The sequence below is a fragment of the Ixodes scapularis genome, unplaced genomic scaffold, assembly GCF_016920785.2.
Source record: "Ixodes scapularis isolate PalLabHiFi unplaced genomic scaffold, ASM1692078v2 PGA_scaffold4__175_contigs__length_147842914, whole genome shotgun sequence".
NCBI classification, from domain to species: Eukaryota; Metazoa; Arthropoda; class Arachnida; order Ixodida; family Ixodidae; genus Ixodes; species Ixodes scapularis.
This window is the reverse complement of record NW_024609879.1, coordinates 3362497-3650854: the sequence shown is the minus strand read 5'-3', so window position 1 is coordinate 3650854 and position 288358 is coordinate 3362497. Positions and strand designations below refer to the sequence as shown.

General features: G+C 46.3%; 3 protein-coding genes, 1 non-coding gene and 1 pseudogene across 4 annotated transcripts; 2 read left to right on the top strand and 3 right to left on the bottom strand.

Moving 5' to 3' along the window:
- Positions 1–24847: 24847 nt before the first annotated feature.
- On the bottom strand, positions 24848–27099 carry LOC120842547 (piggyBac transposable element-derived protein 3-like). The gene is made up of 3 exons (XM_042293344.1): positions 27060–27099; positions 26651–26957; positions 24848–26534 (listed from the first exon to the last, which is right to left on the bottom strand). The coding sequence occupies exons 1-3, from the start codon at positions 27097–27099 to the stop codon at positions 25487–25489; spliced, it is 1395 nt and encodes a 464-aa protein (XP_042149278.1). The 3' UTR covers positions 24848–25486.
- Positions 27100–55074: 27975 nt separating this feature from the next.
- LOC8037690 (sphingosine-1-phosphate phosphatase 2) lies at positions 55075–100614 on the bottom strand. Its single transcript, XM_029993554.4, is given in 6 exon segments — positions 55075–60712; positions 74347–74457; positions 80477–80749; positions 96908–96997; positions 99990–100040; positions 100042–100614. Coding segments are annotated over 6 exon segments (1224 nt in total). The 5' UTR covers positions 100552–100614; the 3' UTR covers positions 55075–60523.
- Positions 100615–114300: 13686 nt separating this feature from the next.
- On the bottom strand, positions 114301–228806 carry LOC115331436 (annotated as a pseudogene).
- LOC8052975 (synaptotagmin-5) lies at positions 143524–285385 on the top strand. The gene is made up of 8 exons (XM_029993553.4): positions 143524–143694; positions 179471–179723; positions 236938–237439; positions 243947–244132; positions 266988–267178; positions 276295–276414; positions 277241–277361; positions 284603–285385. The coding sequence occupies exons 2-8, from the start codon at positions 179505–179507 to the stop codon at positions 284908–284910; spliced, it is 1647 nt and encodes a 548-aa protein (XP_029849413.1). The 5' UTR covers positions 143524–143694; positions 179471–179504; the 3' UTR covers positions 284911–285385.
- On the top strand, positions 238661–238742 carry Trnas-aga. The gene has a single exon. It is a non-coding gene; the product is annotated as a tRNA-Ser (tRNA).
- Positions 285386–288358: the final 2973 nt, after the last annotated feature.

The following is a 288358-nucleotide window of genomic DNA, read 5'->3' as shown; positions in this document are numbered from 1 at the left end:
AACGCCAACGCCACCCTCGAAAATTTGTTGAACATTAGAAATCAGCAGTTTTGTCTGCCATCCGGCAGGTAGCGCAACAAAACACCCAAACAGTTTTTAATTGTTTTTAAAATTAACTAAGGTCTACAACTATCAAGAAACCAAATCAAGATCATAATAAAAATCTAAGACATCGCAGTTTATATCTATTCCATACAATAAATGTTATTAGATGCCAATAAATCTGTTTGATGTCCATACACGATATGCGTCAAAAACAGGTAAGATTGAAGGGCCCCTGGAGCGTTATGACTTTGAAAGTGAAAAAAAAGCCATCGTTCACCTCTTGGGGAACCATTGTAGTTCTAACTGTTATAAAATATTTATCATAGTTTAATTATTTTCTCAGTGGCATTTGAAGCACCGTGACTCGAAGCACAGAAAAGTGCTACCTTAAATATAAAATATCTGAGGAGGAGGAATAAACTTTATTATAACTTGAGCAGACGAAAGCTTGTGGGTCGTCCCCAGGTGGGTGGCTGCCTCAGTCCAGGATGCCATGGTTCCGCGCTGCCAGTCTGGCCCTGTTCACCAGTCGGGACTGGTCCTCAGGTTTTGAGCTGGTCAGCTGGTCCTCCCGCTGCTCCGCGGTTGGTCGGTAAATGGGGGGGTATGGAGGTGTTGTGCTTGCACTCCCATACCATACGGTAGAGAGTGTTAGGCACTCGACAGATTTTACAGTCGTAGTCATATTGAGTTGGGTACATTGCGTGAAATAATGTGCCGTGCGGGAAAGTGTTAGTTTGTAGCTGTCTAAGTGTCACGGCGTCCTCTCTGGATATTGTGGGGTGTGGGGGAGGGTAGGTTCTCCTCCCTAGTCTGTAATGCGCTAGAATGTCGGTGTATCTTTTTGGAACGCCCTCGTATGTATCCGCTGGAGCACGGTCGCCCAGCGAGGTAGCCCGAAGAGAGTGTTCTCGGGCAGCGGCATGCGCCGCTAGATTACCCGCTAAGGTTTCATGTCCTGGTGTCCAGACTATGACTATTTCGGGGGGATTTTTGATTTTTTTTAACGTTTCGAGGGCCAATCGTGATATTCGGCCTAGCTGGTAATTTCTGCAGGCGGCTTGTGAGTCTGTTATTACCGTGAGGAGTTCCTTGCCTGTCGTCGCCGCAAGAGCGATTGCTGTCTCCTCTGCTGAGTCCGTGTCTGGGGTTCTCACGGAGGCCGCCGCGATTTCTTCTCCCTTGTTGTTTACCACGCTAATCGCGTGTGCTTTCTTTCCCTTGTATTTCGCTGCGTCTGTGTACCGCACGCGGTCATCGTCTCTCTTGTAGGTCTTTCTCAGTGCTCTCACTCTTGCCATTCGTCGTTCTTTGTTGTGTTCTGGATGCATGTTGCGAGGAATGGATGCAACTGTGATATTGTCTCTTAGTTGTAATGCCATCCTTTGTTTACTTCTTGACTCGTCTTCGATTGCGTAGCCCAGTCTTCTTAAGGTGTCCCTGCCCGTCCTGGTGAGCTTAAATCTTTCAACCTGGCTCACCTTGTGTGCTTCTGCCAGCTCTTCCCATGTGTAATGTATACCCAATCGGAATAGTTTCTCTGTGGAGGTTGTTGGGGAAAGCCCCAAGGCCAGTTTGTATGTCTTGCGAATGAGTGTGTTAATCTTCTCGCGCTCGCTGTTTTTGAGCCCCAGATACGGGGTCCCGTAAGTTATTCTGCTGATGACGAGTGCTTGAATGATTTTCAAAGTGTCTTGCTCCTTGAGGCCGTGGTTTCTGTTTGTTACCCGTTTTACTAGGTGCGTAACTTGTGTCACTGTTTCTTGGAGTTTTTGCACTGTGGCGATCCCTGCACCATCCTTCTGAAATACTACTCCCAGGACACGGAGCACGTCGACTTGTGGGATGTTATCTTCATGTAGAGTTAGTACGGGGTCTGGTGTTTCCGTTGGAGGACGGCCTCTCGCCCTCTTTCTTAGCACCAAAAGTTGCGATTTATCCGGGGCACACGAGAGACCACAATCTTTCAAATATCTCTCGGTCCTGTTCACCGCTTCTTGCAGAGCGTCTTGCTGCATTCCAGCCGACCCCGACGTCGTCCATATGGTAAGGTCGTCCGCGTAGATTGCATGGCTGAGACCTTTAATGTCTTTTAGAAGGAGCGGTAGACCCCTCATTGCAATATTGAAGAGCAACGGTGAGATCACCGATCCCTGAGGGGTTCCCTTTTGTGGAGCCTTGATCTGTTCGGTCCTTAGGTTTCCCAGGCCTATGGTCGCTGTCCGATCTGTGAGAAAGTCACGGACGAAATTGTAAGTCTTTTGGCCGCAGTTTGTCCTTTGTAAGCTGTCTAGCACCGCACTGTGGGAGATGTTGTCAAACGCCCCTTTGACGTCCAATGCTAGAATTGCGCTCTTTTGCTGCGTGCTGAGGTTGCCTATTACATCCTACTTGAGTTGAAGAAGGATGTCTTGGGTCGATAGAAGAGGTCTGAATCCAAACATCGTGTTAGGGAGGAATTCGTTCTCCTCGAGATATGGGGATAGTCTGTTGTGTACCATGTGCTCGAATAGCTTCCCCACACACGATGTGAGGGATATTGGTCTCAGGTTCTGCACAGTGATAGGTTTGCCCGGTTTTGGGATCATTGTCACATCCGCGTGTTTCCAGCATGCCGGTATCTTCCCGGTCTCCCAGCTCTCATTGATGTGCTTAAGGAGACACTCCGTGGCTCTGTCGTCCAGGTTACGGAGCGTCTTGTTGTTAACTCTGTCCCTTCCTGGGGTCGTCTTTGTCGTCAAATTCCTGAGCGCCGCCACTATCTCTGCCCTGCTGAAGGGTTGATCCAACTCTGGGTTGGATTTTCCCTCGTAGTCCAGGTGAGTGATCGTCGTCGTCTGTTGTTGTTGGTTGCCAATGTATTTTTCAGTGATGGCTTCGAGCGCGTCTTCCTCTGAAACCTGATAGTTGTGGATGAGGCGTTGAATATGTTGGCACGTGACCTTCTTTGACTCCGTCTTTGCCAGCAGCGACCTAAGTATTGCCCATGTTTTGCGATTGCTCAGGGTACCCTGTAGCCGGTCGCATAGCTGATTCTAGTTTTGTATTCCGAGTTTCTCTGCGTACTCCTCAGCTTCCCTGGTCAACAGGGCAATGCGGACCTTGAGCTTGCGGTTTCTCTTGTGTTTCTTCCATCTTTTTAGGAGGCCCTGTCGGGCCTCCCAGAGGTGGAGTAAGTGCGGGTCAACTTCGGGGTTGTCCGAAGTGAGTTGTATCGTCTTAGTGTGCTTGGTTACCTCTTCCATCACTTGCCTGGTCCATTCTTCAATATCGTCCATGTCCGCTGGGTGTTCCACCTTTCGGAACGCGGTCTAGTCCGTGATCTTCGCTTGTCCCGTTCTCAGTGGAGTCTTGTTATGTCGGAGTTCGGTTTGAATTATATAGTGATCGCTTCCCAGGGTTTCTTCCAGCCTCGTCCATTCGATTTGCCGTATGCCCTTCGAGAAAGTTAAGTCGGGGCTTGTGTCCCTGGAGATGCTGTTTCCAATCCTGGTTGGACACTGAGGGTCGTTCCACAGCGTCAATTGGTGGTGCTGAGCCGCGTTGTGCACATCCGTGCCCTTCTTGTTGGTTTTGTGGTATCCCCACGCTACATGCGGTGCGTTGAAGTCCCCAACTACGAGTATCTTCTGCCCTTTGGTAACTTTCTTTACCTCCCTCAGGAACTTGTCCAGGTCCCTTAGGTTGTCCGAGGGCGGGCTGTAAACATTCAGGATAAATAGACTCTGTAATGTCTTCTTTTGTGGTATCATCTCTATCAAAGTGTGCTCAATTCTGTGGCTGATTTGGTGTTGTTGTGTTGTGTGGTGTTTCTTGGTGAGGATGGCTGTCCGGTTTCTTCCTTCGGCTATGTGTGTCTCGTAGCCCCGTATCTTTATGGTGTCTGCTTCTGTTTCTTGTAGCGCGATGATATCCGGTTGATGAAGGCTGATAAATTGTAGTAAATTTTGTCTTTTCCGGTTAATCGATCGGCAATTCCACTGCCAGATTTTGAGGATTTGGGCCGCGTCTTTCTTTCCCGTCTCTTTACTCTCCATTGTGGGTTCTGATCGTTTCTTCTGTCAGCGCATCCCCTCCTGGCGACGTTTTCGGCTTCTTTCGGGCTTGTTCCCTTTCCTTCTCCAGGTCGGAAATACGTTGGTTGAGCTCATCCCCCATCTTGCCCATCTGGGCATTGAGGGTCTCCCCCATTCGATCAATCTTGGCGTTGAGGGTCGTACTCATTTGAATGATGGTTGGATTAACGTTTTCAAAAACCTTATTCACGGTTTCCATCATTTTGTTCATTTTACGTTCAACTGCTTTTGTGATCTGGCTCATTGTCTGATCAATCTTCTGATCGATCCTCTCATCTAATTTGTTCATGTGATATTCCATTTTTTGTTCGAGGTCCTCCGGCAGAGGTGTCGGAGCTCGCGGCGGTATTTGCGGCAGTTGTTGCTGAAACTGCTCTAGGGAACAGGCCCTAGAGCAGTTTCTGCTCTAGGGCCTGTTCCCTAGCCTTCGCTTTTTTTTCGTTGTTTTCTAAGCGCCCGATTAGCTCCGCGTTCTGTTTCTTAAGTGTGTCTATGGTCTGCTCGAAATTTGCGTTACTTGAATCCTGCTGCGTGATCGGCAGTGGGAGAAAGGGGTCTGGAGCATTGGGAGAATGGTACCCCAGCTGGGGCCAGCTCACCACTCCGTCCTGCGGCAATGACGTCCGTTGCTGCTGCTCGAAAGGGCGGTCGTTTTCAACTCCCGTCCAAGCGGCTTGTTTACTTTGCGATTTGCTTCTTTCCCTCACGTGTAACGGTGGGGGACTTGGTTTGAGTCATTCCTGGCATTCCTTGCTTACCGTTTCGTGGGGTTGGTAGCACAGCTTGCACTTAGGCTGACACTCGTGATTGTCTTGAGGATTTTCCGCTCCGCATCGGTTGCACATTTTTGTGTCCGGGTTGGGGCAGACGTCCTGTCTGTGGCCGACATTCCCGCAGGCTCTGCAGTACTGCACGGATCTGCGGTGGGGCCGGCATCGGGTGAACACGCTACCCGCTTTCACGTAGAATGGCACGTGCGGTCCCTCAAACGTGAGTAGCGCCGAGCTGGATTTTCCGAGCATTCTTGCGTGCAGAATGCTGTAGCCGTTGACTGAGATAAGTTCTTTAAGTTCCTATTCTGTTGTTCCTGCTTCTATTCCGTGCACCACTCCTCGTACGGTGCCCGGGAGCGGTTTTAGGCAAGGCATGAGTTCGTACAAGGCCGCGCCTAGCTGTATCTGGGTGATCATGCTCAGCTTCATGGCGTAGTCCTCGTCCGCGGTACTTGCGAAGATCAAGTTCTGAGCCCATTGCGTCTGGATCGTCACATTCGAGTAGAAGTCTTTGAATGGAAAACCGCCTGCTGTGGCGATGGCTTGCGTGAGGCTTTTATCAGACCACGAAGAAAGCTTGAGGCCCGTTCTTGGTCTGTATACTACCTTGTATTCATCCTCTGGTAAAGGTGGCAACATGCGTTTCCTTGGTGGCGTGTTGTTGCCTCCGCGGGTTCTTCCGTCCCCGCGTCGCTGTTGCTGCAGTTGGTTGTTGGTCGGTTGCATCTTTGGGTTGGTCAGCCCACTCGTCTCTTCTTTTAGGTTCTGGGCGCTGTTCGCCTTGCTGTTTCCTTTTATGCGGTTCTCATCCGCTGTTTTCTGGCTTTTTCTTTCTTTGAGAACTTCGTACCACGGGCCAGGCTGGCTCAGCGTCCTGCCGCTGTTTTCATCGAACTCCATGTGCGTGCCGCTCGCTCTGGTACTCGCGCTGTTCTCCATGTCTATCTCGTTGTTCATTCCCTGCTTTGTTACTTGCGTATATATCATGCTTGCGGGGCCCGAAGGCCCGCGCGCAAAGCGGGTTTCGGCGTTGGGTCTCGCTTATTTCTTTCCCTCGGCGGGTGCCCGTGTTCGAGTATAGCCAAGATGGCGACCGCTTGTATTCCTGGTGAGGCTTAGCTCTCCGCATACGGGGTGGATCTTTCCAAGGTGGAAATTTGGCCGAAAAATTCACTCACTTGTGCAGCTGTGGTATCCCTCGGTGCCGCTTTTCTTGGTTAATTGAATTACACTGAAGATTATAAGGATATTTTGGTACTTTCGCGTTAACTGCCTAAAAAGGGCGCAGGAGCCCATGTGGAGCAATTCTGCTTCGCTCGGCCCCCTGGTGTCTTTTTCTAAAATATCTGAACAAAAAAAAAATGTACACAACATTATTTTTTTTCTGCATATTACCAAATATGAGCGCTACGTCTGTAGGTAATTTCATTGCCCTAGCGCATGTCATTAAAAATATATTTGTGCTGAAAAATTACTCTTTTAGGGCAATATTTGGAGAGATGAACGAAACAAAGTAGTGCAAACACCAAAAAAGTATATCGTTACATTCTGCTCCAACATCATCTTAACAAAGCTGTTCTATTGGAACCGTGTTATCTTTAATAGATTCTTCATGAAAAATGAACCAGCGGAGCAAGCGAGGGTCTGCGCCATCATATTCGCAACGCAACAAATGCGCATGAGCAGTATAAACCAATACATACCTAATATCAAATGAAAGAGGATTGCTTTGCCTTTCAAACGACATCAATCCCACAAAACAGTATTCAAAAGAAGATGAATAATGAACTGCCAAAAAGTACCTAAACTGCCACATTCAGTGGGACCGTGGCCTTAATTAAGTGCCATGACACTGGTATGATTAGAGTAGTCTGAGTAGATGAATCTTGCTGCGCGATTTTGCACGGATCCGAGTGTTTTAGTAAGATTAGATTGATGTGGGTCCCAAACAGCAGATGCGTAGAAAGTCAAGGGCGCGATTCGCTGAAGGGTTAGGGACTAAAGACCCACTGCCAGGACCTCGGGCGAGACCTGCCTAACCTTCGACTCTTTTCGTGGTGCTGGGCCCCTAAGCAAACGTGCTTCTTGCAAAAGAAAAAAAAAAAAAGGAAAACTGCTGTTTTGCTTTCTCGTAAAAAACGTTATTTTGTGCTTTAAAGGTTAAGAATTTCCTTTTTTGTATCCATTGCGAACATGTTCTAGCATAAGCAGCATGGTTGCCTTGTCAATTGAAACATTTTAGAGGGGTGCTGAACCAAACATTTCAGTGTCTATAACATTTCAGTGCCCTAGCTTTCCATGATTCAGCAGTCGCCGGTGTGCGCGAGAACACGCAACGAAATTTATTCCCCATTCAAGCTTATTAAGTGTGAATGGGGGATATGATAACGTCTATTTCGTTGCGTGTGCTCGCGCACACCGGCGGCTGCTGACTCATGGAAAGATAGTGCGCCACTTATTATAGAGACTGAAACGTTTGATTTAGCATCCCTTTAAGGTATTCTCACAAATGTCAGCAACATGTTCAGTGCTGCCACCTTTTTCGCAAGTTTAATGGCTCTGACAGTTCCGCGAGTCATGCCCAAAGCGCTGACATTGGAAACATCTTTGTGAATTAGGAATAAAGGTTCGGACTTCACAGTGTAGGTAACCAGCTTTAACAGTCGCAGGAAGCGTATGCAGCTCAAAAGTCAGGATCGAATGCTTGGTTGGCTACTCCTATACGTTTCTACGGATATCGATTCACTTGATATCCAGCACTGCCTGTTTCTGGAGTCCAGCCAGGATTTCATCCTCACTGCAGTCTATGAGATCTGCCTCGGAGATAACAGCTCGGACGTTATTCAGTGTCCGATGTGGGCTGACCCTTATCTGGTGTTCGCCTAGACATGTCTGTTTTAGAAGTGTTCTGCTTTGAACTTCTGTTTCCGCTTCTACGAGAAGGATACGAGAAAGCTTTATCGCCTTGAAAGCTTTGCCATTGATGACATCAAGGCATCTAGACACAAGAAAAGGCGAGAATTTAGTCAGTGAGTTTTCTTCCATCTAGGGCTTGAAGGACAAACATTTTTGGGAACTTTCGTAGTTCAGGTGCTTTTTCAAAAGTAAGAACGGAGTAACCCCTTTTAGGGCGGCGCACGGAGTTGTGTTTTGAAGAAGAAGCAGCCATACGAAGGAAAAGAGTGTTTGGAATCTGTGGCACACCGCCCATCACTAAGCCCAACAAGGAGATCGGTAATGTGTTATAGCAAGAGTCGCTTGGCTGGCACAGTTACGGCTACTAGTGCTACCAAAAAACTATAACCAAGTCTGGGTCTAGAAAAGGATCCGTTACAACCCGGGGTTATCCCTTGCTGCTAATGAAGATGAAATATGAAGGCAAAGAAGAAGACGAAGAGGGTAAAAAAAAAAGAGAGGTGAATAAAGGTGACTGACTGAATCATCCTGGTCGGACCAAGCCAAGACACCCGTCTACGAGAAATAGGGGCCGAAGTGGTATGTTTCTTCGCCCGCGGGGGGACACCGAAGAATCCAAACATACCACGGGCTCAGCTCAATTACCATGATCCCCCTTTCCCCGGATATATGGGTTAAGCCATGCACAGCCAGGCGTGGGTGCGTGAACACAGATGGCTCGTAGTCCGTGGTGACGCCACTCACCAAGCCCCTGCTAAAGCAGGTGCTTCCTGCGTCTGGGTATGGCGGCCCACGTGGCTACGGTCCGTAGTGACGCCACCCACCAAGCACCTAACACCTAAAGTGTAGGCGCCCCTTGTGGGGGCGTACTTAAGCACGAAGACGTGTATGCGTATTTTTTTTTATAGAACTCCAGGCTACAACCTGAGCAATCAAGTATGCAGGCGAACTGCGACAGTTTCCAGCCGGCTTCAATTCTAATATTGTCTTCAGTATTAGGTCTGCCTTCAGGCGTAACGGCGTCGCACGTTTTTCTTCTTCATGAGACAACAAAACGTCGCGCGTATATCGAGGCTTCGCAGTCTACACGAGCGCGGCGGGGGCGAGTGGGAGAAGCCGTTCCCTCTCTCGTCACCCCGCCACGAAGCAGCGACTAGTGATTGGGCACGGCGAGACCGACAGGAGCATGTTTGCCAAATCTTTGCTCTTTTTCGTACAGGCCCTCCTGTTTCCTTTTCTCGGATCGCCTGTCTGGTACAGCACGTGTACGGCAATCAAGGAGATCGGCACCTTCCAGCTTATCGACAAGGATGACCAAACACTGCCGATCGCCACCGTGGAGGAGCAGCACCGTCCACTCTTCAGCGGCGCCGTGACTTCAACTTTCCCAGCGGCTATAAAGGCACCGCTTCACCAGCTCGTCTTCATTGGGCACGGCGAGACCGACAAGAGCATGTTTGCCAAATTTTCGCTCTTTTTTGTACAGGTTAGTCATAATACCTCTTGCCTTCGATCTGGCAATGTGTTCCTTCTGATTGTGCCGTGCTTATGGACTTGTCTTAGTGTAGCGTATGCTTGCGTGAATGTGTGCAAACTACTGGTCTGTCGGGACGTTGAAAGCAATCCTGGTCCTACAACTAAGGAAATGTTTACCTAAATATTGGTCGGCCAAAATGCCATACGCAGTGAAATTGCTGATATTAAAACACAACAAGGGAAAACTGATAGCCTGATCAGTGATTTTGACAGAAACTTTAATGACCATGTACAAGCTTCAGCGGGAGCTCAGGGTTAAGGCTGATAAAATCGATGCTCTCGATTGCACTATAACTTCTCTTGAAAGAACCATAAACGTACGAAACCATAGGATTGCAGATTTGGAAGATCGAAGTCGGCGCTCCAATCTATTGATTCACGGCATCCCTGAGGCTCCCGATGAAACAGAGGAACAATTGAGAAGCAAGGTCATAGTGGATGTCCTGGTTAGCAAGTTGGGTGTACAGTGTTCATCGAGCGCTAGAATACACAGACTAGGCAAGACTAGTGGGAAAAGGCCTGTTATCATGTTTTTCCAAGATTACACTGAAAAACAGGCCGTTCTTCGAAGCGTCGACTGAAAGGTACAACAATCTACATAAGAAGCGATTACTCACAGTGTACGTTATCTAAGCGTGGGCTATTGTGGGAGATGCAAAAGCTGACAAAACTGCGGGAAAAAGAGTATCGCTCGTGAACGATAAACTTCGGGTAAACAATAAATTCTACGTGTGGGGTGAATTGACCAATCAGCTGGTGAAACTCCCTTCTGTTATACAACCTGAACCCGTTGAATGGCGAGAAGCGAGTGTTGTAAGAAAGCAGCTACGGCTTCTGAATTTAAATGCCCAAAGTATAGTAAACAAAGTGGAGCAGCTTAAACTTCTATTACTCTCCCACGACCCCCATATAGCAGTTATTACTGAAACCTGGCTTCATGACGGCATTAGCGACGACAGCGTCATATCCGATTCCTACAAAATGTTCCGCAGAGACCGTCTTTCCCGTGGGGATGATGTACTTAAGAATGGCATTGATGCAGTGCTCTTGAACCAAATTGACGATCACGAGAGTTGGTTTGAAAGTGAACTGTTGGGGAAACACTGTTATTTTATACGCTGTGTACAACAGGCCTCCAAATCCCCGCCTTGATTTTTTTGTATAATCTATACACCCACATGTCTGCTTATCGTAACTCTAGGTTTCTCGTGGTTGGTGATTTCAATCTCCCAAATATTGTCTGGTCACATTTATATTCTAAACATTGCCAAACTACTGAGCTTCTTTTCGATATTATATTTGCATATGACTTAGTTCAAGTTGTGAATAATGTGACACGTGAGCAAGGTTCCAGCTGCTCAATTTTAGAGCTTGTATTTATTAGTCGTGGCATAAGTGACTGCGAGGTAACAGTTGAACAAGGTCTCTCTGGTCATAAACTTGTGTCTTTTAGTCAGAAAAACAGTCAGAAAAAATTAATGTGCTTTTATCACTGTTAAAAATTTTCGCGTGCTAATGATGAAAGTGTTCTAGATTTTTTAGAGCTCTGTTTGGATGACTTTCAAGATTCTGATGTAAGTGTCATTTGGAACAAGTTTAAGTCAATGAGTACTTATTGCCTGGATAAATTTCTTCCAACCAAGCGCAAGCGCATTGGTAAAACGAATCCTTGGATTAACCGGGGAGTTATTCGTTTTAAGCGTAGAATTAAGCGACTAAAGAAAACAAAAACAGTAATCAAGGGTTGATTCAAAAATTGATCAATGAACTTTCCACCCAAGTTCAACACCGCCAAGGAATTTTACTTTTCCAACACACTAACAAGCTTCATAACCAATGATGCCCAGAAATATTGGAATTATCTCCGTGGCAAGAAAAAGCCGATCGATCACGTCAAGGTTAATGACGAATTGGTTACTGACCAGAGTGAAATTGCGCAGAACTTCAACGTCTACTTTCAGTCTTTTTTTTTTTTTTCAACCATGACGTTATCAATTGTGCCGAAAGCGCGCCATCCTTCATGCAAGCCGATTTCATATCTTACGAGGCAGTATTTGCGATGTTGCTAAATTTAAAAGCAAAAACCGCTTGTGGTCCTGATAAGATTCCCAACGCGTTTCTGCATTGGTATGCTGAAATGCTGGCACGTTTTCTAACAGACATTTTTCGTGTATCCTTTTCCTCCAGCACTCTGTTAAATGATTGGTTAATGGCGCGAGTAGTACCTGTGTTCAAAAAGGGTGATTGAGCTGCGTTATGCAACTACCGGCCTATTTCTCTTAGGGCCCGTTCACACGATGCATTTTTCTCGCGCATCTAGTGTCGCGAAACGTAGTTTCGCGAAATGGTTGCGCCGTCTGAACGAGTCCGAAAAGGACGCGCGCATCTAAAAAAAGTTGCGCGCACACCTCACCTCTGGAGCGAGCTTTTGCTGAAACTTTGCCGAGTCCTGTCAATCACTCTGAGGGCACCGCCAATGGCCGCTCAGAAACGCTCTCACGTGGCCTTTGAGGGGGGAGCGAGCTGTTTGAGAAGACCACTTCACTGCCGGTGTTGTAGCCGAGCCAAATCCGAAAAAAACCGAAACCACGAACGATGGATACTGCCGGCGCTTCCGCAAGCACGTCAAGCACCACTGAAGGAAAAGTGAGTAGCATATCGGGAAAAAAATCCAGCGATGGACGAAGACGTAATTGGTGATGATGATAATTCGCGTCTATTTTTAGTCATAATTAAGAAATAAACCCTTGAGACAAGGAAACAAAAAGCGACGTACACAGTACCGTCTCAAAACCAGCGCAGCGTACAGCTCTCATTTACTTCCACAACAGGCTTCTTCTTTGTCAACCTCCATCCAAATTATACATATTCAACAGTAAATAAGGTAAATGGCAGTAAATGACAATTCAACCACTAGTAAATGACAATTTAAGAGTAAATTAAGTAAATGGAAGTAAGTGACACGACGCTGAATGGCTAATGGTGATGATGATGATGTTGGCTTTCAACTGAAGCGCCACTTTATGGTCAACGCCCAAACTATTTTCGCGAGTCTAAACATCATCGTTGTTGCACGTGAAGCGGTACGTGTGAACGAGCACATTTCGCGAAACTTGAGTGTCGCGAAACTGTTGCGCGCCTAAAAGATGCATCGTGTGAACAGACCTTTACATGCACATCCTGCAACCTACCAGAATATATCATCGCTAACCGAATTACACAGTTCCTGAACGCGAATGACATAATCTCGCGTCATCAGCACGGATTTAGAAAGGGATTATCTACGGTTACCCCGCTTGTTTCTACTGTTCATGAATTTTCATCCATTCTAGACAGATCAGGCCAAGTTGACGTTATTTTTCTTGACTTAAGCAAGGCCTTCGACTTGGTTCCCCACGGAAAGCTAGTTGCAAACTTGAACGTGTAGGTCTTCATCCCTTTATTGTTAGATGGGTAAGGTCTTACTTACAGTGTTGTAAACAATTTATCGAAATCAACAGTAGCTGCTCAGAGATATTAGACGTAACATCTGGAGTACCACAGGGGAGCGTCTTTGGTCCTTTGCTGTTTTTAATTTATATAAACGACATAGTTTCCGCACTACACCCGTCTGTGAACGCTTCCTGTAGCTTCCTCGTTTGAACGAGGAAGCTAGATCCTTCTGGTTTTATTGAGCTGCAGTGACCTAAATTGGACTTTCCCAAAGCCCCTTGTGTGCCTATTGGGGCATAAATTTGGGCTCGTTCAAAAGCGTTTCTTTTGTCTCTGTCCGAATGCGCACATTGTTTCATTCTCAGAATCGTCCAACCTAGTTTTCCGCCAGGTGTAGCCAGGGGTTGAAAGCAATTCTGTGGATACTCTCTTGTGTTAGTTGTGCTTCCCTCTTGACCTTCCTAATATATTTTTTGACCGTTTGAAGGTACTGGCGTTCCTCTTCACCCTTGGCTGAGGAGCCAAATTACACGCTCTTCATCAGCGACAGAGGCTGCTTTCCTGTAGCCGATATGTGCACGTTTGTCATTGACACGGGCACTCAATATCAAGTCTGGCTGCCTGATCAGCTTCTAGTCCGGCTGTTTGAGATATGCAATGCCAGACTATGTGTCAAGTCCGTCGAAGCGTGTCAAGGCATATTGCAAACTTATTGCTGAAATTCATTTAATTTATTTTGACCTTAAGGGCCCGGTTAGGACATCACATAAGGGGGATAAATACATGTTATGCCAATCAAGACAAACAAGAAAAAAAAACAAATTAATAAATCCAAGTCAAGTTCATTAAAGGGATACTACAACGAAATTTCGGCCCTCATTTTTTGGTCTATATGTGTTCAAAAAAGCAGTATCACATGGAACATACCAATATCTTGTTAAAAAAAAGTCACGAAAAGGAATTTTAAAACGAATTAAACGATTAGCAAAGAGCACCTGGTGGATGTCGCTAACGCCTCGCTTGTAATGCCCGTCTAGGAACCTTGACAGCTAGTGACGGAGGTTGTCTCGCCTTCGGCCACGACGAGAGAAGAAGGGCAGGAGGAACTCCCCTCTTCCCGAGAATGCCTTTTGTGTGTCGCAGAAGTCGCTATTGTCCCCCTACAAGATTGCAGAAGATTAACCCGTCACTCAAAATTCGTACAAAAGCAGCCGCTTCGGCGGCTGGAATGACTAGGCCATTCTCTCGACGTCAGCCTCGCCGTAGCTTTGCTCGTCTTGAGACGACCTACGTCACGATTGCGTTGGATGTCACGTGGTCTCCGCTGGGCCTTCTCCGAGCGCTTGCCAGAGTGGGCCGTTTATAACTAAAAATACAGCCACCAGGCTCAAAACACAAACGTGCGATTGTCATTTACGGATATTGTGGATCATATTCAACCTATTTTTGAACACGACGGGAATATTTCAAATTTCGTTGAAGTATCCCTTTAAGCATACATATTTTAAACAAAATACTAATAACAAGTAAAATCAACCCGTAAGCTTTATAGAAAAAAGTGAAAGCCGTTTACAACTTCCTGTAACGCCGAATTGGAGCGCAGCTTTTGAGGAGGAGTGGAGGGTATATTCCTCCTCCTCCCTCGTGATCATGCCTGCTAGTCCTCCTCCCCTCCTGCTCCCCCTCCCTCTCCTTTACCATCTCCTCGTCCTTCAAGCTCCTCCCCTCCCCTCGCCTCCGCCTCCTCGTCTCTTCTCCCCCCCTCCTCCACCTTCGTACTGCTTTCCTCCTTGCCGCTCAAGCCGGAAAGGGTCGCGTAAGAGCTGTGCTCTTACGCGACCCTTTCCCCCCCGAACCATACTAGACAATGAGGGGAGGAGGAGGAGGGGGAGGAAGAGGGCAGAGGTCCGGGGGGTCACGTGACTTCGAGGGGACGGGATCACATGACCTTGGGCGGGCCGTCACGTGACTTCGGCGGGGGGAGGGGAGTCACCCCCCGAGGTCACGCGACCTTGGCGGGGGAGGAGGGGGGAGGAGGAGGAGCGGAGGGAGAGGAGGAGGAGGGGGAGGGGCGACGCCGACGCCGACGCCAACGCCGACGTCGCACAGACTGGAAACGGGTCATGTGACCCCCTCCCCCCGAGGTCACGTGACCCGCCCGGACCATACTACACAATGAGGGGAGGAGGAGAAGGAGGGGGAGGAAGAGGAGGAGGAGGGGGAGGAGGAGGAGAGGGAGGGGCGCGGTTACGCCGACGCCGACGCCGACGCCGCTCAGGCTGGAAACGGGCCCATAAGAGCTGCGCTCTAAAAACTTTAAGGTCTACGATGGTGACGATGGAGTATGGTAGGCTGCTGCAGTCACAGATGGCTTGAGGAAGGAAAGACTGATTGAATGCGTTTGTGGAACCGGATATACGTTTGATTGTGCAGGAGTTGCAAAGGTCAGAAGATGTTCCGCCAGGAGGTGATAACAAAGAGTTCTTGAGGTCGGGGCAATGATAGTAGACTTTATGAAGCAGAGGCGAGAGAGTTTTCTGCGTAGCTGCAAAGAAGACAGGGTTAGTTGACTTTTTTTAACGCGAATACACTGACAGAAAAATCATAGGTGGACAAGATGAAACGAGCGGCCCAGTTTTCTACTACCTCCAGGTGGTTGATCAGGTAGGCCTGATGGGGACTCCGGATGGAAGCTGCTTACTCTAATTTTGATTTGATGAACGTGTCGTACGCCATTTGCGGACGAGTGGAGGAGCACTGCGCAGGTTACGCCAGATGAAGCCTAGAGTTTTCGATGAGTCAGCATGCATGACTTCGATGTGGTTATTCCATGAGAGGTCTGATATTAGTCTTAAACCAACATATTTATACATTGAAACGGTTTCGATTAGGTCGGAGTCGAGGAAGTACTGATGATATAGGATGGATTTCTTTCTGGCGAAGCGAATTAATTTACGTTTGGATTTGTTTAGTTACATCAACCAGATGTTGCACCATTGCTTAATTTTTAAGAGATCATCTTGTAGCTGGTTGTCATCATGCACACATGTTAATTTGTTATGGATGACGCAGTTGCCTGCGAAGAGGCATATTTTAGAAGAAATGGTGGAAGGAAGGTTATTGATAAATATTAAAAACAGCAGAGTCCCGACAACAAACCCTTGCGGAACACCAGAGGAGACATTTGTTAAGGTGGACTCATGATCATTGATGACCCTGAACTATACGCAAGAGGAAAGGTAGTCGTGTATCCAAAGTCATGAAGATCACAGAAGAATGTTATTTTCAGCGAAGGCATCACAAGTATAGCACCCCTTTTGACTAGCTTGCAACTATATACCTTTTCCGCTTAATCTCGCCCACGACCGAAAAGAAGGCATATCCGGTATGGGCGTTGAAAAAATATTAAAACGTTTCAACCTGCAAATAGTAAAAAAATAGAGGGGAGACAAAAACAGGAATGGGTGACGGTTACGCTTATCTCATAAATGCACTCTATTGGCGTGGCGGCGGCAAAACAGGCAAAACAATGTTTTCGCCCATACTGGAAGTGACGATATTTCAAGATGGCGGCGCCCTTGTGAAAAAGCTCTATACTTGCCGAGTACCTTCGAATGTAATTCAATTACTTTTTCAAAGTATCCTTACTCTACTCAAGATAGTTCGTAGTAAAAGTAACTTAAATACTACTCTAAATACTTTTTCAAATGCATATTGAGTATCCAAAATCTTTTTGTTGAGTATTTTGCACAACACTGCTATGAACCCATGATGTGTGAAACGGTTTCTCTCGCAGAACACTGGACCTCCAGTGTTCAGCGAGAGTGGTCCAGGCATCGTTTAAGGTGCGCAATGTCAAGCTTTGTTCAGGCATGCGATCGGGTTTGACCAAAGTGATGAAGGTACCTTGCGTTCGGCTAAGACGCGTTGTGCGAACCTCGGTTTCCGTAGCAATACCGTGGGAAGTCATACGCGGTCGTAACGCGGGCTGTCGCACTCAAGCGCGAAGATTTGAAGAAGCCTTGAGTGCGCAAAATTCCCGGAGGACACGGTAAGGCACGTTTAATAGAGAGTAAAATTGAACCTTGTTTGAGGGAGTCAATTGAGTCTCTGTCAGGATCTCGTTAGGACATCACTTGGAGGTCCAAGTGATGTCCTAACGAGATCCTGGTGGCTTGAACGGGTCCCGTTCAAGCGTGCGTGGCTTGAACGGGTCCCGTTCAAGCGTGCGTGGCTTGAACGGGTCCCAAGTAATCAGTGGCTGCAGGTTGTTTTTTTGTTTTGTTTTAGAGCGCAGCTCTTCGGGGCCCGTTTCCGGATTGAGCGGCGTCGCCGTCGCCGTCGGCGTCGGCGTAACCGCGAGGTCACGTAACCCCCCATGGTCACGTGACCCCTCCCAGGTCACGTGACCGCCTGAGGTCACGTGACCCTCCTCAGGTCATGTGACACCCCGAGGTTACGTGACCCCCCAAGGTCACATGACACCCCCAGGTCACGTGACCCCCCAGATCACGTGACCCCCTGAGGTCACGTGACTCCCTCTGAGGTCACGTAACCGCCTGAGGTCACGTGATTCCCCTGAGGTCACGTGACCCCCTCCCCGAGGTCACGTGACCCCCTGACGTCACCTCCGAGGGGGGTCACGTGACCCCCTGAAGTCACGTGACCCCCCAGGTCGCGTGACCCCCTTCCCTGAGGTCACGTGACCTTGAGGAGTCACCTATCCCTCAGTACGCTTCCATCCTCCTCCTCAAGAGCTGCGCTCCAACCGGCGTTACAGGGAATTGTAAACGGCTTTTTTTTTTTTTTCTCGTCTCGCTATTAGTAAGGTATAAGGCCTCATTCAACTGTCCCTACTTCCCCTTTATTGCGACTCGATTAGCGGCTGGATTTCTTGTTCGGGGAGGAGCGTCGGCACTACAGATACCAAACAAATTTGATCCTAGATATAAGTTTTTTTGTTTGCAAAAACGCACGTCTGAGGTAGAAGAAACTGATGCATGTTTTATGGTTACATAAATATGGCGACCCTGAGCAAAAAATAGCCAAAAGTAGAACGAAGCACTTTATGGTCTCTTTCACTCTATAAACTCTGTTCACCTTTAAGCTGAGACTAGAAGCTCCGAATTCGGAGCGAGTTTTCTGCCCTTGCTAACACAAGTGTGAACGCGCAGGCAGGCGTAACCAAAGCCCTGCGGAAGCCATTAAGCTCGCGCTGAAGGCGGAGCTTTTAGACTCAGCATAAGGGTGAACGGTGTATAGTTAGTGACAAGGTGAAAGGGAGAAACTTTAGTTGTCTCGCCTCCAGCGCGGGTTTCCCACCTTCCACAACGCTACGACGTCTCGTGGGCACGCACGCAACCAAATCACAGCGAAAAGAATTGAGGGGAGGGGGGGAGGGTGCATGGACGAGGTAAATTCTCAGACGTACCCATCCAAACAAAGTAACGACGAAAGAACCAGCGGACGTTCAGCTCTACCCCTGCTACTAAAAGAAGGTAATCAAACATTTTAATGCGCCAGCATTACAACGCTCGTTATGACAAACGCCCGGCGGTGTCTTTCGTCTGTCAGCGCAGGAAAGAGGGGGAGAGGGTGACTGGTGCGACGCTCCCATTGGTCTGAAGCGCTAACGTTAGCACCCGTCAACCTCTTCCTCTCTCCCCGGCACTGACAAACTGACAGGCAACGTCTGGTTTTGGTCAAAACGAGCCCTTTCGTTTTCTTCAGTCACGCGCACAGCTGGCGCAAAACCAGGGAGGAGGAAGCGCCGCGCGCGCCGCGGCGCGGTGGAATGCGAGCGTCCTCAGTTGCCGGTCTGCCGCCGCCGGTTGTTCTTCGCTCTTGTTTCCGTAGTAGCGGTGCGTGGCCTGTGATGTGTGTGTGTAGTTAAAACGAGGGATGCTGTTCCTCCACGAGTGATATGGGTGCGGTTCCTTCCGCGAGTGGTATGGATGTGGTTCTTTCCACGAGTGATATGGACGACCATATCCAAGAACGTCAACGTACTCAGACAGGCAGAGTACAAAAAGGGGTAAAAAAAAACTACATGAAGGTCCATTGATGGATTCATGGGGAATCCGTTAGCTTGACCCTTGGGGAACGCCACACACGTCCCCCTATGGAAAACTGTGACACTGACCCCGTAACAAGGCCAAAAACAGGCAGCAAAAAAAATGGAGGAAGCAAAAGAGGGAGCCAAAGGGGAAAAGTGAATGGGTCAGCTTTAGCGTTTCCCAAAGGGAGACGCGTGTGTCGTTTTCAAGGGTCTAGCTAACGTACTTCCTAACAATCCGGCAATGGATGTTTTTGTAATTGAACATTCCGCCGGACCCTCGTCCTTCTGTTGCTCATTGTTAGAAAGTAGAGGTATCACTATTTTTTAAGGAAGGAACAAATGCAGCAATAAACTATCGATATCGACACAAAATGCAGTTTCTACCGAAAGCATACACACTCTTCTCATATTCCTTTCTTCTATCTCTTTCAAGATTCGACGCCACCGTCAAGATAGCTCAGGTTAGCTCAAGGGTTCATTCGAGTACAGTGTTCAGTGCACGCGCAAGCTCTCTTCCTTCTTTTTTTTTTTTTTCATAAGCTACATAAGAAACACCGGCTGGCACCACTGCGTCGCCGGGATCAAGTTCAATCGCAGCACCTTGCTGTTTGATGTTTGAGGCGGAGTCGCATTTCTTCTACGTTTTGCAAATCTACAGCTGAAAAGAGTTGCTTCTCTTCTGCGTGGGCAATGGGTGCGATATTCTGCTTTTGGTTTTCGCAATCGTTCGTGCTGCCGGGGACAAAGAAATCCGACCATCTATTAAAACTGCGTCCTCCGCCTTCATTTACGTAACCTTAGATTATAGACGGTGGTCTGAGTCATTCAAGATATCACGGCGCCAGCTGTCATCCAGACAGATACGCATAGCACAACCTATGAAAGCATGTTGTTCATTGTAGTCAGTCGGGTGTGTACTCTTTTTTTCTCTCGAAGCGGGTAATTTTACGGACAAAAAAGTGAAAGCTGCTTACAACTCCCTGTAACGCCGAATTAGAGCGCAGCTCTTGAGGAGGAGGAGGGAAGGGCACTGGGGGGGGGGGGGGGGTTAAACTAACCAGGGGGGGGGGGTCACGTGACCTTGGGGGTCACGTGGCCCTTAATGCCGATGATGTCATCACTGACGTCACTAATGACGTCATCAGTGACGATGACGATGCGGGTACCGATGACGTCATTAGTGACGTCACTGATGACTTCACCAGTGATGACGATGACGATGCGAATGTCGGTGACGTCATCAGTGACGTCGCTGATGACGTCATCAGTGATGATTACGATGACGATGCGGATGTCGGTAACGTCATCAGTGATGATGACGATGACGATGCGGATGCCGGTGACGTCATCAGTGATGATGACGATGACGATGCGGATGCCGGTGACGTCATCAGTGACGATGACGATGACGATGTGGATGCCGGTGACGACATCAGTGACGTCACTGATGACGTCATCAGTGACGATGACGATGCGGATGTCGGTAACGTCATCAGTGATGATGACGATGCGGATTCCGGTGACGTCATCAGTGATGATGACGATGACGATGTGGATGCCGGTGACGTCATCAGTGATGATGACGATGACGATGTGGATGCCGGTGACGTCATCAGTGATGATGACGATGACGATGTGGATGCCGGTGACGTCATCAGTGATGATGACGATGTGGATGCCGGTGACGTCATCAGTCACGATGACGTCATTGGGGGGTCACGCGACATCGGCGGGGGTCACGTGACCTCAGGGGAGTCACATGACTTCGGGGGGTCACGTGACCTCGGGGGGGGGGGTCACGTGCCCCCCACGAGGTCACGTGACCCCGGTGGGGGGCTCGCGCGGTGCATTATGGGACATTTCCCATGATGCACCGGGGTCACGTGACCTCGGGGGGTCACGTGCCCCCCCACGAGGTCACGTGACCCCGGTGGGGGCTCGCGCGGTGCATTATGGGACATTTCCCATGATGCACCGGGGTCACGTGACCTCGGGGGGTCACGTGCCCCACCACGAGGTCACGTGACCCCGGTGGGGGGCTCGCGCGGTGCATTATGGGACATTTCCCATGATGCACCGCGCGGTTACGCCGACGCCGACGCCGACGCCGACGGCGACGGCGACGCCGACGCCGCTCAAGCCGGAAACGGGCCCCTAAGAGCTGCGCTCTAAAAAGCACAGTCCTGCTTTTTCCGTATTCTATGGAAATTGTCAAGATGTTAGCTTTCAAAGCGTCGACATAACTCTAGCCCACGAGCTTCAGTTGGGACCCGTCACTGGGAAGTGCGCAGACGCCTCGAATATTACCACACTGAAGTTGTATATATCTCGTGACTACACATTTGTACAATTTCAAGAAGCGGGCGTGTATTGAAAAATATTGACAGCCTTGGCCATTATATGTCAACGAAAAGGACACTGTTGGATGTATGGTTGCGTAACTTCAGGAAAGTGGCTGTTGAGAAGGAAAAGCCACTGAAAATCTCAGAAAACGTCGGGAGCGCAGCAGTAGAGAATCTTGAACGAGGAACCACCTAGAAAACCCTGAGATCTAAAACGCACTTATTTGTGTGTTTGGGGGGGGGGGGGGGGGCTGTTTGTCAGATACAACCTGGCTTATTGTGTTTGCACCGGTCTACATCACCTTGTTTATATTTGGTAAAGAGGGTTGAAAAATTGTTCAACGGTTTCACTCTTCTTTTTTTACATAGCGTTTTAAAATTTTGTTAGAACAGAATATATCTTAAAAATTAATGTCTAGTCCTTGGCTTATCTTCTGGGAAATTTATTTTCTTTCATTTCGTGTAAATAGAACATCTTACTTCTTGCGATTTCTTACAATTTTAAGCGCAATTTATGATACAGAACTGTATCTTTTTCCGTTATTTATGCCTCGCATTAAAGCCCTTTCATCCTCTATTGACCGTTTCGATTCCCTGTTATACAAAAATAGCTGTTTCAGTTACTTTTGTCAGGTTGCCTTAACAAAAGTTGAACGGTCAACAACTTTTCAACGTCGAACTTTTATTTTGCTTTTAAAGAGTGTTTCGACTTGTGTGACAACTTAAGATCTGCTCATAAAAAAAAGTAACTGTACGATTACCATAGCAGCTCGTTTGCGTTCAGTACCGCACGTCATCATCACTGATAAGAATCGGTGGATGTAGTATCTCCGGCAAATAAATACTGAAATCATTAAGGCTGAATGAAAACCACCTTCTGTCGTGGAGCACTCCTAATTGTCAAATTGTTTGTATTGAGGCCTAGACAGCGAGAAATTAGTTTGCCTTAAAATAAAGTGGGGGCCTCCGTTGTAGCGGGAAATTAATCGATGCAACATGAGTACGCCAGCACGACTACAGCTCGTGCTTTTAATTGCGGTAAAATAATGAGAATATATTCTCAGAGCAGCTCTTAGTTTACGACTGAATTTGTATTCTATCCCCAATTCGTTTAAAAAATGAAGCAGCTTTCAGGTGCTTAAAATTCAACCAAAGTTGTCTCGATTAAATGTCATCACGAGCAGTTATCTTGGATAAGAACAGAGCGAAAAAACGAAAGAACAGTCAAAGAAACTGGGCAGATTAGCGAGTACCTCTGAAGCTTTTGTGCGAGCGCGTATGATAATCTCGATCTGTTTGCTTGCAATTTCTGTGAAGTGGTGCAGTCTGGCAACGTGAGTCAGAAGGAGCGAATAAAAATGAAAATGACTTCCCTGTTATGGATACCTGCCTTGGATACCTTTTCCATTTATCATTTGGAAACCATGTGTCAAAAGGTTCGTTTCATCATCCAAAAATAAGAAAACAATAACGTGAGCTCTTTTGTTATTTTTTCTCTTTTTTTTTGGGGGGGGGGGGGGGGGGAGTTATTTCAATTCCCCCCCCCCCCCCCCCCCTCCGAAACAAAAAACAAAAAACAACCTGCGTACGTCACTGGCTGGAGGTCAGCCGTTCTCACTCTGTCAATAACTATAGTGATTTTCTTTTTTTTTTCAGGTTGTTTACGGCCAACGAGAGCCTCGGAACCCTGGACGGCTGCCCCGGGTGCAATGACCAGGATGGTATGACTCAAGGATGAGCGTTGCCCAGGCATCATCGGCGCCAGTCTTCTCATCTAAACGTCCGTGCTTTTAGTTTAATGGACTGGGAGCATTCGGAGCGGTACGGACACAATACGCTCAAGCAGTAACGTGTCCGGCTGGAAAAAAGAGAACAAAGCCCTACGGTCGCATTTATTTCGACCACATTTGACATGATCCAGATGACAAACTTTTCAAAGACTTTGTCTAGACGCTGCACTGTGATGTACTCGAATGACTATTTGTTGGTCTTGCTTAATAAGCTTGGCCAAAGAGAAAGATGGTCGGCACTAACTTTCAATGGCCACGGCCCCTCGGTGGCAAAAAGGGTAAACACCTCTTGTCACGGAGACAGCATGACCATTGAGGCGCAGTACCGCTCACCTTTTCCCTTGGTTGGAACTGGTTAGAGGAAGAGCAGTTATCAGTGCTTCGGCTTCTGAGGATCTCCAGTGCCAAATAGCGCAACGAGGAAGTTTTTGTTTCCTCGGTCTTGTTAAGATTCCTCGCGTGTATCTTGTATATATTTACTATGCCAATAAATGTTCCAATATGCTAGCAATGACTGTGTTAGCAATGGATATGTTAGCAATCAATAGATACAATCCATCAAACTACGAGTCGGTGTCCCTGACTTGTATGCGCTGCAAACCTCTAAAACGTCTAATTTTTACTCATTTGAATATTCAACATTTAAACACAATAAAACTTGTTTTCACGATGTGGGGCAACGGTTTTAGAAAAAAGTCGCAGCAAGCACTAAGTTGATTGAGCGGGTGAATTATCTGTCAAACATAATCAATAATAGGAATCAAGCAGATTTAATTTTTCTTGACCTGTCAAAAGCATTCAATCACGTATCTCGCCATAAGCTTCTTCCAAAGCTTCCTACTGTTTTTCAGAAGGATCAGTTGGTAAGCTGGATAGTGTCTTACCTGCGAAATACGATGAAATCTTAAGTGCATTTCTATGACGATATGCCGAATCACTGTCGCACTATATTATTACTTTTTATGAGAAATATTTATATTTAGGTTCATTACCCAATCACCGGAAGGTTTCTAAAGTTGTACACGTGTTGATGTCCAGTAAAGCGTCTTCCGTAAACAATTACAGGACAATTTCACTAACATTGACAGGCGGCTAACTACTAGAACATATACTATCGAGTCATATACATTCTTTTGGAAGTGATTATAATTTGCAAAACAGCTACCAGAACGTATATCGTAAAGGGTTGTCGACCGTTACTCAACTATTGGAAGTCGCGCACGATTTTTCTGAGCTCTTAAACCGTAGAGACCAGGTTCACGTTATTTTTCTTGAACAGAAAAATGCAGTCGATAGGGTTAACTAGAGGAGCTTAATACTTAAATTAAAATATATAATAAAAAAGTGAGAAAACATGATTTCGCTTTAAGACAAGGACATAGGAAGAACAGACACCACAGAGCGCTAACTTTCAATTTATTTAATTCCGTGGCCCCGCCACGGACCGCAAGTACGCTAACTCTTTTTCCGCGAAGTCAATTGAAGCCACACTGACACAACACGTGCCGGAACTATTTATGGCGTCCGCCTCCATTATCTCTCTAACAGTCTTATCTTTGTGCCTGGCGAGAACAGTAGAAGAAGCAAATAATGATTTGCACCCGCAGTCATGACTGTGACACAACAGATGGTCCATCCCGAACCCCATTCACTTTCTGGTAGTGTTCTCTTAGCCGGGTCTAAGCCAACTCGTCGAAAGTCAACTCGTCGACGGCCAACCTGTCGGCGGCCCATTCGTCGAATAGGCCAATTCGTCATAGGGCAACTCGTCGAAGGAAAACTCGTCGAAGAGGCCAACTGGTCGCGCTGTTTCAAAGCCGTAAATATAATTTTTGTCCTGAAATTTTAAAGCAAATCTTGCCCTATCCTCTTCACTACCGACCTAAGAAGCAATTGAAAACAACCGATTTTTTTTGCTATTTTTATTAAGCGTCCTCTTAACAATGCATAGAAAAAAAATAGTCAAGAAATTTGATTTATTTTAGCTGAAACAAGTATGTACACAAACGTGGACATAAGTTGTGTTCACGATGGACGGGCCGACCACGAATGTCGGAATCAGTGCCTAGCGTTATGAAACTCGGCGAAGCAGTTTTGCTTCTGAAGGCACAGAAAAATATTGCATTTCATGCACCTCACCCTTGTTCTTCCTTTGCAGTTTTTTTTCCTGCACCGCATTGCATTTTCGAGCTGGCAATATTCTGGGAAGTGATCGAAGTGGTCGCTGCGGGTATCGTTGTTAGGGAGTTGCACAGGCCTTGTTCTGTTGATTGTGGGCTCGTTGCTTGCTCTTTCAGTCCTGCTGTTTTCTGTAGAATTCGCCTTGATCAATGTTTCTGCAATATCTTGCTTGAATTGAAGTAAGGGAAGGATTTCTTTCTTCGGAATGTCCAGTTCTTGGGCGTCCCGCCGGTACTCAATCCAGGCGTTGGACACGGCAAGGTCAAGGAAGTGCGTGAAGAATCGAATGGTCCATTTTCTTGTTTTGATCTTAATTCTGTAGTACGCCACATACCTGTCAGCCAAGTCCACACCGCCCATGCACCTGTTGTAAAGTGAGACAATAGCTGGCTGAGGAACAGTAATTTTCTTTTTTTTCTTCCTTGGACCACCGCTTGCACATACCAATTGGGTCACACCCAACTGCGCTCGACAAGAAAAGAACTCCTTTGTTATCTTTCCATTTCACAAGACAGACTTTTCCGTCCTCGCGTACGAGGCAAGCACTTTCACCACGGTTCATTGACCTGTCACTCGGCAAATTTCCGACTGCTCCTTGTGTGCGGTTAGCGTTCACAGTGCCAGTCAAAAACATTTGCTTCTCAGTTAGGTAGTCCACAATTGACAGTCCTGTGAAAAACCTGTCAGTGAACAGGTGCGCCTTCTGGTCGCTTACGGTTGTTGAAAGGTGCTTCACGACTGCGCCACCCAGGCCATACAACTTCATGTCTTCAGGAGTCACTGTATTTTTGCCGGTGTAAACCAGGAAGTCTAAAACAAGGCCGTCGGGGGAAGCCAAGACAAAATTCTTCAGACCAAGTGGATTTGGCTTAGAAGGAAGGTATTGCCTAAATGCACACCTTCCCGAAAATGGGATGATCTGCTCATCGATTGAGCATTCTTTTGTGCGCGGCAATGAGCGGCAAGCACTTTGAAAGCTGCTAACGATTGGCCGCACAAGGCGTAACCTGTCTTCTTTCTGTTGTGCTGTAACTGCGGAGATGTCCACAAAGTGCAGGTTATTGCGCAGCTCATAGAATCTGTTTCGGGTCATGTGGTCAGCAACAAAAGGTGTGCGTGTTGCTCGTGACCAGTACAGCTGGACTTGAGGAAGGTTCATAATTCCCATCAGTAGGTGTATGCCAGCGAGCTTCCTCACCTCAACTACGTCTGTTCTCACTGACCGGTGATTTCGTTTCTGAACAGAATACAAATTTGTTTGTTCAGCGAGTTCCCTCCAAAAATCCATTGGAAAATATTTGGCGAAATACTGATGTGGGGACAGAAGCTCCCGAAAACCGACGTCTGCTTGACCGTGACTGTCTGTCATGTCAGGGTTTGTGAATCTGGAAAATCAGATATTATGTAGGTTAACCATACGTCAAACTAGAAATATTTTGAAAGAAAGATGCTATGAATAGACGTGCGAGAAAATTTAGTGCAACAAAGTGCAAGAACTCACGTTCCTGGCTTCCAGGAGCTTTTTTTCTGCTTTTTGGGCCGGTTGGCGGTGTCCGGTTCAGGTTCATCTTCATCTTCGGATGTGTCATGACCACTTGCCGATGACGGCAAAGCACGATCATCATCATCATCAGACTCTGAAAGGTTCGCGTCGCTCTCTTCCAACATGGCAGCGATCTCATCATCGGTCAGGAATCTGGCTGCTGAGAACAAGCCAGAAAGAGAAGCGGCGATGTTCACAACCTTTGTCCACAAATGTGACACATTGTAAAAAGATGCGCTTGAAATCAACCGTTGTGCTTTTTGGCCTAGAAATAATTCATGTCGTCTTCGGGAGTTATAAACTTCATTACCAAATGACTCTTTTCCCAAGGAGTGAGAAAAAAGGTACAATAATTGTCAAAACTTACCTCGTGGTCGCTGTCCGACTCTAGAGCTGGATGCCGCCATTTCAACTTTTCATGAAGGCGCTTTGACTGGACAGGTGGCGCCGCCTCTTGGGTATGGTGGCAACTACAACCACCTCTTCTAAACGCGCCAAATTTGAATTCCGCCAAACATCCCTCCTTGAGGTACAGCGCATAAATGTGGATGTTCACGAATGTGTACACCGGTAGCGAAGAGGCTATAGTAATGCGTAATATCGTCGCAAGGTAATAGACTCGCAGTGTGCTCTTTCTTGTGGAAGATAACTTGCAGCCTTCGCCGCTTTCACAGTGCAGTGAGAGACGATCAGGTGGGTTAGCATTTCTTAACAGAATTGCTGGTAACCGGACAAAAGCTCACCGGACAGAAGCTCACCGGACAGAAGCTCACCGGACAAAAGCTCACCCCTTTTTTTGCAGACCCAGACAAAAGCTCACCTCACTTTTTTTTTTCGTTACCCGGGCGAAACACAGGCTGGGATAAAGTGCGGACGCGATGGACATTGCACCATTTTTAGGAGAACCGGCATCCCATCCCATGCAAAGATGTCGACATAACAGGCAGGGAAGCAATAATTTGAGACCAAAATTTAGGTCACTGAAACTGAGTGGAGCTGATAAGATCATCAAACTTGTATATACCTTGTGTCACGGCCAAGAAACTTTGTGAACCGAAGTTTTTGAACCCGAAGAGTGACCGAAGAAGCAATGTCACCCTTTGGCGACCCTCTTTTTCATTGTGTTTTTGTCACGTTAAACGCGCACATAAAGGTTAGGCACAATGACTCTTCATTACTAATGCATGGGTTTTCATGGGGTTTAGGGTAATATTTGAAGGGAATGGCTAGGAAAATTAAATTCGTTCCGTCAATGAGCGTCGTAAATATATTTGAAATCAAGGGTTATCTCAAGGTGCTCTGAAGGGGAAACTGAAGCAAAACTGCAATGTACAAATGATTGAGTTGCGAATTTTTAAAAATATTTTGAAGGAATGGGAGTTGGGCCTTTTGGACAAGTACAAGACGGATGACTAATTTGGAAAAGTGTGCGGGATTTTGGATAGGCTGGCGTTCCGTCCACCACAGCTTGTGCCCGAAGGACTAACCAAGATCAGGAAAAAGTCTACCGGTGACATCGGCGACCTGCTGGACTACTTTGATTGAAAGTATGTCAACGGCCCCTTCCGTTGTGTTCTGCTCCTTCTGCAGCGGCACTCAGAGCGAATTCTTCCCTTTGCCTGACATGTGCGCCAACGACGACCGTAGTTTCCCCCGGAACGGTGGAATACGTACGACGTCACTCGTCAAGGTAAAGACCGGACGAACAACACCTGTGAAGGATGGAATACCGTGTTCCAGAAGTTTGTCGGCCACGCCCGTCCAACCGTCTAGAGGCTGATTGAATGCCTACAGGAAAATCAGGCGATCGTTGCCACGGCATTGACATAAGCCCGGAGAGGTGCGCCCCCAGTGAGGCGGGTGCGAAAAACCACTCTGCGCCTGCAGAATCGACTGAAAAATATTTTCGAGGGGTTCCAGGTACATCGAGATCTACCAAGACTGCTGGAGCTAGTGGAGGACTGCATTCGCTTCGAACCAATCGATAAATGAACTTATTTCTACTCCAATCAACAAACCGTGCGCCTGTCAGACTTAATTCATCGTTGCCTTTTAGTGTCGCACGCATGCACTTAAGTTGTCCGCACTCGTGTTAAGGCCAACATTAAATTTTCTCCTGGTGAGCTTTTGTCGGGGTCTGTGAAAACAGGGGTGAGCTTTTGCCGGGTGAGCTTTTGTCCGGGATTCAAATTGCTAACCCACCTGGCCCATCAGTCACGCCGCTTCGCGGCGACAGTCTGCGACGACTCATTACAAAAAATTATAAAACAAACAAACAAACGGACGATACCGAAATTAACATTTCTCAACTTGCATCAAGGTACTGTCTTCGCCCTCTTGTGATTTTTCTTTCCGTCTTGTAACCTAAGGGCGCTGTCCTTAGTTCAAAGACAAGTAAAAAGTTAAGTAAAAATGTAGCAAGGAACCACGAAATTTTACCTCGAACCGTCATTCATCCCATTCGACGAATCGCCCTTCGACAGATTGCCCCTTTCGACAGATTGCCCTTCGACGGATTGCCCTTTACGGATTGGCTTATTCGACGAATTGACCGTCGACAAGTTGGCCGTCGACGAGTTGGCCGGATTCCCTCTTAGCCGTACATTTTTGCGGGCTTTTCGGGTGCAGAGTAAACAACTTTTACGTTTACACGTATTGCTATTTTTCCAAATGGGCCTGTCAGCTTGCACAAAAATGTGCATGCTGACAGACCCATTCCGCAAGGTACCGACGGGCTGCCTAATCAAGCACAGGAGTCCGTTTGTCGCGTGCACGGAAGGGGTGGTGTATCTGATTCCACTTTCATGTGGCAAGATATATGTCGGCCAGACAGGCAGATGTTTAAATGTACGGCTAAGAGAACACTACCAGAAAGTGAACGGGGTTCGGGATGGCCATCTGTCGTGTCACTGTCATGACTGCGGGTGCAAATCATTATTTGCTTCTTCTACTGTTCTCGCCAGGCAGAAAGATAAGACTGTTAGAGAGATAATGGAGGCGGACGTCATAAATAGTCCCGGCACGTGTTGTGTCAGTGTGGCTTCAATTGACTTGGCGAAAAAAGAGTTAGTGTACTTGCAGTCCATGGCGGGGCCACGGATTGGTTGAGATGTGTTGCGGTGACGCAGTGTGTTTCTACTCTGAGGCTCTTGAATTGAATCAGTTGAAAGTTAGCGCTCTCTGGTGTCTGTTCTTCCTACGTCCTTGTCTTAAAGCGCAATCATGTTTTCTCACGTACAATACCAACTCGCCTAACATTCAAACATTCAGCACTTGTCAATATAATAAAAAAAGACGTCCTAATCAGGTAGAAAGAAATGTTTCCCTACGAAAAATGGCAATTTGAAGAAATTAAGGGCAGACACCCAAATATGTGCGACGTCAAATCAGATTTCCGTCATGCCACGATATCCGGACCGCTATTTTTCCTACTGTTTATTAATGACATACTTTGGAATGTATCTGTCAAGGCAAAACTCATTGCTGTTGACTGCATTTTGTATACTCAAGCTAAAAGTCCCGCTGATCATTTTAATTTAAATACATATATTTAGCCCACATTGGGGGGAGTGGTGCAATATATCACAAATGTCACCTGATCTCGAGAAAAACCTCTCCACGAGTATTACTCGCAAAACTAAGCTGACTGAATTCGATTACAGACTTGACAGACAGGCGATAACAGGTGTTACCAAATATAAAAGTCTGGGAGTAACCAGCTCGCGTGGTCTGTGTTGGGGAAGGCATATTGTCACGAATGACAATTGATGAGGCGACGAATGAATAAAGAAAACTAAACGTTTATTGGGGCGAACTTGTGGCCAATACAAAATAGAAAAAGGCTAGCGTCGCAGGCGTCGATGGCGGCGTAGCAGCAGGATGGAGCGCTGGGGCGAGACTGACCCCGTACGGCGCGGCTTCTTTTGAGCCATCCCTGGGAGCCTAGAACATTCTGCATCGATCCTTGAACGTTTTGAACATGAACAAGCTAGACGGTTCTACAGACATCTCGAATCGTTTATGTTATATAGGGTTATATATAGGGTTCTGCGTTTTCGGTTTCTATTTTTTCAAAATTCGGCGTACTTTTTTCGGTGTTTATTTTAAAATTCAATTTTCGGTTTTTTTCGGCGTATATTTATGCCCGCAAAAATTAATCGGCTTTTTTCGGTGAATATAAAATAAACACCAACGGACACCGGATCAGATGATCCTTGTACGTAGCTCTGATATTTGTGATCACTCAAAGAATAACGGAACAGATACGTTGAAAAAGAAATGGACACTTCATTTGGCAAATGTGTGCAACGGTAGAAGAAACAAGAAAAAAACGCAGAAGTACAAACAAGTCAGATATGAAGCCTACGCCCCAAAAACATGCAACCTCACCTTCTGTACATCAGGAATACGTGATCTCATTATAGTACACACAAACATGTACTTCCCCAGGTTCTCCTTCTTGATCCGCACTATTTCTTTCCTGTTAATATATGACCCTGAGCTTCGAGAACGCCCTCTCAACGCTAGCACTGGACGCTGGCAGGCTGAGGAGATGACGCGCTGCCTGAGCCAAAATCGCCGAAAGAGACACGGTGCGACGTTTTGAAGCACAATACAACATGCAGAGCTTGCATCCAGTCAGTCTTCCTCACAACGAGTTTGAAAACACGCTCGCCACGGCTCTGCGGTACGACTGGACGGTCAAAGTGACATTTTCCGGTTAAAACTGAATTTAAAAAAATGGATTCGACGAAATTTTATCGGTTTTTATCGGTTTAAATCGAAACTGCCGAACCTAAAAACTGACCTTTTCCGGTTAAAACCGAATTTCCAAAAATGGATTCGGCGTACTTTTATCGGTTTTTATCGGTTTAAACCGAAAACTCCGAACCCTAGTTATATAGTTATATAAAGAAAGAAAAAAATGAAAGCCGTTTACAACTCTCCGTAACGCCGAATTAGAGCGCAGCTCTTGAGGAGGAGGAGGGAAGGGAACTGAAATTCATGTGTTATCGGGGGGGGGGGAGGGGTGGTCACGTGACCTTGGAGGGGTCACATGACCCCCTCGCCAAGGTCACATGGCCTGGGGTTCACGTGACCACGGGGGTCACGTGACCTCAGGGGGTCACCTGACCTCAAAAGAAAATTTTCCGCTAGATTTAGCGGGAAATTTTCCCGCTAGATTTAGCGGGAGATTTTTCCGCTGGATTTAGCGGGGAAATATTTTCGCTAGATTTAGCGGGGAAATGTTTCCGTTAGATTTAGCGGGGAAATTTTTCCGATGGATTTAGCGGGGAAATTTTTCCGCTAGATTTAGCGGAGAAATTATTCCGCTAGATTTAGTGGGGAAATTTTTCTGCTAGATTTAGCGAGGAAATTATTTCGCTAGATTTAGCGGGGAAAATTTTCCGCTAGATTTAGCGGGGAAATTATTCTGCCAGATTTAGCGGGGAAATTTTTCCGCTAGATTTAGCGGGAAAATTTTCCGCTAGATTTAGCGGGGAAATTTTTCCGCTAGGTTTAGCGGGGAACTTTTTCCGCTAGATTTAGCCGGGAAATGTTTCCGCTAGATTTAGCGGGGAAATTTTTCCGCTAGATTTAGCGGGGAAATTTGTTCGCTAGATTTAGCGGGGTAATTTACCCATAATGCACCGCGCGGTTACGGCGACGGCGACGCCGACGCCGCTCAAGCCGGAAACGGGCGCCTAAGAGCTGCGCTCTAAAAAGTGAAAGCCGTTTAAAAGTCCCTGTAACGCCGAATTGGAGCGCAGCTCTTGATGAGGAGGGGTGAAGGGCACTGAGGGGAGGGTAGACCCCTCCTTCTTCTCCTCCTCCTCCCCTCATTCTTTAATATGCTCCGGGAAGGTTTACGTGATCTCAGCGGGGGGGTGTAATGTGACTTCGGGGAGGGGGGTCACGTGACCTCGGGGAGGCGTGATCTTGGGGGTCACGTGACCTTGGGGTGTCACGTGGGGGTCACCTTGGGGGTCACGTGACCTTGAGGTGTCCTTGGGAGGGGTCACATAACCTCAGGGTGTCACGTGACCTGGAGGGGTCACGTGACCTGGAGGGGTCATGTGACCTCGGGGGTCACGTGACCTTAGAGAGGGGACCACGTGACCTCGGGGGATCACGTGACCTCGCAGGGGTCACGTGACCTGGGGATCACATGACCTTGGGGTGGCCTTGGGGGTCACGTGACCTTCAGGGGGTCACCTTGGGGTCACGTGACCTTAAGGTGACCTTGGGAGGGGTCACGTGACCTTGGGATGACCTTGGTTACGCCGACGGCGACGGCGACGCCGCTGAAGCTGGAAACGGGCGCCTAAAGGCACGACCACATCGGTGTCGCGGAGGCCTGCGGCGCGACGGTCGGTGCTGCCGTTTGCCGACCGAAACCAGTTTTCGGCTTCAACGGCGCGACGTACGGCGCCGCAGTGTCAACCGCTCCGTGCGCGGTTCAGAGCTCGGTGCCGCACGCCGCAGAAGAGATGAGCCAATGGGAGATGGCGTAGATAGTGACGTCGCGATGCCATGGCAACGCTCAAGCCGGTCCTCGGCGCGTCTTTCATGTTCCGAAGGACCTGTTTCGTGTCGTCTGCTATCCCTATTTCCCCCGATGCCTTCCGCAAGGGAGCAGTTCCTTGAAACTGTGCGACTGTTTCCCTTTTTATATGACAAGACGCAGCCAGACTACCTAGATAATGGCGCTAAGACCAACCGCTCAGAAATTATAGCAGAGGAATTCGGAATTGCAAGTGAGTTTCTCCGTGGCACTTGTTGCATGTCGTCTGTGTTGTGACGGATGTCGTGTTGATTTCGTGACACTTTCGAAAGTAGCCTTCATCTCTGGCGCGCCACCGGGGCAGCAATGCACTGACCTGTACTTCGGTGTTTCGGTAGAACCAAGGAGGTAACCTCCTTGGGTAGAACAAGCTCGGCCGGACTCAAAACCTGCGTCTCCTTCCCTTCAGAGCGCGGCGACGTCGCAAGATCATCGAGCAGGCTAGGATAATCACATTCACGCTGATCACCAGGTCATTGTGGACTCCTACTATGTAGGTAGCGAGTGCGGTTTCGATGTTGATATATACGTAAGATGGGAGCCGAAACGGAAGGATCTAACGAAGAGCAGACGACGAAAGAGCGGGAAATCCGACGGGAGGCGCGATCGCGAGATCCAGTGCTGTCACGTGACGCCCGCAAAACGGAGGCCAGTGTGGACTCGTCGCGTTGGGACGCCGGACGGCGGTGCCGCCCGGCGGCGCCGCCCGGTGGCGCCGTTCACGCTAGTGTGGTCGGGCCTTAAGAGCTGCGCTCTAAAAAACGACAAGCGGCGGCAGGATTTGAACCCCGACCATCTGCGCTGGAGCCAAGCGCGCTGGCTATTGGGCAATATTTATAATATTATAAAAACTAAAAGCTACTTCTAAATTGTTTTGTTTGAGGCGGAGTTTGAAAGTAAGTTCAGTGGATGCGAAACTCTTGGCGTATGAAACACTCACACGGCCCCTAATGGAATATGCATGGAAAATTTGGATCCCTACACTGCTAAAGATTTAAACATAAACATGTTTGACGGAACTCCGTTTTGTTGGGTCAAAAATGAGAGAAATGCGGGCCATCACTAACCAAGTCCTAAACAGTTACGCGCCCCACGTTTCGAAACCGATTTGGTTTTTACATCGGAGGCGACTATTTGCACGTGGAGAGCAGCAGCTTCTTTTTCGTCCACGGTGGTGTCGTTTGCTTGACTCACTTTTTATTCTTCAAGAGCCCTAGCCTGTTGACTTACGCCGATGGTAAAGTGCCCGTCGACCTATTGATATTTCCTGGTGTAGTCTGGTGTTACGAATCGCGGGGTTTTCTTGTAAGCTTTGTAAGAGTAAGAGAACTCTCGGGCACACCAGCAGTGCAAGATGCATGGTGTCAACCTTCGGCCGTGCCCGTTCCCATGCGGGTGTTTATGAAACCGGGCGGAAGAACCCTCTCCCCAGGTGAGAGAGGACATGGGAGCGCAGGATGGTGTCTCAATTCTTCGAAAGTCGAAGCCGACCGAGAGCCTTGGTTTGTTGTATTTGTAATTTTAATTTTGCTTGTTGACCGAAGACAGTGCTCACAACCAGGTATCTCGAATTGCGTTCACCGCCCCGCAGACCGGCAAAGTCTCTCGCGGATTGTTTCTCGGTACTGTACTATTATATTTTTAGTTGCTTTGCTAAAACGAAGAGCGGTGATTGGCGCTAAGAAGCTCATTGCTGATTGGCCAGATTACGAGCCCTGAAAATGCTGCTAGTCTCAATATAAAGACGTGGACTGGCGGGAAAAAGTGGTGGTTCGTCTTTGGGGTTAGGAGCACCCGGAGCTGGGCGGGACTCCGCTCGTCATTGCCTTGTTTTTGAGTCGTGATTGTATTTTCTGTACGTAGGGCTGTGACCCTAGTTTGCCTGCGGGCCTGAGCTTATTTTAGCCTTCGGGTGTGTTTGCACTGCGGTGCGTTTGCGTGCGCGTGTAATGCGTCGGGTCGTCCCTGCAAGCAGCGTGAAGATTCCGGACTCCGTGACGACTCCTCTTCATCGACCAGGGACTTCAAGACAGGCTTCGGCAGCGTCTGGACTACAGATAAGCCTTTTATTTTATGTTGCGATTGGCTAGGGCCAACGTGTTCGATCAATTTTAAGTTTGTCTTATCGAGGGTTGCTCGGGAATGTTTTAGCGTTACTAACCGGGACGTTAGTGCATATACTCCCGAGGGTTTTTGGATAGTTCGCCAAGTGATTTCTATGTGGTTCCTACTTTGTCGCCGCGTGCCACCGACTGCTTGGTGTTAAGTCTTATTAAATTTGTGTTTTGTTTTTAACCATCTACGTGTCGTCGCCTCCTTACCTGACATTGCATCGGGCGTGGACCTATCGCCTGCCATCGGTCCAACCCAGAGCCTTGTCCAACCTAGCACTTCTATTCCTTTTTTTAAAGTAATTTTTGTTGGTCTCGGAGTGGGCTATTATTTTCATTTTTTGAAGATTTTCCCCACTTCCGTGACATCAGGATACGCCAGGATTCTATGAGAATTCGTTGGCGGATGTTGGTTTCAACGCTCATTATTTGGTTTTTGTCAAAATCGATAACATGGTCGTTTTCGAGTGCTCTGCAACAGCACTCTGCTCCCTGTCAAATTTTCATCAATCTTGCGTTGCAGGATTCTTTGAGGAAGCTTCTTTGTCTTGCCGATGTAAGTGGCAGAGCATTCAGAACACGGAATTTGTTTTACAACCCCCTGTGCTTTTTCTTTAAGAGGGCAGTCTTTGGGTCGTGGCTTGTCTTTGTCTTGGCCGTGGCTTGTCTTTGTCTCGTGGCTTGTCTTTGTCATTGGGTCCTGGCTACCGGCTTGTGGGCCACCTGAATACCTTATTTTGCTAGCGTTCACGCCAATGCTTCGCTGGCCGCTTTATGTAAGGAACGCAGGTGCGGGCGTTCCGGCTAGAATGCATACTCTTTTGAGGCTGCAGGTATGATGATCACGATTTTGACGGCATTCCACACGACCGACGAAGCTGCGTGTGTAGCCGTTCTTTTTAGGTCAGCAATGACTCTTTCTTGTTTTTTTATTTCTTTCTGTCTCCGAGGAACATATGTTCTTAGCTCTGGACAGGAGGGTTGTAACCACCGAGGCTTTGTGACTCGTAGGGTGGTAAGAGTCGAAGCGGAGGTAACGTCCAGTTTAGGTTTGTTTTCTGTATACGGTGAACGTCAGATCCTGGTTGTGCTTGTCGCTTGACAAGTACATCCAGGAACGGCAAGCTGTGGTCTTTTTCACGTTCTGCTTTGAACTGTATGCAGCGGCATTGACTTTCCATTTTCCCGGGGGGGAGTGGGGGGGGGGGGGGGGGTGCTGCACGTTATTTTTTCGCCAAAACTGGAGATTGAAGCTAATGAAAACACACTGGAATTCCATTTTCCATGTATTTTGTCAATAAAGGCAACGTGCGCGTTATTTTGTTTACATGCCGCTACTAGAAGCTCGTTACATATGGCACGTAAACAGCGTCTCGGTAAGGATCATGGCCCGGGCCCGGGGGGGGGGGGGGGGGGCTCTCCCCCCCTTCCCCCCCCCCCCCCCCCCGGATTTCACCAGGGGAGGCACGAGCCCCGTTGCCCCCCCCCCCCCCCCCCCCCTCATAGTCTACGCGTACGACTTTATGGCCGGTTCGACGGAGTTTAGATGTTTCTGAACTGAGTTGCTAACCTTTGACGTTTTGATATATATAGAAGCAATCATCCCCGTAGCGCGCAAACACTTTGGGACTTGCGGCGAATGACTGGAGTGACCTTTGTTCAATAACTTCCATTGTCAGACTAGCTGTAGTGACCAAGGTGGATGCTCCCATTGCGGTTCCGCTGGCCTGGCTAAAGAATTCTCCTTGAAAGCTGAAGTAGGTGCTGCTGAGGCAAGGTTGAAGAAAACGGCACAGTTCATCCACTCTAAAGCACGTCCTTTCATGCAGGTCTCGCTCGTTTTCAAGAGCGTTTCGGGTTGTGCTGACGGCCATGGGGACCGCAATGCTTGTGAAGAGCGAGACGACGCCGAAGGACAGCAGGCTTTCCTCGGCGGTAACTTTCAGTGAATAAACAAGCTCCACGAATGGCCGGCATTGCGCACATAGGTCGGTGTTTTTTCAACGAGAGGGGAAAGTGTGAATGTAGTTGGACAGTGTGAAGGTAGTTGGACAGTGCTCGAAGCGGTGAGGTCGAGAAGTCCACGATGGGGCGGAAAAAACCGTTGTTTTGTGGATTTTAGGGAGCCCGTAAACACCAGGAGCAGAACCATTCCTGCATATAAGCCGTAGATATAGTTTCCTGGATTCTGGGTGGTTTTTGAAGACTTCGGCGAAGATCTTGTTTAGCTGTCTGTATTTGTGTCGTATGATCCTTTTATAGGCCAAGCTATCGAAATCTCGTACCTTGTGTTCGTAGGCTTCCCGGTCTAGGACGACCAGAGTTGCTTTTGTACGCTGGTTGAAGGACGATTTGGATCATCACTGAGCTCCCGGAGCGCCTTTTCCTCTTCTTGTGGTAGGTTGTGTCATTGACGTGATGAAAGTTTGGACACAATGCTGATAGTCTTTTGACTCACCCGTTCCCGAGCGCTTGGGTCGAGGTGCACAATGCCATCTTCTATTGTCGCAACCATTTTCACCAAAGGCAGCATCGTTGTGGTTATGTTAAAGCCGTGGCCCTTTGCTAGGACAGCAGTCTCGCATGGAGAGAGTTTTCTTGTGGAGGGGTGTGCGACAAACATGGCGGTGTCGGCGCTGTCTCTTGCGTCGTTTTTCTCCTTTAACTTCAAAAACTTCTGCCTTTGAGAGGCCAGTTTTTTTTGTTTTTTTTCTTGCAGAAGTAGAGGCGACTTTTTCGGAAAAAGAATGCAGAGATAGAAAAAACGCCCAGGATACAATGTTCGAGCTGTCAACGAACAAAAATACAAGTCCAGCTCTTTCTTGGTGGTGTCATGGCATTCATAAATTCGGGCTTTCACCAAACAGTGCTCAGCAGCCTGATCGAGGATCTCGTGCCCCCCAGGCGTGTGGACGAGGCGCTTGAGAAGGGCTTCGCGGAACCAGACACAAGTCACGACATGCACTTGTAACACCAATGTGGGATTGAAACGTAGAGATACTGCGGGCTAAGTTCACATACCTATTGGCCAGCTGTGCTGTCTTCTTCCCGAAGTCAAGGCGTAAAGATGTAAACGTAAACATGTTTGACGGAACTCCGTCTGGTTGGGTCAAAAACGGGAGGAATACGGACCTTCACAAACCAAGTCCTAAACAGTTAGGAGCCCGACGTCTCAAACCCGATTCCATTTTTTTTATTGGGGGCGACTATTAGCACATGGAGAGCAGCAGCTTCTTTTCCATTTACGGTGGTGTCGTTTGCTTCACAAACTTTTTCTTCTTCAAGTGCGCTAGTCCGTTGACATACGCCGATGGTGAAGTGCCTGTCTACCTATTGATATTTCCTGGCGTAGTCTGGATACGACAGGATTTCATGAGAAGTCTTTGGCGGATGTTTGTTTTAACGCTCATTATTCCGGTGTTGTCAAAATCGATACGGTGGTCGTGGCCGTTGTCGTCACAGTGGTCTGTAACAGCACTCAGCTCCCGGTCAGATTTTCGCACATCATTCTAGTGTTGCAAAATTCTTTAATCGAAGATGCGCTGAAACTGGAAAGAGTACAGCGGCGTGCTTTGCGTTTTATTTTTTCCAGATATCGTCGACTGGATTCTCTGACGTCACTCTACCCAAAAGCAAACTTACCGCTGCTTGAAACAGAACTGAAACGGAAAAAAAAAAAGAAGTTGAAATTTGTATTTATGATTATAAATGTCTTAGTGCATATTGCCGCTCGCCCATCTGGCCAAGTAGGCAGCGTGCGCGTGGCCTAACGGTTATTGTGCCTGTAAAGCCAGTGTTCGATTCCTGGGAGCGACGCAACTTTTGTTATTCGTGCAATTTCGTGTTCTCACAAATTCGAGAATCCTGTTGCTTGTTCGAGCTCCGAATGTTCTACGTGTCGAACATTCTACGCCGATTATTCCAGAAGCTCACGTATGTACATAAGGGACTCTGCGTGGCGAGCCGCAGTCAGTCTCGCCCGAGCACTCTATCCTGCTGCTTCGCCGACATCGACGTTTGCGACGCTAGTCTGTCTCTATTTTTGTTTTGGGCACAAGTTCGCCCTGTTAAACGTTCAGTTTCTTCATTTATTTGACGCCTCATCATTTGTCATTCGTGACAATATCAATAAAACAGGGTATCTGATTCCTAATACACCTAGGGTTACCGAAAACAAGCATAGTCAAGTGTATATAGAAAAGTTTTGATATTCAAGCCTTTCTTGTAATTTTTGCTAGAAAACAAGCCATCTGGGAAAATTTGATCTATGTCATTCATAATTCCATCAAAGCTTGATAATCTTCATATAGCGTTTGACATGTGCCATATAGAATTGTAAACATTCACATCGCGTTTATGTGTACTAATACTGTTACACGTCATATTTTTTGTACTTTTTTCACAAAATGTTGCTGTCTGCAAGGGCCCCCAGGCACTCTCAAGCTGTCAATGACAGGTTTTTCGCCCGGGGACCCCCAACACTGTGTTGGAAATAAAACTGAATTGAATTGAATTGAATAGTCATACCCTTCAGCAGCCCAGGGAGTTTCGAGGATTGTTTCGAATATATTAATTCTTTCCTTCCAACTATCAGAGATTAGAATTCTCTTTTATAACACTATCATCACCTGCCAATCACATAAATCATTTTGTTCTTATTCGTCGCGTCATAAATGACGGGTTGTTTTTGTAGCTTTTTTTTTTTTTTTGACACATTATACATTTTTTTTGTCCTTTTGTTTTTTCACGTTATGAATGACAGGTGTAGACATATTTGCTTATGCGCATGTGCTACGTCTTATGGATTTTGTTAACAAGTATCTTTGTTTAGAAATTATGATTGTTAATGACGGTCATTATTTTCGTATATCTTTTGTAATAGTTTTCTTGTTTTTCGGCGAGCCATATTCGCTTGTCGTCACGTTTTGCTTCGTGCGAATGTCTTTTTATTATTTTACTGCAATTTAAAATTTTAACACTAGATTTTTCCTCTTGTACACAGTCACTGATTGTATTCGACCCTTTCTGTCAAGGACGCACGACCAAATGATAGTATTTTGAAATAATATAAGATAAAAGCTAATATGCATGTTTTCATGACGAGTTTTCTACACACCTTTCGGTAACTTTGGCCAAGTGCTTAGCATTTTCTGTATTTTATTTATATTAATGATATTAAAGTAATTGAAGCGTCAGTTAAATTATTTGCAGATAACTGTCGTTTACTCCAAGATAAAGATTTGGCCAAAAATTAAGGAATGAAGAGATGATTTGCAAATACAGATGAACTATGATAAATAGACTGCAATGACAATTACCTGAAAAAAGAATCCCTTAAAATAATTTTATTCTATCGTTTCAAGCATCATCACACATGAAGTTCTGTACAAGTATGAACATACTAAGTAAACTTGACTGAAACAAGCATATAGATGTCATCGTTAAAGCGCGAAACACTTGTACGACGAAACCGTCCGATCCGACGTCCGACCACGCAATACGACGGTCGGGGGCGAGGGTTTTCAACGCTCTCCGATGCTACGAAAACCCTCGCCCCCAAGGTCATTCCGGCAGTCCGCACGTCGGATCGGAAGGTTTCATCGTATGCTGTACTACAGCCTGTTTCACCCTGTAAACAGTGTGCAAAAACTTGCTGCGCGGTTTATATGCAAACATTTTTAATTGAACTTTTCTGTATGAAGTTCGATTTTAGAATCTAATGTTCAGCTGCTAGAGACAAGAGCGAAGATAAATAGACTAAAGAATCTATATGTTTTGTCAATACAATTTTTATATTAACAGGATAGAAAAAACACTTTTTCAAAGAACCGGTTTGGCCAGATTAGATCATACCCTGACATTAAAACAAATAAAACTTCACCATGATATTTTCAAGTATTATTTTTCACCTTGTGCAATTAACGAATGGAATTCCCTGTCAGATGAAATGGTGACCCTTCAGTCACTTGACAGCTTTGAAGACTCGATTACCTCTCTTGCGAGATAGTGTTTGCAATTGTAATATGGCATGCTAAAGCGTGATTGTAATATGAGATGCTAAAGCAAACTATAATACTGTTGTTTTTATGTTCCCAAACCCTCTATGGCCCGCGTGTGTGAGGCACAGTATCCCCTTGGAAACGCCGCACACGTCCCCCTTGAGGAATGCCAACGCTGACCCCTTCACTTTTTTTCTTTTGGCTTTCTCTTTTGCTTCCTCTATTTTTGCTGCCTTTTTTCGGCCTTGTTAAGGGGTCAATGCTACCGTTTCAAGGGGAACCACAGCGGCGTTTCTTAAAAGTCGTGCCAACGGATTCCCCAAAAATCCACCAATAGACCGACACGGCGGAGTGACTCTGTTTACCAACACGGCCGGAAGGCCGCGCATGCGCGGTAGCTATGTGGGCAAAAGCAACCCGGCTCTCCGTGTTTTCGACATTGCGTTCTATGGCGTGCGCTCGTTGTTGACGTTGCAGGGACGCTTCTCTATTGAAAATTATCATTTGTATGAGAAATTTCTGTGTCCAATAAACACATATGAATCATACAAGATATATAAGAACATATAAGAACTATACGAGAACTATATCAGAACTATATAAGATATATAAGAACATCCAAGCGCCATATAAGAAACTTGTGAGAAGTTTCTTATACGTTTCCAATATGGTTCTTAGATATCTGATATAATTCTTATATACTTCTTATATAGTTCTTATATGTTCTTATAAATCTTGTATGATTCATATGTGTTTATTGGACACGAGAAATTTCTCATAGAAATGATTTTTTTCACTAGGGTTGCATCTTTATTTGTGCGTCGTATTTCCTGACAACGTATGTCGTATGATATGCCCGACTACCCGAGCCTGAACGGCAGCGGTATCGAAACAAACTGTGCGTGGACGGCGTTGCTACGAGGATCCGTACGCCGTAAACAAGGCCTGCTGGACTTCCGACGTAAAGTTGCTGCCACCGAAGTCGACGGCTCACGTCGTCGTTTATTTAGTTTTTTTCGCCAAGCCAGTTCACGGCCGACACGGTGCAGGCGTACAAGTCTCTCGAGGCCTACGATTACTTCGAGTCGGTTTCCGCACTGCCGGCGGGATCAGCAGACTGTGGGTCTGCGGAAGTGTATTTATTAATTGATTAAATACCCGCGCGGCGTCTTCAAGTCAGGGTATGATATGTTTTTCTACCTTCATGACTACAAGGCACGACAAGCAGTAATGCGTTGTCCTTTCTGCAGCCTTGGCAATAACATGTTACAAGAAAGTTATAACGGCGTTACCAATAACGCGTTCCTTTTTCAGTAACGAATGTAACCTACTCGTTACGTTTTTGACACAGTAACGGGTAACGTACTTACGTTACTATTTCAAGTAACGTAGTTACGTTACTGGTTACTACCACCCAAGTCCTAAAGAAATTACACTTCATTTTTTTTTTCGTGTTTTAGGCGTCAAGCCATGTTTTTCTTTGCATTTTCTCTCGTATTTAGGTGAAACCGTAAAGAGATAAAGTAATTATGTTCAGTTTCTGGACGAACATTAATGTTTCTTGATATATGACCTGGTTCGTCAAAACCGTAAAATGTGTTAAATTATAATTTAAAAAAGTGACGCAGAAGTAACGTGCGTTACTTTTATCGGTAGCGGTAACGCGTTTCTTTTATTTTTAGGTAACGTAGCTCAGTAACGCGTACCTTTTATTTGCAAGTAACGAGTAACGTATTTCGTTACTTTTTTTCGGTAACGCCTACAACACTGCCGTTCTGTCGCCGATCCCCTTCTGCTGGGTAGCACGGGCGTAGCGAGCCTCCAATGAGCGCTTGGCCGGTGCTTTGTACGCGAACACCATGGGAACAAAATCTGAGTATTCTCGATCAGACAACGGTTTCCCTGAACATGAGCAAGCCTCGGGACGGAGATTGAAATGGAAGCCGCACTTGCCTTCAAGAAAGTGTTTGCCGCACAAACGGTCGTTCGCGCGAGGCTACCATTTTTTTTTTTTTTTTCGGTCCATGGATATTATTCACCTTCTATGCCTTTCAGAGTATGTCGGGAACTTGTGGAAATTCATTCCGCTGCTTTTCTTGTACATTTCGGTGCAATTAACGGCAACAGAGATGATGCTGGAATGCTATGACGCCCATGCGAAACGTGCGCGCTTTTGCCCACACGAGCCGGCTCCGGCCAGAGCCGTTTATATTGAGAGTTTGGCCTTCCTAAGGAGATTTTGACAGTCTGACAACCACAGTAGCGTAGTCTGACAACTGGGGGATGACTACTTCCGTCCGCGATATTGTGGCTCTGACTCATAGGAACTCTACGCGATTTCTCAGGAATGAACAAGACAAAGAAGTAACGCCATATTGTGTTATCGCGAAATCCGCTTGTTCTAGCGGCCAACAAGCTCCGCCCATCGGCCAAACTCTCTCAGTATAAACGGCTCTGGCTCCGGCCAGAGCCGGCTCCGGCGCGATCGCAGCGCCGCCGCAGCTCCGTGACGTCAAGCCCGCGTGTCGGTCTATAGATTTTCCTGTAATTTTTTCCCCTCCTTTTTTTGTACTCTTCCTGTCAGAGTACGTTGACGCCTTTACATACGGTAATTCGTATCGCTCTTTAAAAGAACCACATCCATACCACTCGTGGAAGGAAGCGCATCCATATCACTCGTGAAGTGAACTGCGTCCATCGTTCTAACTATTCGCGACTCCAGCGACCTATAGGGGGCGCCACCACCGAACAAACATGGCGGCTGAGTCCAGGTCGCGTCGACTCGGCCGGGCCGCCTGAACAGGTGGCGCGTTCAATTTAACAGATTTTTTTTTTGTTTAATGCCCAATTTTATAGCTATTTGAACTGAGACGGTTAAGTGTAGCCGGTGCACATAAACTCGAAGAGCATAGTTTTGTTTTCCCGGTGTTTTTTGTTCTTTTCATGTCAAACGGGGCACGACACAACCATGCCGAATCTAACGCAGTTCATACCACAGGTGCTGCTGCTCGTCATCGCTGCACCAACAGCTTCACCGATTGCCTTTGGCGCGGACGTCACCCACGTGTTTGGTCTCGCTGGAACTACCCGGGAGGAATCCACGGCTGCGTCATCTGTGACGTGGTACAACATCGATGACTTCCGCACGGGGGCGCACCGGGGAACGCTTCCGTTTCCGTCGACTGGCTGTTGTCTACAAAAGGATCTACCACCCTTGCAAGCATCGGGGCACGACACAACCATGCCGAATCTAACGCAGTTCATACCACAGGTGCTGCTGCTCGTCATCGCTGCACCAACAGCTTCACCGATTGCCTTTGGCGCGGACGTCACCCACGTGTTTGGTCTCGCTGGAACTACCCGGGAGGAATCCACGGCTGCGTCATCTGTGACGTGGTACAACATCGATGACTTCCGCACGGGGGCGCACCGGGGAACGCTTCCGTTTCCGTCGACTGGCTGTTGTCTACAAAAGGATCTACCACCCTTGCAAGCATCGGGGCACGACACAACCATGCCGAATCTAACGCAGTTCATACCACAGGTTTGTTACTTGAAATACGCGAAATGTTATCGTTCCAATAACATACTGCTCTTAGAGGTGTCGTGCCCCATCGACCTAAAGCGTCTACTAACCCTTTGTTGCAGCGCTGTAACCTTTGTGTTCAATTGTTTACTTTCGTTACCCCATGATGGCTGCCTTCTTTTCCTTGACGCGTTATTGCTGCTTTGCGGAGACGTCGAGCTCAACCCTGGCCCTACTGATATGGAAAAATTGAGCAAACTAATTGAAAACCTGGCGTCGACCAATGACAAGTATCAAAACGAAACACGCGAAAGACTGAGCGGCATCAGTTCAGGGATCGACGAACTAAAGCAGAAGGTAGCTACTCTCGAGAAGCAAATGCAGGAAATAAACGGAATTAAGGAAAGGCTTGCCGTGGTCGAATCTTCCTTGCACGAAGTTCAAAGAGAAGTCTGTCACTCGCATGATAAAATAGACGCCCTTGACGCTGGTATCGACGACCTCAACAACAGAATGAGGCGGAACAACTTGTTATTTAGGGGCATCCCAGAGAAACAAAAGGAGACGTGGGAAGAAACGGCTTGCCTCATAAAAGAATTCGTTAATAACCATCTGGGTATAGAGACTGGGGAGATAGAACGTGCACATCGCGTCGGCCAAAAGCGCGGGGTAACTGCTAGACCGATTGTAGTGCGCTTCTTAGACTACAGGAATAGACAAAACGTGCTGAATAACGCCAGTAAACTGAAGCATTTAACTTCATTGAAGGTGTCTATCTCGGAGGACTTTACTGCTAGGGTTTGCTTCCACCGGAGCAAATTGTGGCACTTTAGTAAGCAGTTCAGAGAAAAAAACATTAAAGTGAAACTCGTGTACGACAAACTTTATGCTGATGGCAAGCAATATTCATACTGTTCCGGCAGTGACGAGATTATTTTGCTTAACAACTTCCAAACCACAAATTTGGCGACTACTTGACATCCTGATAAAACATCTAGACATGAGTGTGTTGATCTCGGAGTGCTCGTGGCGAATTTTCGTAGTTTTTTACCTAAACAAGATATTTTTTTGTCAACTGTGAATGACACGGACGCAAATATTGTTATCGGGACAGAAACGTGGCTATATCCGGAGATAAACGATGGCGAATTATTTTTTAATCAATCATTTCATCTATTTCGAAAAGACCGCACACATTCCCGTGGTGGCGGCATTCTTATCGCTATCAGCAAAATGATGGATGCTTCCCTTATATCTTTAGATAGTGAACTAGAAATTTTGTGGGTACGCTTGAGTCACCCTTCGTTGCCCATCATTGTTGGCGCCTGCTATCGCCCTCCAGGCCGAGATAGTACTTTTGTTACGAAGCTGCACGCTTGCATGGAGCAAATTTTTTCTTTATTTCCCAGTAGTACTGTTATTTTTGGCGGCGATTTTAATTACCCCGGGGTCAACTGGAAAGAGGAAGAAATAAACTCTTGGGTGGCCCATTCAGAAGTGTCCAGTTTTGTTGACTTGATGAATAGCTACGGTTTAACTCAAACTGTATTGGAACCCACAAGAAATAATTCTGTTTTGGATCTTGTTTTTACCTCGAGTGCAGAAAATGTAAAATCGGTTCGTATTCTTGAGAAAATCAGCGACCATAACACAGTCCTAGTAGAAATGTCTCTGCCAGTAATAGGTAAAAAAATAACCCCTAAAACCATAAACGTCTACAGTAGAGTTAATGAAAACGCTCTAAACGAGTCCTTTGAGCTGTTTGCTTCGGAATACGAGCTGCATTTTAGCGAAAGAACAGTCGAGCGCAACTGGGAAATGCTCAAAAATGAATTTAGGCGTATAAAGTCTGATTTTGTACCTCAGATGGTTTTAAGGACGAGTGCTGATCAACCATGGTTTACAAATATCCTTAGGAAAATAAATAACAAAAAGAAACGTCTTTATGTCAAAGCAAAAATTACAAACCTTGCGTCTGACTTCACTAAGTATAATGACTGCTGTAAAGAGTTTAAAAGTAACATCAAGAAGGCAAAGGATAAATATTACAAGCAAGACCTACTTAACTTATTAATAAACAATCCCCAAAAATTTTGGAAAAGTATATGTCCGAGAAAAGATGATTCGCTTCCTAAATTGTGCAACGAACACAACGAAGTGCTAACGAACCTTGAATCAGCTACCGTCTTTAATAACTACTTTGCATCCGTATTTACCTTAGAACAATTACCTGTACCCAGTGATCAAATATGTAAACCAATTAACGCCTACTGTGAACCTATCACTTTTAACCCCTATGGCATTTTGAGTGTGATAGAAAGGCTCTCCCGAAGTTCAGGTCCTGGTGATGACGAAATCTGTCCTAAACTTCTCAAATTAACAAAGAACATATCCTGTCGCCTTTTGTGTCGCTTGTTCCAACAATCGCTCGACTTAACTTCCCTTCCCGCAGACTGGAGATTCGGGAGAGTTTTACCCATTTTTAAGACCGGCAATAAAAACGACTCATCAAATTATAGACCCATATCACTAACTAGTGTGCCTTGCAAGATTATGGAACATGTCATCTACTCCCACATTATGAACTATATGTCTGAACATCAATTAATATGTAATAGTCAGCATGGCTTCAGGAAGGGATATTCATGCGAAACCCAACTTTTTGAGTTCGTTACTGATCTACATAACAACTTCCACTCGTCTCACCCTACTGACGCCATCTTCATTGATTTCTCGAAAGCATTCGACACGGTTCCTCACCAACGTCTCCTATATAAACTTTCAAAACTAAACATTCACCCTTCTATTATCCACTGGATCGCTCAATTCTTAAGTAACCGTAACCAGGCTGTCCACCTGGGGCAGGACAAATCACCTAGCCTTCCCGTAATATCAGGTGTTCCGCAGGGCAGCGTTTTGGGTCCGCTTTTATTTCTTATCTATATTAATGACCTTCCGCTCCATATAACATCTTCCATAAGGCTTTTCGCAGATGATTGTGTTATTTATCGTCGTATTACTAAACCTGAAGAGTCTTTAATATTGCAGCAGGATTTAAATATGTTTTCACTATGGTGTAACACATGGCAGATGAAAGTTAATGTCACCAAGAGTAAACTATTAACATTCACTGGCCAACGAACGCCTGCAATACGAAATTATACATTACAAACTCTGCCTCTCGAAAAAGTGTCCAGCTACAAATATTTAGGTGTAACATTTTCAGACGACCTAACCTGGAATACCCACATTAACACTGTAGTTTCTAGTGCTTGTAAATCTCTAGGATATATCAAACGTAACCTTCACAGTACCCCGCATTGTGTTAAACTAACAGCCTATAAATCCTTTGTGAGGGCTAAATTGGACTATGCCAACTTTATTTGGTGGCCGCATCAAGCTTACCTTATTAACAAACTTGAATCAGTTCAGAATAAAGCATCTCGCTTCATATCTCATGACTACTCACGGACATCAAGCGTAACCGCACTTAAAACAAATCTAGACCTTTGCCCACTGGCCGAAAGAACTAAACTTGCTCGTCTTGTCATGTTCCACAAAATCTACTATTCCTCTTCGTCATTCCGAAACCATTACTGCCAACCTCCATCTCACATCTCCTTACGTCGTGACCACAGCCAGAAAATAAACCCTCTATTTGCGAGAACTAATAAATTTCAAAATTCCCCGCTCTCTCTAGCCATCAATAACTGGAATTCTCTTCCTGAGGCTATTGCTCTCGAAAATAATCCAGCTAAATTCCGCGATCTTTGCAAGGCACACCTCAAAAGTGTTTTTCGTTAGTCTAAATGTTTATGTCGGCAACTAGTCATTAGTTTTCTTTTTTTTTTTTTTTTTACCATGATATGCATCCTGATGCGATTTAACCCTAGCCATTTTTCGGCAAATATTACTATTTGTATTTGTTTGTGAATCTACTTTTGCTTCTGTTTGTTTTTATGTGAGTTTGTATTCTTATCCCCCCTCATGTAATGCACTTCGGTAGAAGTGCCTTTGAGGTATAATAAAATGAAATGAAATGAAATGAAACTGTCGTTTCGGAGATTTCGTTCAAAACCGAAACTATATGGGCTCTGGAGAGTCGGTAATATACTAATCAGTTTTGATCATCTAAGAAAAGTGGCAATGGCCGCAGAATTCTTCCGCCGACAGTAATTTTCAGCCAACTCGCATGCCTCGACCACCCGACTAATCTGTCCGCGAAATCGAGCTTTTGTGCGTATCCGCGTTTAAGAAACAGCCCCAGTCGTCTGCTCGGTCAACAACACAGGCTGCAGGAAAATTACGAAAAGTAAGCAAGCGCTTCTTGAGCCAAGGATCATGTTAACCCGCCGGCACCCCACTAAGCAGCTGATGCTTGTATTTCAATTCAGGTTTTAGTAGCAATCGAGAAGTCATTTTGACCGAGCGGGTATGTATTATATTACGTACTATGTCTCACTAAAGCGGTATTAGTATATCCTTCGGGTTGAAATATGAGCTTAGTTGACTAGCTATAAGGTGAACTGCTGAATAAAAATATATTTGACAGACAGAGAGATACTACTTAAACTTAGCCAAATAGTTCTAACCGGCAGCACGGAGACAAACTGAAGAGAGTCTTCACTGGAGTTCACGCAGAACCTCTCCGCATTGAACTTTGCTTCGCATCCTGAACGGAGAAAATGAGAATTTTTTGTGGCCGGTCAACCTGAGCAATGTAGACATATATTGCTGCTGGCTTCGATGGGGGTATAATATAAATATTGGAGGCGTGATAGTTCAAAATGTCGTAACAGCTTCTAACGTTGCGAGACGCGTCCCCCACCTTTTGAAAACAGAAAATTTCCGTCATTCATCATTTGCAGCGAGCAGGTTTTCCTGAATCAAGTAATTCCGAAATCAGCCCAACTTCTTCAGAGTGGTCCAGAGGCTTTTTCGACGAAAAGCAGCCAAAATGAATAGCCAACGCACCGACCGGCGTGGGTGGCTCAAACTTGAAGCTAATCGAACACAACCAAACTCAAGAAAAGCAGCTACCGAACCTTCCCATTCACTTGACTGCAACATTGGTGTTCCCTCCAGTGAAATGCCTCGTCTGTCGTCCTCCCACTGTTCTACATCCTTACAAAGAAGCTCCTTATCAGTTACCAAGTAGTCGTCACTTTGAATGTGATTCGAGACAGACAAGAAATCAAAACGTTTTTCCGCGATTCCTCCCCCTCCAAGAAATCGAAAGCACGCGACCTTGTGTTGTGGAGTAAACGGGCTTTCAAACACGTGCGGAAGGAAACAATCTACTGAGGCTTCACCACACTAATAAACACTCAGGCAAACCTAACACATTTTCGGACCTTCGTGAAATTACACTGTTCGCCATCGCGCCGACAACACGTGTCCGCGAAGGCCACAAGAGACGCGGAGGGGCGCGGAGCGACCTGGACCGGCTGGTTCCCGGTTTTCCCGCTTGGTGGCGTCCGTTTTGCTGGAGTCGCGAATAGGTATCCTGCGTTGCCCAGGAGGCGCTGCGAAAAATGACTTGTTTTGGGTAGTACAAACTTGAGCCGTGCCTGCTCTGGCGCGAAGCACGATAACGAGGAAAATAGAAAAAAAAAAAGAAAAATGCCGACTAACCCCGTCGAAGCACAGGCCAAAGCTAGGACGATAAGAGCGTGAACCAAGAAACGCCGTATCACGCGTCCCGAAGAAACATAGAGGGGAGGGGAAAAAAAGAACAACGTCGGGACGCCAGATGTTCTAACATCACCACTTAGAGATACGAGACGCGTACACTAGCGGTGGTGGCATGAATCCGGAACTTTCGACTGTCTTGAGGCGTTGAATGTAGCCGATTTCGGACGCCCAAGGGTGTTTTTTTTTTGTTCTTCTGCACTACACAAAGAAAAAAATCACAGCAAAGGCGCCACAATAGTGGGAGTCCCAGCCAGGTGAGCTTGTACAACCCAAAACGAGGGCGCCACAGCTTGTTCAAAGCTTCAGCGCAGGAGGCCCATACACACATGGCAGCCCATGCACCGCTAATACGGAAACCCGGAACGAAGAACAAGTGGCAACAGCAGAGCGGCAACTGAGCACACCTGCATTCCACCGCGCAACAACACCTCCTAGATAACAAAACCGTATTGCTGAATGAGATGGCGTCATCAGAAAAGGACAACGCTGGGCACAGATTGGACACGATTACGTCAACAGTCGGCTCAAACTTGACTCGGAGCCGAGCGCTGACGCTGCACTCATTTCCAATCAGGGTCCAGCGTTGGCCTTCTCTGATTAAGCCATCTCATTCAGCAATACGGCGTTATCTAGGAGGTGTTGAGCGGATGCCTCCCTTTCTCTGGCTCTGCGCCAGCTGCCAGCTATGCGTGTGACTTTGCTAAAGAAACGGCCTCATTTTAACGATAACATGGCGGTGTCTGTGAGTTTGTCAGCGCCGGGGAAAGCGAGAGAGAGAAGTTGACGCGTGCTCACGGCAGCGCTTCGGACCAATTGGAGCGCCGCATACAACTGACAAACTAAAGTCACCGCCAGGTTTTTGTCAAAACGAGCGTTCTCATGCTAGCAAGCATACTATTCCACACTGCACTCGGAACGTGTATATTGCCAAAGGGAAAGGACAGTCCTCAGGCCTAGGGGGGGAAAAGGGATTAGATAACGGCAACGAGGCCGGCGGTATGGACGAAGTTCAGGAGGCTCTGGGAGCTTGGGTAGGTGATCGTCCAGGTCCAGTAGGCCTTCGGGTCGTCCCACCGTATCCCTGCCAGAAGGATGTGACGCTTCCGGTCTACCCGTGTCCCCGGTTAGGTCCAGGTGGGACGACGGACATCCACCTGGTCCGTCGGAGCAGAGCAATGGGACAGGTCAGAGGGATGCGGTTGTAGTTTCCCCCACTCTAAAAAAAGGGGGTGTAGGCGTTACACCCCTTGTCACATATACGACACCCCAAAACTTCAGTTGGATGTACAGCGCGCTGAGGTCGAACAGACGGCCCCAACTTTTGCGGGAGGGTTGATGACGGTGCGATATAACATATTAAACAGCTAAAGTACGTATCAAAGTATACAGGAAAAAAACGCACAGGTTTTGCAGTTGAGCCTAGAAAACCCCGATAACTTTTTTTGCAGTCAGTCACACTTACATTAATTATTTTAATGACTTGTACAACTCGGCTATCAAGCCGCTTGTGAAATTTGGTAGCGTCGGTATTACTTCAGTATGCTGTACATCCGACTGAAGTTTTGGGGTGTCGTATATGTGACAAGGGGTGTAGCGCCTACAGCCCCCTTTTTTTAGAGTGCCGCCAGGATGAAAGGATTGCCGGAGTGATCGCACATATGGTGTGGATGCGCCGGAGCAGCAGCACCTGGAGTCGGGACAGTCTAGGAGGAACACGGGCGTGGCGCACGGTGGTGTCAAGGCTCACGTGCTTGCCTGGATCCTGGTGTTGGTGGCCAGGAGTGCTGCCACTTGGTCCGTGGGGAAGGCATGACCGTGTAGGTGCTCAGACTGGGCCGCCCGTTTCACCGCCTCGTGAGCGGCCATGTTGCCCAGTGCAGAGCCGTGGCCCTGCACCCAGTCGATGACAACCATGCCAGCGAAGTGGTTTCGTAATGTGTGAATTTACTGAAAGATGGTCAGGGCCTATTTACTATTTCAATTGCCTGATGGCTTGAGTGGAATCAGACAAAAAAACTCGAGGTACACCTAAGCATTTCTTATGAGCTGTGAATGCGAAAGCATGCAAGCCGCTCGTCCGCTTCCTTTGTCGTCTGCTGCGTACTAGCGCGCGCCCGCTTCGGGATCTCGGAGGCCATGGCGCAGTCGCCAATGGAAGCTCCGTCGACGCGCGCCAGCCAATGGAACCGAAGGCGAATCGCTCCTATTGGGATCGCGGCGCAAACTAAGAGCCGTTTTCGCGCTTCAAACTGATGACGTCAGCTCACTCCATGAAACAGTTAATGCTTTCGCATTAAAAAGTGATGTGAGCAATAAACAGACCCCTTAGAAGCTGCCAGAAGGGCCTTATATATGGCTTGCAGTGGCACTACTTTCCCAGGATCCAGTGACTTTAGGAATAACTGAAGTAATCGCGAAGGGAGGTTCATTGCGCCCAGTTGTGACGTCATACGCACACTGTGCTATTGTTTGGTATACATCTTGATCCATTCCATGATCTGGTGAATTAATGTTGTGAGCTAAGCTACCTCACGAGTCAGCTGCGCGTACCAACAATGGCCTGTGAACAGTCGCTTCACAGGCAATTGCTATGTCGTCGCTGCGAGGATAGCATCTGGGGGAGGCGCAGGCTGGTTAGTCTTCTGTAGTCGGTAACAGGTCAAGACATACCTGCCAACCTGTGGACTTTCAAATTCGTAAAAGTCGCGGCTGCAGTGGGGGGGGGGGGGGGGGGGGGGGGGTTACGCGAAGCGATATGCAGCTTAATGTCAGCCTGGCCAGCGTGCGAAACGCTTACATCACACGTGCACGTGCTACACAATCCAAACTTCTCTCGCTTTTTGGGCGGCACGAAGCACGAAAATTTCGACGTGTAGGGCTTCAGGAACACCTGAAGTACCTCTTTTGAGGTTTCGAGTTCGGCATTGCGTCGCGAAGCCACAGTGACCAGGAGAATGCTACAGTTACACGTGCAACAAACACAGACGCCGTACTTCTCGCCTCAAACTGGCCGAAGCAACGAGGCCCAACAACGTCTGAACACGCCGAACCAACGTGCACGTGTGCACCACCGAACACACGAACAAAGGCTTTGAGCTTTGGATTGCTTTTTGATCCGTGGCCACCGGATAGACGGATGGTAAAAACCACGACGCTGCTGTGGACGGTACCTATCGCTCTCTTGTGGCGGTGCAAGATACCGCCAACAACGGAGTTACAAAAGCAACAAGAAAACAAATAAAAAAAAAAAAAATATATATATATATATATTTCGTAAGATTTGAAGCAAGATTCGTAAAATCGTAAAATTAGTTCCAATTCGTACATTTTACGAAAAATTCGGAAGAGTTGGCAGGTATGGGTCAAGAGCCCAGGGCGAGGGAAAGGAAAGCTGGGGAGAGGGGGATGTTTTCTCCTTCCCAGCTTTCCTTTCCCTCACCCTGGGTTCCACTTGGTTTCCACGGGATCGGAATCGAGAGCGGAAACGAAAATAGCGTTCTCATAATCGTGTCCAGGAGGCGGCATAGAAACGACGCCACAATGATAGCGAGTTACGCGAACGTCGAGCTGCTGTCTCTGCGAAACGCAATAGCGTAAATGCGCTCGGACAGTTCTTGTCTCGTGAACATCGGGAATACAATTTTTCGGTACCCGATATTCGATTTGAGCTGAAATTGCATTATCTGCACACCTCGAAATATTAGCAAATTGAGTAAAACCAAGTTTGTAGACAACAGTGAAACTTCTGATTTTGTTTTCCTGTAAAATTGGTTTCGTCAAATTCAAATGAAACCACCGTCCTAAATTCAGGTAGCTATTGAGAAAAATGCAAATTAAGGTGATACCCAAAACTAGCATTCAAATTTCCCCGCGCTTTCGAATAGGGCGACGTCGCAACTTGGCAGGACAAGCACGTATTTTCTCATTTAAAATTTCCGAAAATCAGATTACCGCAAACTCTGAAACTTTGGAGTCTGATAGACCGCTAGCACTATAAAATGCTGAGCATTTGGAAATGCAGTGTTCAATTTTCAGGTGAACCTTGTAATTTTTTTAACGTGAAACATTTTTAGGGTGGGTTACCCGCAAATTTCTTAGCTATATTTAGCGGAAAAATTGAATTTGTGCGTAGGTCATGCGACATTAGGCCATGCGACGTCATTTTACCAGCTAAATCTAGCGGGCAATGGAGTGGAGACGAGTCGCGAGTCCTGGAGGTAGAGCTTGAGAGGAAATGCCTGGAGGTTACTAGCGCTAAACAAATGTTTCACGCACCAACACAATTACAGGGCAACTTGCGATACATTTCTTTGGCACCCTGTAGATTAAAATGAAGTAGATATTTTGCTTCTACTTCATTGTGCAACCTATTTGCAAGCTTGCCAGCTGGAAAGTTTTGATGCCATTTTGCTTGGCATCTACGAGTCCAAGTTGGTGCCCTTTTTGCCGCTTTCACGGCTTGTTTGAAACAAAGCAGGACAAGGAAGTAAGTGGCAGAACAAACATTTAATTGATGTATATATCTCCAAAATATCCGAACTAGCATCCTAAATACGTGGATTGCACTTTTGACATTCTGAAAAAATTAACTGCTAGGTCTCTCCGATACCTGTAACATGCATTGACTAATGCTGCAGGGTACAAAAGTCACTCCCCAAGCATGTCAGAGATGGCATTGATTATGGTATAAAGTATACAACATCTGTTTACATAAAACATCTGTATAAGTTGCACTGGCAACCAATGACAGTACAACATATTGTGCATAAACTACAAATGTGTTAAAAAACAAAAAGAAAAACATCCTGACTTTACAAGCCAGGCACTAATGTTAAATGCTGATGCAGACAACGTTACTTTGATTTTATTCTGCAAACCTCACGGGTAGATAGAACTCTACATAGTGGTGGTGCAAGAAACAGTGCAACAATGCTATTCAAATATTTATATGGAAAAAGTCATCAGCAGACATCAAAGGCACCTGGTAACAGAAAGGAATATTAGGCTCACAAATGCTCCCCCAGTTCTAGCATACCATTTGGCCTGTTCTGGTCTTCCACTACAGGCATGTACACTAGTTCACATTCGGGGCAAGTGGCACATGCCTTTTTTGTGTCCATCACTTTCATTCTGCATTTCGGTGCACATGTAGTGTGCTCGGAATGTAGTTGCACCTCCCTTTTTCCTAATTAAAATCCACCTTCCCTCTCCACTTGACCATGACTCCAACAACATCTGGGCTGTCTTCCAAGTGATTAGCACAACAAACTTGGTACACCTGTGCCACTGGAATACAATGTATTTGGCTAGTTTAGTGCTCTTGGACGCATAAAAATATAGTTGCAAAGGGTCAAAACCTTGAGAATGCAAGCTTGACCTTGTTAAGCATGGAAGGGACATTGTCACAGTGCTTGTTGCAAGCATTTGTAAAGCACAAGAGAATGCGGACACCATTAGTTCAGAACAAGTAGTTCGAGAAAAAACAATAGATTTGCTTATATGCTCACAAGCAACATAGCATCTATCATCTTGTAGGAAAAACTAAAAACAACAAACATGAAGCAACTTTGCTGCAAAAAGTGCCTGGTGTAAGAGAGAAGCAATGGCGAAAACTTGCCAAAAATCTAAGCTCATATGTCTACTAGTTCAACTATATTGGTATTACACAGTACCACTTCAAAAAGCAATGGCATGGTCATCTAGCTTCTCAACAATACAACATAAGGAGAGTTTTCTTGGAAAGAAAATATACCCGCTGGCGAGGCATTGCTAAAAATAGCTTAAGTAGAAGGTTTGGCCCATCAGACAAGAGGCTCTCGTGGCATGAATGCTGGGAGGCAGCCTGCCATTTGTAGCAATCCAGCTGCTTTGGTCCCAAGAACACACACGGAAAACATAATTTCGGGTTACACGGGCGGTACATTCAAAATTCGAGAATTGCCCGACACTGCAACCAAACTGAAGCTGTCCTAAGGTTAGAGAAAGACCTGTACAAATGTGGGAATTTAGTTACACACCATGCTCTAAATACGCACAACAGTTCTGACAATATGATGAAAGAGCAGCACTTCTAAGTGTGAGGGGACTTCAAACTCGCTGTCTGATACGCAAGTTCTAAATGTTTTTTGGTTTTTTTTTTGTGCACCCTCCTTGTATAAAAAATTTCTACTTTCTTGGCATTCCGATTTATTTTAAGCTATGACTCTTTAAAATACTGCAATTTTGAAAGGTAAATTCCAACCATATAAAGTTTTTTTTATAGAGCTGCATTTTCATGAGCGTAAAATGTTTTTTAAAAAAGAATAACTTTTTTTAAAGATTTAGTTTATTAAATATCTTTAAAGTGATTGTATTTAGAAAGACTACAGTATCGGAAAGATATTAAGTCAAATCTGCGCTACAATAACTTGAAGACAAATTTCCCGAGTTTTGCAGACAATTATGTTTTGATTCACTCCCAATGTGAAAACAAAAACAAAAAAAGCTTCAGGACAGATTTAAGTTGTTGGGAAACAAGACAGTTTCTGCAAATCAGTTAACTAGAACATTGTCTAAGAAACCACAACTATGGCAGCTAAAAAAAACTCAGGAAAACAACAACACTCTAGACAGACAAGCAAATACTACAAGCATCATGCTGAGAATGTGCAATATATCCGAAAGTGGTCGGCCAGTAAAATCAGGTGCAAACATCCTAGATCTATCGTGCCAGTACTTTGGTCATTCAGGGCGAGCGTTTGGGTTAAATCATAGCTTCTTTCAGCTGGGTTGCGCACCAGCCATATCTCAAGGTCTAAAGAAAGAACAAAAGGCAGCAAGACGGGGTCTTTGGGAGCATGTTTAGACTTGAGCACTGCATCCATATGCATTTTGCATGCTGATGTGCACAACCTGTGCTACTTCTTTTTTTCTCGAGACAAAATATGTTGTTTTTCTCTTTCCAAGCCATGAGGATTGCAATATTCTCATCAGGAGGGACTACGTTCTAGCAATTGTTCCTCCCACTCCGCCATTTAGGTAGCATCGAGGTTAGTTGCAGGGGGTAATAGGGAGAAATAAGACGCTTTTGGGTTGCGCCTAGAATGCCATCTCGAATGCAAGTTTGGAGCACAATAGAAACTTTCAGTAAGAACAGTTTAAGCACACACTTGGAATTGGCATTTGCTCTAGTGGAGATTGTTCCTGAGAACATTATTAAAAACACCCTCTTCCCGTTGTGCCTGATAGAACAATATCTTTTCAGGTTTGTATTAAAATTTTGTAAGTGGTTATTGCAACCTTTGCTGTAGGACTTCTGTATGTAAACTGCTGGCAGTGAAAATATGGTCAAAAGTTGCGGCTGATCACGATTTCTTCAGTAGGAGGCACACGGTACGGCTGCTATTTGAACGCACCGAGTGAATAAAACAAAGTAGTAGGACCTTGTTGATCAGGTTTTTGAGAGGACCGCAGTAAAAGAAATGTATGAATGTAACCACTACTAATGCTTTGGGAAGCCTACCAATGCTTTGGAAAGCTACTTTCACGTTACATTTTATTTCGCACGGAATTTCACGACTGCAGAGAACTACCACATTTGCTCAAATATCGCTCAACATTCTTTCCTGCGGAAATCTCAAAAACTATTTATGTTAATGGTAATGTTAATCATAACCAATAAATGTTGACCTATGAAATTAGAACATTTGGACCACTCTAGTCACCCGATGTGCTCTCCCGTGTTAACCACTGCTCCGAGCGCATGACCTCGTTGTCATTTTTAATATTTTGGTTATGCCACAAATAAAGTCATCATGTTCATACTGGGTGCGATAACACTAGAAAAGGACAAAGTTACGATATGCCAGACTGCGGGAACCGATGATGCAGGCAACCTCTCTGCCCAATGCTCGAGTGTTATATTTAACAGTTAAGCACACTGGTTTGAGGCTGGAAGGCTAACGGTTGCTGGTCCTCTGCAACAATACTCCGCCACAGCATTTCCGCCTCGATGCCTCGCTTCTTTCTGCGTACAAGCACCTAGTCTTTGCACCTTCTAGCATTTAGCATTTGGAAAATATAAAAGAGGTCTCCATATCCAAGCTTGTTTGAACTTCAGTTAAGGAGGACTAGCCCAATGTAGGAACTTGGGTGTTGAATACAACACAATAAAAGTGGCTCTTTGCCACAATCTTTTGCGAACTAGCCCTGCAAGCTGGATAAATATGCAGTCTTTCTAAAAGGCGTATATGGCACCAACGAGGAAATGCTCTTGCCATTACCATGTGACGTATAGTGGATGGCTCCAGAAGTGGCAATAACTTCTAGCAAAAAAAAAAAGGCACGGTGGAGACTTTTTTTTACACTCGGTACGACACCAGTGAAGTCAGCTTGGAAAGTGCTTTCTCAAAGCCTCAATTTCCAGCCCCCGCTGGAGAGACGCATGACCAAGTGGAAATTTCACGAGCGTTAACACTAGTCATGATACACCGGCGTCTTCCCAGAGGGCTGCATTTCCCTGCCAGCCCAGAGCAGAAGGGCCGAGCTCAGCGAACGACAATGACGCAGTAAATAATCTCTCGGTTGGTCCCAGTAGTTCACGTTTCTCACAGACGGCCATTCTTTTAAAAACCGGGCTTTCTGCGAGGAAGAGCCACCAGCCACTTGAGCCAGCGAGGCACAACATCGTTCGGAACAATTCTGAACCGGTAACAATGATGCAGCATCCGAGACACTGCTAGATAATTCTGCACTTTTTCTACTCTTGGGCTTTTAGTAAATGCATTCAGATTAGTCCAAAGTCAAAAGGTTTAAAGAGAAAAACTTATGTACCGTTCACAACTGTAGCTAACTGGATACTGATCAGTGTTAAAAACTTGGGTGCAACGCTCACCATATCCGACTATAAAACCGTAAGGCAGCTTTCAGGTGGGGAAACCTTACCTCTGATGCCTTTGCACCTCGCTGAATAAGACGCACGTCTGCCCGGCAAGTCTGGCCAGCTAAAATTCATAGTTTCAACCACGTCTCGAGCAACCGAGAGACGACAGGTGCTGAATCGCCTCTCAGTTGCGGCGAGTTCCCAACTCCAACAATGCAGCCGCAAATAACAGTCGCTTGTGCGTCGTGACGCAAAATTGTGCTCCCGTACTCAATTTCCCCTAACGACAAATCGTGGAGGACATTACGCCACTTCAACATCACGCGAATGTCGCGTGACCGTTGGGAGGGGCTCAGCGATGCGAGGGGTGCAAAGTCCCGCGACACTTTCGCAGCGTTGGATTGGCTCCGACAGCACGTAGCGTCTGATGCAGTCCGTTGTAAAGTGAAACGGAGCATAGGTGTTGCCAAGACGGGCCAACTCGAGAAGGCGAATTACCCTATGGCATGCCAGTGCTAAGTTCCAGTACACCACAGTACGGTGCCTGGAACGCGTCTTCAACCAGTGCGTTTACCGTCAGATCCCATCCATGCATCAAAAGTGGTCCCGAAGCAAACACAAACGAGGTCGTGGGGGCCAGCGTGCCACGCAGCTGGCTCCCACGCAGTCGGCTCCCACGCAGCTGGCTCCCACAGTCCTGGCAAACGGCTGTAAAAATTCAGCCAAAAGCAGGAGCAAACGCGAGAGTCGCCGCCGCAGTCGCGTCCCCATTCCCATCTGCCAAATCTTCCGTGAACTCTCGTGCCCGAGAGTGACCGTGCTCACCTTTGCCACCGTGAGGATCGCAGCAGACGACGGCGCAACACCTCTACAACGTCGACGCGCATAAGTCGAGGGACCATATTTGAGGACGCAGTGCACACACTCGTCGAAGACGCGTACCGGCCACCGTAACCAAGCGCTCGTGCACATTTTTGTGCCTCCGAATCAACGCGACACGGAGCGATTTCAGTCGAAGGCGGAGAGACCAGAGCCCGCGACGATCTGCGGACTCGATACCCGGCAGGCAACGGGACCTAGAGGTCGAGCGGCCGGGCAGTGCGCTGGATGCCCAGCCGTGCGAAGAGCAGCGGGGAACCCAGGGCCATGGTGAGGCCCATGAGCAGGTATGTGAAGAACTTGCAAGGCAGCTCGATCGACGCCAGACGCCGGGTGGACTCCAGCCGGGGATCCCGGCCTTGGCACCGGCACAACAGCCGGTAAATCTGCAACAAGCATGCCCGAGAGGCCTGGTCAGCAAGCCCCATGCGTCTGCAATTGCCCAAACGGCGCGACGTGCGTACCTCGTGACAAACACATTTAGGTGATGACACTCCGTGACAGAATATTCAGGTAAGGTGAGTCGAAAGCAGGCCCCTCGTTTTGACTGGTGTCGCCTATTCACAGAAAATGAAGTGTTGGGCGTGCAGAACCGGGGCCCGATCACAACGGCGTACCAGTTGGGCTCTTGCTGCATTCCACTATAGCTAGCATCTTTCTTTCGCCGACCAATTACTAAATTGGTTATTAGCGCAGCTTTGCCAATTTCGTTTCTTGAGCCGATTTATTTTAGTCATGCAGCGCCGTCTCACTGGTGTGCTGAAAAAGCAGCTTCAGCGGTCACACCACCAAAGCGTGCACCAGCGAGCCTGCAGTTTAGGGACCCTTTGTCGCAGCTCCCTCTACGTCTGTTCAGTCATGGTTCGAGGTCAGATTCAAACGCCATCTGCCAGCGCTTCTTCACTGAAGACGGGAGAGTGGTGTCACCTAAATATCAAAGTGTCGTCTGCTTATGAGTCGTTCATTTACAGGACTAAACGCACCTTCCTTGCTCCTTGGCTTTGAACTGGCTGCCACAAGCACTCCAATAGCATGCTGTCCCTGTCTGCTTCCTCGTGAGTCTCATTCATTACAATATGCTTCTCACATTGTCGCCTAACACGAGGAGAAATGCTGCTTCGACAGTTTCTTCAGTAATTTGCATCCAATCCCAATAAGATTAGTGTAACATTTAATGTAACATCTGCCTTTACAACCCGACTACCAATGAGGAGGTATAGTTCATTATTTATTTCTTTATTTATTTCAATATCTTCAAAGTCACACGGCATTACAGAAGGGAGTGGGGGAAAAACAAAAGTACAAAAAATAGGATTCAACACATATTAGTCAACATAATAGTTTTCAATGGCAGACTTGAATGCAGGAGCGTCTGTGATTGTGGCGATGGAGGTGGGCAGGTGGTTTTAGTCATTAGTAGTTCTTGGAATAAAAGAATCAAAAAAGAGCTTCGTGCGACTGAAAGGAACGTTGACTTTATGGTGATGATCATTTCGATGGGATACATACGATGGTTCAGAAAAAAGCTCTTCACTTAGATGCTGGTTGTGATGATAAAGTTTGTGAAATAAGGACAAACGAGATAATTTTCTACGCAATGAAAGATTCGGAAGATGTAAAGTTAGTTTCATGGATGATACACTGGAAAAACGCGAGAAATTAGACAAAATAGAACGTGTGCCACGATTTTGTACGGATTCAATTTGATTAATTAGAAATTCATGGCCTGGGTCCCACACCGAACTCACATACTCAAGCTTGGATCTAACGAGGGTCTTGTACAGTAGTAGTTTTAATGATGAAGGAGCCCTTGAGAAATTGCGGCGTAAGTAACCTAGCATGCGATTAGCGTTGTTAGCAATAAAATTAATGTGAGTTTGCCAGGAGAGGTCAGATGTTATATGGACACCTAGGTACTTGTATGATGTCACCTGTTCGAGAGCAGAACCAATGTTGTACAGTGTAGACCGCATATAATGTATGTCGCAGGAGTCGCAAAAATCCGCACTATAAACGGTACCGCGCTATAACCAAAACATCAATTTTTCAGGCCAAAAGACATGCCATGAGACATTACCTTTGTAAAACAATTTATTTTATATTAGATGAAATATAAAGCTTAGTTAGAGGAAAGTCTTTATTTCACCAGACTAGTACACTTCTCTCTCAAGTGAGTCACACATTTTGAAAGAAATGAGCCACTTTTGCCTGGCGCAGCCTTCTAGCGGCGCCGCGGGTTGCGGACGGACGTTGCGACCGTTCAGGATTGCTAACCCTGATGACTTTTTTCCGCTGATGAAAACGCGTGAAAATTCGCATCCTTTATACAGTACGCGCCAGTAATACGTTCAACTTGAGCACAGGCATGAAATTCTCCAAATAAGAAATTCGGGCGATGTTCGAAAACACAAATGCTTAGAAAGCACCACTGTAGTCAAAGTAAACAAACACGACGACACGGGTGTTTCTGCCGTCTTGAGTGTGCCGCCACGACATCGCCGCACGAGTATGTGGATCTTCCCTTCTGGTACGTGCTGGGTTATCATAGCGACACACAACGAAAATTCACAGCCAAGGATAGCGCTTTTACACAGAACGATGAGCTTCCACCACGCAGTCTACGTCGACAATCACAACCGACGCCATGTTTGCGGATAGAAGCAAGAAGCTGCCTCGCGACCGGCACGCAACGCACGCGAACACTTCTCCTCGACCTGCGATTCGTCTGTCGTTGCAGTTGTTTCCAACGCACGCACGTGAGCGACATGTGCGTGCGTCTCTCCGTCGCTATGGCAACTGAAGCTTCTCTCTTCCGCTTCTCCCCGCTTCTTCGAGCAACCTCCTTGCCCCGCGAGTGCCGCTTGCGGCTAGCGCCGTTATCTTGGTTATCTAGTGTCGCACAGGGAAGCGTGCTCGCTGCGTCGGTCGACGCGGTCGGCAGGCTGTTTCAGAAACCGCACTATAACCAGTATTTCCGTTTGCGCTCCTGCATTTTAAGCGGTATGCAAATTACATGGAGATCTATGGGAGGCAAACCGGTGGTTTAAAAAAGCCGCGTTATACCCGGTCCTGCACTATAAGCGGTTACGTTGTAAGTGGTCTATACTGTATTGAGGAAAGTTAGTACAGGCAGCTTTCCGTGAAATTCTCATTACTTTACATTTACTGGCATTAAGGCGCATTTTCCAGACGTCACACCAGTTAGTAACGGAATTAAGGTCAGTCTGAAGAAAAGACTTATCAGTATCAGAATAGATTACACGATAAATGACACAATCATCTGCAAACAACCTTATGGATGACTGGACATTGTTAACGAGGTCATTTATGTATATGAGGAAAAGAAGGGGGCCGAGGACGGAACCTTGCGGCACACCCGAAGTAACAGGGCAGGGAAAAGAGTCTGAGTCGTTTGCAGATACAAACTGTGTTCTGTTAGAGAGAAAATTTTCGATCCTGCGAGTGTTTGTCCATTTCTTCATTTTTCTCAATCTCAGTTGGAACCATGAATTAGTTTGGTAATATTGGAAGTTTCATCTGCAAAGATTATGGGCAGCATTAAAACAAAATTCGTACAGTAACAAAATGAGTAACAAAACAAAATTCGTACAAAAACAAAATTCGTACAGTAAGTCCTCGTTATAACGAAATCACTTTTTTTTAATTATCACTCTTATTCAAGTTCGATGCGGTCACGACCGAAATGCACGCATTTTTAACTGGATTATTCGAAATGTATCGGCGGCAGACCACACTTATTACTAAAGCCGCAGCGCCGAGAGCATGCAAGCCTACACGGAGGCGCACAGAGTCCCTTGCATTCTCTGCCCCTTCTGTACCGAAGAAAATGGCAAACTGGGAAAACGGAGGAAACACGTGAAGGAGGGCAGAGCGCGGAGAGCTGGCAGAGCTTCCAATGCCGATGCACCGACACGGGGACGCGGGCAGGGAGCAGCATCAACATTCCGAAGCTACACTCTAAAACCGGCCTCTCATAAAAAACGCTGTCCCTCTGTTTTTGGAGGGGACAACGATGCTTTCAGGGGGACAGTTCTTTTTAAGAGGGAAATGGAAAAATAAAATAGCAACATCTAGAGGGACACCAACATAATAAGAGAGACCAAGGAAGTCGTTTCCTTAGTCCTCCTGCGTAGGAAACACCGAGAGAAAAATTTGCGCGTGTCCCTCTATATTAAGAGGGGACTAGTCCCTCTTAACTCGACCAATGTAGTTCGGTCAGAAGGAGAGATGCAGGCGCACTAATCCACGGCAAAGAGTTCAGACTAGGGATGTCGCGAACCACCCTAGGTTCGATTTCGAAAGGTTTCGATATTTGCGAAGCGAACTGAGGTTCGATTTCGAAAAATTTCGATATTTTCGTACCGACCGAGGTTCGAATTCGAAAAATTCGCAACTTTTGACCACAGCAGAATTTCGAATTCGAAAATTTCGAAGCTTTCACGGTTTCTAAAATTTCGAATTAGAATATTTCGAATATTTTTTTTCTTCAGGTTCGATAAATTCGAAGATTTCGAAATTCTTTGGAAAAAAAAATCGAAAACTTCGAACGCTTCGAATTTTTATAGACATGAAGTTCGAACAATTCGAAGATTTCGAATTTCTTTCTGCATAAAGTTCGAAAAGTTCGAAGATTTCGATTCTCTTTTAACGCTAAATAAAAAAAAAAAAAAAAAACTTTGAAGATTTTGAATTTCTTTTTAATTTAAGTTTTCAAAGTTCGAAGTCCGATTTCCAAGATTTTCCACCAGTTTCAGTTTCAAATAACGTTTTCACGACTCACTGGTTTTCACAAAATCAAGTTTAGAAAAGTAAGGGTGTGATATCTAGATTCTGCGAAGTTGGTCAGGCAATTAAATGAGACGTGCTAGAATATTTGCCAGTGCAGAATTGTGACCGCCAGCCCCGGGGGGGGGTCTTTAACCTGCATCACGCAGTAGTGATTACACGAACACACTGTTTTACGAGACTCATCCAGTTCGAAACGGTCAGGGGCGAGCAGGAGGTTGAGGCTCAGAAAAACCTTGAAGCGACCTGGCAAACTACCTCGCCACTCCTTGCACGCTGGTAGTAATCCGATCCGGTGAAGTTTATAATTGTCCTGGAGGTTTATTTTCTGGGACGGAGGAATCGCCTCGCAAAAAGCACAAAAGCCGACACAACTCGAGGTCGAGGAGCGTTCTACCATACAAGTGGCGTCGGAAGAGGAAAAACAGGGGGAAAGAGAGTAGCGGGGGGGGGGGGGGGCTTCAGCCTCCTTTTCCCCCTTGCAGGTATTTCAGACTGTTAAAGAAAACAATACGGGGAAAGAGGGCGTGGTCGAGCTTATTTTGATCTGAAATTATTTATGCATATGTATAGCTACTGTCGCTCTTCACTGCATAAAAGGTTGCGTAGATGGTCACTGTTAGAAACTCGTTGTCAGAAGGCACTACTCGTCACATGATTAGTGGTTCGGAAGTTCAAAGCTGTCTTTTCGACCTAAATATCTGTGCCGATAGCAAAAAAAAAAAAAAAAAAAAAGAAAAAAGAATAAATGCGGGAATAAAAAGCAGGAGAAAAAAAAACTATCAAGAATTCGTCGGAAGTGTTCTATTCTTGCATATTCAGAGGTTCAGAACTTCGAAACAAGTTTCTTTTACCAAAATGTGTACAGGCTACAAGAAACACGTCCCAGAAACGTGAAGCGAAAAAAAAAAAAAAGTTTTCTTTTAATGACGTGCTGAACTTGAACAGTATTAGAAATCTTCTCCCATGAGTTAATTTATTCCTTAACGTGAAAAAAACATGAAATATATTATTTTGTATTGTGCAGATGGCAATGATATGTACTGTGTGTGGTGTTAATTTAAATGCGATACCTCAAACAACTTAGACGAAAATAAATATCAAGTTTAGGTCATAATTGCATACAGATAAATGTTTGACATTTCTTCGAAACTCACGTTGAATAACAATAATCACATCTTAAGACGGCACTTACCTAGGCTATACATAGATCATTCTTAAAAAAGTATAACATATCTACCATAAATAGTTCCGGCTGCAGCGTGCTTCAAATCTGGCACAAACGATAATCGTCAAAAACCCGTCGTCCTTCCTCGCCCCTTTGGGGATTTATTTCTTTATACCTAAGCATGCCCGAACATTGAAATAAACGACATTGTCTTTCGTAAGGAACGCAACACCGCGTGTAAAAGTTCGTGAAAAAAAAATTACGAATGTACCCCACTGCTTGAAATTAAATGAAACCGTCCGCCGGTCTTTCGAAGTTCGACGAACGTCGAACTTTTACCCTAAAAGTTCGAAGTTCGTCGAACTTCTGACTTTTCAGAATTCGAAAGTTCGAAACTTTTCGAAATTCTCGATAAATAAGTTCGAAAGTTCGATATTCATAGAATTTTTTGGTCAGTCAAGTTCGAAAGTTCGACAAGCATCAAACCTTGCAGCGCAAAAAGTTCGAAAGTTCGAAAAAGATAGAATTTTTTAGCTTTATAAGTTCGACGGTTCGAAAAGCGTCGAACTTCTTAGCTTAACAAGTTCGAAAATTCGACCTCCGTCGAATTTTACGATATAGACAATTCGAAAAATCGAAATCTTTCGAACCTTTCGAACCGCTTGATTCGATCATCGAAACTTCGATTCGAAAAAAGTTTGCGGCATCCCTAGTTCAGACAGTGCTAAGGCTTCGCGCCAATTCACGCAGAACTGGAAACGGTCGTAGCAAGCGTCATGCTACTTGTTTGACTTCCTTCGGGTGAGTAATCCTGCTATATTGACGCTTTTGTTTTGGGTACATTGCAGGTGGGAATAACAAGCCATCAATATTTTCACGCTGACTGTGAAAAGCACGAGCTTTGCATGTAGAGTGAGAGTTTTCAGCTGGCTGCATTAGTCCGCGGTCGCTTCCTGGATCTGCTCGTTCAGCTAGGACAAAGCGTCGCTAATCGTTTTCCCTGCCGTGAGCCGCAGAGCTGTCTTTCGCACAAAAACACTTTTAGCGGGCTAGGGTGTCTCAATGTGTAAGCATCTGTCTTAGGCTGGTGATATCAGACCATTTTCTGCCCGACACTTTTGTCGACTTTTTAATTTCGAACCTGCGTTCATTCTTCTCCCAGCTCGAGCTACTGGCTTTGGCACTGCTGTATCCCGGAGAAAAGCTCTCTCCCGAGATAAGCTCTCCCGAGATAAGCTCTCCCGAGATAAGCTCTCCCGAGATAAGCTCTCCCGAGATAAGCTCTCCCGAGATAAGCTCTCCCGAGATAAGCTCTCCCGAGATAAGCTCACCCGAGATAAGCTCACCCGAGATAAGCTCACCCGAGATAAGCTCACCCGAGATAAGCTCACCCGAGATAAGCTCACCCGAGATCAGCTCACCCGAGATCAGCTCACCCGAGATCAGCTCACCCGAGATCAGCTCACCCGAGATGAGCTCACCCGAGATGAGCTCACCCGAGATGAGCTCACCGGAGATGAGCTCACCGGAGATAAGCTCACTGGAGATAAGCTCACCGGAGATAAGATATAAACTTGAAGAACAGGAAAAAGTTCGAAAACTTAATAATATCTGTCTGAAACCTAAAAATCAAAAGTGTCAATTCCGAAAATCCGAAAGTGCATGCGCATGAACACGGTGCCTGAAATTCTCTTTGAAGCTTCTGTTAAACTTCGAAAACAGGATAAAAGAGTAAGTAGGATATCGAGGTTTCTTTCTACCATGGATATGCACGTTTCATGTGCCGTTCATGCTGGTGTTTCCACACGTTGCCTTTGTGTGATAGTGCCCTTCTACGGCAAGCCACCCATGGCCTTCAGATCTGCACACCGTCACCATTGTTACTCGTGACCTATATAAGAACTAGCATTCTGTAAGGTAGCGAATTGGGCGAGTTGATAAGCGTTATAGACGCGTTGCAGCAGCTGTGCATGGACGCCGCCATAACTGACCTTCAGTTTTCGTTTGCTCTTATTTTGTTTATTTCACTTCATCATTACCATAGCAGGCCAGTTTATTGCCATATTAGATTCAACTGGGTCCTTTTCTAAAGCATCGGCCTTTGTAGAGGATCGTCAACTACCGTTTCAGTTGCTCGGCATCTCGGTAAGACAAGAGAAGGTCAGCAATGGCGGCTGTAATTTGGCGCGTGTGTAAAGCGTCTATACATGTTGAAAACCGCTCAAACGAAGACGACGGTGTGAAGACAGCAAACACGACAGGACGAAGCTGCTCTCCCTACTAAAGTTCTGTTACTAAAATTAACAGAAAGAAAATAGCGCTGCCACCACTGATTACATCAACACATATCTATCTGTAAGGCACTACACAACCTTTGAAGCTGAAGCGGTTCACACACCGCTATTTATATTAGCTCGCAAAGAACAAACCTCTTTATTTTTACAGAGCTACCGACGGCGCACTGTCAGCTGTCAATAAATTGTTGTCTTTCTTGTTCCGCTGTTCCGATTTTATACTTGCGGCTTCATTAATATACAGAATGGGTGTATACTAATTTTTGAGGAATTAGTAAATATGCCCAATAAACCTCAAGAATATTACAAAAAAAAGGACATATTTTTCAATAAAGTGACGAATTCGAGTTGTTTTAAATTGCCACGTGTGACGCAGAATCTGCTAAGCTAAGCAAAAATTAAAAAAAAAAATCAGTGAGCTTTTTTCCGCATTCACTAGCCGGTGCGCTTTTCTCGGCATCTGCCGGTTTTGCGGTGAGCTTTACTCCAGTAAGCTTTTCTCTGGTGAGCTTTTCTCCGCCGCCTGGCACTGCTACGCCGCATTTTATTACCGGCAATGTCCTTGTATTTGATCCAAGAGCGTGCACTGTCAGCATCGGGTAAAGGATGGCATCACTCTCCCCAAGGCAAAGTGAACATAAAGGCGCCCTAGCTGGGGCAGTCAGTGTTCGTAGGCTTAGCTCGCCGATTTCTTTCTCGGTGCGTACTCAAAATGCTAGCGGTTGACCGCCCGACAGCGTGGATTGATGGAAACATTGTTGGCGATTTTGCGTTTGCTTGCCCTTAGAATTTATTACAGCAATTTTCACCACAACGTTATACTGTAGAGATCGTTAGCATTGCAGTGGTTATGAACTTTTGCTGCTTCAAGTGGGAGGTGAGTAAAAAGCCATAGTGTGCGTGTATCTGTGCGAGGGGGGGGGGGGGGGCAGCTTCTAATTCCTACCACAAAAAAAGAAGAATAAAAAGGCTTTTTCCTCCACGCGTTCGCTTTGCGTCAACGTCGCACCGTCTGGGGAAAGAGGGGAAGGGTGAAGCGGTGGCCCGGGAGTGCATTTTTTTTTTTAATACATCCTTGGCATACTTTTGTTCGTTACATCTTGTAGGTCGCGTTGGCAAAGCTACTGGCCATTTTGTTTTTTCGGCGCTGACCATTTTTTTGTTTTTGGGGATTTTATTCATGCTGTTTATTATCATCTGTTTTCTGTTGCTGGTTCAATTTCATTTTTGTGTCCCACACCTGTAAAAAATATATAAACAAAAGTTTGCTTCTTTTTTTTTTGTAATCCCAGGTGTTTTAGTGCTAGGCTGACTATGGGTGTTAAATGACCGTTAAAAATCTTGTTTTCAGAGTGCGGCAATGGCTATGAACGTTGACATGAAGGGAATTAGACAGGGGTTCTGCACGAATTGCTCATGTAAAGTATCAGACGTCACAGGCATTACCCAGTGTTAATGTAACCATTATCATGAGAAGGAACCTCAAATGTCAATGGTCCTCTAGGTCCCAATTCGTTTACATGACTGCAAAGGAGGGAGTTTCTCTGGTTTTCCATATTAATGCGTGCCCATTCTTTCATGTTTTAAGTTGTTACTTTTGAAAACCCCTTCTCGGTATCTTTGTGACCACTCTGTGCCCCCCTTGCGTTCCGGATTTACACTTAAAACTGACAAGCTGGCGATGCAGAGTGCTATGGCAACTAAAGCTAGCCAATGAGTCAAATGCAGGCACCCAAAGACAACCAATACAATGTTTTGAAGTACTGCACACTTCATGTACTCAGGTGGAGAAAGCAGCGGGACCAGATTATGAAAGGCGCCCCGGCACGTAAGAAGTTCACAGGACCGCACAAGGGCCGACATCCGCAAACGGGACAAGAGGTATGTGAGTTTGTTCGCAACGAACGATGCAGGGGCTTCGCTGTCACCGCTGATGCAATTCAAATGAAAGCGTTGGAGATCACAACAAGAATGCAGATTCCCCGCACGGTGTTCCGTGCCAGCCGGGGCTGGGTGGAGCGTGTGATGAGACGAAACGGATTTTCTCTGAGACGCCGGACAACAATTTGCCAGAAGCTGCTAACCGATTTTGAAGAAAATCTCACAGCTTTTCAGCGGTATGCGATGAAGGTCCGCAGAGAACACCCCTACCAGCACGGCAAGATTGGCAACGCCGATGAGACGCCTGTCTATTTTGACATGCCGAGGGCGTGCACAGTTAAGGGGGAACACTGGTCTTGGAGCTTTTTTTCTTATTTTATGACCAAACTTAATGAAACTGCACAAGCTTGTACAGCTTTTTGTGCCGATTTCATATATCTGGTAATTTTCTCGGTCAGTAGCATTGTCCTCGAAATAATTAAAACTTGCCTGCCTTTGTTTGGAGAAACAATAGAAAAAAAACTGCTCTACAGAATATTTCTTTTAACACATGACTAGATACTACGAAGTGTAGAGAATACAATGTTGGAAGCACTTTTAATATAAACTCATTATTAGTGATTTTACCACACATTGAAGTTCAGTGCTCAATGCATGTCTAACAAGTAATATAGCAAAAGATCAAATAGAAATTTTCTAGACTTATATTAAAAAATCTGCTCTCAACATTGTATGCTTCACACATTTAGCAACACATTTCAAGAAAGTTTAAATTTCTATCTGCTCTAGGTGCTGAGATATCTCTCCTGTAAATTTTCAACGAGTCCAAAAATTGTGTTCTGTGAAAACAATGTTTTAGAGTCAACTTCCATGTACATACAGCCCACATAGATATTATAAATTGATTTATAGCTCAAATATTCATTCACAAAATTATAAGCCTGGTAGATTCAGAACAACAGCCATCGCCATTTTCAAAGGAATGCAGTTTTAGGAAGTTTTTGGCTCCAAAGACCCATGTCCTCCCTTAATGAAGTAGGAGCCCGAGAAGTGAAGTGAGGACGACAGGGTACGAGAAGCAGCGTGTCGCAGTGATGCTGTGCATAATAGCTGACAGCCGCAAGCTTCCGCCATATATCATTCTAAAAAGAAAAAGCATGCCAAGAAAGGAATCCTTTCCTAAAGATGTGATTCTGAGAGTGCAGGAAAAAGGGTGGATGACAACCAATCTGATGACAGACTGGATTCGGGTCGTGTGGGAGCAGCGCTCGGGAGCACGGCTCAGTGGACCTGCAGGAACGCGGTCGATGCTTCAGTTGGACTCGTTTCGCGGCCACCTGACCCCGGAGGTAAAGACCAAGCTTCGGAACATCAATAGCGACCTGGTTGTGATTCCGGGTGGCATGACGCCAGAGCTGCAACCCCTCGACGTTTCAGTCAACAAGCCCTTCAAAGCCAATCTCCGACAGGAATACGAAGAGTGGGTGCGAAACCCTGAGAGGAAGAATACACCGACGGGAAAGCTGCATAAAGCGTCCGCATCAACCTTCGCAAAGTGGATTTCGGACGCGTGGAAGCGGGTCCAAATGGACGTTGTGGTCAAATCACTGAAGAAGTGCTCGATCACAAACCACTTCGACGGAGCGGAAGACAACTTGCTGTGAGATACAGAGAGCGGCAGTTCAAGCGGTGTGACGAACTCGAGTGACAGTGACTGAGCATCTGACACAAGCGGTGAATTCACTGCCTCCACGATTTTTCTTTTGAATGTTTGCAAACTAAAATGTTATTTCTCGCACCCATCTCGTCGTCATGTCGCAGCGAAAAGAGGGAGGGGGGGGGGGGGGTCATTCTAGATTTTTCTAATCTAAGCACCCCCCCCTCACTTTGGGCATCGCAATCGTTAAAAAAGGGGGTGCTTAGAATTAAGTAAATACGGTAAGTCCTTATAAAAAAATAATTTTGTATCAGTTTCAGTTCTTTTTTTTTTATTCCTGCTGGCAGACAGCAGACAAACACTGCAAAAACTCGAGCTGAATGGAGTTTTGAGAAAGGCAGTGTTTCCGAATGTGATAATACGCCCCGTCCTGGAGACGTCCTCACGATTGCTCTTCCCGTTTCCTATCGGAGAACTTGCTTCACTCAGATACGAGTTGATAGATAAGAAGGGTCGTGTCTTTTGGCTCCCCATTCTTCCTTACTGCCCCAAAGTCCTTTAATTTCAAGCGTGAAACAGAAAGCACATGGCTTTGAGCCGAATAAGGTTTGAGAGTGCAAACAATACTTCATCATTATCTCGGCTTTGCACTCTCTTTCTTCCTCGAGAATGTTTCAATTATGAAACTTTTAGAGCGCAGCTCTTAGGCGCCCGTTTCCAGCTTGAGCGGCATCGCCGTCGGTGTAACCGCGCGGTGCATTATGGGACGTGTAGTGTCACTGATGACGTCACACGTGACATCACTAATGATGTCATCAGTGACAGCATCGGCATCGTCATCGTCACTGATGACGTCATCAGTGACGTCACTAGCGGAAAAAATTCCCCGCTAAATTTAGCGGAAAAAGTTTCCCCGCTAAACTTAGCGGAAAAAGTTTCCCCGCTAAACTTAGCGGAAAAAGTTTCCCCGCTAAACTTAGCGGAAAAAGTTTCCCCGCTAAATTTGGTAAAAATAATTTCCCCGCTAAATCTAGTGGAAAAAATTTCCTCGCTAAATTTAGCAGAAATAATTTCCCCGCTCTCACCTAAGATGTGCATTTTATGCAACTTGCGTTAACACGTCGATCCACACCAATGTTAGTAGTGGGGGACATTCCACCTTCTCTCAGTACCCTTCCCTCCTGCTCAAGAGCTGCGCTCTAATTTGGCGTTACAGGGAGTTGTAAACGGCTTTCATTTTTAAGAGTGGCTTTTAGCTAACATGTCTTCTTAACCGATGAATTTCGAGACATTCCAATCGGACCCATAAATCGTTAGAGAAGGGACGAAGAAATGCATGGACCAGTTGACCGAGTTTTCAAAATATCAGACTTGGAGCCAATGAGGGATGACTACAGCCTCACCTGCACCGCCTCCCGCTAGCTGTAAAGGTACCGTTATACTGCAATGTTACGCACGTGCGCACCCGCGCATGGCACGGCGACTATACGTTGGCGGAAACCGGGCACTTCATGAATCCGGCGTCTCGACGCAGCGAACGCAGCTGGCGGGATTCAATGCAGACGAGCGTCCGTGGCACGAAACGAGTCCGTACCCATCTCGCGCCACATCATTCTCCCAGCATGCGTTATGCGCGCCCTCATGAGACATACAGACATCCCAAAAAACACCGCTTTGCAGAAAAAAAAGAAGCCCGCGCTCGAAGGAGTGTTCTGCGCATGCAGCTCAGTGGCAAAGCGCCGTCGGAGAAGTTGAAGCAGGTTGCAGACGGGAGTGTTTTCCGACGGGCGTAGAGGAACCGGCGCGACGCATCCGACTCGAGCCTCGCTTGCGCGCAGGAGACGTCCGAGTACAACAGCGCGTGAAGACTCCAGAGGCCTCGTCGAGTTAACATTGACCTTCTTGCCACCGCAACCTACATCAATTTCCACACTCAATTCACCTACACCTCCTGCACCAGCTGCATCAGATGCGTAACGTCCAATTATGTTTACGAATGCAAGCAATCTTCGATTCAATTCAATTAAATGTTTATTTAGCATCTTATAATGGAAAACTAAGATTGGAAGAACACTGCCCCACACTTTTCTGCACTGCTACAGGCCGGTGCCGATAATTTGAAGGAACCCAACGTTTGTCTGGCCGTTGTCGGATGTCAAATAAGATATGGATGGATGGATGGAATAACGGGTCCAGGGCTGGAGCCACACTCACGACAGCCTTGGCAGCGGTTCGGGTGAGCACGCTGGCCACAATGCCCGTTGCCGTCCTGAGAAGCACGCACGCCAGCTCCCAGCTGTGAGGTAAGCCCAGGCGGTAGCGCTCCTGAAAAGGGAAAAGTGCGTAGGAATTACCATATTTACACGACTGTAAGTCAACTTGATTATAAGTCGCCCCCCCCCCCCCCCCCCCCACATCGCACATCAGCAAAGAAAAAAATCTTTAGATGCACATTTTACTGCGAACTTGTGAGAACGGCAAAGTATCTGTTTCGAAAGCTGAGCCTCCAACACGCGATCGATGCCTTCTGGCGTGCTTTGGCTGCGCATGCACGTGCAAGGTGCATGAGATGGCCAGGCGTTATCGAAACTAGGAAGTTCACGCTGGAGGTGGGAAAACTAAAGCTGCTCATTGTCATTCTCACTCCGTCGCGACTAGACTACGACTTGTCCGCACTGGTGATGTCAGTCCGGTCATAATCACTGCCATGTTCTCGAAGCACGTCGTCGGAGTCGTCCAACGAAATCTCGCACTTCGCAAATGACAGGATCAACCGCCATCTTTCGCGCTTGCTCGGCGATCGCATTGGACTTCACGGGTAGAGACCGATTGCACGCTTTTGCGCCGTACGTTCCAAGCCTGACCTCCAACTTCGGAAGGCGTCCCCACCTATCTAGACTTTGGCCTGAAAGCTGCTTGTCGGCACAGTTTAAGATCCCGTGCCATTGCAGACTCCACTGGAGCATCACTCGCTCCAACGGATCGAACTTGCGTCCACCAGCGCACTTGTTGGTTGCTTCCAAGTGAAGAATGCCCATAAACGAGCACCGAAAACCTAAACTGCCCGGATCAAGCGTGTCAATACAAAATAAACGTAGTTAGCGCTCCAGCATGATCTCGACACTCGATCAAACGATGTGCTACCGTGAATCGCGCGAAAAACTGCGAAGTCTGTTCCAGCGGCCTCCGGAGTGGCTCTTACAAGAAGTGCCGCTACCCCCCGGGAGTCGGGCGCGCCGTGCGCTATTCACCATAGTACCGTAATATCCCGAGTCATCGCCCACCCCCCTACCGCCTGAAATTCATTAAAAAAGTGGGGTGGGCCATGTCTCGGTGGGTGAGCACAAACACTTGAAAAAAGCGGAAAAAACCGCCTATTTTTCTCTGCGTATCTAGCGCTGATGCACAAGAGATACATCAAACTCAAAACTCGATTTAGTTTCATTGTTTTATAAAATAAAAAAAAAAATGCTCACGAAAGAATATTTTACTATAGCAAAGTCCGTTGCTCGCATACGCGCTAGAAACACCGCCGATCAGCATATAGCGCGAACGTTTGTTCCGTGAAAGAATGTCACCACTATGTTCTCCTCGTTAGTAAAAAAAAAGAAAGAAAAGTCTACAAGAAAATAGAAAAACCGACCAGGCGCAACGAGCAAGCGAGCGAGCGAGCGGACCAAAGAAGCGACCAAGAGCAATGCTGGGAAAGCGGGAAAGCCGGCGGTCGCGTTGGCAAATACTTTGGCGTCGGGCCAAGTCGGGCGCCTTGTCAATTGCAAGCTCTTGCGCAACTTTCTTGTTTGGTGCGTACATACGTGCGTCCGTACATACGTGCGTCCGTGCACGGCGGGCTATCAATGCACGGTTGGGACGCTCTGCAAACGTCTGTGTAGGGCGTTCCAGCAAAGCTTTATTTACGCGTTGGCTTTGCCTAAAATATTGCACAACCGCGGTCGCGACGGGCGGGAAGAAAGAGCGGGTTCGCAGTGACCTTACTTCGGCGGAGACAGACTTCGACCTAACACTCTGCGGTTACGTTAACAAACTCTTATTTTGTTATCTCCATCGTTTTCTTTTCGCACGGATACACGACCACTTTGGGGTCGCTCACGGAGGAAATGCGTAAACAAAAAGAAGTGTCTTTCCCTCCTTCGTTTTACTTTGTCACGGACGTCCTCCAACTGTAAGGTCCGCGGCCGCGTCATTCGGGTAGGATGAGTCCGCGCTGGGGTATTTGAAGGGGTGGGCGATGACTCGGTGTTTTTTCGGAAATCGATATTGGCCCAAAAAATGGGGTGGGCGATGGCTCGGGGACGGGCGATGACTCGGGATATTACGGTATATTCGGGTTAATTTGTGAATCGCTATTAATAACACTGGTTCGCGCAAATAAAAAATAATTAGTTTGTAAAATGAGCACAAATAATAGTGCAATGCTAGAGGTACAGCCGGCTGAACTTGTAACAAGACGAGGTGTTCATGATATCGTGATTGTTTTGTCTTTGCCAACGGTGGAATGCTTTGGTTCGATTCTAAGTTGACCCCCCCACTTTAGATTGTCAAAAATTGAAAAAAGGGTCGACCTACATTCGTGTAAATACGGTACTTTTCCAATGGTCTTCCAACATCCAAATCTAAGGACGGTAGCAAGTTCCACGTACGGACCTAAGGAGAACATTACATTTTCACTTTTGCAGTTTACTCGACGTCAATGCATCCTTATTTCTTTTAGCAACCAGGCTCTCCTTTCCACACTCAATGATCAATCTCATGCGCAAATGTTGCGCGCCAACCGCCCGCACGCTAACGCATTAGTGGGTGGCTTCTCAAACCGGGTTCCTGGGAATTTCAAGGTCCCTCAGTGTACCCTCGCAAGTTCTCCGAGGGCCAAATTTCTTTGGACGTCCCTCGCATATTTTTCCAGCTTGAGCGTTAACTCGGCAGGCTCGAACCGTCATCAATACACGACCGTGTGCCAGAACGCTCCCTAGTGTGTGCAATATTGCCTTCGAGGTCCGTAAGTGTCTCAATTAAATCGAAGAGCTCCATTTTAACCCTCGGTGATGATCTGGGGAGTAATGGACCGCAAACCGCTGCTGGGCATTTTCCAACCACAGAAACGAATTCCCATCGTACTCTTGCCACAATGCTACCGACGCACGCAGGATGCCAGCAACCCGGAAAGAAGCCGAGGATACTCAATTTAAAGGGCAACTCCACTTCATTTTTGATATTTAGAAAATTATGTAGCCCTCTTCAGTATCATATAGGAAGACCCCATGTCAAATATTACGATCTAATTCCATTTATATATTTAATAAACTGGCCAAGCGAGCCAAGTCGCCGAAATCTGCCAACTCTAGCGTGCGGCACGAGGCGCAATCATCAGCGCAGTCAATGCCACGGAGTTGAAGCAGCCGACATTGAGCCACTACGTCAAAGGCATGACTATGTCATTCTCACGTTTTAATTGTTTTTACTTCTCAGAGCGAAATTGAACGATGACGTCATGAGTTTCTCCTCCCGGTGTTGGCTGACCGGGAGTTTGCGCTGCCCTGCGCGCTTATCGGTCTTGTTTCTCTGCTCCCTTTCTCCTCTTTCGTCTTCTCCACTTCCCCCTTTCCCCCACGCCATCACCGTCCACGCCATGCGAAGCGACCTGCCCGCGTCGCGTGTCCTGTTTCTCGCTCCCTCCCGAACGTCACAAAACCACGTGATTTGACGTGACGTGGCCATGACTCTGACGACCCGAGACCAATGTTACCTGACGCAGCCAAAGTTTCGGTTTCGGTATCAGGTGATGTTCAAATTAGGATTACACAAATAATATTCCACATTTCGCGAATCCGAAGATGTAGTACTGTTTAGTAGTGCTTTGTGAAGTGGAATCACATGTAAGCCTAAATTTTGCGGAATTGAGCGGAGTTGCCCTTTAAAAGAGAGCGGGGGTTCTGTGAAAACAAAATTCATACAAATTAAAAAAAAGGGATGACGACATGTTAGGCTAGGTGGAGCAAGCTACTGCCCGTTACAAAGGGTATAGCCATTACCATCCATCCATCCATCCATCCATACTACTTCTAGAAGCCGGCCACCGCAGCGGCGGTGGCCACTGCGGTGACCTCGAGAGACCCTCACCTGCCTGGAGTCATGGAGGTGAATCAACAGGCCATAACACGGTCGTTATGGGCACGTCTCGTGGTCGGCCCATAATACGGCCGGCCACGAGGCGTGTCAGCTGTGTTATGGGTGTATGAGGTGAGAAATTTTCAATGCCGAAAGGATGCTTAGCATGGGGAGCATCCTTTCTGTATCACTTGTACCAAACTGCCAAACTCCCCCAAAAGCAGAATCTGTGTCCGCCGAGGTTTTGGATTAAACGGGGCCTGATCGTAAAAGCTACATGCTAAATTTAGCGGAAAAAGGATGTACGCTCGGTCTGTGACGTTACGTCTGTCCACAACATTATAACCGTCTGTTGTGATATTTCGATACATCTCTTCAAAAATCCCTCCCTCCCCCGTAAAAAAATGAAAATAAAATGTACTAGCATTGTTTCCTTTCTTCCTCTAGACAGAAAAAAGACGTCAGCCTGGCACAGTGCTCGGGTAACCGTGACGCAGCACTTAAAAGGAGCTCGCTTTTACTTTAGGGCTTTCCGACGAGTGCACGAACTGCCCAGAAATGTGAAAAGGGCAGTACTTCGAGCTACAGAGTGGAAGCTCCTATTTCCTTTCAGGCATCCTTCCACAGCACTGTTTCTATGTGCAGCAGCTTCATTATTTTCATGAAGTGATTCTGTATGTGGGTCCAGATCTAACACACTAGTGACATAACAAACAGCCCTGTTACGAGAGGGCTCAACTGTACGCACCACAGGTCAAGCATGCTGCCGGGCAGCGAAGTATGGTGCCTGGAGTCCGTCTCATACTAACGCGTTTACCGCAAAGTACTAATTTTTGGTCCCTGGATTTTCATCCAAGGACGCCTCACTAGTGCCACCTTGTTGCCTGCTGCAATGCCTGTGAAATACTGCAGGACCCCTGCTCTGCTGTGGGCCGCTTTCCAGCCTGACAGCTCATGGAAACTTAAAGGAACGCTGGACTCTAGGATAGCACAGTCGACTCTGGACAGTTCAAAGTTCACAGAGACAGTGAAACACTCGAAATTAAGCGTACTTCGAATTAAGAAAAACACACTCAAACCGTCTGCTTTTTAATCGGTACTCGCAAGGGAGAAGTTAATTTTTGCTTGCCTTCACCAACGAAGGTGCACAGTATTCCGCTATCGAAGACGGCCAGTATTAACTGTGCTCCGCAAATGGCACACTGCCGAAGGTGTGGAAGCCCTCGGCAGTTTCTTTGAAGAAAATCCGAAATTGTACTTCGTGGTGCTACCGGCAGTTTCAGCACCGGCGGCACTCTACTACTAGGCACGGAAGGCGACGTGACCGTTTGTAGGCCCAAACACTTAGGCGATTTCCCGGTCTGAAGGTGGACTCCAGACCATGACACGTTTGTTGACATTGATACGCTCGACAGACAAAACATCTTGTAAGGCCGGATGAAGCTTCACACCAAGCTTCGTTGACCGTACGTGCCACACTTCGTCGACTTCCATGGGAACGACGCCATGACGTGTGTGCCCGCAGCCACGAATATGCCCGGGTGCCAGGCAGCAGGGTCACATGCTGCGCTCATTCCCTCTTTTTCCGAACCGCGCACGTGGTTAACGAAAGTGGTAAAGCGTGCACGAGTGTGATTTAAGTTTGGTCAGCATAACCTCGAGCCATTTTCGTGCTTTGAGAGTTGTTGGACTTCTCGAGCATGCAAAAAGTTCCTTCGAATTACCTAGTCCCAGAGCTTCAACTTCAAAGTACCCCACATTTTTTTCCATAGACTTTTATGTGTAATTGCCAGGACTACAACTCTGCTTCCAATTAACCTAAATATTTATTAAAGCGACAAAACTACCGAGAGTTGACTGTGAACTTATCTCACAAAATAAACATTTCCAGAAAAAAAATATTTTAGCGCAATATTTACGTGGAGACACTTAATATACAAGTCGGGAGAAATTCTGCAGCATGCCTCTATTTCAAAAGACCATCTCCAAAAGAGAAGCGTACTTCGAAAGCACCCAAATAATTCCTGCAACATTAACATCACGTTTAGAAAACTTTCATCTTGAGGGGTGCAGCGCATCTACCAGCACAGCTGCAACGCCGCGATACTTTTGGGACGTTGTCGGGCAGAAATAGAGGGGCCACTTCTTCGGACGCGATAAATACGCCGGTGGGAGATACACTCCAGGCACCATGGCCCAGGTATGGATAGTGCCCCACCTGCGCATGCAGGAGCGGGGTCCTCCAGCCGGTCTGGAAGAGGGCACCCTCCCCCGCCAGGATGCCCGCCACGGTGGCCAGCACCACGCAGGAGTCCCCGCGGGCAGGGGTCCACTCCCGGGGGGCTGGGTAGGCCAGGCACAGCAGGGCCACCACCCCCACCACCAGGGGAGGCCCCCAGGGGGAGTTCAGCAACAGGTGGTCCACAGGCAGAGCCACGGGCACCAGCACCAGCATCAACGCCCAGGCCAGCAGCAGGCCCCCCAACAGGTCCTGGAGGTGGAGGGACAGACCCCTTGACCCTTCCACAGTTGACGCCACGTATGTTACACATTAGAAAGTTCTCACCTAAACGAGAAATCACACACATCCTGGGAGGTGTTTCTATTCGCTCCGTCTGTGACGGACTATAAATTTTATATACGCACCTGTTTCGCTCTGTGCGCGTAGTATGCGAGAGATGCTCGCTTTGCGTGCGATGTACCCTCGCGGTAAAGGCAATCGGAGTGCTGGCTCTTTTGATTGAGACTCTTAAAGCTTCTCAGAATTGAATTTAGAAGATGAGAGCTCATCATTTGATGGAGAAGCTCCAAAAAGTACCTCCAATTGGAAATCTGAGGCCACCACCAGAATGCCGCAAAAGCGGAAGTGCCAAAATAAAACCAAATGGAAGGACGCATTCTGCATTAAAAAAGTGACAACTGCTCGCCCTCAATATTTATGCTCGATGATTCTTAACCGAAGTGGCTTGCAAGCACCGTACATGCTCCCACAAGATAATTAAACAAAACCTATACATTCATTTTATTTTTTTTTTTTACTATCCGTTTCAAAACATTTTAACCACTAAAAAACGTGTTTTGGGGGAAAAAAACAACTGTGAAAGTTCGGAATTAAAAACAGCGCGGAAAGACGAGGACCAGACAAAGAAGTGACATGGACGTAGCGCTGGTCCGTGTCACTTCTTTGTCTATGTCCGTGTCGCTTCTTTGTCTGGTCCTCGTCTTTCCGCACTCTTTTTAATTCCGAAGTATGTACCAACTCGTCCAAGCCTCAACTTTAACTGTGAAAGGACTAAAGGCAACTCACACAAAAAACCTTTCTTGTAATTCTTGGATATGATACAGATCACACAAAACAAGCTTTCCCCGAAAAATAAAAAAACTTTAAGGCAATATTTACGTCACAAGACACAAACAACACGAGTGAAAAACATTAGAATCCTTCATCTCAATGTCATATATAAAAAAAAAAACTTTCAGCCTTTCCACTTTGGTGAAGTAGGAAAACCAGCAAAGCTATACTATGGTGGCAATGAGGTAATGGCAGTTGGCAAGTTGGCAAGCCAGAGTGGAAAGGCTGGAAAGGTTGTCGGGATCTATGAGTGACGGCGGCAAGCAGACAACCGGCAAACACAACACTCTGGACAGCTACCGCCATCTATGGGCGACGGCAGCAACCAAGGTGTTGTGCCGACATTTCTCTGTGGATGGACACGATCCTGGGGAACCTAGCCCTTAACAGCTCCGCTGTAAAAGAAAGAATTACTTAGAACAGCCGGAAAACACTCCCGTTGTGTAGCAGCCATTCCTATACTCTCGATCTGGTGTCGGTAGGCTGAGTTTGTAGACAACAAACCGGTTAAAACTAAGCTGGAGAATGCGTTCGTAAAATATTTTCGAAGGTTTAGAGCACAAATTTGCAGAACGGAAAACACAACGGACAGAAACAGCATGTTCGCTTGCGTTGCACTTTCTCACTCCAGAGATGTAATTTTGCTGTCGGTTTTGTTGAACGCCGCATTCAATCGATTACACTGCTTCGCTTAGGTTAATTGCAGCAGCTGAACCACTTTCTTTTTCAGTAGCCGGGATCGAAATTTTGTTTAGGCAGCGACTATTTTGATGCCCAGTGTAAAAATAACTTCAATATTATTTGGCCGTCTCTGACGTCACTTCCGTGAAACGTGAGCATAGTTTTCTAAAATGATTTGACGTCCCCCGTCAAAATAACAACGGTTTTATCACAACATTTTTAGTCAAAATATTATAGCTTTACTATTCTGATGTCTCCCATCAATGTAGGGGATCACAGGGGTAGTGGTGATAGTTGCTTCAATTTATTTCCTTGTGGACGGTGTTGTTGGTGTTAACGGAGTCATGTGTGTCATTGTATTGCATGCCTAAGAGGCTTTAGCCATACATGGCTCTGGAAATGTTGTATTCAGTGTGTGTGTGTGTGCTTGACAGTTGAACGACTCCTTTGGACGTGACAGTGACATCGCTCGGTGGCGAAGCTGCACTCGCACCAAGTGCCGTGTGGTCGCTTTGTGTGGCAGAAGTCTTTTTAGCAGGCACTCTTGAGTAACACATTTAACCCACAACAAGGGCGAGCTGGATATCCCTTCATTTTTTGTCTGCACGTAACAAATCTAAGTGCATACACGACGGAACACTGGGAGATTTGAATGACTCCTCCACTGCCGCGCAAGTGCGACTTCGACAGGATACAAATTCTCGCCCGTCTCACTTTCCACATGCTTGCGGGTTCGCCGTTTAGTTTATACTTTCATTTTGTTTGTGCCTGACGAGTCTGGGCAGCACAAAAAGATTGAAATGGTTAATAAAGTGCCGCGAATGCAAACAATGCTTGGTTTTCTCTGTCACGGTGTTTCGACACAGTGTTAGCAATCGACTTCTATTTTTATGACTCGAATATTGAAGAGATTCAGAATTCTTTTCGTCAGTTATAAATAATGTAAAAGAAATCATACCTTTGGTGACATTTAGCACAGTGCTACCAAGCAAAGATTAAGAACAGCCGGCTAGCCGAGTTGAATTTGAAAGTTTCTTGGATTGCGAATTGCTCGAAAAAATCTGGTTATAAAATGTTATGAACCACGGTTAAAAGTGCTAAAAAGATGAACGCAAGAGAGAAGACAAACGCGGGCGCTGGGCCAAACCCTAGCGCCCGTGTTTGTCTTCTCTCTTGTGTTAGTCTTTTTAGTGCTTTTAACCGTGGTTAAAACGTTAATCACCAACTAGCGCAACAGCAAGCACTTTTATAAAAACTGCAGTCGATAACCTGACGCCTGTCGTCAGAAAAATGTCCAATGCCGATTGCAAGCAAAGTAATCATTCTGATCGCCACTTTCAATCATCTTCCGGTCCGAAGGCTCCAAGTCCAAAGTTTGGTCAATTTGTGGTGGGAAGCTTGATGGGAGACGTCAATATAGTGCAGTAGGTATTGCGACAGGGGACATCAAAATCCTCTCAAAAATATTTTCACGTCTTTATATAATAATAAGTCAAATTATTTGACAAATTATGATAATAATAAAATAGTATATTTTTATTATAAAAATAAAATGATGAAAAATGACTGTGAAGGTCCAAATAATCACTGCCTTTTATTTACTAAGAAGTAACTTGTCGAGCATAGTTTCGGAAAAGCCATGTTTTACTAAATCGATGCCAATGTGAATTCGTTCGCCAGGGTTGGACAAATCCTCATTTACTAGTGCAACTTCTGACATCCGCGTTTTACCCGAGGTTAAAGCAATCTTAAACCAGTCGGAGCTCTTTGCAAGGGTGCAAAATGACACCGGGGGCACAGTTTGCTTTACACCAGGGGTCGGCAAACCGTGGCCAGCGAGGTGGTTTCACGATGCCCCCAGCACAACACCAGAAAAGCACCCCCCCCAAACCCTGCAGCTACCTCGTACGAACTCAAGGACCACACGGCAGTTTCAACCTCAAAAGAGGTGAAACAGGAACAAGCAGCACTTCCGATTGGCACTGCCCAGCATCCCCTTACTTAGGCAGAGAATGCTGCACTTCCTTTTTTCCTTCCCCTCGCCACCCCCCCCCCCCCCCCCCAACCCTTCGTAACTTGCCGTCTGGTCCGTTGCTGCCGCTGACTCGGCCTGACGCTGCAGACGGTTTCAGACCTCTGCTTCAAACAAACTTGCATGTTTTCTCTCACCAGCAAATGTCCACAAGAAATAACTAACCTTGGGTTGCATGTATTGCGGTGGAGCTTAAAGTGGCGAGTGATAAGCCTCTACCCCTAAAGAGCATGACTTCATGGGCCTTTCGTCGAAAAAAGAATTGAAAGTGTCTTCAGAAATGAAAGGCACAACGGCCGAGACCTTTCTTCACACTGGGTAATCGAAAGTGCAAAAGCCCCAAAGTGGTTTCATCCCATTCACTGCCAAAGTGCCACTGCCCTTGAAACGCCGGAGAACTGACACTAAAAACACTCGACGCTATTAAGACGGCTTCGGGCACGGTGTTACCAAACTTCCGAGCAATTTCATATATCATTGGATCAGGTTGAACAGCTAATTGGAAAATGCTTACCACTAAATTTTGTGGGGAAATTGAATTTGTATATAGCTATGCACCGATCCAGTTGTTCCCACTATAATTAGCTATCGAGCCGCGACGTATGGACGCACACAACCTCACAGTTTGGTGGCCCTGGAGATACTATCGCGTTTAACACTCTGTGCGAGTAACTCATACTCATTTCACAAGATACTCCTAGGCTAATTCCACCCTTTTTCACTGGAAAAAGGATGTTTGCAAAAATAACAAACTTTAAGCGTTTTAGCTAAGTGTTCTGGGATTCCGTGCATTTTGCAGTCGGACAGGAATTCTGAGAAACAACTGTTATGCGAGGGAATAAGGCCGTTTGATAATGACAGTGTTAGTAAGTGAGCCGACAAGCTAAATTTAGCAGACTGACATTTTGTAGGAGGAAGAATTTCTCTGCTTATTTAGATTGTGGAAACCAGCTGAACTTACATAAAAAGGGTGAGGAGGGAAAGGAGAAAAGGCATCCAATCGTTTTTTACATCATTATTTATACTTGTGTGTAGACTTCTTTTAAAATAGCTTTGCTATGACAGCCCATGTCTATACAGATTCTGTAAAAAGAAAAGTTTCGCTGAATCGGGAGTTTATGAAGATTTACAAACATTTCTACTCCATTTAAGACGAAACCCCGAGACTGCGGAAAAGACGAAGGACGACACGACACACAAAGTCTCAAACACAGCTGAAGTTTATTTCACAGAAGTTTGCGTTTATATAGGGTTTCGTTGCCCTCATAAACCAAAAGAAAAGAGAAAGAAAGTGAGAACACTCTTTACACAAATGCATAAGAAGGACTGAACTCTAAAGACCACCAGCACAGAACTTCGTCTTTTCCCCAGCCTCGGAGTTTTGTCTTCCATTATGTTTAGAGACCTGCGTGGATAACGGTTTGATTATCCGCATCCGATCAGCATCTGCAGACTTTGTATCCGCATCCGCACACTTTTTACATTATTGTATCCGTATCCGATCTGCATCCGCATACTTTGTATCTGTATCTGAACCGCATCCGCAAAATGTGGAACCGCATCCAACTCACAATCCAGGCATTCATTGTATATCCAAGCATGAATGAAAAAAATATAGCACGTTTTAAGCTGTTTGCTAGTTTTTGTACAAAGAAATCTTTGGGACACCATTCAAAGGGGATGCCATTTTGTCATTATCAGTTTCATCGTATTTATATTAAAAGCGATCAGCCTTTTCGAGACACTGCGCGTTGAAGGAAAAATGACATCAGCTATGTGATCGTCCTAGGAGTCCGCAACACTCTGCCCAAAAAACCGGAAAAAAAATATATATATGGGTGGTTTCATCTCAAATCGTGCAGGCAAAAAGGGTCGAATTTTTAATTTTGATGAAAAAAATATATGTTATGGCGCCGTTTCTAAAACCGCAGTCGACACAAACCGCAAGTTCGTCGGATTTTTTGTTCTCGACTTATGAATTTTTAAAGAGGCCACGGCGAAAAGCAGTGTTTTTCACACCCGTCGTGGGTCGGATGTTTCGCTTGATCCCCCGCCATGGATTTTCAGTCCACATTATATTATCTTTTTTGAAGCACTCTGTGGACACATTTAAAAGGCTCCAATACCATGAAATAATTGTAGGCCTTTTGCTTTTTTTCTGTAAAAATGTCAAAAACGCCTCCTCGGTCAATTGTTGACGAACTTTGACAATTAATTACTGGCGATCTACTTGGGTTACACCGATATGTTTTATGTGCACGGAGAGCCCAGAACACGGTCTTTATATCTATTATAAAATGCCTTCGCTGTGTCAAATATCCTTTGCGGTACGTTTACGTTATTATTATGCAAAAACCAAAAAGTACCATTTTTGAAATTGATTTTCTCAAAAAACCCATTTTTTATTTTTTTTATTTTTTGTTCAAATGTAGATATGATAGTTGTCTACACAAAAATCAAGCCTAGAAAGTGTATATTTTGTTTGTATGTTCTACATTTAAGCATCAATATCGTACAAAAACGTGTTTTTACGGCTCGAAGTGAACTTGCAAATTGCGCGTCTTCACAAGCTTGGAAATAGTTTTTTTCTTTTTTTCAACGTTCCCACATAAAAATGAAATCCAGTATTTCCACCCTGATATATTTATTGATTATTTAAATTTTATTGTAGGCGGCAAGCTACATCGGAGCAGTTCCGAAAAGAGAAAGCAACACTTCTTAACACACCAGCAGGTGTCGTAAATTTTTAACGTGTAGGCGTCGGCAGACGTCTTATTGATTCGGGGCCCTCATTGGCCTGCACGAACGTCCCGCCCTTTCGGAGCCAGCAGATGACGACGACCTTTCGCGCTCGTTGTGTTAGATGGGACGGCCCGTGACAGTAAAGCGAGCAGCGCACCCCGTGTCACCAAAAGTGAAATGGTACGATTGTGTCGTTGACGCGGCGAACAGTGACAGCCACCCAGGAGGAGTCTGTCAGAGTATTGCACAAGGGAAAGCAAAGGAATCGTTGCCTGAAAGGATGAGGACACCACGGCCTTACAATGTCGACGGTCAACAACTGTTCTGCCAGCCAAAACAACGCCGCGTGTGCGCTAAAACCGGCGGCGCGGGACAGAAATCGCGCAGACGCACACACGAAGATGGGCCGGTTTCGTTAGGGATGTGGGGAAATTTGAAACCAGCCATCCGTGCATGCGTGAAACGATACCGCATGTTTGCCCTAGCTTCGAGTGCCCTATCCTTACCTTGAAACGGCCGTGCTCTCTCTCTCTCTCCCCCGGGGAGATCCGATAGCACCGAAGGGTTATCTATTAAACTTGAGGAAGAAAACGAGAAGGGAGTGTTTAAGTTTAATTATCCCCACCAACCCGCTCGTTCTGTCCTTATAAAGGGTTATCTCTTTTGGAAACAGCCAAAGCCCGGAGACTGACATTAAAACGAGCGTGTTGGTAAATATACTTGTGCTTGTATTCTGCCCGGCGACTAGTTGGGTCGAAGTCAGCCTCCTTGTCAACTATAACCGTTTGTGAAGAGTGGGCTTCTCCCGAGATGAAACGTTAGCGCCGGCTGACGTGTTCTTTTGAAAAAGGGAAGGGAAAGAGAAAGTTTGAGTAACTGCAGAAACTACCTCGAAAGCTCCTCTCCCGATATGAAGCTTGAAGCATAGTCTCGGTTACTCTTCTCGCGCATCGCCTGCTCGAATCTAATCTTCACTTTCTTTCGTACAGCCACTGTTCCGCACAGCCGTCGTCGATGTGCGTAATAGAGGGAGGAACAGATTCGAGCATCATCTGGACGCCGTCATCATGCCAGACTTCAATGTCGTGGGACCGACTCGTGTGTGTTTCTTCGCCCCGCTGAACTTTATTTCTCGGGTGCGGTTTTTTCTGAACGTCTTTTTTTTTCAATGTTTTCTTATTAACTGTTTGTTAGCACTGTTCAGGTGTTGGGTTTATTTCGTCATGGCGTAGCGGCCTGGCGGTGATGTAGAGAGCGTGTTCGCACGCATTTGGTTGCGTCCCGTTTAGGGAATGCCCGGGGGAGTTGGTTTTTGTTCTTGCCATGTGCGGCCGAGTTTTCCCGTCTTTATTAAATTATTGATCTTTTTTTTTTTGTTTTACCTTTACGTGCCGTCGACTTCTTTGTCTGACTCTCCACCAGGCGTGGACCTATCGCCTTGCCACCGCTCGAACCTAAATACTTTTTTTTTTACGCAATTTTCGTTAAGATCGGAGTTGGGCAATTTAATTCCTATTTATTTATTTTTATTTCCTACCCCTCTCCATGACACACTCTCTGTGTGTTTCTGACCGTTTCTGTGTCACCACTTTTGTGTATTACGGAAGTGAAAGGACATTCCCTGGTGACCTGTGCGATGTGCGGTGAACAAGCCCCAGTGTTTGGTTTCGTAAAGAATTGTATATAATATATCGACGATGTGGTGACTTTCTTTGTCTTAGTAATATGACAGCTAATAGCTAGTCGTGCTAGTTTACTTTGAAAGGTTTATAAATCGAAACAATACAACGTCTGTGCCTTTTGGTTATTGAAAGCCTACTAGGCCTGCTGATTTGGTTAGATATGTATCTCATGGTTCCCGCTCTTATCCAAACATACATAAATATTCAATACCACAAAATCCGTTTATAATTGATTACAAAATGCAGAAGAAAATTCAAGAAAACTTTTTCACAATTCATAGAGACGCATGGGTCGCTATGTCTGACTTAGGTCTTGCAAAACAAAGACTTCTTTTTCCAATATTGAGGCCTAAATATAAAACATGCAAACAAAATATACACTTTCTAGGCTTGATTTTCGTGTAGACAACTATCATATCTACATTTGAACAAAAAATAAAAAAAATAAAAAATGGGTTTTTTGATAAAATCAATTTCAAAAATGGTACTTTTTGGTTTTTGCATAATATTAACGTAAACGTACCGCAAAGGATATTTTATACAGCCAAGGCATTTTATTATAAATATAAAGAGCGTGTTTTGGGCTCTCCGTGGACATAAAAAATATCGGTGTAACCCAAGTAGATCGCCAGTAATTAATTATCAAATTTCGTCAACAATTGACCGAGGAGGCGTTTTTGACATTTTTACAGAAAAAAAGCAAAAGGCCTAGAATTATTTCATGTGATTGGAGCCTTTTAAATGTGTCCACAGAGTGCTTCAACAAAGATAATATAATGTGGACTGAAAATCCATGGCGGGAGATCAAGCGAAACATCCGACCCACGACGGGTGTGAAAAACACTGCTTTTCGCCGCGGCCTCTTTAAAAATTCATAAAGAGAGAGCAAAAAATCCGACGAGCTTGCGGTTTGTGCCGACTGCGGTTTTAGAAATGGCGCCATAACATATATTTTTTTCATCGAAATTAAAAATTCGACCCTTTTTGCCTGCACGATTTGAGATGAAACCACCCATATATATATACACATATAGATATATAATTTTTTTTTTTTGCTTTGTAATATCCATTTTATGCCGACGCGTACTTTCGAAACTTAAAAGTTAGAATAAGGCATACTATGTGTGCTGTGTGCGCAGCAAGCTAAGACTCAGCGGTCGTATCTCTTTTTAATTTTTAATTCTGGATTTATTGTTTGTTGCTGCTATGCGGCGTGTTTCTGTTTGCACTGAAAAAAATTTAAGACAGCATAAATTATGAGATTCATAATTATTCGGCTACGACGCTCTAGCGTCGTAGCTGGACGAATATGAACTACCAGACTTTTTGGCTAGGTCTCTAAGCATAGAAAAAAGAAACACGTAGGCAGTTTACAGGCTGCCTATGTGCGTGCGCTGTTGATATTGAAACTTTACAAACCGTGGTGCCACAGGGTCGTGCTCGCTGCCGAGGCACTACTTTTGTTTTTGGAATCATGACCACACTACTCTTTGCGGAGAGGGGGACGTCTCTTCTACTTTCTTGTGACTTGTACATTTGAGGTTTTCTTTGCCCGGAGAAAGTTTCCGCTCTTTTCCTGCCAATGTACTAGCTTTCTCGGGACGATTGATGCCCTGCAATATTTACTGTTTCTATAGATGACATTTTTAACGAGAGGAAACACACTAACTGAAGTGATGTTCAGTGAGAATCAGATCTTTCTTAGAATTCCTATCGTTTCTTCAAAACACGCTTTGTGGAAATACGTTTCGTGGACAACTTTTCATGGACATACATTTCATGGACACATGGTTCGTCGAACCTGTACATTTTGCGGGGGCATGCCCCTGCGACGTTTTGTCATCAACATACTTCTTTACTAAGCCGCTAAAAGCTAGCGCGCGATTCACTAAGGCGAGCTTAACCAAACCATGTCCCCCTCCCCCCTGTAATCCAGGCGAGACGCAAAAAGTTTGTTACGAAAATAGCAGGGTTGTGCGAGACGAAAGGTCTCAGGATTTTCAATGAAACGAACACGAGAAACCTTTCGGTCAAATGTCGCATGCCGACGAAACGATGTGTAGATGAAACGTCAGTCGACAGACTGAATGCCACTGGGCAAAAAATTTAGATCCGGAACCGCGGATATCCGCATCCGCAGCCTTTGACATCCGCATCCAATCTGTAATCCGCCAAAATTTGTATCATTTTTATCCGCATCTGCCCGATTACTGCGGATATCCGTGGATAATCCGCGGATATGCAGGGCTCTACTTATGTTAAACCTTCACCAGCTTGTTTGAACCCCAACTTGTTATTCATACTCAGTTGTCCTCGTACAAAGTTTAATAGATTTCATGAAAATTTCTATTAAACCAATAGACCTTTTCCGCGTAGTCGTCGCCATCTTGCGTGTTGCAGCGACAGCCGCGCCGCCTGGCGTACGGTTGTTGTGCGCCCATTTTGGTATGCGTAGGGCAGCGTTGTTCCTAGCTCCCGCGTTGTCCCCATTGACCCCGTGCATCGTATCTTCATTGTTTTCCCTTTAGTGAGTTCTTAATTTGTTTGTTATTGAAAGTGTGAATTATTCTTGTGTTCTGGCGTGTTTATTCGCCTTCATGGCGCCCGTTGTTGCGCCAACAGGGTTTGTCGCCAGCGTCGCCGGTATTGAAATCGGAGGTATGTTCACTTTTCCTGAGCACGTTTACCAGTGTTTACTCTTCACGAGTTGTTGTTTGTGAAGAATGACAGCCTTCTGCGAAGGACTAACGGAGGGTTTCTATGCGCGAGCGAGGGCGATCCTGGGCATAGAAGTATCATCGTTTAATCGTAGAAATACTCACAATGGGAGTTGGCGACGCGGGCCGAACGGTTTATTGTTATGGTGCACCATCGAGCTACGGTCGCTAGTTACCGGGACATCTCTACTTCGTATGACGCCCAGATGCGTCGGAACTATTCAGGAGATGGGGGTGAAAGGGGGGGGGGGGGGGGGGGTACAACGACGATTTGGCGCCCTCTTTTCGTATTGTTTCCATTAACGTATTTTAACGGGCGTCGCTACCGAGCAACACACAAAATTATAGTGCACATCCTCGTAGGAATGAACGGAATGAAAAACAAAACTTGAGTAGCCAATAACAATCATTACATCCAGGGTCTTACATTTGCACCACAAGCTGCAAAATTCGTTCTACATTTGACTTGCCGAGGCCTATTACTGCACTTGTAGATGTCCGTTTCTATACTGCCTATTTGCTTTTTTTATGTGCTGATATTGCATCGCTTCCCCGCTGATATCAACGGGGAAGCGATGCAAAGTGTATACGTTACAGCCGCATTCGCTTTGCGACTTCTTGTGTTCGGTGCACAATTTGTCGCGCGCTATCTTCCGTTTTCGGGAATTGCTGCTGCAGCCAACGACTGCGCAGTGGCAGCCCGATGACCAAATATGCGCGGACGTGATACATCGACGTATTAGCCCACCTTATTACAATTCACTTCGCTGTCAAGGGCTTTAAAACCCATTTAACGCGCACCACTTCAGCACCTTGTCAGCCGGCTAGGCCTGCTCCCGCATACCGGAAGTGTTAGAACCGGAAGAACTATTCCCGCTGTGCGCCGAGTCGCCGAGTCGAGGCTACGCACGTTACGCGCTGGGTCGAGGTTAGACGGAAAAGGTGTATAGACTGCCTTCCCAACTGCATTAGAGGGCCACACAGTACAAACAATACTAGCGAATTATAAGTAGAATTCAGAGTCTTTAGCATTTATTGCCGAAACAATGCAACAAAAAACTGGCATCTATTAAAAATAAAAACTGCATTTGTCGGTGTATACACCTTTTCAAAAAAACGCTCCCAGGCCGCCGCCATGCTGCTAATGCGGCTGGTGCGACTCTTGCGCCCCCTAGAGTTAGCCAGAAATTTTCTACCCTTCTCTTGGACTGTGGAAATCTGCTCAGAGCGATTTTCTACTTATGCTTTGCGGTTTCGCATTCAACGTTTTCTGGCCCCTCTTGAAAGTTTCCACTTATTTTTTCTGATGCGTGCTGCATACCCTTTCTGTGTTACCTTCCACTCTGAGAAATAGGGCTGTTAAGTGCCTGCCATTCAAGCGTTTCTGCTCGACATTCACGGGAAAGGAAGGAGGGGAAGGACGTTGAACGACCCTCGACACAATTTATGCGGACAATGACAACAGTTCTCCCCCTCCCAAAGATAATCCGCGTAGAGTTCTTCTCAGTCATAGCCAAAAATAGTTGTTTGGGTGGGTCGGAGTCAGTTGTGCCCGCCCATTCCTTTGCCTTGGTGCTGGTGTGAAAAAAGGAAGCTCTGCCCAAAATGTGCCCCAAAACAAAGTCATCTCGGATTCCGTCCGATCATCAAGATGCGACTGTCATTGACTGTGACTGTTATTTAAGATCTTTCTCCTGTCCATCAGTAAACACATTATTTGTGAGCGTGAAAAAGGCATGTCTTTCGGCTATTTCCTGTTTCAAATTATTTTTGACAGCTGTGCACTTTGTCGTTTGACACGCCGCAAAATCAGGCGGCACCATCAAAACTTGTCGTCAAAAAAAAGGGACGAGTAACATTCCAGTCGCATTCGTTCTGTCGTGCGCATAGCCAACAAAAATAGTTGCCAGTTGTTGTTTTTTTTTGTTTTTTTCAAATGTGTTACAATGCTTTCTCAATGTCCTCGGGAAAATACATACGCCGTGAAACACAAAATACAGCCGGGAAAGAGTAGAATTTTGCAGTCAGCAGCGTTTAAAACTGCGCCTACCGAAATCACATTCCACTCAGTTAGGGTTAGCAGGGATGCCGGTGAGAGTCTAGCCTCAAACCCACTGAATGGGCTCGAAAACGGTTTGTTGCCCCTTGGGGTCGAGCGTTTCTTGGAAAGGTATATAGTCTTTGTGGGCCCCAACTCCAACATGCCTCAGCATTTGCTAAAAATGGCGTAACAGAGCAGACAGAGGCACAGGGAAGCAAGCAGAGCAGTCTGAATGTAAGAATTTTTGTTAAGTTATTTGAACCTTTACAAGGGCAGAGCCCAGGAAAGGCGGCACGGCACGATTGATGTCAACAATCGCGTGCCAGACGAGACAGAAAAAACACATTAATAAATGCCGAGTGGGGACAAGTTTTTGAATTTGAACCTTTCTCAGCAATTTGTCAGTTATAATTCGTAGCTAGGGTCCCGTGCTTTCAAAGTTTATTTTTTCCCACATATTTCATGTTTGGAAAAAGTCGGCATTCATAGGGGGCCTATGTCGAGGAAAACAGGACACAGGCGTCGGATTCCCCAACTTCCAGGGAACGTGCGTCCGATTCAAAGTCCTGAAAATCGTCCTGGTACCGATAACGCAAGGAAACAAGATGGGGGGGGGGGAGTGCAGCTTCCAAAGAGAAAGGTGCTCTCGCAGGCACTTCAATGCGGGCCGTGTTCTGGGTCGCTGCAAAGTAGACCTGCAGACCAAGATTCCCTCTCCTGAAGGTTTCCTTTTTCAAAGACTGTTTCAATTAAGAGGTTTTTGGTTTTCCCCAATCCTGATAGAAACGACTTGAGCGTTAATCGTCGGGGTTTTCCGGTGTATACCAAGAACGCAGAGCCCTGGTCGTAAATATTTCTGACTAAGGTGGAGCAGACTGACGCTCGGGCAACGGACCCTTCCCACCTATAATCGAATGACCACTAAAAACTAGCGGGTAGATTTTTCAGCTGTTCACCAGTCCACCGGCAGACGGGAGTCGTGGGTAAACGCGTCTGCTTATACACACTAAATGCATGGACACAAAAGCCGCGAATCTTGGTAACAAAGCGGGGGTGCTTGCGTAAACGTTCGCCCCGCCCTCAATACAGCCGGCGATTGAATGACGACACGGCCCAGTGCACGAGAGGAAGCGGACGCCACGCGGGTGCAGGAAGTCTCCTTTGCACAACGTCACCCAACACTGCGCGGGGACGGTTAGTGACGTGCATCGACCGTCACGCCCGACCCCACGAGCTTTGGCAGCGGACCGTTCGAAAAGAATTGCACCATTTAGGCCTACCGTGAAATGCCGCAGAAGAGCCCATTTCACTCAAGCGCTCACTATTAACATTTCCCAAACTTGGAAATTCTGCAAACTGTACATTCAGCGCCCAATTCAACCGGAGAAGCGCCCATGTCTGGCTGAGCCCAGCAAAAGTGGGGTGGGCGCTTCGACGGTATTTTACGGCAGTAGGATGCTCTCAAAAGCTGCTACTCCCCTGTACTTCGCGCACCGACATTTGACGAAGGTTTGCCCACTCACTCTGCAACCATGTTTCTTGAGATTATAATTTTACGGAGAATATGTGTAGGGCTAGGGTTTCATAAAAAAAAGTCCCGCAGAAACTGACACAATAGTGTAAGCTCGTAAGTGTAACGCGCAAGTGCAACACGGAAAATTAACGAGAAAGTGTTAGTGTGCTAACTGTAGCGGAATATCAGTAGTACATTATCACTTGTAAGCCACATCTACCCTTGTCTTCTTTTCCTATTACGTCATAATTTGGAAGAAAAAGAAAAGATTACACTTGTAAACATGCAAAAGTGTAAAAACTAAAAAATTTTTTTTAGCTTTTTAAATTTGTAAATTTATTAATTCTGCATTTTTTTTTTTGTTATGTGGTACTGTGCATGTTGACTGAATAGATTTTTACATGTTTTTTTTTTTTTCTTTCTATAATGACTCTTTTTTTTTAGTGTTTGCTGAGCAATGTAGAAGGGTGGCAGGGCATTAACAGGTAAATATATGTTTACCTTTTCTCCCCCCACCCGAGACTGAACAAGTTAATATTATCATTATTACTATTACTAATGTACCAGGTTTAAATGATAACAATTTACAACATTCTTTTCACTGCAAAAATAAACTATCGTAAACATTACCAAACGCTCAGTCTCTGCACAAATGTAGCGCTAGCAGTGTGGTCCAGATGTCAGTTTCAGAGCTTGCCGTAATCTGGATAAAAAGTTCTAAACGATTTTCTGACATCTTAATTGATGCCACATTCATCTGCACGGATTTGCAGGCCTTGCTTGCAATTGCTTAAGTGAAAACTGCCAAATATTGCTTATAGCCCTCCAAGCACTTCCTACATAAGATTTGCACTCAATTCAAGATTTACTCCTTTCTCTTCTCCGTGTTGACAAGCTCTTCACACTGTCATCACTCTTTCCATTTATTAAGCCCTTCCCTCTCGAGGTTTCTCGTCCAGTAAATCAGTCTGTGTTTAATCACCGATTCAATCGACCAATTTATTGATACCTGTCCGCTGGGAACGTGGGCCTCAATATGCCCACGTTCCCAGAAAATTTTGTGAAAACTACTTTTTTAATGTTTCAATACATACCACTCTTTGGCAAACATGAAAAACACTACAACGGTTCTTTTTTTTTCTTCCAAGAGCATCTAATGGAACACACAAAGATCAAATGCCCCTTTCTCGGTTCATTCTCTTCCAACAGAAGAAAAGAATGAACTGACAGTTAAGGGCAGTTTCTGAAGTTGCTCTCGGGCAATATGAACAATTTTAGACATCATTGCGAATATGAAGAATAGAGAACCACGAAGATGCTAGTTTGTTTTTACAGTTTTCGGAAATTAAGAGTTGGGCAGAATTAATGACTTCCTTCAAGGTTGACCTACAACATCGTCTCCTGCCGGGAAGAAAACCGGCTCAGAGTTTCCTTCTCTCCATTCTCTTATGCTCCTTTCTCCTCCTCTCCCCACAGGAGCAGGTCTCTGAGCTGAGCTACTCTCCACAGAGAGGAGGAGGGTCTTTCTCGAATTGAAAGGAGCAATTGAAAGAGCTCCTTCCTTTCAGGTTGCTCATCGACCTTTTAAACGGAGACCGAGCCTATTTTTTACGCTATCATTACAAATTTGTTTTAGATATACGAAATATTCGGAACAGATGTAAAATATCCTCACCAAACAAGCTAGACCTTTGAGAATACAGCCCTGCTGAAGTTCCCCACAGTCCAGCAAGATGGTTAGGTTAGGTTTGGTTAGTTTAGTTTACGTTGCTCAGTTGGTTGAGCCGAGCATGACCTTAGGCCTAGCTATAGCTAAGGTGCTTCTCAAGCTCCCAAGTAGTAATGATGCCACTCTTGAGGTTCACATAGGGTGGAATGAGAACACTCACCAGTACAGTGTGCATCCCCAGGTAGAGCCTGCTAATGCACAGCAGGGCACACCAGACTGTGCAAACTAGGAGACCCAGAGGCAGGGAGTACTGCAAGAGAAGGCCCCGTCAGTGCATTGGCAGAGCAGACCCTGTCTTCCCTCTCTTCCCTGCAGTGAAACACTGAGGGGGCTCTGCGGCAGCTTCAATCTTGTACGCTATTCCCCTGATGGCCAGTTCATACTAAACGCATGTCCATCAAAAACCTAGAGTCCCTAGTGCAGGACTGGGCAGATGAATTTGAACACCCTCAAGAATGCCACCATGTTGATCATGTAAAGAAAATGTCTTTGCAGTTTTAACTACTGCTTAGACGGACACAGGGGCGGAGGCAGGAATTTCCTGAGGGGGGGGGGGGGGGGGGGGGGGGTCAGGTGTTGGTCAGCGTACCATTTGTTTAGGAACCCCCTCCCCCTCTCTCTCGTTTCACGCCCTAAATTTTACACATGCAGAGGGGGGTCAGGTCGTCTGGACCCCCCCTCTAAATCCGCCCCTGGACGGACATATGCTTAACAATATACCTGAATAACAGTACTTGGACTTTCAGACAACCTGTCTCGGAAGTCCTACATTGCCTCTGCTACCTCCAAATGAAGCAATGGCAATAAAAACAACAAACACGAAGCATTTCAACCACTGAGGTTAAGTTACTCACCATGCAACGCATTAATTCGGCATATAATGAAATATGCCAACGTCGTTTGGGACCTTTACACAACTTTCATATACAAAACTTTGCATGGCATGACTTGCCCACCAACATTAATCTAGCCAACTTTTACAGACTGAGCAAGAATTGATAAATTGAAAGTCCTCTACCACATCATGACAGGGGAACTCAAAAATAAACACCTGCGACCTGTTTATCTCCTCCACTAGAACGCCAACAGCTTCACATTAAAAAAACAATAACTTTAACTTCAAATCAATGCCTTTGAATATGTGTTTTCCTCGCACCATACTGGACCGGATTAACCTAGCTCTTGGTGCAACTAATTATAATTTCCTTAACAGGTTCCTACAGCTAAGATGTAAATCTTCTTGCATATGCTTCCTTCACCGCATTTACTACATGTCTTCTCTTTACCATGGTCTCCTAACATAGTCACCTCTGGTCACACCTCCCACCTTCATTTCTGTGTTCTACCCAAAAAACAGTCGCATTGCGGAATGATCCCCACGATTGCCTCGTCACCGAGTATAAAAGTGAGTACATTTGACATGCACTGGCACAGTAAAAGTTTTGTTCCGGGTGCATTGTGCACTCACAGAGCTCCAATGGTCTAAACAAATTCTCAGAGTGCGGCCTGATGGCTGCCACCATCTATGTCGTAGTAAGTGGACCAACCTCAAACTGAAACAAGCCCACTGCAGTGCCAGCGGGGCAATAGAAGATAGGGGAAAAGGTGACAGTGCAGTCTGTGTGAAGTTGCCAACTGCGGTGGAAACACCACAAACAACTTGAGTGTCGTAGCTATTCCTACCGATGACGCGAGTTTCCCACAAAAATTAACAATAGTGAACTTCAAGAATGAAACACCAAAAAAATACAGATCCGAAAATTATTTTTGACATAAAACCCGTAGAAAAATGTGCAAATACGATTTTGCAATAGCGAGTGAGTTCGTTTTTTGGCCATCTGCCCGAAACTGGCGATCAAGCATCCCCGTTAGCGAAACATTGCATTGCAGACCAAGGACCCTTCTCCTCCTTGTCGGAGCTATGCACAATATCGCTGACATTAACAATTTTTGGTTGTGTTATCCTTCTGTGGTCCTCAATCATGTTATCTGGGACATTGATGTCAGAGGAGCAAAACTCAACTAGCGCTGTTGCTTGTGCTAGATTATGCCAGATATGCATCCCAATCTGTGCCCCTCCGGACTTTGGGTTTCAAATCTCCCAAGGCACATGGAGACTCAAACGAAGCCCACTGGGATTGCAATCTGTCACACAACCTGTCCTCTCGGTGCTAGTGCAGCACATTGGGAGTGCCAGGGCCGGAAGGAACTCGAAGAGCGCAGCAACTTGTAGAGTGCCAGCCATAAAGGGCTTGCTGCCACACTGTGAGTGAGAACCAGAGCAATGAAACGAACTGGCTATGCCCCAAAAGTGCTGGTGATCTTATTATAGTCGGTGAGCACTCCATGCCAGCAGGAACAACTGAAGAGGAACAACTCCTGCCTGGAAACCATCAAGAAGCGAGTCTGAACGTGGCAATCAAACTTGACACAAGCCCACTGCCGCTCTCTGGCACACAACGAAGAGAACTGGCAGCCATCGTGGCTTTTGGCTTATGAGACGGGGCTTTCATTGACACCAGTCGTCGTCCTCACAACCCCCCTTCTCTCTGGCCGCCCGCACTAACCGACAGGCTGGGAATGACTGCTGCTCTGCCCCGGTTCCCGGGCACGAATTCCCAAAAAGTTTGGGGAGTAAATTAACGGGGCCAATAGACCAATCCGGAAGTATGCAGCGCCTCCCGACGGCTCCTCGAAGCACTGCAGCAATTCGAAGTACGGTGCAGGAAGGGGTGCTCAAGGATCTGTTGAGCATTTTTTGATTTCAGAATGCAAAGAGAGCGGGACAATAACGACGCAGGGTGCGAATCAGCTGTGTGATGTGTTCGCTTTGCTTTCTTTTCGAAATCGTAGAGGTACGAGAGAAGAAATTGTTCCGTTCCCAGGATGTGCGAAGCGTACGGGCCAGCCCGAACGTACATCGGAACGGCCCCACAATTCCCCGCGCGGTGGATACGGGGGTGTACGCCTCGTGTACGCCTGAGGGACCGTGGCTAGCGCATTTTCATGAATGTCCGAGTCTTACCCGAGAAACGCGATTAAATCTCGACCTCAGGCGTGTTTACTTAGGCCTCCCCACCGAAGGCGACGTGACGTTCATCAAAACGTGCAGTGCCGGGCAGACATCCACTGGGCGCGTGTGCTCGGCTGCACCTGATGTGGAACGATCGCAGCTCCCGTGAGAGCACTCACGGAGACAGCGTGTGGTCGGGGTGCCCCAAATACTCGGCCGGCGCGCTCACCTCGTAGCGGTGCATGGTGAAAACGAGCAGGCCAAAGGGCACCGAGGCCCCCCGTCATGGCGTGCGTGGACGGCATGCCATACTCCGCCGCGTACTTTCTGTCAAACTGGACGACGGGTGGCGAGCTCGGCCGCGGCCAGCGGATCACGTCCTTGGCGACCCCGCCGCAGTAGAGCGCCAGCGCCCACACGGCAAGCACCCGGCGGCACACGGCCGCGTCGAAGTTCCACAGCAGGAACGGGAAAAAGGTGGCGTAGAACATCTCGTAGCCCAGCAGCGAGCCGAAGTGGAACAGGTAATACCACAGGGCGCTGTCCACGCGGCACGGCACCGAGGTGTCCCGCAGCACGACACCGCCTCCCCGCCCCGTAGTAGCCTTGGAGCTCGCGCCGTTGGTCGAGCCGTGGCGGTGCGTGAGGCCGTTGCTGTGACGGAGCTTGTCGCCGCTCCGACCGTTCTCGACGATCCGCTGCACGCCGAAGCAGTTCTGGACCTTCTCGACTAGGTGGGGGCTGTTGAGGGCCCGGGCCAGCGCCGCTGCCCGCTCCAGGAAGCCGCCCATGGTGAGCACCCCGCCTGTTGCTCCGGCCCGCCACGCGCCCGCTATCCGCGACCGACGGAAAGAACGGAGCAACGGAACGAACGGAACCACCGGCAACCACCGGAACCACGGGTGGGCATCACGTGACTCCTTTGATGCCCGGACAGTGGCGCCTCTAGCGGACTCGGAGTCTACGGAAGCAGACGACGCGTATGCGGAGCACAAGTTCGTCTGCATCTTGCGCATGTGGTAGCGGTGGTGGCGGTGGCGTCAAAAAGCCGAGCTCTGATTGGCTGGAGTAGAAGGATAGGAATCTGAAGACCCAGGGTTCTGCCGGGCACTGTTTGCATATTAGCAGACCTCAAGGTAAGCTAGCATTGAGGTCTACCCACTATCCTTCCAAACAGCCAATCAGAACTTGGCGTTCTGACGTCCCGCAACCCCTGCAGAAAAAGCAGGCGCCTCGAGCTTGGCGAACCATATTTCGTAACCCCAAAAGCTGAAACAAGTCATTACGGTCAGTCCGCTTGCAAAGCGGAATGCACTGATCGCAACTGGAACGACAATCAAATAACGAGGCGCGCAGAAACAAAACATTGTGTTGCTTGTATATTTCTACAGATGTTAGTATGCCTGAAAGGGTGACCTGTCTCTTAGCTGTAGATGAGAAACCTAGGATTTTTAACGTGCGTCACGCAGTAGTGATCACACGAACGCGTGTCGGTACGAAATTCATCGAGATCGAAACGGGCGGGGGGTGGGGATCGAACCCAGCATCTTCTCCAGCGCGCGCAGCAACAAAGATAGATCAGTTTATTTAGCGGTCTCAAACTCCACTCGGGGGATCACACGTGTTTGGAGCGGATCTGGGAAGCGGGAAAAAGTTTTTTAGCTACTCGAACTACGTCGTAAGCGGTTACTGTTGATCTGTTACAAACTGCGTTGTCACAATTTTTCACCTGAACAGGTGATCATTAACACGTGCGCAAACAAGATTACCAAAGCAGCGCACCAGCCGCTGCAGAAGACAAAAAGTAACGAGAGAAATGGCCGTGCGAACACCTTCCGAACTTTGCTGGAAAGATGGGGTCCCCATCCAAGACGAAAATAAAAAGAAATGGGGAACAGTCGCGAGAAACGGCGAATAAAACAAAGAAGTTAGCAGCCGATACAAAGATACAAATAATAGTCACTATTTTAACTTCCACCGTCAAAATATAAATATATATGGGTGTTTTCATCTCAAATCGGGCAGGCTAAAAGGAACTAATTTTTAATTTTCACGAAAAAAAAATATATGTTTTGGGGGGGGGCATTTCTCAAATGAAGGAGGGCGCAAACCGCATGTCCCCCAGATTTTTTGTTCTCGAGTTACGAGCCGTAGAAGCCGCAGTGGCAGAAACTAGTGTTTTTGCCTGCCGTCGCCTGGGGTATTTTCGCCCGCGAAATTGTATTTAATTACAATTGTATTTGAAATACCCACGTTTTAGTATTTAAATGCACACGTCAAATAATTACCCAATTTGTAATTAAATACGAATGCAAAATACACAAAGTATTTGAAATACGTATTTCAAATACTTGTATTTGAAATACTGCCCATCCCTGTATATATATATATATAACTGAGAAGAAAAAACCCTTAGTGAATAGAGCAACAACGGACGATTTATTCTTCGACGTTTCGGTCGGAGTCCGGCCTTCGTCAGGAAGTTGGCGTTGGTTCTTCCTGACGAAGGCCGGACTCCGGCCGAAACGTCGAAGAATAAATCGTCCGTTGTTGCTATTTTCCACTAAGGTTTTTTTCTTCTCAGTTATATACCCACGCCTTCGGCCTCCCGCCACCGTGCTCGTTATATATATATATATATATTGACGTTTTCGACGTTACTTTTGTAAAAGTCAAAATAGTGGCTTTATTATTTCGACGTCCATCTTCAACAGTGGCGGATCGGAGGGGGTGGGGGGCGGTGGGGGCGATCGCCCCCCCCCCCCCCGGGGGGGGAGGGGGGAGGCGATATAAAATTATAAAATTAAAAAAAATAAAAAGATTAAAACAGCGGTGGGTGGACGCGCCTGCTGGGCGCTTCCAAAGTGGGGTTTATCTCCGTCAAGGTCACGGTACGTCTTCCCGACAGGGACGGCGCCAGGAGTTTCGAAGTGGAGAGGCAGCGGGGAGGCGCACCAAATATCAGGGTCCTCGACTGCACGCACACTTCCAAACAAGGCCAGCACGTCGAGCACGGCGGGAAAATACCTTTAACATATCTAGTCCCCCTTTTTCTCTCTCTCTCCCTGTCTCCCTCTCCCTCTTTGGGGGTTGTCTGCGAAAAATTTGTGCCCTGAAAGCTCCCAAACGCAGACGTCAAGCAGCCTTCCTCAAGGGTAGCGGATTATCCTTCCTCTCTAGCGGCCGCCTTTTCATCACTTTTCGTTAGATGGTTTCTTCGTGCTTCTGGGCTTGTTTTTTGGCATGTCTTTTTTGGCTTGCTTTGGGATGCTGTCGCCCACGGGCTCACTATAGGTATCTTATTGGCACGGTGTGCTCATTGCCAAGGCAAGTGCGGAGGGGACGTACCAGGAGGAGACGTTCCAGGGGGGGGGGGGGGGGATGCAGCTTGTACAACCAGGTGACCAATTGCTTTTCTTCTCAAATGAGAGAGGAAGCAAATGCTCTAGGTACAGTGTAGTCTGGGTCTGAGCTTCTCCTGAAGAAGCTCCGGACTTCCCCACGACCTTGGCTTAAACATAAGCCCGCTTTCGTCCTCGCCTCCATCCCTCAATGAGGATCAGCGCCGCAGCGCGGAATACAGAAAGAAGCCGACGAGCGCCAGAAGGGGGAGATGTTTCCTCTAATGGGCTTCATACTGCCTGAGGTACGACTTCTCGTGGCGGGAAGCTAATAAAAGAAAGATAAACGGTACGAGCACTCTAAAGGCTGGAGGCTGCTTACACGGGGTCCTCAAGCCGACGCCGTAGGCATTTATTTGTATACAATGCCGTTTCAACTTAGGGTGGCGGGACATATCTTAGGAAAGGCGCCCGCTACCCCTTGTCTCCCCTTGGCGCCGTCTTTTCCAGTTAAACGCGGCTTTTGTGGATTGACGGCAGAGCTTTCGCGCGGCTTTGCGGGAGCGAATATGTGTGTGTCGAACGGACTTGGAGAAAACGAGCCCTTTCAAAGATGCGGCTATACATAAATTAAATAGACAGTGCCTGTACCCGTTCGAGTGAACACCGACTCCCAAACATCCATGCTGCAGTCGTGATCGGCCTTTAGCCCAGTTGAGATTCGCCGACCTTACAACCGCTCTGCCCTATCTTTGCTCTGCACCTGTCCTCTCGACCCTGACGAATGAGCTAACTACCCAGAAACAAGTAGGTGTTACTTTGATACAGAAAATATCCAGACGAAGTGCAATTGAATATAATTTGGAAGGATCCATTGCTGGTTTAAGGTCTTGTCTAAGTTCAAAAGTTATAGTTGCCGAACTGCAACATGCTTTCAAAAATATTCAACAATTATTCGCTTTCGTTCTCTCGAGTTGCATCCAGAACACGTGAAAACACGAGTTTGGGTTGGCAATGCCGCATGCGCTGCGCTCTGGACATTCTAAATATACGGCGAACAACCGACGAACTTGCATGGCAGCGTTCGTTTCGCTCGCTGCGTCAACAGTGTTTTGACGCCGCGACAAGCGTCGAAGCCGCCGGGCCATTTTTGTCGCTTGTTTGCAAAGTACTCGCTCCGCTGATTTAAGCCGCTCTTCCCGTTGCCGCAGCAGTTGAGCCCTAGCTTCAACCAGAATGTCTGCCAAGGCAATGTCTTTAAGCTGCCCTAAATTGACTGTTCACGTAGTGTCGGTCTGAAACCCAAGTTTCAGAAAGGATATAGTGTCACCACAATTTTCGAGATACTTACCTCTAGCGTGTTTTGTGGTTTCGTTGGTTTCGTTTTGTTAAGTTTCTGACGGTTTTGTGTTGGCGTTTTGACGGATTCATGTGTTCCGCGCCTCAGTTTCGCTCCTAGTTAGCAGACTGGCTCGACAGTTTATCCTTTGGGATGTCACACGCCCGGTTGCGATGTTCTGAGCATTCTGAGCTCGGATATCGGCACGCGTCTCACTTAAAATGTTGAATCTACAGCAAAGGCGAGCTGGATACCCCTCTTTCATGCCTGCACGGAACAAATGTAAGTTCGTACAATACGTAACACTGAGAAATTTGGCACACTTTTTGTGCCTCCATGACGTGCGAGCACGTCTCAGTATGGTTGCAGTTTCGCTTTGCATCTGGCTCACGCCCTGTTTTTAACCGAGTTTCGTGAGCTCATTGTTTAGTTTAAATTTTCTGTTTGGTTCGTGTATAAGGAGCGGGTTAACTACGGAAGGATCGGGTGGTAAATGCAAACGTGGCCACCTTTATGTGTTCGTTGACATGTGCGAACGGACGAATTCTTCTGGCGCGGTTGTACAAGATACACGCATTTTCCAGTCAACTCCAATTTTTATAGCGTGGCATTCAGTTCCTTCATCTATATAAATCACGTGAAATAAACGAATCATAAAAAGTAGCGGTGCCGTGCACATCTCCCAGGATCACATTTTTGTATGCAAATAAATATTATTATTATTATCATTAAGTAAACCTTGTGCGGCCTGATAACTTATGTGCAGGGTGTCACAAAAGAAAATTTACACGATCTTTTTACCGCAAAAATAAACTAGGCATCGCCGAACGCTCATTCTCCGCCCAAAGGTAGCGCTAGAGGTCACAACCAGATGCCAAAGTTTCAGCCCGATCCGATAACTTAATCAAAAGTTATAAGTTCATTTTCTGAAAATTTCAATGGGAACATGGCGGCCGACGGAGTTTTTAAACACATGGGGCTCTATGGCACCAGAAACCGAAAACGGGCAAAAATGGGCTCCATTTTCCCATTGAAATTTTCAGAAAATCACTTATAACTTTTGATTAAGTAATCGAATCAGGCAGAAACTTTGGCATCTGGTTGTGACCTCTAGCTCTATTTTTGGGCGGTGAATGAGTGTTCGGCGATGCTTAGTTTATTTTTGCGGTAAAAAAGACCGCGTAAATTTTCTTTTGTGACACCCTGTACTTCGGGATTTTTTTTTTTTTTTAATTCCACATGATTGAAAGTAGTGGTGTGCGAATAATCGAGATATCAAATACGAATCGAATCCTTTTTTTTCTTTTTCGATTCTTATTCGATACGACACAAATTTCCGAAAATTCGGTCATGGTCGAAAATTCGGGCAAATAGCTGAAATCGAATTTCATCCACCGCACGTCATAAAAGGTGTGAAAACTAAAACACAAAAATTAAGCCAAAAATATTTTTTTTTGCTATAGGATTTTTAAAAGAAAAGCGGACTCTTTTATACTTTTTTTCCTTCGAAAGCTCTGCCTTCTCACTCCGATGCATCCGCGGTGCCAAAGCACGTCAGCCAAATTCACGTAGCTTATTAGATAAGAGCCTACCTCACCAGCACCGCGATGATAAACAATAAGTAGCCGGCAAATGTTTCTTAAAAGTTTTGTTAAAGAATATTCTGATCCACATTTTGTAGAATAATTAGCGATGTGACGGAAATTGCCGAATTTCATAGGATGGATGGATGGATGAATACGGCTGAGCCCTTTGGATCGGGCGGTAGCTTACGCCACCTAGCCATTTTGTTTTACCATTTAAGCTTAGAATATTTAAATGTGAAATCTATATTCACTCCGCAGTGCAAAGAAAGTGAGGCTATGAAACCCCCTTGCCATCAGTGGATAAGAAAATACCTAGTTTTCTCTCGATTTCTGCCACCATTCACTTAATCTTTGCTTGGTAATCTCTACAGTCTTGAAATCCACTCTCCCTTCGCTGTCTCTAAAACCCAATGACTTTATTAAATCTATGTTGTCTTCGGTAGGCATAGGGTGAAGCCCTTTACAGTAGAGTATCAAGTGCTCAGCCGTCTCGTCCTCCTCTCCACAAGCAGTGCACACTGTATCAATTTCCTGGTACTTCACTCTGTATGTTCTGGTTCGCAGAACACCCGTTCTTGCCTCAAACAGCAATGAGCTTCCCCTAGAATTGTCATAAATGCTTTCTTTGGCAATAACTCTTTTGTTTAATCTATAGCTTTCCAGAGCCGTCTTTGTCTGCATTCCCTCTAGCCACCAATCTCTTTCTGTGGCCTTAACTTTCTTCTTAACTGAGACTTGCTCTTCCGTATCTTCGCTATAGCCCAAAAACTTTCCTCTTAATTTCCTAGTGCGCTGTCTCCACTTTGTGTCTACACTCCTCATGTATAAATAGCTGAAAACCTTTCGTGCCCATTGCTCCCCGTCCATTTGCCTCAACCTATCCTCAAATTCTACCTTGCTCACCGCTTCCCTGCTCTCAAATGATGCCCATCCCATGTCTCCTTGTACTCCCTGGTTCGGCGTTTTGCAATGTGCCCCCAAAGCCAGTCTACCTACTCCGCGCTGTTTTATTTCTAGTCTCGCATGCACTTCGGATTTCATGCATAGCACTGCGTTTCCAAAAGTCAAGCCAGGCACCATGACCCCTTTCCAAATCTCTCTCACCACCTCATACCTGTTGTAATTCCAAAGTGCTCTATTTTTCATTACAGCTGCATTTCTGTTGCCCTTACCTATTATATACTTTTCATGGTCTCTGAGATATTCTGCACCATCACATATCCATACTCCTAGATACTTGTATTTACTAGCTTTCTCAACTGTAATATTCTGTATCTTCAGCCTCTCAACTTCATCCTCGTTAAAAATCATGACTGCCGATTTTTCGCTACTGAATTCTAAACCTAATTCCTCTCCTTCCCTACCACAGATGCTCATTAATTCCTGCAACTCTGTCCTGTTGTTAGCCATTAGTACAATATCATCCGCATACATCAATCCCGGTAAGGATTGCTGAATTTTTTGGCCTAGCTTACTGTAAGAAAGGTTGAACCCAAGCCCACTCTTCTCTAGTCTATCCTCCAATCCTCTCAGATACAACATAAACAGCAAAGGCGATAACGGGCACCCCTGCCTAAGGCCTCGTCTTATCTCTATTTTCTCTGTCGCCTTTCCTTCCCATGTTATAATCACCTTGTTATCTTTGTAAATGTTCCTTAATAATGCTGTTAGTCCTTCATCTAGGTTTAAGTTCTCCATTATGTCCCACAGGTTTCTTTGGTTCACATTGTCATAGGCACCCTTGATATCCAGAAATGCCAGCCAGAGCTGTCTGTTTTCTTTTTGCGCTATTTCTATACACTGTGTTAGAGAAAATAAATTGTCCTCCAACCTTCTTTGTTTTCGAAACCCGTTCTGTAATTCGCCCAGTATGCCCTCGCAATCTACCCATTCCTCCAGTCTGTTCTTTATAATCTGCATTACCAACCTGTAAATAACCGGTGTCACGGTTATAGGACGATAATTCCTAATATCAGACTTATCTCCCTTTCCCTTATATATCATACTCATCCTACTAAGCCTCCATTCATCTGGAATATTTCCTTTTGTTATCATGGTACTCACTACCTCCCTTAGTTTTGTCTTAGATTTAGGACCCAAATTCTTCACCAGCTTGATAGGGATACCATCTGTGCCTGTCGACGTGCCACTAGGGACTCTTCGTTCCGCCTTTTCCCATTCTCTTTGTCCAAAATCCGCGATGTCACAAACTGGACTGCTACTTCCTTCGGTTCTCCTATCTTCCACATGTAACCGTTCCCGAAATTTCTCCTCCATCACTGCTCCTATATATTGTATCGCATCATCTCCCTCTAATTGATCTCCCTGATGCGAGAGTATGAACCTCTGTCTAGCTTGCGTTGTTTCACCGAGTGAGTTCAAGTGCTCCCAAAACTTCTTGGCAGCGTTTCTATCTTTCTTACTTACATTACTCATCCATTCCTCACCCTTTCTCTGAATTTTCGCATTGATCAAACTGGATGCCTCTCGGCGACATGTTATAAAATTGTCCCATTTTCTTTTTACTTCCGTTTCGGACTCCCCACTACGCTTGGAATACCTGTGTTCTCTAGAGGCTTCCTGACGTTTTTGTATCGCTTGCTTCACTTCTTTGTCCCACCAGCTTTTTGGTCTATGTCCTTGCTTCCCCTTTCGTTTACTCTTAACTTTGTCTAGTTCTAGAGCAAAAAGCCTAGTTAGGCTCTCATAGGTCCAATCTGTATGCCGTTGCCCTGAAACTGCTGCCTCTATTCTTTCAACAACTATTTCCAACTCTTTGTCGCTGCAGGAAGTTTGCTTTGAATTATGTTGTCTAGTTTCAGCATTTACTTCTCTGGCAAAATTCAGCTTAATACGTTTGTGATCACTACCAAGACTTTTGGAACCTTCTTCATCTATTTTCATTACTTGTAACTTACCATATATTTTGTGTGACATGAGTACGTAATCTATAGTTGAATGCAGATTGCCAGTTTCCCAAGTTATGTGCCCGTCACACTTCTGACTGGTATTACATAAAACTAAGTCATGTTTTTCCACCAGTTCTAGTAATATGCTTCCAGTTGAGTCCGTATACCCATCCAGACCCTCAATATGGGCATTCATGTCTCCCATAATAATTATTTCGGAGCCTTCCCCTAGTTCACTAATGTCTCTTGATATGCAATCAATCATTTTTCTGTTTTCCTCTTTAGCACCTGTCCCTGTCCATAAGTAAACCACTCCAAGGACTGTTGATTCCCCAGCGACTTTTCCTTTCAGCCACAAATGTTCGGCGCACTCCTTTCTGATCCTTTGAAAGTTCATATTCTTCTTAATAAATGCTCCAATTCCACCTCCCTTCCTCGTTCCCTCCATTCTGTTGCATTCTTCCCACACATAGTCAGGGTTGCAAGGTGGCTGCTCCATGTCTCTGAGATGTGTTTCCACAAACCCATACACCATTAAATCCTCCTTTCTTAGTTGCTCCTCTACCTCTTCCCATTTTAACCTATTTCTACCACCCTGCATGTTAATATATCCAATGTCTGATTGTGCTGTTTTTTTATACCTGTTCTTACGTTTTCTCCTCTTTTTAACCCTGGGTGCCTCTCCTGACTTCGTTGGGCTTTCAATTACTTCAGTGCCCCCAGGGCCCTCGGTCCCCCCAAAAAAGCAGTCACCGTGCGGCCCATCCTATCCCCCACCCTGTAACCCGTGGCCTCACTGTAGTGAATGCCATCTGCAAAAGGGCGGGAGCCAGCCTCGTACACCTCTCTGTTTACTTCCATTACGTCGTACCGAAGCTGTCGACTCATACCCTTAATTACTCCGTTGGCTTCGACAACCCTCCTCTCCGTTAACCCGGACTGCCCCCGAACTTCTGGAATGGTGCACACAACCACATGCACATTCTCAGACACGTCCCTCAGCTTACGTATTCCCACGTTTAGCTGCTTTCCGAGGTTCTGGCTCCTACCCTTCAGCACATCATTAAGCCCCGCATGAACTATTACTAGGTTCCTTCCCTCCCGGTTATCCCACACCCCCTCACGTGCTGCGGTCATAGCATCCACCATACACTTCCCTGGCTGGACCTCTACGGTTACCCTCTGGTCTCCCTTCACCCTGTTATGTACACCCCTCCTAACCCGTGCTACGTTAGAGCTCCCTACTACCAGTACCCTAGATCCCCCTGGTGCCTGCGCGCCTTTGTCCTGCGACTTATCTCCTGTCACCTGACTGCCCGACGCCTGCTGCTCGAAGGCACCATTGAGCTGAGGTTCAATCAGCTCTCCAGCGTCGTCGAGCCCGCCTGCCAACAGGCCGGACTCCCGACCACCAGGGACCCCAGCCTGCAGACTGGTGGTTCGTCCCGCTAGAACTGACACTTCCTCCTTTCTTCCCTCGCTACTCTCACTCGCTCGAATTACCCCTTCCAGGCGCTCTACCCTACTGTCACACTCCCTCTTAAGCTCCTCTAAACCCGCCTTCCATACTTCCCCCAGCTCTTCCGCCTGCTTCTCGAGGCCGACCCGCTGCTCCCTCTCATGATTAAGCTGCCTAGTCAGCTCGTCTACCTGGGCCTCGAGACCCACCCGCTTCTCTCCTTCTGCCTTAAGCTGGGCCTCAATCTCCCGAACTCTACCCTCCCATTCCCCAGTTACCTGCTGAAGCTTCACACAAAGCCGACACTCGAAACTCACCTCCGCCGCCACCTCCAGGCTCCCGAAACCCGTCTCCTCCAGGTAACACCACCTCCCACACCCCTCGCACTGCACCAACTCGTCCCCACCCTTGTCATGCCGACCCAAATCTAGACCCATGTCTAGACCGGGAACAAACCGTCCCTTCCCGCCAAAAATTCAAACAGAGCCTACTTTGCGAAACTAACGTTAACTGCTGCTGTTCAAACCTAATACTGCTACCGCATAGTCACTTCCAATCAACTCTCAAAAAAAGAGAGAGAAAAGAAGAAAAACTGGCACTTAGCTTCGGATGCTCGAGGAGAACCAGGAAACACGTCCGCTCACCGCAACTCAGTACGGCATAATGCTCGGAGCTATGCGCCATCTAGCGTGTGGTAAGCGAAACAAGATAAAGATAAGACTGCGCCTGCGCTGTTTCGCGGTTCCTGTTATTTGCTGAAAAACATGGCGTGGGTGCTGATCACTGACGTGATCGGCGTGGTGGAAGCTCATCGTTCCGCGTTGAGCGCTATCCTTGACTGAATTCTCGTCGTGTGTCCCGATGAGAACCCAGCAGCGGCAACTGCTCCTCAAAAGGATTCATATATCCCACCGCCAGCTCCGCCGTCGTTTGCGTGACGTCGCGCCCAGCGCGGTAGGAGAGTCTTGCCTTTCTGTACATATTTTCTTTATCTTTCGACTTTGACTTAGCGTTGTGGAAGCCACGAGAGGAAAATTAGAATTTTCTCCCTCCGATGGAAACAAAAACGACTTTGGGGGGTTAGGTTTCCCCTCCTATGGATACAAAGGCCACTTTCAGGGGCTCGGTTCCCTCTCCGATGAATACAAAGGTCGCTTTCTTAAAAGTGGGGGTCGGAGACAAGTTGGCAGCACTCTGTAGCCAATATCTATTCATTGAACCGGAACCGGTTTCTAGTGAACTATTCTTTCGACTGCTGATGGATTTGAAACGGACGCATCACACTTGTGGGAGGAGCTTCTCCTACCTTCTTGACTTGTAACCGACTAAAGAAGGAAAGATCCATCTACTCGTGCGGCGATGTTGTGGTGGCACCCTTAAAGGGGCCCTGCAATCATATTTAAGAGTCTACCTTTTATGCGGTTTCCACGTCTCTTGGGGTTCGGGCAAGGCAGCGGGCACGGAAAGAGTAGCTAAATATCAGTGCGCCATATTTTAACCGGACGACACGGAAACCTCCTCCACCGACGAGGGCGACCCGCGGTACCGAAAGCGCGCAAAATGTGACGTCTTTGGTCCTGGGCTTACTAACTACTGGTCAGTGCCACTAAAAACTTCTTTTTGGTCGAAATACAAAATTTAAGTGGCACGAACTGTTTCAATTATTTATAAAAGTAGTTTTTGTTCACTATTATAGATGAAAAAAAGAAAGAAATGCAGTTTATAAAGTACGGAAACAAGAAATGACCTGTCGACATACCCGCCGCCAAGCGGTGCCAAAGGAGGCGCATACTAGAAAGGAGTAGTGGGATAAGGCGCCGACACGGAAAAATCCCGGATGTACGCGGTGGCGCTGCAGTCATGTGGACAGGAGGATCCGACCGGCTCCGAGCGTTCCGAAGGCCTTCGGCGAGAGGCTTTGTCTTGCGGTTTGGCCGTTTCGCGGTATGGCAGCGCAAAGTGGCTCCCATTCTGAACTGATCTTTACCCCGTGTTTGCTGTCGTTTGTGGCCAATGAATTGTCATGCCGAATTAGTATCTAATCGCGCAGCAAACGCAATGAAAGCCGCTTTGGCTGCCCGCTGCATACAGCCTATCCAGAACATGCTTTAGTGGCGCCCTCTGGCGCCGTCGGCACGGAGTGCGGCGGCCGTGAGCGCTCGATGGGCTCACTATTCCTCCCATTCCTCCTCTGGTTCACGGCCACTCAAGCCAGGACCTACGGCGTCATGAAGGAGGTTATTTTTTGCTTGTTTTTGTAATTCTAAATTGCCTATAACTTTCAAAATAAAGCGAATTTCGCGAAAAGAAAAGTTTCACTAAGTTACTACGTTCAGTGCGCTCAGGTTCGGTGCAAATTAAAAAAACAGTAAAAAGTCCTTGCAGGGCCTTTTTAAGACGGAAGAAACGCTCGTGCCGTCGTGTCTGTTTACCTCGACTACAGTGGTGCTTTCTTAGCATTCGTGCCCTCGAACATCGCCTGGATTTCTTATTTTGAGCTTTCCGTGCGTGTGCTCGAATTCAAATTATTAATGGTGCGTAATGTGTTTAAAGGCACGATGAAAAGTGTGAATTTTGACGCGTTTTCATCACGCGAGAAAAGTGATTAGTGTTAGCAATCCTGAACGCTCTCAACGTCTATGTGATTACGAAATCATATTTCTACGATAAGACTGTGATGGCGCGGGCGATCTGGTGTAGATTTACCATTTTCTTGAACCACCTGAGACTGGGTGGTGAACTAGAAGAACCACAAGTGGAAGGGACAGGAACAGAAAGAGAAGGCGTCGTCTCAAACTGCTGAGTGTTTATTTAGTAACACTTCCGTATATACCAAAACTTCAAACGTCGCCAAGCAATCACCGCATTAAAAAAAAAAAAAAAAAAAAAAAAAACTTTAGGTCCAAAGTTTAACAAAAGACGACCTATTTCCCGGATTTGTCATAGGCCTAGTACACGCAAACTCTCTGGTGATCTTGGGCCGAGATTTCATTGCAGGCAAAAACACGACACTCTACTTTCCAGGTGGTGGCTGCCGGTTGGGGCAACAACCAGAGCTGATCCTGTTCACCAGACGAGAGGACCGCACCCGTTATAACCACACCCACGCCAACCAAGCTCACCATTCTGCCAGATGCTTTGCGTGCCGGCATCCAGGGCTAACTGTGCTGGACAGCCCTGGATACCAATGAGCCCTAGAATTTACTAGTTTGTGTGTTAATGGCTATGTCAAAAGTGTTAGACACATGTTTTTACTTTTTGGCGGGGACATCGAGACTAATATTCTTCTTACTATTACTAAACCACAAAAAGCCCTACTTAACTAAGCCTTTGAAATTGTCTTGACATTATATACCGGCCAGACTAACCTCCATCAGGAGGTTAGAGACTTAAAAGAAAAACATAATGGTACCAAAGAATCACTAAATGCCTTCACCAGATGAGTTAGGCAGTTAGAAAACAAGCCATCCACAATCAAAGCAGCCCGCGCAAGCAACTGCGTGGGTTTTTGATTCCCAGACAACATCCGTGGTTTCCAAGACATCAGAACTTGGGGCACGATGCTGCAGAGAGCACAGCGCCTAGGTTGAGTGTCCCTTTTCATTGGCTTTCCAGACGCAGAAAGAGAAACTTGGGCGCGATTAGAGCTAGGAAGCTGTTTCTGGACATGTGTCTTAAGAAATTAGATATTAACTTTCTACTTCAGCTATAGAAAGAGCACATCGTCTTGGCAGGTACAATCGGCAAAAACATCACCCAATTATTGCAAACTGGTTTACAAAGAAAAGGAGACTATGCTTTCCAACGCTTTCAAGTTAAAGAGTTCACCTCTTTTCGTGAGTCAAGGTTACATACCGTCCGTGCGCTTCGCTGGGCGGAAACTAATACAATTAATAATCTTATCATAGATCCTAATTTACTCACTTGGACAAAAACATTCCTAGCACACTGCTCCCTTTGTTCGTATTAGTGGTGCTAATTCTACAGCCTCACTTGTTATCTCCGGTCTTCCTCTGGAAAACGTTTTTCCCGGTCAGCAAAAAACTTCATCAATGTCTTTATTAATCCGTCGAGGCTCTTGCGACCGCAATCTGTTTGTAGGTAGTTTTTCTTTAGCAGGCCGTTCTGGACCTCGGTTTCATTGTTGGTAGAAAAAAAGAGCCCAGGTCAGCAATAGTTGACCCACCAGTCTTTCACTTGAAACCAAGTCTCCTTCAGATGAACCTTGAGCCTCCTTGTTTTGCAGCTATTCGTCACACACTTCCAGGCACCTGACTGCTTCAAGGAACTCCTCTTCTGTCCGAGCATCCACCATTTTGCGCCACAGCTAGATCAAGCTTGTTCTGTCTTGCACTCCGTTATCCTTCCTCCTTTCCACCTGTCCCAAGCCCTTTCGCGGTGCACATCGCACAGAGCAATTTTACTTTCGGGAAACACAGACATGCTGCACTTATTTCGTGTCGTGAGTAGTCCACCATCCAGTATGTTGGGCAGACATCGGGGCACCATTGCCTCAACAATTCAAGATCTTCGGAGATTGACTTGCTTGTTTAGAACTGCACGATACACATGCCAACAATTACATACAGCACCGGAGATTTTACTACCAGGAAAAATAGTGGCAGTGAATGATCGGAGACCTTTTATGTCGCATTCAGGCCTATTGAGTTTCCTGCATTGGATGATTTTATTGACTGGTACTGGTAGCAGTAGAGCAGGGGTTCCTCACACTCATGCTCCGCTACATTCAGCACATCGCCTTCAGGCTCACAGGTGGTAGTAGAAGCTTGTCCTTGGCGTTAAAGACGGAAAAATACTTTCCATCTAGTTCACTCTCTTTTTAAAGTCGCATAAGCTCAAGCACATTCTCTTGGTCAAGCTCGCTAAGCCGATCCTTGCTTACAGTGCAACTCATATGATGGCTGATGTCTTGTTTCGTAGGATAAAATGCACAGCAGTTTTTTGGGGGAAGAGTTGCGCCAACAAATATTACGTAGAAAAAACAGTTAATGCGCAGGCGAGCTGGTGGATGTTGATCATAATGTAAAAAACCCGAAACTGTGGTAAAAACAGGGAAACTTGGTCGAAGAAGAAAGACAGGGGAAGAGAACTTTCTTCTTCGACCAAGTTTCCCTGTTTTTACCACAGTCTCGCGTTTTTTTACATCATGAGAAACATTACATCCTCAACATAAACCTTCAAACAGCTCTGTACTTCCTTCACGGATGTTATTCCTTCTCGAGCAAGCATGTGAATCTTCGAGGTGAGGTCCCGGTTCACAGGTTGGGCATATATGCCAGCACACCAACACAATGGTTGATGTGTGTCTCTTTCTTGCTGATGTTGACGTATAGCCTTGTCTCTCGTTGAACAGCTGGTGTGTCCTTTGACAAGGTTTCGCTCATGTTGCCAAGGCCGTCTTTCTAGAAGCACACCTGCTGCGCCTGGGCGAGTTGGCTTGAAGATCGATCTGAAACAGTTGTACTAAATGTGAGGCTACATTTATTTCATTTCAGTTATTTATCCTCGAGGCATAAGCATTGCATGGGGGGGGGGGGGGGGGGGGGGGTGAGGGAGTGTAGAAACAGAGCAGTGCAGATACATCTGGGAAAAATAATAAACAGCAAAATCACATCAACAGATTATCCAATGTCTTCTTGAAAAGTCATTGGATAATGACTTTTTAAGAAGTCACCTTTGGTTGCCATTCCCTTTGGCTAGCATACCTTCGCAATGAAAGAGAAAGAACAGTAAACTGACCCGTTTGGGGAACCAGCAAACAGGCTAACACTGTGGCCAGGAGACAACAAGACAACAGAGTCTGAAAAGATAGATTGCCAATTATTAGTTGGTTGCCGCATTAACAGGATAGATGGATGTACTCGTAACACACCTTCCCAATGAAGTGGAGATTTGGCCCAGTTGGTTCATTGCAAAAAAAAAAAAGCGCCGAAAAATACAGAGACACAGACGAAGGGAAGCAGGACAAGGCGCACTCTCAACTGAAGTTTATTGAAAATTCACACGTTATATAGCCACAAAACCCTGTTTCCCCTATCTGCTCAGACCGCGTTTCAAATATTCAAACTTCTTCGTAGATAAAGATAGGGACGTGTCACTTATACATTTCTTCTCCCTGGTCCTAATTTCAAATGTCTCGTGTAAGCGAGTCTCTCCAGGATCCTTGTCAAAGGTGAAATGTCGGGCCCAGGGCTTATGAAGCAAACTGGAACTATCGGGGTTGCTAAACAGCGTCCAGTCTAGAAAGAAATTGAACCTCGAGATATTTTTTACTGCTAAAACACATAAGCTTGAAGTTCTCTTCGGGACCATTGTTACAGAAAGAGACGCTTGGCAGTTTCACACCTTCCCTTTTAGAAATTTAGTAAAGGTTCCATAATGACAATGCTTGCTTGCATTCTGTCGAGCATGATGACGGAGTATAGCGAGGACCTTGGGTGTCGTCGTTATGGGCAGCCGGCGAAACGCTGGCAAGTAACATTACATGTGCACGAGCTGCAGTAACACGCGTTTCGAGGCGGGAACGCAGAACTGCACGCAAAATAAATTATTTTTCTGCATGCTGCTTAAAGGGCGCTGCAATCATACTTCAGCGTCTACCTTTTTTGCGGTTTCCTCATCTCTTGGGGTTCGGGCAAACCAGCGGGCACGGAGAGAGTAACTAAATATCAGTGCGTCATATTTCAACCGGACAACGCGGAAACCTCCTTCACTTACTGAGGTGACCCGCGGTGTGTGTACGTGTTGTAGGTGAAAACGGGGGGGGGGGGGGGGGGGGGGGGGGAATTGAGAGTCAATCGTGTATGCGCACGCGGCGCTTTCGTCACTGACTCCGACCCGCGGTGCCGAAAGCGCGCGATATGTGAAGTTTTTCGTCCTGGGCTTCTACTGGTTAGAGCCGCTAAAAGCTTTTTTTTTTTTTTTTTTTTTTTTGGCCGAAATACAAAATATAAGTGGCGCGAACCATTTCAATTATTCATAAAAGTTGTTTTTGTTCAGTATTTTAGATCAGAGAAGAAACAGATGCGGTTTATAAAGTAGGGAAACAAGAAATGATCCGTCGACATACCCGCCACCAAGCGATGGAAAAGGCGGCGCATACTAGAACGGGGTAGAGGGATCAGGCACCGACGAGCGGTGAGTGTAGAAAGGTCCCGGATGTACGCGGCGCCGCTGCGGTCGTATACGGGCTCGAGGATCCGACCGGTTCCGAGCGTTCCCAAGGCCTTCCGCGAGCAGGTATCGCCTGCGGTGTGGCCGTTTGGCGTAATGGCAGCGATAAGTGGCTCCCGTTCTGAACTGATATTTACCCCGTGTTTGCTTTCGTTTGTGGCCAATGAAGTGTCATGCCGAATTAGTGTTTAATCGCACAGCAAATGCAATGTTAGCCGCCCTGGCTGCCCACTTCATACAGCCTAACCAGAACGTGCTTTAGTGGCGCCCTCTCGAGCCGTCGACACGGAGTGCGGCAGCCGTGAGCTCTCGCTGAGCTCACTACCCCTCCTCTAGTTCACGGCCACTCAAGAAAACAAAGGACGTCATGAAGGAGGTTATTTCTTGCTTGTTTTTGTAATTTTAATTTGCCTATAATTTTTAAACTAAAGCGAAATTTGAGAAAAGAAAGGTTTCATTAAGTTACTACGTTCATTGCGCTCAGGTTCGGTGCAAACTAAAAACAAGTAAAAAAGTCCTTGCAGGGCCCCTTTAATGCACGTCGAGTTCATAAATTCATGTTTAGAGCCCTTTAAAGGGATACTTCAACGAAATTTGAAATATTCCCGTCGTGTTCAAAAATAGGTTGAATATGATCCACAATATCCGTAAATGACAATCGCAAGTTTGTATTTTGAGCCTGGTGGCTGTATTTTTTGTTATAAACTGCCCACTCTGGCAAGCGCTCGGAGAAGGCCCAGCGGAGACCACGTGACATCCAACGCAATCGTGACGTAGGTCGTCTCAAGATGAGCAAAGCTACGGCGAGGCTGACGTCGAGAGGATGGCCTAGTCGTTCCAGCCACCGAAGTGGCTGCTTTTGTACGAATTTTGAGGGACGGGTTAATCTTCTGTAATCTTGTAGGGGGACAATAGCGACTTCTGCGACACACAAAAGGCATTCTCGGGAAGAGGGGAGTTCCTCCTGCCCCTCTTCTCTCGTCGTGGCCGGAGATGAGACAACCTCCGTCACTAGCTGTCAAGGTTCCTAGACGGGCATTACAAACGAGGCATTAGCGACATCCACCAGGTGCTCTTTGCTAATCATTTAATTCGTTTTAAAATTACTTTTTGTGACTTTTTTAACAAGATATTGGTGTGTTCGCTTTTTTTAACACATATAGACCAAAAAATGAGCACCGAAATTTCGTTGTAGTATCCCTTTATACAAGAGAACGCGTAAATAATTGCGATATTCAGCCCCACGCTTTTACGTGGGCATGGGTTTGCTTTATTTTCGTGTTGTCGAGCCCACTCCGAAATTAAATCCTGGCTACGCAGCTGGTATGAAGAATGCCAAATCTCTGCTGATGAGACATAACAGGGAAGCACAATCAGACTCACACAGTGTGATATCGCTGTGATAAATTTTATGCAATAAGCTCAGTCGAGCACTTTTTCTGCAGACTGATAAGTTTTGAAGCAGAAGACTGCTGCCCTCTTTGAAGGAACGTCGCTGTGCCCTGCGGCTCCCAGGGACATTAATATAGGCGTAAATTAACTTATGTTCTGGGGCACTTTGATTTCGCTCCTGATAATAACAGAAAATTATAAGTTTGTTTAATATTAGTATGGAACAGCCTCTTAGACAACCAATGATAGTCTAAGGACGCTCATGGAATGTGCATAAATGTGATCTTTAGACATCTAGTTCCAGATGTATTATTTTCTCCAAAAAGGCATTGCATGATTTGACAACTCTTGTTTCACTTTTGCATATCAAGGGCTTCTAGCTGCTTGATACATTGTACAGCGTTATAGATAAATACATCACGTGCGATAGTTTTCTTGACCGTTTTTGACCATGCGAAAATGTATCGTATTTTTTCTCCATATTTTTCACAGGTTTCTCAAATTTGTGGGAACACATGAACATTCATCACAACAGGTGCCTGCCTAGGTTCTCCCGTGCCAAGGTTTCCTTTGGACCGCTTCGCATCTGAAGTTGCTATCTGCAGTGAGTGCATGATAACAGGGAAGCGATCAGGTCGACGAGAGCACTACCAGACGCAAAGACGCGAGGCAACGCACGACGCTTGAGCAATAAAAGGAAAAGTCGGCTGCTGAATTCACTGAACCGCGTGTGCTAAAAGCGCGAGCTAGTTGCTTTGGATGAAGCGGCGCGAGCGCTCCTGCAGTGGGTACTCCAGTCATGGCAGTCAAGGCTGAAGCCACTCTATATATACTGTGGTTTTAGTCAAGGCTATCCGCTCGCCGCTTGCACGGACTTCACAGCTATTCTATGCAAGATTACTCACAGGCACAGCTCCAGAAAAATTCGTACAAAATTACTGCGACCGGGCTCTGTCGCCTTCGGTACACCTAATCTTCATTTGCAACAGGAATGACGGACAGCACCGGGCGAACGAAATTTGGAAACGCTAACCTTGATGTTCCTGTATGTCGGCAATTGATACGCAACAGAACGCGACGAGCACAGTGGCACGCTGACAACACACACCAGCGCTGACACCACTGAGCTGCCGAGCACCCGACCGCACACACGCCAACCGATCGACGTTTCAAAATGCAGTCGGCGGCACCCAAAATAAAACGTGTTTACGCCAAAATAACAGTAAATATAATTTGACGTCCTAAACGTCTAAATAACCAGTGTCGTTATTTGGACGTCCGTGGCGTCATTGGTAGCGCCCCCTGGACTTCTAAACGGTGCCGAAAATATGCACCCGGGAGAAGCAGGGGGAAAGCATACGGAGCACATGGCATGGATGGCGTGCACGGCATTTGTGGCATGGTTATGGCAGAGATTCATGGAAGTTATTTTGTGTTTTACTGCTTTACGTGGTGCGGTGATAATTACTTCATTCGGCTTGCCAACTCGTTAGAACGCGAATAATGGATAACGAACGTTCATGGGAGGAAGGCGCGTGCAAGGTAATGATTTTTTTAGTTACTTTTCGTGTTTGCTGCAGTGCAATTCGGGGGTTTTGGATCATTAAATCTGCTGAGACACTCGTTGCTTGCTCTTCCGTGAACGATGTGAGTCTGAATCAATAGATTTACAAAAGAAAATTTCCGGCGGGCTATCAGTTCGAAAGTCTGTTACCCCGCATTGCGGGTACCTGCGAGAAATGATAAGGGTGTTAATTTTTGAGAAACTCGAAATGAGGAGGAGGGGGCGGAGGAGGGGGGAGGGGGGGTTGGGTCGGTTCGGGTCATTGCCTCCGAAAGTTGCTGATGACTTTTTAATAAAATAACATTAGGTCCTGAAAGTTTTGCATCTCATCCAAACTGCTGGCACCACATTCGGTGGGTTATCTGCAGCTGTGTTCCAAAATTTACTCGATCTCCCCCCACTGAGGGTAAGTTCAAAAACCTAACAGCGTCCAGTGTTGCCACTGATTCATTCGAGTAAGGTTTGGAACGCAGCCTGAAATGCATTTCTTTATGAGATACGAACGACACTTATTTTTTCACCAGACACTCGGCATAATCGGATAAAGCCTATTCTTTGGCAGAATGCTTGTGTCTAAGTTCTAGCACAAAATTTTCAGCTTTCAAAAGTTGTAATTGCTTTGTGAGGAGTTACTAATCTCAAGTTGAGTGCGTTGTTGATAAAGTACTTGGGTGGCCGTGTCTTAATTGTAAATTTGGTACCAAACCACCAGAAATGGAATGATTAAACTGGTCACTTTCCCTTCTAAAATTTGGTTTCCGAAGCGAGGGTAACGACTTAAAAATTTGGTGGGTATGCGGGTGGGTCACGTAATTGATAAACAGTTTATGAACAAACTCCTAATTAATTAAGAAATCCAACGATAATTTTTCATCAACTTGTTCACTCTTGAATTATGTTAGTGACACATTTAAACGGGTTTTAATGAGAGGGTGTGTAGTCGATTTTGAGTAAAGAAGCTCATTTTATTTTTCAGATATCCGCGTGACCTGGCTTGTCTCCAGCAGCATGCCCGAAATATTTGTCAAAAGCAAAACAAATTAGTCGTTAGTTGTTTATACAGCAGGAGTTTAGTCTGCCAGAACTTTGCGACATTGTTACCCACTGCAGATGAGCAATTTAGCCAGTGCGGTACAACCGCTAGCCTGGGGTCTTTAACGTGCACCACGCAGTAGTGATACACGATGCTCATCCAGATCGAAACGGGCAGGGGCGGGGCTCGAACCCAGGATCCCTGGTTTCTGCAGCGCGAGCTTTCGCTCCACGCGCGTCGAGCTGGGTGTGCGCTTTAGCCAACTCGGCCACCGATCTTTTTTTTTTTTTTTTTTTATTTATTGCCGGATTTTTTACATTGTCAAATAGGCAGGCATATCGCTCAAACCATAGGAAGCAGGGCAAGGCTAACCTAAACCAGTCGGAAGTGACTGGCGTCGGAGGCTAAAATTGTTTCATGGACTAAAGTGCCTCAATGCGCGGAAGCCACTCAGGCTCGCACTTCTGTGCTCTGTTGACTTCAACTAACAAAGATACACTTTCACGAAAATATTCCCGCGCCTCCCGTACGTTATTGTCAGCGTTGTGTACAGCCATTCGGGACTTCCAAATACTGTGCAGACCCAACAGCATAACCAGGTCAAAGGGAAAACCTTCCTCGTTTTTAACCGATAGATAACGGATTCCATGCGCATCCAGGGGGAGGTCCTTCTTCAGGGTACGTTGAAGGACGTCCCAGAAGAAGACCCCATCCCAGCACTCAAGAAACACGTGTTCGACCGTCTCTGGCTTCTTGCATAAAAAGCAGTGATCCCCCCACGGTACAAAAAGTCCCCTCTCGTTTAGCCATGTCTTGACCGCAGTACCTGAATGTAATGTAAAGAAGAAAGTCTTGGTGCCTGCGGGCACCACCATACGCTTAACGCGCTTCAAGACATCTTGCCCTGGGCCTGCACAGTATAAGGCTCTGTATAGAGGTACAGGAAACACAGTATCGCACACAGCCTTATACAATCTTTTCCGAGGAACCTCACTCAAGTACTCAACTGAAAAACGAGATAAGAGAAATTTACATGAGGCAACGACTTCCTTTAAATATCCATGAATACCACCCGACATCGATGACGTGGAAACAATCAACTCAGGCAACCTGCTTGCAACTCTCACTTGACAAACGGTGCGCAAAAAGGGGTCACTTATATCCCGAAAATACATGAACCGATTAACAACCTGACGTAAAAACAAATGCGTCAAACTAAGCCCCCCGTTGCGTACGCGCCGGAAAAGATTCGTCCTACTCGATCGCTCCCACGTGGAACCCCAAATGAACACTGCAAATACCCGGTGCAATTTCTGCACATTTACCCGCGAACAATGCAAAACTTGTAGAACGTACCACAGTTTGCTGACAAAAAACAAATTGCAAACTGTGGCCCGTGCAAAAATAGAGAGATCATACCTCCGACTTTTTTCTACTCTTTCGCGAAGTTCCACCACCTGCCGTCGCCAATAGGGTTCGCTATCGCGGTAATTTTCTAGAGGCACTCCCAGATATTTTACGGGTGTGGTCACCCACTGCATGTTGGCAAACGAACAAGGAGTAGAACTCCACTCTCCATGCCAAAATCCCAGGCACTTGGCCCAGTTAACAGAGCTGCCACTGACTTCGCAATAACGTTTAAGCGTGTGAACGACTTGAACAATACTCTCGCGGTTGGAACAAAACACTGCAATATCATCAGCATACGCTAACACTTTAACTTCGGTCGCATGAAGCTGAAAACCACTGATAGTACTGTTTTTAAAAATACTAATGCAAAGGGATTCTATGTAAATGCAAAAAAGAAGTGGTGACAAAGGACACCCTTGGCGGACGGATCGACTCACTTTTATACGTTTTCCAACCGACTTGTTCACCATAAGTCTCGTCGAGCAACCGTTGTACGCCATGCTGACACCTTCACGGATAACAGCGCCGACGTTTACGTGATCGAGAATGGTTAAAAGCAGGTCGTGAGGCACGCGATCAAAAGCCTTTTCCAAGTCTACCTGGAGCATCGCAACGCAAGTATGCATTGCGTCGCAACACTCCAGAACACTGCGTGCTTTATGGATGTTGGTGCAAATAGTCCTTCCTTTAATGCCGCAAGTTTGATGGGGCCCCACTATTTCTAATATTACAGATTGCAATCTCCTTGCTAAGATCTTCATTAAAATTTTGTAGTCGACATTAGTCAGACTGATCGGCCGATACGCTGTGACGTGCTGCAACTTAACTGCGTCATCTGTTTTGGGAATTAACACTGTGTGCGACGACATAAAAGATGGAGGCAACATATTCAAATCATATGCTTCATTGAATACCTTGGCTAGGACTGCGGCAATCTCGTGCTTCTGAGTCTTATAAAAAACTGCACTTAGGCCGTCTGGGCCAGGGGACTTTCCCGGGTTTAGGGCTTCTATTGCAAAGACCACTTCCTCTACGCTGATGGTCGATTCTAGTAATTCTTTCGTTTCGTCATCTATGCGCGGCATGAAACCCAAAAATTCATCTTTAAAAAGCTGGATATCTACTGGACAGGACGCAAATAATCTACTGTAATACTCGAAAAATGCGAGTTCGATTTCTTCCTTGTCGGTCGTAAGTGATCCGTTCCTCTCTACCCCCGTTATCTCGTTACGCCGAGCATATCGTTTCTCGAGGCTCAGCGCACGCTTAGTTGGCGCTTCGCCTGTTGACCATCTTTCGGCTCTGGCTCTAAGAATCGCCCCACAGTATCGTTCCCGATCTAGAATCTCGAGTTTATCTTTCACACAAGAAATATCGTCTTTGTATGCCCCAGGCATTTTAGTCTCTTCCTTTAGCAGTATCCGCAAATTATTACGCAATAACATTTCGTTGCTCCTTTCAGTGCTTTTAAGTACGCCTGCCCGCTCTAACGCTTTCATTTTTATTTCCTGCTTAAAAAGCTCCCATCTCACACCATACCCTAATTTTTTCTGGCTCTCCAGTGTTTCAACTGCGGCCTGCACTTCGGCAGTGAAAACGTCATCCTCCAACAGTTTCGCGTTCAATTTCCATAATTCCCAGCTGAAGACTTTCCTGGCTTGGGATTTACTACGCATACAAAAGGAAACTGATCACTAAAGGAAACAGGGTGCACGCGATATTCAAAACATAATGGTATCAAATCTAAAGAAACGTAAGCTCGATCTAGACGGGCGTGACTCGACCCTTGGAAATGGGTGTACTGGATTTCGCGGCCATTCCTCAAACATTCCCCGACGTCATCAAAGCCGGACTCGTTGATTAACCTCAGAAGGCTCTCGGTGCTTAAATCGCGATAGGGCGTTGAGCTGGACTTGTCCCCAGCAGAGCAGACGCAATTGAAATCGCCAAGAAAAATAATAAGGCGATCACTTTTGCGATACTGATGCATGAAATCAAAAACCTCCCGCCGCTCATCAACCCTATTGGAGGGGTACACACAAATGACCCTCCAATCATACGATGAAAGAGAAAAATCACATACAACAAAGCGCCCTGAATCACACGTCGTCACCGCCTCGACTGTTGCACCCAAACTCTGGCGCACTAACAACAAACAGCCCGCCGACGACCCAACCGCGTGACTAACACACACTTCGTAACGCGCCGAAAAAGGTCTAACCATGAAGTTGGTCTGGTCCTCACTCTCGACCTTGGTCTCCTGCACAGCGATGATGTCGAGGTCCTGTTCGACTGCTAGACGGCAGAGTTGCCTCTGCCTCCTGCGATCTGAGAGGCCTCAGACATTAAGGGTCGCTACTCGGACAGGACTTTGTAAGGAGACCATGGGTTAGTGAGGACCAACCCGCCTACACTGCCGTTCACTGCGACAGTTTCTCGCGTGGTCCTCCTCGGTCTGCGCCGGACCGCTGGTGGCCATCCACTCCGCTCCCGCCCGACACCATTCTCCATCTGCGCTCGAGCTGACGCAGCCGCAGTTCCTGACCAGTCGTGTCCGTGACGTCTTCGAGCCTACGCTTCGCAGAGCCCAGCTCGACGTCCATCGCTGGCGTGATGGAGACCTCGTCTCGCAATGGCGAAGCACCAGCTGCCCCGCCGGCGCTCCCTGTTGGAGGTACCGTCGAGCGCTCGACTGCAGGTGGATCTGCATGAGCCGTAGTCGACGGCTTGTCCGGCAGCACGGGGTTGTTCACTTCGGGGGAGGTGCTGGAAGCGTCGTCGCTCTTGGCTTGTTCGGCCTGGGTTTTCACGGGCGCGGCCGCTCTCTCCGCCTCTTCCTCGTCCATCATATCGTCGACGTGGTCTTCGTTGACTCCTCGTCCCACGGCTCGGGCGTAGGAGCGGACACAGTCGTCACGCTCGTGGCCATAGGCGCGGCACTCGGAGCACCTGGGAGCCCGGCAGTCTCGACGTATATGCCCCGTCCTACGGCACCGGAGGCATACTGGGGCCCTCCCAGGCACGACGACCAATACCAAGCCGCCTCCTAAGCGCAGCTGATGGGGGAGGCGGTCAAGGTTGACACCCTCCCGGAGTACCAGCCGCACTATCCGGGTGGTAGACTCGGCTCCCTCGAAGCCCGGCACCTTCCAGCGATCGGACGCGACGTCCTTCACCTCGCCGTACTCCGAGAAAGCCTTGCGAATGGTGTCGTTCGACACGTCGAACGCCACCCAGTGCAGCTTGATGCGCACCTCTTGCCTGGAGGGGTCCACGACGATGCAGGTGCGTCCTTTGACAGCGAGCCGCCCTGCGTTCACCAGCTTGAGCTTGGCCGCGTCGGTCCTCAGGTCAAGCAGCCAGACATGGGACATCTGGTACGCCCCAATTCCGGCTACCTCCCTGAGGACCCCCAGTTCGTCGAGCGGTTGCCGGAAATCCTCAATCCTGTATGGCCTCCCGGCCATGTCGCAGTGAAGGACGACCGCTTTCTTCATTGAATCACCTGATGGAAGCTGGGGCAACAAAAACCTGTACTCACTTGAGCCGGGAAAAACAGTATCACCGCGGCCGGCGAGGGCCGTTATCGCCGCTCCTTCGGAGCTCATGATTTCACCTCCGTGCGCTCGTGTGTTCGAAAATGGAATGACTCGGCCACCGATCCCCCCCAAATATTTGTCAAGCCCTTGGCCAAGAACGTGAACGCCTGCCTCCTCAACCTGCTCCTCAACTTTTTCTCGTGAACGAGAAAAAGTTGAGGAGGCAGGAAACCGGTATGTGCATTCTTGCTGCATTATCTTTCACTCGGCTGAATTAATCTTTCTATAAGCTTTTCTTTGTGCTAGCTTATGCACACTTTAAGCATTTTTTCAGGGGCATCAGCTTTATAGAGATGCCTTTAGAGAACGTGGTTTTCGACTTGTAACAGAGATTATGTCTCACAGTCTCATATGAAGCTTGGTAACCTTAAAGGGGCACTAAAGTGCTTTTTGATATCCTCGTTCTATCGTCATAACTCAATCCACAGGCTCTAAGCATCCTAGACAACCTGAAATTACATTCATGCGCGGTCGATTTGCATATTAAAAGTGATCAAATTTCCCGACACTTACCGTCGGCGCAGAACAACAGGTGGCACTACCGAGCTTTGCTGAATATGGTCGAACGACGGACGGTGCCTGTCAGCCACTCGCGAGCGATTGGTTCCCATGTGGGCAAGGGGCCGACCAGTCCACGTGAGAACCCATCACTCTCGAGTGGCTGACAGGCGCCGTCCGTCGTTCGACCATATTCCGCAAGGTTTGGTAGGACCATCTGTTGCTCTGCATCGACGGTAAGTGTCGGGAATGTTTATCCCTTTTTAATACGCAAATCGGCAGTGCATGAGTGTAATTTCGGGTTATTTAGGATGCTTAGAACTGGTAGATTGAGTTATGACCATGAAACGATGATCTCAAAGAGCACTTCAGTGCCCTTTAAAGCATCCCACATGCAAGCTTAGTCATTCTGGGCAAAAGCTTCGTCTCTTAATTTTTACCAGACTGTTTCAGCCACCTCGGACAGCTTAGCGATTCCGCAGCGCGCCTTCTCCGACGACGAGGACTCTCGCGCGTCTTCCGGCACGGCGCCCCACACACCGATTGGAAACTATGTGTGTTCGCCTTTTAATGCAAGACCTGCAGGTTTTGGCCACAGCACTAATCTTTGTAGTTTTTAATGCAATGCCTGCAGGTTTTTACCGCCGCAACTAATTCCTTTGCAGCAAGAAAAGGTTTTCTAATGTGTTTTTAGGTTTTATTTGTACATTTATAGTCCCACAAAGTCATTTAACACATATTTAACCTTTGTATTAGGGAAGCTGCAGCTCCAGCTGCAATCATGGAAGAAGACAACGATGCCTGAAAGTAAGAATTCATCTCTGAGGAGATAAATAAAAACAATGTCGCAATTATCTACCGTTAGATCCAGTTGCAACTTTTTCCAATATCGGATATATATACACTTGTAGTTGTCCCAATGCGAGCCACATTGGGATGCTGTTTGCCTTAAAATAAAGTGATGTTTGCATGCATAGCGTCCATACCATGCAGCTCTCAATGGCGGTGGCGGGTGAGCTGCCAATAATAGCTGAAACCAGCTGAACTGGCTTCTGGTCACATCTTCAGCTGCGACCAACTGCAGTTTGTCCCGGCTAAGACCAGCTTCAGTTGGTCCCAGCTGGGACCAGCATTTCTGGCAAAATTACCAGCTGGGTCCAGCTGCATTTCCAACTGGATCGAAAAGTTCACCATAAACCAGCTCAGCTGGGATTGCGACTGGTCCCGACTAGCATATTTACTCCTGGGCGAGGTCTTTGAACTGCCAATTTAACTATATAAGTACTAGTTCCGCTACCTGATTATGTGAAAAACCACCTTATACAAAAATGTCAAGTGAGCATTAATTAATATGACGGGTGTGAGAGGCCAAACTGTCATAATCCCTAAGCTGTTTGAGCTAGCTAGTTTACGATAACGAAAGAGGGACATCGAAGACAAACAGACGAAAGAGGCTTTCGACTTTCAACAAACCGTTTGCTGGCCTGACTTCGTCTCCTGAAGCTCAACGGGGGGCGTCGGGAGGTAGAGAGAGAGGGTGGTGGGTGAGAGAAGCGTGAGCCACGTTGCCGTGCCAGCAACTATGCGTGCACGGCGGAAGGTGGGAGTCCGGCGGTGCCCTCTTTGGGAAAGAAGGGAGGAGGGGGAGGGCGCGGAGAAGAGAAGGAGAAGATACGGGAGTTTTTGTCCTTTTTATGTATTTTTAGGAACATCCTCGGCCTCGCTGAAAGCGGATCTCTCGATCGGAAAGGGAAAGGGAAGGGCTGGACAGGTTTGAGCCAGAAGATTTGATATGTACAGGGTGTCACAAAAGAAAATTTACACGGTATTTTTTACCGCAAAAATAACCTAGACATCGCCGAACGCTCATTCTCCGCCCAAAGCTAGAGCTAGAGGTCACAACCAGATGCCAAAGTTTCAGCCCGATCCGATAACTTAATCAAAAGTTATAAGTGATTTTCTGAAAATTTCAATGGGAAAATGAAGTCCATTTTTGCTAGTTTTCGGTTTCTGGTGCCATAGAGCCCCATGCGTTTGAAAACTCCGTCGGCCGCCATTTTCCCATTGAAATTTCCAGAAAATCACTAATAACTTTTGATTAAGTTATCGGATCGGGCTGAAACTTTGGCATCTGGTTGTGACCTCTAGCTCTACCTTTGGGCGGAGAATGAGCGTTCGGCGGTGCCTAGTTTATTTTTGCGGTAAAAAAGACCGTGTAAATTTTCTTTTGTGACACCCTGTAGAGACCCAAGGGGATTTCTCTGCCGAATCAAGATTTGTGACCCTCCGAGAATTTCGGTTTTCGAGAATTCAGGGATGCAGGAGGGGCACCTTTTGGCGTGAGCCAGGGCTGAGTGGAAGGAGTCTGGAGGAGGAGACGAGATCTCCTTTGCGTGCTCACTGAGACGGTCATTCACGCAGCGCCCCGTCTGACCGATGCACTCGACTCCGCACGCAACAGGAATGCTATACACCTTCTCCCTCGTGCAGGTGGGGAGGCACTGCGCTTGTTTTTTTTTGTGCATGTGGCTGGGGTCCTCGGTTGGTGACTCGCTATCACATGTGCCTCCAAATTTAAATTTACATGTGAAAATAACTGGGGTGCCGAATCGATGTGCAAGCGCGCGCAGTCGGTGTGCCGTGTTGTGGTAGTAAAGGCTGCAGGTTCACACACTAGTAACCGAGAACGACAGAGAGAGACAAGACCGGTTTTTAAGCCCCTTGCGGACCGCGTGCGCTGCTGCGGAGCTGGTCCAAAGACGTCGCAAGAGGCTAAAAACCGGTCTTGTCTCTCTTGGTCCTCCTCGGTTACAAGTGTGAACGCGCCTTAATTAAGGGGTGCAATCAGGGCGGGTAGACCGGGGCCCGGAGGGAGCCGTCTGTGGACGGCTAATAGACTGCAGAATGAGTTTCTTGCTGATGTTGTCTAGGAGATCCACTGGGTAACCCGCCCTCCGAAGCCTGGTGGCCTGCAGCGACAGGCTCCTTCTGATCTTGTGACAGCAGGACTTTGGGCAAGAGGAGGAAAGGATAGACTGGACAATTCCGGACTTAGCGGTTCTTAAATGACGGCTAGAGAAGGGGAGGACAGGTTTCTGGGAGCGCTGTTGAAAAGGCCAGCATAGACCGTGATATGAGTGGATTAGTCGAAGATCGAGGAATTGGAGGCAATCTTGAGTCTGGTAATCTTGTAAAGACTGAGGTACATACCTGTGGCGTGTCATCCGGAAGTATGTGAAAAAATCACATGCGTTATCGAGACGCAAATCACGGACAAGATGGTGGAATTCTCCGAAGGTCTCCCGAGATCGCAGCAAGAAGCGAACCCATCCCCGGGGAGGGCGTGTTGTTTGGCTTAGCAGCAGTTGCACTGCAGCCGTCGACCGCGCCACCAAAGCCCAATTTGTTCCCCTGCCTGCACGGGCAATGTACCTGCGCACGCATTCTAAAAACACGCACAGCAGAAGGTCGTGCAGCGAAAAAGCCGACAAAGGTGAGGCACCCGACGAGTCAGGCACGCCCATGCCACTGCCCGCCATTTTTGCGAGGAATGCTTGGTTGTTTGCTATTGGCTGAGGGCAAAAGCTGGGGCTTGTTTTCTGTTGGCTGTTCACGGTGAGCGACTTGAGTCGGTAGCGTGTGTGCGTACACGCAGCGCACACTAGTCGCGAAAGTCGTACCGGTTGCAGCGGTCGCTGTGGACGCAGCAACCGACGTGTGTGAACGAGCCATAACGGTGACGTGCCGATTGACACAGGTTGCGTATTTTCGGCACCGATTTGAAATGCAGGGGCGTGGCCAGTGACGTCAATATTATATTTTGTTTTTTCAACGTAAACGCGTTTTATTTTAGATGCCACCGACTGCATTTTGAAACGTCGGTCGGTCGGCGGGTGTGCGCGTGGTCGGGTACTCGGCGGTGTCCTCGCTGGTGGGTGTTGTCGACGTGCCGCCTGTGCTCGTCGCGTTCTGTTCCGTATCAATTGCCGACCGTCCAGAAACAGCGTTTTCCAATTTCGTTCGCCCGGTGCCGTCGCTCACTCCCGTTGCAAAAAAAAAGATTCGTAGTGACTAGAGTACCGTCCGATGGCACTTTTGCAAAGCGTTCAAATATGCCGTCCTACGGTATGCCACTCGTGCGTCCGAAAGTCTCGTATAAAACGAATTGTCAAAACAAGATTTCCGAAGCTGTAGCGTAGCTAGCGGAAAGATGTCTGTGTCTGCCTCTTGCGCAAGCGGTCGCGGGTTCGATCCACAGTGGAGGCTTATATATATTCTTTTTTTCGAACATTTTGTTTTGTTGGGGCATTTGGCGATATTTATGACATCTCTTTTTTTACAATTAACACTGCAAAAAAAAAAAAAACACAAAGAAAACGTACGTTGTCGACGAAATTTCGCTGAACAAAATGGTATGGGACTTCCTTTCCGGAAGTGCACTCGCTCGCCACTTGCAAGGCCTTCACAGCTATTCTATGCAAGGGTGATAATCCGTCGTAGTACACACGAGTGCAGCGCCAGAAAATTGCGTACAAAATTAGTGCGGCTGGGCTCTGTCGCCTCCGGTACACGTAATCTTAATTTGCAACAGGAGTGGACGGACAGCACGGGGCGAAGTTTGAAAATGGAGAACGCTTATTTCGATGTTCCTGAGTACGCGACGAGTACAGGCGACAACGTTGACAACACGCACCAGCGCGGCCACCGCCGAGCCGCCGAGCACCAGAACACACACACGCCGAACGACCGACAATTCAAAATGCAGTCAGCGGCATCCAAAATAAATCGTGTTGTTGATTTCAAAATAAGTGAATATTATTGTGACGTCAAAAATGACAAAAAAAAACGTTATTTTGACGTCCGTGACGTCACTGGCCACGCCTCCCGGACTTCAAATCGTTGCCGAAGATACGCAGCCATTGACACACAATAGAGCCCCACTAGAACAACATGGCTCACATTTCTCTCACCCAACACCCCCCTCTCTACCTCCCCGACACCCCCCGTCGAGCTTCAGGAGGCGAAGTCAAGCCAGAAAACGCTTTGTTGAAAGTCAAAAGCCTGTTTTGTCTGTTTGTCTTCTCCTTCGTTATCGTAAATTAGAAACAAACACGTTCAACCATTTACATTACAGCTAGCTCCACACTTGTCACCTTCTGACCAGCTTCGGTAAAATAATCGATTTGTCCTTGCAGTCGCACATCTTTCCAGAGATAACATCACATTAATACATCATTAAAATAATAATAAAGATAGAATTCTGCAAAGATTTTTTTTATATAGTAGCCTTTGACACATACGGGATCGAATGAAAGCTTTCAAACACATTCTAATGAAAGCTATCAAACACATCCTCGGCACCGATCATAGCTATTCACACTATTTCCAAAACAAAAGCAAAAGTCAGTCTCAATAGGCGGTGATAAATAAACGAACTCATTTATTCCGATTACTTTTCTCTACACCGAGTAAGCTCTCGTGAATGCGCTCGAAACTGCTTCCAAGTGCCGTGAAAGAAACAAAAACTACAAGGTTGACAGCAGTAAAAAAGAAATATAATTATCATTCTCATCATGTTAGGAACATCGATGCAACAAAGAGCTGCAAAGCAAAAACAAAATCACATGTCACCGATTCGCTCAGTACATTTCCACGGGACCTCATGTTTACAAACAAACCGGTGCGCCCCTAGCGGGCGCCACCGGCGCCGCGCATGCGCGATGGGGGTGTGGGCAAGAAGCTCGCCGTCGCCCATAAACAAACCATAGAAATGCGATGTTATCGGCGTTTGTGTGAGTCTCCCTGCCCTTTTTCGCGTTCGAATTGTTGATTCTACGTCTTCCTGGGCAATGTCTGACTAGTTGAGCGGCCTCAGCGAAATTAACAAGGCTCGTGTTATGTACCGGCGCCACCGGCAGGTGGACTAAGCAGCCGATGCCGCGAGCCTCGTGACAATCGCGTGCTAGTGAGAGCTCGGGCACTTGTTCCTGGACCGAGAACCGCGATGGACGCACCGTCCACACTCTAAAGCTGACAGTAAAGCTTGTATTTATCAATTGGCGACGAGTGAGAGAAACGAACCTGCGGCTTTGAGAAGATGGCGACTCACGGCACCATGGAAGCGTTCTCGGGAAAGGGTTGGTCATCTTGGGACCGCAGAAGCCGGTACCACAAGTCTTGTCACCCCGAATGCGGCGATGGTGCGTCAAACTGTCGGCGTACGATTACAAACTCGTGTACAGGCCTGGAAAACGACACCAGAACGCGGATGTTCTAAGCCGTCTGCCCCTACCTGACAGTGACGACGAGCCTTGCTCACCGGGAGACGTCCTGATGATTGAAGCTTTGACAAGTTCTCCGCTGACAGCAGAGAAGATAGCAGCCATGACATGCGCGGATCCGATTCTGTCCCGCGTCTACGAGGCTGTGCAGCAAGGCAAACTTCATGAGCTCACGGAGAAGGACTTTACCGCGTACAGAAAAAAAGGCGCAGAGATGTCCACTCAAAGAGGATGTGTCATATGGGGATCCCGGGTGGTCATACCAGCCTTGGCACGTCCTGAAGCCATGAACTTGGTGCATGCTGGACACAAGGGGATCGTGGCCATGAAGTCATCTGCACGCAGCTATGTGTGGTGGCCTGGCATCGACCGCGACATAGAGGACGCTGTTGGCAGCTGCCCCATCTGCCAAGAGTCCAGGAAGATACCAAGCAAGGCACCGCTTCCTACGTGGGATCACGCATCACTTCCTTGGGACACGCTGCATTTGGACTTTACAGGCCCTCTGGAAGGAAACATGTTCCTTGTCGTTGTAGATGCCTACACGAAGTGGCTAGAAGTGCGAAGCATGACTAGTGCCACATCTGCAGCGGTCATCAAAGAACTCCGAGGTATGTTCGCAACTTTTGGACTGCCTCGCAAGATTGTTTCCGACAACGGAAGCGTCTTCGTATCGAAGGAGATAACAGACTTTTATGAAAAGAATGGCGTGAAGTTTGTGACCAGCGCTCCGTACCATCCAGCGACAAACGGCCAAGCCGAGCGCATGGTTTACGAACTTAAGCAAAGTTTGTCAAGAGAGAAAACGGGATCGCTCTCACTGAGAATTGCTAGATTCCTGTACAAACAACACAACTCAGTTTGCAGCTCGACAGGAAAAACACCAGCATTTTTGATGTTCAACAGGGAGCTTGCTACTAACATCAGTAGACTCCTTCCTCGTCGAGAAAGTAGTCACAAGGAACGAGATATGGAAAAGACACCGCCGTCCAGGGTATTTCAAGAGGGACAGGCAGTCTATGTCCTAAACTTCAAAGGAACCCCCAAGTGGATCCAAGGAAAGTTGACCAAAAGACTTGGAATTCGCTCCTGGCTGGTAGAGACAGCAACTGGATCAACCCGCCGCCACGTGGATCAAATAAGGCGTCGATTTACGACATCGACTCCATCGGCTGAGTGGTCTGTTCCTGCTCCTGTTTCGGACTCTCAACACGATCACCCTACCGAGAGATCGTCATTTCAAGATAATTCCGAGACGACGCCGGAACATACGACAGACGCCGGAAGCGGAAGAAGGGAGCAACCTCCAAGAAATAGGCACCCTCCAGAACGCTATGGGAGCTACATCTGAGGGGGAAGAGGTGTTATGTACCGGCGCCACCGGCAGGTGGACTAAGCAGCCGATGCCGCGAGCCTCGTGACAATCGCGTGCTAGTGAGAGCTCGGGCACTTGTTCCTGGACCGAGAACCGCGATGGACGCACCGTCCACACTCTAAAGCTGACAGTAAAGCTTGTATTTATCAGCTCGTTACACCGCAAAACTCCGCGTCAATAATGTAACATGCGGCGATTCATTCCGCGTGGACGCCGCAGAACGGACGCTAAAGCCTGATTCGCACGTTGAGATTTCGCTCGCAATTTTTAGTCGCAACGTCGCTCGGGCTGCAAAAGCGTGAACCGTAGCTGAGATGGTCGACGCCGATATTGAAAATCTAAAGCAGAATCGGACCATGCCAATCAGGCCTAGCAAGTCGGTGCTGGTCACTGGTAACAATGATCAACATCTCCTTGTATCTGCTGTTTACGTCGAGCCTGCTTACCAACCTTTAAATTTACTTCGTTTGAGGCGCGCACTTACTTCTTATCGCAAGTACCGGGCCAAGATTTGGTCTACGGGCCGGCGTTGTCTCAGAGAGCAGACGACAAGCAGAAACGTTTGAAAGAGCAGACGACAATTCGAACGATCAGGGGGCGGTTTGAACTTGAAGACGCGCTGGACGTAGTCGGCAGGTGGTCCGTAGAACTGGACGGTTCTCTGGCGTCCATGTTGGAACAAAACAAATAAATCTGATGACCACAAGTATCCGTGAATTCAACCCAAAGTGCTTCCCGCCCAAGCAATCGTTGTCCGACGGCGTCTGCTTTTCCCTTTTCACGGCACATATCCATATTCTCGGACGAACCGAGCACGTGAAAACTGACCTTCAAACCTTTCTCGACACTTTTGGTACGGCCCCAGTCGCGGCATTTTGACGAGAAGGCAAGTTTTTGTCTCGTTCCTTTCAAAACAACGCAGGAATGCACGTCTGGCATGGAGACTTCTGCCCACAGCTCCAGACCGGAAGTGCGACCGACGCGCCACCACCGCGCCGTGACGTAACAGAGATGAGCGGGCTTGACGTCATGGTGCTGCAGCGGCTCTCCTCCTCACCCTTTACGTTTCTCTCTTTCTCTCCGGATGGATGGATGGATGGATGGATGAATACGGCTGAGCCCTTTGGATCGGGCGGTAGCTTACGCCACCTAGCCATTTTGTTTTACCATTTAAGCTTAGAATATTTAAATGTGAAATCTATATTCACTTCGCAGTGCAAAGAAAGTGAGGCTATGAAACCCCCTTGCCATCAGTGAATAAGAAAATACCTAGTTTTCTCTCGATTTCTGCCACCATTCACTTAATCTTTGCTTGGTAATCTCTACAGTCTTGAAATCCACTCTCCCTTCGCTGTCTCTAAAACCCAATGACTTTATTAAATCTATGTTGTCTTCGGTAGGCATAGGGTGAAGCCCTTTACAGTAGAGTATCAAGTGCTCAGCCGTCTCGTTCTCCTCTCCACAAGCAGTGCACACTGTATCAATTTCCTGGTACTTCACTCTGTATGTTCTGGTTCGCAGAACACCCGTTCTTGCCTCAAACAGCAATGAGCTTCCCCTAGAATTGTCATAAATGCTTTCTTTGGCAATAATTCTTTTGTTTAATCTATAGCTTTCCAGAGCCGTCTTTGTCTGCATTCCCTCTAGCCACCGATCTCTTTCTGTGGCCTTAACTTTCTTCTTAACTGAGACTTTTGGCGCCGCGCGCGCCGCCTAGGGGGTACCAAGAAGGAGAACTAGCAGACGACGGCCGTGTCCTCTCTGCGCATTCAGAGACCACAGTCTTTCGCGTTGCGTATTTGAAAGTGCAGGTTTCTGATAATTCTCACATTGCATAGTGCCAAGCAAGTGTTAAACACCAAGAAAGAAGGAGTTAGACGTGACGGCAGCGTTTTCAACCTTCGGATAAAGCTCACAGAATTTCTAGATCCTGCAGTCTTCCAAGAGCTACAAGCGCGAATTGCGATTGCTGCTGCCTCCGCGCTAAAAAGAGCTTGAAACGCTACCGTAGATAAACATGCATGAGCTATCAAGGACGCCGGACTATTGCGATCATTACTGTCGATCTGGTTTCGACCAGGGCCTTACGAAATTCGGGTGACTGGATGTATAGCAGGGCTAGTTCGTCACTCGTCGCTCTTCATATTCGTTTCCCTTTTTTTTTTTTTTTGAGGGGGGTGGGGGGGGGGGGGAGGGGGGTACGGTTGACGTTGATGCAGTGCTACTGTATTCCGATTTGTAAAGCCCTTCTGTACTTATGAATCGGCGGTGTCGGCTGGCCATACTACTGCAATACCGTTGGAAACTAGTGTTCCTTCGGTTGTACCGTAACTTCAAGCACTTTTTTTAGGTTTAATGAATTTTACAGTTATTTGCCAGAAATAAACATAAGCTGCACAAGCTATGTAAAAAAAAAAAAAAAAAAAAGATCGTGACAGAATATTTATATGATGTACTACATAGCATCACAGTTTAGAAGTTTTTCCTCCTTTATATTTACTAAAAGTAAAAATATCCAACTTTAGTTTTGGTCATTACCAGAATGGGGAAAAAAATGCACAGAAAAGGCAACTGACTCGAGATTAAAATATGTGGCATATATTTATTTTCAAATTACCACAGACTACCATAGCCAAGACAGCAGTGAATGGAAGCACTTATACACACGCTCAGATATACGTTTTACAACAAAGACAATCGATGAAAAGTTATTAAAAGGACTCACTACACAAATGTAACAGGCAAAACATAAAATTATAAAAAGGTCTCACACTAGCCAGTTTTAACAACAAAGAAAGTACACAGAAGTATTATTACAAAAAAGCCTCATCTGAAATTTATGTATACAACACTAATATATTATATACATATACAACGCTGAATGTTTACAAGAGGTTTAAGGGGAGACTGACAGTGTACTTATGCTCGCCAAGGTTTTTATTTGTACATGACATATGAGAGCTCAACTACCCAAAACTCAATTGGTGACTCCAAATTCATATTCTTTCCACCCGAAAACCGAATATCAAGAACTCGCCGGAGTGATTCACACTCACTCTCTTCTCCATGGTCACGTGCCATGACCTGTTCGCGTGCTGCAGTTCACGGCACAGCAACCAAGCATATCGGCCGTCCGGGTCCATATTAGATGAGCGAATGACGTTTTAGCGAACAGCGTCATTTGAGCGAATTCACGTTTTAGCGAACAACGGGGGCGCGCGTTAACCCATCCGTTGCGCTGCGCTTTCGCCGCTTTGCCGGCGACAGTCTGCGGCAACTCATTACAAATATGAACCCATTTGGCCCACCCGAAAACGCCGCTTCGCGGCGTCCGACTATTCGCTAAAGTGTCATTCGGTGAAACGTGGGCATTCGCTAAAACGTCATTCGATCAAGTGAGTGCCTCCCGTCCTTCCCCCGGCCGTCCGACAACGCAATCCGTGGCGAAACGCGAAACGGACATCCAGCTACAAAAAGAAACGAAAAGCTACACGACCAACGACAACAGCAAAACTGGCACGAACGTCTAAGCAAGTCCGGATCTGTCCGACTCAACGCGAGTCCGGCGTAGCTTGCGGCGCAGCTGGCGACGGGACACACGAGACACGGGAGAATTTGCTGGCTGGATCCTTCATGGCTGCCAAAGGGGCGGAGCGCTAGGAGAAGGTCACGTGCCACACACCGGCCTACCGCTGAGGTCCGCGGCGTGATCAAAGGTTGTCGCTACTTTTCCTACTTCTAGCCGGAGCCGGGGGGTGTGGGAGAAAGGGCGCGCGTTTTCGCATGGGCGTCATAGCATTTCAGCGGGAGGCACTCACTTGATCGAATGACGTTTTAGCGAACGCCCACGTTTCATCGAACGACACTTTAGCGAATAGTCGGACGCCGCGAAGCGGCGTTTTCGGGTGGGCCAAGTGAGTTCATATTTTTGTAATGAGTTGCCGCAGACTGTCGCCGCGAAGCGGCGTAAAGCGCAGCGCGACGGATGGGTTAACGCGCGCCCCCGTTATTCGCTAAAACGACCATTCGCTCCAATGTCGCCGTTCGCTAAAATGTCATTCGCTCTTGTGATATGGACCCCATTTCAGCATGCCGCGAAGCTGTGTTGCCGTTAATCTCACCGAAATGTAGAAGAAAAGTAGCGGAGTGAGCTTCTACAAGTTCCCGGCAGACTCTGGAAGGCATAGGAGGTGGATAATATCCGTGGATCGAAACTTATGGTCGCCTCGCGCGAACGACCGTTTGTGCGGCAAGCACTTTCTTGGAGGCAAGTGCGGCTTCCATTTCAATCTCCTTCCTGAGGCTTGCTTATGTGCAGGGAAACCGTCGTCTGATCGAGACCACCCGGATTTTGTTCCCACGGTGTTCGCGCACAAAGCACCGGCCAAGCGCTCGTTGGAGGCTCGCTACAGAAGGATATGCACTTGATTTAGTTGGTGATCCATGTTTGTGAGGGTAAAACCGCTAAAAATAACGGACGAGCGCTCTGTGTTGTTTGTTTCTTTTACTCGTCCGTAACGCGTTACCGCTACCGATAAAAAATAACGCACGTTACTTCTGAGTTTCTTTTTAAATTATGATTTAACACGTTTTACGGTTTTGACAATACAGGTATCCAAAAACTCATATATCAAGAAACATTATGTTCATGCAGAAACTGAATATAATCACTTTATCTCTTTTTACGGTTTCACCTAAATACTCACCAGAAAAAACGCAAAGAAAAACATGGCTTGACGCCCGAAGATGGAAAAATTGAAGTGTAATTGTAGTAACGAGTAACGTAACTAGGTTACTTGAAATAGTAACGTAAGTACGTTACCCGTTCCTGTGTTAAAAAAGTAACGAGTAGGTCACTACGATACTGAAAAAAAGTAACGCGTTCCTGGTAACGCCGTTACTTGTAACGTGTTACCGCCAAGACTGCAGAACGGACAAAGCGTTACTGCTTGTCATGCCTTGTGGTCATCAGATTAGGAAAAATAGCATACCTTGACTTAAAGACGCTGTGTGTATTTATTTAATTAATAAATACACCTCCGCAGACCCACATTCTGCTGATTCCGCCGGCAGTGCGGAAACCGACTCGAAGTAATCGTAGGCCTCGAGAGACTTGTACGCCTGCTCCGTGTCGGCCGTGAACTGGCTTGGCGAAAAAACTAAATAAACGACGACGTGAGCCGTCGACTTCGGTGGCAGCAAGTTCACGTCAGAAATCCAGCAGGCCTTGTTCACGGCGTGCGGATTCCCGTAGGCAACGCCGTCCACGCACAGTTCGTTTTAATACCGCCGCCGTTCAGGCTCGGGTAGCGAGCTCGAAGAGTCGGGCATAGCATACGACATACGTTGCCAGGAAATACGACTCACAAATAAAGCTAGAAGCTTGCTAAAGGTTACCTTCAGAACCTTTAGCAAGTTCTGAAGGTAACCCACGAATACCATGATATTCTAGTTTTTGAAGTAAAGTATTATGATGGATAAAATGAAAAGCTTTCGTGAAATCAATGAACACTCCTAAAACCAATTTTTTTTTTATCAAAATTTTTGAAGATGTGTTCCTTTTGCTCCTAAAGTGCTAACCCTGTCGACCGACATTTCTTCAAACCAAACTGTGCGGATGTCACCAAGGTATGTTTATCAGAAAACGGTGTTAAACAAGCCATTATGATTTTTTTCCAGTTCTTTTAAGAATAACGGAAATATAGAGAGGGGTCAATAGTTGCTGACGATATTTTTGTTTTCTCTCTTCATATGCAAAATTAGCGCTTCCGCTTTTTTGTCTTTTCAGGAAAAACGCCTGTCGTTAAAAAAAAATGTGACATTGACAATACGTTATGAAGTCAAGAATGTACTTGGTCGAATTTGTAAATTGTCATTTTCACGACTGATCCGATTTCTTAGTTGCATAAATATAAGAAAATACTTTCAAATTTGTGACAGGTTCAAGAAGAATGGAATGGTTATTTTTCTATTCAAAGTCATTGCGAAACGCATCTGTTGTCGTGCTGTCACTGACTAGGTATACGCGAAGTAGTCACTGAAAGTAACTACTTTCAGTGACCTAGTTTTAATAATACTGTATGTTTTGCATCGAGAACTACTGTCTGTGCGTCGGTTACTACTTTTTCAGCGCCGAGGATGTGTAGAATTTTAGCTCATGTGAGCAGGCCGCGAGTACTGAAATAATAAATTGGATGCCGAATCGGCTTTTCTGGAGAGTTTGGCTCGTTTATTCAGTGTTAATTTAAACTGGTCAAACTGGTGTAACCAGCCTAACCAGCTTGACCAGTTCAACCAGCATGCCAAACTGAGCATGCCGGGGCGATAACCCAGCTTGCAGCTGAGACCAGATCAACCAGCATCACCAGCAGGCCATACTGGGGATGCTGGTGATGCTGAGCTTGAAGCTGCGACCACCTTAAGCTGGTTTTTTTCAATAGGGTGAGACCGAAACCCGTGGTATAAATAGGTGCCCATGACATCGCTCACGCCATTACGACGTGACACCACGACATTACGACGTGACACCACGACATCACGCGACGTCACGTGACACCACGACTTCACATGACACTTGGTCATTTGACACCAGGATCTCTACCATGATACCACATCGCGATGTCATCGCACGTGATGACATTCTGTAGCGTGTCACCACGACGCCACGTGGCACTTGACCAGGGACACGGACCTTTCGATCTGAAAAGCTATTCACCTTACCCTCTAAACTTCGTTTTGCACCTCTAAAATTATGACTGGTGGCAAACGTGAATAAAACAACGGTGGCGGTACACGCTCCCCATTATGCACTTGAGAATTAGACTAACACTCGAAATACGAGTCCGTAAAGTAATATTTAGTTTGTCTAAATAAAAAAAGTAATTAATGTATAGACCCTAGGCCGAAGAGGGTGACAGAGGAAAACGAGTGGGGACAGCCCGGGACCTGAATGCCCGAACTCCTTCTTGGTGGCAACCGTCTTACCTGCAACTGTCTATCACCAGTCTTGTACACGTTACTAAAAAAAAGTAATCGATTACAATTACTATTACTCTTGGCTAAGAAGTATTCGATTAGATTACTTGATTACTCGACGGCAAAAGTAATTGGACGTTACTTAAAGAAGTAATCGTTACTTTTCCGATTACTTTATTGTGTGAAGACACATCTTTAGCGCTCATAACCAATGAACTACTTCCAACCTATATTTCACATTTGCACAAGTATTGAAGAAGAAAATCTGGCTCCCTCTTCGGTGGTCCTTGCACCTTCCCAATGCGGACACAAGCATAGAATTCGTTTGAAGACGTTTATTGATTTGTGCGTTCGCCAGTGTGTGTGTTAATTGTGTGTGTGTGGGGGGGGGGGGGGGGGAGCGGAGGGGGTTCTAGATCTTTTTAAAGCAAGGGTTGTCGCTCAAAGTTTGCGTCGCTCATTTTATTATTCTCATGTGGATGAGCTCGCATGTTATGCAAAAGAGAAGCAGCTCCAGGATTTGAAACGGATCATGTGTAGTATCCATTAGCCGAAGAGATCTCCCCGACCACTTCTCAACTCGAAACATTGCTTGTCACAAAGACCGCGTAGGGGAAATGGGGAAATATTTCAACTGCCTTTGTTATATTTTGCATCCGCTTTAGGCATTCTTCGGTTCTGGTTCTCCTACGGGCTGCAAGTAGGTACCCTAAGCAGGATTTTTTATTTTTTTTTTATTTCTGTGTGTGTGTGCGTGAGGGGGCTAGTTTAGGGAGCCTTCATGTGCGCTTTGCTAGGGTGAAGGCAACATGAAGGCAACCTAGGCTAGTTTGAACGAAGGACTCACAAAGCTACATTCTGCTTCCTCAAACTTCGCCCTGAATGGCCTTTGTCGCGCGCTGTGGCTTCCCTGGAGCTTCCCACTCCCAGTCCCAGCTCGAAAAGAAAAAAAAAAATCGGACATTTTACAGAAACTGTACATAGAAAGAGATTGACCTCGTTTCCTACAGCTCCGCAAAAATCTTTCTTTTTTCTGTTCGAAAAAAAAATAATTAATTTTTGTCATTAACCATTTTGTCATTAACGTTACAATTTGTCCACGGTTACATGACAAAAATAATAATTTTTGTCATGTAACCGTGGACAAATTGTAACGGTTACAAGTAATTTTATTACTTCAAAAAGTAATCAGATTACTCTTATGATTACTGCCTAATAAAAGTAATCACCTGATTACAAAATTACTCCAAAAAGTAATCGATTACAAGTAATTTGATTACTTGTAATGCGTACGGTACAAGTCTGTCTATCACCCAACTGGAACGATACATTTTCATCAACGTCGCGTCGCGCACTGTTTTACGATATCCGGCGAGCGAAAGAGTAATAGCTTTCTTCGTGTCATCATCACGTCACTCAGCCTCTCGTCCGTCCGCAGCGACGTACCGTCGGGGCTCGGCGCTTCGTCCAAGTCCCACAGTACCCTCCGACCACGGTCCGGGCAGGCAGGCGCGTGCCACGTTGGGCCGATTTGCGCATGCGCGCGCTTCCCCACGTTGCCTGGCGACGCGAGCAGACGGAACACCCTCGGGATCAACAAGGGCCGAGCCTGCGGCCAATTGCACCTAGAGCCCGGGGCCCGCTCGTTACGCCATCCTGAATCAATTCCAGACCCGCCCCACGCGGCGAATACGCCGAAGCCCGGCGAGAGTACGCGCCGAAGCGGCACACGCGTGTGTTTTGGCGTCGCGCTCGTGGGAAAACGCTACGGGCGCGAGCTAGACGGCGCTGCGTTGCCTAACCAGCGATGACGTTAGGGGAAGAAAGGCCTTTTGGTGTTGCTCCGCTCTTCCTCCGGTTGACGGGTCGTCGAACAGCGTGCCAGTCGACCCGCTCTTGCCTTCGGGACCTGCCAACTACCGTCCGGCGCGCACCAGTTTGTGGGCGAAGCAAGCAGCTGTCGGGACCTTCTGTGAGAGGTGAGCCACCCGCCCCTAGGGCCACGGGAGAGCGGGATGCCCAAACGTGCGGCAGCTGAGCGTTTTCGCGTGGCCGTGGAGCCGGCCGCGGCGACCATATGGTTTCGGCCGGCGGCGCGCGCCCCTTCTCTTTCCTCAGTTGACCCCGCAGCTGGCATTGCGGACGCACTCACAGTCACCACACTAATCAATCGCCTCCCTTTCATCACCCGACGCTGCTCTCTGCGCGTGGGTATGAGCGGGTGGGTGATCACGTGGTCAGAGATAGACGTTGGACTGGTCCAACGAACATGTAGCTTTTACCGCCTTGTCAGCTTACAGGGCGAGCTGAGTGTATTCTTCGCCGGGCTGCTTTCGAAGATAGCACTTTCACGTGCTGTCAAATTCGGGAGAAGCGCGTGGCGGAAACTTTACGGTTACAGTTGAATGATCCGAATAATTAATACGTTATTTTGCCACCCCTGGCAGCATCGATACGGCTAACTAATTTCATAGCGGAATACACTCTTTGCTCGTGCAATTGGCTCCCATTTCTTTATATCGTCCGTCTTCTATTTCAATAATATGTGTGCCTTATCGTTAATTAAACGAAAAACGAATTGTATTCAATTGAAAGCGATGTTCGGAAGGCTCGAGTGAGCCAACTTTCTAAACAAGCGAAGGTAACGTGTCGTATAAACCCTGGTACATCGCGTGAAAGTATGTCTTGCATCGATTGTTATCTGAGGTCTTGGAATGAAAGCCGACGCCCGAGCAATTGGCAACCACGTAAGTGATTTTACTAGTCACGCGAATGAAAATATTGTAAAGTTGAATCTGCTCGTTTTTGACACCCCGCAAAAAAAAAACAAAAAAAAAAACGACAGTATATTGAGGAGTTCATAATTGAGATTAGCTAAATGTAAGTTGTACGCACCAGTTGTAGTACTCCGCAAGTCCAAGCGCGACAAGACATCCAGTTACGTTGTCCTCTTCTAAAGAGACATACACCTTTTTATCCATAGCGTTGCTAAGCGTTCCTCCGGGAGTCACCTTAGCCAATCTTGCACATCACGTGTGTCTTGACTTTTTATAATCCGCGCATTGGAGCAACGGTCTCGCATTCATAACACAATTGTCGAGTTTATATGAGTGCGCCATTTCGTCACAATCATCGTCAAACTGATGTACTTCAACGCTTTTTAGGACTTGTACTTTACGCGTTCCTTGTATCTACGTAGTTACTTTTTTTAAAGTAATGGCTGCGTTACTCTTTCAAAAAGGAAATGAGTATCGTATTCTTATTCCTTTTTGATAAAGTAGGAATTAACGTTATTCAGTTACTTCAGGAAGGGAACGCGTAAAACACAAGTTACCCAACCTGGTTTCCACACCAGCTGGCGCCTGTGACCTTCGCAATAAAAACACTCAAGATATCTGTGCACGAAGTAGTCTAGTATAGCCAGAGTTCTCGCTCAGCATATCCATAGAACTATATATCGGTGAATAATTGCAGTTTGCGGATAAGCTTTTAACTAACAAGCAGAACAAGGTTCGGTCGGTAAACACAATGGAACATTTCCTTCCATCCACTGTGGATCTGCCTTGTCTATCTTTCCTCCAGTGAGCCCATTCCACATTTTAATGCGACCCAAACCAGGTCAAAGAAAGGCTGTAAGCGAACTCCTGTAAGGTTCCAGTGCCTGCCTAATAATGATGTCCTCAAGGTATAACAGTTTGATCCAGGAACTTTTGGAAGAGGGGGACAATCCCAAATACGAATCTGTCAGCTTGTTATTATCCTCTCTGTCCCCGTGCCCCTATAGGCTGAGTCCCTACACCCTTAGAAAAAAAAGGTTTGATATATCCCTCCGCAAGGAGGAAAGATCTCGCAAGATACGTTTCTTTTTGAGGGGAGGAACTTTCGTTCCTAAAAGCAGGGAAGCAAAGTTTTTCCCTTGTCTCCATCTCAGGGTATGGCGTCTCCGAATCGAGCTCAGTAAAGGGTAATGAGAACGCTACGACTATTGTCGGTTTTTACACAGAACACTGCCGTGATTCAGTCGGACATGCTTGACATAATTTTAGGACTGGAAAATACCTCGGGCTATTGACGCCCCCCCCCCCCCCCCCCCCCCCCCCCTTAATGCTTAGAAGCAACTATCGCAAGCAAAGCTGTCAGCTGCTTCGCACCCATCCGAGCAACTGTTTTCGGGGAGAGAAGAGCAATAAATAGAAACATCCCACGAGCTTTTCACGCACTGTAGTTATTGGCGAAGCCAACTTCATTCGCAGGTAAGGTTACCGACTCCTCTCGCTGTTAATGCAGTTTAGCTGACAACAATGCGATGTTAAACGGATACAACCGAAACCCAGCCACTTCTTGCATTTCCCGTCTCACCTTTGCTATTCCTCGAGTCATATATCCTTCGCCAACACCTCACGTCATTGAGGAGTGGAAAACTATTCGAAAAACCAAAACCCGCTCCCAAAAGAGCTAATTCAAAGCAACCCACTTAGCTCATTGCACGATAGCCAGAAAATATCCGGAAGCGTGAAAGAAGGATAAATATCTTGCCACCAGATGGTACGGTCCAATAGAGTACTTGCAAGTAGCTAGGCTAATGGACCGACGTCACCAAGCGAACTGCGCAGGCGCCCGCATTCCGGAAGTGGTGCCGCCGCCATGCTACTTGTAGTGATCCCTTTCCGGCTTCCCGGCTACATAGAGGGCTGCGCGTACATCATCGGGGATAATCGTTTGAAACGCACCGGTATCGGCTTGATTCTGCGTCATGTCTTATACTTCATAAGATTGTGTTGTTTGTGATGCCTTAGTTTGTCAGCAAGCGCAGAAAAGCAGTTCCAGACTTCTTATCGCTTTAGAATCGCTTGGTCGTCTGCTTCTTCGTCTTCGTGAACGCGTGCGCCCACTGCCGTTCACGTGGTGGTCTCACTGCCGGCCGCGGAAAAAACAAAAACAAAAAACCAACGACGCCGTTACTCGAGCGTGCCGGCTGCTCGGACGTCTTAATTAACTTGGAAACAGGTGAAGATCTAGCGCAATGGCAAAGAACAAGAAAATTGGAGGAACCACCGGCCCGGTGTAGCACTGAGGAACAGCATCAAACGTGTTAGAAAAAAACTGAGCTTGGTAGTGCTCAGTGTTGTGCAAAACGTTTAATCAACAATAAAATAAGAGGAGCTAAATAGAATTTCTCGGTGAGCGATTGACTTTCTCGGTGAGCTAAAAGTTATTTCATTCTAGTTGACAGCTTGTGTATTCGGTTTTATTTTGTTTGCGCAAGCTCCGAACGTAGAAGTCGCCCGACGGGGGAGGTTTTTTTCTGCGGTCTTGATTGGTGTTAATGCAGAATGGATCAGTAACGTCAGCCTAATAGACCACCAAAAAAGGGATGAGGTTCGCTTGTTACATTTTTGGCGGTAAGTTTTGCACTTTTAAAGTGCGTTATGCGATTTGTATGAAAAAACAAAAACAAAAGCAAAAAAAACATGAAGGCTGCTTTCGAAAACAGTTGTTTTATTTTAAGTGATGCGTATTGGGGAATCGCCGCTCTCTTTTTTGTGATTGCCCTCTTTTGAAGCACAGTTGTGCTTAAAACATGTCGTCGCAATGACAGTTATAACCACCAAAATACATCGAACAAAAAGTGTATTAAAAACGGCCTCCGCAAAACAGTGCGGAGGTCCTATTTGACCAACGGATAGATCGCTAGGGAGCGAATGCTCGTGCTCTGTAATCTTATTTTAGCTGGCGTGCAATAGGATGGATGTAAATTATGAAGTAAATCGAAAAACAAACCGTAAAACGCTATTTTTTCTGCCGCTCTGTCCGGCTCTGTTTACCTTTCTTTGACATGTTTCTTTCTTTTGGGAAGGCATAATATCCGAGGCCTTTTTGCCTGGTGCTGTTGTTATAGCTCGGTGGCATACAACAGGTGAAGCCACCAATTGAAAGCCATGAGTAAATACCCGGCTAAAAGTGTCGTGCTAACCCGAAAATTTTCAAACACCGGGCGTTTTCCGGCCGCATTGACGCGGCCGGAAAACTGGGGACAACTACAGGTGCCAGAATGCACCGCGGTAGCGGTGGCGTCGCGCAACTCCTGGTGAGATCGGTCTATTGCCACATGCACGTACTACGCGTAGAACGCGGTAGAGGGGTTAGAGTGATAACTCGGAAGCGGCACCCCCTCCGGTTGCCACCATGTTGCACGCAAAAGTGATTACTCGTCACGTGACCTCACAAGAGCCATCACGTCACCGGTAAGATGGCAACACCCAAAGCCGGTGCATGAGAGTTGGTTCGGTGCCCGGCAGTCGTGATGTGCCGCTGCGTGCCGACAATTTCGGACTTCTTCGTGCTCTTTATGCATAACGGAAGATCTGAAAGAGTGAGACTTATTACGTTTTTTTGCGCACGATTGCTCTGGATATTGGCACCAATAGGACAGCATCAGTCGTATCACCGTAGTGGTGCTCGGATTTTCAGATTTGTTCGAGGACCGATAGAACTTTAAGCACGACATTTCCGGATTCTCCCAGCTTTCTTTAAATTTTGGAATGTCCGAGAATTGAAGGGAAGAGTATTTATCGCGTGTAGGGCCTAGGGGAACTTTGTTTCTGCCCTGGGTCACTGCATAATCACGGGAACTTTTAGCGCAGATGCTGCCTTCGATCTTTAACCTTTTGTAGAATCAACGATTTTATGAATTGGCAGTTCTTAAAATTTTTAATATAACGTGCCCTTATTGCAGTAGCTTGCATTCGATCGCAGTATTCGTTTCATTTTCTTTTTTTTTGAAAACCTGACGCTTGATCATGTTACGTACACGCGACCTCTTCCAAAGGATTCGAACCAATCATTCGGAAAATAGTTCATTACTAGCGTTCATGAAACAGTTAATTTATCCCCTTGGAACTCACTAGACAGTTAGCAAGTTTTCACATTTTTTATTGTAAGTGCATAAATTGCTGCATCCGACGTCCCTTAGAAATTCGTATTAGTAGGCTCTCGGCCTTGCCGATGCGAATCAACAGTCCACACTTACCTCCTTTCTATGCTCAGACTCCTTTTCGATAGTTGTCTCATCCATTATTCCAACATCTATAGAATCGCTTTGAAAAATGCAGCCCCGCTCCTTAAGGCCCTGCCACACTGAGGCAACAATTGGATAACCCTATCCGGCAACACGAGGAAATCGTGTGGCCGGCGACCCTGTCACATCGCAGCAATAACAACAGTCAGGCAACATGTTGCTGCCGCCCTGCAACCGTGTTGGTCGATTGGTTGTCCGACCACCCTGTCACACCGCGCTGACGGCGGGGACAACACGGCGAACACTCCGACATCTCGATTGTTTACCTTCGTTCTTGTGCGGCGCGGGGTCGCTGGAAATGTGACTCTACAAGCTGCTAGTGCGTTCCAAGTGCCGGAAGTTACCACGGGGCGACATCAACCAGGGGCTGTGATTAGAAATCTTGACACGGGGAGTATTTTCGATTCTTTATTTTATCAAAGTGTTCTTCGTTCGCTGACAAAGCAGATAGCCCTAACCGAGGGAAGTAAGATCGCTGATGTATGTTCGGGATTTACGCCACTGTATGAAGTGTTTCTGTCCGGTTCTTTCCTTTGTGCAATTCCTATTTCTACTGTAAAATTGAGTTAGCACCAGCAGTACCCCAAAACGTGTTTTATAGCGCAATGTTGAGCTGAATTGACACTGCTTAAAAACTGCGACACCGACATGATCGGCCTTCATAACGATCGGTGGAATAAATATTTCTCAACGCTGTCTATTTGCCTGCCGCCTGCCATGTGATCGCTTCATCGCCCCCCCCCCCCCAAAAAAAAAAAAATAAAGGAAAAGAAAACAAAGAAAAAACGTCCTGGGTATTTTTGAAACAAATTGGGTGTCTGGTGGCGGTTTTTCCCAAGTTCCCAGCATGAACAACCATGATCAGGGTGGTCGTTTTAATGCTTCAATTTTTTTTTTTATCTTTGGCTGCCTGGATTATCTGTATTATACTTTATCAGCGGGGTTTTAGGCATGCCATTTTATTTCACTAGCGGTAATCTGAGCTGGTCACTCGGCAGTCCTAATTCCAACAGCAGTCTTAACGTTCACGACTGTAACTGTAACCATTTGAACAATCGCTTTCCGTAATTACGAACTAAAAACATTCATCAAACCATTTTAGCTGCACGACAGCCTTAAATATGGTTAAATAACGTTTCCCAAGCCTTTCTTTGAGTAAGACGTCATTGATAGGGAACTAGCTCTGTCATCGCAGCTATCTGTGTTGTCATGTTGCCGGCCCAAAATTCGCTCAGCCAGCGATCAGGGCAACACAAGTTGTCCAACAGACAGAAGTTGCTGCTGTTTTTTGGTGCCGAAAGCTGTCATACCGAGGCAACGTTTTAGTTGTCGTCCATGTTGTGCTGCTGGTGTGTCGATGTGACAGGCTTGTCGAACAACACGCGGGGAGCGAGGAACAAGTTGCTCGACTGTTGGACAACGTGTTGTGTTGCTGTTGCAGTCGTGTTGCCTCAGTGTGACACTGCCTTTAGAGGTCCAGAGAGCAGCACACATAACAATTCGATAAATCGAATGCAATTCGGAAATAGAAAATTAAGTTCACGTTTTCCAGTTTCGTAGGATTTATCGCAGCCACAATGATTCTCATCAAGGGTTCATTGCATCAGTTGGTTGATTATTTACTTGTTCTCATTACCCGGACAAAACAACTTGTATTTGTGTTCGTCCCTTGCCCGAAGAAGCGGTCTTGTAGCAAAATATTGACTACCATTCCTTGTAGTCTCTTCAATAGACTTTTTTCAAAAGTGTGTGACGGAGTTATGTGGCAACTCTCCGCAGAAGGAGAGCACTCTGACGATATGTTGTTACGTGCCTGTCTCCAACGTACATGTTGGCTCACTGGGGCTGTAGCCTTCACCGTTTGCCACATTGTGGCGAAGCAGAGTATGCCAGCCACTGCGAAAATTACCCTTGGCTTTCGTACTTTGGGCATGTATTCTACAATAATGTCATGTCAGCAATCACTGTGAACTCGACTCAGCGCCTATTAAACTCGACTGCTGCATTAGCGTTCAGCGTGAAGTGGGGATCATTCACATGCTTTACGCGGAAAAAAGTGGCGACGGTGCAATGTCGCTAATTTGCAAAGCGTCTGTGTCATATGTGTATGGAATGCACTGTAATATAACACTGCATTCCACACAGTTTAATAGTACGTGGTGATTCAGAATCACCACATACTATTAAGGCAAGGTGCTTAGAGGAGTGTTCGTTTTTGTAATTAACAAGTTGCAGAAATAATTATATTTCTTACGAGTGTAATATTTGTTTTCAGTAGCTGGGCCTGTTTTGTGCTCATTAATCGCAGTGTGCTATGATGTTATTATCATGCGTGTGGGGTTTTAAATATCCCTGCAGTGCCCTACGAGGGTCCTTGGAGGGAATGAATTAATAAATATAATTTTTGCACCACTGGACTTTTTTTGGGATACACCACCTGTTCAGGAGAGCTGGAACGAGCGCAGCCCACATGCAACAGGTGTGCCTTCACCGCCACTCTGGTTTGTCCCATTTATCAATATTGGGGGGTCAGAGATTCGAGTGTCCTCGAAAGTTCCACTGCTTTAGTGAACAGCATTCTATGCGGTGTTGACAATGAAGGAGTAAAGGCTGGAGTGGTAATATGACGAGTAATTATTTAGTATATCGAATATCTCTATTTCCACTTGATTACCTGAGTATTGAATTTTATCAAACTGTTCCATAACAAGTTCTTTCTGGGAGTCCCGTGTCAGGCGTTCAGTTATAGTGCCTGTGCTCCGTGTAGTCCGATGACGCTCCAGCTCCTGGCATGTCGGTGTTCAGTTTGGTCGAGTTGTGGCTTTGACTCAACAAACGGTCTTGGTGACACTCATCCCCGTCTTGTGATCATACGTCATGTGCCACCACTGACATCCTATGTGCTGAAGCTGCAGGGCTGGCTGATATGCACGAGTTATAAACAATGGCCGTACACACATCATTTTACCTTGTGATCCAGAAATTTTGCTGGTAGTTTTTTTTTTTTTCGACAATGTCTTTTTGCTATTCAAACGAGTTCACTTCCATTTTGCGACGGCGATTTTTTTCCGCATGCCGCGACCACTGCAACTTGTGTATGACTCGTGTGACAAAGTGAAGTCAGGTGATGCTCCGTGCTCAGTTTTGAAACGACCAACCATTCAATTCTTCAAGCAACTCAGCGGCATTCTTGCTCAAAGTTGGGAATCGTGTGCAAAGTATCTCTCGCAGAGTGGCCACACGTAATTGCTAATGGCAAATTATTATTTCCCTTGGACGACGATCGCCACCAAATCAACCGCCATTGCATTGTCGCTCTCCTGCTTTGTCGTGCACCGGAGACCGAGGACACCGTGCGGGCACCGGGGTCTGAGGTCGCCGAAGACAGTCCTTAATATCCCCTGGTCTCTTCCCGGGACGTGGTCGAAGGTCGTTCGGCGCGAACCCTCGCTAGCTCATTCGTCAGTACGGGCAACTCCGGTTCACATTTTTGAAAACACCGCCTGCGACGGGTGAAGAAGTGTACAAACACAAAACGTCTCAAATATTAGACGTTTTGTGTTTGCCCACTTCTTCGTCCGCCGTCTCCGTTTCTTTTTTTTTTCAAATATGTGTAACATCAATTAGCCCGCCTGGTTACTTACTCTTTCCTCAATGACCTCCGGTAGACGTGATTGGCCTCACCGCACTGCTGACAAGGTGGTCGCCGTCGGCCGTTCGCCACACGTTCGTCTTTCTCGGCGTTCATTTCTCAGCACGGACCTATACTGATTCCTCCTGAGGCCGGGAATGCAGCGTCATTGGGGTGTGGCGTCGAGTTGGCGTCCGGTACCAACGGGCAGCCAGTGGCGGTCGTCGTGCCATTGTGGCATAGGTCACTCTCGGTTCGTAAGATGCCGCTTTGCTCGCACAAGTCTGCAGTGCAAATACCCATTGAGCTTCTTGCCGAAGAGCTTCGACAATCGAAATGGAAGCCGGGCGACTGGCGGCAGGAACTACCTTCCTAAGCTTGCTAAGTTGTCCGGGAGGGGCTCAGGAACCAACTGAGGGTTGCTCTCATCTCTGCAGCAAAAGCACCCCCACCCCTTCCTCTTGTCAGGGACAGCTTAAAAAATGCTGAAATATTATGTTCACTCATCTGGCTTCGGTAGTGTGGCGCCTTTATAGACCATTTCATCCTCCCTCGCATGGGCGCTGCCATCTTGGAATCATGTGATGCGGCAGCCATTAGGTTGCTTCAACTTGCTGTTCCGTTCCCTCCTCCGCGCCTTGGCGGATGCGTTGTATTAAGGGGTGTCCAAACAGGACACTACAAAACGCACGACTCCGACAAATCGTGAAAATTGAAGCGGACGCTTTCACGATTAGCCGGAGTCGTGCGTGTTGTAGTGTCCTGTTTGGACACCCCTTTAGTGTTTTTCGCCGCGTTGTCTCCGCGCTTTCTTGCCTTACTTGGGAAACTGTAGTTCGATACGTCTACTCGACGACTAAGACATCACGAGGGTACAAGGGTCCTCATGACAACGGAGGTTTGTTTACTAATAGTGGCGGAACATAAGAAGCGCGTATATTTATATCGCGCGTTTAGGATCGGAAGGCGTCAGGAATAGTCAGCGAAAGGAGACTATCTTTATTTCCTGAAAGTATCGGTTTTATTCATAATCTATCGCAAACAGTTTATGTTGATTATGTCAGGAAACTCGTGGAGTAAATAGACAACGAACATTTAACTTGTATTTTATCTGAAGCTAAAAATAATGGTACGTCAACTTCAGACGTGCGTCAACTTCAGAGGATTTGTTTGATCATAATATCACACCTCCATGTGTATGAGGTTCTCAATCTTTTTTTTTTTTGCAGTGCAAACATTCGGTTGGTCGGATACTTATGAAGTTTAAGAAATTGTATACCATGCTCGCTCCCATTTTGACAGTCATTTAAGTGATTTATTGATTATCTTTAAATAACCATATCAGTTTACTTGATTTATTTTAACGATAATGTTGGGACTTCTCGCGTAACTGCCACAGACAACTTAACAGTAGCCAGTTTTAGAATCGCGTGCACAAAGAAATAACGTCGTTTCTATTTCGAAATCCAAACGCGATTTCGTTTTTTTGTTTTTTGTTTTTGCGTACACTGTTTTAACTTTTGCCAGTATCTGGGGTCCTCAACATTTGGCGCCGGAGAAAAAAGCCGTCTGCATAACAATTACTTGAGTCCAGGATTGTCGATGGCGTATAGAGGTTTACGTTTGGTGGCTGGCGACGCCGAAATTTACAAAGCGAATCTGTTCAAACAAATAAATGTTTGTTCACACAGGCCCGTGAAGTGGTGCCTGGCGCTAGGATTCAGTCAAACTTTCCGAGGTATTTCTCCTGCGCCCTTTAATTTTATTTGGCCAATTTTACCGAAGGCAGATGCCACATTTAATTTGACGGGCCTGTCACTTATATCACATCTTGAGTAAGCAAACGATCATATAAGGATAATTTATTTCCTAGGGCCAGTATCGCGAAATGCTGCTTAGGAGTACTTTAGGAAGGTTGATAAGTTAAAAAATTTTCTACTCGGCTTGTCAAAATATCCTCGAGTACTGAATTAAAAAAAGAGACCAAGACGATACTACTTGTTTATATAAATTATCCGCGTCATTACACGATAATTTTTTAGTCCGCGAAGTTCACTAAAGGTTGGGTTGCCACGAAAACCAAACAGTGAGTAGTAAACTCGCGAGTTCATCTGTTCTGCCCGATTCAGCACATTGCAAATCAAGCTGTAGATATGCTTCTTCACATTCCAGTGTTAGTCTCTTCATTAGTTGTCTTTTCTGGAAGCCAGTCTCATCGGGTATGGCCGTCGACAATGGTAATCTTCCCTGTGCATTAGTCAGGCGTTTCGCAACCGACCATAATCAGCTACATCAAAAAAGTTCGCAAGAAAGCCCGCAATTTAGGCTAAAAAACGCCTTGTAGTCATCAAAGTGGCTCAATGTCACTGTTTTATTGGTTGTGTGCTACAAGAAAAATAATTGTATCACCAAATTAAGCAAAAAATACGTAAAACAGCAACATAACCGCGTTCACATTCAAACCGAAACCAACCAAATTGAAGCAACCTAATGGCGCCAAATGCGTCAGCGCCCTCTATCCGCCGGTGAGGCAACTACTAAAACACGTCTATAGGCTGATTCCGCAATACTTTCAGCTCAACAGTCGTCACGCCCTTCTTAAACCGTTAGTCAACCACAAGCAGAATGTCGAACCCAAATGTTGCCATTGTTCCGCTTTTCCTTTCCGTTCAGGGAAAAGCCTTGAATTCAACTGAAAACACTGTAAAGGCCCGTTCACACGCTTGCAACCCAGTACGACCGAGAGAGACCAGATCGGTTTTTAAGCCTCTTGCGTCTTCTTAGGACCAGCTCCGCAGCAGCGCATCCGGCCCTAGACGTCGCAAGAGGCTTGAAAACCGGTCTGGTCTCTGTCGGTCTTACTCGGTCGCAAGAGTGTGAACGGCGCTTAAGTGCGCAGGCGAGCTGGTTTCAGCGTATCATGTCGTTTAACACCTAAGACTGTGGCGCAGAAAAGGAAAAAAAAAAAACTTTTAGTCGAAGTTATAGACGGAACGTCTCAACTTCTCGAAAAAAGTGGAGACGTTCCATTTTGTGTCTGTCCCTTCGACTAAACGTTTTTTTTTTTTTCCTGCACCACTGTGTCAGCTTTTAAACGACATTATCTCCAGTACAGTTTACTTGCGGAGGAAAAACAAAATTGTGGTTTATACCAATTCAAATTGGTTTGCATGTTAAAAAAAATATAGCAAAAAAGAACTGATGGTTTTTATCTATTTCAATCTTTATCTTTATTGGATAACATCCGCGTAGGGGTGTAGAGATATGGGCATGATGCCTGACAGAGTCTCTGCCCCCCCCCCGCCTTACAGTTCAGCAGTACAAACACGGAACAATAAATGACATCATGCGAAAAACGCGCGCGATAAATGAAACGAAACAAGGCATATCAATATAAAGCGTCTGTTACATCAATACAATGGGGCGTGTCCCATAAACAAGTAAAGAGAAAAGAGAGTACAATATACACCAAACTTTTAAACATTTCTTTCGCCTATGTATAGTATGACAGAAACTGCTTCATCATCATTCTGACGTAAAGCATGCAATCCATAACATTCCAACTGAAACAAGATCGAATTAAAGGCTCGCAAAAAAGAGTAATTACGGAAGTACAATTTCTTCACACAATATTGATTACAGAAATGACACTTCCAATATAAAAAAGGAAATGAAACATCACCTGTCACCAGCATCCCTCTGCAATGATTTTTGAAGCTATAAAACGCCTGACCAATATTTTTGTTTATATACGTTCTATTTAGAATTTTTGTTATTTGGAAAGTTAAGCTTTGTCGACCATAATTGTTCTTATAGATGGCATTTTTCACTTTGAATCTCGTAACGTGTTTGGAATCTCTATATTGGCGTGGAGTGAAGTCTGTTTCTATGTATCCATTCAAGAGTTTGACATAATAAATATGATCAGCTTTCAGCATATTATATTTGGTAAAAAGTGGCTGTGTTCTTAGATTTCTTTTGTTTCCTCTGTAATTTTCACATCCACGTGGGATTTCCTTTGCACGAGTTCATTGTAGTTTGTAGCTGTGGTTGTTCCCCAAAGCATGATGCCGTAGCTGATTTTGGAGTAAAATAGTGAGTAGTATAATGTCTCGTTAAGCAACGTAGGAAATAGATTTTTCATTCTATAAATGCTTCCAGTAACTCGAGATACGTCAGCTTTGAGTTTATTAATATGTGTATTCCATGACAGGTCCCCTGTAAACCATAGACCCCAAAATATTTGTTCCGCCACTTATTTCAGTACCGTGCCTTCAAATGTTATCTTAATAGTGCCGTCATCTCGCTTATTTATTGGCTTAAATATTGCATACTTAGTTTTACTTGTATTTAAACCGAAACGATTTATTTATAACCAGTTAGAACATTTTAAAAGGTGTTCATTAGCTATTTTTCACACTCGTTTTTTGTCTGACAAGAGAAAAAAAAGTTTTTGTGTCGTCGTCGTACATTATCATTTCAGGGCAGCCTAGTATTTCCATTATATGATTTCAGTACACAAGGGCTAGAATCGGCCCTAAAATGGAACCTTGGGGAACACCGTGCTGTATTTTCATTCTGCTAGATGATGTATCATTAATGCTTACATATTGGTACTGATTTGGGAGATATGTTTTAATTAGTGTTAATGCTACTCTCCGTACTTCATAGTTTTCAAATTTTTTATGTAAAATATCGTGGTGCACAGTATCAAGTGTCATTTTCTAACTAGAAACAAACCAAGTGTGACTTATTTGTTTTCAGTACTTTTAATTATTTTGTCTTTTATTTCAATCAGAGATGGCAAAATTACTTTCAAAAAATTATTAAATTACATTACTAATTAATTTTTGAAAACTGCAAAAATATAATTACATTACATTACAAATTACCACAAACTAAAGGTAATGACATTACATTACAATTACTTTCTAAGAGTAATGAAATTACTTTGAGATCCTTAGTGAGTACATTGAGGCAGTAATTCGTGCTCATTTTATTTACCGTATACACCAACACAGTGTTTACAAACAAGCCCTCGTTTGCCCACACAGGGTGTGGGCACCGCGCGTGTGCAGGAGCCAGATCCGGAGAAGCGCTGCGCATGCGCTGTGCCGACAGCAGCGCTACCGCAGTGATGTGACGTCCAAGAGCTGAGTTGGTCTACATATGTACCATAACTCAGATCTTCCTGTTTACACCACCACAACAGCCTTAGGCGCCTCAAAGTGAACAATGCTGAACAGTCGTTTTGCTGTCGCACACGACATGACTATTAAACATGATGGATAGCTTCTTTAGATATGACTCAGAAAGACAGACGACTCACCGGTTTCGCTGTTCAAAGCTGTAAAGGTCCTTACTAAAGGGTGATATGTTTCCGTCTTCCTGATTTAGAAGTTATAGCCCGTGTCAGTTGGTTAAGTCAGGCAATGGCAGCTAGTTCCTACAACGAGTCGTCACTCTTTGAAATTTCTGATTTCAATGAGTGCCGATTCCGCAGATTTCTTTTCCTGGAATTCATATTCGGTGTGAAAATTGAAAGATCGATGCTGAAATTTTTTCGTTTAATGGAACAAAAATGTTGAGCCTGTTTTAGATTGTTAAGCACTTCAGGTCGAATCACAATGTGGCAGCTGACCTTAGTATGGGCGCCTAGCTTTTCTTGTTACGAACATAGGAACGTTTTATGTGCGTGTGTGAAAGCATTCGAATTATGTTAAGTTGATCGGTGTTGTTTCGGAAACTCATTTGTAGAAAACATGAAAATACTGCATTTTCCGGTCTTAAAGTAGCGCCCCTTACACCTAAATATTTGTAGGGTCGAAACTGCATTGAAAAGCCCACATAGAGTATATGTATTATGACTTAAAAGTAAACATGTTTGACAGAAGTCTGTCTGGTTGGGATCAAATTATGAGGAAGAAAAATGTTCACCAGACAATAGCTAAATGTGAAGGGGCCCTACGTTTCGGACCCAACATGGTTCCTTCATCAGGGATGACTGTGTCCGTTGAGTGGGTATGAATGTTGACTCGCAGCAGTTTCTTACTCTTCCAAGAAGTTGTGTTTTTTTCCTTCTTCATGGGGTATATCGTATGTAAATTGCCGTTGGTGTATATTGTATGTAAATTGCCTAGGTACCGATTCCTCTGTCTCTCTTGCTCGGAAAGCGATTGAAGACTTATTTGATTAAAAAGAGGAGTGCATTTACTGTCTTAGACATGTACGGCTATTAAACCTGATAATGAGGAGTGTAGAGAAGGTTCGTGGGTAGTCTTACATTAATGCAGTGACCATATCGACCGACGGACACTCTCCCACAAGTGCACGGAATTTCGTACAGGATGTTGACTTTGCAGTTAACAGATTGCCACAGGAATGGTTATCGTGCTTGGGTCCCACGCAAACGACCGAGGTTTGATGCCTGGGAGCGAACGCACCTTTTTGTTATTTCTGAAAATATCGCGTTCTGGTGTATTCCAGAATTCTGTTGCTTATTCGAAATCCGAATGCTCTACGCTCCGAACCTACTACGCCGATTGTTCCAGAAGCCCCACGCGTGTACATAAGGAGCTCTGCGTGGCGAGTCGGAGTCGGTCTCGCCACAGTGCTTGATCCTGTTGTTTCGTCGACATCGACGCCTGCGACGCTAGTCTTCTTCTATCTTGTTTTGGGTACAAGTTCGCCCCATTTAAAGTTTAGTTTTCCTCAGTCATTCGTCCCCTCATCAATTGCCATTCGTAACATTTCTGGTTGAGGAGCGGGGTAACGCAGCCTATGAAGCGTACCCCTCTGAGGTCTCGCAGCGCCACTCCACTCCCGCAACTCATAGACTTTTCCTAGAAATGATCGAGCCTCGAGGAAGCCGTCGTGTTCAAGGTTTGCCCCCGAAATTTCGTCTCTTGCCCCAGAACCGGAAGAAAAAGACCCCGACGATGACCACACCGGCCGTCGTCGTCCTGCCCATCGCTCCGCGGACACCTACTACCTTTCTCGGCGAGATCAACGAGGACGTCGAAGACTGGATCAATTAGTACGATCATGTGGCCCGCCTCAACGGGTGTAGTGACGAGCGGAGCCTGCAGAACCTTTATTTTTCACTAGAAGGAACTGCAAGACGCTGGTTCTAAAACCATGGGACCTTTGTAAGAACGAGCTGACGCGTACGTTCGCCAGTCAACACCGCAGAGAGAAGGCCGAAGACATGCTGCAATCAAGGACCCAGGGCCCCCCTGAGAGCGTCACGAGCTTCGTGGAGGACGTCCTGCACCGAGCTTCCGTGCCAACCTTCAGACCACAGAGAAAAGGAAGCTTCACATCCTGATGCGTCGCGTGAAGGACGAAATCTTCAGTGGGCTTGTACGCAATCCACCAACGAGTGTTCAAGGATTCTTCGCCGAGGCGACAAACATGGCGTGTGCCATGTTTGCAAGGGCAACGTACTACTAGCGGCACCCCGGCGTGGCTGCACCCTCGCCATCGGGATTGGACCACGGCTTCAGCCTTGTAATTGGGGAGACTATTTCGCAACGTTGTAATGAAGCTGCTGTAGATTGCTGGATGCTAGGCCTCTCTCCATTGCCGAGGTGGTTCGGGTAGAAATAAAGCGAGCCTTCGAACCAGAGACTTCAAACAGCGTGGCATCCTCTGAGGAGCCAACGTTGTCGGACGTCGCAATACCCCGACGCCTGCAACGCTAGCTTTCTTATATTTTGTTTTGTGCACACATTCGCCCCCACTAAACGTTTAGTTCCCTTCACTCATTCGTCGCCTCATCAATTGTCATTTGTAACTATATTGTCATTCGTGACAAATGATGAGGCGGTTAATAACTGGAAAAGCTAAACGTTTCATGGGGTGAACTTGTCCCCAAAACAAAATAGCGTCGCAGGCGTCGATGCCGGCGAAACAGCAGGATCGAGCGCTGGGAAGAGATTAACCTCGGACCGTCACGCGAATAACATTTTATACCCGCATGGGTTTCGGGAACATTCGGCGTAGAACGTTCGGCTCGTAGAACATTCGTATCTCGATCAGACGACAAGGTTCTTGAACTTACGAGAATGTCGTGTTGAAAGAATAAATAAAAAAAGGCGGCCGCTCCCGGGAATCGAACCTGGGGCCGCCGCGTGGAAGCCATGCATTGTAACCATTCAGCCACGCACGTGCTCGCTTAAAAACGGGCGTGAAAATATTTATGTGCGTGCAGGACTGAGTATTGTTCTTGTTGTTCGTTTTGGGAATTAATCTTCAGACAGATTTTTTTTTTTTTTTTAAGTTTATCATATTTTGGTAAACTTGAAAAAAACCTGAATATCATATATAGAGGCTCTCCGTTTCAGGATGTGTGAGATTTCGTATTGGTAGGGTATGCCTGGCGGTCGGCACGTGCTACCACAACTTTCTTTATTTTTCCATTATGTGTGTCCAAGCTCTGCTATATCTAACAACAAGAAACTGGGATATCCAGATTCATGCAGATTTCAAACTTGTGCCTCAAAACTCGGCTTGGCTATGTGCTTGCATGATTTTTGCAAAGCCGCGATGAAGCAGCTGTTCACAATTCCACTTTTTATTATATTAGAATGCTCCCAGCCAAATGGATGACGTATTTTTTTGTACCGTGGTGTGTAGGTCCAACATGTATGACTGTCTTCAAAGGACAGCTGAAGATCTAAGAATTGAATCTTACTGTTAGTTGGTATTTCCTGTTTAAACTTTAATACCTGAGATTGTGTGAAGAACGCGGTACAGATTTTGTTACTGTTAACGAGTCGTTTTCTCAGATCGTTCATGCAACAATATATATTCACCAACGTATCTGAACACACGTGATGCCAGGTTGGCGGAAGCTTCAGTGATATGTTCCGGGCACATTTGGCTAAGAAGAGGTTACACGGTACAGGCGCAACGCATAAGCCTACGCATATTCTTTTTTTTTTTGATGAATTGTTGTTGAATGTTACTACTGTGTAGGTGAAGTAGAATTTCAGAAGCTCTAATAATAAATCCAACAAAACACCACATTGCTTTTGAAAGGACAGAGTTCCATTAGTCTCGATGCATTCACTGACCACCTCAAACATTTTCTTTGTGGGAGACTGGGTGGAACAAGTCTTTCACGTCAAGAGAAAGCGGAAACCTGACTGCCATGCCATTTTGTTCAAGATTTTGTATCAATTTCTCAGAGTTTGGAATCAAGATAGGATCGTGTAATGCGAGTTTTTTTCCGGTAGAGTAGGATATAGCTGTTTCAGCAAAGAGCTATGATCCTCTTTGTGTTACCACTACACGAAATGAGTTATGAGTTTTTGCAGTAAAAACATTTTCAGTTGAACACCTTTTGTAGCTTGTGATCTGTTTCATCAGTTGAGTTAAGTCCATTCTACTGCACAATTGGAAAACTTTTGCTTTTATAACTTTCGGTTTAAACCGTTCCAGGCAGTTAAAATTTTTGTCCATGGCCAAACGAGCTTTATGAAGGTTGGCACTTTTAATTGCAACCACCCCCTTTCTTGTCTGAGATCAGCATATTTAAATTGTTTTCCGACTATACGAGATACATTCAATTTCCATTCGCAGTGAGGGCCTGTTTTCAATGGTACGTCTACGCAGTCTGCTACGCATCTCGGATTGTCATTCTATTGGGCTTTAGCAGCATTGTCGTGGATGTTAGACAATATATAAACTCCTTGCTGTTTGGGTTATGTGCAAAGTTTAGGACCCTTATCAAGCACCTTGCGTGTGTCTACTGGAAGAGGTTTTCTGCCCAACAAGTTGACAGACTCCCCCTTCCGCTGCACCTTATGAGTGCGTAGGCTTTTCCTATGAGGGACATAAGATCCTCACGGGAATTCAGTCACCTGTCTGGCTGCATTCAAGAAGGTCCTGGGGCCACAACCTTCGTCGCTGGAGTTTCCACGCTTGGCACGAAGGCTGAGGCAACGCCTGTAAAACCGTACATGTCGCCACACCTCAGATCGTAGAATCTTGCACCAGTGGCGTCACTAGGGTCAGCGGCACCCTGTGCGGTAACCCGCCATGACCCCCCCCCCCCCCCCCCCCTCCCGCAGTAAGCATCTCAGGTTGGGTGAACATCTTAATTACAAAAACGCAAAGAAGAAGGTCAAACAAGGATACGGACAGGACATGCGGTTACTATCAACTGAGTGTTTAATGCAGGAAAAGCGAAAGGCCCTACAACACGAAATCTCAAACAACCTATCGAGTAGCCTCTAACTATGACATTCAGGTGGTACTATCAGCACTTGATAAACTTAAAAAATCTGTGCCCGAAGAATAACTTTCAAAAGAAACGGCAAGAACGATGATCAGTTCAGCACGCACATGAATACGTCAACTGCAACGTGAACATTGTGTACGAAATTCCGTGCACTTGTGGGAGAGTGCACGGTGGTCAATCTGGCCGTTACATTAATGCAAAGCTACAAGAGCATAACCTTTCTCTGTATTTGTCACCATCAGGTCACTTAACCATACATGTTAGAAACAGTAAAGTTACTCCTGTGTTTAATTAAACAAAAGCCATTAATCGCTTTCGGAGCAAGAGAGCCAAAGAAATTTATGAAGCAAAATTCATAATAGAAAAAGGTGACACGACCATTAGCACACAATCGCTTTCACTGTCCGAGGAAGAGATGTGGCACCTCAACCTTCTTTCCTAATCCGGCTGCTTCTCTCTTCCTAAGTTCTGAAGTTTTATTAATTGAAAGTTTTTTATATTTGTTTTTCTATTTTTTTGGGCGAATGCGTTTTGCACTTTACTCGCGTCTTTATCCTATCAGTCTCGCCTTTTTCGTTTTATGCAAAAGGAGGATGTACCCGCGATTGATTTGTAGCTATGATAATGCAATTAAGGCAAAGGTGCGAGCGAGCTAGACAAGAATGACAATAATAATCCCTGGAGAAGGGGAACAGAGTGGACAAAGGGCAAACACAAATCTCCAAACAGAGCTAGGTGACTGGTGCGTGATTGAAAAAATACCTAGTCCTAGTATCAAAACAGGGACCTCTACATTCCTCCCAAGTGGAAAATTTTGCAAGTGGTACCACTTGTGGAACCACTGGCTAGTGGTACTACTTGCAAACAGTACCGTTGGCGTATAGATGCACAAAAACAAAGCCAGATGTTAGTCTTTCTTACTTTTATTTTGCAGTTGAGACTGCTTGTAGAGCAGAAGTACTTGGGCTGATGAAGAGTAAAAATCTTCAAAATCCAGGCGCCTCAGATCTTTTCGGGTGTCCTGGATCTTTTAGGATAGGACTGTCGACATGTTAGTGATGACTTGCTGAACAGGCACATTGTTCTGATGTCCCCGATGTTGCACTGTTTTTGCAAAGACAACATAAAAATACTAATCTAATAGCAGGTAATATGGATACAGTCATATGATTGAACAGATTGAATGCATTCACCTATGACGAGGCCAACTTTGAAGGGACTCAGTTCCTTCCAGACCACCACATTTTGTATTTGTTTGTCCTTCGGTGCCATCTTGCCCCCATAAGTTCTTCGGGCAAGTCCCACGTGACCCCTAATCGCTTGCGCCATGTCTTTGGCTACCATAGTTGGTTTGGTCTGCTTCATTATTTTTTCTGTCTGAGAGGAGCCGATGGTGGTGCCCCGATTCGCGTGGTACTGCGGGTCAAAAAAGTATCGTAGCTTTGGCAGTGGTCAACACCAAATCTGCAATTCACGCAAAGCCAATCTTCGCGATGAGTTGCCTCGTGCCCCGTAGACGTTCGTGTGTGAAAAGCTCGATGCTCCAGAGTCATTACTCTCGATGGAATCGATCGCGCGCTGGTCGTTATGCAACTGGGTAGGGTAGGCAGATTTACTCAGGGTAGAATGAACACACTCACGCGAGCCTTTGTAGAACGATAGACTGTGCCGTCTATCATGCCGATGGGAAAAATTCTGCCCCGATGACTGACGGGAAGATGAAATTCCACATGAACACTGTCGACGGCGGTCGACCGTTTGAGCGGCGTGGTTGACGTTGCAGGTCAGTTGGTTTCCAGTGGCAATGGTCAGCCCCTTAGCCTCAATTTTGGCATTTTCAATGTTGAGGACAATCTCGATAACTTGCTCCAAAAGAATGTTGTTGTCCAGGAGCAGCCGTTGTCGAATGTTAGTGGACAGAACTCCAGCCGTGATCTGCTCCCTGAAGTTTTTGTCCTGTTGAGGACCGAAGTTGGTCGGAACTGCCAAGTCCCGTAGCGAAGTCAAATGATCTGACAATGATTGTTCAGGCAGTTGATAACGCTGGTGGAACCGGTGACGATCTAAGTCGTTGTTGCACGACTTTTTGAAGTGCGCGCTGAGGGTATCGACAGCCTTTTGGTAGACGTCTCTCGTCGGAGTTCTAGAAGCGGTTGCCGCTGACGTCGTTGCCGGCGATGGCACAGCGACTGCGCAAGAGGAAGGCAACGTGTCGAAGACCCGTTGACCCTCCACTCCCAGGCAGTGGCGGAGCAGGTATCGACGACATTCCGAGGGCAGTGCGTGAACAACACATGCTCCCATGAAATATTTGAAGAGCGAAATGCGCCCCTTTTTGGGAATTTCCGACTATCCTGATCTACTCCAGAAGCCGGCCTTGAAGAGGTTTGATGCCGAATTCTCCGTCCATCCCGTCGTCAATAGAATTTGGAGTCCTGGGTGGACCCGGCGTGTCGGGAAGGAACGTCCAGTCACCGGTGCTTCTCTCATGAGACTCTTTATTCAAAAATGATGATGATGAAGAAGAAGTAAGTGAATGAACACATAGCATAGAAGAAAGCAAAGTTGTCCGAATATGTGAAAACATAAGAATGAAGAGACAACACCCCCAACGTGTCATTCTTTCCACGTGGCAAATGACGGCTTAAGAAACGCAGGGCGTGACTCGTTATCTTCCTGGTTCATGATCGGTTCTCCGGCGGTCATGTCGGCTAATGTCGCGTATTCTCATTGGCTGTGAAGGGATGACGATACGCTCAAGACTCCCTGCGTTTCTTGAGCTCGAGCTCAAGAAACGTCTTTTTGCAAATTTTTCAATTTGAAAAAAAGACCTCCAGGAAGTGCATTACAGTTTGCGGGAACAGATTCCCAAATTTATTTTATTACTTTAAATTTTTATTATTTTATTGGTGATATATCTGATCTTACAAACTGAGGCCAGAAGCCATTTGCAACCCGAGAGGTACCATTTGAAGCTCCTGTGACACCATTTGCAACTCAAGTGGTACCACTTGAGGCCCAAGTGGTACCACTTGGCTTGCAAATGGCACCACTTGACCAGGAAGTGGTACCACTTGAATTCCCAGTGGTACCACTCGACTTGGAAGTGGTACCACTTGACTTGCAAGTGGTACCACTTGAAAGCAAGTGGTTCCACTTGAAATACCACTTTATATTTTCACCTGAGAAGTACGCATATACAATCAAATCAAATTTTCCTCTAAATTTAGTAGGAAAACTGCATTGCTGTAGATGTCATCTGATGTTAATTTTTCCGCTTAATTTGGCGGGGAAACTGAATTGGCTTGTAGGTCCCGTGACGTCAGGTTGTAGCGGCCGAGCGTAACCATCAGTAAATAATAATTGGGGTTTGGGGGATATTTAGAAAGCGTGTAGTTGTTCAGCCATTTCAAAGTTACGACGAGTGACTCGCTGTAGATGAGCGATTGAGCCAGTGCAGTGCAACCGCTAGCCTGGGGTCTTTAACGTGCATCACACAGTAGCGATACACGACCGCACGCCGGTACGATGCTCATCCAGTTCGAAACGGGCAGGGGTGGGGATTTAACCCAGGATCCCTGGGTTCTGCAGCGCGAGCTTTCGCTTCAAGTGCTCCGAGCTGGTCTGCGCTAGCCCACTCGGACACCGATCCCCCCAACCATCAGTTCACCATAGGCATGTCTGACGCACAAAGACATGACAGAGTGATGCATCGCCCGGGGACATGCGTGGCGTGGCGCGTACGGACACGGTAGCACGAGCTCTGCCCGAACTGTTCGAGACGACTGACAGGGAACGCAGCGGCAGCAGAACAAGGGTCTTCGGTCGCTGCTTCTTCTTAGTTCCTTCTAGATGATAAAGATTAGTTTTTTTTTTTTTAATCTGCAAACGTATTTTACTCGTTACAAATTGACCCGGATGTGATGAAACCTCTGAACTAGTGAAATTATCCGGGAGGTGGTGATCTGACTCTCAACCTGGACGAGCCATACCTCTTGCTCCGCTGTCCATTGGAGACAGGCAGAGGTAGACTGCTGACAGTTCACCAACAGCCTGCTGTTCAGGACGAGACATGGCGAGTGGAGGTGGCTTGGTAAGTCCTTGGCGGAGAAGATGGTCTTCGGAGGTGGAGCGTTCTCCGGGCCACCAATTTGCCACCAAAAAAATTTAGCGGGGAAACTGGATTAGAGTATAGGTCATGTGAGATCAGTTTTTCGCTTAAATTTAGAAGGGACACTTTTCACACTGCGCATGAGGAGACCAGAAAGGTCCACGAAATAGGGGAAGGGGGGAGCTAAAGAATGCTTCCGCATTAAAAGCCCAGCGCCCACTAGGAGGGCTTTAAAATCCGACACGCGATTATCTAAGCGTGACGAAAATGCGTGCTATGTAAAACGCGTGAACACTGGGCTTCTTTCACACCTGGAAGGTGTAAAAAATAGTTTCGCATTATGCACCCTGAGCGTGACAATTTTTATTGTTTAGAGGTAACCGAGTGGCTTGCGCCCTTTCCGCGTCTCATGCAAAAATATTTGATAAATTTAAGTAACGATGGGACCAGAGGAAATTTTCAAGTCACGTGACTAGTTATGTTTGGAAGAAAAGCAAGGCGAACCAGGCGGTATCGTCGAGCCCAAGAAATATCGAGCGCACACAGCTCTTCCCAGTAGAGGTGAACCTACGAACGACAGACAGCACCTCTAAATGCATCAAACTCGTTTGTTCTTTGGAACTAGTCACTTGACTGCCTCCAAAACACAGTTCGTGAGCCCTCCGAAGTCTGCTGTCTTTAGGTAGAGAACCTCCCTTCTTTAGGTCTAGTCCATCACACAAGTTTAACATTTCGCATTTCCTACACAACAGATTGGGGCTGAAAGAGTTAGCTCCCCTATTTACATGCTGTTTTGCAGAGCGGTGACTATTTTCATATTCTGTTGTTAGGATTATTTTCTAATTTTGAAAAGTTTATTGGTAACTTTTCAGCGCAAGTGCGTAGTTTTCTTTCTACTTCGATGCCGCAACACAGTTTCTAGTTTATGTACACTTCGGAATTAAAAACGGCGCGAAAAGACGAGGACCATACAAAGAAGTGACACGGACACACGTGAAAGTACACGTTTATATGTTATGCCCTACGCGGTAAGCAGACACTGAGGAACCATACTAGAGGGTCTGCAAAGTCATAATTATCATATTCCATGTGGATGCAAAGCGAGATATCACCTCGCGTCCCGTTGTCACAGTTAAAAACAGTATCTTTTGAAAAAGCAAGCCGCTTTGGCCGCCCAGAACAACGCCTGTTCTGGAATGAGGGCGGCCAAAGCGGCTTCCTTTTTTGAAAGATACTGTTTCTAACAGTTACAACCCTTTGAATATTTTGCCAAATGTTTCGTTTTGCAGTTGCAACCCTGCTGATAGATATTTGGCTGCCGCAATGAGGAATAATGCTGACAACTAATACCATTGAAGTGCATTGCAGGATTTGTGTCTGCTTATGATTAAAGTCACTGGGCCAGGTTAATAACTGGATGGGCAGAGGTCTGGCGCGTTCATTGTGGGTGCAGTCACTGGTGCCGGCTCCACGTCGCGAAACGCCAAGAACTGCATAATTTGGTTTGGAACCTCGCTGAGCGCATCCCGGGGAAGCTCATGTAGCCTGTGTAAGTAGTCCTTCAGCAGCACGCTGAAAAATATGTCCCGCTCGGCGTTCTTCTTGCGTAACTTGTCTCTCTGCAGCTCTTCGAAGACACGCGGCACTTCGTCGCTCAATCCAATCATTACAACTGACATGGCCGTGGACGATGCCCTGATGAGACTATCAACAGTCTTGAATGTGTAGTCTAGCTTTCCATCCGTGAGTACCAAGACCACGTAGTACTTGGAGCTATCCCGGAAATTGTCGGCCAAACCTGTCATATATTCTAGCGAGGGCGCTAGCTCTGAAGGCTCTGTAGGCGTGACACGCTCTAAAGACTGCCGCAGAGCTTCCATGACCCCTTGCATCCCTTTGCAGCGTGGGTTGTCGGCCCCATTAAGAAAAATTAGGCTTTGCGTCATGTTGCTGGGCGGTACTTTTGCCCCAAATCCCAAAGCGGGAATCAGCTGTTCCTCGTCGTATTGCGAAATGACATCTTCGAATGCAGAGATAGTGGCCTCGTAGCGCTGTTTGATGTCAATAGAGGTAATGTCCCGATTCGAAGAACTCAGGTCAATAATGTATGCGAAGTTTACGCTGAAGTCTCCGTGCATGTAGTCTATGAACGACCACGGATAGTCTTTGTAGTATTCTAACCGAAGCATCACAGGGGTCTTGCTAAATAAGGTACTGCTATCTTGCTTACATTGCCATTCGAGCCGTTTCTCTGTGCCTTGAGCAAGTTCTCTGATGTTGGTCTCCGCGTAGCCCAGGTAAGTTTTTTCCCCCGAGAAGCTAACATCGAAGCATTTGATGAGAATGGCATCGCTGTCCTTACCAATACGATTCTTGTTAACGACGATCTTCTTCCAGTGAGGAGTCCCTGAGTTGCGCACCACGTCTGTCTCATGCACCAGGGCAGACGTACCGCAAGTGTCCTGTCTCCACAGCTCCAACATGGAATCAGCTGTCCGAAAGAACGTTTTTAGCGGAACATTGCGCGCTGATAACTGAAGGGCGGCAAATCCTTTTGGCGACTTTTGCGCCGTTGGCACGATAACCAGAAAGCCTGCGCCTTTTTTTCCTGTTTCAGTGAGTAGAGCCCTCTTATACGGCACGTTCAGGTAGACGACCATGTCGAGCGAAGTGCAGAAGATCCGTCCCAGGGGCTCGGGTGTCCTTGAGAGTGGTTTTTCGCTAAACACCTCAAAGCGTAATAGGGTCGTCTCCCCGAAGCGGTAGGTTGTCCGGAAAACTGGATGCTTGTCGCCGGCAACGGTTCGAGCAACCTCGCGGTACTCGGATCGATCCTCACCGTCGCAGACGGAGTAAACCAAGACGGGCTCCACACAGCTGGAGTGTTCCCCGGGGTCCGTGAGTCCCGCCCAGGAGAGCGACATGCTGATGACCAGGACTTGCGGGTCGAAAGCTTCGCCTTCGGCAGGCGCGCTCGACCCCGTCGCTTCCATGCTGCGTAGACTTGGAGAAGAGCGTCCAGATAAATTTACAAAAAGCCCCTAGCGGTCTCGCCTTGTGCAGGTCTTTTTCTTTCTTTAACATTAGCAATGACAAAACCTACCTTATATAAATTTGACTTGCAGTATTTCAAGAAGACCTCTCTTTTTTTAGAAAACGGCGTACATATTGACGTTTCCGCTGTTTACTAAAATCACAGTCCAGCCAGCGCTCGCGCGATGTTGCGGCCAGCCAGAAAGTGCGCGTGCATAACACACAAACGCAACAATGAGCACGCCCTTAAACGCTTTTATTTAAAGGAGATACAGAAACAAATCAAGGATACTTAAAGAGGCGGGATAGTATAGAATTGACGATTGACAGGTTAAAGCGGTACGGAAACGTACGTTTAGCTTTTATTTCTTTGTTTAGCCAGACTACGTTAAAAACACCAGTCTTCCACTCGTAAACTCAAGAAAACTGATTTGAAAACGAATAAAAAGATTTTACAATGAAACCTGGTAGTAGGGAGGCCGATGTAGTTATGACTAGAGTCACTGTATGGGTTCCCAGAGTAACTAAGCTCCGAAGGTTCGTTCTAGAACCGCAGCGCGGCGCTGAAACCGAAACCATGACGCCGCCATCTTGGGTCCACACGTCGACGGCGTTATGAAGGCAATAGTGACATGCATTTGAGCGTGTTGAAGGAGCAGGTTCATTCCGTGGTACGCTGAATGAACCAGCTGAATCGGCACTCACCTCACAAAGCTTGCTTGCTGCCTTGGGCTCGAAATCTTTCAGTTTTACTTTGGCCAGCCAAGCCTTCTTCCTCCGTCTTGCAGTTGCGTTCTTTCCATCCTCCGACCTGCTGCTGCGCCCAAAAGCGCAACGATCAGGCGTTGTGCCACTAAATACACAACCTCCATGTTTTTGACGTCTGTAACCGCGTGGAAAAGACGGCGCGTAAACGCGCGTTCGATGAGCAGTTGTTTGCTGGACCCAAGATGGTGGCGATTAGAGCTGCTTGAAGCGCTGATGGAGGTGAGTCTAGCGGTGTCACGTGATCGCTACCGTCCAATGATGCTCACCGCCAAAACATGATCGGCTAGAGTGAGTATGTTGTCGGCAAAACGCAAAAAGAAAAGGAATGCGTTACTCTGGGAACCCATACAGTGACTCTAGCTATGACGTTGAATCCTACCCGCCTAAGCGCGACTAGAGGAAGCTTGGCGAAAAAATCCACGGGGCTTGCGCAACGTGCGTTCCACACCATCAAGATCGCCTTTCTTAGCAGACGATAGGGAGGAGTTTGATCCGAAGATGCGGGGACTTCTGCCAGGTAAACCGTAAAGCCCCTTTATCCTGGGAAAAGTGGCGCCATTCATTGTTGTAGAAATGCTCGCGGCACGTGCCGCGCGCCACTTTTGGGAAACTCATGGCGTCTGAAATCTAGGCCAGTGCTGCCCTGTGCCGCCATGATCATCCCGAGGGCTGAACGTTGCACGTGCCTCGTGCATCTACGAACCTTGCTCAACTTTTGAAACATGAAGGCGCTTTAGTAAACCGTACCGCCTCCGCACCTCCCTCTCCCCCCCCCCCCCCGAATGTGCTGTGAATAACCCGCACAAATGCGGTTATTTTTACATACTGGTTCTTTCGAGGCCCTACTTCTGCGGTGTGCGACTAACACGGTAAACCGAACGCCCACGTCACATAAATTACTGGCATGGCCGCGAATGACGTTAAAGGCAAGCTTGTATTCGCGACTCCAGCGAAACGGACGGCACCTAGAGGGAAAACTCTAAACTGGTAAAGGTCCTTTCGCTATTTCTGCTCGTCTCTTGTGGCTTCTGTTGTTATAGGTTACCGGTGGTTTGAGCGATAGAACAGTTGTCTTGATGACTGTCGTAACTGTGGCATATCAGCTCTTTATTCAGGTTGCTCTGCACGCAACCTACGCAACCGCGTGAACCAGGCATTCCGCGTTTGTCAACGCTCCTCAGCACCGTGGAGGGACAGTAGGCAGTCTTTTCATCGGTTCCTCGAAAAACGTCAAGCCTCTTTGAAGCTCGTTTACGCCAACACATCGCCGCAGGTTTGAAACGTGGAGGGCAAAAAAGCGGGCCTCAAACCATTTTGAATCCAATATTTGCTCGCTAGTGCCCCAGCGTTGTTCATTGATCTGGCACATCGCACGGTACGACTCGTTTTAGGCCGCCTTATATTGAAAATATAGTGGCGTCCTTCTGTTAGGATTATGAAAAAACTGATTGAATCAGAAAGCATTACAAATCGTTCGGTATAGTCCGCGCTGGTTCATCCTTTCCTTTTCCCTCCTTCTTTCTTTTCCCCCGCTCTTGCTTGTGTCTTGACCACTTTCCTTTCTTTTCTTTTTCTTACTCGCACTGCTAACAAGCCCCAACTTCAAATTTTAAATGGTTCTCATTTCAAGTCTGTACATCACTTCAATTTGTGATATAATCTTGGAGATATGCTGGAGGCATTCGTTGCCTTGGCATACGTGCTGATGTTGCATTCTGACCTGCTGCGTCCATTTCATCTCCGTTGTGGGCTGAACCAGCTGGTTCGTCAACAGCTTCGGGAGATCCCTCTGGAAAGTTGAACGTGTTTTTGCAACGATTCTGTTTCCACATGGTTTCCTAGCGCCTGTCCTATTATAGTGTCTGATAGCTCGACTGGCTCGATATCTCTTGCTACAAATCTTCGTAGCTGTTGTAAATTAGCCTGCCTTGAGTTGGATCTGCCCTCTACGGGGACAGCTCTTTTCAGCAACTCAGTATTGCTGTCATTGAATTTTGTGATTTCGTACGGTCCTTCAAATAAAAAGGCTCGAGGTACACCTAAGCACTTCATATGAGTTGTGAACGCGAAAGCATGCACGCCACTCCATGCTCCCTTCTTTAATCTGCGGCGTACAACGCGCTGACTTCGGACGTGGAACGGTGGGGCCGCTGCCTCGCGGACACGCAGCGCGTGTCCGCGAGGCAGCGGCCTCGCGACCGACAGCAACGTAGTTCCCAGCAGAGCGAACTCCTTGGTTTATTCCATGCGCCGTATATATTGTCACGTGCCGTACAACCGATAAGAGGCGAGCGAACGCGGTGATCAGTGACAACTCAGCAGTGTGATAACACAGTCATGATGACATTACACAAACTGACGCGCAGCGGCCAATGGGAGCCTCGTCGACGCGCACCAGCCAATGGGACCTAATCGTAAAGGTGCCGTTGGCTAGCTTTGCGCGTGGTTTCATTAAGGTGCCGTTTTGCATAGTTTCAAAGCTGATGACGTCGGCTCGCTCTATGAGACAGTTAATGCTTTCGCATAAAAAGTCCAGGGTTCCACACCGAGATCCTTTGATGCAGAATGCGAAGTCACCGATGTTAAAACAAGGTGGCCTCACGCCGGCTTTGTACCGGGCTTTCGTCAGCGTCTGGCTATTTTCCAAATGGAGCTTTGCAGCGCATGGGCTCCTGGCAAGGTTGAGGAATCTTTCAGTTTCGGTGATGTCATGATCAACGCTTCCAATGTTAAGTTCACCTGGAAGTTTGAGATCATACCCGTACATTAGCCAGAAAGAGCTGTATTGCGTTGAGATCTGTCTCGCGTCATCAACCTCGGTTACTGCATCTTGCAATGCGATATGCCAGTTGAGACGATTCTCCACAATTTTTCGTAGAACTTGTTTGATTGTTACCACCATTCTTTCAATAAGACCGTTTGCTTCTGGCCAATATGGTGGAGATTTGGTGTGTGTCACAGTAGATGAATTCTTTCCGTGTTTCGGCTCACAAATCCTCTTGCTTGGTCTGCGATGGTTATTTCCGGTACACCAAATTTGGGGATCCATATTTTCGTCAGGAAGTTGATGTGGTGGATGGAAGCCGTGCAGGGTACAGCCGATACGTCGACGTAGCCGTGTAGCGTTGTCAATGCATACAAAAACGGGTGTATTTCCATCTCTCTCCACCATTGGCTCAAATTGATCAAGCGAGATTACTTTGATTGGTTCGTCAGGGTTGTCTGTTGGGTTAAGGCATCCTTCCTTGGCAGTTGTGCGTCACTATATTAGCCTGGCCTACATATGTCACACATTTGAGCGTACTGTGCGACGTCTTTGGTTACGGACGGCCGCCAGTAGCGCTTCGAAGCCTGATCTGCCGTTTTTCTTTTGTCTATATGTCCGACCTTATCATGGCACAAAGGCATTACGATGTCGCGCTGTGCGAGAGGTACCACGATTCGCGTGCTTTTGTAGTCCATGGCGGGTCAGTTTTCGTGTGAGGGTCCCGTTGTCAGTTTCGAAGAGACTGTTCTTCATGTTTAGTAGTAGTTCAAGTCCTTGGCATTCCAGATGAGACGTCTGGAAACTCCTTAGGCGGAGTCCTGACTCAGCACAATCGCCAAGCACTTGAGTGTGCATCCAGCCGCCTCGTTGTTGATGAGGCCTTTCAGGGCTCTGTCCGGTATGTCAAGTCGTGGCATCGCGTCTGTTGCTCCGTTTAGTTTTCCAGATAGGTGTACAAGATCGAATTCATATTCCGCTAAGTCAAGTGTCCACTTGGCGAATCTGCGGTTGATTGTACCCTGTTTCACGAGGTACGTAAGGCTCATGTTCGTGACAACTGTGAATCGAGGTCTTCCACGAAAAAAATAGCGAATTGTTTGGTGACGACCTTGTGAAGAACCACACATTTGAGAGTGTTTGAATGAAGCTTCCAGTCGTGTTCGTTGAGACTGCGGCTAGCATACTCGAGTACTCGTTCTCTCTCTTTTTGAACTTGAGCGAGTACGGCACCCAAACTAGTTCAATCGGCGGTGATATAAATTATTCTTGGCCATCCGTACCTGAATGTTGTGATTATTGGAGGACTTGTCAAAGGTCTTTTTATGTCATTGACGATCTTGTCGTGAATTTCAGTTCAGATGAAATCAGTGTCACGAGCCAACCGGGCATGTAAAGGGAACTTCATGGCAGAGAAGTTACTAATGAACCTTCAGAAGTAACTTGCAAACTGGAGAAACGCGTAGAGCTTTTTCTTGCTTTGCGAAGGTTCAAATTTATCGATCGATGCAACTCGTGAGGAACCTTGAACTAAAGTACTCGTAGGAGAGCGCGTTGAAAACTACAGAATACACAGAAAGAATAAAACACTTGAAGGACGAACACAGACGCACACAGTTCTTTCAATGAGCAACGAACATTTATGAAATGCCCATGACACTACGACCGTGAATTTCAAAGAATTGAAATAAAGAGAGAGCGCAAAACTTTCAAAGAAATGAAATAAAGAGAGCAACAATTAAACGAAAATGCTCAAAATTAAAATAAAAAAAATTAAAACTAAATTGCTCGAAAATTTTTAAAAGACCAAATTGAAACGATAGGACATTAATGGAAATTAGCCCCTGAATAAAGGAGAAAAGGAAGAACAATACGGAAATTGACCACTGAATAAATGGGGAAAAAGGAAGAAAAGAAAGGAAATTAGCCCCTGAAAGCGAGGAAAAGGAAGAAGAAAGGAAAAGGAAATTCCTTTCTTCTTCCTTTTCCTCGCTTTCAGGGGCTAATTTCCTTTCTTTTCTTCTTCCTTTTTCCCTATTAATTCAGGGGTCAATTTCCGTATTGTTCTTCCTTTTCTTCTTTATTCAGGGGCTAATTTCCATTAATGTCCTATCGTTCCAATTTGGTCTTTTAAAAATTTTCGAGCAATTTAGTTTTAATTTATTTTTTTTTTATTTTAATTTTGAGCATTTTCGTTTAATTGTTGCTCTCTTTATTTCATTTCTTTGAAAGTTTTGCGCTCCCTCTTTATTTCAATTCTTTGAAATTCACGGTCGTAGTGTCATGGGCATTTCATAAATGTTCGTTGCTCATTGAAAGAACTGTGTGCGTCTGTGTTCGTCCTTCAAGTGTTTTATTCTTTCTGTGTATTCCGAACCTTGAACTCTTCCTTCTTTTGTAATGACGTAGCCGAGAAGGATTACTCTAGAAGAGACGGACTGGCATTTCTTGATGTTCATACGGAGCCCGTTTGTTATGACGCGCTTTAGCGCCTCCTCCGTAGAGTAAGAGACTCATCGACTGAAGAGGCTGCTTGACCAATGTCGTTCATGTAGGCTGCGGTGCGGGGCAGTCCATGGAAGCTGCAACGCATCACAGTTTGCATCGTCTGTGGTGCTTTACAGAAACCAAATGCCATTCGCAGGTACTCACACTTTCCGTGGGAGATAACAAATGTGGTTCTGTGTACAGCCGCCGGCAGTATGAAGGTAAACACCTCACCTGGTTTCTTGCCTGCTTTACGGCTCCTTAAAGCTATATTAACTCTCAACCTCTCAAATGGTACGGGGCTTGGGGTCTACACTTTGCGTTCTGGCCCTCTTCTGGAACAGAGCTTGTTCAAAAAGTTGCAGGAGCGTCAAAAACAATAAGAGGGCTGTTCACCTTCATATCGCTCACGGGTGTACATCGCTCTGTTTAACCCGTATGGTGAGAATGGAAGACTTTACATCCGTGACCGTGAGTACTTCGCTCCTTCGGACATCACGTCACTAAGAACATCTTCGTTGATTGCTATGGGGTAGGGAGTGCTGATTGTTTTTGCGTTCAGCTTGTGATAGTCATTCGCCGTTCGTCGAGGTGTCGTGGTGTGATGCGGTTGATCGACCACAATCGTTGGATATGCATATTCGCTATCACTTTCTCTTTTAGTGCCCTTTTGTAGTAGATCGTTGACTTCCCTTTTAAGAAATTGGCGATCAGGAGGAGAGCATCTATAAGGGCGAGGTGTGACTGGTATATTGTCTCTCAGATCGATCGAATGTTCAGAATGGGGGCATAGCCCTATTTTGTTCTCGCCATCGACAAAGGCTGAGTGATGTTTCAGAAGTATGTGACGAAGCTGGTTCCGTTGATCGGCCGATGCACCTTGAGTCATTTATTTGACGGCTATTTCGATATGCTCGAGAAGTTCGGTGCCTGGGGCACTCTCTCGCGTTTCTAGCTTCACAAATCTATCCCCGTGCTTCGTTGCACACACAGAAACTGTGTCAATAAAAAGTTAGCGTTTACAGAATGATGCAATGAGTGTTCCACCCGTTAGCTCACTAGATATGCTTGGGCTGCAACGTTCAAGCGTGTTTCCATGAGACAGGTGAACTACCGCAACGTCGTTGCTGGGGTGAAAGGTATCGTATACGTTGGCAAGTTGTCTACAATCTGATCCAATGAAGGATGTCGACAGGGGCAGATAGTTCCGTGACGAACACCTCGGGTAACCGAACCTGAGTAACGCCTACAGTGATAGTCAAAGCTGTGGCTTTCTCGGGTCTTACTCGTGTTCCAAGAACGTTTATTTCAGATCATAAGATTGCACTGTGACGTTTGAATTGGGCGGAATGGCTTTAAAGCGAATGATTGAGACGTTTGCGCCCGTATTCATGAGCACTTTCACAGTTGTGTCTGAGGCAATTGTGACATGAACAATGGGTAGGTCGTCCCCGCTTGCATAGGAAGCAGTGAACGTTTCTTGACATGGTGGTACGGTTTCGGCATTCGTCATAATCTTGTTCTAGACGTCTTGGAGATGGCGTCGTCCGACTGTGTGTGCTGCATCTTTCTTCCGCCCGAAAAGTGGCGGGTGTCTTCGGAATACGACATTCTCTTGAGAAATTTCCCAGCTTGACACAGTTGTAGCATTTAATTGAGTTACGTTGTGCATTATCTTTGAAGCTTGCAGCTGTTCTTCGGTACAGCTCTTCATGTTCCTTCTTTGCGGAGTTGCCTTTTTTAGGTTTGGAGTGGCCATCGGCTATCCATGCACATTGCTTTGTCGATAAGTTCGAGCACCGACCCGCGATTGTGGGACGCCAGAGGTTTCGCCCATTTGTCGTCGGCAATGCCATGCAAGGTCGTTCAGATTCTTTCTGGAGAAAGAATCTGAACGACCTTGCATGGCAAGGTCGTTCATACGGTGACTTTTGTAGCATGGCTTTCTTGGCGTAAATATGTTTCACGATAGTTTCGCTGGGTAGAAGTTTCCGTTGGGCCTCGTACTCGATGAAGTCTTGCATGGTCATACGGTGACTTTTGTAGCATGGCTTTCTTGGCGTAAATATGTTTCACGATAGTTTCGCTGGGTAGAAGTTTCCGTTGGGCCTCGTACTCGATGAAGTCTTGCATGGTCATCTTCCTCTTAGAGCGTTCGAAGAGAGCTTGCTCCCACGTTTCCTAGTCACGAATCAATTTACCATATGCTGTCTGCAAGCCCTTAGCAGGTCCTCTGAGTCGAGTCAACGTTGACTCGACGTTGACTCCTCACCATGCTGAATGCGTACGCATTTAGCACGATGAGGGATGACGTTCAATGTTCAAGAGAAGCAACGTGATCGACCTCTTCAAGCCATTGAGAAATGTTGGCCTCGATATCTTTGGTGTAAATGGGTATGGCGGATGACGTGTCAATCGTAGAGTGCACTTCGAGGGGACGTGAGTTTGCCAATACGCACTCCACGATCCCTTGTTGAGTCCCTGCGATGATGGCGAGAAGCGCGTTGGCGGTAGAGATCGCAGGCTCTCGGCTGGTCGCCTGGTGGACCGTCGGAACGTTGACTGTTGCGTCCCAAGATCTGTAACTGTGTCCGGTGTTTGCGGCACTGAACCTGCGGACGGGCGTTTCTCTTGACTTTGACACAGCTGCTTCTTTATCATGGTCATATCAGTTTCAATCTTCTCGTAAGCTATTTGGAGCTTTTTATAGCGCTCCGCGACATCGTTTGTACAGTCGGCCATGTCTTGCTTGGGTCGTGTGCCTTAGCTAACACGTACCTGTGATTCTTGTCGGGGTCGACTGCGCCATGTTAGGATTAGGAAAAAAAAAGCTGATTTAATCAGAAAGCATTACAAATCGTTCGGTATCATTCGTGCTCATGCATCCTTTCCTTTCCCTTCGTGTACATGATTAGGGGAAATAACACTAGAAGACAATGACAGAGAGAAGAAACATAAACTACTGGACAGGAGAAATCCAGTAGGTCATGTTTCTTCTCTTTGTCCTTCTCTTGCAGCACCGTTTCTCCTAATAATGTGCAACTATCAACTAGTTATGCTATATACCTTATTACCCTTTTCTTTCTCATCTCGTGGCCTCTCTTACACCATCATAATTCGTTTTCTTTTTCATCTTCAAGAGGTCGAGTAGCCGGCGCCGTTTTCAAGGGTGCCAATATTTCCAAAACCCCCATGTATTCTGCTGTCATCGTGAGCAGCGGGCGTCCCTCCACGACACCGGCGCCAGCATCACCAACAGCGCGCGTCATTCGTTCGTAAAGCCTTGACGTCACTAACGTCAAAAAAGTACTGAAAGCGGTTGGTTGGAAGTATGATATGCACCCCTTTGAGGCGAATTCGCCTCTGAGTTTTTGGCCTGTCGATGACAGTATCTATTAATATTTACTATTACCTTTTTTTCCCTCTAGTGTTTCCGAGGAATAGGACGATGTCTGTAGTTGTTCCACAGAAATTATTTCTAACGTTTTTCTCAGAACATCTAAGAACCGTAGGAATAAAGGCACAGTTGATGAGTACCCGAAACATTTTACCTTTTGTGTACCATTTGTACCAATATTGTTTCACGAAATTCCCTCTATATATTGCAAAAATAAGTTTCCGCCTTTCTTCTTTACAGACTGCAACGTGCCGTTTGGGGAAGCAGCCGAGTTATGGTGACGCCTTCGGTTCTTGGTGCGGCCGCTGCGGTGGGACTGGCGCTACTTATCATTGTGTCCGTCGTCTTCTACCGGTTCTACTCTCGCAGTCAGAAGCTTTCGCTTTTGACGTCATTTCCGGGAACTGCTGGGGCCGCTGGAGTTTGCCCCGACGGACGGAAGCAACGGCTACTGGTGGTCGGTGAGGCGCAGTCCTCCATGGCCCAGCAACAGGTACCCTTGGGTGAAGTAAACAGCTCGTAACGATGCATTTTCTTCGTCAGCTATGGGATGGCGGGGCAGAAATTCGGTACGAGTGCTCCGTCAGCATTCATCCGGGATTCGCGTACATCCAGTGAGACACGATTTCTTGCCGTATACGGACAGCGGAAAGCTGCGTGCCTCTTTGGCTTGGCTCAAATGTTTTAGGGCAACTAGAAAGCTCACTTCTCTAGCTGTAAAGTTCTTTTTGCAACCGTACAGTCTAAAATTTTCTTAATCTTTGCTTTGATTTTTCTTGAAATATTTTTGTGCAACATCTTGTCAAGCACGCATTTTTTATTTCTCTTTTGCAATGACACGAATTGATTTGAACGTAGATATTGGACTGAGATCAGTTTGTTTGGGTGGAAAAATTAATAATGGGAAGCGTCTAACCATACCCTTATTGGGATCCCTACGTTTCGATGCCTACTCTACTCTTCTTCAGGGGTGACTCTGGCGATGGCCGTTGAGCAGCAATGTTTCTGTTTTTATTTTTTTTTTTTTTGTATTTGACACGCATTTTAAAGTTGAGAATTATTCTGTGAAATGCTTCTTTTATATCTGACACAATTGTGGCCTCCCACTTCCCTTTTCTGGTGGAATATTAAATTATTTTTCGTCATTCTTTGAAATCGGAAAAGCCACACTCGTCGGACCGTAATGTGGGCATGAAGTTTTAAGGGACCTTGTATCGGAGTTCTGTGTGAGCTGACGTAAACGTTTTCTAAGCCATTTTTTATGTAACATGAGTTACCAGTACGCTTTTTGTACTTTCAGCTTTTTCGAGATATCCTTGCTCCTAGCTGTCCCTACCATAGCGGTGGTTTTTGAAATGGTAATAGTTAAATACTGATGCAATGCTTCGCGCTTAACCGCGAAAGAGATCACAAAAAAACATACGAAAAAGTTCATGTTTGCATTATGCCAGTTTAAGTATTTTATTTTAACCTGGTTCTCGACATTACGAACCCCGGCAATTGAAGGAGTGCTCCATTTGTAAGTATTGTTGCCCAGGAAATGAGCATGATCCTTTCGGTTGTAGTTACATGGAGTACACGTATAGTTTTTGCAGTAAAGTAAATTTTGGGTACATAATTTGGTACAGCATATTGTATAACAGCATATCTAATTATTTAAAGAATAAAGATGTAAATTAAATACTTTCGGGGGTGGGACTCCCGTAAGAAAGTTTTACAGGCTGTTCGAAAGATACATGAAAGAACGTTCTATTGACAAAAAACAATTTTGAAACAACAGGCTTTTAGAAAGGGTAAAAATGTAAGTGCTCGAACATATACAAAGACAGAATAAAGGAATTACAAAAAAAAAAAAAACTTAATTTAAGACACGTATTAGCTCGTATAGTCTTGGAGCGCGCTGGGTGTCCCGGGTGCTCGAGCGGTGGGGCTGCTAACGAGCCACGGGATGAGGTTGAGCTGTTGGCGACTTGAGGTGTGGCATGTTCGGGGACTTCGGCGTTCAGCGTGGCATGTTCGGGGACAAGGCACTGCCGCCTTTTATTTATATATCGTTTCGATGCTGCAGCTCTCAGTTGAAAGTCTGAGCAGGAGTTGAAGTTTTTATAAGATACACGCGATGAATAAACACCCAAAATGCGACCTGAACATATATCTGATAAAGTGCGTTATCGAAACTGGTGAGTGATGAACGCGTGACAATTTCATTTGACAGTAGATTACAAGCTTGAATTTCTCGAGTGAAAAATTAACAGTTGAAAACATTGTGCTCAAACCTGTATTGCTGAATTCATCTGGTATGGTTGATCCTTGCCGATCCGGTTGATGAAAAAAGTGATATATTGTTCAATATGAATATTAAACTACTTGTAAATAAAGAAATATAGATGCTTTAATTCATGAATTATGGCCCTAGTTTCCAACGCATTCATATTGGCGTCCGTAAACAAGCGCCTTTTAGCATTCCGGTTTCTAAATACGCTGAAGTTGAACTAAGAGCTTGCTTTTGGACGCCTCCATGTGTGCTCGTGCCCGCACCGTGTGTGTGTGTGTGGGGGGGGGGGGGGGGGGGGGATGGGGATGGGGAGGGGGGGGGGGACCAGTCCACGTACACCAGCATTTGTTTAATTAGTGTTTTATATTGTTACCAATGACAATTGATCAGGCGACGGATGACTGAAAAATACTGAACGTTTAGTGGGACGATCTTGTGCCCAAAACAAAATAGAGTAAGGTTAGCGTCGCAGGCATCGATGTCGGCGAAACAGCAGGATAGAGCGCTGGGGCGAGACTCACCCGGCTCGCCACACGGAGCCCCTTATGTGTTCACACTTGGGTTTCTAGAACAATCGTCGTAGAAGGTTCGGCGCGTAGAACATTCGGACCTCAAATAAGCAATAAAATTCTCGAATACAACAGAACACGACATCTACAGAAATAACAAAAAGGTGCGTCCACTCCCTGGCATCGAACCTCGGCCCTTTGCGTGGGAGCCAAGCACGATAACCATTCGGTCACGGGCGTGCTACCCGCGTGGCTTGCTGCGCGCGCGGCAATATGCTATAGTCTTTGTCTCGCTTTCTGCAAATTTATGGGTACGTCTAAGCGTAAAAAGGTTACATCTAGCCTTGTTCGCAATTTGATCAGAATGTTGATTCCAAGTCAGTTTTACATTAAACGTAATGCCGATGCATTTATAATGGTCTACACATAATTTATATTTTTCATGTTCACAGTGTAATAAAAATGCAGTGGATTATTTTTCCAAAATGTGGCCATTACTGCTCTTTTGTAATTAATTATTTGCATTTGCCATCGGTTAGGCCATTCATTTGTCAGCAGTAATGCATTATGCCAATACACAATGAAGTTTGGGGTGTGAAAAGCGTTCAAAGCTTTAGAAAATTTTAGAAATATAACACCTGTTTGTTCCCGTATATTTATTGTAGTAGCAAACCGGTGTACGGCTTCTGTTAACTGCGTGACAGTCGATGGGGCTTTTCTGAAGCCGTGTTGGCACTCGACCAGAATATTATTTGGTTCGAGGTATTCTATCATAGGCTTCAATAGTATATGTTCAAGTAGTTTACAGCAGTCTGTAATTGATCGGTTGATTGCGGTCACCAGATTTATGATTGGGAATTGTTTTTTCTGTTTTCCAATGCGTGGGCAAAACTTCATATTTAAGAGAAATTGCAAAAAAAAAATATATATATATATGAAGATCTTTTGACATCCACCCTGCATACTTCCGTGAAAATGCATTATGCAAAGAGTCGGGACCTGGAATTTCTTTCGGCTCAACATGATTCAGCAAATTTAAAGCGCCCGATCCCGACATTCTAGTCTCTTCAATCCTAGGGGAGAAAATGTCCTCGAACTGGGGTAGCTCACTCTTATCTTTGGCAAATACCGATTCAAAGAATGAGTTGACTTCGTTAGGAGAAATTGATGAGTGCAAACTTTTATTTTTCTCAAGCGATAGTACCGCCAGAACTTCTGTGGCCCACTTTAAAAAAAAAAAAAAAAAAAAAACTAGCCCAACGTAATGTTAAAAAACAATAATGGTTTGATTTAAAGAAACATTGACACCCCCCAATTTTTTTTTTCATTTTTTGCCAGGCGTTTTATTATGGTTGTCGGAGGACTAGCCAATTAATATTTTGCAACAGAGTCACGTATATTTTAAATAAAGCTAAAAAACGCAACTGCTCGAAACCAAAACCGAAATCCGCGCATGGGGGCCGGAGAAGTGGAGAGGAGAGAGTGAGTGGCGGAAGTCACGTGGCTACATCCAACCGTGTGCTTTTTTTCCCCATCGTTATTATTATTATTTTTTTTTGCGCGCAGCAGACGACATGTGTGGCGGGGAACCGTGTGTCGTGCGATTCCTTTGCACTTAGGTTTGTTCCGCTCGCTGTTCTGTACTTCACGATAAGTTCTTTTGTACATTGAAGAGTTGGAGTTGAGTAGTGAGTGCCCGTGGTGAATTTCTGTGATCGGCTCCGAAAAGAATGCCCAAAAGATGTTGCGTGAAGAGCTGCCTCACATGAACTGCGTACGAAAAAAAGTGGCATTGTGCGGCAGTGTCTGCACAAGTTTTCGAAAGATCAACGGGATCGGGACCAATGGCTGGCTGAAATTCTTGTAGAACATTACTGGCACCTCGGAAGGCGTTCCTTGCATTTTTTGGAATGTGATTACATTGAGTTCAACGACATTTCGTCCACATTTTTTTTCAGTGATAATTTAAAAAAAAAAAAGAAGTGTAAAAATTGCAGAATGTTTGAAAAAAAAAAAAAAAAGCGGTAAGTCCGCGCTAGGGATATAACCTGGTTCCGCAGCGTGTGAAGCGGACAGCTTTCCACTGAGCTACTGGGGAAACTCTTTCGTTAATAATAATGCAGCCGGTACTGTAGGTTGGAAAGTTTGCTGCCTATTTTCCTCCAGCAAACGCACTCCCGGGTCGAAGTCGGGCAGCACCACGCATTGGCCACATTCGCACCTAGTAAAGAAATCGTACGCGTGCATATTCAACTCTATAGTACGCACTTCGTGCTCGACGTTTGCGCGAGCGATGCCTTCAGCCACGAGAAAGGGCGAAAGCTCGGTGACGTCTCCTTACAAATCGACTCGGGGGTCGGGGGTGTCGTAGGGGACGAATACCGATTCTTTTGATTGCTCCAAAATTCCTCTTTCACAGGAATACAAAATTCGCTGGTACCGCGAACGACAGTTTTGAAGTAGAGGTCCCACGCCCGTTGTCCGCTGCCATCGACGTCCCCACGAATCCCACGATACGCGAAACGACGCACGCACAGAATGCTTCCGGTTCTCTGTGCAACTTCTTTTTTCAATAACCTATTTGCAGCTCTTTAGAAGCCACACAAAAGCGGTTTCATATTTGTTTCTATTTTTAATATTGAGTGTGTGCCTTCAATGACAAACGACTTTGATTAAATTTGGTGGTTTTGTTTAAAACTTAGAAAACGACCCGTGACCATGGGAAAGAGAGTGAGCGCGACTCGAACCGGCCAGTTCTTGATCGGCGGTTTTCGGGCGGAAAGAAACCGAATTTCGAGCCGCAAATTCTGTTCTGGGTAGTTGGGCTCTCATATGTCACGTACAACTAAAAACCTCGGCGAGCATAAATACCCTGTCAGTGTCCCTTTAAGTATCAAAGTTTTCGATTGAAGGAATAAATGCTGCATGTCTTGTCCAGCTGCTCCTTCTCCCTATTCTTTAATAGTATTTTTCGCTCGGGCAATTCTTCTCTTGAGATGGGGTGTGTCTCTCGTGATCCATGGATTATTTACATTGGTCTTGTGACGAAAAGTCATATATCGCTTGACACAACTTTCAGCAATTTTTAAAATATAAAGCCACATTTGTTCTACGTTTCGCTGAAAATGATTCCAACACAAAGTCTTCTCCTGTGACATCTTAGGATCGTCTATGGTACGCGCATCGTCCGCTTTCTGGTAAAGCGGTACCCTAATCACATTGAAACCCGAGTTACGCATATTACCTACCGGAAGAGTTAGGGTTATCACTTTGCGATCGGAGATCCTACTTTACGTTCGTTTTTGAAAGCGTAAACAAAATAAAAGACATGTTTTCGAAATCGTAAGGGCGCACAATGCCGGAAGGTTGCTCTATTTTAGTCAAATGAGCACTACAGTTCATACGATTGCGGCTCAGAGGACACAAAGCCTAAATATCTCATTTCTAGATTGTTTTTATTTTTTTTCTGTAGTCGACTATTATATCTGAAAGAAATTTAAAAAATAAAAATCTACAAAAATAGGGTTGCAGCAACACTGCTTCGAGGCGCGGGGAGCAATCAGACGTGACGCAAGAGAGGCCGAGTAATTGCAAGATTAGCGCCGATGACTGGCATTTCTATGTTTCGAAGCTCAAGAAGACTTGGCTCAGTTGAAGAAAGGGCTAGTACTCGCTTCTCCCCAACGTTGAAACTCTTGCCCACTAAAGGAGGTGCACATACTGCATCCTCAATAAATGGAGGCACCAAAATGCAGCACCTGCTTTGAAACTCATCTGGTGCTCCCGTAGTTTGTGCTGTGCTCGAAGAATCGCGTGCTAAAAGGCAACGTAAAGATTACCTTTTCGTGTTGCCTCTCCTCCCAAAACTCTGAATATGCAGATCTTCAAAGATTCGAAGATCGTTCGAGAAAGCTGTAGTAATTCCCCCAACATTTTATAAAAAAAAAAAAATAATATACAAGCAGTGTTGGGAAGTACTCCATGTACATGGTACTTAAAGTAGTACTGTTTAGAAAATTTGTACTTTACTAAATTCCCTGAGCATGTACTTGTATTTTCTGAGGAAAGTAAAACTCCCGACTTCAATGTACATTCTTCGAATTTGAAAACAAAAAAATGGCGGTATCGTCGTGTGAAGACGCGCTTTTTTTAGACGTTATGTGGTAATTTCTCTGAGTGAAGTAATGGCGGCTTCAAAACCGATGGAAATAAGTGTTTTATAAATTGATTGTGTCAAATAGCTCGTCGGCGAGAGTAAAACAACTACTCTGCGGCGACTTGACCTTATACAATATTTGCTGCCATTTCCGTAAAAACCTGATGCACCTCCGATTACCCTGAAGCAATGCATACTAGTTAAAAAAAACACTGTATAGGGAATGAAAGGGCATCATAAAAGATTGTGTTAAAGGTGCTTGTACTTTGCCTTGAAATGTATTGTACTTATATACGTTACTTCAAGTACATTGCAGCCAGTGCGCTTACTACTTTACTTGAAGTGCATAACCTATCATTTACTGTGTACTTTATTTCAAGTACTTTTTAGATATACTTTACGGAACGCTCTAAACAAGCAACATTGTCTGCAAAATCAACCTCAGAGAGTGCTTAGCCTCATAGTAAAAATGACACATTCGCAGTACATCATTGACCAAACAAACAAGAAAGTACAAAACAATAAGCCACGCCGAAGCAGAACCAGCTATTAAAGCATTTCTGTGAAAAAAAAAGCCGATTCATATTTGGCTAGCACAATTTCGCAACAGATCAAAACCTCTGTACTTTTCTTACCATAAAAAAAAACATATAAATGTAACGTCAAAAGTAATTCGCTACGTTTTTACGGTAATTAGTAATTTTTTCAATTACTTTCTTTTTGAGTAATTTCTACTCTACTTAAATTACTTTTGGCGTCAATACTCAGTAACCTAATTTAATTACTTTTTTTGAGTAACTCGTACATGTCTGGTATCTTTGGAGTACCTATTAAATAAGGGGAAAAAGATGGTGGAGGAAAAACCGTAGCGGCAGCAAAGGATGTCAAACACGCGACCCGCGACGGCAGGCAAAATACTTGTTTCTGCCACTGCGTCTTCTACGCTTCCTAACTCGAGAACAAAAAAAATTCTGGGGGACATGCCGTTTGTGCCCTCCTTCATTTGAGAAATGCTCCCAAAACATTTTTTTTTGTTAACATTAGAATTAGACCCTTTTACTAAGGTTGAAAGCTGGGCTAGTCGGTAATCGTTGTACATAATGGAATAAAACAGCGCGAAGATAGAAATAGGAAGAGACAAACCAGACAGGACAGAGCGCTGACTCGCAACTACGGCTTCTTTTCTCAACGAAAAAGAGAAAGACAAAGAGGAAGAAAAAAGATAAAAATGTACAGAAAAAGAAGACGAAAAAGACATTGCTGTACGCAATCGCACGGGCACCTTTCACCCATGGTAGCTGACTACGGCACGTGCTGGACCCTCATTGTCAACTTCAGGAATTCCAGTTCCTTGCATGACAACGCCACTGATGCTGCGCTGATACACTTTTTTCCTCTACTCTGGATGTGGAAGGCCTCCAGCACCTCGCGTGTCACTTTGTCCCTGTGTCGTCCTAAGATGGTGGTGGCACTAAAAAGCGGCTCGCACAGGCACTCTTTGCTGTGAACCGATAGGTGTCCTCCCACTGTCGCTCCGAGGGAGTGCCTGTGTTCGCGGAGGCTTTCATCCAGGCACCGCCCCAGAGTTCAGGCGAAGGCAGTGGGAATCGCAAGAAACAAGTGTAGCAAGAAGCACGCCAGGCCGTTCGTCCCATGTGCCACGGGAGTAGTCTACAGTATCCCCCTCTCGTGCGGTTGCACCTACGTGGGACAAACGGGACGGTGCCTGAATGAAAGGCTCCGCGAACACAGGTACTCCCTCGGAGCGACAGTGGGAGGACACCTATCGGTTCACTGCAAAGAGTGCCTGTGCGAGCCGTTTTTTAGTGCCACCACCATCTTGGGACAACACAGGGACAAAGTGACATGCGAGGTGCTGGAGGCCTTCCACATCCAGAGTAGAGGAAAAAAGTGTATCAGCGCAGCATCAGTGGCGTTGTCAGGCAAGGAGCTGGAATTCCTGAAGTTGACAATGAGGGTCCAGCACGTGCCGTAGTCAGCTACCATGGGTGAAAGGTTCCCGTGCGATTGCGTACAGCAATGTCTTTTTTCGTCTTCTTTTTCTGTATATTTTTACCTTTTTCTTCCTCTTTGTCTTTCTCTATTTCGTTGAGTAAAGAAGCCGTAGTTGCGAGTCAGCGCTCTGTGGTGTCTGGTTTGTCTCTTCCTATTTCTATCTTCGCGCTGTTTAATTCCATTATGTAGACCCTTTTAGCCTGCGCTATTTGAGATGAAACCACCCATCTTCATTGGAAAGATTTTATGTGCCAACCCAACCAACCAAGGTTGCGGCGAGCGATCGACACAAAAACTGGTTCGCCACGGGGCTGACGGCGGCTGTAGCAGCGGAGGGGAAAGGTTTTTTTTTTTTTTCCTTCTACATGTTCCTCTGCGACGTGTCACCGTAGTTCCCGTAACCGCCACACGCGGGCACAATCGGCAAATCAAGGCTGAACCGCATGTAAGCGATTTAGCGGGCGACGAGACGAGCGACAGCGACGAGAGAGCGGCAAGCTACGGAGATTTTTGAATATCGCGCGTCGCGTCGCTCGGTTTCTGGATTTTTAGAAAACGTCGCTCATTGCCTTAGTCGCTTGCTCCCGTCGCTTTCACACAATATGCCTCGTCGCGCGACTGACCGAGTGACAGCGAAGCGGGTCGCCGTCGCTCGTCTCGTCCCACGCCAAATGATAGATGATAAATTTAGCCAGTGCAGTACAACTGCTAGCCTGGGGTCTTGAACGTGCACCATGCAGTAGCGATACACGGCTGCACGCCAGTACATGCTCATCCAGATCGAAACGGGCAGGGTTTGGGATTGAATCCAGAATCCCTGGGTTCCGCAGTGCGAGCTTTCGCTCCATGGTCTCCGAGCTAATGTGCACTAGCCCACTGAGCCACCGATCGACCCCTCCCTCCACTCCACTAAATTAAGGGTAGCATAACGCAGTTATTATGTGAAAAAAATTTCAAAACACGCACGAAAGATAGCCCTGAAGAAACAAGGAGCTTTGTGAGTCTGTTAATGGTAAAAACAACTACTATTGGTAATACAAGTTGTAGACACTTTGGCGAATTATACGATGTGGTCTCGTTATGTGACTCATTCAAGAGCAGATTCGTGAAGGTTGTAGACGACCTTAGAGTTAAGATTAGCTTTCAAAAGGCAAACCGAAGGACCTAATCAGAAACCAAATATGAAATCTGCATATCCACCCTCGAAGACTGTAGCAGACTTGCGCGATATCATATATACTATGTAGATAAAAACATCCTTCGAGTATTGACCAGATTCGTGTTAGAGATAATGCAAGCAGCCTTGAAGAACCAAAACTACTGGCACTTTTAAACTGTATATTTTCTACAGTTGTCATCCCGTTATGTCTTAAAGGAGTGTGTACGCCCATTGTTTAGGGGGGAACAGAAATGACATGCGGAACTACAGACCGTCATTGGTTATTGCAATGGTTTTTCACTTTATAAAAAAGTGTATCACCAAAATAAGAAATTCATTTTGTGAAAAATTGATTTTAGCTAAGGACTCTCAGGACAGCCTCAGAGAAAGAAAGAGTACAGCCGTGTTGTATGAAAATTTACCGGGTATCGTGAACAGGGCTATTGACATTAAAAATAGATTTTTTCAGCTTTCTTTTTAGATTTCTCAAAGGCTGTTGATACAATTGGCCACTCGTAAATGCTCGTTAAAGGGAAGTTGAACAGGTTTTGTTTATTTATCTCAATACCATCAGGGCCCAGAGGGCATTACAGAGGGGTGCGGGTAAAAACAACATACACAAGAACACACAAAAAAAGAACGGCCAACAATACACTACTGATGGAAATAAAAAATGGTTCAGCCTAATATGTTTTAGCAAAAGTGATTAATCAATGCAGCTGTAAAGTAATCAATTGATGGTATATTTACTAAAAATTGCGGGAAGGTGGTTTAAATCAGAAGGCGTTCTAGGAATGAAGGAGTGAATGTACGCTTAGGTTTTGCAGTGAGGTTCCGCAGCGCGTCAATCACCTTAAAGTGGTAATCGACGCGCTGCGAAATAAAAATTAAGGTGAGAAACATTGAGTCCCTCAGTGATGCGTTTAAGTTATGAATTTTGTAAAAAAAGACAGATTGATATTTTTCAGCGCTGTGAAAGAAGAGGTTTTGATAGAGTGGTTTTCACTGATGAGACACCACCCGTGCGATGATAGTTACTGAAAGTGAAACGCTCTGCACGATTATGCATGGCGTCGATGTGATTCACGAGCGTTATGAGATCGGGATTGCAGATTGCTGCGGCATACTCGAGTTTTGAGCGAACTGGTGCTTTGCATAAACTTAGTTTTAAGGACATAGGGGATGAATATAAGTTTCCTATTTTATATACCCAAGCATAAAAGTCGTACCAGCGATGATGTGATCAGGATTAGCTTTCCATGACGTGTTAGAAGTAATATGTACACCAAGATAATCATAAGATGGCACAAACTGCAGAGGAGTGTTACAAATTGAGTACGATGATGGTGACGTATTTCCACGAGACACCCTCATAGATTTACAGTTTTTAATAATGAAGAGACATTTGCCACACGTTACACCATTCGGATACCGCACGAAGGTCACCTCGAAGAAGTGCGGCATCAGATTCGCTAGTAACTTCAAGGTAGATTACAAAGTCGTCGGCGAAAAAACTAATGGATGAGAATACACACATTGGCAAATCGTTAACATAAATCCGAAATAAAAGAGGCCCTAGAACGGGCACTTGTGGAAGACCAGAAGTTACAGGGCTGGTACAAGAATTAGCTTGATTGGTAGTAACAATCTGCGAAGGATAAGTAAGAAAATATTGAATTCATGACACAACATTGGGGTCTATGTTAAGTTATGCATTTAAATCTCGTTAAGAATACTAATGCACCTTTCTGAAACAGTTTATTTCCAAAAAAAAAAACGATCGATTTCAAACCAGAACCAAGTCTTTCGGTGTCATCATCACCGGCACGATGTATCACGTGAAAATTTTGTGTCCCTGATTGGATGCAGCCGCTTCAAACGCATTCGAATTGCTCCGAGTTACTTATTTCGAACCGGACCCGATCTCGGCAATTCGTGTCGATCTAGGGAAAGCTAGAGAACAACCCGCCATTACCACCAAAATCGCTGAGAAAGATGCTCGATCTGAAGGGGGCCTCACGCACTCACCGCCCTCACGCACTTATGGCCCTCACACACCTCATGCAGTCACCGCCCTCACGGCCCTCACGGCCCTCGTGCCACTCACTGCCCTCACGCACTCATGGCCCTCACACCCCTCGCGCACTCACCGCCCTCACACCACTCACGCACTCACCGCCCTCACGCCCCTCACCGCCCTCACGCCCCTCACGCACTCATGGCCCTCATACCCCTCACCGCCCTCACCGCCCCCATGGCCCTCATGGCCCTCACGGCCCTCGCGGCCCTCACCGCCCTCACGGCCCTCACCGCCCTCACAGCCCTCACGGCCCTCACCGCCATCAGAGCCCTCACGGCCCTCACGGCCCTCACTCACCCTCACACTCATGAATTTTCCTGGTTCAGAAACTCACTCACCCTCACCTCACCTGTGAAGATGAGGGTGAGTAAGGGTGAGTGAGGGCCCTCATGAGTGAGGTTTGCCGAGGTATGGTTAGCACACGGGAAGCTACACGGCACTCCGAATGACGTCACTGGGAGTGCGACCAGGTTAGACACTGAAGACTGGGAGTGAGTTGAGGGGTGCCCGAAATGCCAATATTCATTTTTTTAAGCAACAACTAGGACACGCAGGCGCAATCGGTTTTCTGTTCTTTACTTTAGAAGTGTCAGAGGGCAACTTCCAAAAATCTTTAACCGAAGTCCGGAAATCGTTGCACCCCCCCTTTAAAGTTTAAATGTGTAAGAACAAAAAAATGTGATCTCCGACATTGCAAAGACTGATGTGTAGAAGGTTGTCTCCCGAACTATATTGTTTCAAAAGTGCCAACAAAGGAAACATTCCATTAAACAAGCTTGGTCAGTGCTCGCATGCTAAAATTTTCACACTCAAAAATATCTGCCTCCGGCGTGTTTACTGCATTCCACATGTCAAAAGCGTATTGAATACGTCCCACGGGGCGCATGCTCTTTGGCTCAGAGCAGCCGAATACACGATGAGGGCGAAGCGCCCTGCTTGGCACGGCGATAAAAACAGAAGAGGTTAGTTTGGGGACAATCAATAAAACCGTGAAGACATTTGTGTAGAAGCACAAAATCCCGTGTCTGCCTCCTTGTCGACAGGTAATGAAGATGTAAAATATTTAATAAGCGCTCATGGCTGAAGGAAATCCGCCTGTTAAAATAACGATCATAGAGAACTCGAACAAACTTTTTCTGTACATTTTCCAGTTCCGTTGCGTTTGTCTAGTTTAAACGATTCCATATAATGCTAGCGAAGTCTAGCTTAGATCAGATGAGCGACTGATGAAGGAATAGAAAGCAAGAATAAGTGTTAAAGTTGCGAGTCATTCTCGTGATTTCTCCCAAGGTGCGGTAACGTGCATCGGTTAAAAATGCCACATGTTCAGAGAACTTCAGTTCACTATCTAAGAATACGCCCGAATCTCGCACCACCTAAAATGCGCTCAACCAAGCACTTTTCCAAGGTATAATGAAAAGTATTACGGGAATTTTTTTTTTGAAAAAGATATCAGTTTTGTTTTAATCGGGTTGAGTACCAGACTGTTTTGTTTGCACCAGCCTGCCAGTGCCGCAATATCTTGTTGCAGCTTGTCGCAATCAAAAAAATCAGTAATATCTCAGAAAAGCTTAACATCGTCGGCGAATTATAAAATGTCTGAATGAGTATGCACGCGCTGATGTCGTTCACGAATATGTTAAAAAGCAAAAGTGATAAATTTGAACCCTGCGGGACTCCCGTTGTTGAACAGTACGCAGTTGACTTTACACCGCCGTAAGTAACCAAGTTCCATCGATCAGATAGATTACTTTTAAACCAGTCGCAAAGTGGAATAGAGAGATCATAGACTGCAAGTTTCTGAACCAGCAAGGAATGGTTTACCAGGTCAAACGCTTTTTTAATCAAAGTAGATGGCATCAACTTGTTGTTTCGACCCCAGCTTGGAACCCACAAAATCGGTGAATGCGGCCAAATTCGTTTCTGCAGAGCGATTGGGCATAAAGCCATGTTGTTGTATGCTTATGCCCCGAGAAAAAAAAAACTGCATAAGACGACAATGCATGGCTTTTTCGAATACCTTAGCTAAAGAACATAGCAATGAGATCGGGCGATAGTTACCGACAGACAGAGGTAACCCAATTTTTAAAATTGGCACAACGAGTGAAAGCTTCCAAGAGATTGGAAATACCCTGTATTTCAGAGACCGATTAAAAATCAATATAGAAAGAGACAGATTTTATTAATATCCCTCGTACCGATGTACCTAGTGAACGTTCGAATCTGGCATTCTATAGAGTTCAAAATAAATTGAAATTATGGTGATCTCAAAATTACATTTCGAGGGGTATTTTATGCTGCATAAAGGACTTTTTTTGTCAGGATTTTATGTTTACAGAAGCTTAGTTTGTGTGTGGCCACATGACTTGGTGTGTGTGTTAATCCACAGCTTGCTCGTTTAGACAAACGAACTTTGATTTTTTTTTATGAGCACTTCAGCGAATCAGTTTTCGATGCATTTCATTTTGTATGTTTTGTATCAACGAACGAATGTAATTTCAAGCTGTGTCTTTGCGAGAGCATATTTTTGAATAACATATCACTCTAGCCAAGTGTTTTGTAACATTGTTTAGTAATATTCACAATTAACTTTTTTATGTCTTTTAATCTAGAAGTCTTAGGTCTTGTGAATGTTTTGCAACATGGTTCGCACGACATTATCTTACCACCCACAACCTAACGGTTCGACGGAACTTTTTCATAACACTCGCTGACATGATATATATATATATATATATATATATATATATATATATATATAAACGAAATTGTGCAGATGGATGAACCGTACTTAATCCAATGAATTAAAGAATCCAAGTTTCCAGGAACCCGCCGAAAGCCAAAAAACGGCGGAGCCAGGATTTGAACTCTGGGCCTCCCAATGTCCGGTCGGGTGTGCTAACCACTACACCACTACACCTTTTTTTTTTTTTCCAAGACCTTTTTTTTTTATTAAAAGTATGTCTATTTACAAAGTTTAAAATGATCACATTGGTTGCCATACACTTATCATGTCAGTGAGCACTGTTTGACAGGCGAGGACCGCGATTCACACACAAATTCAAAATGTATCTCGCTCAATCATTTCTCTGTAGCGTCACATGCACCCCATGCAGCCACTCGCGCAGTGGCCCGGGAATCCTTGTTTACCACCGAGCCTTTAGAGCGCTGTTATGCATACGCGTTCCAAATAGCGACTAACATTCAAGCCCTTGTTGTTCCGTCGCCTCAAGAAGGCTGCTCACGTACAGAAAGCTGTCGCAGAAGTGTTGCCAGGCGGGCTTGGATCCCTCTCGGACCTCCAAGTGATCCGTCCTCGACCGCCACAGCGCATATAGACCGAGGAGTGCCAGCAGCTCCCATGCCCTACTCTGTGCACTGTCGCCGAAAAGCAGAAATTTCGCGCTCTTCCACTCTACGTAAAGATCTATCTGCAGCACTGCTCGAAGCTCTGCCCAAAAAAGCTCCGCATTCGTACAGTGCAAAAACACATGTTCAAGTGTTTCGGGAAACGGACACAACGCACAATTTGTTGACCACGGTTCAAAGAAACCTTTTTTAACCAGCCACGTCTTGACCGGCAGTACTTCGAAATGGAAGCGTAGGAAAAAATTCTTGACTGCCGTTCTGACAGGGTATCTACGTAAGCGACGAAATACATCCGATTTATCCACACTTCCCGGAAAGCTGCGATAGAGTGGGGGCGGTATGAGCAAATCAACTGTGTCCCAGTATAGAGATTTCTTTTTAACTTTCTGCAGGTACTCGTCGGAAAAGCGGGCTCGGAAAAATTCCTTCGCCGCTGCCGTTTCCTGGTAAAACCAGAGCACGTGCCCAGAAGCCCCCAGTGCCCCCCTTGAGCCGCGGCCCCAAAACGCTTCCTCCCAGCTCCTTAAACGCAGAAATCACGAGAGGATTGCCTTGATCGCGGAAAAATAGGAAACGCTGTACTTTCAGCTTAAGTTCTACGTTTACAAGGCCCAACCCTCCTTTCTTCTGGCTTACAAATAGGTTGTCACGCCTCATACGTTCAAAACTCGAGTCCCATATAAACGTTGCGAAAAATCGATGCACCTTCGCCACGTCACTTTGGGAGCACGGCAACACTTGTGCCGCGTACCAAACGGTCGAAAAAAAAACAGAGTTACAAATAAAGGCGCGATTGAACAAAGAGAGTTCCCTAGCATGCCAGTCAAGCACCTTACTTCTGAGGCGATTAATGTCCAAACCACCGCATCGGCCACTCAGTCTCTCTGCGGTCAAACTGAGCCCTAGGTAATTCGAAACGCTCGTCGTCCAGGTGACACCGAGGAACTGCTCCGGTTTCAAGTCCCAGTCTCCAAGCCAGGCTCCGACAGATTTGTCTGTGTTCATCGCCGCACCCGAGACACTGCAGAAGTCTGCGATGTGTTGGGTTACAGCGCGCACTTGCATCCTTGACGAGCACAACACCGTGACGTCATCTGCGTAGGCGAGCACTTTAAGCGTACCCGACGCTAGGGACAGCCCACGAATGCTCGCGTCACCGATAATGGCCCTGCACAACGGTTCCAGGTACAATGCGAACAGAATAGGCGACATCGGGCAGCCTTGTCGCACGGATCGGGTAACTGCAATGGGAGCCGTCCTGTTGCCGTTGACCAGGAGCCGCGTCGTGATGTCACGGTAGCACAGCTGCACATATCGTAGCAGTCGCACCCCGATCCCACACTCCTCCATGAGCCGGAAGAGGAACGAATGGCGAACCCGGTCGAAGGCTTTGCTCAGATCTACCTGAAGCACTGCCACTGGAAGCTTCAACACCTGCGCTGCCTCGCACACGATTCGCATCGCGTGCAGGTTGGTGCTGATGGTCCGTCTCTTGATGCCGTAGGCCTGATGCTCTCCGACGACGTCCCGTAGACCCCACTCCAGTCGCTTTGCCAGAATCTTGGCTAGGATTTTATAGTCGCTTGTTAGCAGACTGATGGGCCGGAAATGGTCGACCTTCGGGGCACTCTTTGAGTTTTTAGAGCGCAGCTCTTAGGGGCCCGTTCCCGGCTTGAGCGGCGTCGCCGTCGCCGTCGGCGTAACCAAGGTCATCCCAAGGTCACGTGACCCCCAAGGTCACGTGACCCCTCCAGGTCACGTGACCCCTCCCAAGGTCATCTCAAGGTCACGTGACCCCACGTCTCCCAAGGTCACGTGACCCCTCGAGGTCACGTGACCCCTCCCAAGGTCATCTCAAGGTCACGTGACCCCAAGAACCCACGTGATTCTTTGAAGGTCACGTGACCCCCAAGTCACGTGACCCCTCTGAGGTCACGTGACCCCCGAGGTCACGTGGTCTCCTCCCCAAGGTCACGTGACCCCCAAGGTCACGTGACCCCTCCCAAGGTCATCTCAAGGTCACGTGACCCCAAGGTGACCCCCACGTGACCCCCCGAGGTCACGTGACCCCCTCCCCGAAGTCACGTGACACCCCCCCCCCCGAGGTCACGTGACCGCCCCCCCGGAGCATATTAAAGAATGAGGGGAGGAGGAGGGGTCTACCCTCCCCTCAGTACCCTTCACTCCTCCTCCTCAAGAGCTGCGCTCCAATTCGGCGTTACAGGGATTTGTAAACGGCTTTCACTTTTTTCTTCTGGATGAGCACCGTTACCGCCTGTCGCATGGATGGTTGCAGCAGTCCTCGCTTCAGTACGTCGGCGTACACGTCTCGTAGGATAGGACACAGCTGGGCTGAGAACGTCTTGTAGAACTGGCTACCGAGCCCGTCCACTCCTGGCGATTTGCGCGGAGCTAATTCCTTGATGGCTTCCTCGACCTCTGATGCCGTTATTTTCCGGTTCATTTGTTTTCGGACCTTTGGGGATATCTTGGGCAGCGCCACTCCAGTCGTTTGGAGAACGCCGTCGTCCTCCACTTTCGTGAACAGGTCGGTGTAGGCCTGCAAAAACGCGTCTTCGATTTCTTCTTGCCGGGTAACCTCGACGTCGCCTACTTGGAGCTTCCCGATCTTGTTGCGTGAAGCGTGCTGGCGTTCCTTCGTCTTGAATATTTTGCTCGGCTCTTCATCTCTCTCGAGGAACAGCGTTCTGCTTCGGACCATGGCACCGCGGTACTCCTTCTCGAGAAGCTCCAGAATATTGCCTTTGCAATCGCGGATATCTTGACTGAAGAGTCCCGGGGAACGATTTTTCCTCTGCGATGAGGATTTCCAGGGTCTTCATCGAGCGGCGCTTTTCCGCCCTTTCGCGCGCCGCTTTTTCCTGACTGTGCCGGAACGCTTTGAGCTTGACGTCCTCTTTCAGCTCCTCCCAGGTTACCGCGTTCATGGGCGCACCTCCCGTTTTACCCTCGAGAAGCTCCTTTATCTGCGTGCGCAGTTGTTCGTCTTCGATGAGGCTTTCGTTTAGCTTCCAGCCACTCCACCAAGAGGACTTCCGGGTTCGCGGCACGGGTCTGCCCAGCGTTACCGTGACCAGAGCGTGGTCCGAGAACGCCAAGGGTAGGACTTCTAACACAGGCGTCATTGCTGAAAATTCTCCCGAGAGGTAAATACGATCCAGTCGAGCATGGCAATTTCCTTGCCAATGCGTGTACGTTGGGTCGGCTGTTTTCTCGTTGTCCTTAGCATCCACCAGGTCGAAGTCGCGGAGCAGTTTTCGCAGTTCCGGCCGGCTGACGTCCGCTTTCAGCCGCTTTGAGCAATCCCTCTCGGCCAGCACACAATTAAAATCACCAGCGAGGATCGTTCGACAAGGTGTGTCGAGATACTGGCGAAGATTTTTGAAAAAGTCCCGTCGCTCAGTCGCGTCATTAGGTGCATACGCAGATACAAGCCTGTGAAGCTCTCCGCAGTGCAGCATTTCTACAGGGCACACCCGTCCGTTCCTGTCTCCCTCCCACTCGGGGCAGATTGCGATGTTTTTCTTCTTGCGAATCATTATCGCCGTTCCTCCGCTCTGTCCAAATGCCCTCGACAGGAAGATGACGAAGTGACGATCAAAAAAGCGCGTCAACTCCTCCACTTCACCGTCTGTGGCAATCTTGGTCTCTTGCAAAAAAGCGACATCAACCCGCTCGTGCAGAATCGTGTCCAGCACCCATTGCTTTCTTCTTCTCGCCAGAAGACTTACACAATTGAGGGTTGCAAACTTAAGGGCTTGCATATTGTGGAAAAGGGGGTGCTGGTAAAGTCATGCGACGAGGACACTTTCGAGAGATGAGTAGTGAGCAGAGAGAAAAACAAACAAGAAGTGACCTACGGAAGGGCCGGCCGACGTCGCTCTTCCGTCGGGATGCGCGGCTTCGGGTTAAAGCGCTCCTTCCGTGTGGTGTTCTTGTGCCACTTGAACTCAGAGCGTGCTGATGCTTCCCCTGGCCGCATGATGCACGTTTCACTGGCGTCGCTAAGGTCGGAGTTGTCGTCGCTCAAACTGACCTGGTTCGTGTCTTTTGGTTCCAGAGCTTGGATGGCCTCTACGTCTTTTGATATAGACATTTGGACGTCGCTCGATATGACAGGGCTGCTGCTCGACGCTTGCGCATGGTCGAATTTCATGGCGTCCCCCTCGGGCTGCAACTGTGGAGGGTGCACTTCTTTCAGTTCATCGACCGGGGCCTCTTTCGCACCGACTGTGGCTGAAACCTCAGTTTCGACGTCCCTTGCGGCCTCCTCTGCCTCTTCCTCGTCCATGTTGAGGACACCATCTCCATCCGCCACCACTACCTGCGTCACTGTAGCGTAGGTACGGACGCAGTTGTCTCGTTCATGTCCAAAGCGATGGCATTCGTCGCATCGCGGTACGCGACACTCTCGTCGAATGTGTCCCGAACCTTTGCAGCGTAGACATAATGGATCACGTCCCGGAATCACGACCAGAACGTTGCCACCAGCAATCCTCAACTGGTGCGGAATGCGTTCTAAAGTGACGCCCTCCTTTAGGCTTAGCCGCACCAGTCTGGTCGTCGACTGGACGCCGATGAATCCTTCCGCCCTCCATTTTTCACGCGTCAGGTCCTGAACCTTCCCAAAGGGCTCTAGGGCCCTCCTGACGGTTTCGTCTGACGCGTGGAAGGGGAGCCAATGCAGTTTCATGCGGACGTCTGCGTTCTCCGGGTCCACGACGATGCAACGCTTGCCCTTTACCTCCAGTTCCTTGGCGGTGACCAGGCGCAGCTTGGCTTCCTCCATCTTGAAGGTCACCATCCAGAGATGATTCATTTGATAGGCGCCGAGCGCCTCGATGTGCCCTATCACACCAAGACGTTCCATCTCGGCCCTGAAATCGCCTATCTTGTATGGACGAGCACTCACGTCACCGTGCAGCAGCACAGAGTTGCGCACAATGGCTCCTGATGGCAGAGGAGGCAGAACAATGCGATAATCCGAGTTAGCCGAAGAAACAGATGAACCGCGGCCAGCGAGGGCCGTTATCGACGCTCCTGAGGAGCTCATGATTCTCCAACCGTAGTGCTCGGAAGCCGGAAGTAGAATGACTACACCACTCCACCTTGGCTTCCTGGCGTTTCCTACCTGTCTTATTAATGCACAAGAAACGAAATGTATCCAATCGGAGGTGTTCTGGAAACACACGCCGCCGCGTGGAACGCGGTACGACGCTTAGTGTCACGTGGTACGTGCTCGTTTGTGCTCCAGAAATCCTCCCACTGTTTGTCTCGCCCCGTGTACATGTAGTAGTATTCTTTGTTTTATGAGCTTTTAGAGACACGGTATCATCATCATCTGCGAGAATCAAGAGCCACGTTATTGAATATACAACACGGGCACTTCACACCATCGTACGTGGTCTCCGAGGAGGATATAAACGAATTTGTGCAGATGAATGAAACGTACTTAATCCAATGAATTAAAGAATCCAAGTTTCCAGGAACCCGCCGAAAGCCAAAAAAACGGCGGAGCCAGGATTTGAACAGGATTGCAGTAGACTTTGCACAGATAGAGGAAGACAAGGTTAAAGGGGCGATGCTACGATTTTTGAACCTTGCGCAAATACCACTGAGAACGGATCCCTTACGTTAATGACCTGTGTAACACGCGTTCCTTTTTTACCACACGCAATCCAAGTCGCAGAAAAAGAAATTAAAGAAAAACGAGCAGAGTTCACCCCGTCAACTCGCAGCCAAAAACAAGCGGCCACCTAATCTAGAGACGATTATATGCCCCCAATGTTGTTCATAGCCACGCGCTAAAATTGACAAAGCGCAGGACGCGCGCCGAATTCCAGACATTGTTATGGTTCGGCTACTGTCGTCGTTGCAGCGATTGAAAACGGGCCGGTACCCGAATGCTTCTCCAACTATCGATTATCACGAGCCTAAATCGAGTACCCTCGCCATGCTCAGGTTCAATCTATGAGCCCCATTCAAATATCGTCACTGGGCGGTGCTGTGACCGCCCAGCTACGTCATCAAGTTTTGCGAAGAAGAGATTGAATGAAAACGCTCGCTTTTGTCCTTGAAATTACACCTCAACAAAAGAGTTTCGTGGCCAGTATCGTTGCGTACGAATATACTTAAGTCCCAGTAGTGCCGGTAAGCTTGCGTAAAGTGAAAAACATTTGAATTGAATATCGTTGCACCGCCCCTTTAAGAAATCAAAGACATTGTTTGCCCCTCAAACCTCCCCAACTTCTGTTAACCTATGGATCGCGCGGGGCGTAACATATAAATTTTCTCCGTATTATTAGATCTTACTGTTATGTACTGTCTGACAGACTGGCGCTAGTGCCACTAAATAAGCTACGCTTCAGAGTAACTACACTTGGCCATTTTGTGTCGTAAAATCATGGTTGCCAGTTATCTGAAGCTTTATCTGAAATCACAGAAAACACTTTTCCGCTCTCTACAAATGTTTCAACAGTTCGTGACAGAGCAAAGCAACATTGCATGAAGTTCCTAACACCGAATCTAATGCTGAGGAAGTCTCACTTTTGAATCATGACGATCGGCAGTTGCGTCTGCTCTGCATACGAGCCAAAATGGCAGCGCCCACAAGAATGCCGGGGAACGGAGTGCCGATACTCTAAGCGCAGCTCATTCAGTGGCTCTAACTGGCGCCTATCAGCTCGAGGACACTCGAGGAGCGTGGGCACTGAGCGCTCGTGGCTCGGGGTGCGCGGGCAGACGAACGCCGGGCTCCGAAGTGATTAAACCGATTTGACCAGTGGTCTCCTGTGAACCGACTCGATGTAACATTGGCGACGAGGCGGACGACAACTTCAATCGGCAACGTTCTCGGTTGTTCAAGAATGACCACGACACAGGGTAGCTCGAGGAGTTTCAAGGAACAGGATGGACAGCCTGGTCGGAGCGCTTGGATTTCTTCTTCCAAGCAAACGAGATCACGGACCCCGGGAAAAAGAGAGCTCTGCTGCTGACCCTGTGCGGCGCGGAAACCTACGAGACCGTACAAGCCCCAACGGCCCCGTATGAGCCAGGAGAGGTGAGCTTTGAAAACATCATGTCCTTGCTCCAGCAGCATTACGACCCACGGCCTTCGGAACTGTTCAGCCGAAGCAAATTCCAACGCCGCGATCAACAGCCCGGCGAGTCAATCGCTACCTATGTGGCTGCTTTGAAGAAATTAGCTGCCCACTGCAATTTCGGCGTTTTGACAAGGCCAGGGGTGGCGAAAACAAGCGCTGGAGCATCAGCAGCCGTCGACCCGTTGGTATCGAACCCAACCATGTTACCACTGGACGCGATGCTCAGAGACCGTTTAGTCTGTGACGTGCAAGATGAGCGTCTACAGCAAAGGCTTTTCGCAGAAAAAACGCTGACGTTCAAGCAAGCTTACGACATGGCAACACGACTTGAGAGCGCCGTTCAACAGCAGCAGGGGCTTAAAGCCCCCACGGCCGACCTACATAAGATTACATCAGCGCAACCGCAAGACGCCCCTCGGAGGCGGAAAAAGTGCAAGCGGAGCCGCAATGCTACCGTTGCCATGGAAAGCACAGGAAACCGGCAGGACACCCATTCAGTAAGGTGTCCTGCCGGTTCTGCAGGAAGATAGAACAGATTGAGAAAGCATGCCGGAACAAAGCGTGGGCGGGCCCACGACGCTCAGCCCATCACATGAGCTACGATGAAGATGACTATGCCGACGACGCACAGGTCAGTGGTTGTGATCAAAACCACCGGTTTGACTTACAGGAATTGAATGTGCAACACGCAAGGGGTATCGTACCCAAGTACCTCGTAACGCTCAAGGTCCAGGGAAGACCATTGGAGTTCGAAGTTGACTCAGGAGCAGCATTCACAGTTATTAGTGAAGAGGCATACCGCAAGATCTGGCCATCTGAGCCTCCTCGCTTGCAGAAAGAGGATGTCACACTTCGAACGTGGACGGGCGAAGGATTGTGTGTTCTCGGGTCTGCGGAAGTCGAAGTCAGACATAAGTCCAAAGACTACCTTCTTCCGTTCATGGTGACAAGTGGAACTGGGTGCAACTTGATGGGTAGAAATTGGTTTATAGCGCTGAAGATACAAGTCAGCGGGTTGCACCATCTTTCGCCAAGCCAAGATGTCCGGAAGGTGCTTCAAGCACACGAAGCGGTATTGAAGTCCGACATCATGGGGTACACTGGTCCACCAGTCCAGCTGGAGCTAAAAGAACCAACTACCCCTAGATTCCTCAAGGCACGCACCATACCTTTTGTTTTGCGCCCTGTCGTAGAGTGTGAGCTAGTGGCTCTGCAGAAGCAAGGAATTCTTGAACCGGTCCAACATTCAACATGGGCGACACCAGTGGTCGTGGTCAGAAAGACTGATGGCTCGATGAGACTCTGCGGGGACTAACGGAGTAAGGTGAACATCGCAGTTAAACCGGCCACTTACCCCCTGCCCACCCCCACGGAAGCGCTGTCTAACCTCCGGGGTGGCACAGTTGGACTCAGACGGACGAGAGGCTCCGATTGCCTTCGCGTCCAGGACGCTAGGAGCCTCCGAGCGAAACTATTCTCAGCTTGACCGAGAAAGCCTGGCCATTGTGTTTGGGGTCAACCATTTCCATCAGTACGTCGCAGGACGGAGTGTGATCATCTACACAGACCACCAGCCTCTGCTAGGCATCCTCGGAGCTGAGAAGCCTGTTCCACAAGTCCTGTCACCGAGGATGACCCGGTGGTGTGTCAGACTGGCAGCTTATAACTACGAGCTAAGATACCGACCAGGGAAACGCCATCAGAATGCGGACGCTCTTAGCCGGCTTCCACTGTCGACCACTGAAAATGAACCGGAGGTTCCAGGAGATATCCTGATGTTTGAAGCTTTGTCCCGTCCACCATTGTCCGCCGAACAAGTGGCGAGAGAGACTGCAGCCGACAGCGTCCTTGCGAATGTATACCGAGCCATCCTAGAGGGTACACTTGACCGGTTACAAACACCGGAGTACTCGGTGTACAGAACCAAAGAGGCAGAGCTGTCGAACCACAGGGGATGTGTAAGTTGGGGAGCACGAATCGTGATTCGTACACAGCTAAGGAAAGACACGATGGCCCTGATGCACTCTGGACATCGCGGGATTGTGGCAATGAAAGCATGCGCTTGGAGCTACGTTTGGTGGCTCGGAATAGACACTGATATCGAGACAGCAGTTGCAAAATGCAGCACCTGTCAGATGCACCTAAAGTGTTCGCCCAAAAAACCTATCCCTGTCTGGACTAGGCCATCAGAGCCATGGGACACCCTTCACGTGGACTTTGCAGGTCCGGTCAATGGTCAGGTCTTCCTGGTTGTGGTGGACGCGTTTACCAAATGGCTCGAAGTGCGGGTAGTCCGCAATATGACCTCGACCGAAGTCATTAGGGAACTAAGGGCCATGTTTGCAACATTCGGCCTGCCAAGGAAAATTGTGTCGGACAATGGCGCAGCGCTGGTGTCCGAGGAAATTAGAGGGTTTTACCGGAACAACGGCATCCTGGCGGTTACAAGTGCACCATACCATCCTGCCACTAATGGACAGGCGGAACGCATGGTACAGGTGCTAAAAATCGCTCTCGCCAAGAGAGGGAAGGAAGAACTAAGGTGTGCGCTTGCAACGTTTTTGTTTAAACAACATAGCACCATTCACGTCGCCACGGGCAAAACGCCAGCTTGGCTGATGTATGGAAGGGAGCTTCTATCAGCTTTGCAACGACTAAAGTGTGTTGTGTTTGAAAAACCTGTGAGGGCGGCCGATTCCTCTACCTTTACTGAAGAACCTGAAATAACGACCGGTTCCTCGGACCCACATGAGCTGAGCGTGGGACAGGCAGTTTGGACGAAGAAGTTTCCAAGCAGTCAAGGTTGGATTACTGGAATTGTCGAACGTCGAATGGGCCTACGCTCATGGATGGTCCGCATTGATCAAGGATTGGTGCGCCGTCATCGCAACCATATACGAAAGCGATGGACAAACACCGAAGTGCGAGAAAAACCGGACACGTGGCCTCCGGTCTGGGACATCGAGATTAACAGCTCGGCTTCAACGCAGCCACCATCACACAGCTCTGACAGTCAGGCCCAAACAACCAAATCACATCCGGGAGCTGGCGACAAGCCAACGACTTCTCCTCAGGAACCAGTGTCAGCGTCTTCGACGGCCGGCACTAATCCCACTTCGGGTACCCCCCGGGCCACCAGAACCCGACGACCTCTGCAACGCTACGGGTACCACAACTAGTTGGAGGAGGTGTTATGTACTGTCTGAGAGACTGGCACCTATCAGCTCGAGGACACTCGAGGAGCGTGGGCACTGAGCGCTCAAGGCTCGGGGTGCGCGGGCAGACGAACGCCGGGCTCCGAAGTGATTAAACCGATTAGACCAGTGGTCTCCTGTGAACCGACTCGATGTAACACTTACCATATGTTTGTGGAACTTTTCACTGCAATCTTCTCTGAGTACATTTTTGTCGATAACATTCTAGTGAAGGTCTACGCATTTCGGGAAACGACCAGGGTCACGAGCGTAGGGCATTCTGAAAAGTTTGATGTTCACGAGCGCCGGCGGCCCTGCGCAAAAAAAAAAGCTCGATCCAAACCCGCGCTCTCGCGTCGATGCATATATTTTCATACTACAGTAGAAGCTTCGCCTTTGTGGCGACTTTCTAACTTCGTTAACCTTTCGGAGTCTTGTGAGCACGGCGTAACTTAAGCACGATAGAAAGCAGCGGGCGAGGAGGAAAGCTTTTATCGCATTTTTATCCTGCACTGGCGAACAAGATCAAATACAGAGCCTTCGATCCTTTTTTTGTAACAATCGGAACAAAGCGGCGTTAATAAGTTCTGAACGTCGTACTGAAATACAATTTCTGCCAACATCGCATTTCGGTGCAAGCGTTTATTGAGAAATAAGCGAGCAATGTCAGGGGAAAGTAACTTATCCCTTAAAGGGTAAAATAATGAATTTTTATAGGGGTAATTAGTAAGGATAATTCGCGACATATATGGCTGAGAAGTTCTCTTGATCGAGTAACGGGCGCAGGTCCGCGCAGCACCGTGAAAATCACCGCATTTTTTCCGCCGACGAGCGAACGTCGGTATTTTGGCCACCGGAGAAATCCTCTACAAATTGGTTTGTTGAGAACTGGGCGCCGTCGTTGCCAGTCGGTGGCGTTCGAGCGCCAAAGCGTCGCCTGGGCTCTCCCCTCTTCGCCCAAAGGGACGCGAGCAAAGGTTTACCCAACGCTACTCTCATCTATAACAACTCTCTTCAGGGACGAGCGGGATTTTCGGGACACACGTCGCTTCTCCGGTTCGGACGAGAAGAGCCGTTCACAACGTGAGAAGGGATCGTCATCGCTTCTTGCTACGTAACTGGTTGCCTTCTAATCGTCCGCACTCTCATTTACTGCCGAGGCCACGCCCTGGCTTTCTTACCAGTGACGAGATTTCTGGCTAAGCGCGATCATGTGCAGGACGGATTTCTGCCTGAAGCTCTGCAAACATATGTTGCGTCACGGACATATTGAACGTCACTGATGGATGGGACGTCACGGACCAGGATAATTGCCACCGAAAACGCGGCATTTTTTTCCCTAAAAGAAGACCGGCGCATTCCCTTTTTGTTGCGAATAAAGCCGCCCTCGGGAGCGGAGGGGTCGCTCCGCCACTCCTTTCCCTAGATTCGGCCCCGATTGAAGCGTCGGCCCGTTGCCCGGCGGCCCGAGTGGGGTCCGGCGTCGCGCGGCGAAGCCCCCGAGTCGATGGCGGGTGAGTCCACGGCGCGGGCCTCCCCTCGCAGCCCGGTGCCGGCGCGCTGCTGCGGGCGGCCCGACCAAGGCGCCGCTCTGGCAACCTGTGGCGCGCTCGGGAAACCAACAACGCGGTAAAGGCCCCGCCAGCTGCAGCGCGCCTCTTCCCACAATTCGCAGCTCCGAGAATATGGCGGCCCGCTCCAAGAGCTGGGGCGGTGACAGCAACTGGAAGAGGCTAACGTTCAAGGTAAGCCAGCCGAGGGGCCGCCTCTCCCGACGCCCGATCCGGACCCCGCGGATCTCGGGTTCGCGTCCCGGGTCGGCGCTCCGCCGTCGTGCCGCCGACTCGACCCACAGTCCGTCCTGCGCGTGTCGCTCGAGCGCCGCCGGGGCCGCGCGTTGGAGCTGCTAGCACTCGTTCGCCGCCTGTCCAACCACCTGCGGACGGCGCTGCCCCTCCGAGGAGCGCAGCACCTGCACTCGCGCCGGTACGGGGGGAGAGCCCGCTTTAAAGGGTGACACGTTCCAAGGCCGCGGCTCGCTTCGTTTTGCACCCCGTCATCTAAGGAGCTCCGGTGTGCGTCGTGAAGGGCTCTCCGACGGCTCCTGCAGGAACTTCGATTTGCCTTTATATGTAAGCTGACCCGTTTTTTTTTCTTCTTTTTTTTTGCGTGTCTAAAACGGTGCGCACAATGTTATTTTTCAAATTGTCCTACAAAATTCGAGTATAAAGCGAGAGAACCATTTATTCGCCCTCTGTGGTTAGTAGAAAAATGATGGCGTATGTTTATTCCTTTTCTCGCGAAGACCTCGGCATTTTTATCGCATAGTTCAACGTAGAATACCAGCCTGAAAATATGTGGAGACCGACGCATGCTATCTTTTTTTTGCGGCACCTGGGTAGTGCGGATTGTCTCGAATGACATTAGCGAAGCAAAGAGCATACAACACACGCGTCTTTACTAGGCACAATATCCTACGCGATAAAGATCAAGCGATGATGCAGCTTGTGTGGTTTTTTTTCTTTTTTTGTTTTATTGCGAAAGCTTACGTAGGTTAAAGCATCCGTTGAGAGTATTTAAAAAATACATGTCTTTCAATTCGTCTTCGCGAAGCGATTTTGTTTTATATGTATTTTTTTCTATAGTATATGTTTGTATAGTATAGTTTACTGTATATACAGTGATGTCTCGTTAATATTGACCCCTCCGCTCTCCTCCAAACATCGTCCATAATGTGAGGTGTTCATATTAACAAAGCACGAATGCGTATGGCTGATGGCTTTCCATCAGCCATGTTAAGTGAAGTTGCGGGCACTCTGATACAAACCTGTAAAGGATCGACCAAAAGAAAAAAGAGCAACGACCTTACCAATATCCGACCACTAGTTATACCATACATCCACAAGACGTCGCATAACTTAAAAAATGTTGCCAATAGATACAACGTGCCCATGGTGTTTTCAGCCCCAAACAAACTGGGTAGAATTTGCACGCTTGTGTACAAGAACAATGACAGCAGGGCTTGCTGCATGAAAAACCACAAGGTGCACTTTGTGTCTTGCATTCTACAAGTGGTTTACCATCTTCCTCTGTCCTGCGGGAAAACATATGTCGGACAGACTGGGCGTTGCCTCAACGACCGCTTGAGGGAACATAAACAGTCTGTTCAAACCACCACTGGAAGCCACCTAGCCATCCACTGCAGAACCTGTGGATGTGATCCAGATTTTTGTGCAACAACTGTTCTAGCTTCCCATAAAGAAAAAACAACAAGAGAAATAGTGGAAGCCTTTTGGATAAGAAAGCTCGAATCCAAATGTGTGAGCCAGCCATCATTAACACTACAAGACAGCGAGTATGAGTTTATGGGGGCAGCTGCGCACAAATAGGTGTATGGTCAAGGCTTCGGAGTGCCGGCACTGGACATGCCTAGGACTTTGAGAGATTGATTTTCATTTTATTTTGTTTTCCTTTTCAGCTATAATTATTTTAGGTGTAATTTTATTTAATTTATTAGCTTTTTCACATCTTTCTCTTTTCCGATATATGTTCATGTGTGTAGTTTTCTTCCTTCTCCTTTTCATAGTAAATCGTCAGTTGCGAGTCAGCGCTTGCCTGTTCTGTCTTCCTTTTCTGTCCCTCTCCTTGTGCGCTGTTTAATTATGTATAGCACGAATGCGTGTATTTTCCCGGTTTGCCCCGAGAACGGTGTCCCTATATATCGGGGTATTCATAATAACGGGGTCCATATTACGGAGATATGACTGTCGAATATACTTTGCTGAAACACGCTACCAGTCAGGATTCAAATGTTAAACGAGCAAAGCATGGAAGACCATGGAAAGGAACACAAACACACGCATCGTGGGCGTGTGTGCGTGCTATTAATACACCAGAATGGCCGCATTTGACTGGGTTAACGAACAAGCACTGCTCACGCCACGTCAAAAAATCCTTGTTCGCGGGTTTTCTTAAAGGGTCTCGGAGGAGCTTTCTCACCTGTGAGACCTGGGCATCCTAGAAATGCCTAAATCACGATCATGCGCGACTGATTTCCAGATTCAGAAAAAAAGAAACAATCAAGGGTCGCAAACACACCGAGGTCATCACATGCGATGGGCGGTGCATGTCCCGGCTGCCGGAACGATATTTGACCAATGAAAACGCGACATTTCGTGTGGATTGCTAACGCTGATATTAAAAAGTGTGTATGGTTTCGTAGATGACAAGAGCAAATAAGAGTAAATAAGACTGCAATACCCTTTTCTTTCTTTTTTCTTTTTTTTAAGCGCACTGTGTTTTTTTTTTTTTGTTTTTCTTCTTTTTCTTCCGCGGGAGTGATGTGTCCGTTCGTCTTCTGGTCTGCTCTTTCACGCGCGCTGGCTGGGCTGAATCATCAAGGTCAGGTCAGTGAGAGCCATGGCGGGATGAAGCGATCGCTGCCTAGACGCACGTTTTACTTTGTCTGCTACGAGAGTGCGACTAACTAAAGAAAACTCGCCGGAGTCCGGGTGTCCGGGCTGTCCGGTTGTCGAGCCGCGCGCATTCAAGATGTCACTCCGCGGGTACACCGGTCGGAGAAGCGAAGATCCTTTGCTTGCTATTGACTGACAGCGGCCTCGATTTCGTAACATGCCCCTCCCACCACCTGAGATGATCTCGGTGTATTGCCATCTTTGATTTCTTTTTTTAATAATGAAATCAGCCGCGTATCGTCAGGATTTGGAATTTTTAGGATGCTTAGAGCCAGCAGAGTGAGTTATCGCCATATTTAGACAATCTCAGGAACCGCTTTAGAGCCCCTTTAATTATCAAGACTCACCAGCTAGTCAAAACTTCTATGCACACATAAAGACAAGGCCATATTGCTAAAGATTGTGCGCGTCGCCACGTTTTTTTCGGGAGGAAAACACTGAGAGTAGATTACACTTTTGAGAAGAGGTGCCTAAAGGATCGTGGGCGGCTGAGCGCTTGGTGCCTCGATCTGTCCGCTTCAGTGGCGTGCGCATGAGCAGCCCCCTTGGCGCGTTGTTCTCACGCGCGGACTAGTCGGTGAAGCTTGAGGCGCCGCTGCGCTAAGCGATCAGGGGTACACCTGCTGTTCTTCCCGATGTTCCAGGGTAGTGTCCGACCTCGAGACGACCTGACTGAAGGTCCGAGCAGCGAGTAGTGAGGAAAGTCAGCGAAATAAAGCGGTCGCAGGAACAGCCAGCATTTCAGTGGTTCCTGTAGAGTCACTGCTCGAGGCTGTTTAGGGAAGACCTGGAGAACGTTTCCGCTTCGCGATAACCGAACTTGATGGTGTAAAGCAGTTTGGTTATCTATATTCTATTTCACCTTATGATGTACCGCAGGAAAGGCTACGAGCGCGAGCTTCTTGCTCTGGGGCCAATCTTGACGGCACAAGCTCTCGTGCATTAAGGGCAGCTGCCAACGCTATGAGCTCGCGCTTCTAGCCTTCACTGCGGTACAACATAAGGTGAAACGGAGTATAGACAGGAGCCCGATCTTGTTTAAGGGGAAGAGTTCTCTGTTGCTGATTGGTCGTGGTGCCACAGCTTAATTCTTAAAAAGTCACGAGACATTTCAGCTTTGTTCGCGAGGTCACAATCGGGCAATATTTCGGTGAGAGCGTCTCACGAGCACACACAAATAGCGAGAAAGGTCTCGCTACCTCTGATGCGCTTTTCCCCGGTGCTCCTTCATCCACCGGTCATTGTCAGCTTGTGTGCGGCAGCGGAACAGCCTGAGGTATTTTCGAAAGAAACGCGAGCTGTCAACGGCATCCAACGTGAAATTGCGAACGATCCTAATTTCAGCCTGCGTCGGATCCGCCGCAGCGCTCAGTTCATAGTAAGCGATTAACCTTTAGAGTGATAGCTGTTTTGGACTCTTCCCACCCCCGTTGTTGATGTTGTAGTTGTAGTAGTGGATACCATAGCTGGCGACGCAAGGTGTCCGTCGTCGACGTTGACAAGTCATCGAAAAAGATTACCCGCCGCCCACGGGAATCCAGCCTTGGTTCGTTGAGTTTGAAGCGGAGGCGTTAGCGCTAAGCTACGCAACAGTTTTTTTTTCTTTTTATTGGCTGAGCTACGCCACGGCGTTAACAACCCGCTTTAAACTTAGGGTTTTTTTTAGAACCTGTTGGCCACTCTACGCGCTCTCTGGAAAAAGAAAATCGCAGATAACAAAATTCCGTCGTAGCACTGCCAATGCCAAGAGTGGGCACCGGGAGACGCGCTCGCCCCTGAACAAACGAACAAAAAAGCAAGAACACACACGAGTGTTTAGAACCAAAGGGAACAAAACAAACGCGTTTGGAACAAAACAGATGTCTATGCGCCGAGAAACTCGAGGACGGTAGGACACGCTAGCGCAAGGGGCCACCAGAAATCTGAGCTGTGATTCGAATGATTAGTGTGTATCCGGTGCACTCGTTGAAGGCGCTCGAATGCTAAAGCCAAACGCCGGATGCCGGCGTTCCGGGTTCTATGGTGCTCGACGAGGGCAGTAGACAAAGGCTTTAGGTGTACCCACTAATGATTCCACTCACCCTTCTGTACCATACATGGGTAAATTACTTCCAAAATGCAATTTCATTACATTTACAATTACTTTGCCTCAAAAGTAGTTTAATTATTATTACTTTGCCCCAAAAGTAGTTTAATTGCAATTACTACTACGTGAGAAGTAATTAATTACAATCACAAATTGCTTTTAAAAAGTAATGCAATTACTTTACAATTACTTATTTGTGAGAGCGAGCCGATTTGGGCCATATAATTCTCAACGAGTTGTATAGGATGCCAACGTATTTGTTCATTGCTTACTCTACTGTTCACGTATTGTACTTTTTCTTTATGATTTTTGTTAAATTCATGATAGAACTTGACAGTATGGGGCGATGAAGTACTACGTTCTGATATTTTTAATAAATAATAACAAATTAGTTTATGTGCCGGAAGATGCCAGATCGCTAAAGAACAAATTGGATTGCCAGACTTTTGTTAGCCAGGCAAATAAAATTGTGACAATTAGTCACATAGGAATATTTTACGAGTTTTAATATAAAAGTAAAGTCCACACGCACTAATACGACCACATTCACATACAAACATCATAGTATTGTAAATTATTTACATTGAGTTGAAATTAAAATGACTCCGAAACATAAAAGTCCCGAATCGGGGCTCCCGAATCATTGGTGACAATATTCACAGGTGCGAGGTCAGTCTCCAAAATGCTTATACAAATAACATCCGAAATAAAACCAACAGGAAATAAACTTGAAAATAATACAAAGATATACGCATATCAGACAGTGCTCGAAGAGGGACGAAAAAAAAAAAAACTGGCAAAAAAGAGAGAACAATATTTTTATAAACAGTTAATATTCCAAACCTCGGCTGAAAACTGAAGCCTAATTTTTTTCTTACAATACTTTGGCATGTTTACGCTATTGTTTTCTTCTCGTATCGCAGACGGCGCTACACCGCGCCGTTAAGGTAGGCTCCATAGAAGATTGTCTCTCAGCCAGCAAGTAAGCAACAAAACAACAAACAATGCGACGCTATCTATGTTGTACGCATGTGTGACTTGGTATATGTGTGTGAGTGTTTCACAAAGAGCTAGGCCACTTGTGCGAACGCTGAATCTTTCAGAGAGGTTCCGCCGGTAACGCAAAGGTTTGCAATTACTGACGCTAGAAAGTAATTAAACTACAATTAAAATTTCTTTTAGCCAAAAGTAATTAATTGCAATTATGAATTACCCAGAAAACGAATTAAATTACAGTAATTCAATTACAATAATTGGATAACTAGCCCGGTATGCTTGTCCTGTGTGCTTCTTCGCCTTTTTGTTCTGTCGTTTTTGCGCCATTATTAATATGAATGTCAATTACCAACTTGGCCAGCAGATCAAACAATTACTACACAAAAATGTTCTGTACTGCGCCGTTTTCTTCGCCGGACGCCTGCATCCTGTTCCCAGACGTCACGTGCATTCCTCGTTAAAGGAAAGGGAAGCGAAGAGGTCCGCACGCCGTTCGTAGTCCGCACTTAGTATCTAGTCAGAACGTAAGAACTATCAAATACAACACACCGTGACAAATGCTCGTTGTATGAGCTCTCAAAAATGCTTGTATCATACGTAGATCAGCTTTAATATGCCGCGTTGTTCATTAACTCCTTCACGTGTCGCCACAGTGAACGATCTAGAACGAAACAAATCCTAGTATAGTGTAGATAGTCCCCACCGGGTAAAACGTCAACTTTTACACATGTATTGTGCAGAAAATATGGTATGTCTTAAGTTTTCTTTCGATCTTATTAGTACGGGCGTCGTAATAGCCCATTAAAATGTCGACGTAGACCCGCCCGTTGCCGCGTGCCGAGGGAAGGAAAGCGCGAGAAGAAAACGAGCAAAAGTGACGTCATGTGCGGGATGCTCGCGCGCTCACGACGCCCTGTACAGAGAACAGGCGACGGATCGCCGCGTGCCCGGTGGCAACCGCTGCGCGCATTTCTCGAAATAAATGCGTGTTACGTTTCCTTGTTCTCGAGATCAGTGCAATGACTGAATTCACGGGACGAAAATCTCTACAAGTCCGCTCGTAAGTGAGATTTGTTGAAAGTGCTTCCCTTCGACTTACAGGATTGCCTATGAGAAGTACCAGCACCGTGGATGAATTCCTAAAGGGTTCTTGGCGCTTCCGTGTGTGCCCACACCGGCAAGACGCCTCATTGAAATCAGTCGAGGAATCTCGTCGTCGCCTCTAACCCCACCTAGAATTTACGTTATAAATGAAGTAGGTAAAAGTGCACTGGGAAAGTTCATTGGAGGAACCTCCGTCACTGCACCTCGATGAGTAAAGTAGCAGCGAATGAAAGTATAATTTGTCCCGCGCTAAAGCACGCGAAAAGGTACGGCACGCATGGTCGCCAATATGCAGTGTAAAGTTTAGTGTTGCGTATGCGAGCAAACGCAAGTACTGAGCGTTCGCGTTAGCGTTGCGTGTTCCATACTGAGCGTGCAAGGAGTCTAAACTGCGTCTTCCATTTGGCCATAGCGTCCTCTATACTCACAAAGCCTGATAGTTCGACGACGAAGCCGTAGCGCCCGGTCGCAGATTTGGAGCGCGTGGATCTGATAGCACAGAGCATCAACGAGCCATTCCTTAAGAAATCTGGACGTCAGCGCAGAGCTTTTGCAGCGCCGAGAACCCGAAACACACTCGTTCGCTCGGCAGTAGTGTCTTTCGGCGTCTCGCCGCAGCGGGGCGCCAGTCACGTGGCTCACCTCTCACCTCCTGTCTCCCGCTCCACCTTTTCCACTTCGGCGGCCGCTTCTCGTGGCGATCTGCCAGGCTTTGTCAGTATACAGGCTATGATTTGGCGCATGGCGACGACGCACTTGCGCTACGTAAAGCGCGCGTTATTATTTTAACGGCGAACAACTTCGTTAATGTAATTACTCATTCCACGCGCACCACACTGTCTACATCAACATTAATGTATGTTTTTATTCAACGTATGAAAAGGAAAATATCAAGGCTGGCCTGATAAGTTCAGATATTAGCGACCATCTGCCCATATTTATGCTAGCTGACACAATACGGGAGGTACATAAGCGTGACACAAATTTAAATTTTATGATTTTCCAAAACATTACACAACTTACACTAGATGCATTTAGGCAGAAATTATTGGCCACTGATTGGGACGATGTACTCAGCTGAGAAGACGTGGATAGTGCGTATAACATGTTTTGCAAACGTTTATAGAGATTTACTTTAGTTGTTTCACAAATAAAACTACTAAACTTGCTCGAAAAGGACGAAAGCCTCGGATGACCACAGCGCTGCCTAAAAAGACGCGTAGAAAATACAAACTTTATAAAACATTTTTTGCGACACGTGAGGAAGTGGCATTATCCAATTTCAAACAATACAGAAACAAACCAACCGCGGAAATGTGCAAGTCTAAAAGAATTTATTACTCTAGTCTATTTTATGATGAGTGTTTAACAAAGCCCGATATATTATGGATACACATAAATAGTGTTTTTAACACGTCTTACAAGCCAGAAAATTTTGAAAACTTTAAGCATAACGGAGAGGTCTTAAGTGCCTCAAATTTTGGATACGTATTTAAGAACTACTTTGTGAATATAGGGAGCAACTCTTATTATCATGACGCGTCAGAAAATTTTAAGACCACTCTCGGAATCGTTTTTTATGTACCCCACATGTGAGACCGAAGTGCGTTCCTCTATTACGTGTCTGAGGAACAGTGGCAGTCGTGATGTGGATGATTTACAAATTAAACCTGTAAAATATGTAGTAGATATTATTGCCTCGTATCTATAACGTACATATACAACCTCGCAGGCACGTAGCCAGGGGGGGGGGGGGGGGCATGGGGGCACGTAACCAGGGCCCCCCCCCCCCCCCCCCCCCGAAATCTTCCATTTTGGTCGGATCTCCTCTCATACATTTTTTGTCATGGGCGGCCCTCCCCCCCCCCCCCCCGGCCCCCCCGCCCCCCCCCCCCTCCCCCCCGCCCCCCGAAACTAAATCCTGGATACGTGCCTGCAACCTCTCAATATCATCCGGTATCTTCCCTAAAAAAATGCAAATCGCGAAATTTATACCTTTATTTAATTCAGGAAACAATGATGATTTAGAAAACTACCGTCCTATATCCATTACTCCACTATTTTCGAAATGGCTATAAAAATTATTCACTCCAGTAATATTAATTCCTTTGATAAGCACTCGCTCATTACTGACTGCCAATTTGAATTTAAAAAAATAGATCAAGAGAAACAGCCTTATTAGTTCAAATAAAACATGTACTGAGAAATTTCGATGAAAAAGTTTGGACGCTCGGGTTGTTTTTAGACTTTAGCAAGGCATTTAATTGCGTAAATGATTTAATTCTGCTAAATTATTTTCTTATGGCATTCGCGATATTCAACTTACACTAATTAAGTCATATTTACAGTAGCGCTCTCAATTTGTGCAAATTTAAAAATCAATGATCAATACTTTTAAAAATATCACAATAAAATATCACAAAAAAAGAAGTGTGCACTTCTTTTTTGTTATATATAAATGACATATGTGAAACTCGATTCAAGTTGGAAATATATTATCTATGCGGACGACAGAAGTGTTTTTTTTTTTTTAGATTTATCCGAAGGAGTCTTATAAATAAACCTTGCGGTTCTTATTAAGTTGAAACCATGGGCTGAAAAAAATTGCAATAATATTTCGCCCGCGTGGTTTCAGTGATAGATTATACAGTCCTCTCAACTTTGGGTATTTGCACATTGAATTTGTAAATAGTCTTGAAACACTCGGAGTTATTTCCTGTGATAATACCCTGTGGACTAACCGCGTAAGAAAACTCTGCTCTAGACTAATAAGATCTGTAGGAATTATGAACAAACACAGACATGTTCTACCGAAAAGGATAAAAATGGTTTTATGTAATTTATTGTTTTATTCACATTTGTGCTACTGCAATCTCGTCTGGGTAAACAAGTCTTATTCAAATTTACATGTGATACATTTACTATGAAAAGGTGATACGAATAATAGCGGATGTTTCCTACATTCATCACACCGAATAATTGTTTCATTTATACAAAATCCTGAACATAGAGAAAACTAATAACTATCGCTTAACAATAATAATCTGTGTTTTGTTGTGTCCACAAACAGCGCATAGCCTAGATAATGGTACACAGTTCGTCATTGGAAATTAAGTGCAGACAGCCACATAGATTCAATATTATACACAAGTGATTGACTCCAGTGTTCGTCGAAAAGTTGTGACGTCACTAAAAATGTCTATAGCAGATTGGTCAAGCCTGTTAAATTCCAGCTGCATTCTCGTTAAGGCAGACGTATCATATAAAGTCCGGGGGTAGAACGGGCTCTGAAACCGACTAGACCGCAAAGGAACATGGAAACGAACAGTACTTAACAAAAGCGATGAATCAACGCTTCCGTTCACAACCTTATGGAAAAACATAAAATCTTGTAAACACCTTCCATCAAGCAAGGTGCGCAACCCTAGTTTTTTAACTATACATGATAGTTGTAGTAACACTTGCGCCCGAATTGCCTGTCATAGATTATGCCTATGAAGCGTCTTTGGACACGCTCAATAAAGAATGACGCATTGTGGTTGATACAATTCCAAGCGACTGAAGCAAACTCCAGCTTTGTACGCACTAAGCAGCAAAACAAACACACGAAACAATCAGGAGAAGAAAATTGGCTCGTAAAACGAAATATCATCCCAAGATTCCTAAGAGAGGCATTACATATAGCTGAAACATGATTATTAAAATTTAAAGATGAATGAACAAAAATTCCAAGATCACGAATGACGTACACTCGGGAGATGACATTGCTGTCTATTGTGTAAGGGAACACATGTGAATCTCGCTCTCTAGACAGGAACATTGTTTTTGTCTTTTGCTCATTAAGCAAAAGATGGTTTATAGAACACCACTTTGAAATTGCCAAAGCGTCATCCTGAAGAAGTTTGCACTTCACGTACGAACGAACACAGCGAAAAAGTTGGATGTCGTCGGCAAATAGTAATACTTCAAAGTTTTTCACGCTATGAGCAATGTCGTTCACAAAAATCAAGAATAAAAGTGGACCAAGGTTGCTTCCTCGGGGCACTTTGAAAGGCGACAAAAATTTATCAGACATGAGCCCTGACACACGAACATAATTTTCACGACATGAGAGATAACCTTTAAACCAATGGCAGTACGTTGGACACAAACCATAACTATCAAGTTTGGTAAGAAGAATATTGTGATCAACTTTATCGAAGGCCTTCATCATATCAAAATATATTGCATAGACTTGTGCATGGTCACGAACAAATTGAACAGTATAATCTAAAAAAGAACACAGATTAGATTGAACCGACTTGCCTTTCAAAAATCCCTGTTGCTCGGGGTTTATTTTTAGGCTGAAGTAACTATACAGAAGTTTGTGTATTAACATATCAAAAACCTTGGAAAAACTACATATAATAAAACAGGACGGTAGTTGTTTACAGTACTGTGATCGCCTGATTTGTGAATCAGAACAACTACGGCGCTTTTCCAGATAGGCGGAAATATTCCTGAACGAAGTGATAAATTGAATGTGTGTAATAAGACAGGAGACAAAAGCGCCGCGCACCCTTTCACAATAAAACTGGGAATGCCATCTGTACCGCAAGACAGCTTAGGCTTCATTTTAAAAATGCTTTCCTTAATTTCAAGTTCGTCAAATGGGATAAAAGAAAGAAAATCTAATGTGACTTGGCACGTCGTGCTGCCGTCAGCGACTGCCGCAGACGAAAAACACGATTTAAAATGCACTGCGAACTTATTGGCACTTTACTTGGATCACATGTGCAACCAGAATCATCCCTTATGGGAACCACATTATGATCTCGCTTTTTATTATTTTTTTTTTTTTTTGATGTTACATACTTCCGAAAGTTCTTTGGCTTCGTGTGCATATCGGTCTAAAGTATAGCCGTATGCATCTTTTCGTCATGTCTAAAAAGCCCTTTTGCCAAAGCACGACACTCACTAAATTCGGCGTACCACTTATGCAGTTCAGATATTTTTTTAAAAGACGATGATAATGAAGCTTACGTCGTAAGCGACGCCTGAGCTCCCTTAAAAACCGTGACGGGTGCTTGTTTGCCTGAAGGAAACGCTTACGCACGTATTTACCTATGGCGCTCGAAACAATTGTTGTAAGAGCCTCAGCAGCCAAATCCGCGCAATTATCATACAAGATCGGTTACCAGTCATAACTCTGCAGGTGCTTGTACATATTAAGGTAATCTCCCCTTACTGTACAAAAAATATTCCTGGCTGCACGAGCCTCGTTTACGCAGCGGAAAGAGAAAGGACACAACAAAAAGGTGCATGGAAATGATCAACACGTGTTGAGGGGTCCACGATTGGCAAGATACAAACAATTGGCGAAGAAACTAAAACAAGGTCAAGTATATTTCCCGCTGAATTCCGCATAATATTGCTTTGTACAAATCCATTAAAATAAGTAAAATCTAACAGGTTCGATACTTTCAGGCTGGTGACCTTACTCGCCAACGAGTCATAACCTGCCAGCCAGTCAATTTCTGGTAAATTAAAATCCCCTTATATCTGAACACGGAACTTCGTCATATCAAGCTGTTATTCAATAGTTTAAAAATGACGTGCAAAAACCTCTGAGTCAGACTGTGGTGGCAAATAATAGTTCCCTATTAGTTAATTAAGCCCGTCACAGGACGTAACCTCAACCTTTACACATTCCGGGTAAGTCTCCAGGTCATATCTCCTATATGCACACAGAGACGCGTCCACAGCGGTTAAAACACCTCTTTCATATCTCTGTCCCGTAATGGCATAATTATACGTTTCCGAAATATTGTATATGACAGAGGAAAATATTGAGAGCTATACTCGGCGATAAATTTTCTTGGCAATGCAGTGGAGGGTACAGGCACGTGTTTTCTATCCAATTTTGAGCGCTGGATAAGGCTGTGCGTAGTTCTATTGTCAACTTCCTCTGCATTGCCAAGAAAAGTTGTCGCCGAGTATAGTGATACGGTCCTCTAGCCAAGTTTCAGTAAGGCAAACAATGGAGTATGGATTGCCCACAATTTCCGACATAAACTCGGAGGACTTCGTTCCAAGGCCGCAAACATTCTGGTAGCTTAAAAAAAAAAAAAAAACGTCATATAGGCGTTCTAGTACGATTCTCCAGCTATCTGAATTAAAAAAAAAATTCTAACCCGTCTAAACATCACCAGCCCAGCCTTTGGCAAATTCCGAAATGCAGGAGAATATATGGAAAACAAACAATAGGTTATGCTTGGCCTTTTTTGTTGAATGACTATTGTGATCGAAATATAGATGTAGTGAAAATGTCACACAGCAGTATACTCAATTTGTATTGTAATATTTAGGAATGTATCGCTTATATACGCACTATATTTGTACCGTTTACTTCTAAACGAATTTTATTTATGTATTTTTCAACTCCGTCGTAGCTGCTGAGTAGTGGCTCCCGAGCTCGTCGAGCTGCATTTCTGCAGCTCTCTCATATCACACAACATGTATCTGTGGTGAGAATAAAGTTTATATTGTATTGCATTGTTAAACCGCAAACCTTTGCCGTTTTGGATGTTTGTCATGTGTATCCAACTAGCGGAACAGTTACTTTTTTCCTTATTAACGCATTTAAATCATCAATAAAAAAAGCGCTGGAATTTATTTTCAACCGATACGATGGGCGGTCTTCCAAAACAGATGTGCGTTCTTTATTTAGCCTTCCGGACTGGCCACGCGATGAATAATTAACACAGGAAAGCTGTTCCAAGAGTTAACCAGCTGCAGAAACGGAATAGCTCTCGGTGACTACGTTGCACCTGACGCAACCGTCTAAGTAGAAAAAAGCACAACGATGTGGGAGTACTCTGCCGCAAGGATGCTTGTGAGTACATCTACTTTACATGCACTGCTGCGGATTCGAACAAACTTCTACAATATATTTCAAACACCTCGAGCACCACACCAGTGTTGGCCCAATGTTGGCAGAATATTGAGTTGATTGGATTCCGATAAAGCACCCAATATTGAACCGCAACCCACTCCGACGTTGGGCCAATGAAAGTTCCTATATTGGGCCAGCGACGATCCGGAGGTTACTTCGATTATTATTCGAATATTGGCATACCAATTTATCCAATTAATCACCAACATTTTAACCAATATTACTCCATACTTCCTGTATTGTATTCCAAAAATACTCCAGAATTTAGAATATTTGTTTCTAATCAATATTTCAGATATTGGTATCGAATAAGCCGGGATTTCCGATACTGGTATCCAATATTATGCCACGATTCCTGATAATGGGGTCCAATATTATGTCAGAAATCCTGATATTTGTGTCCAACATTATGCCACGATTTTCGATATTGGTATCCAATATGATATGCTATTTCATTCCAGTATTGTTAACGAATTATATTTTGGCTTTTCCAACATTGTAGACTAATCACAAACCAATTTCTCCAATGGAGTTATCCAGTTACATACCAGCGTTCCTCAACATTGGCAACCAAATATAACAATTTTTCTAATCTTGGTATGCATTAGTAACGCAGGTTTTCTAATAATCTGATTTATTATGAGCCCAGCGTTTCTAAGTATGTTGAGCAGGATAAACTCTAACTGCGCCAGTAACTGTCACCATTTTCGAAAGCTATTGGCAATTTTTGGCCAAAAAAAGTTTTTGTTTATATTATGTGTTTTAAACCTGAGACTGTGGTGCAGAAAAAAAAAAACTTTTAGTCGAAGGAATGAGCCATCTGACTGGCGCACTTAGTCTTTATTCATAGCTCATATGGATAATGACGAATATTTATTTATCGTATGTATTTGGTTTTAGTACAATTGATGTCAAATATAATAAAAGTGAATTCATTTATGTTTGCATTACCCTAAGAAGAACAAACACATACATTGTATGGATAATTTTTATTTATTTCCTCAGTGACATACGACTGTGGCAGAACAAACGAATACCGGCCTTTTTGACAATTGAAAATCAGCCAAATTAATAGGGACAACAAGTTAATTTCCCTTTCAAGCGTCAGTCTCCAACTGGCAACTTGGCTACAAATTAACACTGATTAGGAACATTGCTGCATTGGATAACTTCGTCCCCAAAACGAAAGGCGTTTCAGCAGGATTCCCGGCTCGATTATACCTCCTAGGCCGCGAACTAAAAAAAATTGCGAAACACAATTCTTTTTGTGTAAAAATTTATAAAAAGGTGTTATAGCTTCCGAAAAAAAGAGCAATAACATAAGAGAAGGTGATTACCTGCTGAAACCGCAAAGGCGGTGTTTTTCTTAACGATTCTGATCGGGTAGGTGGTTTACACACAGCAAACGTTACGACCTGTGGCAAACATAACGGACAATTAAACTCTAAGTTCGCGCGATATGTTCGCCTTCCATGGGTCGAAAGAAAATTTCGGACATGGCAGCGATAAAACACGTTAGGAATCGGTAACTCTTTACATTTATTGAACTTCTAAAAAAAAAAAAAAGACGTAAGAAAAAATAATCACGCATGTCACAGGCCTTTCCAGTGAAAGAAATAGGATGAGCCGTACGCATTCAATAGCGATTGTATAAAATCAGATATATATATTTCTCAACCGCACGCATTCGTTTGTAGGTTGGAAACGTCATCACATATATTGAATTAGTTAACTAGGGCCAAGAGAAAACGCCGCTTTATTCTTTAAATTAGCCCACCGTTAGCTTGTTTTAGCTAAGATGTCGTGCAATGAATCCTCAGTTTTATTGGAAAATTATCTGGATTGAATCGCAAAAGCCCAATTACATTACATTACATTACACTACCCAGAAACAAATATTTCTGCAAAAGACGTTGATTTTGAAAAATTACATATTAACATCCACCAACATATAGCGAGTATTTTCAAAAAATATCTCTAGTTTACACTGCATAGTTAATTTTTTATAAACTATTTTCTGTCCACCGAAGCTAAAGAAAAGATAGGGTTTGGAGCACTTTGAACACGTTTTTCTCCGTTCCACTTTTTTGGTATAAATTCCATCTTAGTCAACCTATCGTTTGATCATGGCAATACAGGGAAGGCTCGTTCTTCACTTTTCCTGACCGAAATTTAATAGGAAATGCGGCTATGGAATGTTTTTGTCACTTTACAGATCTATTTTATAAAAAATGGTGACATTTTGTCAAAGACACAGAAGACCAAAAAGTTGACCAATTTTGCAGCAGAGAAAATCGATGGAAATAAATGACTTTTTACAAAAAGCTTTCCATAGCCGCATCTCCTAGGCATTCTGCTAGATATCTAGCGAATAAAAATCTTGAATATCGTGATAGTTTTCCGACGATAGATTAACTAAACAATGTAGGCGTATTGCTGATAAAAGCTGCCCTAATTTCCTTCCCACCTAACTGACAGACATGAAATTTTGTTATGCACCCTCTAGCATGACCACCAGCCTACCCTGTAAATTTTATTAATGTAAAGCCAAGGGTTCAAAAGTTGACCCTTTTAGGGGGTGTGCTCCCTTAAACATTTTTTGAGTATTTTTTAATATTTCTTTTGTAAGTGAAATTTACGTATTTTACGGTATTTAATTATTTCTCTTTTTTCCGACTAGACTATGCAACAAAAAAAAATGCGATCTATAAAAAATCGTGCTGACTTAGCTCGGCTATGACAGGATATTAGTAGCGTGAGCTTATACGCACAAAATGAGAGGCGAGCGGCTCTGGTGCAGCGTCAAACTTGGCTACTGCGCACCGGAGGCGCACAGCTGGGCACGCAGCGGCGCCAGTGCGTTTGCCGCGGCTCTGACGTCATGCGCAGACCGGCGAGGCGGGCGCAGCGGCGGCGGCTCCGGCGCGCCAGCTGTGCGCCGTGTGACGTCACTGCTCCTCGCGCATGCGCAGCACGGCTCTTTGGGAGCCACGCGAAACTGCTCAACCTCGGCCAGTGTAGCTCACGCTACAAAAACTTATAGACGCTTTGCAGCAGCTGTACATGGGCGCCGCCATAACTGACCTTCAGTTTTTGTTCCCCCTTATTACATTTACTTCACTTCATTATACCATAGCAGGCCAGGTTATTGACATCTTAGATTTTATTCTGCCTTGCTCCCCAGCATTGGCCTTTTGTGGAGGCTCGTCCACACCAATCTCAGTGGCTCGGTATCTCGGTAAAAAAAGAGAAGGTCAGCAATGGCGGCTGTATTCTTGCGCGTGTGTATAGCGTCTATATAGGTGGCCAATCGTTAGTTATAGAAAGTGGAAGACAGCACAAATAACCTCAAAAATTGGAAGCGAGCAAATTTATAAACAAGTGCGTGGTCCCGTCATGTTTTTTCGCGAAAAACGAATCATGACAAATAAATCTTGTCCTATGACAACATCTCAAAGGGGTTCTTTTTGGAAGGGATTATGGTACTTGCATGGATGGCGTGGACAGCTCAAGAGTTGAGAGGAAACTCTTCCCACCTCTTTCCACTTTAGCAGCGGAGCGCACGCTGGGGAGGAGGTCGTCTCTTGTCCAGCGTCAGCTCCGCTAAAGTGGAAAAAAGGAGAGGAGTTCCCCCTGAACTCTTAGCCAAGTGTAGAGGATAGTAAGCACATGCAAAGCACAGCTGTCAAATTGAAGTTTAGGGTTTTCACGTGCCAAACCAACGAAGCGCATCTGGCACGCCCCAGCATAAGACTAGCGATGACTGTCGACTACGTTGAGATATTTTAACGTGCAACCGAAAGCTCGGGTAGTGGGCGCCTTCTGCATGATAAGCCTCCGTCAGATTGAGCACGGACCTGAGTTCACGGACTTAAAAAGTGACGACTGCAATGCGCAAGTTTCCGTACAAACGAAATGATTCAATATAAGAGAGGATCACACGCCTGTGCCATTCTTTGTACTTGGAATGGAGAACATGCTGGTTGAGGCCGTGTTTTATGTGATTCCCTTATTTATATTTTACCGTTCTTTACAATGTAGAGACCCGTGAGAGGGAGTATGAGCACTGTGAAATTAGTCTGCCCTTGTTTTGCAAGCCTAAAACCCTACTCACTTTTCTAAAAAAAAAATGTACACTTTCTGCTCGAAATATTTTTAAGAACTCTTCTAACCAGTTTTCGAGCGATCCTTCAATGTATTAATGAACAAAAAGTAAGGGCGCAAACGAGCTGGTGTACATTGCACATGGTTGAAAAAACCCCGAGACTGCGGGTAAACGACACAACACTAAAAAGTCTCTAGAGACTTTTTAGTGTTGTGTCGTTTACCCGCAGTCTCGGGGTTTTTTCAACCATCTTCAATGTATGATATTTTTTAGGCGAAGCAATTGCGATCGCGTATGTCGCGAGCGCGAACGCTTGATTTCTGTTGAGGAGCGCACACTCGACAGCTGATACCAAATAATTCTCGTATCTATCAGATAGTGAAGCTAACAAATGACAGCTATAGAAAACTTTGTTTTGTCGAAACGTGTCGAAACAACACACAAAATGTCGAAACAACTTGTTTATTTGTTCCACACTGGTATCAATTGCTGGCCAATCTTATTGATATTATCACAATATTGAGCAAGAATAGAGTTTTCATTGGGTATTTTATGCGAATACCGTGTTTCTTGGACTATAGTTCGCACTAAGTGCTTAGAATGAACGTAAAAATTATCATACACAGCACAGCTTGAAAAATGCAAATATTCTCCAGAAGCCGGGTGAAGGCATAATAAAAGGAATAACGAAAATGGCTAGGCATAAGAAGAACAACAATTTAATTAAACGTTTAATTAAATTTATTGCCTATGTTTACCGGGGGGGGGGGGGGGGGTTCCCTAAGATGCAGCAACGAAAGGAGTCCCTCCTTCGTCCAGATACCTGTCGGCGAGAAGGAAACAGGAAGGAGAGGGATTGGTGGCCGAGATGGGCTAGCGCACACCGGCTCGGAGCATGTGGAGCGAGAGCTCGCGTTGCAGAACCCAGGGATCCTGGGCTGAATCCCCACCCCTGCCCGTGTCGATCTAGATGAGCATCGTACCGGCGTGCGGTCGCGTATCACTACTGCGCGGTGCACTTTAAAGACCCCAGGTTCGCGGTCGTACTGCACTGGCAAAATTGCTCATCTACACTAGGTAACAATGTCGCCATGTTCTGGCAGACTAACCTCCTACTGTATAAACAACTAACGACCTATTCTTTTTTTTTTTTTTTTTGAGGCGCTGGACAGAGAAATATTGGCTCTTCGCCAACGTGATGTAACCATGACGCGGGTACGCCATTGACTACGTCACGTCGGACTCTATGGAGCCTTTAGTGTACAAAGTTGTAAAAGCTGCTCGCGCTATCACAGGGTTTGATCTCGCAGATCTTTTGGAAGCATTCTCGCGCTAACTAAACCACAGATGAAGCCACGCGATTGCGCCAGAAGCTTTAACAGCGTTGTCTAATTTCTATGAAACGCTTTGGGCGCACGTGCGCTTGCATATCTTGAGCGCCCACCAAAGTTGTACACGCGCAGACTTCACTTCTAAAATGCCACCGAAGATTATGAAGCAGAAAATATGCTCCACCTCGAACGCGAGCTCTCTGCCTTTGATGATGCCTTGTCGCACACGCACCAAAGCAAGGTGGAAGGTGCACAGTCACAACATTTGGACAAATCACTAATCCTTCTACGGCCGAGAAAGCGCAGTTCCGGCAAAAATCGACAACGTTCTCCCTTGAGCTGAAACTAGAAGCTCTGCATTCAACGCGAGCATTCTGCACTTGCTAACATAAGTGTGAACGCGCAGACAACACAACACTCCTGTATTGCCGTCAATGAGCAGGTCCATAGCATAGCACCTCAACGTTTTATTGGCGAGGAAAACGATCTCTACACTCCGAGAAAAAAAAAGCTACTCAGTAACTGCACCAGTTACTACCTTTTCCTGCCGTTACTAATTTTACAATTTACTACCGCAAACGTGCGATGGGTACAGTAAAAGTTAGTAAGTGCAGCAGTTACTTCCCTATTCTCACTGTTACGACCTTTTTAGTAGCTATTTACTACAACCCGCGACAGGTAGTAACTGCAGCTGCAATGTGGGAAAGCGCAAACATGGCTGCTTGGAGCCTATGGGGACGCTGTTTTATAGACTGTCACATATAATCACTGTGTGTACCGTTACTTCCTAGTAAGAGATACATTCCTTGGAATGATTAGCAACAGTATTAGCGAACAATATTGGCGTGAAAACAGCACCATGTTTATAACATCGTTCACGAACGACGTGATCACTGACCAACCGACCTCTTTCAAATGATCAGTATAATAGAATTAAAGACGTTTACAAATCCCTGTAATGCGGAATAAGAGCGCCACTCTTGAGGAGGAAGAGGGGAGGTTGACGCCAATTTTACCGCTAATTTCATCGGGGAAGCTTAACCCGCTAAGTATAGCGGGAAACTTTTTTCCTCTAATATTAACCAGAAAACCGCGCGCGTATCACGCACGCGGTTTTCCCGCTACTTATGTGAACTGTAACGTCCCATAATGCAACGCGCGCGGTTACGCCGACGGCGACGCCACTCAACCCTGAAACGGGCGCCTAAGAGCTGCGCTCTAAAAGCACTTCTTATGAATTGTGAATGCGAAAGCATGAATGTCGTTCTTCCACTACGGCCACGTTTCGCTACTGCCGAGGCTGCGGCCGTCGACGATATAGATGCCTCAGGCGCCGCAATGTTCCTCGGCGCCGAGAGGAGCACGAGCCACTTCCCGTCCCTGGCTACGACCAACTACGACTGACACGAGAGCGGTGGCGGAGCGCGCTCACCGGCGTGCGGGCCGCAGCGTCAGGAAGAGGGCTTCACTGTGGGGTGGCGTTCCTTGGAACCATGACGCTCCAGCCAGTGACTATCCAGGAGCCGTTTCGCTGGCAGATGTCTTGCACATGTAGGGCGGTCTTGCGCGGTCACAGACGCGGTTGGCTTCTAAGACGTTTTTCGCGGTTACAGTCGCCGCCGTCTCTGCTCCATGGAACAGTTAAAGCTTTCGGATTAAAACGCATGGGTAGACATCGGGGCAGCGATTGGGTTACCATGTCGTCGCGTGTATGTTGTGTGTGTGTCATCTGTGCTCTAATTCTTTGTCTGAGTTAAATGTATAATGCGTGTGCAAATGTTCACGTAAGCAGCAAGTTACCAAAATCCGTCCCAGCGATATTTTTTGCCAATTTTGAATTTTACGTTGACTACTGCCACCTGGGCCTTGTGGGATTTAGTGCCTGTTACTATCTGCTTGACCTAGTAACCCTTAAAGGCTTGACCGTTACTTACTGCGGTTACTCTAGTAACATATGTGACAAGCAATCACTAGCTTTTACCTAGTAAACACTACTAGTTTTTAACAGGTAATGGCACTAGTGTTTTTTTGTTTTTTCTTAAGAGTGTAGCGGGCGCCGTTTCATTATCATCAACATCACCACAAGCAATCGCTGTTTGGCAAACAACGCCGACGCTAACACTCGCCTAGAGTATCGCCGCATCATTTCCGCGCTCGCTGCATATTTGTTAGTGCGCACGTTCTGCGTACCGCAGTGCTCGAAGCATTCTTTTGAACCGGGTATAAGTTTTCATCAGTCTCCTGTCGGCAGAAAGCTTCAATCGTTGGCTCCGTGGGGCAATGCTGCGCTCGATGACATCATCGCAATTGAGTACGTCCTCTCCTTCAATGAGGCAAAGCTTGCTCTGGCCGATGTGGTTCATGATTGTCGCGAGAGACAGGGTAACTGCAAAGTTAAATGCGTGTTTTATGAATCATTCAGAAACACAACGACGCAGCGCCGGCCACGCACGATCCAGTGCACGCGGCCGACACGACGCGGTTGGCCCGGCACGCCCGCGCGTGACAACAGATGTGCTTGTTTTGCCGTTCAAGAAGGCTTCGGTGACGTTGAACGCATGAGAGGACTAGATTGGTACTATCTAGATGCGTGCAAAAGAAAAGAATAGTCTTGCATACCTTTCACGAGCTTTGCGTCATCTTCTTCCTTGGCAGCGAATGCTCTAATGACTATGGTCGGAGGGTTTGTTTGTCACACCGCGTTAGTTCCAGAGGTTGCCGATAGGGCGCGCCACTCTTCGATCTCCTCCCCAATAGACCTCCTAACTTCGGACGCGTTTCTTGTTCCTTTCTAATGCACCGCTAGGGGCATCCTAGAGTTAGACGCTTCTATGGACATCCTAGCATTGGGCGAGTCAAATGGCATCCTAGCTCTGGGCGAGTCTAGGGACATCCTACTTTCTATCCTGCGAGCTAAAGTCACATAGATGTTAGCAGACTTGTACACGTTACTAAAAAAGTAAGGTACTTCATTTACAATTACAGGAGGCTAAATTGTAACTAATTCGAGTTACTATTGCCCTTTCATAAAAGTGAATGACCGTTACAACAAAAGGTAATTCATTACTTTTACGGCGTTACTTTCTACCTTATGGTCCTATAGGGTAAGACACAAAACACAAGTGTTATCGAAGCGTTTCTTACTGCCACCAGTCACACTTTTGTAACCTTGAGCAACAGCTGGCTCTCGAAAGTCTTGTCGGACGTCTTGCCTCGTTTCCAAGTGAAGATGTCGTCCGTCGCTGTGAACACCCTTTTAATTGAGGCACTCACGAATGCCTATATCACAGTGCATTGCGCGCTTCTTGAGATATATTGAACGGCTCTCTGCCCTGGTGAAAGCTCAAAGCTTCGTTGTGGTAGCCGGAGTTTGACGCTGTTAGAATAGCAAAGCTATAAAAATAGTAATTCAGATAATTAAAGAACGAATACAATTAATGTTTGTGAATATAATATATAAACATATAGCCGGCAAATATCGTCAAACGGTAGTACAGGAACATACGAAGCCACGGTAATTATACAGATAATAAATTATAGAATATATTTTTATATCAATCTTCCATTAGCTCTGAACAGATGTCTTGCCTTGGTTGAGAAGTTAGTAAGCAAGAGGATGGAGGTTGTTGGATATATAACCAGCAAAAACGTTAGGGGTGAATGGAACAAGAAAATGGCGGATATTTGGTTATACAGATAATAAACAGGCACTTCCTTGTTGAACGTGAACAGGAAAATTGTCGTTAACCGAGAAACATACCTTCTTTGTTTTCTTTTTTTATTAAACAAGTTTTTCTTAGAGATACCCGAAACAAAATATCCTTACTTGATCGTTGGGTACACGCCACCGTACAACTGTGATATTACCCTTTCATCTTTTTGTTTCTTCTTTTTTTTTCTTCTTTTTTGTGAATTCTACAAACCAGGAAACGGTGTTGTTTTATTGTTTCGTTTTTAGTGACATTAAAGTCGTTTAATCTTCTTTGAGTCCACAGCCACGGTCACAACACACATGTGTTGTCACCGTGGTGCGCAGATGTTTTTTTATTGATGACAGCGATATAAACTATACTTAAGAATAAAAAGAAATAAAAAAAAGATTGTCCAGAAATAAGCAGCGCCGTAAAATTCGCAAATAACGTTTTTTTTTTTTTTTTTTTTTTTTTTGGGGGGGGGGGGGCGTGTACATGTTGCAAAAATTGTACCATTCTTTTTACACCATACAACGAGAAGTGCCACAAGGGTGCTAGGATTCCCAAAGTGAAGTTAAATAATGTGAATTTAAGTGTACATATAATTTCAAATTTTTTGTTATATGTATATAATAAGAAATTATGCATGTATGTATGTATCTATATATATATACATACATACATAAACCGGGGAAGCGCCCACTCCGCTTTTGCTGAAAACTCGATTAATCTAAACGTGGGCGCTTGTCCGACCAAATCGGACGCTTAACGTATAATTTACCGAAGCGGGTTATTCCGCTGTATTTTACGGTATATAAATTTCTTTGTGGACAACTGCGCAGAAAGAAGCCGCGGTTAATTCTGCATTCAATTAATGATATGGGTTATACGGCGTAAAAGATAAGGTCTTCATACTTTCCGTTTTGGGGTCACTTTTGAGCTGGGCAGTATCTTTGGAACTTCAGAAAGTAGCCTTCATGCTGCTGTCCTGTTCGCTCAGTATCGACCGCAGAGTAGACGCTATCGGTGCTTTCGGCCGAGCGTGTCTCGGGTTAGGGTCACGTGACTACGGTCTCAAAGCTGGGGAAAGGGCAGAGCACGGCATCTGCCTGAAGGCGGGATCCGCACACACCATTTATTTATTTAAAAATACTGTCAACCCCTCTTGGGGTCATTACGGGAGAGAGAATACAAAAATACGCGAAAAATCAAACATCAGTGGTTCAATTACAAAACAAAACAAATCACTCGCGTGGTTCCACAATCACTGAAAAAAAAAGCACTGCAAATCGTACAAATCAATTGTAGCAGTTAGCAATGAAAAGATGCGCAAGTGCAAAATCCCAGCACACAAGTTCCTAACAAGTGTCATTCAGTGCTAATATTAAAAATAACTAATTGTTCAAGTGCCCCAGACTGTTCATGAATTCTACAAGGGAAGCCGAATTTACAATGTCCCGTGAGAGAAGGTTCCACTCTTCTATCGTTTTAGGAAAAAGTAAACAATGAAATACGTTAGTTCTGCTTTAAAATGGTTAGATCATTTTGCCGTGGGTATTTCTTAATGAACCAGTCAATCGAGGCTTTAAATACTGGGTACAATCAATGTTAGAAAAACCGTGGTACAGCATGAAAATATACTTTAATCTAGCACTCCTACACCGATCAGAAAGCAATGAAAGCACAAGTTGTTACAGCATAGCACTAACAGAGTCAGTTCGTTTGTGTCTACTTACTATGTAACGAGCTGCAAGTCATTGTACCTCTTCTACCTTTCACTGCACTACCAACATTGGGAAGAACTTACAAGAGGATATACGTGACAAATCCTCTCATGGTGTTCATTGTTGAGATGCCCGTTGAAGATGAGCTTTTGTGAGCGTACCCCCCCCCCCCCCCCCCCCTTACTTTGAATCAGCCCCTGATTTTCTACTTTTCCCTCTTCCTTTTTCTAAGCTGAACACCTGGTAGAAGGTGAGGGCTCGCCGGACCAATCAGCCGTCTGCTTTTTACCACTTGACATAGCTCTCTGCGCGGGTAACGGCAGGGGCGTGGTCACGTGGTAAAAGACTAACGGATGCCCTATCCCGGAATGCCCGCTTGCTGACCTAGTTTCGTGTATGCTGCAGCCTGTGGGCGCGATTACTTATTCGAACTTCGAAGTGTATCAAAGCTATCAGGGTTCGAAACGTCCTGCGCGTATATCGACAATGAATGATTTTGTTACAGAAGCCCAAGATATTCTTGCGATGTGTTTAGTGTTCGGTTCGGCAAATGACAGCTTGTGTCACTTCGTGTACGATCTTCACGGAGTCCTTCCTTCTCGTTTTTGTGTGGTTGTTGTCAATTGTCTGCTCACGATTAAGAGATTATTCCCCATCCTATAGCAGTGTTCGGAACGATCGCGAATCACGTGGTAAGGCCTTTGCCGGTATCCTGAAAAATCATTTGGATTTTGCTGTAATCGATGACGTTCCTGATATTGAGTGTTTATGACTAAAGCTTACCGGGTTTACTCCGTCAATCATCCTCGGCGTAGTCCATTGTCCGCCAAATGCTTCCTCATCCGTTCTTGATCTTGCTGATTTTGTTTTTAAGATTAAACTAACATACCCGGTTCTTGTTATGGCTGGTGATTTTAACTTACCATTAATTGATTGGGATTATATGTTTAGTGGCAGTGATTGCCCCAATTCATCTTTGCTAGTTGACCTGGTTTATAATAACAATCTACTTCAAATTGTTTGTAGTCCAACACGAATCACCTCGTCTTCTCAACCTATACCAGACCTCGTGTTTTTATCGGAACCACTTGCGGAGCGTACGTACGACTGCCAAGTGGTGGATGGGATCTCTGATCATCAAATGGTACTCGTTGAGTTTTCAACTTCGACACTTCGACCTCCATCACATAAAAAGCAGATTTCTAGGCATGTGTTTAATTTTTCTAAAGCAGAAGACGAGTCACTAGTTGACGTGCTTAAGATGTCTTTCGATTCTTTTTCAAACATGTGCTCTGACGGTCCTTCTATTGGTAACCTTTGGAATTTTTTTAAAGAAACCGTGCTTGAATGTTTCCGAAGGTTTGTTCCAACGAGTATCAAAGTTACGAGAAAACATAATTCCGTGGATAACTCGCGACATCCTGCATCTAAAACGAAAACTCAATGTGCCAGGAAGGGCAAAAGACGTTTAAATATCAATGAAATGCGCACAAGACTGAAAGCTATGATTCGTCTTGCTATCATAAGTTCAACAATATCACTTTGCACACGTTCCTTAGGGAATCACCCAATAAGTTTTGGAGGTCTTTGTCCCCGGCTCGAAAAGGTATTTCCAAACTTATGGTTTCAGACAGATTATTTAGGGATGACTGTGCCATCGCTGGAGGTTTCAATGATTATTTTTCTTTTGTTTTCTCCGTAGATAACGGCATCATTCCTCGTTTAAACCTGCCACCTAACCTACACTCTAAAAAAGCCAGTGTGTCCGCTTTCCCGCACAACACTCGGAGAGCCAATCAGCGCAACTTACGGAGGCAGCTCAGCAAATGACGATGCCGAAACATATGTTTAGACCAAAAAACGTAGTCTGAGTTGTGACAATAAGCAATGCAAAACGTCACGCTTGCATAGCTTAATGTCACAACTCAGTCTGCGTTTTTTGGTCTAAACATATGTTTGGGCATCGTCATTCTCTGATCTGCCTCCGTGAGTTGCGGTGATTGGCTCTCCGAGTGTTGTGCTGGAAAGCAGAGGCACGGGCTTTTTTTAGAGTGTATCAGGGTTACCCGATATTTTCATCTCTCCCGAGGGACTGTTTTCAGCGTTGCTTAATCTTTCGAAAAAAACAACTGCTGGTCACGATTGTATTTTAAATATGTTCCTCGTTCTCTACGCAGAATGGTGCTCACAATATCTTGATCTAATATTTAAGAAATCACTGTCAGAGTCCGTTTTTCCTGTAGAATGGAAAATTGCCAAGATCGTTCTCGTTCACAAATCTGGATCTCAGCTCTTGCCTGGGAACTTCCGGACAATTTCTTTGTCTTCTTACTGCTCGAAACTTTTAGAGCACGTTGTTTTTAAACATTTGACTGCGTATTTAGAGATTCACAACTTATTTCTTATGTAAATCAACATGGTTTTCGTCATGGCCTTTCCACCACGACACAATCACTTAAAACCGGTCATGATTTTACTGAAATATTAAATCGTTCTAAACAGGTTGATGTAATTTTCCTCGATCTCGCTTAAGCGTTTAACGGAGTGTCACACTGTAAACGGCCTTTTAAATCAATCGTGCAAATGATAGCATCTACTTCTGCGTTAAAAATTACTTCCTAGAAAGAAAACAGTACGTTCAGATAAACTCCAGTGCAGGGGTGCCCAGGCTGACCCGGCCTAAGAGCCACAAACAAAACCACGCAACTTGCAAGAGCCGCGAAGGGGGGGGTGGGGTGCAAACGTTTGCCCAGAGCAATAAATGAAACTCGAACTACTTTCAATCTATCCGAGTCAAAAGCAGTCCTATTGTACGTAAGGTAGCAGTCGCAGAAAACTACCAAACCGCAACCTGTCTTTTGATTTAAAACAGGTTCCATTTCTTTTTGAGCGAAGCGCTCGTGTGACCGGGAGGGAGGGGGGGGGGGGGGGGGCGGTAGGGGAGGGGGCCGCGAGCCGCACTTTAACAAGCGAAGAGCCGCATGCGGGTCGCGAGCCGCAGCTTGGCCACCCCTGCTCTAGTGCATCCTCGCTGGTCCCTGTGCTATCGGGCGTTCCACAAGGGTCAATCCTTGGGCCATTACTTTTTTTCAGTGTTTATAAACAAAATTACTGCCAACATTCCTGTGCGAGCACGTTTATTTGTGGACGATATTGTTATCTTCACTGAGGGAAATGATGTTAGTGACCAGACTTTACTCAGCAGCTGCTTATCCAAGATACACGATTGGTGTGACTGGTGGCGGATGTCTCTACATGTTAACAAATCATTTCGAAAGCATATAACCCGCAAAACTAGTTTTCTTTCCTACAATTATTTCATTGATTATACTGTTCTAGCCGAAGTGACTTCCTATAAATACCTCGGAGTAATCATCTCAAATGACCTGCGTTGGACCATCCATGTTAGGCGCATTGTGCGCAACGCATTACTTAAGCTCTAGTTTTTCCTGCAAAATTTAAAGCAAACCTCATCCGATGTAAAGTTAACAGCCTACAAAACGTTTGTTTTGCCCATATTAGAGTATGCATGCGTTATCTGGGACCCGTTCACTAAAACTAACATAAAGTTACTTGAATTCATTGAGATAAAAGGTTTGCTTTTCATATACAACAAATTTCAGAGACAATACCCGGTTTCATAATTATATGTGTTTCAGCATTAGCTCATTAACCCATAGACGCATGTTTCAAAGATTGAAATTTTCGCTCGACCTACAAAACAACCAATTTAATATTGACACCTCTACATATATTTCACCTGCTCTTCAAAATTAGTCAATGCGAAATTTTCATTGTAGATCATTACAAGAATACAGCTTTAGGGTCGATGTATTTAACTTCTCATTTTTCCCAAGGACCATTCATGATTGGAATGCCCTACCCAGTCATGTATTAAATGCTTCATCTGATTCATCACTCATTGCTAACCTCCGCAGTTATTGTAACTTCTGCGATTAATGATATTTCTTGTAGGTTTTTTTCTGTTTTGCTTTATTTTTTATTCGACACTGTATGATGATTTCATTCACTATCTTGTTCCCGTCTGCATGAAATGACTAGAAGTGTATAACTTTTTGAAAACATTATGCACCCCCCTCCTACCATATCTCTTGAAGGAGATAGCAGTATCAATAAATAAAAAGTGCCCCCGTCGACATTAATCTCGGATTACATCTTTGAAGTCTGAAAATGTTATCGTAAGTTCAGTGCAACCTCTTCTTGGTGACAATGTCTTGAATTTTCTTGGTTTTTAGAACGCTAACGGATTGACATTAAGCTATTACAAACACGTTGTATGTGCACCTGTTAGAGTTCTAAAAAACCAAGAGAATACCTTTACCAACACGCTCTACAGAGTTTATTTATGACGATTGACCGCTCTTCTACGGGTACTCTTCTGGGTCGGCTTTAGAATTCCCCCAGGTCTTGTTAGCTTTGCAATCTTCTCAGTTGTATAACAACTTAGTAGTGTCTCTTTGCATTTCACAAATCGCTTGCACGTTTGTACTTGTTTTCGAAATAGGCTGTGTAATAATCTTCTAGGAGATTTGAGATCAATCCCTTGTTTCTGTTTTACCAGCATGCTCTATAGACTTTAGCTACGGTCGTCCTAGGCTCATTTAAGGAGATCAGGACGACCGTTCTTTTACCTTACCTTTGTAGCAGCATTCTATGGCTGTGGACGTCCTAGGACCTTAAGAGCCTCCTGTAGAAGACATGACACAGACATCATGTTGCCTTTGTAGTGACATCCTACGGTTATTCTACTCTCAACTGGATTTTATCAGGTATCAGAACTGCGGCCTAGGCTACTCATAAGACGTCCTTAGCATGTCGGTCGACCTAGAATGTCTGTAGGATGTCCCTTGGCGAATGTTCTATAAGAGACTCCTAGGATGATGATAGGAAGGTATTGGGGCTCATGGCGTTTTTCGGGCTCCCTGCCCAGCAGCTACGTCTCGGGACTCCGTGACGTAAGCAAAGCCCCCTACATTCGTATATGCATTTAGCGACGCGTGTTCTTTTCTTTTCGTCACTCACCCGTGAGCAAGAGACCGTACTGGTCCCAGAACGTCGGGTAAATGTTCATTAAATTTTTGGTTAGAGTCCCCAATTTTCGCCTCATGCCTAATCCTAACCATGCAGAAGGCTGCCGAACGTTTATCTTCAAGAGGGACCCTATGTTCCTTCGAGGGACTCTTTTCTATAGAACGTCTCCAGGGTGTAAGTGCATTTTTTTAAGTGGTCTCTCTTCCGTGGAGCTTGTTAACTGATAAATCTAAGAACGTTGGTCTTAACTTGGACTGTGCTCAGAACTATACTCAGAGCGTAGCAGTGGCTCTCCCTGAAGCGCGCACATGGCGCTCTCCCCGCAGAACTTCGCCATCTTCCGCGAGCAGCCCAGGAGAGGCGAGTCGGTGACTGCGGGGCCGGCACCCCCGACGGTGGCCACGAGCACGGCGCCTGCGACGGGTACGACTTCGGCCGAGCCGTGCGTGTGCGTGCGGCTCTCACTGCCGGACGTGCACCTGCCCGACGAGAAGGTGTCCCCGTCGCACTCGTCCTACTCGCTGCCCTCGATGAGGCGCCGCTCGCCGGTCGTGTCGCGGGCCAAGTCCGTGGACGCCCGCGCCATGCCCTTCATGCACCGGCTGTCCATCTCGGGCCGCGCCGACAGCCAGGACACCGTGAGGCCCGCGCTGGCCCCGCTGTCGCCCAAGCTGCGCACGCCGTCGCCCGAGTGCCCGTCGTCGTCCAACCTGCTCGAGAGGCCCGTGTCGCCGGCGCCCCCGACGTCTCCGCGGCCCCGCTCGCTGTCTCCGCTCCTGTCGCCCGCCTACACCTCCAACTCGGACCCCGGAGCCGCCAGCCCGATAGGTGAGCCGGCCCCGAGGGCGCCCTCCACGAGTCTGCACAGCCAAACGTTCAGGGATGGAAGGGACTCCGTTGTCGCACGCCTCCAGTGAGAGCTCGCTACACTCTTAGAAAAAGGGGCTTATATATTCCTTCATGATTAAAAGGTGTACTCCTACTTAATATAACAATCATAATAGCAGTCATAACAAAGTAATAGCATAATCATAAATTCGCCCGGCTTTTGGAACATTTTTGAATAATCCTTCATAAAGAGAAGAACGCTGTTGTCCCCTATATTTCTTTAGAAACGGAGCAACGTTCGTCCCTGCAAACGGGGAAGCAAAGTTCCTTCCACGTCTTCATCGCAATATCCCGGCTCTGAATCGAGTGAACCGAGCTTAGTATAAGGCTCAGCGAGGACGCCAGGATGCTACGCATATTGTCGGTCTTTACGTGGAGCGTTGCCGCTATTCAACCAGAAAAAGGTAGTATAGTTTTCAGACAGGCAAATGTTTCGCGCCATTGGCGGCACCCTAGTGGCTGTTTAACAGCACTCGCTAGAAAAGCGATCAGCCGTTTCGCAAACCTTCAAAGAAGAGAATGCTTTCCGGGCACGATGTAAATAAGAACATAACATGAGCGTTTCATGAACAATATTTAATGCAGAAGGCAGCTTCTCGCGCACGTGGCAAGATTTACGTTTCGATGACATACGGAGTCCACTGCGATGTCATGCGGAGTTTACGAAACCCGGCGACATCGCGCACTTCACGTCTTATCTTCGCTATTCCTCGCGTCACAATTCCTTTGTTGGCCCCGCACATCACAAAGTAGTAAACACATCGCGATACTAGAAGTCACTTTCGAAACAGCCAAATCAGCCGACCTACCATCTAGTTGGCTGAGGCACGCTAACAAGAAAACATCGGGGAACGTGAAATAAACTTGCATCGCTCGCCACTTAAGCAGGCCCAAGCAGAGTAATTGCCAGTAGCTGGGTTATGTAGCGGTAGCAACCGAATTCGAGGACAAGAAAAAAAATGACCGCATCTCCACGTGGTGAATGATGTTGATTGGGGCGAAGCTCTGGTGGTGCTGATGATACTGATTTTGTTCACAGGTGGTGCTGATTGTGCTGATGTTTTTGTATTGCTCATAGGTAGTGCTGAGTTCCGGGTTGCGTTTCGACAACATCCCCAGCTCTTGAGTTACTACCACATCTCAGAGCCCCCTACTCGTCCCGCAGTCGTGGCCGAGTGGTTAAGGCGATGGACTAGAAATCCATTGGGGTCTCCCCGCACAGGTTCGAAACCTGTCGACTGCGCAAACATTTTTCTTTTTTTAAGAAGACGGATGGGATGGCAATCGATGTGAGCACGGACGCCGGACGGACAAAGCTAGACCCTAAGGAGCTTCGCCCCTAAAACATTTTGTTCGCTGGCGCAGTTATTGCACACCAAACATCTTCGTCATAGACACATGCATTTCAGATTCGAACGCACGCGCTAGTATCAGATGAACCAATCACACAGTGAGCACATACAGAGAATTTGCAAACAGCGAGAGGAACGCTCACTACCCTGTGTCACTGACTCCGTTGAACGCTCTTCCGCCTTTTATACCGCCATATTTAAAGAACGCCTGTTCTCAGTGATCACCGTTGGAATAAATAATGTTACCGGTACTTTGACAGTTTTCCCGTTATATGGCAGTCCGCAGAGGTCAATGAATGACCCATTGGATGGGGGCATATCCTAGTAGTAAATAAGTTTTCACGCTTTGCGACGATAAAACAACCATTGTTAATCGTCGCGTTACCAAAAAAAAAAAAAAGGAACGAAATACGTTATTCGTTACTTGCAAATAAAAAGAACACGGTAATGACCTACGTTACTTCAAAATATGAAGTTTTAGAATAACGTACGCAATTTTAGCGCACGCTAGCGCTAAATTTAGCGCTTTTATTAGCCCACGCGACGCAAGCGAGTTTTAGAATTGTGTTTCTCCGTCGCGACGCAAAAGCACAAGCATCTCGCGCTTGCGACGCCGCCAAGATACAGTCATAATTTCTATTTCACGCACGAAATGCTGTAACTTTAGAAAAAAAAAGTTTCCTGGTCCAGAGTAGCATTTTAGATTTGTTTAAACACGAGAATGCGACGCGAGCGGTTGACCGATCGTGTCCACTTGCGTCGCCTCGGCAAGAGAGGTCTCGTGTACTGACCTTCGCCGAGAAATGTTCGCGCGTCGCAGGCATCAAGTTTCCGGTGATCGTTGCCAAACCGTGTACAGTAGAAAGTTATAAAATAACGTACGCAATTTTAGCGCACGCTAGCGCTAAATTTAGCGCTTGTATTAGCGCACGCGACGCAAGAGAGTTTTAGAATAGCGTTTCTCCGCTGCGACGCAAAAGCCCAAGCAGCTCGCGCTTGTAACGCCACCAAGATACAGTCGCAATTTTTATTTCACACACGAAATGCTGTAACTTTAGAAAAAAAAACAAGTTTTTTGGTTCAGAGTACTATTTTAGAATTGTTTAAACATGAGAATGCGACCCGAGCGGTTGACAAGTCTTGTCCGCTTGCGTCGCCTCGGCAAGGGAGGTCTCGTGTACTGACCTTCGCACATCGTACCTTCGCCGAGAAATTTTCGCGCGTCGCAAGCATCAAGTTGCCGGGGGTCGTTGAACAAACAACGTACAATGTCGTCCCGCATTGAAAATCGCAGTCGCGAGGATGTCGCCGACGTCGCACTTACGACGCCGCCAAAGCAGCCGCCGACATAATCCTGGAAGCCGCCATTTTTTTAACTGTGCTCGCCTTGGCTTTAGCCAACTTCTCATCACGAGTCCTCCTTGGAGAAGCGCAAAGACTCTTTGCGTACGCACGCGATTTCCGAGAAATAGGGCACGCTAAAATTGCGCACGCAAAGGGCAAAACATGATTTGCGTTTGGAGCATGCGCAGTGGCGACGACGCTATTCTTTGCGTACGCAAAGCTTTAACGTGCGCTATTCTAAAACTCTCTAATAAAATGAACGCTTTACCGTTATCGTTAAAAAGTAACGCACGTTACTTTAGCGTTAGCCACTCCTGTCAAAGTCCTAATCAGGACTGACAGTATGTCAAATAAATAATTAAATTTACATGTAGCAATAACACGTTTTACTTTTTTTTGACGTGACAGGCATGCATAAGCGCGATATTTCAAGAGACATTATGTCCATCCAGAAACTGAACATAATCACATTATCTTTCGGACGGTTCCACCTAAATACTCACAAGAAAGAAACACCAAAAACTCGAAAAACTCAAAAATTTATATTACTTCGCGCCTAGGAAGACACAAAAATTTGTAGTGTATTTTTTTTCTTAACTTCTGGGAATACGTAATCAGTAATGTAACAATGTTACACGTTCCTTTAAATAAAAATAAAAAATAAAAAAAAGAATACTCTAACATCTAGTCATCAACCGCGCCGTCCTAGGACGTGCTTTTCGGGGAAGCGAACATATGGCTGCTAGGAACCTCAGTGGAGCGGGTTGTTTTCATTGTTGGCGGTAACGCTTTAAATAAAATATATATTTGTTGTGCCGAGTGGCTCTGGCGACTCCACCAAGCGACATAGATAAACGCAAAGCACTTCCTATTCCGGAGCGATTAGTGTCTGACTGGCGGCCTTTCCATTATTTTCACCGTTAGTTTTTAGAGCTCAGCTCTTAGGGGCCCGTTCCCGGCTTGAGCGGCGTCGGCGTCGCCGTCGGCGTAACCAAGGTCATCCCAAGGTCACTTGACCCCCAAGGTCTCCCCAAGGTCACGTGACCCCTCCCCAATGGTCACGTGACCCCAAGGTCACGTGACTTCCCAAGGTCACCCCAAGGTCACGTGACCTCGGGTCACGTGACACCCAAAGTCACGTGGCTCCCCAAGTCAAGTGACCCCCGGGGTCACGTGACCCCCTGACATCGTCAGTGACGTCACTGATGACGTCACCGGCATCCGCATTGTCAGCGTCATCATCACTGATGACGTCATCAGTGACATCACTGATGACGTCACCGGCATCCGCATCGTCATCGTCACTGATGACGTCATCAGTGACGTCACTGATGACGTCACCGGCATCCGCATCGTCATCATCATTGATGACGTCACCGGCATCCGCATCGTCATTGTCATCATCACTGATGACGTCATCAGTGACGTCACTGATGACGTCATCGGTATCCGCATCGTCATCGTCACTGATGACGTCATCGGCATCGTCACGTGACCCCCACCCAAGGTCACTTGACCCCCCCAGTACCCTTCCCTCCTCCTCCTCAAGAGCTGCGCTCTAATTCGGCGTTACAGGGAGTTGTAAACGGCTTTGACTTTTTTTCCTCTAAAAACTCATGAACATTTATTGACATAAAGCTGCAGTGCGCGAGAGATCATGAAACAAACTCGCACTAATTCAATGCTTGTATTTCGAACACCAATAATGAATGTGATAACATTGAGGAAATGTCATAATTGTAATACAACTTCAAAAACCTAGGTGTCTTTGAATTCAAAACTATGTGGTTTAGGCATAAAGATTGTCATACAGTTCTACCGACTAGACCGGTAGTTTGCATTTGAATGTTACAAAAACACGAGCTCGTTCTTTCCCCCCTTTTCTCAGCCACTAGCCGAAGGTCGACTAAATAAACTATCGGTCTGTAACACAGCGAATTTACCTGTCACCATTTCGGCCTTTCCGGCTGATTTTGCTTAATGCCAACATTTCTAACTTTAAATGTGCGTACATGGGACTGCTTAAGAAGATACACATGCTTCCTTGCCGTAATATTTCAAGCCTATTTCTCCCCACCCCTAAAGCCACTGGATCCTGGGAAGGTAGCGCCAAGATCCCCTTGTGGTCGACATTTTGGCTCATGAAATGAGCGATTCCTCCTTGACCTCTCCATTCTTCTTGAGCCGATTTAAATTCGTGGTGACGGGTAGCTTTAGGGAGACGTTTCTTGTATACCGGGATTTTGCTATCCATACACCGGCGAAACAAGCGTTCATCTTCGTACCACCACCCCATGCTGTGTCGATGCTTGGAGGCGCTGAAAACTAATTTTACTGTCTTGAAACACGCAAGAAGAACAATATAATTGTATGACATCCGTGGAGATGGGCGTGATAGATATGTTGATTGCATACACAGTGCCAAATACGCTTATATTGGCGAGGGACGCGTCCAGTACGATGATGCTCCATGGTGATGTTGGCGCGACTGGTTTAGAACGACTCTCTGGAAGCTTCGAAGATTTGAATGGACCGAAATGGCGATTTCCATGGCGACGTGGACAGCTTAGCCAATCGCCTTGCGAGGTTTCGGTCGTCTGCATGTTAGTATCCGTTTGTATCCGGCTAGCAAGTAGGGAAGGCAATGGCGTTACTTTCCCAGGATCCAATGACTTTACCTACACGGAGAGCGCTTTCGCTCTCGGCGAAGAGCCAAAAAGGCATTGCAGACGACAGTTATGTTGGCCACACTACAATAGGAGCGACGGCTCGGAAAGATTCCACCATTGGGAATTTTTAGTAAACCTTTTACCGTGTTCCGCGCACCGCACTACCGCAGACTTTGAAGCATGCTTTTAAGCGCGCGCCTGACTGCTGCCATGACTGCGAGGCGCTTGCTTAAAGCCCGACCTACAGAAGGTTCTGTGCAAGGTAAGAAAATCCTCTTCGCCACCCTTCCTATTTTTATCTCTCCCTCTGCTATTTTCACGGGGAGGGGGCGAGTCCTTTTGTTGCTGCAGCTTGGGGCTGGATGAGCCGGAAGCTTATCCTGGCTTATCCAGCCCGAAGCTGCAGCAACAAAAGGAGTCCCCCCGCCGTCAAGCTAGCAGTGGGGAGGGGGAAATGAAGAGGGTGGCGAGGAGGCTTTTCTTACCTTGCAGAAAAGGATTTTGAAGGTCGGCCTACTCCCTCTGTCCCTTCATATCTGCTCTCTCTGCTAGACGGCGTTGAGGTTTGGCTGGTTAAAGTAGAAACACAGACGAAAAAGGGGGTGACAGGCAGCGAACCTTTGCTGCTTTGGTTGTAACGTACTCAAAACGGGGCGGCTCAAAGATAGTGAAGCACGAATTCGGACAAACATCCCTTTGCGACCTTTTTCGAAAGCCCACAGGGGCCGAGTGCCGCCGTGTCTGCGTTTTGCCAGGACGATGCCACAGCGTAATTTAGCTGTGGAAGCCCGCCGATTTTCCTTCAGGCGGGGGCGGTTCTGCCTCACCGTGCGAGGGACTCGCCGTTTTGTATATGCCAGGATTTCACAAAAAAAACCTTTAGCGGCGATATGCTATAGCAAAGGTGTGTGCAGGTCAGTTGTACAATAGAGGGAGTAACGAGCATTGGACATTCTGACAATTTCTCCCGTGCTTAAAAAAACTGTAAAAGCGTTAACACAAGTCTGACGTTCAAGTTTCTCGGTTTGAACGCACGTCAGCGATTTTCGGAAGGAAGGTATTGGAAAGGGAGTGTCTTGCAGGCAACATCCAGCCGGACCTGTACAAGAAGAAGGAGACGGTGTTCTTCCAATCCCGAGAGGCGCGTTCGTCGAGCTGCGGCTCTCCTTCCGGCTCCGGCGGCTCTGTGGCCTCTAAGTTCGGGAGGCTCCACTTCAGGCTCAAGTACGACTTCGACAAGTCCGACCTCGTGGTCCACGTCATCGAAGGTGAGGTCCTGAGAATCTTGAATGCAAATAATCGATCTTCGCCTTTTTTTTACTTGGTGCAGGACAGAAAAGTATATGTGGCTTGTTTGAGGGATATCCTACACAAATGTTGAATGCACTTTCTCGAATATCAAATCAACTTTACATAAGTTTGCATTAAGTTACGCTTACCTCGTAATTATTGGAACAAACGCATTAAGAGAAGTAGTAGTAGTGCTTTATGAAGGAAAGGCAGATTTTAACCCGAACGTCAGTTCTAGTTTGCTACTCTGCACCGGGGATAGGGAGAGGGGGAAGGAAAGACATAGCAGTGGGGTAGGAATATGAGGTGAAAATTGTCAATGAAGATGATTATGATCTAGTGAATTATGTAAGCAGTCTCATATAAAGTTCTCAGTCATTTAGAGTCTGTCCGAAAATCCTGTGTTTCTCAGAAATCGTATTAGAGCCTCGGTGGCCTTCATAAACTGTTCGGTCGTGTCCCAGCTGCCAAGCACTTTGAAAGCGCTAAACGGACGCGAATCTATTTTTTGTAATGTTTCTTGAAGCGTTTGGCGTTCTTCCTCGAACTCAACACACTGGCATACGATATGCTCAATTGACCCCTCCACCTCACAGCTGGTGCAATCCCCGCAGATGTTCTGTCCTATTCGACAGAGGAACTGCGGTGTATATGCTACACCTAGTCGCAGTCGGTGCAGAGTTTTTTCCAGTCGTCTTGAAACACCGGATGGAGCGCGAAAGGTTCGTTGGGGGTCTAGAGAGTATAATCTCCGGTCGTGTGTTTTTACGTTCATCCAGTGCCCTAATAAAATTGTCTTTGCCAAGGCTTGAACTTTAGAGTTGCTGTCACTTTTGGAGTAAGGTGTCAGAATTGAATCGGCACTGATCGTTGACTTCGCGGCTCTGTCTGCTGCATTATTTCCGGGGATGACACAGTGGCCTGGTATCCACTGAATGGAAATCTGGTGGCCCTTTATGAGGGCTTGATGGCAAAGAGCGGATACCTGATATGCCATTTGGTCGTACGCATTGCGTTTGATGAAAGTCTGTATTATTTGTAATGCTGACTTTGAGTCACTGAAGATCGTCCATGGTTGCGGTGATCGAGACATAACGTACCGTATTGCTTCTCGTATGGCAGCTAATTCGGAAGCCGTTGATGTCGTTCGATGTCTTATCTTTATCTTGACGGTATGGTTGTGCGCAGGTATGACAACTCCAATTCCAGACAGCGTTTCAGAGGACGACCCATCATGTATATATGTGTCGACAAGCCGTATGCTTCATTGATGACTCCTAATGTCAGTTGTTTGAGAACCGGAGGTGGAATTGACGTCTTCTTATGTATACCCTTTACGTATAACGTTATTCTCGGCTTCAGAAAGGTTCATGGTGGTATTCCTTCCCTCTGTATACAGGAAATAGGTCACTTGAAACAAAATTGTGTTTCGTTATCGCTTTGGAGAAGGCAGACTCTGGTCTCTCTGAAGGTAACGTGGCCAGATGGTGGTTCGGATGTCTTGTAAGGTGTCTTAAATGTAGCTGGACAGTTTCTTGTATCATATATGCTTCAATTGGAAACCTTCGAGCCTCCGCAATTGTCCCGGACGTTGAAGCACACCGTGGCAGCCCTAAGCAGGCGCGTAGAGCTTGGGCTTCAATGCACTGGATAGCTCGTATATTACTCGCACAGGTGTTGTCCAGAATAGGCAAGTGGTATCTCAAAAGTCCAAGAAAGAAGGCCTCGAACAGATTCTGTAGGCAGCCTACGGTGGCGCCCCATGTTGTACCACTGATAAATCGCATAAGATGCATTATGGACGTCAATTTCATCTTGAGTCGTGAAACATGAGGCGTCCATGTAAGACCTCTGTCCAGAGTGAATCCGAGATAATTACGCTGCCGAACGCTGGGGACTTTTTCTCCACCGATAACAACGGGATATCTCTCCATATGCTTGCGAGAGAATGTCATAGCAGCGGACTTTGAGACGGAGATCTCGAGTCCACGCTTTCTTAGATATTGATGTATTGTCTTCAGAGCACATTGGTGTCTTGCCCGTATCTGAGGTCGTGCTACACCAGACGCCCAGATACAAATATCGTCAGCATAAAGTGATACGTGTACTGTTGATGGCAGTTCTTCAGCAAGATTAATCAAGACTGTATTGAATAAAATTGGGCTTAGAACACCGCCCTCTGGTACCCCTCTTGTTATGACTTGTGATGTAGTATTTCCATCGCACGTAGACATGTAGATATTTCACCTCGTCAAGTAACTCTTCAACCAGGAGTACATGCGCCCCCCCCCCCCCAATACCAAGATCTTCTAAGGCGTGTAGGACGGCCTCATGAGTCACGTTGTCATATGCGCCTTTGATGTCAAGAAATACAGCTGTTGTGAGACGTCGCCGTGTCCTCTGTTGCTCTACAAATGATACCAGATCGATAACACCATCTATAGAACTTCGACCGCGTCGGAAACCAGACATTATTTCTGGATAATAATTGTTCTTCTCTAGGTACCATAATAGGCGAGAATTCAACATTCTTTCCATTATTTTTCCCATGCAACTAGATAGTGCTATTGGTCTGTAAGACGCAATATCGTATGGTGACTTTCCAGGCTTGAGAATGGGTACGATACGTGTTGGTCTTCCATGTTGAGGGTATCTGACCCGTCTCCCACGAACGATTGAAAAAATCAAGGAGTTGCTTTCGGCTTCGAGAGCCAAGATTGCCAAGTGCACTCACTGTACGTGATTTCATCAGGTCCTGGGGTCGAAGCCCGCTTTGCCGTTGCCAGGGCTGCCCGGAGCTCTTCCTGCGTAAAGGGCAGGTTCATTCTCTCGTCGGATGATGATGGTACACGCCCTTGTAGAGAAGCATTAGTTATAATAGAGGCCGCTTGATTTTGGGTTGGGTAGCGGCAGAAAGTTTCGGCAGCATCGATTTCAGATACATTCAGGTGCAGAGATAAGACGCGGAAAGGATATCGTTGATGGACTGCTCGTTAACCTCGTGCAATTCGCCAAATCCCCGTAAGTGGTTTTCTGGGATCAAATTTTGAACACTTCGTTCTCCATTTGGCAGTTCGAAGTTTTTGGAAGCGTCGGCTTATTATTTTTTTTTGTGTGTGTGTGTTCTGCGAGATTCACGGAGATCCTTGCTGTCTTTGGTCCTCCTGTATCGCCTTTCCGCACGGCGACGGACAGCTCGCAGATGCTTATATTCCCCGTCGATTGCAGTTCGGGTTGTGGGAACGCTGTAACCTCTTGCCGCAGCTTTTGTTGCCGCGACAATGGCAGTGCCGAATTCATGCAAACCGGCAGAAGACGTACAGAAGTCCTCCATCGACGCTTGATAGTTTTGCCAGTTTATGCGATGAATAAGGTGACGAACATTTCGTCTTGAAAATTCTTTTATGATGGTGTAGGTTAGAATATGATCACTTCCGCGGGTTTCAATATCTGAGAACCAGGTAGTGTAAGGAAGCAGTTCACAAGAAACGAAAGTAAGGTCGAGGCAACTGCTATACGTAGTGCCACGTAGGTACGTTGGGCAGCCATCATTAAGAATGTTTAGATGGTGTAGGTTCAGACACTCGGCAAGTTTTTTACCTCGATGATAAATATGGCTGCCGCCCCACAGTGGGTGGTGAGCGTTAAAATCCCTGATATGACGTAAGGTGAAGTACACGTCTTTAGTACACCCTCAAACTGGACTTCGTCGAATTTTGCACGGGGCGATATGTACGCCGCTATCACAGAAATGATGTGCGAACCATTTTTGACTGTTGCACACGCATATTCATTGCTTGCATGTTCTGGGATGTAATGATTGATGTAAGTAAGGTTCTTCCGAATTCACCGAAGTTTGTTTGCAAACAAGCTCGCTGCCGCCCACTATCGGCGGACCCCTGCGCGCTTCCGGTTTTTCCTCTTCTTTTCTTCTTGTCACACATCCTTTTGTTAATTGTACTACGTTCTACAAAGCGCGTAGGTTCTTACAAACCTATTACAGGTACCTCTCCGAAGGAAAATCTTATTTTCCGATCGCTGTGTGTTGCTGAAGAAGAAATAAATGCACTACCGGAAGTCTACTGGGGCACCAAATACTATGGCGCCCTCGTGGTTCCAACTCCCACCGAATGCGGTGAATAGGAAGCATGACGCGGCAGGGCCCATTGGATCGGAGGGATTTAAATGTGTCGTATCCTGATAGCCTGAAATTTTTCGGAAGTCCTGGTTCACATATCACAATGATGGGGAAGTTATGTTGACACGTAAATTGTCGAGAATCTGACATATGTGTTTGAAGTCCTCTGGCATTTCATTGGAAGACTGTTGAGTCCTTAATAAGATTTTCTATTGATGTGCTGCCCATTTTCGTGCATTGAGGTTGTTTATCTGGATAGGTTAGTTAAGAGAGGTATAATATAGTCCAATACTTGCAGAGCAAAGCCTGCCACTAGAAACGTACATTCCTAGAGGAATTCTCGTATGTATTTCCCCGCAGTCAGGATGATGGCGGACCAGATACCAAAAGATGTCGGTGATGACCGAGCTGGCTCCTTCGTTGGTGCTGTTTGTTTGCTCGAGAATCCTCCTGTTAATGCGTTTCTGTAGGACTTTCCTTGTTTGCCTCTTTCATTTGTGTCAGGGTGCTCGTTGCTACCCTGAGGGACCTCCGTCACGTTGTGGGCTGCATCTCGAAAAGCCCGTACTAGGGTCAAGCTTTCATGTTGGGCTGGCATCTTGCCCAACACAGATAAAGTTGCACCATTTTCCTGATTGGTATTGGCGTTGCTTGTGTTTACAGGTCGATTATGCATAGACTGTTGGGTTCTCCTGTTCTGTTGATACATAGTTTCGCCCGCCGTTTGTGACTCAAAAGTGTCCGAGACAGTGCTTCGAGCAGTCTTATAGTCCATTTTCGTGACTTGGCGAAGGCGACGTACTTCCAGTTCTTTTTTCCACTTTGCACATTGATGTGAAGTTGCCTCATGTTGCTTACCACAGTTACAGCATCAAACAGTTGTTCCATCGTTGCAGTCAGTTCGCTGGTGCGGTCCAGAGCAGCGCGAGCATGTCGGCGAGTTCCTTCCTGCACATAATAATAATAGTACCTTTATTTTTTCCAACAAAAACAATGTTGAAAAGGTGATTTGGGAAAAAAGCTGTAAAAACAGCTTGACGAGCCCCAAACCACCTACACCAGCAGTCGCGATGCAGGCACTAAAGATTTATACAAAATTGAAACATGACATGTGTACTACATGTTTGAACAACTTTACAAAGAAAGAACTGTCGCTAAACAAGATAAGTAGCATATTGATACAGTTTACACAATAGTGAATACACACACAGAACGTTAAACACCACTGAAATAAACGCGAAAGAAACCATCGATTCAAAAGATTTTAGCGCTTATCACGGACAATTTGGCTCGAAATAAACATTTGAAATAAACATTTCTCGTAAGATGCTCACCGATATATTGCTAAGCTCAATGCCTTGCCTACTAAGCTGGTTAAGGGTAAAGGGCAAAGTATATTTTAAACTTTGGTGGCCGTAGTTTGTTCTAAAAAAGGGTACTTCCCAAGGTTCTTTAATTCGTGTTGGGTACCTATAAATTTTATCTGTTAGCTTCGCTAAGTTTTTAAGGTGACATTGGGATAAATTTGCTTCTATTTTATACCTTGCACATAAACGATATTTATATAAATCAAAAATTTTCATCACACCAATCTTACAAAAAAGATCATCGGTTGGATGTTCTAGTGGCACATTAGAGATACTTCTTAATATCTTTTTTTGTAGCATAAAGATTTTTTGGAGGTTGGTATAGGTAGTAGTGCCCCATATGAGTTGACCATAATTTAAATGTGAATAAAATAATGAATTATATAATATGAACTTTGTTCTAAGTGGTAGGATGTGTTTATGACGGTATAGAATACCGACGATGCTAGATAACTTTGATACGATATGATTAATATGGTCGTCCCATAACAAGTTTTCTTGAAAAATAACGCCCGAAGTTTTAAACGCGGGAACAATTTCTATTTGAGAAGAATTTATAAAAATATCCTTGGTAATATTAATATGTTTATTCTTAGGTCGGAATATAACTGCCTTTGTCTTACCGGCGTTTATTTTTAATGCATTATGTCTACTCCATCTATTAAGCTTTTCTAGTGTTTCGTTCGCGTTATCAATGAGCTCCGACACATCATTACCATCAAACAATAGGCTTGCATCATCTGCATAAACAAAAAATTGAGTTGAGTGACTAATATTTACGATATCATTTATATATACATTGAATAAGAATGGCCCGAGAATGCTTCCGTGCGGAACCCCCGATTCAATCGGTTTTATTTCAGATGAGTGCCCGTTTATATGAACATACTGTCTGCGGGAAGATAAATATGAACGTAGAAGTTTTGATACATGACCACGGAATCCATACATATCTAATTTCTTTAGTAGCAAATTATGATCTAGATAGTCGAACGCTTTAGTGAAATCTACAAATAAGCCGAGAGTGAGTTTCTTTTGTTCAAAATTTCTAAGTATATGTTCTTTTTGCGCAAGGAGAGCAAGTTCTGTGGATCGATGCTTTCGAAAACCAAACTGCGACGAGCTAATCAAGTCATGATTATCAGCAAATGTTGTCATTCGAAGTAGTATAACCTTTTCCAAACCCTTAGAGAAAACAGGAAGGATTGAAACAGGTCGATAATTGCCCAGTTCGTTTTTATTTCCTTTTTTATATAACACTGTTACCTTCGCTAGTTGCATTTGACAAGGAAACACACCGTTTATGAAACAGAGATTGAATATGTGTGCTAAGGGAAGAGAAATAAGATCAATTACGTATTTAACTGGTTTGATCTGCAATCCATCGGAGTCGCAACTTTGGCTATTTTTTAGTACATTAAAGACAGATATTACCTCTGAAGCCGTAACAGGCATAAGAAACATAGATTCATTATTTCGAGCATTAATATATTTGCAAGCATCTGACTCTGGACGTTCTTTAACTAGATTTACATAATAGTCATTAAACGCATTTGACAATGCTTGTCCTGACAGCTCTTGATCATTGTGGCTGATCTTTAAAACTTGCTTCGTGGCGCACGAACGACCCAACACAGAGTTTAGTTTTTTCCACATAACGTCGACTCTGTTATTACAAGAAGGAAAAAAGTCACAAAAATAAATTTTCTTAGCATTTTGGAGTTCTTTGTTTAATTGGTTTCGATAACGTTTAAATACTATTAGTTGTTCCATTGATTTTGTTTTTACAAATTTTTGATACAACGCGTTTTTAGTACGAATTTTTGTGCGCAATTGTTTTGTAATCCACGGTTTACGACTTTTCCTATGGGTGCTTAATTTTTTATATGGAAAGCAGCTTTCATATATTTTTTGAATTTGTTCAAGAACAAATCATATGCTTTATCTGCGTTCGTTTCATGAAGGACATCGTCCCAATCCACACAAGATAGTTTTTGTCTGAATTCGTTCATGCTATCAGGCGTTATATTTTGAAACTGTATAGCTAACTGATCATTATATTTTATGTTTATTGTTTGATCTTTCTTTATACACAAAAATATACCCAAGTGATCGCTTATATCAACTATCACTACGCCAGATTTGATATATGATGTATCCTAGCTTGTAATGAATAGATCTAATAATGTCGATGATTCCGTTGTAATTCTTGTAGCAGTATTTATCATATTTTCACATCCATTTGATTTAATTAACGCATCAAATTGTAATTTACATGTCGTATCAAGTAGCATATTAACATTAAAATCGCCTCCCAAAATTACGTTGCATTTATTTTCATTCGCGAACTCAAAAAAAGACTCTAAGTAAGCAAAAAAGGAAGACAAGTTCCCACTTGGTGGGCGATAACAGACAGCTATAATGCTCTCTCCTATCAGTAAAGACAGCATCTCGTAGTCATTGTGAACGCAGCAATAATCAGATAGCATCTCACAGGAAATGTCAGCCTTTACTATTAGGGCAACGCCCCCGCCACGACATTCTGTGCGGTTTAAAAAGTAACTGTTGTACATTGGTAGATTTAAAACGTTAGTATTGTCCGTGAACCACGTCTCTGAAAGCGTAATTATATCAAACGAAAATTCAAACTGATCAAAGAATAACTCAAGCTCATCTGTTTTATTTCGCGCTGACCGAGCGTTCAGATGAAAGCATTTAAGAGAATCGATATACTCGTTTCCTAAAAAAGATTTCACATTCGAAGGAAGAAAATAATCACTGGACATAAAGTTCCGTTTATTCAACACACTATCCGTGCCATCCATTTAAAAAAAAAAAAAGACTAACATCTTAAAACTGAGTCCGTGTCACATGAGGCATCACACCAGCTTCTCTAAGTCATCCAAAGACCTGATCACGTGCACCTGCTCGCGATCCTTCTTGCGCACAAGGACGTGGCCGTTTTTGTACCAGACGTACCGATAGTTCGTTGTTTTGGCCCATTCTTTTGTCTCCCAAAGAAGGGCTCGGTCTTGTTTGGTGAGATTTTCTTGAATGTAAGCATCGTCTTTTGATTTCCTTAGAATCTGCCGTTTACTGAGCCATTCATCTCTGATTGTCTGATGAGCGAAGCGAACAATGATACCTGGTATTTTATCTGCTCGAGATGATAAGCGATGGATAGCGGCCACTTCGTTGAGATCTAAGTCTGGCACTTCAAGTTTTTTTGCAACCTCATTCACTTTGGCAAGCAAATCCTCGTTGTCAGTCTTAGGAATTCCGTAAATTTCTAGATTTTGTTTTCGGCTTCGCCGTTCCAGTTCGTTCACTTCCTGCCTAAGCCTTTTTATTTCCCCGCCGGAGTCTGTTTGTTCCAGAGTTTCTACTCGTTTCTTCAGAAGTTTTGTCTCTCTTTTCTGCTCAGCAAGGTCCTTGAGCACTTCGTCGTACTTGTCCGACATTACCTGCATCGATCTTTCTATGCCACTCACGGTTTCTTTTAGGCACATTAAACTATCTAGTTTTCCATTGATGGAGGCCAACATGACAGCTAAGTTAAGTTCGCTTTCCTCCTTGGCACCCTGACTTTCACCTCGGGATTTTACAACTTTGCACGTTGGGCACCGCCATATCTTACGTAAGGCACTGCCTTTTGCCCTAAAAGTCGCTTCGGAGATGCCGGAGCAGGGACTGAGGTGATACGCGTATCCGCAATCCAAGCATGTTAACCCTGAATCAATATCTGACACTTCCCTATTACACTTTGGACAAATATCAGCCATGCTTCAGCTATTGAAAGTAGACAGTGTCAGCAGCGGCAGCAGCGGCATGCACCAACAAGGTATGGACGTAGTAAAGAAATTAACCAACCTGCAACGATAGCAGTCACGATATGTCTTGCAGTTCGGTGCGCTGCCGCCACTGCTGTGAGCCGCACAAGGGGGAAGCAGTTCTTTTTCACTTCGGCGGCTAGTGACGCAGTCTTGTGACGTGGACCAACCGCAGCCTGTCGACGAGAGCACTTGCAGAGGCGATCGCTGCACTTTTTTGACGTTGATGAACGGCCCGTGCTCCCTGTATGACGAGGCCTGCAACGATAGCAGTCACGATATGTCTTGCAGTTCGGTGCGCTGCCGCCACTGCTGTGAGCCGCACAAGGGGGAAGCAGTTCTTTTTCACTTCGGCGGCTAGTGACGCAGTCTTGTGACGTGGACCAACCGCAGCCTGTCGACGAGAGCACTTGCAGAGGCGATCGCTGCACTTTTTGACGTTGATGAACGGCCCGTGCTCCCTGTATGACGAGGCCTGCAACGATAGCAGTCACGATAAGTCTTGCAGTTCGGTGCGCTGCCGCCACTGCTGTGCCTGAATATGCCTGGATATGTCCGAAACGCAAACAAAGATGACATTGAATAGGTTTTTCCACAAATGGTTTCACTCTGTGTCGTACCAGACCCAGTAGTACATGTTCAGGAAGGCTTGCACACGTGAAGGTTATCACAAATGGTTGATGTTCCAAGCCGGTGAGCAGAGGCAATAGGAAGTATTCACTGGCGGCCATAGCTGTGAGCGCGACTGCTGAGCGCGTGCTGATGGCTAGCTTCCAGGGTTCTTGTGCAACGTGCATTCCGCACCGTCGAGAGTGCCGGCCTTAGCAGCCAATTAATAAGGGCTCGTTCTAAGCATGCGCTCTAGACAGCACCCACAAATATGTCGCCCAGTGAATACTCCTAATACGTGTGTCGTTGTCTGTCTTCAGGCGTTCTCGTATTTCGGCGATATCGATTCCGGTATCGACCCCCTTAATGACTCCAGTTGGCTGAGTCTGTTAGCGAGGGTCAAAAGCCCTGATTGCAAGTTCCCAGCGGGAATCTCATTTTCAGCAGAGATGCGCAGCTTTCAGCGTTGCGGGTGTCAACGGACATCAGGTTAAGTCGGTGATTTGGGCGAAATCGAATGATGCCGGCTGGTGCTTTTGACTCAAGGAGCTCTGTTAGTTTTTGTCTCATTCAGGTTCGTGATGACTTTTGTCTGGTCCCCAGGTGTGAAGATGACCGTAAGAGTCGATGGTGGAGCGTCGATGGACACGATTGTGCTACTGGTCGAGGATTCGGATTTGGCTTTTTGTCATCGTTTGATTATATTTCTTATGAAGTAATTGCGAGAGTAATTTGATTACTTCTGCAAGAACCAAATTTACTTGTAACCATTCCTATTATCCCTCCCCTTCCTAAAGGCAGCCTTTAATTGTTTGTATACGTTTCTTAACAAAGTATCATCGAACCAAGTCGCTGACAGAAGGATGGTTTAGCAAAGATGCGTAGTTTATAATAGACCCTTTCAGAAATTCAGTGCCATCTGGTGGTTCGTAAAGCAGTTTAGGTTTTGCCCTATCAATGGCGGAAATGAACTTGTATCGGCACCGTCACTTTCGCAAGTCGACGGCACGCGAGGAATTGTTCAGTGTGAGTTCTTTCTCGATCACTTTCAGGTCGATGGTGACCAAGAACGTGCATTCAGAACAAAGCTCCAACCCACTGAGATGCCTCGAGAAAATTCTATACACCAAAGTGCTTTAAAGCCGATTGTGTGCCACGACAGATTGACTGAATCTGAGCAATTAGAAATAAACGCTTACGTAGCTCTTGTGTTCCAGCCCTACTTCGCTTCGTACTGACCCCCGAACGTACAGGCCTCGCAATATCCGCTTAGGAGCATCTTCAAAGTCTTCCTTTATCAGTCACTAGAAGGCCGCCATTCGTAGGGCACAGATGCCGTTCCACAGATGATGATAGTGATCAAAGTGGCCAGACTGAATTTCGGAAAGGGTCTATTGGGCGATGCTAATCTAAGCATGGACAGTAAGCTTTCGAACTCGAAGAAATATAGGTTTTTTTTTAAGCTAAAGTAATTGGAAAAGTAACGCTTACGTTGCCAAGTAACAGCCAATCACTTCTCCACTCAAGTAATTTAATTCAACCAAGAGTAATCATAATTGTAATCTATTACGTTTTTCCGAGTAGCGTGTACAATACTTTTTTATACAGCTGGAGTAACTTTTGAACGTTTTAGTTTGGAAGCGGCATTGCCAAAAGTTTTGAAACATAGCACACTTTGAATGCGCTATAGACGGAAGCCGGCGCGCACATCGACAGATCACTACCCCTCAAACCTTTCGCGTTTGATCTCACCCGCTCTGTTTCCTTGTTTTAATATTGTGTGTTACCCCAGTGGTGTTCGAGCAGCACCCCGAGATACTTCACGGGCGGAGTTCGCCACCCAAAATTAAGAAAAACGTACGGCGCATAAACGAATTATCGTGCCAAAATGCTGCATATTTATCGCGGTTAATTTGACTACACGATGACTTCGAAAGAGGATGAAGCGCTTCTTGCACGCTCTTTCGGTTTGGACAAAATACAGCAACAAGGCCTGTGCTAAAGTCACTGGATCCTGGGAAAGTAACGCCAAGCTCCCCGTGTGGTCGCCATCTTGGTCCGTGAAATGAGCAATTTCTCCTTGGACCCCTCCGTTCTTGGTGAGCCGATCTAGATTCGCTGGTGACGGGTAGCTTTATGGATTGGTTTTTTGTATACCAAGATTTCGCTAATTACACACCGGCGAAACAAGCGTACACCTTCGTACCACCAGATGCTGTGTCGGTGCTTGGAGGCACTGAAAAATAAGTTTACTGTATTGAAATACGCAAGAAGAACAATACAATTGTAAGAGATCCATGGAGATGGGCATGAATAATAAGTTTATAAGTTATTTAATATATACACAATGAGAAGGAGCCAGCCACCACTGACCGTTACCACCGACCCGATTAGCATCGAATACCTCGTGCTTTCGCGCTCGCGCTTATTGACCGCTGGACTTCTTTATCGTCTTTGCTGGTCGCTATAAGTGCCCCCCTCCTGGAGGAGTTGGCGGCAAAGAGGCGTAGCCCAGGCGACGCGCCGAGAGCCACGCGTGTTGATGGCAGCTGCCAAGTGCGCAGCTTTGAGTCGGTCAACAGACACAGCGTCTGTTCGGCCTCCTATGTCCAGTACAAAATGTTTGTTCCTCCGTTCTACCACCCTGAAGGGTCCATCATATGGTTGTTCTAGCGGCTTTCGAACGGTGTCTCGTCGAACGAAGACGTGTGTAGATGTTCGGAGATCGTGTGGCACATAGATCAGTGTTCGTCGTTGTAGTCTTGGCTGCACTGGGCGTACTCTGCGCATGGCAGCTTTTAGTTCATTGGCGTAAGTTGCAGGGTCCGGTTCAGCTTGTGAATCATTTGGGGAGAAAAAATCACCTAGAAGACGCAAAGTGCTGCCATATACGACCTCTGCGGGGCTGCAGTTGAGCTCTTCCTTGACCGCCGATCGGAGGCCAAGTAGGACGAGTGGTAGCTGTCTGCACCGGTGCGTAGAGTCTCCTTGCGCCTTGAGTGAGGACTTGAGTGAGCGATGGAATCTTTCCACCATACCATTGGCGATAGGATGATACGAGGTTGTGCGTATACGGTGTGTACCAAGTAGATGCATAAGGGAACGAAATAAAGCTGACTCAAACTGCCGTCCGCGGTCTGTTCTTATGGTGGATGGCACACCAAATCTTGCAACCCATCCGCTCACGAAAACCCGCGCGATGGTGGCGGCAGTGATGTCAGAAATCGGGTAGGCTTCTGGCCAGCGCGTGAATCTATCGATGCACGTAAGTATGTATGTGTTCCCATCTGATGGAGGTAAGGGACCAACAATGTCAATATGGACGTTATCGAATCGTGTGTTGGCCGCGGGGAATTGTTGAAAGTCTGTGGAGGTGTGGCGATTAATTTTTGATTTTTGGCAAGCAATACAAGAGCGTGCCCATTCTCTCACATCCTTATTTACGCTGTGCCAAATAAAACGCTGAGTTATCAAAAGCTGCGTTGCGCGTATCCCAGGGTGTGAGAGACCATGAATCGAGTCAAAACCCTGACGGCGAAACGGTACAGGGACAACAGGTCGCAGCACTCCAGTTGAAACATCGCAAAGGAGAGGGTGATCACCTTGCGGGATCGTAATCTTTAAGAGCTTCAGTTGGTTGGATAACTGAGTGAGCAGGAGGATGTCCTTGTCATCTTGTTGGGCGGCAGCCATATCTGCGAAGTCGATGGTAGGTGATATAGCATTGCAGTCGAAGGTCGATGGTATGGGTGACAGGGCGTCCGCTACTGGGTTGTGAGATCCCTTGACGTGTCGGATGTCTGTCGTGAATTCGGCGATGTAAGATAGGTGCCGTGTTTCTCGTGGAGAAAACTTATCGCTTGATGATTTTAAAACATACGTGAGAGGTTTGTGATCCGTGATGATAAAGAACTGTCGACCTTCTAAAAAATGTTTGAAGTGCTTGATATTTAGATATATTGCCAGAAGCTCACGGCCGAAGGTGCTGTAGCGGCATTCTGCAGGTCCCAATTTTTTTTAGAAGAATCGGGTGCCAGACTGCTCCGATGTATTGTTGCAGAACTGCCCCAACCGCGGTGTTGGAAGCGTCGACCATGACGTTCAAGGGAACATTTGGTCTGGGGTGGAATAGGAGTGTGGCGTCAGCTAATGCTTGTTTGGCATGGTGAAATGCCGCTGTGGTTTGGGAGGACCACTCCAGTGCCGTGGAAGGTGTTCGCGCACCTCTGAGGAGGTCGGTTAGAGGTTTCAGTAACTCAGCGCAGTGAGGGATGAAACGCCTGTAGAAATTAATTAAACCAAGAAATTCTCGAAGTTTACGAATGGAGCTTGGCTGGGGAAAATTTTGAATGGTGTTGACTTTCTCTTCGAGGGGTCGAAGTCCGTGCTGGTCTAGGCGGTGACCGAGAAAATTGATTTCGGTCACACCGAATTCGCACTTGTTCTTATTGATTATGAGTCCATATTCATCGAGGCGCTGGAACAGAAGTTTGAGATGTTTCAGGTGTTCTTGTTGGTTTATGCTGAAGATGAGAAGGTCATCGAGGTATGCATAACAAAAATGCAGATCTCGAGTCACTTGATCTACAAAGCTTTGAAAAGTCTGGGCTGCGTTGCGCAAACCGAATGGCATTCTTACATATTCGAAAAGACCGAACGGAGTAGCAATAGCTGTCTTGGGGATGTCAGGAGTGTGTACCGGTATCTGGTGATATGCTTTAACTAGATCAATTTTGGAGAAGATTTTGGAGCCGTGAAGAGACGAGGTGAAATCTTCAATGTGAGGGAGCGGGTAACGATCTGGTACTGTCGAGTTATTAAGGGCACGATAATCACCACAAGGTCGCCAGTCTCCGGTTTTTTTTCTTTGGGACCATATGTAGAGGCGATGCCCAAGGACTTGACGATGGACGTATGATTCCCATTTCAAGCACATGTGCGAATTCTTGTTGTGCCACCTTCATGCGGTAGGGGTGCATGCGACGTGGGCGGGCATGAACAGGTGGTCCGGTTGTTACGATGTGATGGCTTACATCGTGTTTGATTGGATGTAGAAAATTGTGAGGCCGTGTCAATGCTGGGAAAGCTTGAAGTAAGGTTTCGTATGCAGACTCTGCGCGTAGGCACTCTCTAGGGCGTGCATCGGATGCTGTGAGAGCGATGCCTTGGACCATGAGGTCCGTTGTAGAGTCGACTAGACGTTTGCTTAGCATGTCAACGAGCAGGTTAAAATGCCGAAGAAAGTCAGCGCCCAATATTGGATATGTAACGTCAGCAACTAGAAACACCCAAGTGAACACTCTGCGTAATCCGATGTTGATGGTTAACACTCGCTCACCGTAAGTCGCAATTGGTGTTTTATTTGCAGCTTGTAGCGACGAATGCGGTTGCTTGGGGCGACGTGGAAATGCAGATGCGGGCAAAACGCTAATTTCAGCACCGGTGTCTACAAGAAAACGCTGTCCGGTATCCCGATCTGTGACAAAAAATAAGCGGCCCGCATTGGTCCCAACACCACTTGCCGCTTCTAGTGGTGGGGGTTGAAATTTTCCGCCGCGGCGCAGGGTGGAGTGCAGTTTCTGGCTTGGTTCCCAAATGTTCGGTGATACCAGCACACTCTTGGATGCGGTGAGTTGGATCGTTGACGAAGACTGGTGCTGTCACTGCGTCTTCACGACGACGAGCGAGAGCGTAGCGAGATTGCTGATATGTCGTTTCTCAGGTCTGCCAGCTGTCGACAGAACATGTCTCGAAGTTCGTTCAACTCCGAGGAGTGGCTGGAAACTGCTGACGCCGTAACCGGTCTTGAGGGTTCTTGCGCCTGTTGGAGCTGTGCTACCGTTGGTGTAGCCACATCCATGACGGAATCCGTCAGTTGTGCCAGGGCGGCCAATTGGAGATCCGGCGCCGTCGCTAACACCATGCGGACGTTAGTTGGCAACCGCTGAAGGAACAGCTCTTTCAACAACGAAGTGTCAAACGAGGAGGTCCTTTCGCCAAGGAGTTGTTGCAGGCGTCTGAGCAATTGTGATGGTTTGCGATCGCCGAGCTCTTCGCTAGTTAAAAGCTGTTGTAGCCGGCGCTGTTCGGATTCTGAGGTCCGTTCTACCAGTTCCTTCTTCAAGGTGGTGTAAGGATCCGTTGCTGGCGGGGTGAGGATCAAATCCCGCACTACAGTCGCAATTTCTGGTGGAAGCGCGGCGACCACGTGATGGAACATACGGATTTCAGAAGTAATCCTATATGTGCAGAATTGGCTCTCAATCTGAACGAACCATACTTCCGGATCGGCGGCCCAATATTTCGGAAGACGTAGGTGCACCGATAAGAGATCTGCTGAGGCGGAGTCTCCGTTGTTGGCCATAATGGTCGGTTGAAGGTGAAACGGTTCTGCACGGGTCACCACTTATAAGTTATTTAATATATACACAATGAGAAGGAGCCAGCCACCACTGACCGTTACCGCCGACCCGATTAGCATCGAATACCTCGTGCTTTCGCGCTCGCGCTTATTGACCGCTGGACTTCTTTATCGTCTTTGCTTGTCGCTGTAAGTTGATTGCATACAGAGTGCCAGAGACTCTTATATTGGGGAGGAACCCCTTCAGTACGACGATGCTCCATGGTAATCTTGGCGCGACTGGTTTAGAACGACCCCCTGGAAGCTTCGAAGATTTAAATGGACCAAGATGGCGATTTCCATGGCAACGTAGACCGATTAGCCAATCGCCTTGCTAGGTTTGGGTCGTCTGTATGTTAGTATCCGTTTGTGTCCGGCTAGCAGGTAGGGAAGGCAATGGCGCTACTTTCCCAGGATCCAGTGACTTTAGCCTGTGCTAGGGTGGAGTGATGCCACCCTTTGTAGTACCCAATGCCGACAGCACGCGCTCACGGGGAAAATACAAAGAAATCGACGAAAACAAAATGTCGCCATAGTACAGTCAGCGCCACAGACGCGTGCAGGGACACGCTCTTTCACGCGCTTCTGAACAAAAAATAAATGTAAAAGTGGGAACAAAATGGCGAGATGTCTCCACCCTAAGCAAATCGCACATGAAGGCACCCTAGCCTGTGCATGAAGTGACCTTAATTTCGCAGTAATTCAGATTAAAGCAGGGGAGACCTCCATTGTGAATGAGTTTTAAACAAAGAGGCTCCGAGTAAATGGGAAATAGCGAGGGAGGCTGGCGACATCCTTGCTGCTCTCAAGAGCGAACTTCGACACTCTCACTGACGCACGTACTCACGATTAAGCCAGTTCTAGCAATTTCAGAGGTAATTTTTCAGTCCTCTAAAATGAGAACCAATACTCACATATCTTACCCCTCGAAGGCATAACACCATTTCAGAACTCTTCGATCGAAGTGCACATTTGTGGACCCGTATATTTGTGCAAATTGTGTGTCTTTTTATGCCGCATGTCTATGTGGCATTTCTAGACAATGAATGATTCTTTGCAGTCGTCGGGCAAAAACCTTCATGTACATTCTTATAGGCAACATCCGTGAAACTTGCGAGTGTGTAGCTAAAACAGATCATATGCTTTACCGTGTTACCTGACTCGGGAATAAAGATAATATGACTGTTCAGAAACGACTATGGTGACTAATTCATCTTTAATATGCCTTGGTCAGTACTTCGTACAGGGTTTTGGTTATCTCCGCCCGAAGGGCTTGGGTCGTCGTACCTGAGGGGGCTTTCTCGTCGTCGACCTCGTCCATGAGTAGCTTCGATTTCTCGTTGAATTTTGACGGGCAAATTGACTTTATGTGACCTGACGTCACGTGACCGATACACTTTAGTTTCCCCGCTAACATCAGCGAAAAAATTGGCGTCCCTCCTCGTATACGCCGTCAGTTTAGCCGCTAATTTTAGCAGGGAAATTGAAGTGACGTGACACATACACCTCAGTTTCCCCAGTTTACTAATTCTTCTTCATTGCCAAAACCACTGTTTAATGCGTTCCAAACAAATTGAAAGAGTCGCTCTTTAAATACTGAATTCCATGCATTTGTCACAAGTTCGGAAGGAAAAGATCCCATAAACAAACAAATTTGTATTTTGAATTGGACCGCTGTCTTGGTTCTAGGGCCACACCTTGGCGATGGACTTCCTGAGAGGCGGTAGGAATTGAAAGCTAGTCTTGCCTGGCGTTACGAACACTATTTTAATAGCAACGAAATTCAAAGGTAAACAAAAGGTCACAGGGCGCACATACAGTCGGTAAAAAGAAATAGAGCATATCTTGAGGGCGTTCTGCGCTTCTCTGGCCGCGACAAAAACAGCAACAACAACAACAACAACACAAGTTTCGGAAGCGTAACAAAAGTAACAGAAGCCAAATCAAAGTCGATATACAGGGTGTACCACAAGAAAATTTACACGCTCTTTTTACCGCAAAAATCAACTAGACATCGCCGAACGCTCATTCTCCGCCCAAAGGTAGAGCTAGAGGTCACAACCAGATGCCAAATTATCAGCCCGATCCGATAACTTAATCAAAAGTTACAAGTGATTTTCTGAAAAGTTCAATAGGAAAATAGAGTCTATTTTTGCCCGTTTTCAGTTTTAGTGCCATAGAGCCCCATGTGTTTAAAAACTCCGTCGGCCGCCATTTTCCCATTGAAATTTTCAGAAAATCACTTATAACTTTTGATTAAATTATCGGATCGGGCTGAAACTTTGGCATCTGGTTGTGACCTCTGGCGCTACCTTTGGGCGGAGAATGAGCGTTCGGCGATGCCTAGCTGATTTTCGCGGTAAAAAAGACCGAGTAAATTTTCTTTTGTGACACCCTGTACAGTTCGGAGGAAAAGGTGAGTTGAATCCGGGTCTTGAGATGTCGGCGGTGGTCCGGTCCCTTGCGTCGCCCGTCGGGTTTGAGAAGTCGCGGCGGCTTGCGTATTTGCAGTGCCGAACAGCGTTCACGCACGAGCATGCACACACCGTCGAAGGCTTGCTCGCGGCCGACCACCCACACCGCCGAAGAGTTCTCAGGGCCGACCAGTTAGGCAGCCGCAACCTTGCTCGGCGTTCCATCAACCACACCGCGCGCAAATTCCACCTTTTTTTCTGTTTTCTTCTTTTTCCCGAGTTTTTCCCAAGAATTTTCGTGTCCTCGGCGGTCGCGCAATCCACTCAAAATAAAAACGAAGAAGAAAAAAAAGCTACAGGAATAAAAGCCGTTCAATTTTGTGACAGCATTATAGCACTTTGCAGAGGCAAAGGTCGCTGCCATTTTCCTTAACTAGTATTTTTGCTTAACTAATATTTTTTGCCTTGGCTTTGTTCTACGCCGGTAATAACACGGTTAACGAAATGCATGTGTTTTCCTGCCCTCGAGGAACCTCCGTGACGGAGACTTCTGCACGGACTACCCCCGTAATTCGTAACTTTCAGCGATGATGGTACCGCGGTGTGAGAATAGCGCTCCCTAGCTCCTGGATGATTGACCTCATAATAAATTGACTTGTTTACACCTTCCTGAAGTGAAAAAATAACGTAAGGCTCTAATACTGCTTGTCTATGAAAACATTGACCGCATCTCCACGTGGAGAATGATGTTGATTGGGGCGAAGCTCTGGTGGTGCTTGTCTGCGTAGACGCTGAGCCGCAGCATGCCGAGCCTTTCGTTCGTTTTCATCCATGTCAGAAAAAGAATGTGTGGTATGGAACGTGGTTATATACGCATTTGAGCATTTGACCGCAGCGCCCTCTCGTCTATAAACGTTGAGCCGACGCATGCAACGTTTAACGCGATTATATACGCATTTGACCGCAGCGCCCTCTCCTGTATTGACATTGAGCGGCTACATGCAACGTTTCATCCATGACATCCCCAGCTCTTGAGTTACTATCACATCTCGGAGCCCCAGGAGCCCCCTACTCGTCCCGCAGTCGTGGCCGAGTGGCTAAGGCGATGGACTAGATGGACCGCACAGGTTCGAATCCTGTCGACTGCGCAAACATTTTTTTTCATCATTTTTATTTTTGTTTTATTTTTTGCCCTACACGAGCACGTGAGCGCGGGAGCTCACGAGCACGATAACGAGCACGGACGCCGGACGGACAAGGCTAGACCCTAAGGAGATTCGCTCCTAAAACTAGAATTACTTACGCGTCGCAGACACAGCCTTGTACCGCTGTTCTGCGACGATCATTCAGATGACAGCCATTTTGATAGGCACCTATAGGTCGTGAAAGTTGCGAATGCTTTTTACAGATACATTCATGGCCTCGCTTTAAGTTGGCGTCTGTGAACATGGTACGTTCTACTGAGAACCCAGCATCTATGCGGTTTTCAATAATACGACCATGCGAGCCTGTAGGGTGTTACTAGAGCTATTTCTACATTTCCATCTTGACTGCAGTAGGCCCCGTTTCGTATATATTGAGCAGTATTAGCGGATAATTATTATTGCGAACAGGGATTGAAGATTTTGATTGGTGTTTATTTCTATATTTTATTAATATTTTATTCGTGAAGTGTTTCTTTATTGATACCTTAGTCAAAATCGTATATGGATAAGAAACATATTGGTCCAATAAATGGATCGGATCAAATATGATAATATAAGAACATACAAGGACCTTATAAGAACAATATAAGATAAATTAAGAAGTTACATACGAAACATTTTATCAGTTTCTTATAACTTCCTACACAATCTTATATTGTTCTTATATGTTCATATGGGTAATTTGTAAGCTCTTATGCAAGGTGTGATCAAAAAGTTCCGGGACTGATTTTGTGGCGTAAAAAGAAAGGGTAGCACAGTGATGCGCACGCAGCAGTCGATGAAACCTTCGTGTTTCGTAATACCAAATAGCGTCGCTGTGTGAACATTTGGAGCTGGGATACACCAGTTTTTATGACCACGCATGCACGGGCACAGCGACAATTTCACCATTGGCTGCAAACCCAAGGAACATCAATTCTGCGTCAAACTCGGCAAATATAAAACGGAGACCTTTGAAATCATTCAGCAGGCTTGTGTCAAAAAGAAGGGAATATTTCGAGGTGTTTTAAGTGGTACTTGCGGTTCAGGAACGACAGAACATCGCTGGAAGACGAAAAGAGGTAGGACGACCTGTGAAAAGGCTAATATCTCTGATAAATCCAAAATAGAAATGATCCGGCTTTTTATTACCACGCGATCTTTTTGCCACAGTGGCCATCGCCACAACCTTATCTGACCTCTCCTTGACTTCAGTGGCATTCTGTCATTCTTGAGGCGCCAGTGCAACTCAAAACACCTCGCACACCTCCCCGCTTTTTGACATCAGCCTCCTGAATCATTTCAAAGGTCTCTATTTTTTTGGATTTGCCGAGTGTGACGTAAAATTGATGTTTGCTCTCGCTTAGGCTTGCAGTCTACGGAAAGATCGCCATCATACTCGTGCATGGGATCAAACAAGCACGTGTATAGCACATCCAAATGTTCGCATAACGACGGTCTTTGGTATAACGAGACAAGAAGGTCCCTTCCTTCGACTGTTGCGCACGCATCACTGTGCAGCCCTCGCTTTTTATTTTGATCTCACCTTGTATATTATTATTTGGTCAAATACGTTTATCGAACTAATGTATTCTTATACATATATATTTTTTCACTAAAGTAAGCAAGGCACAAGTATGGTGGGGCCACGTAAAGTAAAATAAGCTTACCTTTTTGTTTTGTCATAGCGGATATCACCGTTTCATCTGTAAACCCTGCGTGTGATATTAGTCTGCATATGAGATGTGGAATTCGTTAGTAAAAAGGTTTGTTCGTCTGGAAGTCTTGGTCTGGCCTGGTCGATCTTCCGTCGACGACGTCCACAATACACATTTGTTCTTCCACCCGTGACTGAAGGAGCCAAATAAAATCAATATTAAGTTTTCGAGACAAATATGTTATTCTATTAAAATTTAAAAATTCCCCTCGAGCTCCGAAATGTTCGTGTACACGGAACGAAGGTGTAATTACATCAAGAAGTTTTATTAACATTAAAGACGAGCGTGTTGGTAAACAGACTTAAACAACCAGAAAGAACAATCCCGTTTTCGTGTTTATTCTTTCCGGTTGTTTAAGAATATTGTGACGATATTTGAATATACCGGGAGTTGTCCGATTCATAATGAAGCTTTCCTAGCACCTGGGGGGGATAGTATTAGTTCACTGCACTCGTATAACTGGCGTCTTGCGCTGTGGACAGCCATTTGAGATTGCTGCACTTAGCCTACTTGAGCTTTAGGCCAACAAAACTACAGTAATCAAAGCCTGCAAACAGTCTTCTCTACGTCCATGTTTAGAGAAAAGCAGCGCTATAAGACAAGAACAAAGAGAACTAACGTACACAAGACAGGCGGTGACTCAACCATGTGGTTTACTAGAGGAAAACGAAGACGAATTACAAAATCCTTCGCACCCACGAGAATGCCGCACTCAGGAACTGGTCCCGAGCACGACGTCAAACGTCCTTCGAGTGAACACGAGGCCCAGCCGATTCTTGACACGTCACTCGTGTTCAGTCTGTGTGCAGGGCCTTGACGCCTCCAGGTGGTGCTTGCTGACGCACGTCTGTCGATCGGAGCGCGCTGCTTATTAACAAAGAATGTCACCCGAATTCTGAGAAAACAGCCACGACGATACTATCACGAAGGACTGTGTCATCACGTGACAGGTGACACCATCATGTCACGTGATATTACGACGTCACATGACACCATGACGTTGCGTTACATTAGGATGTCACGTGACACCGTGACGTCACATGACACCTTGACGTCTTTTGACGTGCAGAGTCGTGTGATCCCGTCACACGCACACACAGCGCTTACGTATTGCGTGAGAAATACTTTGGGGTGAGCTGGGCAGCGTGATGAAGGTGGCGCTTGTTTGTGCAGCGATGGAGCTGGGCCTGACATCCGGCAACGGGTTCCATGACCCGTACGTGAAGGTGTCCATGCTCCCCAAGGTGGACACCAAGGAGCGGCAGACGCTCATCCGCCGGAACTCCACGGACCCGCTCTTCAACGAGACCTTCAAGTTCCCGGTGTCCTTCGACGACCTGCCCCTCAAGACGCTCCTCTTCCAGGTCAGAAGCCTTCCAGCTGGCGCACCTCTTGTGAGACAGCAGGACCGCGCAGTAGACGCACAGCGAGAAAAACATCGCCTCAAAAAAAATTGGGTTGTGTGTGTGTTTATACTGCCTATAACTTGGTCTGCCTCACAGGGGCGACGAGTCTCCCAGCTGTAGATGAGAAATTTAGCCAGTGCGGTACAACCGCTAGCCTGGGGTCTTTAACGTGCATCACGCAGTAGTGATACACGACCGCACGCCGGTACGATGCTCATCCACAGATCGAAACGGGCAGGGGTGGGGCTCGAACCCAGGATCCCTGGGTTCTGCAGCGCGAGCTTTCGCTCCACGTGCTCCGAGCTGGTGTGCGCTATAGTCGGTTGCAAGCTAAGAAAAATTTGGAAATACCTCTCAGAGGAAAATGTAAACCTACGCCGAGAAACGCCAGCCAATCGTTTTCATGACGTCACGATTCCGTGGACCAATCGCGATCCTTTTGAAAAAAAAAAAAAAAAAGCTCAACATGGCTGCTGGCTTTAGCAACGCGACGCTAGTTTCTCGTGACAATTATTCTGCTTTTTTGCACCGTGTTTTACGTGCCCGAGGTTACGCCACGAAATCTTAATGGTATCGGCTTGCGTTTGCAGCAGTTTTTGCGCGACAACGTGAGAATCCAGCGACGCTATCGCCAACGAAAATTTCGAAGCGGGCGCGAGGCTTAGCACTGCTGAGAGGTATGTTAGACGATATGTTAGACAGTATCTTGGACAGAAAATGAATTGGGAAGACGGTACATTGGACATGACTTTCTTTCTTTACTAAACAGCTATTTCGTTGACAAAAACGTATTCTAACTTATTTAAATGTCCTGAATGAATTAAATAAATATTGTAGTAGTTTAAGACACGTTTCCTGGAGGAAGAAAAAGCAACGTTGCTAGCGAACTACTTTCTCGACGGCGGAGGCACTTCAGATGGGCGCAATGCGCTTGTGGGTGGAGCTAAAAGATTGTTCTTAGGTTGTATCCGACTATAGACCACTCGGCCACCGATCCCCCAACATCGCCTCACATTCCTTTAAATGAGCATTTTAACGAGCGGCACTTTGAATTGCCTCCGCGCATGCTCGCGTGTTCTGCTAATACGAAGTTCCTACCCTACAGGCTGCCTCCGTTCCTACGCATGCGGAGGGGAGTGTTAGCGCCCCGCTTAACCGCCCCTTCGGACTGCTGTTGGAATAAACTGGAACGTAGACGGCCGTGACATCAGATAATTCAGATTTTAAGATAATCCAATTGTTGTACACGGTGCGGGTATGAAAGTCAACGATGAATGGGAAAAAGAAGAGCCGAATGCTTTCCGTAAGTAAACCGTAATCAGCTTTGTTGTAGTTTCTTATTGTCCTAACCGTATTTTGCTTTTTCTGAAGTGATGAGTCTCATTCAAGATTTAAAATTTCCCCATCACTTAAACCGGCCGACCCTGCGAGGCATGTAAAATTATTACATGAGGTGATGACGCTAACACTAAATCCAGAATGTTGTTGCCACGTGCACGTGTGCTTGACTTTACGAACTGCATGTGGGCGAAAAGTAGATGTACAGTGTTTTAATGCGAAAGCATTAACTGTCCCGTGGAGCGAACCGGCGTGATCAGCTTTTGAAGCCGTGCGCCAATCGGCACCTACGTTCTGCTGTCCCAATGGAGCGAAGTGTGTGTGTGTGCGTGTCTAGCCGTTGTAAAATAAAATTAGGTGGAAAAGTGATAGTCAATAGTGCACGCGCCCCTGTAGTCTGTGACAGCGGTTTGATGGATAGGCTCCCATTGACTGGCGCGCGTCATAGTTTCAAGGAACAAGGCTCCCATTGGCCAGCGCGCGGCATAGTTTTAAGGAACGCCATGCCTTGGAGCTGCGGGCCTGCGCCGGCTGGAGTTCCTGTATATACACTCTAAAAAAAGCCTGAGCGTCTACTTCCACGCACAACACTCGGAGAACCAATCAGCGCAACTTACGGAGGCAGCTCAGCGAATGACAATGCCGAACCATATGTTTAGTCCAAAAAAACGCAGTCTGAGTTCTGACATTAAGCAATGCAAGCGTGACGTTTTGAATTGCCTAATGTCACAACTCAGACTGCGTTTTTGGTCTAAACATATTTTTCCGCATCGTCATTCGCTGAGCTGCCTCCGTAAGTTGCGCTGATTGGTTCTCCGAGTGTTGTGCGTGAAAGTAGACGCATAGACAATTTTTAGAGTGTAGCTATACCTATGGTAGCAGAGTTGCGCATTCATCCTCGGCGGGTGGGCGTAGCGCCGGCTTTTCTGCACATTCCTAGATGCTTTGCTCGTCACGTGACTGAATTCAACGAATAGCGGCTCCGCGACCGTTGCCGCGCTTAGAAAAAAGAAAAGAAGGAGAAGGAGGGCGAAAGCAGGGGAACATACGACGGTGCACGTGCAACGTCGGTGGAGTAACCGTAGGGGTGGCTTTCCTGCAAGACGCTGGATGCTTTGCTCGTCACGTGATCTACCTCGGCGAATAGCGGCTTAGCGGCGCGGGGAAAACAAATGCGCAACTCTGCTTTCCCTTCGGGGGAGCATATGGAGGAACTCTAGCTTGAGTTACAGGAACTCTATAGTGCCGGCAGCCGCCGGTTTTAAGGTGTATCCACACGACGGACCGGGCCGCGGACCGATTGATCACGTGATGCGCGGCCCGCGGGCCGCCCAGCTGCAATGACCATCCATACGGCGGACCAAAGGAGCAGACGACAGAGTGAACGGGCCGGTGTGTACGTCGTGTCGGCGCAACACAGTGGGCTGGCATGGCGACAAACAAATCGAACCCGCTTCCGCGCCTGTTGCCGCCTAGGAATAGCCGTCACGCCCATTTGTTTTCCAACCGAGCAGGGGGCGCTGGCAACAACACACTCTGCTCGCGCTTGCGCAGCAGCTTTTTTGCAAATCGTCAATTGCAAGGAGCCAAGAGGGAGGTTGAACGAAAGGGACTTTTGGCCGCGGTGGCCCTGGCGTTGACTATTGAGGACGAGAAGGACTAAAGTGAACCGAAAAGGGTATGCATCTATTGTCCCACAGAGCGGGGAATTGCTCCACGAGCGCGATGAAGTAAAAAGTTGCATCGTCGCACCATGCCGCCATCGTCGCTCAACAAAAGGTTCGTCTTCTTCGTCTTCAACAGTTGGCGCCAAAAAAACACGACTTTGGATTTGGATTCCAATCAAACAACAAAAGTCAGCTTGTTGCCAGACTTAGCACTTCAGTTATACTAAAAACGCCGCGGTCCGCCGCCAAGGTCCGGGCGAGAAAAGCGCTTAGCATTTCTCACAAGCGCGGGCCGCGGACCGCCGGCGGACCTCGAAAAGCGGTGACGTAAAATCACGTGATGCGCGGCCCGCGGACCAAAACAACAATTTGGTCCGTCGTGTGGATACACCTTAAAAGGAACACGGTGGCGTGCGCTCGGCCACTACTACTCCTCTCGACGCCGACGAACATGGCGGCCCCTCAAGCATCCACATCGTCGGCCGCCGCAACCTCGGCAGTAGCGAAACCTGCCCGTCCACGCAAGTACACCGCAGGCGAACTAAGGGAGCGGAAGAACGCAGCGCGACGAGCGAGGAGGCAGGCAGCGAAATCCACCATCGTTGTCAAGTCACCGAATGCACGGTGGACAAAACGGGCAGCGGAGCAACGCGCTGGGAGACAGAACAAAGCCTTTCGGAAGCGTGAGGCGTAAGTGGATCGAGATTCAAAGCGTCTCAGGCGACAAGAGGACGTGGCCCTTCAACAACGCGGAGCGGAAGCAATACGCTGCAGGCGGCAACTAATAAGAAGTACCTAGGTGTCCACGGACTTTTTATTCAAAAGCGGCAAACAATTGTTTTTAAAACTGCAGTGGAAAGAAGAAAAAACTGATTCCTTAGGGGTAACGTTATCCACCGCGGAGGGCATCAAGTAAACACAGCAAAGTGATATTTAGCAAATCAATCACCTAAGATCGCCTTATTATCTTTTTCAATGATTAGTTTCAGAAGGGCACGTTCTAGTAGACCCTTTCCGGAATTCAGCGCCATCTGGTGACTCAAATGGCAGCTTAACTTTTACTGTACTAATGGCGGCAATGAACCTGTGGTCTGCAGTATTTTATGGGGCACCGTCACTTTCGCAAATCAACGGTAAACGAGAACGCGCACTTCAATTTACAGTCCTCTTTAAATGGCTTTCAGTGTCGATCGCGAAAAAGATGCAACCAGTCAGAACGAAGCGCCAGCCCACAGACGCCTTGATAAAATTCTATACACTGAGGAGGTTTGAAGTCGATTGTGGATACCACTAACAGATGGACTGAACCCGAGTTAGAAATGAAGGCTCACGCAGCTCTTGCATCGAATGCCTGCTTCACGCCGCGCTAACGTCTAAATCGTATAGACGCTTTACACACGCGCCAGAATACAGCCGCCATTGCTGACCTTCTCTTGTTTTACCGAGATACCGAGCCACTGAAATTGGTGTGGACGAGCCTCCATAAAGGCCAATGCTGGGGAGAAAGACAGAATAAAATCTAGGATGGCAATGACCTAGCCTGCTATGGTAATAATGAAGTGAAGTAAACGTAATAAGGGGAAACAAAAACTGAAGGTCAGTTATGGCGGCGCCCATTCACAGCTGCTGCAAAGCGTCTATAGGCATCGAATCATCTGCTTAGGAGCATCTTCAACTTCTTCCTTCACAAGGAGGACAGAAAGGTAAAAGAGGGCATGACGTCGGCCGCGTAGCCTCCACAAGCCATACTCCCTTGACGCCTCGCCTCTTTCTCATTTTTTTCCTTACTCTCCTCACTTACCTTTCCAACGTGACCCCATCACGTGACCGGAGCTAGCCTTGGTCTTGCTATGGGGTACTAGAATACCCCACAGGTCTAGCCTTCAATCTGAAAAAAACCTACCGGACGGAGCGCGCGCAAGCCTGCAAGGAGTCCTTCTACAATCAACCATCCATCTCACACGTGACATGTCACGCGCACCAATCGCCAGAGAGATCTGCGGTCACGTTAAGCACAAAATCGTTTAAACGTTTTATGACTAGGCTTCACCAATATTGCAACGTGCCCCCTCCTAGTACTTCTAACCTCCTTGTTCCTTCATCACTAAACAGAAGGCCGCCATTAGTATAGCACATATGCCATTTTTCAGATGATGATAGTGATCAAAGTTGGCAGACTGAATTCCGGAAAGGGTCTATTAAAAAGGTATTGGCCCTCCTATCCCGTAGCAGCTGTTAGAATTCAGACGATAAAATATTGCTCCACTCCACTTTCTGACAAATCGAAGCTGTGAGCAGACGAGGTAGCAGAACAAGACGCAAAAAGGCTCGAGGCACATCTAAGCACTTCTTATGAGTTGTGAATCCGAAAGCATGCATGCCCTTCCTGCGCTCCTTTATTTTGTCTGCGGCGTACTTCCGTCGACGGTCAACTTCACGCGCGCTCCTCGCCGCACCGATCTTGGGTGTGGAGCGGTGAAGCCGCTGCCTCGCGAACACGTAGCGCCATGGGGTGGCGCTAATTGAAGCTGACGCGCGGCGGCTTCCTATCCCTGCCGTTTAGCGTGGCTTTCTGCGTTCTTTCAAAGCTGGGAGGCCTCACATCGCGGCTTCGGGAATTTATCTGCCCTTTGGCGCGCCTGATGACGTCGGCTTGCTCCATGGGACGGTTAATGCTTTCGCATTAAAACAGTGGCGGAGGTCCCAGCCGGAACCGGCGTCAGCCTGAGCGGCGGACGCGGGTAGCGAGTCACCGCGAGCCAATAAGGGTCACGTGGCCGTACAAAAGGCGCGCCCTACTCTGCTGTTCCCTCGAGCGCTCAGCTTTGTGCGCTCTTTCTGTGTTAGTTTCGGTAAGGCGGAAACTTGTCAGGCTAACTTCGGCAGAGAGTAGCACGGGTCATAATAGTGAACAATCGTTGTCACATCAAAAAAAATACCCCCCGCGCGAGGTATATAAGTTCTTGCAGGATTAGGTTTTCGAATAAAAAAAAAATACGACGCTTTTGACGTTTCGAATGTGCACTCTTGATAAAATAATATATTGTTATCCTAAGATGCACCGATATATATATTATTTCAATATATGAAGAACATTAGCAACGTTCCGTGAGAAGCAGCACTTTTGTACTGCGATTCTTAAGCTCAAAACTTGTATAGTTGTCTAAATTTTAGCGACAGCTACGGCACATTTTGACGGCGGGCAACACATTTTTATTTGGAATGTGCCAGCTGAAGTGACTATAAACGAAGTTAGTGAATTTTAGGTAAATAATTCGCTAATTAACACTCTGCACTCGCCACCTGACATCCACCGCGGTAGGTAACGTTATTCCGATAGAATGAGCTCTCCATTGTTAGTTTTTTTGTTTTAACTATATGATATCTTAGAGAAAACACCTTGTATATCCAGGATTTTTTTTCTCTTCTTTATCTTGAGACACGGCTGTTCACCTGTATATAATAGGGAAGTTCAAATCACCAGATGCACGCATGGTCCGCGTTGGGATAGGGATGATGAATCATGGTGAAATTATCATGAAATGTATTGCGGAGCGATGAGTCACTGTCGAATGGCCGATAACGGACACCATTTGCACTTTTCTTGAATGAAGTGTGAACAGAGATTCACGTTTTATACCTCTATCGAGGCTTGTGTACCATTAGAAACTTGCCTTCGATGGCTATTAATAATACAACCTTCTTCCGCCATGTCAATTATGTTGATGAATATTTATTTATTAAAGCCTGAAATGCTTTTTAACGCTACTTCTTCCCCACATTTCCTCCTTCCGTCCGTGCATTTTCCGCTTTATTTAACGGAGAAAGTGGATTCAGGTGACCTATACACCTTGGGGAAGTTAATGCACGTGACATATATACCCTACATCTAGCGGGAAAATTCATATATGTGGCCAAAACGTCCTTTCAGTTCCCACGCTAAATTTAGCGGGAAATCGACGTCATGGGACCTATACACAAAATCATTTACCCGCTAAATTTAGCGGAAAATTCACCTCTTGTGACTTAGATACCAACCCAGTTTCCCCTGTAAATTTAGCAGGGCCATCGACGTCACGTGACCTGTTCAGTTTCCCCACTAAATTTAGCAGGAAAATATAAATGGCGTGACACACCCATTTTCTCACCAATTTTCTATAATGCGTCTCATGCATTATAGCTTTGAAGGAAAACGGTCGCTGCAAACTGTTTTATTTTGATACTGTCAGGGCCCAAGAGGCGTTTAAGAGGGGGCGGGAACAAGGTCTCGTAAAAAGTAAAATAATAAAAAGAAACAGTAAAGTGCAGAATTAGGCAGGTCTTCGGTTGTGGCGGTTTTGAAGAATGAGACGTCTTCAATGGAATCTACGAAGGGAGAAGGCGATTCCACTTTGAGTTGTCTTTGGTAGAAAGGAATCAAGGTACGCATTTGTGCTACAATATGGAATGGCAACTTTATACATGTTATCAATGTTGGTTGAAAGTTATAAGGACTGTTTAAGAAGTTCGCGTTGCAATATTAAGTTATAGACTAATATTTTATAGAAAAAAGAAGAACGCGAAATTTTTTTTTTTAAATTGTAAGTCCGAAAGGTTAAGATTAGGTTCCATTGATGACGCTAGTGATACCTAAATAAAGCGCGCAGAACCATTCCGAACGGATTCTTTTGACATCACTGAGAGTATGTAAATTGAGCCAGATCCCATACGCTCCTTCCAGCGTTGAGTGAATGAGCGTTCGATATAAAAGTAGCTCGAGAGACGAAGTGACTCGAGTTTTCTTATTAAACATGTTTTATTGAAGGGGGTTTTCTAAGCGACTTGAGACAAATTGTGACGTAAGTAGGCGAGTGTACGGTGAGCCTTGCTTATGACGTAGGCAACGTGGTTATGCCATGAAAAGTTGCTAGGTATGTGAACTCCGATGTACGTGACATGCTGTGGTGGGATATCGTCAACTGTATCCGCAGGATTTATGGAGAAAATGTCATGCTGGTTACATTTGCTTATAAGACTTAGTCATCAACAATTTAATACACCAGATGGAATTCATGTCGAGATCAAACTAGGGTAGAAAATTATCCCATTGGTTAATCCTTTTATAGTAAAGAAGACAGTCGGCCACTGTTCTTTCTAGTGAGAGTGGGGCCGAGAATCTCTAGCTGTAGCCAACATGCTGTAGTGGGGGTCATACGTTGTGCAGATAATTCTAAAGCTGACTACTAATATTTCTTCCGTGTGGGGTATATCTCGCTTCCGTTCCCGGCCTTTTTTTAATCAAGCTTTCTAATAACCGGTAACAAAAATTCGTTTTTACTTTAACGTGAAAAGGCTTAACTGAGTATAGGCGCCTAAAGCATTCAAGCTTAATTTCGATTTATAACTTTTTTCCGGGGTAATTTTCTCGCTTTATATTTTCACTGAACAAATGCACTTCGTGATGAGCTCAACGCATAGCACGCGGAACTGGTTTGCCATTCATTTAATCGGTGCATGTGCATCGGGCCCTCGCCATAGACATGTTAAAGCAGCTGTGCACCTCGAAAAAAATACGCAATTTTATTTGCACCACAAAAAAAAAAAAAAAATCTAAGTATTGCAGAACGTTTAGCTTCTGCCCAGATGTACCGCTAGCGGTTCGAACGAGATGCCAAAGTTTCAGAAGAAACCGTTGTTTTATTCAAATGTTGTAAGTGATTTTGGGACTTTTTAATTCGAAAATGGTGGCCGACGAATCCCAGGAGTACGTTATGATTGATGGCGTCAACTACCGGGACCGGGAACGGGCCCCATTCGCCCTTTGGAAGTTTCAAAAAGTGACCTATAACTTTTGAACAAGTTAGCGGTTAGTTGTGAAACTTTGGCATCGGGTTCGGACCGCCAGCGCTCCAGTTGAGGTGCTAGCGGAGATACGTAATTTATTTTTGCAGTCAAAAAATATTGTGGTTGTTGTTGTTGTTGTTGTTGTTTTTTTCGGAGGGACACGCTGTGCATTGTGTTACCGTGCCCTACCTGCAACCCCGGTTTGTCCAACGGCGTCGTGCTCTAACAGCGGCGTCACGGTCGCAGGTTTTCGACTACGACCGCTTCTCCAGGAACGACGTGACAGGAGAGGTGCGCGTTCAGCTCAGTGACGTGGACGTCACCACAGAGACAGAGGTCTGGTGCGACATCGAAAAGGTGGAGAAGGTACGTTTACCCTCTAATCGGACCTAGAAAAGCCTGAATGAAAAAGAAAACGATTTTCTTTCATACGAGGCACAGGTGTTGGTGAAGCTCATAGGAATATCTGGAGTAAGAAGTCTTCAGGGAAGTTTGACTGGCGCTGGGAATTTCGAAAAAAGAAACTTAATGAATTTATTCCTTCCTTCGTGTTTATTTACTACTTTCAGCAATCTGCTTTGTCTGAGTTGAATTACTTGCGAAAACGTAATGCTTCGTTCAGTCATTTACTTTGCTGAATTTACCCGCCATAATTAAAATTATGAACAGCCTTCGTTAAAATGTGTATATCGAAAATGTCGGCGGCTATCTTGTTGTTGTCTTACCTAAGCTACACTCGTATATATCGAACGCTTGGCTCGAAATATTTAGGCGTTTCTCGCATTCCATAAGACACTACGATATCGTCCAAGTATCGTGAAACCTGGTGAAATGGCGACTCAAAAGGACACTTTTCAAAAGCCCATGAAGCTACATTGGCAGGCGCCATTCGTTGATCAGGAGGCGTGTGATTAGATCCCAGTCCAATCCAATCACGCGAGGCGTGTGATAGGATTCGATACGAGCCTTGTCGAGTTGACACCGAACGCATCATTCGTGCCCAAGGCATGAGCTGGGTGAGTTCCCCAACAATGGCGGACGCGGATATTTGGTGTAGTGGCTGCTAGGTGGCGCACACTTTTAAAAGGGCTCTGTGCCGATCGGTCTTCTTCTTTTTTCCTTTGTCACGCCTCTATAGAATATCTAATCTTCCCTGTCTATGCCACCGTGCCGTGCCTCGGCTTCGTTCCAGGTGAAGCGCGACTGGCCCGAGGTGCTGCTGTCGCTGAGCTTCCTGCCTTCAGCCGGCCGGTTAACGGTCGTCGTGCTCAAGGCCTCCAACCTGGTGCCGGAGACCAAGAAAGAGAAACCCGGTACGACACCTTAACTTTCTGCATCACGGCCAAGTAGCTTGCACTACGATGCCGCCTCCTAAAAAGTGGTCCCTCGATTTCCGCTTGATGGCGCCATGCCTGCCACACAAGTGTCGTGTTGTCGCCGACCGCGATTCCTTGTGGTGGTACAGCAGCGCTGGTAGATGAGGCAAATGGCTGGTTTGCTCCAGGTCGCTGTCCAGCCTCGAAGCGTATGGGGGTTTCAGCAGCCAAGAGTTTGGCCTCCGCAACGGCAGCGACGCTCGGATTCGCTCTCACTTTTGGCCGGGACTCGTAGCGCCAACCGCCAGGATATTCGACAACGCGACACACCGGCTTCTTGGACGTCGAGTGTTGCCACTTCAGGACCATTTTTGATGTATGGGCGAGGTGGGACCTGTCGAAGACGCGTTCTAGGCAACGTGCGCATACTAGCCTACGTACTATCCTAGTTCGTAAGCCTAATAGTCACTGAAGGACTTTCTAGAGGTTATTTTAGCTCTGTCGGCAATCATTTAATTTAAAACTTCATTTTCATAACTCAAAAATTAGTATCGATCTTTATTTTTCGAGTCCTCTAACGGATGAAATGCGGTGCTTAAAAGCCATTTGTTTCAATTGTTTGAAAGATATTAACAGCCATTCCGGGAGTTTTTGGTGAAGCTGAATTGGTATGTCACGTGACCAAAGAAAGGGGAGGGGAGAGGAAGGTAACGATGGAGGCAGGAAGCTTCTGGAGGCGACATGACGCCACCAGAGGTAAAGCCGGGGAGACTTCCAGTTGGAGGGACACGGCGCCAACAACGACCAAAACTAAAAGACACTATTGGACGAAACGAGGAGCTGGTGTAGCCAGAATGGCTGTTTTGGGGTCGGGTGTATCTCAAAACTTCCCATTCGCATTTGAACTTTGCAAATTTCGACCCATTCTCATTTGGTTTTTCTCGTTTAAACCTTCTCATAAGATCCGAATTGTGTTTTTCGCAACTGGACCCATTCTCATTTTGCCCGTTCGCGCTACGACCGAACGGCACTAGTTCGGCATGCTTCTGACGTCGTTATGCCTTCGCGGCTTTGTTGATGAGCGTTACCTTGCTTGGGCCCCCAACATACCATCAGATATATCATATATGTTATGTGCAGAGGTACGCACTGAGGATCGTACATTGACGCCCGCGTCCCTTCCTCTAAGGAAACGAGAAAAAAAAGCGATGAACATTTAATTCGGAAACTTTGTTTGAACAAAAATAGCATACATGATAGCAGTGGTTCTCAACCATTGATGTTTCGCGGACGGCTTGTAGAAAGGCGGAGATGATGGACGTACCCGTTCGGGGTGAGGGGAATAAAAAGGTATAGGTTATCATGATAATTATTTAATAAATGGATATAACTAATTTCTATTGTAGAGTAGATTTATCTCATTGACATACATACCAGAGTACTCTTCCGAAAATTGGAACGTTTCTTCTGAACGTGAAGAAAGACAACTAATATTGCCGCGCCTGCTCTGATGAGACAGGGCCTCGCGGACCCCTAGGATGTCTTCGCAGGGTGGTGCAGGAATGCACCCGATGTCAAAAGCCCCGTGTCCAATACCCCGTGGCAAACACCCCGTCCTTTTTATCCCGTTTTCAAAAGCCCCAGCTTCAGAAGCCCATGACGCGAATCCCCCGTGTCAGGTGGCCAGGTCCTCAACTTGACGGCGGATCATTCTGCTTCTAACTAAAAAAGAATGTGTTGTCCAGCTTGTGTAACGTAATCATGAGGTACCCGGGACTTAAGGAATGAATAACTGGATAAAGCTTCCGTTCTTCAAGCGTGCACTAAACACATTCACGCCTTGCGACGTTAGAAGTGAAAATACGCAGACAATATCATTCACTGGCAAAACATTTGATGTTACAGCTATTATCAATAAGCATTGAACCGACGCTTTTTCGTCGGCTCTGAAGCACGCGCGGATTCACAATTACGACGAAGTGGGTTCTCTCAAAGCTGTTAAACAGCAGATCATGGCGCCATATTTTTCGAAGCACCAAACACCAGTTTCAATGTTCTGACGTTGTTTTAAAAAGTATTTGTACTCGTCTAGGTAGATAAAATTTATAACTCTGCGTCTGAGTATCCCTCTATGATAGCGGAGTGCATTGCTGGTGATGCCGATTTATGCAGTTGGCCACTTGTACATCATTCTAAGTGTTTCGGTAATTGAAGTTGACCTTATTTTGTTTTTTCTTTCAATTACATCACCCTTAGTAGGCGCTAAGTTAGGACATGGAACAATGCAGGTTGAAGCGCGAAGAGGGTGGGACGGGGCAGTGAGGACGGGACTTTTGGCACGCGAAGAATACGGGACGGGGTTTTCGAAAGGTGGGGCAAATGAAGCGGGGCTTTTGCGACAGGGATTCTGCACGCGGGGGAAACGTGCTACATCCGTCTTGGCAGATCTCCTTTACAGATCCACTGGATTGCAGAAGTGGCGGCATAGTCCTAAGTCGAGAGACCTCAAACAACGTGACATTTCGGAATATGATCTGGCTGCGATAAATAGTTGGTCTGTTTTATTGTCAGCTAGTAGCTTTTCACGACGACCTGGACGCACTGCTAAAGTATGCCCGTAGTGCGGCACACACACACACACACACATTATATCAATGTATTAATATTACCCTAAAAAGCGATTTTGGTATAGAAAAAGTCAAGTGCGACGGGTCAAAGGGAGATATTCTTCAGAATGGCTGTTTCGAAAAGAGTCAGGTGAAAAGGGCGAAACGAGAACGGGCCCAAATGAGGAGGGTTGGCGTGCCAAAGACAGAAACGGAAAAAAACCTAATGCGACAGGCCCAAGAGAGAAGATCTTTTTGAGAATGGTTGTTTTAAGAAGGGTCAAGTGATAAGGTCGAAACAAGAACGGGCTCAAATGATAACCACCCGTTTTGGTCACCATTGAGGGCGTTCCCGCCGACCGCGACCTCTACTTCCGGTTTCACGGCCGGAACTCGTGTCCAATCAGCGAGAACCCAAGTACCAGCCGAACGCTGCAAACGCGAGTTACGCAGGAAAGCACTTACCTCCAAGCTGTTGAGGTAGCCGGGAATGGGGAGGGAGCACTGCAGGATGGTGAGGAGGGGTACTGAGAGAGGGAGAAAATGATAGGGATGAGAGAAGGATGGGGAAGCTTAATCGGTGTGTCAATTGATCAAGAAGGGGGAGAGGGAGGGAAGTAAGGGCAACTAGGGCACCATAGGAGAATGTGGGACTGATGGGGATAAAGAGGTAGGGGAATGGAGGGGAAGGGAGGAAAACGTAGGGAATGAACCTTTTTCGAGTAACGAGCGTGGTGTGACAGTTTGTTCGCGAACTACAAATCAAGGGCAGCCCAACAGGACTCCGCTCGTGAAAACGCATTGACATCGTGCCGTTGTATCACTTTTCATCGTTTTTTATGCCCTATGCCACAAATACCCAGCAAGAGAACCAATACCCAACAAGAAAAACGGGAAGCAAGACCAATGGAAATGGTTTGGGCATTCGCAGAAGCTTACTGGGAGAAGGTCCATTGGATGTAGTGGGGAGAGAGAGAGGAGCGAGGGAAAGGAAGGTTTGGGGAGGACATCCTTGAGAGAAAAGAATTGGTGTGTCACGTGACGTACATTTCCCCGCTAAATTTAACTGAACTGGCGTATAGGTAACGTGACGTCAATTTTCTCCATTTGGTGTATAAGTCTCGTTACCTTAGGTCATGTGGCGTCAATTTCCCCGCTAAATTTAGCGGAAAACGCATAGAGGGACGGACACAATTTAGGGAGTAGGGGGTTTCCTTAAAAGACATTTTACGCTTTAAAATTTATAGCGCGTAGGCCACACCTATTCACTTTATACATACCTAGCGAGGCACAGTTCCATCGCATGACCTTGGAGACTATTACAGGAAACTCCGGAGTGAAATGGGAGACGGAGGCAGAAAGCGATCCTGGCGTCTGGGTGTGGGCAACTAAATATTTTCACTGGAAATGTAGCAAGTGGGTCTGACTCAGTAGAAAAATTGATCATCTACGAAATATTTCTTTGTTTGATCGAGCACAAACTCGTGATATGTCTTTTTCCCTTGATGTCGAGATGCAGCGTGGGCTGTATAGACCTGTCAGGATTTGCATAGGGACTATGTACAATCTAAACAATTAATTACGTTCTTTGGCTTGTTGTCTTGTCTGTTTCATTTCTGCCGATGCATGTCTTATTAGATGTGATTGACTCATAATTGACGATAAGTATCAATTTTTGATGTGATCGACTTGAAATGGTCCTAAACGACTCCAGGTGATTATTATTGATAATTGTGTTTTTTTTTATGTTTAAATAGTAGCTTTTGTTCCCTATTAGCATCTATCTTTGACCAGGTTGACTTTAAACGGGTGCCCATGGGTATTGGTGAGGTAATTGACAATTTTGTGCTATTCCGGTGTTTTTGAATGAGTATGGCCTCAATCAACTATTATTGGCTATAAGCGTACGTCCAGCTTCATAGATATGTGCTTGATTTGGATAAAAATGGGTATTAATGATTGGTATTGAAAACTGAGCTATTTCTTTGTTTATGAACTGGAATGACTTCAAGTGACTATTTTTGGCTGTTATCGTCTCTTTTTGACCAGATTGTCTTCAAATGGCTACCAATCGCTACTGGTTGGTACAGTTGACAAATATGTGCTATTTCGATGTTTATGCACGAGATTGGCTTCAAGTAAGGCTATTATTCGCTACAAGCATTCATTTTTTATTAGTTTGGTTCAAAATGAGTGTATATAGCTATTAGTGATTAGTATTGATAAATAGATCCTATTACCGTGTTTACAGATGAGAATGACTTCAAGTGGCTATTGTTGGCTATTAGCACATAAGTTTTTATCATATTGGCTTCAAATAGCTACCAACCGCTATTAATTAAAACTTGTTGTTGACCTAGTTGGTTCATAATGCAGTCTAGAGGGTTTTTTTTTTGTTTTTTTTTTTTTTTTTGCGCGACACAAGGGACAATCACAAGCGAGTGCTGGCGACGATAGGAGGACTGAAGATAAAAGGGTAACAGTAACAAAGAGGCGATTAAACGCTTGGTGGATCAAGGGAAAATTGAATGATGCACAACTAACTAGCACAGCTGGGGATAGGCAGGACAGAGAAAAATTGGGACTCCCTCCCGCGTGGCTCGGGCCCAAAGTCTCAACCCTGTCTCCCAGTGGGTCCGGTGCTGGTGTAACGCCGGCAAGGTTTTACCAGAGGAAAAATGGCGACTACCTCGCCCCGAAGAACCCCGATGGTCATCCAAGTGAAATGCCACACTGCCCTCGTGTGGGATTTCAAATGAGGGCAGTGTTGCTGCATGGTGTCCTATTTGAGGACAGATATCGTGAGTCCCAAGAAGAGGAATGGAGGGAAATCATTTCTATATTTTGAATGCTAATAATTCACTAACGACCATAACAATCTGATATTTATTTTTGTTTCAATGTTCGGCGCAAAAGCTTTGTCAATAAAACAAATTTAATTATACAAACTGCTGCTTCTTATTGCTATGAGTGTAGGAGAAGTAGTACATACCACCTTCGTGACAGCCGGCAAGTGCTGCCATATATCGGCCACCTGGAGAAGTTTTTTCTTTCCTCACTTGAGGACACCATTCCTAGAAGTATGATGTGAGACTGTTTTCTGTGGTGTAAAATATATTTAAAAAAAAAAAACAAAAAAACATCTTTCCTCACATGTGGCTGAGAGGCATGAGACGGCCAGATAACGAGTCTGCTGTTCAGGTTTCTTTTTTACATTTTCTAAGCGGAGAAAAGGCAAAAAAAAAAGTGAAGACGCTTTCTGCCCAAGTTGATGCCAATGAGAAGCGCTCGCTTTCCTGTCAAATGCCACTTAAGTTCAAAAGTGCCGTGAGTTTTTGTAAGCAAGCGTCAGGGTGGGGAGCTTTACTGGTGTCGGTGCCGGGTGCCGCATAAAACTGTCGCATAAAACCGAACCCGGATGTAGGGGATGAGGATGGCTCCGCACCTCCACCATACGGTTAAGGTGATTGTAAGGTTATTTAATTACACTGAAGTGGAAATGAAGTGAAAATAGCGATTCTCGCAAAGGTCCTGAGAAGCTCTATGCTTTTTCGCCCTTCTCCATTCCAGTTCTAAACTCGCTTTCTTTTTTGTGCCTTGTATCCATATTTTTCGTGTACTTTGTATTTTAGCGGTGCGGTCACAGGGTCGGCCTAGTCTGACGACCGAGATGTGCATGCCAAACGATACGTTCAACATATTTTGTTTTTACGGGGCTGTATGATGTTAATACGAGCATATTTTCAAGAAAAGGGCGGTGAGATTTGGACGCGTGCCGTCTTCATCGTGTATGTATCTGGCTCGGCGGACATTAAATGAATGAATAACTCATCATAGTAAGTTGGCTGATAAACTAAAATCGGTTAATTAACGTTTTTTAATTATTAGATTTAGGGATCATTTTACAATCGCAGTATTGACGGAAATCACTGTTAAAGGCCAAACCAATTTAAATAATTGCTGAAAAGGTAATGGCTTTTTTAATATTATTTGGTTGGATTTCGCGTTCTTCTGTTAGATCTAAAAGTTGAGGACAAAAAGAACGCCGCAAGCCTTGCCCATAATGACGCTTAATAGAGTAACGTCGTCGTTCCAGTGATGTCGTCATTTGTATTGTCAGTGCATCCACAAAAAACACGTTACCGAAATAGTGAGAAAGTGACTGAAACGACTGCGTCACTTTTCTAACCGTCACTGCGGGCATATGGCACTCTTTTGAAGCGCTACACTTAAATAGGGCTAAGAAACGCAAAGGTTGATCGATTATTATCTTAAGAACGATTACCTGTTCTCTAATTCTTAAAATTGATCTGGGCTCTGAGAGTTATTGCAGTCAATACTGCAATTGCTATATGACCACTTAGTTTATTAGCTTACATTAGTTAATTACCCAACTTACCACGACAAGCATCTCCTCATCTCATGTCCCTGAAACGTATATGGTGAAGACGGCACTCCTCTAACTCTCCTCCCCTTATAAAAAATAAATAAACATGTTAAAATTAAACACTTTGCATATATTAAATATAAACTAAAATTATAGCGTGAGTGCATTTGGCGAGGGTTTTCGTAAAGGTTCGAGATCCTATTAGGTCAGAGCAGGTTGTTGACTGTAAGCATGTGGCGCTGCAGACTCGTACGTGAAGGTGAGCCTGACATGCGGCGACCGCAAGGTGAAGAAGCGCAAGACGAGCACTAAGAAGGCGAGCGGGCATCCTGTCTGGAACGAGGCGCTCTGCTTCGACGTGGGCAGCGCCGAGCAGCTGGCCGAGGCGCACCTGGCCGTGGCCGTGTGCCACCAGGGCTCCAACGCCGCCATCGGAGCCTGCCTGCTCGGTCTGGACGCCGACCCGGCCGCCCCGCAAGCCGCCGCCCACTGGCAGGACATGCTGGCCAACCCCAGGAAGTCCATCGCCATGTGGCACTCGCTCCGGGTCTAGGCCGCCCCGCCGCCACCTCGATGGCCGGAGCACGAGCTCTCGGCCCTTTTCAAAACCCCGTCGGGCAACGTTGGCACTCACGTTTTCTTGGCCACGAAGGGTCGGATTGGATCAGAGTTAGTGCCGCACGCTGATGCGGTGTCCGATAGATGCGTGCCCAAACAATGGCGACTCGGATAATTGGCCAAGCAAGCAGTACATGGCGCCCACCTTTGAAAACTATAGCGCTTGTCAGGGATGGCGGGTGATAGCCCTCGTTAAAGGAGACTTCCTGGTAATGGTGCTTCTCGAAAAAGGAGGATGCCAACACTCGTGCTTGCTGGAAACGGCTATTACTAGCCTCTTGGAGAGGAACGGCACGAAAAAAATGTTTGTGCAAAATTGCATCCGTAGCATTTTGCATTGGAGCAAAACTGCTCGATAAATAGTGTATTTTCTAACCGAGGCTACAGTAAATGAAGTATTCCTTTACGCTGAACACAGGGATTGTTGTGGACCTAGGTCATTCAGATGCATTAACATGTTCTTTTGTTTTTTTCAATCTGAACTCTGCGCGCATTGCTTCCTCCCATGGCTCATGTGGGCAGAGAGAAGTGTTACTATTAACTGCTGTATAAAACTAGACGTTGACGACGTCAAGTTTGAACGCTGATTAAGGATGCTGCCGCTTTACCGTCCCTTGGCAAAAAGCTCCTGGTCGAGATTTTTTTTTAATTAATATTATCTTTGCGAGACACAAGGTGCTCAATTCGACGCAGCGGTCAGCTCCTGTAAGGAGTATAGACTCTTGAGCCCGGCGATCCGTTACAGGGAAACGCAATATACCCCTTTTAACCGCTCAGCCTCGGATGTGGGAAAAAAGGCTGTGGGTCTGCGATCAAATTGTGCACAATTGTTTTCTCTCGAATCGATTTGACACTGATGAGAATATTTCCGCCTTTCCTCCTCAAACCTGTCAGCAGTCGCCCCCAGCCCTGTCTAGTCGATAGCTCCTGGACTTCAAGGTTATTTGTCGGAGGCCAGCGCATTGCATAGATCGGTCACGAGTGCAGCGTTCGGCTGAGATTCGTGTCCTATTTGATTGAACACGAGTCCCAGCCGACTGCAGCACTCCTGTCAAACCTGTGCCACGCGCTGGCCTCCGAGTGGCGATGCCGGCCTTGTAGTCCAGGTGAGCGCGCGTTGGCAGTGCTGTACAACGTGAGCAAGACTAGCGCAAGGCCACGACATTAGGCACGAAAGTCCGCAGCTTCTCCTTGTCAATACGCAGAGAAGCATCGTTTGACGACCACATGTTTTCCTCTCGGGGCGGGTCGGGAATTCGCGAATAATGATTTCACGCGCAGACAGAGGCGGCACCGGTTAACACTGCTGCGTGTGTTTCGGATGGCCCATCACTGCTCGCCATGACGGGAAGAGGGCGAAAGGATTATACAATGGAGCCACACCAACACCACCCGGAATAATCGAAGCCCGTGCAGTAGCATTTCGACGTCATTACCGTGACATCGAGCGCAGACGCAGATTGGAAACAACTGCTTTGTGAGCGTCTGGCAGGGCCTCGTGTTCGATCAACGCGTCGAACGACGCTGGGACTCGATTGTCGAGTTGGAGCCATCGTAGAGAGGTGACGTTGCATGGAAGTATAGGAGGCACAGTGTTTCATTATTCTCGGGTGTGTTGGCCAAACACGGCGGCGGGAAAGGGGTGTGATTGCGGATCTCTGTAACGGATCGAGCGGCTCTCCGCCAAGCGATGACTCGGAGGGAGCGCCCGACGGGCTCCCAGAGGGTTCCCGACCTCTCCTGTGGTGCCCACTCCTCGCATGTCCTTCGGTCCTCAGTCTAGTCACGTGGTAGCGCATCCTCTTGCTGCTCTCCGCATGAGCGTCTCTTGGGTGCGGAGAGAAAAGTACAAAGCAGGGCGCAGCTTTCAAAGTGGGCTCCCGTGGACCCTTCGCGTGATTAACTCACTCAGCCAGACGTCTGTTATACACGTACGCTTGCGTCCTTTTTCGTAATGTGCGCTCTGTGGTTGCCCCCGGTGTACGCGTGGCGGGCGACGTCCGCGCCTCGTGTCCAGGAACGCGCTCCTCACCCTCCCCGCTCACTCGCGTCCCTCGACGTCGAGGAGTTTCGGCCGTGTCGTGGCGAGGGCCATCGTCGTACACTGCAGGTAACGGGTCAAGGAGTGCTAGAATCGGAAGACATATCAAACATGTACAGTGTCAAAGTTTCATGAGTGTTTATGCAAGCTACGTTCTTGTGTTCGAAACTAGCTCTTACCCCAGCGGAGTGTTTCCCCCCTGGCAGGGCGTATTTTGATGAAAACAGCTCGATGCCTGCACATCGCGCGCGTTGTCGTACATCGTCGAGATATATTTTTGTGCCGTTCCCCTATAGCCGCATTGAAGGAACGCCCTCTACGCGTAGGCTACTCGAGAATAGCTGTTACGATGTTGCACATGCTGGAGGCTTTACCATGATGTTCTGGGGAGATATTCAGCCGTTGCAAGGATCGTGCTCGGCGCGAGGATGCTGCTGACTAGGCGTGTACATTCGCACGACCGCTTCCATTGGCGTTTTAACTAGTCACGATTTTTGGTCTTATTCACGCTTCGAGCTCTGCCTTCCTGCACGCATGGCCAGGGCTCCTGGAATGCTCCATCAGAGAAGACGTTTGCGATGTCCGCAGTTCCTGGTCGGATTTAGAACATGTCATCAGCATCGAGCGTACCCAGCCAGAATTAAGGCCCTGGACTTGCTCACGAAAATGGGCCTACACACTAGCATCAGAGAGGCGCCACTAACGCACGTGGCACCTCTCGAAGGAGACCCTGCGATATCTATGTCGCACGAATATCAACTTAGAGCTGGAAAGCTTTGAGAAATATTCAACTTCATACGCAGAAATGTTACACTGACTGCCCTTGTCTCCCTTCATTTTGCCACCTTTACTGGCCCAGAAGCCCTCAATTGAACACAGATCTTAATTACGAGTTCAAGAACCGCCGGGCGCCTGACGATTATTCTCCATCTTTTGGTGGGTCATGCTAGATGCCCTACCTCGGTTGGACGCGTACGTCGCTCATAACTAATTTAATCTTCCGCTTAAACGGCTCATGCACAACTCCGTTCACTTCACTGGCAGCGTTGGGACAGCACCGCGCTCTTTTTTTGTGACCACCGCCCTGTTTCCTCAAACTAACGGGTACATAAAACCGCAAAGCAACATATTTCCAGTAGGGCCCATATATATGCTTGCGCAACGCATTCCTGCCATTGAGATGAAAAAACAGGTACACTATTTTGCAGATATGCGCAGTGTTCTTTCCGAAACTAATTTATTCTCGACAAATTTCCCCTCGCCCGATTAGTTTAGGCTTCCCCATTCTATCCTGTGACTTAGCAGTTCAGAGCCGGCTTCGGGCTGGGATGAATAGGTGTCT

What these genes read in the sequence shown, in the direction of transcription:
- LOC8052975 (XM_029993553.4), top strand. Translation starts at nt 179,505, where the DNA reads ATGGTGACGCCTTCGGTTCTTGGTGCGGCCGCTGCGGTGGGACTGGCG. An exon ending in CGTGGTCCACGTCATCGAAG is followed by an intron (nt 244,133 to 266,987) that starts GTGAGGTCCTGA and finishes TTGTTTGTGCAG; the next exon opens with CGATGGAGCTGGGCCTGACA. An exon ending in ACATCGAAAAGGTGGAGAAG is followed by an intron (nt 276,415 to 277,240) that starts GTACGTTTACCC and finishes GCTTCGTTCCAG; the next exon opens with GTGAAGCGCGACTGGCCCGA.
- LOC120842547 (XM_042293344.1), bottom strand. Translation starts at nt 27,099, where the DNA reads ATGGCGGCATCCAGCTCTAGAGTCGGACAGCGACCACGAG. An exon ending in AGTCGGACAGCGACCACGAG is followed by an intron (nt 26,958 to 27,059) that starts GTAAGTTTTGAC and finishes AATTATTTCTAG; the next exon opens with GCCAAAAAGCACAACGGTTG. An exon ending in AGCTCCTGGAAGCCAGGAAC is followed by an intron (nt 26,535 to 26,650) that starts GTGAGTTCTTGC and finishes CTGATTTTCCAG; the next exon opens with ATTCACAAACCCTGACATGA.